Source organism: Neovison vison, chromosome 2, assembly GCF_020171115.1.
Source record: "Neovison vison isolate M4711 chromosome 2, ASM_NN_V1, whole genome shotgun sequence".
Classification (NCBI taxonomy): Eukaryota; Metazoa; Chordata; class Mammalia; order Carnivora; family Mustelidae; genus Neogale; species Neogale vison.
In genome coordinates this window covers 192,929,958-193,218,315 of record NC_058092.1, presented here as the reverse complement: position 1 = coordinate 193,218,315, position 288,358 = coordinate 192,929,958, and the positions used below count along the sequence as shown (strand labels likewise).

Sequence of the window (288,358 nt, the reverse complement as noted above, 5' to 3'; positions counted from 1 at the left end):
TGATTTATCAGGCCTTATCTTTAGGGTTTCATTTGAGTGATCTTTATGAATATACCTTGCTTTTCGGTTTCTTAGTTCCTAGCTCTATTTTGGGATGGGAGGAGATAGTGTTTGTTTGTCTTGCATATTTTTTTAATCCCTCATCTTCACAAAAGCAAAGGAAAACTCTATTTAAAGCCTTGCTGCTCAAAGTATAATTTGTAGGACAGCAGCAAGAGTATCACCTGTCAGTTCATTAGAACTACTACTTAATCTCATGCCCACCCAGATCTTCTGCTGCATCAGAATCTCTGTTTTAATAAGAATCTCAGCTGACTTGTGTAACATTTAAGCTGGAGAAATACTGACTTGAAGCATTAAACATCTTCTGTGTCTCTATATCCTATATCTGTAAAATAGGGATAAAGCCAATTGTGATGATCTCAGGATATTATGAGATTCAAAGAATATAAGGAATGTGGCAGTGTTGTCCAGATGACAAATATTAACATCAGTCAATGGATTAAGAATTTATGGGGTTATTGAAGTGGCGGGGGGGTGGGAGGTTGGGGTACCAGGTGGTGGGTATTATAGAGGGCACAGCTTGCATGGAGCACTGGGTGTGGTGAAAAAATAATGAATACTGTTTTTCTGAAAATAAATAAATTGGAAAAAAAATGTCAAAAAAAAAAAAGAATTTATGGGGTTATAGTGCAGGTTAAGTGAAATGTGCATGGCATGATACTTGGCATAAGGCAAGATTCAATCATAGAATTAATCATCCATTTATTCATCCAATGAATATTTATTAAGCTCCTATTAGATACCATGCACTAATACTACTGTGCTGTCACAGATGGAGAATTAGATGAGAGGTTCATAGCTAGAGGAATTCTTCAGGGTGGTTAGAGGCCAGATTCCGCGGTACAGAGTCCTTTAGCCCACCAACAGACTAAAAAGATACACTTAGAGCCTGTTTGCTTTCCCTTCTCAGAGCTGCAAATCCCATTTACATTTAACTCTTTTATGGGTGATTCAAAGACAACCTAGTATTAATAATACAAATTAGCATGCAGTGCTAAGAAAATAAAATCTTACCCCTTGATGCTTGCTCTACTCATGCTGCATGATGTAACTAAAGTCCCTGAGGCAAAAACACAGTCTTTAGTTGATGACCATTTCCATAGAAGCCAACACATCAGGCTCCAAGCAATATAACACTGGAACAAACTGTGTAGACCCAGTAGTTGGAATGACTTTCAGCTCTTGAGAAACGGGGAATGCTGACCTCTTCATCGAATCACAGTCCTCAAAATGCCCAAGGAACCTGAGAAAAGATCTAGTCCAGGGGACATCAGCACACATGCAGGGAGAAGAAAAGTGACAAAAAAAAAAAAGAAGAAGAAGAAGAAGAAGAAGGAATAGGAGGAGGAGGAGGAGCATAGCCAGGAATCACTGCTGAATTGAGTAGAAAGGAGCAAATGGTAAAGCTCTGACTAGTCTGTCAATGTGTACACAGGCACTTGGGCTTACTGATCTGTTCCCACCTCATAGTTGTAGAGGGAGAATTGAATCCTGAGAGATGAAGTCTTTAGGTTTTCCATAACACTGTGGAACTCAAAGCTATTCTAACCTCCCTACCTTCTTCAGAAACAATTCATGTTAGTAAATAACATGTCCACACCTGTGGCCAGGGGAAAAGAAGAACACTGTGATAGGGGTGGGAGCAGAAATGGATCATCAGTGGTTTTTTGCAGCAGCAGAAAAAAGTTGATCCTAAAATCTATAAGGATATTTGTATGGATCCAGAACAGTCCAAATAATCTTTAAAAACAAAGGTTGGGGTCACCTAGGTGGCTCAGATGGTTAAGCGTCTGCCTTAGGCTCAGGTCATGATCCCAGTGTCCTGGAATAGAACCCTGCATCAGGCTCCCTGCTCAGCAGAGAGCCTGCTTCTCCCTCTCTCTCTGCCCGTAGCTCTGCCTATTTGTGCTCTCTTGCATGCTCTCTGTCAAATTAATAAATAAGCAAAATGTTTAAAAAAGAAGAAGAACAACAACAACAACAAAGGCGGGATGCCTGGGTGGCTCAGCCTTCAGCTGATGTCATGATCCCAGCATCCTAGGATCAAGTCCCACATCAGACTCCTTGCTCAGCAGGGAGCCTGCTTCTCCCTCCTCTGCCTACTGCTCCCCCTGCTTCTGTTTGCTCTCTCACTTTTTCTGACAAATAAATAAATAAAATATTTAAAATAGTTCCTTAAGTACAGATCCTTTACCTCTTTGGTTAGGTTTATGCCCAGGTATCTTATGGTTCTTGGTGCTATAGTAAATGGAATCGACTCTCTAATTTCCTGTTCTGTATTTTCATTGTTAGAGTATAAGAAAGCAACTGATTCCTGTACATTGATTTTGTATCCTGCCACGTTACTGAATTGCTGTATGAGTTCTAGTAGTTTGGGGGTGGAGTCTTTTGGGTCTTCCATATAACGTATCATGTCATCTGTGAACAAGAGAGTTTGACTTCTTCATTGCCAATTCGAATACCTTTTATTGCTTTTTGTTGTCTGATTGCTGTTGCTAAGACTTCTAATACTATGTTGAACAAGAGTGGTGAGAATGGGCATTCTTGTCCTGTTCCTGATCTCAAAGGGAAGGTTGTCAGCTTTTCCCTATTGAAGATGATATTTGTTGTGGGTTTTTCATAGATAGATTTTATGAAGTTCAGGAATGTTCCCTCCATCCCTATACTTTGAAGCATTTTAATCAGGAACTGATGCTGTATCTTGTCAAGTGCTTTTTCTGCATCAGTTGAGAGGACCATGTGGTTCTTCTCTCTTCTCTTATTGATTTGTTCTATTACAAAACACAAAAGTGTTGAACCACCCTTGCATCCCACGGGTAAAACCATGGTCATGGTGGATGACCTTTTTAATGTACTGTTAGATCCTATAAGCTAGGATCCTGTTGAGAATCTAAGCATCCATATTCATCAGGGATATTGGCCTAAAATTCTCCCTTTTGGTGGGGTCTTTGCCTGGTTTGGGGATCAGGGTAATGCTGGCTTCATAAAAAGAGTCTGGAAGTTTTCCTTCTGCTTCAATTTTTTGAAAAAGCTTCAGGAGAATAGGTATTATTGATTCTTTGAATTCTTGGTAGAATTCTCCAGGGAATCTGTGAGGTCCTGGGCTCTTGTTTTGGGGGCGGTTTTTTGTCATTGCTTCAATCTCGTTACTAGATATTAGTGTATTCAGGTTGTCAATTTCTTCCTGATTCAGTTTTGGAAGTTTATAGGTTTCCAGGAATGCACCCATTTCATTTACAGGAGACTTATGAAAGAAACTGAAGAAGACACAAAAGATGGAAGACCATTCCATGTTCATGGATTGGAAGAATAAACAGTGTTAAAATGTCTATATTGCCTAGAGCAATCTATATTTTCAATGCCATCCTGATCAAAATTCCACTGGCATTTTTCAAAGAGCTGGAACAAACAACCCTAAAATTTGTATGGAACCAGAAGATACCCCTGCATTGCTGAGGAAATGTTAAAAAAAAAAAATTGGGGACATCACATTGTCTAATTTCAAGCTTTACTACAAAGCTGTGATCACCAAGACAGCATGGTACTGGCACAAAAACAGACACATAGACCAGTGGAACACAGTAGAGAGCCCAGATATGGACCCTCAAATCTATGGTCAAATAATCTTTAACAAAGCAGGAAAAAGACCAAACAGAATTGATTAGGGCCAAGCTGAAAGTGATCAGACAGGATGTTCACAATGTTAGGGCGGAGCTTTAAAGCTACCAGGGAGGAGGTTCACAATGCTCTCAATGAGTTCCAATCTAATCTAAACTCTCTCAAAGCTAGGGTAACTGAGACAGAAGATAGAATTAGTGATCTGGAAGACAAACAGATAGAGAGAAAGGATCAGGAGGAAGCCTGGAACAAATAGCTTAGAAACCACGAAAACAAAATCAGGGAAATAAATGATGCCATGAAACATTCCAACGTCAGAATTATTGGAATCCCTGAAGGGGAGGAGAAAGAAAGAAGTCTAGAAGATATAGTGGAACAAGTCCTTCATGAAATTTTTCCCAATCTCGTGAATGGAACCAGCATTCATGTACTAGAGGCTGAACGGTCTCCACCCAAGATTATACATTCCAAAAACACATCACGACACCTAATAGTCAAATTGAGGAATTATAATTGTAGGTATAATCTCTTGAAAGCCGCTAGGGCAAAGAGGCTCCTTACTTACAGAGGAAAGCCCATCAGAATAGCATCAGACCTGTCCACAGAGACCTGGCAAGCCAGAAAAGGCTGGCAAGATATATTCAGGGCACTAAATGAGAAGAACATGCAGCCAAGAATACTTTATCCAGCAAGACTGACATTCAAAATGGATGGAGAGATAAAGAATTTCCAAGACCGGCAAGGCTTAAAAGACTATGCAACCACCAAGCCGACACTGCAGGAAATATTAAGGGGGGTTCTATAAAAGAGGAAAATCCTAAGAATAGCATTGAACAGAAATATAGAGACAATCTACAGAAAGAAAGACTTCAAAGGTTACTCAATGTCAATAAAACGTATCTATCAATAATAACTATCAATGTGAATGGCCTAAATGTGCCCATAAAATGGCACAGGGTTGCAGATTGGATAAAACAACAGGACCCATCCATATGTTGTCTACAAGAGACCCATTTTGAACCTAAAGATACACCCAGACTGAAAGTGAAGGGATGGAGAAGCATCTTTCATGCCAATGGGCCTCAAAAGAAGGCTGGGTAGCGATTCTCATAACAGATAAATTATATTTTAAACTAAAGACTGTAGTCAGAGATACAGAAGGACACTACATCATTCTTAAAGAGACTATCCACCAAGATGATCTAACAATTGTAAATATCTATGCCCCCAATATGGGAGCAGCCAATTACTTAAGAAAACTGTTAATCAAGATAAAGAGTCATATTGATTTGAATACACTAATCGTAGGAGATCTTAACACGCCTCTCTCAGAAATAGACAGATCATAGAAGCAGAAAATCAATAAAAAAACAAGAGCATTGAATGACACACTGGACCAGATGGACCTCATAGATATATACAGAACATTCCACCCAAAACAACAGAATACTCATTCTTCTCAAGTGCACATGGAACCTTCTCCAGAATAGACCACATACTGGGTCACAAATCAGGACTCAACCAATACCAAAAGACTGAGATGATTCCCTGCATATTCTCAGATCACAATGCTTTGAAACTGGAGCTCAATCACAGGGAAAAGTTCTGAAGGAACTCAAACACCTGGAAGCTAAAGACCACCTTGCTTAAGATGCTTGGATCAACCAGGAGATCAAAGAAGAACTGAAACAATTCATGGAAACCAATGAGAATGAAGACACTTCGGTCCAAAACCTATGGGATACAGCAAAGGCGGTCCTAAGGGGGAAATACATAGCCATCCAAGCCTCCCTCAAAAAAATTGAAAAATCCAGAATGCAGCAGCTGTCTCTACACCTTAAAGAACTGGAGAATCAACAACAAATCAAACCAACTCCACACATAAGAAGGGAAATAATCAAGATTAGAGCTGAGATCAATGAGGTAGAAACCAGAGATACAGTAGAACGTATCAATGAAACTAGAAGCTGGTTTTTTGAAAGAATCAATAAGATCGATAAGCCACTGGCTACACTAATCAAAAAGAAAAGAGAGAAAGCCCAAATTCATAAAATTATGAATGAAAAGGGAGAGATAACAACTAACACCAAGGAAGTAGAAACAATCATCAGAAGTTATTACGAACAGTATTATGCCAATAAGTTTAGCAACCTAGATGAAATGGATGCATTCCTGGAAAAATATAAACTACCAACATTGAACCAGAAAGAAATCGACAACCTGAATAGGCCGATATCTAATAACGAGATTGAAGCAGTGATCAAAAACCTCCCAAAAAACAAGAGCCCAGGACCTGACAGATTGCCTGGGGAAATCTACTAAACTTTCAAAGAAGAAATAATGCCTATTCTCCTGAAGCTGTTTCAAAAAATTGAAGCAGAAGGAAAACTTCCAGACTCTTTCTATGAAGCCAGCATTACCTTGATCCCCAAACCAGGCAAGGACCCTACCAAAAAGGAGAATTTCAGACCAATATCACTGATGAATATGGATGCTAAGATTCTCAACAAGATCCTAGCCAACAGGATCCAACAGCACATTAAAAAGATTATCCACCATGATCAGGTGGGATTCATCCCTGGGCTACAAGGATGGTTCAACATTAGCAAATCAATCAATGTGATACAACAAATTAATATGAGAAGAGAGAAGAACCACATGGTCCTCTCAATTGATGCAGATAAAGCATTTGACAAAATCCAGCATCCGTTCCTGATTAAAACGCTTCAAAGTATAGGGATAGAGGGAACATTCCTGAACTTCATAAAATCTCTCTATGAAAGACCCACAGCAAATATCATCCTCAATGGGAAAAAGCTTGCAGCCTTCCCATTGAGATCAGGAACAAGACAAGGATGCCCATTCTCACCACTCTTGTTCAACACAGTATTAGAAGTGCTAGCAACAGCAATCAGACAACAGAGAGAAATAAAAGGTATCCAAATTGGTAATGAAGAAGTCAAACTCTCTCTCTTCGTAGATGACATGATTCTTTATATGGAAAACCCAAAAGACTCCACCCCCAAACTACTAGAACTCATACAGCAATTCAGCAACGTGGCAGGATACAAAGTCAATGTGCAGAAATCAGAGGCTTTCTTAAACACTAACAAGGAAAATACAGAAAGGGAAATTAGAGAATCGATTCCATTTACTATAGCACCAAGAACCATAAGATACCTGGGAATAAACCTACCAAAGAGGTAAAGGATCTGTACTTGAGGAACTACAGAACACTCATGAAAGAAATTGAAGAAGACACAAATAGATGGAAGACCATTCCATGTTCTTGGATTGGAAGAATAAACATTGTTAAAATGTCTATACTGCCTAGAGCAATCTATACTTTTAATGCCATTCCGATCAAAATTCCACCGGCACTCTTCAAAGAGCTGGAGAAAATAATCCTAAAATTTGTATGGAATCAGAAGAGACCCCGAATCGCTAAGGAAATGTTGAAAAACAAAATAAAGCTGGCAGCATCACGTTACCTGATTTCAAGCTTTATTACAAAGCTGTGATCACCAAGACAGCATGGTACTGGCATAAAAACAGACACATAGACCAGTGGAACAGAGTACAGAGCCCAGATATGGACCCTCAACTCTATGGTCAATTAATTTTTGACAAAACAGGAAAAAATATACAGTGGAAAAAAAGACAGTCTCTTCAATAAATGGTGCTGGGAAAACTGGACAGCTATATGTAGAAGAATGAAACTCGACTATTCTCTTACACCATACACAAAGATAAACTCAAAATGGATAAAAGACCTCAACGTGAGACAGGAATCCATCAGAATCCCAGAGGAGAACATAGGCAGTAATCTCTTTGATATCAGCCACAGCAACTTCTTTCAAGATATGTCTCCAAAGGCAAAGGAAACAAAAGCGAAAATAAACTTCTGGGGACTTCAACAAAATCAAAAGCTTCTGCACAGCAAAGGAAACAGTCAAAAAAACAAAGAGGCAACCCACGGAATGGGAGAAGATATTTGCAAATGACAGTACAGACAAAAGGTTGATATCCAGGATCTATAATGAACTCCTCAAACTCAACACACACGAAACAGGCAAACACATCAAAAAATGGGCAGAAGATCTGAACAGACACTTCTCCAATCAAGACATACAAATGGCTATCAGGCACATGAAAAAATGTTCATCATCATTAGCCCTCAGGGAGATTCAAATTAAAAACACATTGAGATATCACCCTTACACCACTTAGAATGGCCAAAATTAACAAAACAGGAAACAACATGTGTTGGAGAGGATGTGGAGAAAGGGGAAACCTCTTACACTGTTGGTGGGAATGCAAGTTGGTGCAGTCTCTTTGGAGAACAGTGTGGAGATTCTGCCCATTTCTTGATCGGATTATTGGTTCTTTGGGTGTTGAGTTTGCTAAGCTCTTTACAGATTTTGGACACTAGCCCTTTATCTGATATGTTGTTTGCAAATATCTTCTTCCATTCTGTAAGCTGTCTTTTGGTTTTGTTCACTGTATCCTTTGCTGTGCAAAAAGCTTTTGATCTTGATGAAGCCCCGATAGTTCATTTTTGCCCTTGCTTCCCTTACCTTTGGCGATGTTCCTAGGAAGATGTTGCTGCGGCTGAGGTTGAAGAGATTGCTGCCTGTGTTCTCCTCAAGGATTTTGATGGATTCTTTTCTCACATTGAGGTCCTTCATCCATTTTGAGTCTATTTTCATGTGTGGTGTAAGGAAGTGGTCCAATCTGATTTTTCTGCATGTGGCTGTCCAATTTTCCCAACACCATTTGTTGAAGAGGCTGTCTTTTTTCTGTTGGACATTCTTTCCTGCTTTGTTGAAGATTAGTAGACCAAAGAGTTGAGGGTCTATTTCTGGGCTCTCTATTCTGTTCCATTGATCTATGTGTCTGTTTTTGTGCCACTACCATACCATCTTGATGATGACAGCTTTGTATTAGAACTTGAAGTCCGGAATTGTGATGTCACCAACTTTGACTTTCTTTTTCAATATTCCTTTGGCTATTTGAGGTCTTTTCTGGTTCCATATAAATTTTAGGATTATTTGTTCTATTTTTTTTGAAAAAAAATGGATAGGATTTTGATAAGGATTGCATTAATTGTGTAGAATGCTTTAGGTATCATAGACATTTTCACAATATTTGTTCTTCCAATCCATGAGCATAGAACATTTTTCCATTTCTTTGTGTCTTCCTCAATTTCTTTCATGAGTACTTTATAGTTTTCTAAGTATAGATTCCTCTTTTGTTAGGTTTATTCCTAGGTATCTTATGGTTTTGGATGCAATTGTAAATGGGATTGACTTCTTAATTTCTCTTTCTTCTGTCTTGTTGTTGCTCTAAAGAAATGCAACTGATTTCTGTGCATTGATTCCTGACACTTTACTGAATTCCTGTACAAGTTCTAGCAGATTTGGAGTGGAGTCTTTTGGGTTTTCCACATATAGTATCATATCATCTGCAAAGAGTGATAGTTTGACTTCTTCTTTGCCAATATGGATGCCTTTAATTTCTTTTTGTTGTCTGATTGCTGACGCTAGGACTTCTGAATAGCAGTGGTGATAATGGACATCCCTGCCGTGTTCCTGACCTTAGCAGAAAAGCTTTCAGTTTTTCTCCATTGAGAATGATATTTGCAGTGGGTTTTTCATAGATGGCTTTGATAATACTAAGGTATGTGCCCTCTATCCCTATACTTTGAAGAGTTTTGATCAGGAAAAGATGCTGTACTTTGTCAAATGCTTTTTCAGCATCTATTGAGAATATCATATGGTTCTTGTTCTTTCTTTTATTAATGTATTGTATCACATTGATTGATTTGCGGATGTTGAACCAAGCTTGCAGCCCTGGAATAAATCTCACTTAGTCAGGTGAATAATCCTTTTAATGTACTGTTGGATCCTATTGGCTAGTATTTTGGTGAGAATTTTCGCATTTGTGTTCATCAAGGATATTGGTGTGTAATTCTTTTTGATGGGATCCTTGTCTGGTTTTGAGATCAAGGTGATGCTGGCCTCTTAAAATGAGTTTGGAAGTTTTCCTTCCATTTCTATTTTTTGGAACAGTTTCAGGAGAATAGGAATTAATTCTTTCTTTAAATGTTTGGTAGAATTCCCTTGGGAAGCTGTCTGGCCCTGGGCTTTTTTTTTGTTTGGAGATTTTGATGGCTGTTTCATTCTCTTTACTGGCTATGGGTCTGTTCAGGTTTTCTATTTCTTCCTGGCTCAGGTGTGGTAGTTTATATGTCTCTAGGAAGGCATCCATTTCTTCCAGATTGTCAAATTTGCTGATGTAGAGTTTCTCATAGTATGTTCTTATAATTGTGTTTCTTTGGTGTTGGTGTGATCTCTCCTCTTTCATTCATGACTTTATTTATTTGGGTCCTTTCTCTTTTCTTTTTGATCAGTATGACCAGGGTTTATCAATCTTATTAATTCCTTCCAAAAAACCAGCTCCTAGTTTCATTGATTGTTCTATTGTTTTTTTTTTGTTTCTATTTCATTGATTTCTTCTCTGATCTTTATGATTTCTCTTCTCCTGCTGGGTTTAGGCTTTTTTTGTTGTTGTTGTTCTTTCTCCAGCTCCTTTAGGTGTAGGGTTAAGTTGTGTATTTAAGACCTTTCTTGTTTTTTAAGAAAGGCTTGTATCACTATATATTTTCCTCTAAGAACTGCCTTTGCTGTGTCCCACAGATTTTGAACTGATAACAAATGTTATCATTTGTTTCCATGTATTTTTTCAATTTCTCTTTAATTTCCTGGTTGACCAATTCATTCTTTAGAAGGATGCTATTTAGTGTCCATGTATTTGGGTTCTTTCCAAATTTCCTCTTGTGATTGAGTTCTAGCTTCAGAGCATTGTGATCTAAAAATATGCAGGGAATGATCCCAAACTTTTGATACCAGTTGAGACCTGATTTATGACCCAGGATGTGATCTATTCTGGAGAATGTTCCATCTGCACTAGAGAAGAATCTGTATTCTGTTGCTTTGGGATGGAATGTTCTGAATATATCTGTGATGTCCATCTGGTCCAGTGTGTCATTTAAGGCCTTTATTTCCTTGTTGATCTTTTGCTTGGATCATCTGTCCATTTCAGTGAAGGGAGTGTTAAAGTCCCCTACTATTATTGTATTATTGTCAATGTGTTTCCTTCATTTTGTTATTAATTGGTTTATATAATTGGCTGCTCCCATGTTAGGGGCATAGATATTTAAAATTGTTAGATCTTCTCGTTGGACAGTACCTTTGAGTATGATATAGTATCCTTCCTCATCTCTTATTATAGTCTTTGGCTTAACATCTAATTGATCTGATATAAGGATTGCCACCCCAGCTTTCTTCTGATGTCCATTAGCATGGTAAATTGCTTTCCACCCCCTCATTTTAAATCTGGAGGTGACTTTGGGTCTAAAATGAGTTTCTTGTAGACAGCATATTGATGGGTTTTGGTTTTTTATCCATTCTGATACCCTCTGTCTTTTGATTGGGGCATTTAGCCCACTTACATTCAGGGTAACTATTGGGAGATATGAATTTAGTGCCATTGTATTGCCTGTAAGGTGACTGTTACTGTATATTATCTCTGTTCTTTCTGATCTACTACTTTTAGGCTCTCTCTTTGCTTAGAGGACCCCTTTCAATATTTCCTGTAGAGCTGGTTTGGTGTTTGCAAATTCTTTCAGTTTTTGTTTCTCCTGGAAGCTTTTTATCTCTCCTTCTATTTTCAATGATAGCCTAGCTGAATATAGTATTCTTGGCTGCATGTTTTTCTCATTTAGTGCTCTGAATATATCATGTCAGTTCTTTCTGGCCTGCCGGGTCTCTGTTGATAAGTCTGCTGCCAATCTAATATTTTTACCATTGCTATGTTACAGACTTCTTTTCACAGGTTGCTTTCAAGATTTTCTCTTTGTCGCTAAGACTTGTAAATTTTACTATTGGTGACGGGTGTGGACCTATTCTTATTGTTTTGAGGGGGGTTCTCTGTTCTCTGCACCTCCTGGATTTTGATGCTTGTTCTCTTTGCCATATTAGGGAAATTCTCTACAATAATTCTCTCCAATATACCTTCTGCTCCCCTCTCTCTTTCTTCTTTTTCTGGAATCCCAATTATTCTAATGTTGTCTTGTCCTATGGTGTCACTTATCTCTGGAATTCTCCTCTTGTGGTCCAGTATTTGTTTGTCTCTCTTTTGCTCAGCTTCTTTATTTTCTGTCATTTGGTCTTCTATATCACTAATTCTTTCTTCAGCCTCATTTATCCTAGCAGTAAGAGCCTCCATTTTTTATTGCACCTCATTAAAAGATTTTTTTATTTCAACTTGGTTAGATTTTAGTTCTTTTATTTCTCCAGAAAGGGCTTTTATCTTTCCAGAGAGGGTTTCTCTAATATCTTCCATGCCTTTTTCGAGCCCAGCTAGAACCTTGAGAATTGTCATTCTGAACTCTAGATCTGACATATTACCAATGTCTATAATGATTAGGTCCCTAGTCTTTGGTACTGCCTCTTGTTCTTTCTTTTGTGGTGAGTTTTTCTGCCTTGTCATTTTGTCCAGATAAGAATATATGAAGAAGCAAATAAAATACTAAAAGGGTGACAAAGACCCCAGGAAAATGTGCTTAACCAAATCAGAAGAGACACCAAATCATGGGAGGGAGAAAGGGGATAAAAAGAAGTTCAGAAAAAAAAATTTTAAAAAACAAATAAAGAAAAAATATATAGATAGATAGATAGATTAGACTGGTGACTAGAACAGGGTCACCCACTTAATTTTGGGAATATTTTAGCCTCTTAGAAGAAACTATCTCCCAAAATTTTAAAAAATGAAAAACATATATAAAGGCAAACACAATGAAGGAATGGAATATGCCTGTAAAGATGAAAAAAAAATTTTATTTTCTAAAAAACGAGTTGATAAAGTTAGTTGGTTGGGAGAATAAAGAAAAAGAAAGTAGAGAGAATTTGCTCAGGCTGGAGACTAGAACAAGCCCGGCGCTAGATTTAGGGTATATGTTGATCTATTAGAAGAAGTTTCACCCCAAATTCTTTAGAAAAAAAAAACCCTAAAGTTAGATACAATGAAGGATAAAATATGACTATAATGATGAAGGTTCACAAAAGATTATTTTTTATGAAAGTTATTAAGATAAACTAGTTAGAAAACATTAAAAGAGGAAAGGGTAAAAGTTAAAAAAAATTAGAAGAAGAAAAAAAAATTTTTTTTAAATATTAATTAACTGCAAGTCTAAAGAATCATGGGGAGAAAGCCATGAATTCCATGCTTTGCTTTCTCCTCCTCTGGAATTCTGCTGTTCTCCTTGGTAAGTGAACTTGGTCTTGGCTGGATTTCTTGTTGATATTCTGGGGGAGGGGCCTGTTGTAGTGATTCTCAAGTGTCTTTGCCCAAGGCAGAATTGCATTGCCCATACCAGGGGCCGGGCTAACAATCTTCTAGGGTTCACTTTCGGGAGCTTTTGTTCCCTAAACACTTTCTGTAGAGTTCCGGAGGAAGGGAATAAAAAATGGCAGCCTCCCAATCTCTGGCCCAGAGGAGCCAAGAGCTCAGGGCCCCACTCCTCAGTGTACCCTCAGAGAAAAGTGCTCAATCACTCCCATCTTCCTGGCCTCCAGTCACACTCCAAGCTCACGTGGCCTGTGACCCATTCAAAGTAACCCTTAGTTGAGAGCTCACTCCTCAGCTCTGTCTCTGTTGCCAGCTTCCCTGCTCTAATACCTGCAAGCTCTGTGACACTCAGACACCCCCAATCCTCCTGTGACCCCACGGGACCTGGGGCCACACTGACCCCACATGGGCTTCACCCCAGTTTAGCCTCTGGAGCAATCTCCCTCAGTAGAGCAGACTTCTAAAAGTCCTGATTTTGTGCTCTGTTGTCCCGCCACTTGCCGGGAGCTGGCCTCTCCTCCCGTGGTCTATCTTCCCGTCACTTTGGATTCACTTCTCTGCTGGTCCTACCTTTCAGAAAGTGGTCGATTTTCTGTTTCTAGAATTGTTGCTCTTCTTCTCTTCAAACTCCTGTTGGATTTGTAGGTGTTCCCAATGGCTTGATAAACTATCTAGCTGATCTCCTGCTGCCTGATGTTGTCTCAGCCTGCTACTTCTCCGCCATCTTGACTCCTCCCCTCCCCAACTATTACTGATGCCAACATTCAACTCGAGCTGGAACTCTTAATCCAGAGTTTGTAACAAAACATATGAAATAAAATGAGAGGAAAATTCAGGTGAAATTTTCTCATGTAAACATGAGGGGGATATTTTAAATACATAAAAGCAAAGAAATAAGCTGTTTATTGATTCATTGATTCATTAAACAAATGTTTACTGGCACTACCGGGTGCATGCATTGGAGCTACATGAGATGTTGAAATGTCTGTATATAGAAAGTCATCATATGCAATATTTAGAAGCAAACTAGGAAAAGCTATTTGCAATGTCTGTGGTAGAGAAAGGATATCTTTAATAAGCTAAAAAAAAATCTCGTGATTCATGAGGAAAAGAATAGTAATAGAAAATGGGGAGTTGACATGGATGGTCCGCAAAGAAAATAAGTTCCCCAAATTCAGTGCAAGTATGTGGAAAGCTGTTGACTTCTCTAATAGTCATGGAATTAGAGACTACTGGGATAAAATATTCTGTGTGGCTATCAAGATGTTAAATACGAAAACAAATGGAATGAAAGCCAAGGTTGGCAAGAGTGCAGTTCCAGCAGTGCCTTCTCACATTGCTCTTGGCAGTTAAAACTGTCACATATATGAGTCTCATTTTCTTTGTCTGTCAGCTTTCATTAGGTGGTATTGTGGTCATAAACAATGCCTAAATCTCCATGGCTTACATCAATTAAGGTTTATTACTCCTGGTACATTTCAGCCTGTGCACTTGGCCATGGCATTGCTCCACATTTCCACCCTCTGGGTGCCATACTCCTAATAGGGATGTATTGCTTATCTGTCATCAAGAAAAGTCCAGTACTGGAAACAGCAACAGTTCTCAAAGTTTCTGCTACAAAGCAGCACACCCACTTCTAGTCATGCTCCATTGATTAATGCAAGTCATGTGTCCAAGTCTGATATAAATGAATAGAAGAGTACAAAGAGAGGGCTCATATACACATCTGAAAGGAGAAGAGCAAATACACAAATTATACAATATTTCATGATCTCCTCTCTGGATCACAAATATTCACTTTTCTCCCTTTTGCATGAAATATACCCTCCTCTGAACATCAAGGAAAAGTCTCTCCCAAAGTCCTATCTAATAATGGCTTCAGACCCAAAGTCCAAAATATCTTTTGAAGTACTTCTGCACCCAGTCTGTGTGGCTCCTCCTGACATGGAAAACTATGAACTAGAGACAAGTCACCTGCACCACCACGACCACACATACACCTGCTCAAATACAAGTGGCACACAATGGGTCAAGGACAGGGTAACCAAAACAAATACTCCCATGTGGAAAGGGAAAGGATAGACACACATCAGTCACTGGTCCACAAAATTCTGAAGTCCTATGGGACAGATGTTTAAAACACCCTTTAACCTGAGATTGGGAATTCTTTGTGCTTCATAGCTGTGCCCTCTTGAAAATCCTCCTTTTCAATTGCACCTCTGAGGATGGTGCTGGAGAATATGACCCTCTTGTGGACTGAAAAATTATTTCTTCTTATAGAAAATTAGGTGTCCTAAGGCCATTTTAAATCTTTAAAGGTGGGGCACCTGGGTGGCTCAGTGGGTTAAAGCCTCTGCCTTTGGCTCAGATCATGATCTCAGGGTCCTGAAATCGAGTCCTGCATCAGGTTCTCTGCTCGGCAGGGAGCCTGCTTCCCCCCCCGCCCACACCTGCCTCTCTGCCTACTAGTGATTTCTTTCTCACTCTGTCAAATAAATAAATAAAATCTAAAAAAAAAATAAATAAGTCTTTAAAGGTCTCAGTCTCTTTAATCCAAGCTGATATCTTTTTTTGGCAATAACACTCTCTCAAAAACATAGCTATTTATTTCTTCGGTTGACAACACATATAAGTGGCACTCACAAGTCTTTTTTGAGACATACCAAAGCATGTCTCAACTTCTTAAATGAAAACTAAATGCATCTTTCAATCATGAACATCCTAGAATTTCTAGACACCGTATTCCCTTTCGATTCTGCTTACAGATTGGCCAATTCTTTTCTGAGTTAACCTCATTTCTTCTGCACATTTCCAATAGCAGCCAACTCACATTCTGTTTTCCCAGTTTCTCCTAAAACCATGAGTCCATTTGATTCATTATCTACTTTCTAAGCTATTAGTTCACAAACTGGTCCCCATACACAGAGAGAGTGAAGATAGAGGCAAGCTGCTCCAGATGGGTAGGTGGCAGGTTTAAAGAGCAAGGGAACTTAACTTACAAAGCTTGTTCTGGACAACTGGAAGAGGAACAGAAGTCTACACTTCCTGTCACAATCTTAAAGTTTATATGGAGGCCTCTCCTGAATTCATGCACATGTATCATCCAGTTGGTCACAACAAGACCTTGTTCTTTCCAACCATATCCTTGAGAGGGTTCCCATTGTGGGAACTGTGAGCAGAACAGACATTCCAAGGACAGAGAAGGGATGAGGATCCTCTAATAGCCAGAATCCAGCTCCCAGGCGGTGGTCACAACTTCTCAATGACCTCCTCCAAGTCAATCTGTTGTAGGCAATAGTTTTACCAAGTGTTTTAGCATAGCCATATATTTTAGATTCTATGTTACTTTTGCTGTTATGCAGCACCACTCTTCTGGTACTAATTTTTATACCGGGCAAAGTTTTATTAAGTTTTCCTATTTTTTTTAAAGATTTTTTTATTTTTTTTTTATTTATTTGAGAGAGAGAGACAGTGAGAGAGAGCACGAGCGAGGAGAAGGTCAGAGAGCGAAGCAGACTCCCCATGGAGCTGGGAGCCTGATGTGGGACTCGATCCCGGGACTCCAGGATCACGCCCTGAGCTGAAGGCAGTCGTCCAACCAACTGCGCCACCCAGGCGTCCCTTAAGTTTTCCTATTAACAGACCTGCAAATCCCAGGGACTTACAGCAGCTAGGGTTTATTTCTCATTCATGCTCATGTTGGTGGCAGATCAACTATGGCTCTGCTCCCCAAGTCTTCTTCATTCTAGGATCTAAGCTGAAGGACAGGTCTTATATCTGCAACCTGTTATTCTCAGACAGATGAAAAGAGTGAGGGCAGAACGACTTGCAGAGCTTTTGCTAGAAGAAGGCACACATCATTTACACTCAAGTTCCTGTGGCCAAAGCAAGTCATACGATCAAGCCTAACTTCAATGAGAGAACCAGTCAAGAAGACTCTTCCCTTGGAAAGGTCCAGGAGGGTCTTGCAGAGATTGGCCTTGGGGGAGGGGGAGAAGAAATAAATATATGGAATAGGTAGTACAGTGTTCCACATCTCCTTCACAAGTGTGAGAATTTAATTTGTAAAAAGGCCTCCTACAGTTCCTGGAACATAGGAGTTACTTAATAAATAACCATTTATTTCTTTTCATTTCCCTCCCACTCCCTTTTCCTTCACAACACTGAGATCTCAGTATTTTATAATTTCACTGATAGCATCTGCAGCCAGTGAATGAGAACAATGAAACAACAAAAGATAATAAAAATAATCATCAGAGTGTTTCTTAATTTCCTAAGTGGAGGCCATGTAGGAAATGTTATGACCTAATTTGCCCATTGTTATCTTACAGAATTTACAGTACAGGTCTCTCCTGTATCCTTCCAAATTTTTAATAAATATATGCTATGTGTCTGCTTTAAAGTCAGCACCAAAATGTAGGAATCCAAGTCTCATCAGGGCTTTCTTGGCCATTACAGCCAACAATCAAATATACCTTCCTCGCTTAAAGACCTTACCCTGAACCAATCTGTGTTGGCAAAAGGAAAATGAATTTCAAAACTTATTGCCTGATTACATCTGAGCCATCATTTGCTTTGCTTTCCTTCCTGAATTGTCTCCTTTTGAGTCATTGCCTCTACTTGAGGCTCCATCATGCAGTGACCAAAACAGCTGGATTTCTGTGGCTGTTTTTCTCTGTAAAAATAAAATTTCAAAAACCAGAAAAGAAACTGCTGAGGTGCAACATTTTCCCAAGGCAGTGTTACTCACCTATTTAGTCAAACTTTCTCTCCATTGCTGAGCTTGGACGCCATCTTTACAGACTGAAAAGACATTATTAATCCCTCCCCTCCCTCTTCCTTCCACCGTGTTACTCAGCCAGAGGATATAATCATGGTAATCCAAGCAGGCAAGCATCAGTTCATCTATTCTCATCATTTCCTAAATAGTTCCTGAATAAAGACAAGGCTTCCCTTCATAATGACTCATTTCCCTCTTTCTGAATTGCAAACAAAACCAGATTCAAGCTTCAACTGTGATGGCTCCTTATCTAGACACCTGCCACCATGAACCTTCAAGTAAACACAACTTATCCAATGACGAAGGTCACACCAGCTCGACTAAAAAGCAGAGGAGCAGCAGGGGATAAAGGTTGAGGATACTGGGACCAACTGGTCATCTTAAAACAGAGTCTGATAATAGGGCAAGAGGCTCACACATGGATCTGAAGCACCACAATGAGAACCCTGAGAACACCATCCAGGCACCCCTTGTCCACAGGTCTCCGGGCCAGTGGTGTGCTACAGCCAACTTGTACCAGTGTGAGAAAACAGATGGTTCAAATTTCAGGAATTTTGAAAACCAGGTATTAAATTGTTGGTAGCCTAAAATTAGCCATGTGGGAGAATTTACACTGTAGAATCACAAATGTTACAACCCAGATCTTTTGTTTTCAGAGAGCCGGTTGTTAACCCTTTACCAGCACGCCGCTGGTGCTTTTGTTGCTGTTCTCAAGCTAAAAGCCCATGGCAATGAGAGATTCACATCTCTGTCCCCTAAATATTTGCATCTAAAATCTATTCAGAAAGCAGCAAGGAATATTAAGAAAGGGTGACCCCATCCCTGGTCATTAACCACAAAGACTGTTCAAGGACTGTTTTACACATGAAGGATGCCCAGCAATGGTCCTCCACTGACACTCATGGCCAAGCCACCATCTGAAGACAGCAGCTGTTGGTTCTTGTTCTAACTCCTTCCTGGTGTCTACACCAAGCAAGACAGTCTTGGAGGAGGGTGAGAACAGAAAGGCATGGAAAATACAGGCTTTACTTGCCTGTGGTTTGGCTGTGTGAGACAGAGACAAGTGGTGAACCTGCCCCTGCCCCCACTGCTGCTTAGTCTCTTTTGGGAATGACATAGTAAGAGAAAAGATTCCCATGTGGGAAGGAGACCAGAAAACCAGGTCTGGCTCTACCGCTGACACTGAATGTGACCTAGAAAACAAGGCACTAACTGCTATCACAAGTGACCACATTACCTCAGAGGGCTTCACACAATGGCTGGTTAATAGACCCTACCACTTGTAGACATGTTTTGGGGATGATGGAAAAACAAATAGAACTAAACAAGAAAGGAAAAAAGAAAGAAAGGGAAGGAAGGAAGGAAGGAAGGAGAAGGGGGAGAGAGAGAATAGAAAAGGAAAGAAGAAAGTAAAAAAGAAAGAGAAAGAATGAAACAAAGAAAAAGAAATTGGAAGGTGAGATGATAGGTTTTCTCACCCATAGAAATTTTTTAAATGTTCATTTTTCCAAAGTCTACCTGAATTCAATAACTGACTTTTAGAATAAGTAAATGTCATAAATGTGAACTTCAAAAAATAACATATATTAATAAAATGTCATTTCTACATGTTTGTATACTGGGGAGTTGTATGTAAGGTTTTACTTGGGAAGAAAGTTCCAGTGCTGAAGATTAAGTTTGAAAACTACCCAAACACTCAATAATCCAAAGATGAATTATTTATTCCATAAGTTTATTATTTACCCTGGAGGGCAAAGCTAATGCTAAGAAGACCAGGCCACAAAATCAACAGTCAGAGGATGAGTTCACTCCCAACAAAATGCAAAAACCAAGAACAATCACATATTGGCTTTACAGTTAATATATTTAAGATCCTCAAAGTGGTAATGCAAGAATACTTTTTTTAAAGATTTTGTTTACTTATTTGACAGAGATCACAAGTAGGCAAAGAGGCAGGTTGGGGGGAAGCAGGCTCAAGCAGAGAGCCAGATGCAGAGCTCAATCCCAGGACACTGAGATCATGACCCGAGCTGAAGGCAGAGGCTTTAACCCACTGAGCCACCCAGGAGCCCCACAAGAATACTTTTAAAAGGAAAAAAAAAATTATGAAACAAAACAGATCGGGTCCCCCCAGACAAGGACCCAGAGAAAGTGACCAAGCAAAGGATCTTTGTAAGACTCAGAGACCCCATGGAAAACAGAGCACCTCTCCAGCTCACGTGGATAAAGCTGAGCTCCCTCCAGGGATGCTGCAGCTCTGACCCCATGCAGCGCCCAACCCTGCTCAGAATGGCTTCCTAGCAATTAAAAGGACAATTTCAAAAAATCGTGGCCAGCCCAGTGGTGCCAAATTGCACCTGATTGATTTTTTTTCCACAGGCAAGAAAAATCTGAAAACATTCATCCTTCTCCTTACAACATGGATGTTCAAAATATGAAGAGAAATGTGCATCACCTGATTTGCACTCAGAAGGGTTACTGATACAGACATGGTTCCCTGAAGCCCACACTGAGATAGGAATCATACACAAGTGATCTGGTCAGAAACCCCCTCCAAGGAAACCCCATAAGGGAGCAGCGAGGAGCAGGATAGGAAACAAGAAGACACAATACATTGGTCCAATTTCAGGCAGAGTGTCTGTCTCAGCCTATTCCCATATAATTGCAACTAAGAGGTTAAGAGGTTTTCCTGCCCTAAGGCAGAGGAGCTATGCTGTCACACTCGCCTATCCCTTGGTCATTGGCAGAAACTCCCAAGCGCTGGCCTCTCTCCATGCCTATGGTAAGGGAGAAACAGAAAAAGTAAAAGACATCTCAATGGATTTAGGCAGAGCTCAAATATTGTCTATTGTGGTTACCTTTCCTTACAGTCAGCAACTGGGAAGGATTGTAATGATTTGATACTTCCAGAGAGTGAACTGTACCAAGCAAAGAAAGAAAATGCAATGTAGAAAGTTTGGTTTTCTTTATGTGTGCAATGAGTGAAGAATATGCCAGGACCACAGAGCCCTCAGTATAACTTAACAGGAGGACTTCAGGCAACAACAACCTGCTTAGGTCCAAATGAGCTACAGAATTTCAATGTTATTCAAACTATCACCAAAACTTTGGCTTTCACAAACAATCTCAATTATTTCTAAATTACTTGAAATAAGACAAAATTAGTTCAGAAGCAATTGGAAGTTTTAGATGTCATAAATAGACATAATTCTTTATTAAATCTTGTAGATGTACTTCCAATAACATTCTTGCCATTAAGAAATCTGACAACTTCAGTTGATGTGTTTCATTTACTAAAAATTATTTATGATCTTTCACTTAATTTACAGATAAAGTAGGAACTTAAACAAAATAATTTGGCTTCTAGTACACTTGATACCTATAGATAAAATTAATGCACAGCCATATAAGATCTAATAACTTAGAAAAAATAGATTTATGGGTTGGAGTTTTTGTAGTTTTAATATATGTGGTCCAAGCACACTTCTTCAAATAAAGAAGAGTAAAAAAAAAAAAAAAAATGTTATCAAAATGTGTGGGTTGCTTTGAGGGTCATGGACAACTCTGTGTACACCTTTCCCAGAGTATGAGCATGACTAATAGACTGTCATACTCTGGTACCCATACCCTGCTTGTGGCTACCAGAAGGGCAGTGACAACATAGTACAGATGTCCTCAAGTCAGGCTGTAGAGGGAACACAGGGTCTGTGATGAAAGCTTTGGGTCAAGGTTTTCATTTGAGGTTTTTTATAATCAACTGAAAAGAAAACATTTTTCATTAAAAAAAACAGGCAGAAGAGATTACTATTTTTAAAAAGAACCAATTTTAAGTCCTGGGAAATAAAAATATGGTCATCGAAATTTTTTAAATGAATGGGGACAGGCTCAATAAACTCTAAACGGGACAGAGTTCTATTGGACTGGAAAATTAAACTGGACATTGGTGAATTGGAAGCTCTCTGAGGACTTTACCCAGAAAGAAAGTATAAGATTAAAAAGCATGAGGAAGAAAGTAAAAGATCTGGAGAAAGATCCAAAGGCTCCAACATTAATCTAATATAAGTTCCCAGGTAAAAATCAGAGGGAACAGAGGAGAAGCAATGTACACAGAAATGATAGCCAAGAATTTTCTTGCATTTAAAAGGGTAGAAGGCTTTTGGACCAAAAGCCAAACAGGAGAAATAGAAATAAGTCCACAAGTAAATAAGCTGTGGTGACAATATGAAACTCAAGGACATGGAGAAGTGTTGAAGCCAAAAGATGACTCTGTTACCCTCCAATTCTCCTAAAAACAGAGATGCCAAAAGTCAATGGGGTGGCAACACTCAGTGCTGATGGGGTACAACTATAAAAATTAAATTTTTATGAAATGTTTTAAATTTGTACAAAAGTACAGGTATCATTTCATCTATAAGTATTAATGTTTCACTATGTATCTCTAAAAGGTGACCCTTCTTTTGAAGAATTATCAACAATACCACATAATATCTAAAACAATTCATCATAATTCCTTAGCATAAATACATCTACAATCAGTGTTCAGATTTCCCTAAATGTTTTATCAGTTGTGTTTTTAAAAATGTTGGTTTATTTGAAACAGAAATCAATTTCGTTGATATAACCCTTAAATCTCTTGTAATTTATAGATCTCCTCCATTTTTCTTACTTTCCTTCAACTTTTTATAAGCTTTTGTTGTCATCATTTTGTTTTTCTTTTTTTTTTCTTTTTTTTTTTAAAGATTTTATTTTATTTATTTATCAGAGAGAGAGGGCGAGAGAGCAAGCACAGACAGACAGAATGGCAGGCAGAGGCAGAGGGAGAAGCAGGCTCCCTGCCGAGCAAGGAGCCCGATGCGGGACTCGATCCCAGGACGCTGGGATCATGACCTGAGCCGAAGGCAGCTGCTTAACCAACTGAGCCATCCAGGCGTCCCTCATTTTGTTTTTCTATAGAAATCAGGGTTTGTGCTATAGAGGTTCCTACACATTGGACTTTCTGATTGCATTACGGTGGCATCATTAACGTGTTCCATTTGTCTCTGTGCTTCCTAAAAATGGTATTTAGCTGAATGGGCTTCTAGAAGCTTCATCAGAGTCAGAGTTAGAATGAAATTCTAGGAAAATAGGTCACTTTCCAGTGGGCCTACAAGCAAAATGAAAGCTTCTACTAGAAGACTGTGACATCAGGAGCAACATGAAGTCTATATTTATTTTTCCACATTCCTCTTTTGTGTACATACACACACATACACACACAGGCATGACTATTTCAAAAGTGGTGGCGTTTATTTCCATCAGGACATACAGAAATGTCTGATTGTCTCTCTTGTTGTGATGTTATCACCCATTTACATGCATTATCTGGCTCCATTGCCTGGATTCATTAAAGCTTTAGACACTGCAAAATGATCTAACTCTATCATTCTCTGAATATCAGTTGAAACTTTATACAGAGAAGCTACTCCTCCTCACCTCGTTATCCAGAAGAAGAAATCTAAAAATAAAGATAGGATAAGTGTTTGATATTTTCCGTTTATTTTCTAGATTTTAAAACAATAAGATGATCCCTGAGAATCCTCCAAAAGCTACTGATAAGTTTTATTTTCTTATTATGATTATGAACACATGCACTGAAACCTATTTGATGTATTTTAGTCTGTCATCACTGTTATACATCTGGATGACCAATTTGCCCCATCTTTAACCAGGAGGAACTTATTCAGGTGGTCTCCTAAGCCCTTTGACCCATCTCTAGTAGTATTTAATAGTTTCTTTGCTATCTAGTGTAACAAGTTATTTTAGGCTTATCTTGAATGTTTTCTTCCCCAGAGCTAGAATCAGACAGTTCTCTAAGAAGCTCTTGGTTCCTCTCTATATAAATGGTATTAGAGATTAAAATCTAAACCACAAAGATGGTCACTGTTTACAGGGTTAGTCATCACTTTCTGGCCCTTTCAGTCAACAGATAGAAAAATGTTTTAAGGTAAAATACAGTTCACGTTAATGATTCAAATTCAGAGTTACAGAGTTTTTGCTTAACCTCATCCATTTTACATCCTTCTTTCCTTCAACATGCCAAAAATCTCAGCTTTCAATGTTAGCAGCATAATCACTCATTTGATTTGTTCCATGATATGCACCTAGTCCCAGAATAATTATATCAACACTACCACCAGCGATAAAATTACTGAATACAATTTAAGATATTTTGCAATTCTTTTCATCCCTAGAAATTATTCCTCTAGAGATGTTCAAGTACTGTGTTTTAGTGTCACTTAGAGTAATTCCATTCTGTGTGGTTATACCAACCGTTGGATTCACACATTAATTTGTTTCATTTGTCTGAGAATCTTTTTCAAGTTCAATTAGTTTTCTTACCATTTCATCTGCTGACTTCATATCTCATTTGCTTATCTCCTATTCTCTACTTATTCTTATATCACGAAGGCTATGCTTTCTAAAATTCAGATGTTAAGTAGATGTTCTTCTGTATCGTAGTTATAAATAATTTTTGCTTCAGGACTATTTGAAAGGCTCCATTCTCATTATTGTTTGTTTTGTTTTTCTGCTATTTCATCTTTAAACATGGTTCTTTCCATCTAGAACCTAGTATATGGGTATTTTTTATTTTAATTCAAGTATACTGAACACACAGTGTTATATTAATTTCAGGTGTGTACAATAGAGTGCTTCATCGATTCCACACGTCCCCCACTGTCCATCATGAGAAGTGTACTTCTTAATCTCCATCCACTATTTCACTGATCCCCCCACCCACCGCCCTCCTGGTAACCATCAGTTTGTTGACCAAAGCTAAGAGTCTCTTTCTTGGCTTCAGTCTCTCTCTCTCTCTCTCTCTCTCTCTCTCTCAATCTCCTTTGTTCATTTGTTTTCTTTTCTAAATTCCACATATGAGTGAAATCATATGGCATTTGCCCTTCTCTGACTGATTTATTTCATTTAGGATTACATTCTCTAGCTCCTGCCATGTCATTGCAAATGACAAGATTTCATTCTTTTTTATAGCTGACTAATATTCTGTTGTGTGTATATATATATATACCATACCTTCCTTATCCATTCATTTATTGACAGGCCTTTGGACAGCTTCCATATTTTAGCTATTGTATATAATGCTGCTATAAATATAGGGATGGGTGTATGTATCCCTTTGGATTAGTGTTTTTGTATTCTCTTAGTAAATACCCAGTAGTGGAATTACTGGGTCATAGAATAATTCTACTTTTAATTTTTTGAGGAACTTCCATACTATTTTCCAGAGTGGTTGCATGAGTTTGCCTTCCCACCATGGTCAAAGAGGGTTCCCTTTTTCCCCACAACTTCACCAACATTTGTTGTTTCTTGTGTTTTTTATTTTAGCTATCTGCTAGGTGTGAGGTTATATCTCATTGTAGTTTTGATTTGCATTTCCCTGATGATGAGTGATATTGAGCATCTTTTCATGTGTCTGTTGGCCATTTCGATGTATTGTTCGGGGAAATGTCTGTTCATGTCTCCTGTTCATTTTTTAGATATTTTTAAGGTATCTCCTGCTCTGACTTTAGGTATGACTTACAGAAAAGGATGTAATTCCTAGTAAAAGTAAGAGTAAGTTGGGGATTTTTTTTTTTTTACCAAATGCAGTTCATAAAAATCTGTAAACTGCTACCCACTTCCAGTATTCCCTGCTCCCAGAGCTTTTGTCCATGTTTTTCCACAATAGCCTCCAGGATTCAATGCACAATAACAGTCCTTCCCTAGGTTGTATATGAAAATTACAGATTAACTGTTATTCCTACTTATTTCCCAGCAATTGACACCATCCCTTTCAGAGAGGACAGTAGGCAGAATCTGTGCCAACCAAAGTAGCTGAGAATTCTGGGGCCATTTTGGAGTGCCCAGTAGATATTAAATTATCAAAGTGTTATAAATCACTTGCACTGAGGCCAGGAGACAATGGGTACCTGGTCACTCTTTCATCAGAATAGTAGTTAGGGAAATTTCCACCAAATTGGTGATAATTTACTCTTTCTATTTTCAGAGCTGTTTTTCTATAATTCCATTAACATTCTTAGGGCAGCTGGGAGATGATTACCTGGAGTCATTTAAAGTAGAAGTCCTCTGGGTGCAACTCAGTTAGTTGAGGGTCTCACTCGGTTTCGGCTCAGGTCATGAGCTCAGGGTCATGAGATCAAGCCCCACATCAGGCTCCAAGCTCAGGGCAGAGTCTGCCTGAAATTCTTTCCCCCTTTTTTTCCTCGCCTTCTACGTTCCCTTCTGCTCCTTCTCACCCCCCACTGACACTAGCGCTCTCTATCTTTCTCTCTCTCTCTCTCTCTCAAATAAATGAATAAATAATCTTAAAATAATTAATTTTTTGAAATAAAGTAGAAGTCCTCTATATGTTTAAATAATTTAATCTTCACAACAAACCAACGAGGCCAAGGTTAATTCTCCAAGTTGTCAAGTAAGGAAATTTGACTTAGAGAAAATTTGACCAACGTCACCTGGCTATTAAGTGGCAGAGGCTGAATTCCTAAAAGCTTCCTTCTACTTTACCCTAACAAGAAGCTTCCCTGTGCCTAGGAGGAAAGCTCTGCAAGGAATTTGGAATCCTGATGTCCAGAAGAGTAGCAGCTCTGGGCTCCCAGGTACAAGGCCTTACATGCTGTTCGTTATCTACTTAATCTGTAGCCTGCTCTGAAACAAGGCACTTCAATTCACAAAGACCTCCTAGCTCCCGTCGGGGTGATGGTCTTAATGTCTCCTATATTTCTCCACCTGCTTAGGCCCGTCAGCACCAGGTACTATGTACCTCTGGTCTCACTGTTTTTCCTTCCAATATCAAAGCAAAAACCTTCTCATATCCTCCATCAGTCTAAGACACACCATACCAAGCAAGGTCCAGAAACCTCAGCTGCTTCTTTGCCCAAAAAGGTGTCACTGTGAGAAAACAACCCCCCTTTGCTGCAAAAAGAGACATGCAATAAAATCTTGGCTGTTCTGGACTCAGGCTGCTTGGTTTCCCTCACAGGATCTCAGTTTTCTCCCACCTGCAAAATGAAGGACACATCCTAAGTGTTCTCCAGCAGGTGAGGTCCCTCCCATGAGTGAATTCTACACCTAGAGGAATGGAAGGGGTCAGTTTCAGGAGAAAGGCACAAATAAACTTGGGCTGCTTCTCTGAAAAGCGAGCTCTGCTTGGCTCCAGCTCAGCTGGTTTTCTCTTCATTGGGGACTACAACAAAACCAAATTAGATGGCCTGTTCTCCCCCTAAAGATACAGGCCATGTCAACAAAAAACAGCAACAGAGATTCCAGTGAGAGGAGATAACTGTTGGAAGGTACATTTGTTCTCCATAAAGAAACTTGGAGTCCATAATGGGCATGCTTTTAAGTAAAAAGAGTAACTCACTGTGTGACTTGAAAATATTAGTGGGGACTTCAATTCCCATCTCCCCTCCTTTGATCCTGAATGAGACTTCATCTAGCATAGACACAAAAGCTAACTGCCTGCTGTCAAGATCTGCTCAGTCAGCCCGTTTGGTACATGCTGAAAGAGCTTTAAGGAAGGACTCAAGGAATATCAATCCTCATCACCTTGGTGGAAAGCCTGAAGTCCAAGGTCACCTCAGCAGCCAGTGTCAGACTCCAGTCAGAACTCCTGGTTTCCCCAGGCTCTCCTCCTTCCTGAGCACATATGAACTCTCCACCAGACTCCTCTCCCTCCTGAATTCCTCTGTAGAAACTTCTCACAGCTTTAACTTCTTTTTAATCAGGACAAATAAAAATGTTTTTAATTAATTGCTTTGGTGTTTATGCCTCACACCCAGCTGCTTTTTGCAATCTGGCGGGCCCCATCTGTCTGTGATTCAGCAGACTTCTCCAGCATTCCCTGCTCCTTTCCCGTCCTCTCACTAAGCAACCCCTGGGCACCCACAACATTATCCAGGGTACTGGGGAGACAGACACATAAAGAGTTACAGTCCAGAAGGGGACATAGCAAGAGAACTCCATACAGCCTGATGAGGATTATACATGTGGGATGTGCAAAAATAGGAAAAGTGACAAGCAAACTGCAGGAAATCAGGAAAGATTTGCCAGAGGAGCTGGCTTCATGCCGTAAGGAACTCATTGACCACATGGGGGAGTGATTATTTTGTAAAAGGCGAAGAATAACAGAAACTCCCTGTTAATCAAAGGGAGGAAGGAATAAACGTCATCCTATACCTGTGTAAGAAACAAAAAATGGAGTTAACAAACTTCCTCTCGGGGTCTGCAATCCACCTTATAGGAACTGTACAAACTGCATTCAGATGTTAGTGTTAATTCCCAAAATCTGACCAGAACCAAGCTAAGACGGTCTCCAGGGAAAGTTCTGCAGGAGGTGTGAGTGACAAATCCCACTTCATCCTCAAGGTACTTTATGGGAAGGAAGGCTGACAGAGTGACCAAGAGGTAGGCGCGAGGAGGAAGGATGACAAAGGGGACCCAGGATGAGCTTGCAGAGCACTGATTCCTGCTCAGACCCCCCAAGGTGGTACGGTCACAATGAAAGTAGCTCTGGAGTCTTCCTGCAGAAGCCATTCCCTGAGGATTTTGGACCAACTAGCTTAGCTTCCCGGGACTCAGCATTTAGCCTGGCTCCTCAAATGATCTGGCATCCACTGCCTCCTAGATCAAGACAATCACCCATGATGGTATCTGCCTCCTCCTGAAGGCTGTGGAGAACAGTTTACAACTAGTTTAGTGGCTAAAACAATACAAGTCTATCAGCTCATTGTTTCTGCAGGTCCAACATCCGTCCAGCCCAGTAGGACTTCGTTCTCTGCTTAGGGTCTCATATGACCGAAGTCAAGGAGTCAGTCAGCCAGCCTGGGCTCTTCTCTGGAGGTTCTGAGGGAGACCCCACTTTCAGGCTCATTCAGGTTACTACTAGCTCCTTGTGGTTGTAGAACTGATCCCTGTTTCCTCAATATCAGAGGCTGACAGGACTTCTTGGGCTTTAAATCTCTGATTTCCTCTCCATCCTCTGCTTAGTCTACCCAGGCAATCCAGGATAACTAATCTTCCTATCTTAAAGTCTCTAATTAGTAACTTTAGTTCTATCGGCAATGTTTCTTTTTCCTTGTAAGGTAACATATTTGGAAGCAAGGTATCCCATCACATTTACAGCCCCAGGAGTCAGGTGGAATCCTGTAGATGTCATGAGTCTTCCTACTACACCTGCTTTCTCCTCTCGTGTGTCCATCATCTTCCTATCTAATTTCATAAGTCAAGGCCAAAAGCCTTTAGCATAAGAAATATCATGACCTTCAAAGAACATCTACCTTAGTTGGGGAATTCAAAACATAATCAATAATCACACCAATCATCACAAGCTGCCTATATATGGCCCTTTAGTTCATACTAATCTACCATATTCCCTAAATCCCATGTATCCTTCTACTTTTTTGCTTTCTTTGCACTTTTCCATAACCCTCAAAAAGCCAGGGTTTTGGTTTTTGTTTTTTATCTTGTCCACTGATCTCCTCCATAACAGTCCTCACCCAAATTCTCCCAGGTCTGACCACTTGAAATGAGTGTGCCCTTCTCACCTGCAATGCTGGCAGATTTGTCAAGGGGCAGCACTTGTCACATTCACCCTCAGCCATGGCATTTTGTTGGCATTGTTGTCTCCCTCAAGATTAAGAAGTATAAGAAGTGCTCCCCACTCACACTCACTCCCTGAACTTGGCAATGACTTACTCTACTGAAGCTGACAATGGACGGAGGAGATGAGTGATCTTATAGGTCACCATCAGATGTCTGAATCCTCTCAAGGCAAAGCAGAAAGGATAAGATGTTCTGATCTGATCAAGACCTGCCTCGATATGATAGTCTACACCTTTATCGACGGTATTAATGTAGCTGGGGAAAAAAATGTATGATCAGAAGCAGGATCTATATAGTCTTTGGAAAAAAGAATGCGAAAGCCAAAAGTCAGCTGTGTCCAGGAGAACGTAGGTTGAGGTGGTTCTCCAATGTTTTCCTACCTTGGATAAGACAGGCCTCAAGGATCCTTCCACCTGAGCCGAGGGCTGAAACTCTGACAAAGAATTCAGCCTCCTAGATGCTTCACTGAGGGAAAAGTAAATGTGCCATTGTAAACAAACACGTCATAATCTAGGCTACACATCCATCTCCCGTGAAGCTTGTTTGTATGAACAAAGCCTTGAGAGCCCAGAGAACTGCTAGCTGCATGACAAAGTCAAATTTGAAAGTCTGTACGCCAAAGAAGTGCACGGAGAAGAGGCCTCCTTTCCGTGGCTGACCCACCTGTCTGCCTCCCTGTCAGCAGGGGGTCTTCTGAAACTGTGACTTGCACCTCCCATCCCCAGGAGGCTGCTGGGGGAGGGCTCCAGAGCTGGGGGTCAGATGCATAAGATGGCCCCAAACATCTCCACCTTGCCTTCAAGAGACAGAACTTCTGCCCCTCACTGGGAGTCTGGGGCAGACCTGCAGCTTCTTTGACCACCAGACTATGGAGGAAACCACATCCTGAGACTTGTAAGCCCAGGCATTAAGAAAGCCTGACTGCTTCCAACTCTTCCACTTGGATCCCCAAATCTGACCATGGGAAAAGTCCAGAAAAGAGAGAATGGCCCTAGGGAGAGGACCCAGAGGGCAACATGTCACATAGAAATAGAGACTGCATGGAGTAACATGGATGGTCCAGCCCCATCTGACTGCAAGTGCTTGAGAAGTCTCAAAAGAGACAGCAAAGGAATCACCCAGCTGAGCCCCCCTAACCCATGGAATTGTGAGCTACCATTAAATGGCTGTTGTTTAAGTCACAAAGTTTGGGGTAGTATTTAGACAGAAGTAGCTCATCAATAAACCTTCCAAGGCGCTTCTCCTGGACGCCCCTTTCAAATGAGCCTAGTCGCTGTTTACTGGATTGAGTGAGTTCAAAGCTTTACTGTATAGACCTCACTGGCTTCTCTCCTTCTGTATGCGACCTATTTAACAGGTAAGAACCTGAGCCTCAAATTGGTTAAGCAACTTGCCTGACATTGCATATCTAGTTAGAAAAAAGTGGAACTAAATACAACTCACACGCTGGCTGTCCATACCGTCTGCCCTCCCAGAGCCCAGGCCAGCCCAGCCCAGCCCTGTGGCTTCCCTCCAGCCTCACTGTCTGGTCTTCACACAAATTCAGTGTTGTGCTCTGCACGCTCATCTCCGAACACATACCAAAAAACTGTCATAAATGCGCGGACAGCTTCTTCTGATCTATAGCCCGCATAGCTTCTAAAATAGCACAGAGCACACAGTGGGAACCTAATAAATGTCTGATGTTTAAAACACAGACCCATTTATCACAATAAAAATAGAGCAGACTAAAAATTACAAGAAATATGCCATACACCAAGATTTGTCTCCTGTGAGTTTGGTCTGGTCACTCTTTTTGCAGAAGCCTGACATGGGGAGTACTATTCCCATGCATTTCCTAGACTAATGTAATTGAATCCCTGACGGATGAAGTGAGTTGTTGCAAAAATTTATTCAGCTTCCAGAATCTCCTGTAAGAGGAGTGCCTGGATGTTTCCCAGGCCGACTTTGCCCTGACACAGAGAGCCTGAGAATGGGGTGCATACACCTAGCTCTTCAATTAAATGGATGGAGTCAGTTATTTCCCTTTAACCAATGCTGTGATTATGTCAGTTACAAAAGCCCGCAATCCCTCTTCAAGCCTGGCAGGGAGAGAAAAAGTACAGTGTGGCCAATTCTTTCAGAAGGGCTTCTGCGACATATGTCTCTGAGCAGGACAGGAGATGAAAGTTTCAATCTCCCTCTAACACAAACACTTCATTTGGGATCTTGTATAAATCAAGACTAAAGTCCACATATCTATTAAGCACCTGCTGTGGGCGAAGTACCCTGCTTGCTAAGTGCTAAAGGAAATGATCATATTAAAATCACCGAGCATGTGTTATGCTTATCAGGTCAGAAAACACTTCCTCAAGTCAGCTCATTCAATCCCCATAACATTCCTTGAACAGGTAGACTGATCACTGATTAGCAGAAAACCGAGATCATAAGAGGCTACGTGATATGCCCGTGGTTACTCACCTAGGATACCCTGGAGTCAAGACTTCAAAAGGAAATTGTGATTCCACATTTAGTATCCTTTCCAGGATGTGAAGAATTGGCAACTGAACAAAGTATAACAGAATCAATATATGTAGATGGTCAGGGAAGGGAAAGACCATGTAGTCTGAGGGAGTCTGGTTAGGCTTCTGGGATTCCAGCTGGGTATAGAAGGCTGGCCTGTCCCCTGAGTGTGTCTGAGAGCAGTGGGTTGAAGGAATGAGTAGCAGGGCCTCCCTGCGGACCCAGAGCCCTTCCTCCTGTCCAAAGAGCAGGTTGGAAAATCCATGAAACTTGTACATCTACTGGGCACTGCGCCCTAATGATGGGCCAGGAGATGCTGCGATTACCCCCTTCACATGGAGGGCCTGAAGCAGGAGAGCTGGAGCAGGTCATCCATAGCTGTACAGCTGGGTCCCTTGGAGCTCTACCTTGAACTACTATCTCCCAAGCCAAGCTGCTACTTGCTGCATTTTCTCTTCAAGGGCCAAAGGGACTTAGTGATGTAGCCGTTAAAAAGATATCCTTCATGTCCCTCCTAAAGCTTCCCCTGAGGACACACTGCCTCTTATATCCAGGCAACATGTCTCATGGGAAGGGCAGTGGTCATACAATCAGGATTCAAATTTTGTGTGGCCACCTTAAAACATAGCTATAAATTCTCTGACACCCATTCCATGGGGGACAGGGGAGGGTCCACATAAAATGGAACCGACTTGTGACTTCTTCCGTGTATGGAGTGGGGAGGGTGTGGCTGGATGATTTTCTAGGTCAGGAGAAGCCTTAGAATTCCTGCTTTGGTCCTTAAGAATGCTTGGTCTCTGATGGTTCTCTTCAGACTCTTCTTCCAAAAGCCAGTCACCACGTTGGTGAAGCCCAAACTACATGGAGAGGCCACATGCAGGTGCTCTTGACAATAGTTCCAGCAAACCCCAGGCTTCCATAGAGCCCCCACCTCTACAATCAGGCAAAACTACAGTCACTGGGGTCCTTGGTAGAGCAGAGATATATCCCACAGTGCCTTTTCTGAAGTCCTGGCCCACAGAATCCATAGGTGTAGTAAGTGGTTTCCATTTCATACCCCTAAATTTGAAGATGGCTTGTTATACTGCAAAAGGAAACCAGATCATCTCACTTCTAGGGACTGATTATGTGACTTCGGGCAAAACAGTTATCCTTTTTAAAGAGCCCTTTCTACAAAATAGTTATTTAAAAATAAAATCCTGCTTCACATGATGTTGTCAGGACAAAATGAGACAGAGAACGTGAACCACTTGGCACAGAGCACAGCACGGGTGTGAGTTTCCATGTGAGATGAGAAAGAGATTTTCGTTGTCCTGACAAGGGCCCTGCATCTTCCATCCTGTCAGACATCCCCCCTCACACCCTCCCAGGAATTATACTACACAGGGCAGACCTTTCAGACCACCTTCTCTCAGCCTTGCTGCAGCTGATTGCCTGGTGGGATGAGAGAAGCTATAGCAGAGTGGGGATTTTTCATGCGTGACAACCCCTTCTCTCTGGAGAGTCTGATCTTGACAATGGTAGGGACATGGTTCCATGTGGTGGCCTTTGCTGAAATCCACTTTGCTCCCACAGTGACTCAGCACAGGGGGGGACACCCACGTTCATTATAATCACCAAGCAGGGGGACTGTGGTGCCTCCTCAGCCAATACTTCTCTTCACATTGAATTCTGCATGAGTCTCATGATCAAAGTTCAAGTATGTCTGGCACATATGCTCACAGAGTAGAATGGAGCTAAGGAAATAATTGTCTGTGTGGGTCTTTTCCCTTCTAAGGACAGCATGAGGACAGTTCTTTCAAGACTGAGACAAGGTTCCCACCATTCTAGGAGGTGATAATTAGCTTCCTGCCCCCACAGGTTCGGGCCTGTGAGAGCAGAGGAGGGGAAGGGCTGCTCCCACTCCCTATGTGACCAGATGGAACCTGCCACACATTCTAAGAGAAAACAGCTCACAATTCTTTAATGCAGTGCTGACACACTCCATACACAAGTCCCTTACTCTTCAAAAAGAATTTTAATTTCTCTAAATCAGACATAACTTTTCCTCCAAGACCAAAAAAAAAAAAAAAAAGTATTAGTCAATACAGCCATCTCATAAATACATATCATCTACAGGGATGCCATAAATATCTGTGTGCAATTATTCTCATTCTAGAAGCTGAGAGGATGAGATCTCTGAGAGACAGGGGACAGGGGACAGCAAGAAAGATCATAGGCGGTTTCCCAGTCCATTTCAAATCGTTCTTATTAGAGACGGGAAAACAGACCCCAGCCTGCAAGAGATAACTAAACCCCCAAATATACAGAGAGAAGATTTTTTTTTATGATTTATTTATTTTTATTTGAGAGAGAGAAAGAGAGAGCACCCTTGTGCTGCACGGGGGGCGAGTAGAGAGAGAGGGAAAGAGAAAATCGCAAGCAAACTCCCCCACGGAGCACAGAGCCCGACCCGGGGCTGGATCCCAAGACCCAAGATCATGACCTGAGCCAAAAACAAGAGTCAGATGCTTAACCAACTGAGCCACCCAGGTGCCCCATACAGAGATAACATTTTTGAGGAGTCTCTTTCCATTGTCATACTCCTGACCATGTGGGGCTTTGGAATGATTCTAGAAGCTGCACCTAAATAGCCCCAAACCTAAAACTTAGCAGAGAGATTCATTCCACAATATATTCTTTTTTTTTCCCACTTTTTTTTTCCAATTTATTTATTTTCAGAAAAACAGTATTCATTATTTTTTCACCACACCCAGTGCTCCATGCAAGCTGTGCCCTCTATAATACCCACCACCTGGTACCCCAACCTCCCACACCCCCGCCACTTCAAACCCCTCAGACTGTTTTTCAGTCCATAGTCTCTCATGGTTCATCTCCCCTTCCAATTTACCCAAAAGCACATACCCTCCCCAATGTCCATAACCCTACCCCCCTTCTCCCAACCCCCCTCCCCCCAGCAACCCACAGTTTGTTTCGTGAGATTAAGAGTCACTTATGGTTTGTCTCCCTCCCTATCCCATCTTGTTTCATGGATTCTTCTCCTACCCACTTAAGCCCCCATGTTGCATCACCACTCCCTCATATCAGGGAGATCATATGATAGTTGTCTTTCTCCGCTTGACTTATTTCGCTAAGCATGATACGCTCTAGTTCCATCCATGTTGTCGCAAATGGCAAGATTTCGTTTCTTTTGATGGCTGCATAGTATTCCATTGTGTATATATAACACATCTTCTTGATCCATTCATCTGTTGATGGACATCTAGGTTCTTTCCATAGTTTGGCTATTGTGGACATTGCTGCTATAAACATTCGGGTGCACGTGCCCCTTTGGATCACTACGTTTGTATCTTTAGGGTAAATTCCCAGTAGTGCAATTGCTGGGTCATAGGGCAGTTCTATTTTCAACATTTTGAGGAACCTCCATGCTGTTTTCCAGAGTGGTTGCACCAGCTTGCATTCCCACCAACAGTGTAGGAGGGTTCCCCTATCTCCGCATCCTCGCCAGCATCTGTCATTTCCTGACTTGTTGATTTTAGCCATTCTGACTGGTGTGAGGTGATATCTCATTGTGGTTTTGATTTGTATTTCCCTGATGCCGAGTGATATGGAGCACTTTTTCATGTGTCTGTTGGCCATCTGGATGTCTTCTTTGCAGAAATGTCTGTTCATGTCCTCTGCCCATTTCTTGATTGGATTATTTGTTCTTTGGGTGTTGAGTTTGTTAAGTTCTTTATAGATTTTGGACACTAGTCCTTTATCTGATATGTCGTTTGCAAATATCTTCTCCCATTCTGTCAGTTGTCTTTTGGTTTTGTTAACTGTTTCCTTTGCTGTGCAAAAGCTTTTGATTTTGATGAAATCCCAAAAGTTCATTTTTGCCCTTGCTTCCCTTGCCTTTGGCGATGTTCCTAGGAAGATGTTGCTGCGGCTGAGGTCGAAGAGGTTGCTGCCTGTGTTCTCCTCAAGGATTTTGATGGATTCCTTTCTCACATTGAGGTCCTTAATCCATTTTGAATCTATTTTTGTGTGTGGTGTAAGGAAATGGTCCAATTTCATTTTTCTGCACGTGGCTGTCCAATTTTCCCAACACCATTTATTGAAGAGGCTGTCTTTTTTCCATTGGACATTCTTTCCTGCTTTGTCGAAGATTAGTTGACCATAGAGTTGAGGGTCTATTTCTGGGCTCTCTATTCTGTTCCATTGGTCTATGTGTCTGTTTTTGTCCCAGTACCATGCTGTCTTGATGATGACAGCTTTGTAATAAAGCTTGAAGTCCGGAATTGTGATGCCACCAACTTTGGCTTTGTTTTTCAATATTCCTTTGACTATTCGAGGTCTTTTCTGGTTCCATATAAATTTTAAAATTATTTGTTCCATTTCTTTGAAAAAGATGGATGGTACTTTGATAGGAATTGCATTAAATGTGTAGATTGCTTTAGGTAGCATAGACATTTTCACAATATTTATTCTTCCAATCCAGGAGCATGGAACATTTTTCCATTTCTTTGTGTCTTCCTCAATTTCTTTCATGAGTACTTTATAGTTTCCTGAGTATAGATTCTTAGCCTCTTTGGTTAGGTTTATTCCTAGGTATCTTATGGTTTGGGGTGCAATTGTAAATGGGATTGACTCCTTAATTTCTCTTTCTTCTGTCTTGTTGTTGGTGTAGAGAAATGCAACTGATTTCTGTGCATTGATCTTATATCCTGACACGTTACTGAATTCCTGTATAATTTCTAGCAGTTTTGGAGTGGAGTCTTTTGGGTTTTCCACATAGAGTATCATATCATCTGCGAAGAGTGATAATTTGACTTCTTCTTTGCCGATTTGGAGGCCTTTAATTTCCTTTTGTTGTCTGATTGCTGAGGCTAGGACTTCTAGTACTATGTTGAATAGCAGTGGTGATAATGGACATCCCTGCCGTGTTCCTGACCTTAGTGGAAAAGCTTTCAGTTTTTCTCCATTGAGAATGATATTTGCAGTGGGTTTTTCATAGATGGCTTTGATGATATTGAGGTATGTGCCCTCTATCCCTACACTTTGAAGGGTTTTGATCAGGAAGGGATTCTGTACTTTGTCAAATGCTTTTTCAGCATCTATTGAGAGTATCATATGGTTCTTGCTCTTTCTTTTATTGATGTGTTGTATCACATTGACTGATTTGCGGATGTTGAACCAACCTTGCAGCCCTGGGATAAATCCCACTTGGTCGTGGTGAATAATCCTTTTAATGTACTGTTGAATCCTATTGGCTAGTATTTTGGTGAGAATTTTTGCATCTGTGTTCATCAAGGATATTGGTCTATAGCTCTCTTTTTTGATGGGATCCTTGTCTGGTTTTGGGATCAAGGTGATGCTGGCCTCATAAAATGAGTTTGGGAGTTTTCCTTCCATTTCTATTTTTTGGAACAGTTTCAGGAGAATAGGAATTAGTTCTTCTTTAAATGTTTGGTAGAATTCCCCCGGGAAGCCATCTGGCCCTGGGCTTTTGTTTGTTTGGAGATTTTTAATGACTGTTTCAATCTCCTTACTGGTTATGGGTCTGTTCAGGCTTTCTATTTCTTCCTGGTTCAATTTTGGTAGTTTATATGTTTCTAGGAATGCATCCATTTCTTCCAGATTGTCAAATTTGTTGGCGTAGAGTTGCTCATAGTATGTTCTTATAATAGTTTGTATTTCTTTGGTGTTAGTTGTGATCTCTCCTCTTTCATTCATGATTTTATTTATTTGGGTCCTTTCTCTTTTCTTTTTGATAAGTCTGGCCAAGGGTTTATCAATTTCATTAATTCTTTCAAAGAACCAGCTCCTAGTTTGGTTGATTTGTTCTATTGTTTTTTTGGTTTCTATTTCATTGATTTCTGCTCTGATCTTAATGATTTCTCTTCTCCTGCTGGGCTTAGGGTTTCTTTCTTGTTCTTTCTCCAGCTCCTTTAGGTGTAGGGTTAGGTTGTGTACCTGAGACCTTTCTTGTTTCTTGAGAAAAGCTTGTACAGCTATATATTTTCCTCTCAGGACTGCCTTTGTTGTGTCCCACAGATTTTGAACCGTTGTATTTTCATTATCATTTGTTTCCATGATTTTTTTCAATTCTTCTTTAATTTCCCGGTTGACCCATTCATTCTTTAGAAGGATGCTATTTAGTCTCCATGTATTTGTGTTCTTTCCAAACTTCCTCTGGTGGTTGAGTTCTAGCTTCAGAGCATTGTGGTCTGAAAATATGCAGGGAATGATCCCAATCTTTTGATACCGGTTGAGTCCTGATTTAGGACCGAGGATGTGATCTATTCTGGAGAATGTTCCATCTGCACTAGAGAAGAATCTGTATTCTGTTGCTTTGGGATGGAATGTTCTGAATATATCTGTGATGTCCATCTCGTCCAGTGTATCATTTAAGGCCTTTATTTCCCTGTTGATCTTTTGCTTGGATGATCTGTCCATTTCAGTGAGGGGAGTGTTAAAGTCCCCTACTATTATTGTATTATTGTTGATGTGTTTCTTTGATTTTGTTATTAATTGGTTTATATAGTTTGCTGCGCCCACGTTGGGGGCATAGATATTTAAAATTGTTAGATCTTCTTGTTGGACAGACCCTTTGAGTATGATATAGTGTCCTTCCTCATCTCTTATTATACTCTTTGGCTTAAAATCTAATTGATCTGATATAAGGATTGCCACTCCTGCTTTTTTCTGATGTCCATTAGCATGGTAAATTCTTTTCCACCCCCTCACTTTAAGTCTGGAGGTGTCTTCGGGTTTAAAATGAGTTTCTTGGAGGCAACATATAGATGGGTTTTGTTTTTTTATCCATTCTGATACCCTGTGTCTTTTGATTGGGGCATTTAGCCCATTAACATTCAGGGTAACTATTGAGAGATATGATTTTAGTGCCATTGTATTGCCTGTAAGGTGACTGTTACTGTATATTGTCTCTGTTCCTTTCTGATCTACCACTTGTAGGCTCTCTCTTTGCTTAGAGGACCCCTTTCAGTATTTCCTGTAGAGCTGGTTTGGTGTTTGCAAATTCTTTCAGTTTTTGTTTGTCCTGGAAGCTTTTAATCTCTCCTTCTATTTTCAATGATAGCCTAGCTGGATATAGTATTCTTGGCTGCATGTTTTTCTCGTTTAGTGCTCTGAAAATATCATGCCAGCTCTTTCTGGCCTGCCAGGTCTCTGTGGATAAGTCAGCTGCCAATCTAATACTTTTACCATTGTATGTTACAGACTTCTTTTCCCGGGCTGCTTTCAGGATTTTCTCTTTGTCACTAAGGCTTGTAAATTTTACTATTAGGTGACGGGGTGTGGGCCTATTCTTATTGATTTTGAGGGGCGTTCTCTGAACCTCCTGAATTTTGATGCTCATTCCCTTTGCCATATTGGGGAAATTCTCCCCAATAATTCTCTCCAGTATACCTTCTGCTCCCCTCTCTCTTTCTTCTTCTTCTGGAATCCCAATTATTCTAATGTTGTTTCGTCTTATGGTGTCACTTATCTCTCGAATTCTCCCCTCATGGTACAGTAGCTGTTTGTCCCTCTTTTGCTCAGCTTCTTTATTCTCTGTCATTTGGTCTTCTATATCGCTAATTCTTTCTTCTGCCTCATTTATCCTAGCAGTGAGAGCCTCCATTTTTGATTGAACGTCATTAATAGCTTTTTTGATTTCAACTTGGTTAGATTTTAGTTCTTTTATTTCTCCAGAAAGGGCTTTTATATCTCTGGAGAGGGTTTCTCTAATATCTTCCATGCCTTTTTCAAGCCCGGCTAGAACCTTGAGAATTGTCATTTTGAACTCTAGATCTGACATATTACCAATGTCTGTATTGATTAGGTCCCTAGCCTTCAGTACTGCCTCTTGTTCTTTTTTTTTGTTGTGAATTTTTCCGCCTTGTCATTTTGTCAAGCTAAGAGTATATGAATGAGCAAGTAAAATACTAAAAGGGTGGCAACAATCCCAGGAAAATATGCTTTAACCAAATCAGAAGAGATCCCAAATCATGAGGGGGGATTTCTCCCCTCTCACGATTGAGTGAGGGATCTCCTCTGATTGGGATCTCCTTTGATTGGGATCTCCCAATCTCTTCTGATTGGGATCTCTTCTGATTTGGGGATAAAAAGAGGTTCAAAAAGAAAGAAAGAAAAAAAAGAAAAAAAGAATTAAAAAAAAGAGATTGAATTAAAAATTCAATCAAGAATTTAAAAAAGAATTAAGAAAAAAAATATTGAAGAGATTAAGATCTCTTCTGATTTGGGGATAAAAAGAGGTTCAAAAATAAAGAAAGAAAAAAAAGAAAAATAAAGAATTATAAAAAAGAAAATGAATAAAGAAAAGTATAAAAAAGAAAAATATATATATATTAAATAATCTAGTTAAAAACGTTAAAAAAGAAAAGGGTAAAAGTTATAAAAAATTTTAGCAAAAGAAGAGAAAAAAAATGAAAAAGAAAAAAATTAAATTAACTGCAAGACTAAAAAATCACAGGCAGAAAGCCATGAGTTCCGTGGTTTGTTTTCTCCTCCTCTGGAATTCTGCTGCTCTCTCCTTGGTATTGAAACTGTACTCCTTGGTAGGTGAACTTGGTCTTGCCTGGATTTCTTGTTGATCTTCTGGGGGAGGGGCCTGTTGTAGTGATTCTCAAGTGTCTTTGCCCCAGGCGGAATTACACCGCCCTTACCAGGGGCCGGGCTGAGTGATCTGCTCGGCTTTGCTTTCAGGAGCTTTTGTTCCCTGAGCGCTTTCCGTAGAGTTCCGGAGGACGGGAACACAAATGGTGGCCTCCTGGTCTCCGGCCCGGAGGAGCCGAGAGCCCGGGGCCCCGCTCCCCAGTGCGCCCTCAGCGAACAGCTCCTAGTAACTCGCGTCTGCCTAACCTCCGGCCGCGCTCCGAGCTCACCGAGCCTGCGACCGGTTCAAGGCAACTCCGAGCTGCGAGCTTACTGTCGGCTCTGTCTCTGCAGCCGGCTTTCCCGTTCCAATATCCGCAAGCTCTGCGACACTCAGACACCCCCGATCCTTCTGTGACCCCGCGGGACCTGAGGTGACGCCGACCCCGCGTGGGCTTCGCCCCGGTTTAGCCTCTGGAGCGATGTCCCTCAGCGGAACAGACTTTTAAAAGTCCTGATTTTGTGCTCCGTTGTTCAGCTGCTTGCCGGGAGCCGGCCCCTCCCCCCGGGGTCTATCTTCCCGTCGCTTTGGATTCACTTCTCCGCCAGTCCTACCTTTCAGAAAGTGGTTGTTTTTCTGTTTCTAGAATTGCTGTTCTTCTTCTCTTCGATCTGCCGATGGATTTGCAGGTGTTTGCAATCTTTAGATAAGCTCTCTAGCTGATCTCCGGCTAGCTGAAGTAGTCTCAGCCTGCTACTTCTCCGCCATCTTGACTCCTCCCCCCCCTTTTTTTTTTTCCACAATATATTCTGAGGTGCTATTCGATTGCCAGCAGGAACAGTTACAAGGATCAGCCCTCACCCAGGGACATGAGAGGCTTCTTTTGTGGATAAGATTGTCTCCTACAGAGCAACAGTCACAGTCACTGCAAAGATAATTGCAGATACTCAGTTCTCTAATGACCATAGAAAATATGATGTTGTAGAGAATACCTAGGACAGAGTGGGGTAAGGGATGCTACAGATAAGGATCAATCAAGGTTTATTTGAAGAGGGGACATTGAAATGGATCTGAAAAATGAAACAGTTCCAAATACGTGATGAGCACTCCAGCCAGAGGGAACTGCAAGTACCAAGGGCCTGAGGCAGGGAAGAACACATGAACTAGTGGAGGGTCATATGAAGCAGGGATGCACCTGGAGGATTTTCAGTGGCTTGTCTCATTGACAGAATGCCTGCTACAAAAAGGATCAAAGCCAGTAGCTGCACATAAATGAGTTTGGGAGACCATGCAGTAGTCCTAGAGGTGGCTCAGACCAGCGTTGTAGTCATGGACATGGAGAGGCTGATGTGTTCGCCTAGAAAGTGCCCACCAGCACCATTCCCCTGAGGTAAGTCAAAGCCTGTCTATCCAGCTGCCGGTGGGAAGGAAGCAAGAGATCTGCTTTCAGTGTCTCCAATGGGGCCATCCGGATCCACATGAAGGAAGCCTACTCCCGTGGAGGCTGTCCATCTAGTGACAAGCATTGGTCTTTCACCAGCAATTCTCTACATTTTAAACATCTACCTCATTTATGCACAACCCACTCAAGAGTGGCCAGGGAATAATAACCAATATAACCCCAACTGCTTCAGCCAGGGAGCAGAAGTCAGAGTTTTTTGCTATTTCATAGAATGCCAGTGATGGGATGCTTATGACAGCCTGGTTTCTGCTCCAAAAGGCTCTGCTTTCAGCTCCACGTCAATCAGGAAACTAGTCTTCCTGTCCACAAGGGGCCGAGAGACTCTCCCCATCACCCTATGAGGCAGAGAATCAAGAGAGCAGTAGCCAGAATGAGTTGGTTGACAGAGAGAGCACACATTCAGGGCCAGGCCAAGGGGAAAGGTAACTGTTCTAAGGTCTCCCCAAGGGTTTAAACAGGAAGCACCTGATTTAAATGAAGGGCCACTGGACATGTAGGGACACTGCTCAGTTGGCCACACCTATGTAATAATGGTATCACCCCTGCCAAGTGAGCAGGAATTGAAGACCAGCTACGGATGCCTTCTGTGGCCTTCCTTATCAATTACACACACAAATGGAAAGGGAATGCAATCTATTTTTCCTATCAGGGTAGGAAAAACCCTGGAGCCAGGAGATACAAGAATAAGATGGCCCTCCGGAGGTTAAACCATCATGAACACTATGACAGGCCATCCACAGGACCAAACCAAGAGACTTTGACAGAAGAAAATATGAACCACCTGACTCTGCCTGAGGTATCCCAGGAGCCCCCTCAAGGAAAAATGGCTGTGATTACAGTTTAGTACGCAGAAACTTGCCTTGCTCCCTCTTTGGAAAAGTGCTATGCATAGCGTAGGATAAAAGCCCAGAGCAGTGATGTTAAAAAAAAAAAAACAGAAAAAGAGAGTGCCCAGGCAAGCCCCAGGGAGAGACTGTCCTGACCCACAACCACAACCTCCTCAGAATGGGTCGTATCTGTGTCAACACAGAGATGGCAACCTCTGGATGGCCTCCAGACACTCTGACTCACCATGGGATGATTCCAGATTTCCCCTCAAAATAACGAAGGCAGTCTCCCCACACCATATTCAAATGCACCATCTAGAAAAATGGAAACATGTCATAAACAGTGGAAGAAAGGAAAAAGAAATCTGTAACCAAGAAGTGATTTAGGGTCCCATTGTTGGCCGACCCCTATGGAGAAGAATCCGTCTTCTGTGAGGCGCTCCACTGGTACCTGCCATCCCTCAAGTGTCTGGGACTCACCTCAGGAGAATCCTCCCCACACGGAGCTCCGTTGTTGAGCCCTGGTGTAATTTGGAGCAGTGTTAATGCAGGGACTCATCCACGGCTCTTGCATTAATGGAGGAAAGTGACAGCATTTCCAGAGCTACATTTGGCTAATTTATCACACAGCGTGACCCGTTGACAGTTACAGCTGTGTGGCATCTACCGCAAGCGGATCGAGAGTGGAGGTTTTTAAATGTACCATTAATCATGTGGAAAATTTCTGGAGACGGCTGTAAGAAATGGCTAGTGGAGACAATCAAGTATTTCGAAGCCAGCGGACTAAATGAATGAGTAGAAGGTCACTACACTGAGATCTGGGGAAATTCAGAAATGCAGACAAAGAAACTTTCCATTTAAAATGTGGAATAAGGGATGCCTGGGTGGCTCAGTTGGTTAAGCATCAGCCTTCAGCTCAGGTCATGATCCCAGGATCCTGGAATCAAGTCCCACATTAGGTTTCTTGCTCAGCAGAAAGCCTGCTTCTCCCTCTGCCTTCTCTGCCTGTTCTTCCTGAAGCTCTCTGTGCTTCTTCTCACTCTCTGACAAATAAATAAATAAAAATCTTAAAAAGTAAAATAAAATACAACGTGGAATAAGACTGTCATTCCTGGAGGGGAGGAGCAAGATGGATTTGTTCTCTTACCTAAAATTCCTCAGATCCCAGGAATTCCTCTAGATAGATATCAAACCATTCTGAACACCTACAAACTCAACAGGAGATCAACAGGAAGAAAAGCAGCAATTCTAGGAACAGAAAAGGGACAACTTACTGGAAGGTAGGACGAGCAGAGAAGTGAATCCAAGGTGACATACAGGAAGACAGACCTCGGGGTAGGGGCCGCCTCCCAGTAAGTGGTAGAGCAGAGGAGCACAAAAATAAGAACTTTTAGAAGCCTGTTCCACTGAAGGATGTCACTCCAGAGGCTAAGTGGGCGGGGGGGGGGGGCGGTGTTGAGCCCTCACAGAGACAATGTGGTCTCAGGATCTGCGGGGACACAAAAAGACCAGGGGTGTCTGAGTGTGGCAGAGCTCGCAGGTATCAGTGCAGGGAAGCTGGCTGCAGAGACTGGAGCCAAGGAGGGGGCTCTCAGCTCAGGGTTACCTTAAACCATGATCTGTGGCACATTCAAGCCACCAGTATTTGAGCAGGGACCCCACAAGATCCAGGGTGGGATGGCAGATCCAGGGAGACTCACCTTCCTCCTCCAGGAGGAGCATCTCAGGAGCACAGCAGGAATCTGCTGGGTTTGGAGACTCCAAACGGGGCCATGCGCCAGAGAAAGAAATGCTTGGTCACAGGCTAGGTGAGCTCAGAGTGCAGCCAGAAACCAGGAAGACAGGAGGGATTGACAGCTTTTCTCTGAGGGTGCACTGAGGAGTGGGGCCCTGAGCTCTTGGCTCCTCCGGGCAGGAGATTGGGAGGCCACCATTTTCATTCCCGTCCTCCAAAGTGGAGGCATTCAGGAAGCATTCAGGGAACAAAAGCTCCAGAGAACAAATCCGAACAGATTACTCGGCCTGGCCCCTGGAAAGGACGGTACAATTGAGCCTCGGGCAAAGACACTGGAAAATCACTGCAACAAGCCCCTCCCCCAGAAGATCAGCAAGAACATCCAGCCAAGACCTAGTTTACTGATCAATGGGAACTGCAGCACTCTGGAGTTAGGGGAATACAGCACATACAATTCATGGCTTTTCCCCCATGAGTCTTAAATCTTTCAAAGTTTAATTTTTTTAATTTTCTTTTTTTCTTATTCTATTTTTTTAATTTTTCTTCTTTCTTAACTTAACCTGTTTAAACTATTTTATCTTATCAAATCCTTTTTTAAGATTTTACTTACTAACTTGAGAGAGAGAGCATGAGAGGGGAGAGGGTCAGAGGGAGAAGCAGACTCCCTGCTGAGCAGGAAGCCTAATGTGGGACTCAATCCTGGGACTCCAGTATCATGACCTGAGTCAAAGTCAGTTGCTTAACCAACTGAGAAATCCAGGTGCCCTTACCAATACCTTTTTAAAAATCTTTTTTAATGTTCATTGTCATCATCATATTCTATCCCTTCATTGTATTTAACCTTATTTTTTGTATACATATAAGTTTTTCTTTAAAATTTTAAAATTTTGGGACACAGAGGCACTTAGGTGGTTCAGAGAGTTAAGCCTCTGCCTTCAGCTCAGGTTGTAGTCTCAGGGTCCTGGGATCAAGCCCCACATTCGGCTCTCTGCTTGGCAGGGATCCTGCTTCCCCCTCTCTCTCTCTGCCTGCTGTTCTGCCTCCTTGTGATCTTTCTCTCTCTGTAAATGAATAAAAATAAAATCTTCAAAAAAAAAATTGGGGGATACAGTTTCTTCTAACAGATCAAAATATATCATTTCAGGATATAGTTTCTTCTAACAGATCAAAATATATCCTAAATCTAATGTATGGCTTTGTTCTGGTCTCCAGCCTCATCATATTCTTTTATTCTTTTTTTCTTTTTTTCCTCTTTTTTCAACCAATTTCTTATCTTATCAATTCCTTTTTTAGAATCTTTTTTAATGTTCATTTTTACAGTCAGATTTCACCTCTTCATCATCTTTACCCTTATTTTTGTATATATATGTTTATCTTTTTTTAATTTTTAATTTTTTATTGACATATAATATATTATTAGTCCCAGGGTACAGGTCTGTGAGTCACCAGTTTACACACTTCACAGCACTCACATATCTCCCCAGTGTCCATAACCCAACCACCCTCTCCCTCCCCCCTTACCCCCAGAAACCCTCAGTTTGTTTTGTGAGATTAAGAGTCTCTTATGGTTTGTCTCCCTTCCAATCACATCCTGTTTCATTTTTTCTTCCCTATCCCCTAAACCACCATGTTGCCTCAAATTCTTCATATCAGGGAGATCATATGATAATTGTCTTTCTCTGATTGACTTATTTCACTCAGCATAATACCCTCTAGTTCCATGCACATCATTGCAAAAGGCAAGATTTCATTTCTTTTGATGCCTGCACAGTATCCATTGAGTGTGTATGTGCATATATATATATATATATATATATATATATATATACCACATCTTCTTTATTCATTCATCTGTTGATGGACATCTAGGTTCTTCCCATAGTTTGGCTATTGTGGACATTGCTGCTATAAACTTTTAGGTGCATGTGCCCCTTCAGATCACCACATTTGTATCTTTAGGGTAAATACCCAGTAGTGCAATTGCTGGCTCCTAGGGTAGCTGTATTTTCAACTTTTTGAGGACCCTCTATGCTGTTTTCCAGAGTGGTTGCACCAGCTTGCATTCCCACCAACAGTGTATGAGGGTTCCCCTTTCTCAGCATTCTCGCCAGCTAAGTTTTTCTTTCTTTAAAATTTTGGAAGGCAGCTTCTCCTAAAAGACCAAAATACACTTAAAATCAAGTGTGTGGCTCTGTTCTATTCACCAGTCATTCATAGATAGATAGATAGATAGATAGATAGATATTTCCTTTCTTCTCCTCCTGGTTTTAGGTCTCTTCTGATGTGGTTACTGTATATTTTCCTGGGGTCATTTCTACCCCCATGGTAGGTATTTTGTTCTCTCATTCATCTATTCTTATCTGGATAAAATGACAAAAAGGAAAAACTCACCTAAAAAAAAAAAAACAAAAAACAAAAAAACAAGAGGCAGTACCAACAGCTAGGGACCTAATCAATACAGACATCAGTAAGATGTCAGAACTAGAGTTCAGAATGACAATTAGCAACATGCTTGCTGGGCTTGAAAAAAAGCACAAGAGATACTAGAGAATTCCTTTCTGGAAAAATAATACCCCTTTCTGGAGAAATAAAAGAACTAAAATCTAAAATCTAAAAAGTTCTTAATGAGATGGAAAAATGAAGCTCTTACTGATAGGATAAATGAAGCAGAAAAGAGAATTAGTGATAGAGAATACCAAATGATGGAGAATAAAAAAGCTGAGAAAAAGAGAGATAAACAACTATTGGAACATAAGGGGAGAATTCAAGAGATAAGTGATAACATAAGACAAAACAATATTAGAATAATATTCTAGACATATCCACAGAGATCTGGCAGTCCAGAAAGGACTGGCAAGTTATATTCAGAGAAATAAACAAGAAAAATATCCAGGTAGGCTGTCACTGAAAATAGAAGGAGAGATAAAAAGCTTCTGGGACAAACAAAAAATTAACAGAATTTGCAAGCACCAAACCGGTCCTAGAGGAAATACTGAATGGGGTTCTCTAAGCAAAGAAAGATTTTAACAGTAACTGACTAGAAAGGAACAGAGACAATAGACAGTAACAGTCACCTTATAGGCAATACAATGGCACCAAATTCATATCTTTCAATAGTTACCCTGAATGTAAACACACTAAATGCCCCAATCAAAAGACACAGTGTATCAGAATGAATAAAAAAAAAAAAACTGCTGTCTGTAAGAAACTAATTTTAGACCCAAAGACACCTCCAGATTTAAAGTGAGGGTGTGGGAAACAATTTACCATGCTAATAGACCTCAAAAGAAATCTGGGGTGGCAAACCTTTTATCTGACAAATTATATTTTAAGTCAAAGACTACAATAAGATATGAGGAAGGACACTATATCCTACTTAAAGCGTTGTGCAACAAGAAGATCTAACAATTTTAAATATCTATGCCCCTAACATGGGAGCAGCCAATTATATAAACCAATTAATAACAAAATCAAAGAAACACATTGACAATAACACAATAATAGTAGGGGACTTTAACACCCCCCTCACTGAAATGGACAGATCATCTAAGAAAAAGATCAACAAGGAAATAAAGGTTTTAAATGACACATTGAACCAGAAAGACAGCAGAGATCTATTCAGAGCATTCCATCCCAAAGCAACAGAATCCACATTCTTCTCTAGTGCACATGGAACATTCTCCAGAATAGGTCACATCCTGGGTCACAAATCATGTCTCGGCCGGTACTAAAAGTTTGGGATCATGCCCTGCCTATTTTCAGACCACAGTGCTTTGAAACTAGAACTGAACTGCAAGAGGAAAGTTGGAAAGAACTCCAATACATGGAAGCTAAAGAGCATCCTACTAAGGAATGAATGGATCAACCAGGAAATTAAAGAAGAAGGGAGACAACCTCTTCGAAGGTATGCAGACTCTGCTCCTACAGTAGAGGAGGACATCATGAGAAGAGCCCAGGAAGGAGAGTAACAAGCACTCTGATTCTGATCAGGGACCTACCACTCGCTGCCTATTTGGCTCAGCTAGATGGTTTCATGACATGAAACCTTAGTGTCTCCGCCTTTCAAACAAGGACATAGGAAAAAAAAAAAAAAACTTCAAAGACAAGCCCTGGGCAGAAGGTAAGAAAGCATAGGTTTTGTTTCTCGCCCTATTTCTACTTGGCAAGAAAATTGTCCTCTCTCAGCTACTGATCTCTCCTAAGTAAAAGGAGGTCCCCTTACTACTCTACTGTTCTGTGAATTATAGATATGGAAGTACCAAATTTAGAGTTGACGTCTTGTATATATATTTTAAATTTGTTTTATAATTGTAGTGAGCCTTTCCATTTAGCACCTCAAAAAAAAAAAACAAGGTTTTCAAAAAATCTCAATAAAACGTTTATAATTAGATGCACTTGTGAACGCAGTATGTTTCCAATACTGATGCAAGATGATTTCTCCACTATTTCAATAATAGTTGGAAATAATTAAGCACTTCCTATAACACTGAAAAGTATAGTTTTATATCTCAAAATGCATGTACTTTAACAGACTAAAACAGATTGTTGCCCCTTGGAGTCCACATGTTAAATATTATTATTTTTATTTTCACACCATGATTATAATGCATTGCATTTAGCACTGTGGATTGCATTTGCTAGGTAGTTCTAGATAATTTATTACTTATCCACTCAGTGGTTCTTACACAGCACCTGAGCAAAAGCCGAGGACAAAATGTAAGCCTTTCCTCTAAACAGACTTAATTTTCAATACTCAATGCCAAGCTTGAACAGAGCTGGCATGGCTTAATTCCTTTGTCACAATCTCCCTGGATAATAATTCCTTAATTGCTTCTTAGATGGAAATATTAATCATGGGGCAGTCTATAATAAGACCAAAATTATGGTGTTTCTTATCCCCAAAGGCTAATGGGGAAAAAAATTATGCTTCGCCTCCTTTCTTCCCTCTCCTGATACACAGCCTGTACGGCACCAATCAGTTTCCCTCTGAATTGCATTTAAGCTAATGTATCATCTAGCCTCAGAAATTCTGAGTTCCTTGAGGAACGGAATCGGGTCTGATTCACCTCTGGATTTGTCACAGAATATGGATCCAATATCTGAAACCACCAGACTGCATACAAACACGACTGGTTTAAGTAAACGGGGGAACCGCCTTTGACAATTGTGTCACTGTTTCTCTTTAATTGTGTGATGGTCCGTCTGTGGGCTGGTTCATCTACATCCCTTTGGCGAGAAGGTGGGGCTTAGGAAAGTTGTTCACTCACTAATGAAGAGCAATTAAGCCTTAACCACAAGGCAGCTTCTGTGCTCAGCACTAGAGACGCAAAATTAAAAGTATATATTTCCTGCCCTCCGGCAACTCATTATGTTAGGGAAGAGAGATTCATGCTTATAAAAAGATAAATTAGCAGAACAAATGATTAGACACCATAATAGAGGAAAGAACAGTGTGTTTGTCCTACAGATACTGTCCAGACTGGCTCTCTTGGTGTGACACGAGTGGAGAAATTTACACTCAGTGTCCCAGGGTCATGGTAAGTCTCCTTTTTTGGGACCCTGTCCTGCAGATGCTTCAGATCTCTGGGATGAGAAGTTTGTTCAGAGAGGAGGGGACCAAATCAGTTTGCATAATTGAGAGGTTCATGGGTCTCCCATTCTTGCTGTGAAGACAAGTGGGTGCCCCACACAGAGACCTTTTAGAACTACTTCCAGTGTTCTTGGTTAAATAAGGAAAACAGCCTTTGATCTGCTATTAAATTTAAGTTGGAGAAATAAGTGATGTGGCCAGATTTTTGCAGAGACCTTGTTGAAACATGGGAAACACAGTTTGGGAAAGACTGAACAAGAGAATTATCTCAATGAGACAATCAATGCAATTGGCAAAGCAGGGGGGATGTCCTATATCACAAAAGTAAGAGATGAAAATAGGCATCCGAAAAGAAGACAAAAAAAGTCAGAAGACAGAAAATGTGGGAAGGTGGTTATTTGAATTTAATAGTCACCAAATATAGGAAGGGAAGAACTTGCCAAAATTTGTGTTAGTTATGAATTTGGGAAAAAAATTAACTTTGAGTTTCTCCTTAAACCATATACTAAATGAACTTTAAATGAATTACAGAGCTACCTGTTAAGATATTAAATTCCAATTATAGAAGAAATAGACTATGAACTTGAGTAACAAGTATGTAAATTTTAAAGTAATAGAAGAAATCACAAAGAATAGATCATCAGATTTAATTGCATACAATTAAAATTTCTGCGTAGTGAAAGAAACCAAAATAAAAAGGCAGATGAGAAAAGAAATGCTTCTGTAAATATATCTTTAGAAAAAACAAAGAGGTAATAATTTTATTCTGTGAGGAACAAAGAAACATCAATTTTAAAAAAGAAAACAATTAAATAGTAGATGAATAAGTAAAATATTCTCAATAGAATAAAAGGTATTATTATCATTATTCTATTATTCTATTTATGATTATTAGATAGTATTTAACAATGATCACTGCCTTGAATTATGGTAGGTGTTGAATATATATGACTCTGAGCTCTTTTTGTAAAAACTTCTTGGTAATGGCTTTGACGCCCAGGAAATTATCAAAATTAAAAATCAGATACAAAAGCATTCCTAGGTGGCACAGTCAAGCATCCAACTCTCGTTTTATTTTATTTTTTTTTATGTTCAGTTAGCCACTGTATAGTACATAATTAGTTTTTGATGTCATGGTCAGTGATTCTTCAGTTAAATATAACACCCAGTGCTCATCACAGCAGAAGCCCTCCTCAAGACCCATCACCCTCTTACCCCTCCCCCACCCTCCTCCGCTCTGAAACACCCAGATTGTTTCTCAGGGTCCATAACCTCTCACGGTTCATCTCCCTCTCTGATTTCTCCCCCTTTGGATTGCCCTCCCTTCCCCTATGGTCCTCCAACTCTCGATTTAGACTCAAGTCATGATCTAAGGGTCATGGAATAGAGCCCCTCTGGGCTGCATGCTCAGAAGGGCACCTACATGAGATTCTCTCTCTCCCTCTCGGTCTGCCCCTACCCCCATATGCTAGCTCATGCTCTGTCTCTATCTCCAAAAAAAAATAATGAAAAAAAATTTTAAAAATCAGATATAAAAAGCTGTGCTAAGAGACAAGTGGTAATTATGGAATCTATTTAAATATAGAACTAAGACTCAATTATTATGCAATTTAAAGACCAGAATGCAAATGTCATAAACCAAGGAAAAGTAATACTATAACCAACAAAAGTTGAGACATGAAGGAAATGGAGACAGAAAAAAGTGCTCATTTTTTCTATGCCGTATAGCAAGGATAAAATGTCTACAGTTTAAAAGGTGTAATTTTAAAAGGTAACTCCCACCTGTTAATATTTTATTAGCTGTTTCTTAACTCTGGACGGATCTTTTGGGAAGGGAGTAATAGCATGTAATAAAGAAACATTCATCTGAAATTCAGCTCTTTCTTCAGTTTCCTTCTGCTGTCATATTCAAGGAAAATTAATTTTAGTACTTTAATACTTTAAAGACAGCAGTTTAAGAAGAGGTCACTGTTTCTCCCTATTCCTCAGAGTATGGAACAGTCAGGCGGGATGGGGCCCTCTCACAGGGCACCTCCTTTCCCAAGAGGATCTTGAAACAAGCAAGCATACATGCAGTTTGGGGGAAATTTTATATCAAATTTTATCAAAAATTTTAAGGTATTCAAGTGTCTAAAATCACCCTGGTTGTTGGGGGAAAACAATAGGAAGGGAGGGTTACTATCTCCCTTAGAATGGAGAGGGAAAGCAGTAGAGAATGTAAGGGTCTACCAGAATTTCCCAATTAAAATGAGGGAACAGGAGAATAAGAACTATATTCTGTTGAGTCAGCCGAAATAAAGACTGAGAAAAAGGAAAGAGTAAAATAAAATAAATGGTAATCTTTAAATAAAATGACATTGGGGCACCTGGGTGTCTCAATCAGTTGAGCACCCAACTCTTGGTTTTAGCTCGGTTGGTGATCTTTGGTCATGAGACTGACCCCCCACACACCCTATGCCACCCACCCACCTCCCCACTCCCCCCCAACCCCAGCCTCCCTCACCTTCCCCTTGCTCCTCCCTCCCGCTCATGTGTGTGCACTCTCTCTCAAATAAATAAAAAAATAAAATCTTTTTTCTAAAAAAAAGCAACAGGAATAAAATCAAAGATATCACCCACCTATGACCTGGAATTTCCAGACTGATACACAGATGATTAGGCTGTGTTAAAAACAACACTATATCCTGTGTTATTCATGAGAAACCCCTAGAGTAGAGCAACAAATGTTAAACATGAGGGAGACAGAAAGAGTACTGATGAATGAAAATATGCAAGCAAACAAAAGACAATAGCAGTAATCTCAGCATCAAACAAATCTCAGTTTCAAGTCTAAAGCATCCCACAGGGTAGATGGTATAAGGGTAAAAGATGAAATCCAAAACAGAATTATAAAAGTCATATATGCCTTAGAGCAAATAATGTAGCATCCGAATCAAAATCTTCTATAAATATGCTAAAACTTGAGTCCAACTCAATTTGAATTTAAAATATAAATATGCCTTTAAAATATTACAGATTAAGTTGGCAAAAAATGACAAAGGATTAAGATTTGGTTAAGGATATCCTCATTGATTGATTGGTTGGTTGACTCCCATCTTACAACTAGGGACACTTTTAAAATACTTATTCCGTCTTTAGCCAAAAGTAAAGCTTGGTGAAACTGAAAAATCTACAAACTGTAGTCTGACCATGACTCAAAACAACAATTCAAATATCATCATAGAAAAATAGAGTTTCTGGGGCACCTGGGTGGTTCAGTGGGTTAAAGCCTCTGCCTTCGGCTCAGGTCATTATTTCAGGGTCCTGGGATCGAGCCCCGCATCAGGCTCTCTGCTCAGCAAGGAGCCTGCTTCCCCCCCTCTCTCTGCCTGCCTCTCTGCCTAGTTGTGATCTCTCTGTCTGTCAAATAAATTAATAAAATCTTGAAAAAAAATAGAATTCTTGAAAGTTATGAAAATCTCTTGGGATAGATTAAAAAGGAAATCAAAATCAAAACTACAAATTATTTTTAAAATAGATGGAAAGAATAGAATTAAATCCAACTGACATGGGAATAGAACATCTGGAAGTCCGTATTGCTTGATGGTGACTCAGACTGCCCGGAGCTGTGTGATCCCGAGAAAGTTACCAAACCTCTCTGTGCTCCAGTGTTCTCGCCATGGCAAAATGCTCATAACAGACCTCCCCATAGGGATGTGGTGAGGATTAAAGAAGTAGGCACAGAAAACACCCAGGAGTCTAGCACACAAAAAGTGTTCTTGAATTATTTGTCTCTAGTTGTCTTCATTGCGCCCTCTACCTACCTTCTTTCCTCGTCCCTCTCCTTTCCCACTTTTTAAATTCTACACAATGTGTTTCTATTAACTTTGTAATAAAAAAAAAAACTACATAAAAATGTCTAATGGAACTATTTCATTGTTAATCACCTATTAATGAAATTCAAAGGACTTATTAATGAAATTCAAAAGACTTCAGCTGAATCCGATATATAATCATTCCTTAGGTCAGTGCAATCTGAGAGTCACCCTCCCTTTGGCTGGCAGAGGTGTGTCAGGGTAAGGAGAGGCTGCAAATCAGCCGAGGAATAGCCTAATTTGTGGCCGTTCCAAATAGGAGACAGGGCCCTTGCTTCTGAGAAGGCTGCCTATTGGGACTTACCATAATTTCTACGAGGAGAGCTAGTCTTCTTTGTAGCAGGATAAGAAGGAAAACTAACCTGTGAGCCTTCCAGGAGTTAATTTCCAAAAGCTCAGTTTCTAGAGCAAGGTTCCCCCAAACCTGTTGTGACCACTTCCAGACTAAAAATCAAGTCTGCAGAGGATGAACAGTGAGAAAAGGTGCATGATCTGTGGGTCCCAAGGCAGGAAGCATTCAGAAAGAATGGCCAGTCCTGGAAAGGCCCCAGAAAGAACTGACTATGGGCCAGAGTGGACAGGCCCCCAAGAGGACCGTATACAGCAAGGGGCACACAGGTGCAAAGCAGAGGGCAGGACCCAGAAGGCCATGCCCTGTGAAAACGTCAGTGACCAGGATTACCTGCCTTCCAAGGTCAAACCATGCAAGGACGAGGTGGACATGCACTCCCACACATTGGGCCTATGGAAACCCTGGGATTTCCACTTAATTTTTGGATGTCAGGAAATCTCGGGAAGGAGTGATATTAGGGTTCCCAGTTGCCCAATAGGGCAAAGGCTCTTGCACACCTGAGTACACACAGTGAGACCGAGACTTGCCATGGGACCCCTCCCATCCATCAAGGCAAACCCTTCACCACACTGTGGACTGTCGAGCCCCGATGTGAATTTCCCTGGAGTCTATAATCAGCATTTCCTAACAGAGAGCGTGGCAGGTTGGGGATTTCTCTCTAGTGTATTCTGCAGACCTTTCCAGGAGATAGACCTCAGAGGGTTAAGTGCAATTTTGTTGCTCTGTGATGTGCTGAGAAGATCTCCTCTGAGATCCTTCTGCTTTCCTTCCTTCCCTTTCTTCCACTTGAATTGAGAACAGAAATAAGTCCTGGGGCCCGCACGGCTGGACAGAGTGGAACTGTGGCCACCCAGTGGGGCTGGTAAAGGCAGAATCTTCTCTACTTAGGTCCAGAGGAGCTGGTCCTCCTCACAGCCCAGGGGATTCAGCCGTCCTCACCTTCCCAGAGCTGAGGACACCTGCCCCCCAGCACACACACAACCCGTGCTGCTGTGTGGGACATTGCTCTAAACACATGCCCACAGGCTCCGAATACGTTCAAGTTTTACTGCTGGTCCCCTGCGAGTGACCTATTGATAGGCACAGTCCACAAGGTACAATCACAATCTCCTCCTCTCCCTCTCCATCCTGTAGGCCACCCTCCATGTCCTCTGAACTCATTCTAGGACTTGACCTGTAGCTTGTACTCAGTCACTATTTGCTGACAGCCGATCCAATCCCTACGTCATCGTTACATTAACATGATACCATGATCTGATTAACATCAGCATCTGCAATTTGCTACACAAAGACCACACATGTGTGTTCTCGGGCACAATGATCTTCTACAGACATCATCGCAGACGTTGGAGAAGATGACAAAACCCAGACCCAAGTTTGCACAGTTCCTGGAGTTTTCAATCCACGCTCTGAATCCAGACCAAAACCTACATAAAACATCAATTGCTTTCCCTTAGCTAAAATTGTCTAATGCCCTTTAAATGTGCTCAGTGGGATTAGTTTTTTCATCTGCCCTAGGATTAATTCCCAGGACTTTCCTGGTCATTTCTGCTTATTATAAAGTCCTATAGCCATTTGAAGTCACAAAGCTCAGTCCTGATCGTGAAATTAGAAGGTCTGGCTTGGTATAATAATTAACACTTCAATCTTAATTTGAAAATAACACTTAATCCTCCTCCTTTGCTAGAGTTTCCTGTGGTTACAAAGCTTCTCTCTTCTCACGCACCTCTTTTCCCACTTGCTACCTGCTGTTTCTTTTCATTTCTTAACATTTTGAATATGGAAACTTCTAAGCATACACAAATAAAGAAGAATAGTATAATAAATCCATTACTCTCCTTCAATAATTATCACCTCACCAGCTAAGAGCAAATCTTGTTCCAACCCTCCCCCACCCCACCACCGCTACCAGCAGCTGCCTGCATGTCTGACTCCTCCAGCGTTGGCCCAAGGAGAAGGGAAGGGACAGGAAATCTTCCCTGAATGACAGTGTTGTGAGCTCTTTCCTACTCGGGGCTGGCCAGCATTTACAGCAGACCTTTTCTTAGATGGAGAGCTTTGGTGGGCTCTCTGGAGAATCCTTCTGGAAGCATCTCTCCTCTTCTGCCCCCTCAATGTGAAGAGACAACATCTCTGTTTGGGTGAGTGGCTGAAACTTCCCGCAGCGCCTCAGGAATGTGGCAGTCCATCTCAAGGGTTCTTCCTGCTGAGTTCCCATCAGTCTTGGAGGCAGCCCTGTGGGGCAGGAATGAAGATGACCCAGACCAGCTCCCTCACCTGCAGGGTCTCACTGCTCCATGGAAGATGCTCAGCCCTGCCTTAGTAAGTTCTGGAAATGCAGGGGAGTGTCAGTCACCTCTGGACTGCCTTCATCTGGGCCATCAGCAGCAAGCCTACCTCACACCCCTTAGATTTCTCAACAGGCACTCCATAGGCTCGCATAGTAGTCCCACAGGACTACTATGATTAACAATGCTTAAAGTAAGGGACGAGCGTCCCAACACCTTTCCAAAAAAATTATTTCTCCTTTCCAACCCTTTTATATCCTCAGTGTGAAGAAAAGCTTAAGTACCCTAAATCAACACTACTTACAGTGTGGTCCTGAAAATCTGGAGAACCTTGCTATTAGTAATAATAATTTTGGAAAGTCAGTTGAACTATCAATGCACTTAGGGTTATAGTTGATTTACCTCTGGGTCCCAGTTCCTTATGTCATTGTAGACAAGGAACATACAGCTTATAGGCCGGCTTAAACAATTCTTGACCCTTTATTTACTTTGGATTTTATCTATGGAAGCTCTGAAATACAGTGTCTGTTGTATCTGCTAAAATTCGGTTCCTCGACCAAAACTGAGATGGTAGGAATCCTATCAGTACGGCGAGGTATGTAAGAAAAGATTAAGGACCTATTTGGACCAACAGAGAGAAATCATAAAGAACGGGTTCTAGAAAGTTTCAAGAGACATGTTCCCCCATCGTGAGAACCTATTCCTCAGAGATGGTCATTTGCAAATCCCGTAAGGCCTCTCTCTCCTTCCACTTCACCGTTGACCCAGATCATGTAGCTTCACACCCACAGCCCCTGGTCCTTCCCACTTCAGAGCAAGAAGGCCTGATGTCCAGCCTCGAGGGCTGCGTGTCCACACCTGTGTCTACTTTGTCCTTCCACCCCATCAGCAAATGACTGAGGGGTTCGTATAGAAACATCCTATCTCCCTCACTCTTAAGGGGATCCCTCGGAGACAAAGGTCTGACATTGGCTCTCAGAGTTTCCCAGGGAGGCACAGGCCAAAACTCACCTCCACAGCCTGAGAACTCTTCAACGGGATTTTTGCTCCAGGCAAGCTGCTGCTTCTGGAGAGAAGCATGCCAAGGAGCCTGCGGGGTCACTGCTGCCTGATGGTTGGGAGGCCACAGGACAATGGGCTGCACCTGCCATGCACCCCTTATGTAGCTCACCCATATTTATAAAGGGCACACTCCAAGCAAAGGCTGTCGGAAGCCAGCCTTCCAACAGGAGAGTCTGTCTCTGGGGTCAGCACCATAACCTTTCAAAAGGGACTCCAGGTGGGCAGTCAGAAACTGCATACCCAACTCTTCTTGGACTATGCATTTGGGCTTTCTGTCATCCATGGTCTAGATCATTCGACACTGACCCGCACTTGCAAAGAGGCCCTTGAATTTTGACTCTCAGCCCTGCCCCCACGACCGGGTTGAGGAGGCAAGCCATGGGGCAGACGCTGCACAGGCCCGGCTGTCCTCTGTTGGGCACGGCCCCTCCCTCGCTCTGGTCTCGTCCTCAGTGAGCCGGCAAAGGGGCCAGGGTGCCCAAGCACCTGCTCCGGTGGGCGGCCAGGATGCCAGCCCGAGGCACAAGTGTGGTCTGGCGGGGGCAGTGAGCTCAGAACACTCAGGACCTGGCAGGGTGACTGGCAAGAAAACAGGGACGGGCAAATACGGTTTCAAGGTTTGTTGTGAGCACCCTGATTCTACTGTATGAGAAGGACCCATGAAAATACAAAATAAAATATAAATAGGTGAATTCCCTGGGGAAAACCATTTCTTCTTTTCGGGCTTCCATCTTCTCACCTTGAAAACACAAACTCGAATCTTCTTCCTGGGGTTTGGAGGACACAGCGAGCACATTTGTGAAAACAGTGTGTAAAATGCAAGGTGTGATCAAATGAAAGAGAATGGGCACTATTTGAATAAATTACATGTTCATATTATATGCTAATGGTTATACTAATCATATAATATTATCCTTCTACCATTATGTAAAAAAGTCATCACACGTTGTATCAGATTTCTCCGTACATCCTGTATCAGATTTCTCCGTACATCCTGCCGGCAGGGACTTCACAACCAGACTTCCCCCCGCAGCCCTCCACACGTGAGCTGACTACCCCGGTCCCTCGGTCCATGGCCTCCTCTCTCTGCTCCCACTGCCCCACAGCAGGCTTTCCCAGCAAGCGATTCTTTTTTTTTTTTTTTTTTTTTAACTAAACCTAAGGCAACCATGCCATTCTGCTGTGTGAACCCGATGGAGGCCCCACAAGTCTCCAGAAGGGCCTCACAGGCTCTATCACCCAGTCCCCGCCTCTCTCTGACCACAGGTCTCACTTCTCTGTTTCACCCCAGCAAGCCCCGCCCCCGAGTATGTGACCTTGAATCGGCCACCTGAAATGCTCTCCTCCAAATATCCGATAGCTCCCTCCTTCACCTCCTTCAGGATTCAGCTTCCATGCCACCATGTGGGAGGCATTCACTCCCCAGGCCCTAGTGCAAAAGGCAGATTCTATCAGCACCGAACTCCTCCTGTATCCCCCTCTCCCCCAGTCTTCCTCATTTCTGCAGAGCACCTACAGGTCAGATAACCATTTGCTCACTTGTAGCCTGCCTTCCTCAACTAGACCTTAATCTCTTGAGGGCATAAATGTTACTTTTTTCATCCGAAGAGTGAAGGGCACACGGCAGTTATCTAATACATATTTGCAGCCCCGAGGGAAGGAACGAATGACAGATTAATTAGTCGGCCGCCTCGTCAACAGTGTAGTCCATGCAACTCACAGGGCACAGCAAGAGTCGGGAGGAGAACGGATGTGATGGACTTCGTCATCTGCAAAGCGAGGCTGAGTCTGGTTTTTAATCCATTAGTGCTGGGTGAACTGGGGAACCTCCGCACACAGTCCTACGCCGCATCAGCAATAACTTCCTCCCCCACCAGAACCTCCGTTCTTTGCGTGGATGTAGAGAGATTGGCCTGTATCATTTTTTCCAAGCATCCTGAATGGACTGGCCACACCGCCCCAGTGGTCCCGCAGCAGCAGACACCCAGCCCAGCTTCTAGGCTCTATTTAGACTCCTTGATGCCTCCTTACAAAAGTTAAAGTGGTCAGAAGCTGAGAGAGGCACAAATGTGTGCCTACCACTGTTGATATTTTCCTCCCTCCGAGGGCCCCGGCTGCTAAACTGCATGGCTAACCCAACAGGCTAAATGGCCAGGCGGGAGTGACCCCTCATGGCTCTTCCCTGACGCCCCCCCCCCCACTGTGACTGGAAAGAACACCCGTTTCTCTCTCCCCTGCCGTACGCCTTCCAGACATGGAAGCCACCACAGCCTTGGCCACCAGTCCTGCCACCTGCGGCTGCCCTTCTTATTGTGGGGCCTGAGGCTTTTCCCGAAGAGGAAATAAAAGCAAATAAAATTCAGGTTGCTGCTATTGATCTCAGTCATTTCTGAACGTTGCTACAGCAACCGGCACGGGCCTGATAGTCAATATCTTTCCCTCCTCCCTGCGGCCCTCCCTTTCTCCCTCCCCCCTCAGGGGGCCCAGGCTAAGCTGCCCGGACAGCATCAGCACTGGGTCCAGTCATGCGGCTTCTGTCCAAGGCTTTGGAGGATGGAACTTGCCCAGGGGCCAGAGCCAGGCAATCAGGGCACTGCCAAGTGACCCCCAAGCCCGACTTGGCCCCATACAAAGGGAAGTGGAGCAAGGACCCACTAGCTATTAGATCCTCTTGAAAACGCAGGGAGAAAAAAAGGAAAGTGACCTAGGACATTTTCTAGAAAAAGTTTTACAACCTGGATGTTCGCCGCTTCCTTCTGGGGTGCTGGGAGAGCCCCCGGCGGCTCTGGCAGAGAAGTCAAAGAGCTTTGATTGGGGTGGCCCTGCCCTCTCCCCGCTCAAGCTTCTCAGGGACTGGGGGGGGGTCCCCACCTCCGCCCCATCCCCCCAGGGACCTGGCTTCCTGCTCATCCCAGTGCTATCTTTTTCCTTCACTGTTAAGGATTTCAGAAAGAATCAGGTCAAAATATGCATGCTAAGTTATGAGGCATAGATAGGAATATAAAGACCCGGGGGGAGGAAAACATTAAGCTCGGTTCAGGTCCGCTCTGGGGACTGCAGGCACCCAGCGCCTCACGCAGCCTGCAGGAATGAGGACAGTGCACACAGACTCCAGCACACCCAGGTACAAGCCCCGGAGCTCACCAAGGCACAGTCAAAACCCACTGGGGTATGAGCACGAGGTGGTTAAACCACAAACCCCGGGCTGCGGCCGGAGTTCATGGTTGATGGTGCAACAAAGGTCATAACTTTATGGGAAATGACTTGCAGGTAATAGGTAGCAAGTTCAGTGCTGTTCTATTTCCACCCGGAGCAGCGCAGTCCATAAAACTCTTCACAGGCCAGTGGTGCAGGGAGGAGGCCATGTTTGTTACTGGCGGCTGCTGGGGCCCATCCCCGCAGAGTGCGTTCTGATGGAAAGGCCCGTGCAGTGGCCTGGATCTTGGGGTCACAAAGTAGCCACAGAAGTAGCTGTGCCTAGAGAAACGCAATTCATGGGAAGGCAGAGCGGTGGGATCCCAGAGGCAGCCTGGTGCTGGCCCACAACCAAGCTCTAACCAACCCTCGGCTTCCCTCCTCAGATCCCTCTAGTCTCAGGGTAAATGCGTCTTCCTGAATGTTTGGTCCAAGATGTTCTCCTTCTCTGCTTCCGGTCTCCCCTCCCCTTAGAGGCTAAGACCTTGGGAAATAAAACCATAAGGACCTCTTACTATTCCTGCTTCCAGTCCCCTCTTACCCATAGAGATGAGAGACCAAGCATCAGCTTGGAGGGGAAACAAGGGAGAAAAGAAACTGGATTACAGTGTCAAAGAATTATACCCATAGAAGACTTGCACAAGTCAGGAGGACTAGATCCTCCCCCATCCTAGCCACTCATTCTTGGGGCCTGGGTCAACCCTCTCCCTCTCTGGTCCCAGCTTCACCAACTCATACCCAGGGGTAGAGGACAGACAGAGTTCACAGATCCTTCCCAAATCTGTATGTGTCCTTAAGGCCAGAAACTATGGAGTTTGGGATATGATGCAAACCGTGGCATTTAGGATCTAAGTATTATAAATAATTACAAGTGTCCCAAATGCATTGCATGCATTACTTGGTTAATCCTCTCAGCATCTAGTGAGGGGGGCACTATGACTGTTCTCACTTCAGACAGGAGGAAGCTGAGACAGAGGGCAAGTAAATTGCCCAAAGGCTCACAGCTTGGAATTGGTGGAATCATCATGCACTCAGAGAGCAGGATCCCTGGCCCTTCACCACCAGGTTTCACCTCCAGGCTGCTCTGCTCTCCAAGATACACTCCAGACGCCGTGGGAATAAGATAATAAGGCAGAGGTCTGGCAGTGCCTGCCATGGGAATAAGATAATAAGGCAGAGGTCTGGCAGTGCCTGCCTTCCCAGACTCACCCAGCTGCCTGGCGTGTCCTCAGCACCTTCAGTGGGACGAGGAGAATCAGAGGGCTACAGGGCTATAGGGCTGGAGAATAGGAGGGCTGGGGCTAGGGTCCAGCGAGGTCACACACACACACATACAGGCTGGTTCCTTAAATTTTTGGAACACTTCCAAGCTGACCAAAAGTCAGAGCCCAGCTGCCTCCCTGAGAAGTGTTTCTCCCTCCCCACCCAGGATCCTGCAATTAAGGGGTAACTCCTAGACCAGTGTGGGGTCTCCAGAAGGTGCTTACTGATCTGGCTGGTGGGGCCCAGATGGGGTGCTACAGTTTATCCCACCAGCCCTGCTGCTCTTCCCAAGTCAGGTGTCAGGAATAACAAAGGAGGCTAGAGGCCTCAGTGACCAGAGAGAATAGCTTTGAGCCTCTTCCCCTGTCCCAGCTATGTGTGGCCTGGCTCCCGGCCAGCTTTTGTCTCTGGTTCCTGGTTTCCCAGGCCAGGTTGGTTGGTCACGCTCCTGAGTGGCATGTCTCCTGGAGCAGGGCTCTGTGCCTGGTGTGGACCCAGACGAGTGACCCAGGTTGCCATTGGCACCCCAGCTATAGGCTGCACTCAGCCCTCCCCCACCCATCAACTCTTCAGAGTTACTGAATCTTGAGTCTTGGTGTCCTGAATAGCAGGTCCCTCTTGGAAGAGGACTGGGCACACCTGTGGGCCATTAGCCATTAGTACGGGCTATCCCACTCCCCCATTTCCTGCCAAAAGCACTTTTCCCCCTACTTAGATCCAATTCTGCATTATTGGGAAGCTACCTCATGCCAAGAGTTAGCGCAACATGACCTAGTTGAGAAAATTGTCCTGCGTGCAGCTGATGGTTAATAACAGCTGCTTAGATAGGCTGCCTCAGAGCCTGTCCCTAAGCGCTTTACGTTTATTAATCCTAAGAATAAACTCATAAAATAGGAATTGCTACCACCTCCATTTTGTAGAAGAGGACTCTGAGGCACAGAGAGGTTAAGAATTTCACCCAGGTCACACAGCAAGTTTGGGATGTCCCTGGATTCCATCCAGCATCTGTACTTACAACCCAAAGCAAGGACGGCCAGCACTAGAAAGCCCTAAGTTCTTCCCAGACTTTAGACATATGAATTCAGTCCAGATGGGCATATTCAGGAAACTGCTTATAATTGATCGGTTTAGCCCAAGACTTCCCACACCTCGAGGACAGCTTTGGAGAAAATGGAATTGGACAGCTGCTGGGAGACGGGCCAAGGTTTTCAGGGAAAACGTTTCTTTATTGGTTACTGGGGGAGTCTTTTACTTCGTTCCACAGATAGCTCCAGGCTCAGGGTGGGGAGAAAGCCGAGCCCTCTGGTTGGCCCTGGAGGCTGGCCTGCAGGACCTCCCCTGCCAGCAAGCCCAGACTCCACACAGAAGCTTTCCCTCTTCCAGAGAACCCTTGTGTACAGGTCTGACGTTCAAGTGAGGACAAAGAGCCTCGTTCTCACTCCTCAGGAGAGAAGGTTCCAGGCCACACCCTCGCGAGGCAGCGGCAATTCCTTCCAACCTGCAGTTTGGGAAGACCTCGGGCAGACATTTTCCTAGCCAGGGCCGGCGCTGCTCCGATAATCTGCTGGATGGTGCCACCTGCTGGAGAAACGGAAAGCCTTCTCTCCGGCCGCAGCACCAGAGAGCCCTGCTTTCTGGGGCCCCCTCCGCCTGGTTCCCACATCTCCTCCACCCTGACCCTGACCCTGACCCTGACCCTGACCCTGGCCGGAGAGAAACCTTCAACAGAAAGCTGATGCAGTGGGCATCTGGGTCTTCCGCGGGTTCAATCAGCAGGATTGTTCATTTATTTATCTGCACTGTTGTCTTGTTTCCGCCTCTCAGGGCTGAAAGACCGACCTCATCGTCTCCCCTTGGTTAAGGACACTAAATCCTTAAACTTTTTGAGCCTCGGTTCCCCTAACTATTAAAATGCTGGGCTGTTGTGAACAGGATAATGCACCTGTTTCAGGAACTTAGCGAGGTGGGAAAAGAGACTAGTGATCGTTGCACACACACCCCAGGGAAGCCATGTGCTTGCAGGACATGCCACGACTGGACCGAGACAAGTAGGAAAGGTACGTCTGTAAGTTCTCAGATATTACTGGAAGATACTGTATCCTCGGTAAAATGTGTATAGAAGAACAAAACCCTTTTGAGATAAGGGTTCATTAACCTAATCACAGATGGGACTTGGAGGGCACAAGACGCAAAGCAAAGCCCTAGTAAAACAATAAATTACTATGTAACATTGACTCTCAGAGTTTTATTGGAACCATGAGGTTATACCTGAGATGCCAAGCTCTTCTCTATTTCACTTAATAAACAGTATTTTTCTTCCTTTTCTCTTTTGCTCTGTGCTCCCTAATGAGCCCATTCTTTCCCATCTGTTATGGGTTGAATTGTGTCTCCCCTCCCAAAATTCACGTGTCAAAGCCCTAACTCCCAGTATCTCAGAAGGTGACTGTCTCTGGAAAGAGGGCCTGTACAGAGTTCATTAAGTTAAAATGAGGCCATTAGTATGGAATCTAATCCACCCTGACTCCTGTCCTGTGGGAAAATTTCAAAGCGCAAAGGTAAACCACAAGCTGAAAAGAAATTTTTCAAAACAAAGAGTTTGCAATCAGAATATATAAAGAACTCTCACAACTCAATAAAAAAGGCCAAAAATTCTAATAAAAAATGGATGAAAGATTAGAATAGACATTACCCAAAAGAAATATACAAGTAGCTATGGGGCACCTGGGTAGCTTAGTCATTAAGCGTCTCCCTTTGGCTCAGGTAATGATTCCAGGGTCCTGGGATTGGGAAACCTGTTTCTCCCTCTCCCACTCCCCCTGCTTGTGTTCCCTCTCTCACTGTCTCTCTCTCTCTCTGTCAAATAAATAAATAAAATCTTAAAAAAAAAAAGAAGGAAGAAAGAAATATACAAGTGGCTAACTAGCACATGTTCAATATCGCTGGTCCTCAGAGAAATGATAATTAAAACCACAATGAGATAACTACTACACATGCGTTAAAATGACTAACGTTAACAAGATTGTCAATACCAAGTGTTGGTAAGGCTGGTGAGTACTTGGAGCCACTGGACCCCTCTCCTACATTGTTGCCATTGTTACAGCCATTTTGCAAAACAATATGACACTACCTTGTGATGTGAAACATTCATTTACCATACTATCAGGCAATTCCATTTCTAGGTATTTACCCTAGAGAAATACAAGTGTATGTCCCCATGAAACATGGATGCAAAGCTTTATTTACTTTTTAAAGCAACTTTATTTTTTTAAGATTTTATTTACGTATTTATTTACTTGAGGAAGAGTGAGCGAGAGAGAGAGAGCATAGCTGGGGGAATGGGCAGTGGGAGAGGGAGAAGCAGACTGTCTCCTAAGTAAGGAACCCGATGCAGGGCTCGATCTCAGGACCCCCGGGATCATGACCTGAGCTGAAGGCAGATGTCCAACCAACAGAGCCACCCAGGCATCCAAGATGCAAATTATTTATAATAGCATGATTCATAAGGGACAAAAACTGGAAGCAGATATATACATACCGTGGGATACTATGGAGCGATAAAAGGAACAAAATGCTAATAGGTACAACATGAATGAATCTCAGACACATTGTGCAAAATCAAAGAAGTCAGACAGAAAAGGCTGTGTACAGAATGATTCTGTTTACATGAAATTCTAGAAAAGGCAGCCCAGTAATGACAGAAAGCAGATCAAATGTGGGTCTGGTACTGACGGCAGAGAAATGGGATCCATGGGAGGGAAGAAGCACGAGGAATCTTGTTACCATAAAGGGGCTGCTCTTCATATGGAGTGAGATGGCAGTGACATGATTGCATATACTTAGCAAAATTCATGAAATTGTGCCTTGAAAATGGATGAATATTATTATATATAACTATTGCCATAATAAATAAAAAGAAGGCCAAAAAAAGAGAGAAAAGGAAATTTGACCACAGAAAGAGACAGCAGGGCTGCATGCAGAGGAAAGATGCAGCCACCTCACAGCCCAGAAGAGAGGCCCCAGGAGAAACCAGACCTGTGGACACCTTGATCTTGAACTAAAACCTCCAGAACTGTGATCAAATCAATTTCTGTTGACAAAGCTCCCCAGGCTGTCCTATTTTGTTACGGCAGCGCTAAGGGACTAATACACCATCTTAGTACAACAAAGACAGCAGCTACTCAATGAGACAAGACTTCTGTCCACACGGAGGTCAGACAGGAAGCATGACTCGCCCCGGGCATGGACCCACACTGCCAGCAGGCCTGAAAGGGGCCCATGCATCTGCCTTCCTGCCTCGGATCCAGGCCCATTGTGGGGTGCTGCGCTGAGCTGGTGCACTGGGCTCTGGTCCCTGCAGGGTCTGCCGGAGGCCCTGGCTGATGGCTGCCTGAATTTCTGCTTCTCTGCATCCCCACTAGAGAGCCACCAGGCACTAGAGAGCAGAGACGCCTCCCATAAACCACAGGGCCCAGATGCAAGGGTCACGCAAGGACAGGGTTGCCCCTCCACAGGGCTCTGAAAAGAGGCTGAAGTTTATGGCTGTGTGAGATGTTTACAACAGAAACATTTGTTTCTCCTACGGCTCTGGGGTTGCTGAAGTGAATTTCTTCTAAAGCTGAGAAGTACCCATCCTTCTGCTTGACGGTCCCTTCCTCAGAGGCACGGGAAGCTGAGGTGGGACACGCTGGCAGGAGGCCAGGGTGGGAAGGAGGTGACAAATCAAGCCACAACTGGAATGGGTGCTGTGGATGGCCCTCTCCAGGCAAAGGAGCTGTATTTTTGAACCAAATATAGAAAAATAACAATAATAATAATAATTGACTCTGATTGGTGAATGTATGCAAAAGGTTTTACAAAGATTTACAAAACCAATCATAGTTTCTTACACATTCCGAACATTTGATATTGAAAATAGTAAAATTTTATTCCCACATACCAAAATCATTCCAAAACCTATAGGGTTGACATCAAGAGTGCCCGGTCGCAACTGGAACCTATCTGGATCCAGGTGTGCTCCAAAGAGCCTGGGAAGCAGGGAAGGGACTCGGACAGGAGGGGCTTGATCTAGGGACAGAGGTAGTCATCCAGGGACCTGGAAGCAGTGATCACAATGCAGACAGGCAGACGGCAGAATATGTCTTCAGGCCAGTCCCGGAAACCTGCCAATTCCTGAAGAGAACCAAAATCAATTCAGATAACAGTCTTTCCCTCAAAAACGTTGCTGCTGAAGACCCAGGCGTGGGCAGCACCTACGTGGGTCCTGAGGCAAGTTAGACCAAGCATTAATGGATTTGTTTTCTGCGCACTTCCCGCTCTTCCTCTGGTTACCCTGGGGGCACCCCCGCTGAAACAAAGACTCCAGGAGACAGACTGGAGCTGATCTCGGGGAAAGAGAGCACCTCTCCACTGGGCTTTCATCAAAGCAGGAGATCTTATTTTGCTCTGTGAATGTATTTGAGACTGAGGCTGGAGGCAAGGAAGAGAGTGGCTGAAAGGAATGGTGGAGAGACAGGAGAAGGAAGCAAAGTCCTTGCAGAGGGAAGGAGAAGAAGACCCAGCATGTCCAAGGGTCGGGAGCCGACGGAAAGGACCCAGGCTCAAGCCGTCTTCTAAAGAAGCTCCTCACCCACCCATCCTGCAGACAGCAGTCCGGGACCCTTGCAAATCCCTGTGAACTGAAGGCAGGGCACTTGGCCACTGTTGGTGGGGCTGGGAGTGAACAGACAGAACCCTGTCCCTGACTACCACGGAACAGCCCCACCATCCAGGGCCCCGGTGGTCTGGCCCCAGTGTTACAGTATCGTGTACTGCCTGGTAGCCAGAAGGAGGAGATGCCCGTCCTGTCTTGGCACAAGTACTCCATTGCTGGCTCCCACCCTGAGGCCTTCAGAACACTAAGCATGGTAATCGGCAGAAGGCTATGGCTCCCAGCAGGAGATGCTGGTTCATGGGGAGGCCTGGAGGGAGCAGAGGAGCAGTAAGTCCTGGAAAAGCACCTCCACAGCAGAAAATGGCCAGGAGCAGAGCCATTGGTGCACACCCTGGAGCTCTAGGAGGGCCTGGAAAAGCCAGGAAGCTCCACACACTGGGTGAGCAGGTGTGTCAGGGACCCCAGAATGCAGAGGGCTCCTGCTAGCACGACCCCCTGTGTGACCCCAACCACACCAGGGAAGAACCAGGCTCCCCTGGAACGGAGGTGATCCAAGCCATGGGTGAAAACTCACTTGTCTGTTTGGGAAAAGCCATCTATAAGGTTATAGCCTACACTGTGGGAGTGAAAGTAATGACAGGCACATCCCAAACCAGACGAATGAAAAACTAGTGTGTACTTTTTAATTCTAGGCAAATGATAAGTTGTGCAAAAAAGAAATTGTAATCATAGGACCAACCTGACCTACAGTGAACAATATTTCTCACCAAATTCAGAGGATTTGGGTGACTGAGGAAACAAAACGTGTAGGGGAGGGTGTGGACAGGCAACATGAGAGCTGACTCTAGTCTATAGAGAATTGTCTAAAACTGGGAAATCAAGAAACAGTATATTAACCTCATAATTCAAGAAAGTAAAGCCAATCCTGGAAAGAACAGCTAAGAATTGAGAAACTTCTCAATTGAGAAAGATTGTGTCTAGGGAGTGACACTGGGTGGGAAGGGGAAAGGAGCAGGGGGCCTGCTGGGTCCTGCGTTCTTCTCTGTGTGATTCTGGGACCCGTGAACTGCCTACTCCGGCTCTCCGCTTCCCCCTCTGCACCGTGATCGTGCCATCTAAGTGATCTTCAGTGGCTTTCCAGTTCTCTGGGATGGGTTTCTGGGCTTGTGGGTTTCTGTGGATGGATCATACTTAGTGTGATCATGGAAGCCTGAATGTCCCGCACAACCGGGCACGTCTGCCTGCACACCCACCTCAGAATGTGCTCAAACTCCAACAGGCACGTGGTCTACCCAGGGCAGCCTTGGCCTTTTCCAAACTCAGCCAAAGGACACCCTGCCCACCTGCTCACAGGCCGAGGGCCTGCCCGCAGGAAGGCACCTCTGAACAGAAATCATGGCTGCTTTGGAGGCATCCCACCACACGCAGCAAGGGTGACCCTTTATTAAAGATGCTGCAGGACCCAAGTTTATGTCTGCAACCTCCTCCCTGCATTCTGAGCTCCCTCTTCGACCAAGGCCACCGTGTGAGTCAGTGACAGACCTGGGACCAACCTGCGTCCCACACTCCACCCCTATAAAAAGACCACATTAGCACCTTCTTATGTGAATGGAAGGTACATATCTATGTTGAATGAATGAATGAATGAATGAATGAATGAAATCATATACCAATTTGTTCTTTAGGCAATGAATGCCTTTCCTGGGCCCCAGAGTCGGAGGAATTAAGGCAATGAAGAGATACAAAGCAGGTGAAAACCGACATTCACACCTACTCAGAAAGAACAAGGAAGTAACACTGAGAAAACAGAGACTCCTTGGTATGGGCTTCCTCTGGGGACAAAACATTTGTGGGAAAATGAGGGAAGCAGTCCCTACAGAAAGGTAACTTCCTACAAACCTTCCAGGAAATCTTCCATGCCTGGCACCAAGCACGTAGCCATGTGGCCAAAGGGTCCTTTCTTTCACTCACAAAGCCAGTTGGGACGGGTCCAATGCCGGCATGTTTCGGCGCTCCTGAAGATCCTGGCTATCCTTGACAGTGAAGCTCTGAGGACAGGGAAAGAGCCCGTGTTTAGCAGCTAGTATATGTCACCTTTTTATATATTTTCTCATTTAATCCTGAGAATGACCTTGTAACGTAGGGGTCATTACCCTAACTTGGATATGGGACCACTAGAAACCCTCCAAGCTGATCTGTCCTCCCTTGGCTCCCACTGCCAGTGAGTGTCAAAGCCAGGGTCATCCCAAAAGCCAGGTCATAGTGAAATGCATTCTTCCTCTTCATCTACCAGTTTGCACAAGACTTGCTTCACACAGTTCTTGGCCTGGCTGAGGAAGGACACGGGGGCCAGACCCCAGAAGGGCATGTGCTTTGTGCCTTGTCTGTTCCCCTGTCCATTTCCTAAGCTGGGGAGTGGATGGAAGATCACAGTACTTTGTTGGTCAAAGGGGGCCCTTGTTGAGAGGGGATCCTGAGAGGGGGTTCAGCCCAATGATATTCCTTCCAAACAGGAAACTTGATCACCCTGCATTAATTTTGTATCCTTACAAATAGGTCTCCATTTCTTCCTGTTTCTGAATATTTAAAGTGCTCTTAAATGAAGGGATTATCTAACTATTTCTGTGGGTTTTCTGGTATTTGTTTTGAGGGGTTGTTTTTGTTTTTTTTTTTTTTCTTTTTAATTTTGTTTTTGTTTGACAGTGTTGAATCATCAAAATATTGTAAAGCACTTTTCCGGCTCACTAATTGATACACTCCTGCCTAATTGCCTGCTGTTTCATTTCTTTTTTGTTAAAATGACACAAGGTTTTCAGTTTTGTTGCTTCCCCAAAAACAAACGGTATTGCTTCACTACCCCTCCATCTGTGCCTCCACCAGGATGACAGCGTGCACACACACATCACTGGTCCTAGGCAGGAGCTGGGGGGTAGAAGCCTGGAAGGAGGGGGGCAGGGGACAGTGGTTGCCAACAGAGCTCCCTCCCCAGAACCCTTGCCTGACATCACCTAGCAGATCTCCCGACATCTGAAATCTTCGGCGGGTCTTAGTTGTCTATGCCCTGAATTGCCAAGAGATTTTTAAAGCTCCCAGGAGGCTCCAACCAGAAACTTCCAGAAACCAACTATCCTCAAGCATTCCACAGTACTGTGTTGCACAGGCACCCAGCCCAGATGAGTGCCCCTCCTGATGCTGGCCGACGTGTGGACCCTTCCCAGCAACCTATCTTTCTGATGTCTGGCTTTGGCCTCCCCTCTAGTTCCATGAACTCACCCTGAATCACAGGACTGATTGTTCTTCTAGCCCTCCCCCCTATGGTAGAGTGTACATGCTGGCCATAAACTTTGCCCAGGGGTGCCCCTGGCTCTGACCATGGGCTTCTCCATGAGGCCCTGCCTCTTCTAGCTTTACCCAGGTCCCAGGATAAAAAAGCAAACCCCAGTAGTCCTTGGCAACATTAGAACTTCAAAGGGGTATGGTTTTCTGAGCAGACCTCTGCCTTTTCCATGAAACCTTGCCAAAACCAGAGGTTGACTAGGAGACAGTATTAAGATCCTAACCAATGAGAGGAAAGTAGAGTCCAAGGCCACCGTGTGAGTCAGTGACAGACCTGGGACCAGACCAGGGGCCCGACTTCTAACCTGATGCTATGCTAATTCCAGACTCAACTTCTCTCCACCTCTCCCAGAACATCCTTACTATTCTCTTTCTGTGGACCACATTATTGCATTCTCCAGAGTCAGAGTCATGACTTTAGAATTTACTCTGTGGTTTTCACAAGTTTCCTTGAGCTTAAGAATTATCTAGAATGCTTACCAAAGAAATGGATTGCTGGAGCCTAATCTAGACAGACTGGTTTAGAAGTTCTGGGAGAAAGTCCTGATGGTCCAGTCATTCGTCATCAAGAAAGTTTAAAAAAAAAAAAAAACTGTAGAGGTAATTGGGAGTCATCAAAGGTTTTAGAGCAGGGTCATAACATAAACAGTCATGCTACTGAAAGATTAATTAGGTGGCCCTGTGGAAGCCAGATCGTCAGCATTGAGCCGTAAAGAGCTCTGATAAGGGCTACCTGGGAAAGTATTTCCAAGATCAGAGTGGAGGGATGAGACGTGCAGGCCCTACAGTCATGGCTTCCTGTCATGACACCAACTTCCTGAGCCCATGGAGAGGAACAGCACGCACACATGATACAGGTGGGACGGTTGGGTTATCCCTCACAGGGATTCAGAACTGGCGTCTGCCCCACCTTCCCAGTCTAGCCCATATCAGAGCCTGCCCCTACACTGCTGTCCTGAGGCAGATGGCATCTCAGCTCCCTTCGAGAACTCATGCCACCTGTCCTTGGCCTCTCTTCCAACCCTAGTTACTTCCTTCCATTCTAAACCAGGCAGCTACTTCATCATTAGATAAGAAATTGAGATTCCAGCTCACTTTCCTTTATTTCTATCCAAGATTCCTTGGACGTAGATGACAACATATTCGCCTGAGCTTCCAGAAGTGTTTCTCTGACTACAGCTCCACTTGTTCCATGAAATCTCAGAGTCCTCTAAACTTCCTTCCAGCCAATTCTCTAACTGACCAAGAGGTTTCCTATATGAGCTTTGTGAAGAGACCTCTTAGCTACCATGAGACATATGCAATTTACTTCTTGTCCTCTGAGATCTGTTACAGTATCTCTTTCCTTTACCTGCTCCAAGAGTGGGGCCGTGGCCCAGGGCCCAGCATGGCCCAGCTGCTGCTTGTTAGGCACGGAGGCTCAATGCCAAGAGCACGAGAAGTCAATGTTGCCGCCATCCCCAATTTCAAATCTCTCTATGCCTTATCTTTTCTATGTCCTACAGAGACACAGTCAACACAGTTCAATATTCAATACAGATTGCTATGGGTCTGCTTGGTACCAGAGCCATTAAAATACAATCCATTCACACTCACTTCCTTTAAGACTCCAACATCTGTTCAAAGAGTCTGGAGTGAAGAACTGTCTTCCTCGGAATCTCACCTCATGCCCCTCAAAAGCACCCCCTTGGCCTGAAGCCATGCATGTGCACCTTGAGGCTGTCTTCCCCCTCTCAAAAGTTTATGTCAAGAGAGACCCAGTGCCTTCCTCTGAATGAATACTAGGGTCAAATCTCACCTCCATTCAGTCCTCCAGACCAGGCTAACTCCTAGAGTAGACATAGCTTAAGCCCACACTAACAAATACCTCTTGAATATTGAATGAATGTCTTTCCCACGCAAATCCTAGACAGACCAAGACATTCCATCCAATCTCCTTCTTGACCCTTCATACACATCCTCCTATAGTACAGCAACTAAGAAGTCTTTGTGGCTCCTACAGGACTTTGAACAATACAGTTGAGGGCCTCATGGCATCAGAAAGAAGTAATGAGAGAACACAATTATATGAATCCTCTTTTACAGATGAGGCAAGCGAGGCTCAGAGAAGTGAAGAGCTTCTCAGAGCTGAGGGGACCAGATGCGGTATTTGAATCCAGGTCCTCTGCTCCTGGTTGCTGTCCAATCCAGCCTCTCTTAGAGGGAGGGCAAGGCGCCTGACCAAGTGCATGCTCTGTTCTAGCGGCCTTACACGCTTCATCTCGTCTAATCCTTGCAGTGGCCCTGTGATGCAGAAGTCATCACCCCCATTTTGTAAATGACGGGACTGAGATATAAGGAGGTCAAGTCACTTGCCAAGATAACCCTACAAACAGGTAATGAGGGCAGGATTCCGATTTTGGTCACCGGGATCTGAACCCCATGACTTTGGCCTTCACCGCATTGCCCTGCCATGTAGAAAACTCGATGTCTTAGGACTGTCTCATTAGAAAACCAGTCCTCACGCTACTGCAATCCTCATAAATAAATTACCTCCCCAATCAATTAGATAATGAGCAGCAAAGGGTGCTTTAACTCCCAGACTTCCAGCCAGCTGAGGAGAGCACTCAGTGTAGCTGATCTGTGCCGTCCCTATGTAAGGTCCCACAAATTCCCAGCTGAATAACCACGAAATTTCTAAAAGCTAACAAGTGCCTTAGCCCAATCAGAGACATCTTGAGAGAGGACTAATGTCCTTCCACATCAGAGACATACCCGAAATCACGAAGCTTGTAGGGGTTTGACTGGAAATTGAAAGGGTCATTGTGAAATCATATTGGGAGAAACTTTATTAAGACACAAATTATGTCCACTACAAAAATTACGCCTGCTACAAATTCAGATATTTTAGCTCATTTTCCAGACAGGCACTGGCACGGACTTTCTTCGATCTTCCCTCCTACAGTCTTACTTTCCACTGACAAGAAAAACCGGAGAAGGGAAGTGGCACGCAAGGCCGACTTGAGAGCGGGGTGGGTGCAGAGAATCTGGGCCACAGATCAGAATGCACCAGGACCGCATCCCCGGGGGTCCCTAACAGACACTGCCTTGCCTTTCTCCTCCTGTTTCCACCTCTCACTCTTCACACCCCTGCCTTTGTCCTGTGGGCCAAACTGGGTGGTGAGAGGCCATTGAGGACACAAGCCCACCCAGCTGCTGGAAGGAGAAATGAGTCCTCCTACCCCTCAGGGCAGGCCTCCCTCCTCCAGAAGGAAGAGCTCAGGCCAGTGTACTCCCACCATTTCCCAAACCCCTCATGCATGGGTCTGTCTACGCTTCTTCCTTCATCTCTTCCAACTTGCTCACCATAATTCAGACATTCTTCAGGTTTTGTCTCCTGCAGGTTCACTTACTTTGCCTGCAAGGATTTGGGCACAGACTCACAGCTCCCTGAGTCTGCCTTCTCATCTCCTATGCCATTTCTCCAGCTCTCTCCTGGTGTGCCAAGTACTTTCCCTCAAACACTGCACACTTGAAACTGGGCTGCTGTTACATGCTAACAACAGAGGCAGGTAAAATGACAGCCGGCTTCAAGAAGCACCCGATAAAAATCAGGACAGGACTTGAGTGGCCAGGCAAAGGTTTCTGGAAAGGCAGCACCATCTTATCATGCCCCAAATTGAGCTCATTGTCTTCCTCTGTCACCTTCTCCTTACAGGTGCTCTGTCCCCATTAATGGACCCAGCAGCCAGTCGGTCACTTAGTCCAGAAAGCAGAGCACAGCCCTGAACTCTTAATTCCAATCAGCAGCCAAGGGCAGTCAATTTTGTCCCCTTGATACACCTCAAACGTACCCCCTTCTCTCTATCTCTAGATGACATTACCTGGCTTCAGCCCTTCTCACCCCCCACGTAGATGATGGCCTTGGTTTCCTCACTGGGCTGCCCCCTGAAAAGTCTCATCCTCCCCCAACCCTGCTGCCTCAGGTGTCCCCAAGAAATTGAGACTAACCTCAGTAGCTTTCTGTCCATGCAGCCCCAGAGTGGCACAGACTCGAAGCATTTTCCCGTCCATACTCGACAGGAAAGAGCCACTACCAGACATGCAGGCAGCATGCTAGTTCACACCCATATTCCTCAGTGGGGTCTGTTCTCTTCATCTAAATCTCCCTGTCTGGGTCTCTCTAAAACATTGCCAGTCACCTGCAGAGAAATCCCTATTCCTCTTCAAAGTCCACTTCAGGTAGAGTCTGATGCAGGAACACTTACCTGTGTCCCTCCAATCTTCCCTGAGCACTAATTAGTCCTTTCTCTATAGGCTTTATATCCTTAAGCAAATGTGTTTACCTCCTGTCTGTCTCCCTGAACCACTCAAGAGCAGAGGGCTTGCTTTCTTTGTCACACGTCCAGAGGGCTTGTCCCGCTGAATGACGGGAACTCTATTCAACCCGCCAACTCACAGCAGAAAACTTGAAGTTCATCACTTCATGTAAAGAGTCCAAGTATGTGCTTCCTTACCATCCTCCGAATTGGTATTTAAAAGTAATAGATGGTGACATATTTTAAGTTAAGGTAAAATAACTCATTCCCCTCCTAGGCCCTGACAAATGACACAAGGTACCCTGAGACGAACGGGGGAAAGCTATAGAGTGGATCAATGATCATGGAAACAAGTCACCCGGTGCCAAAATATAACAATTTTTATGGGAATCACTTTGGAATATTATTCTTTGGAGCAGGATATGATTCCCCAACATGGGGAGTAAAGAGGACAATGACCAAAAAAGACTGCATCTGGTGGCTATTCTAGGATAAGCACTTTATTAAACATTGTATAAACATTGACTCCCTCCACAGTCATGCAAGATGCATGCTATTAACTATTTGCAAATAAAGAAACCAGGTTACATAGAGAAAATAATCCTAGTTTAGGCTAATAAACTACAAAACAGGAATCTAAATTCACATCTGTTTAGTTCAAAGACCAGCTTCCCAGATCAAATGTCAAATCAAAATAAAGAACATAAAAGTCATGATATGAAATGATGGGTAATAGAAAATGAACACCCCAAAATCCTAACTATAACAGTTAGGATTAAATTTAGCTTCAGTTAATAGTGACCCAGATTGACAGTGACTTACTGCAGGTAGATGTTTATGTTTGTCTTATTTCCAAGTCTGAAAAGAGGCAGGCCAGTGCTGGGTTAGTGTCTGCAGAACCACTGGTCACTCCATTCCTAGGGGACAGCCCCCCTACTCATGTCCCACCATGAAGCTCCAGTCATCCCATGCATATCCCAAGAAGCAGAGAAGGAAGGAGAGGAAGAAGAGGAAAAGCCCTCCAAACACTCCTATAAAACAATGCCATTTAACCCTATTGCCTGGAATCTAATTACGTGACTCACCTAACCGCAAAGGAAGAGGGGAAATGGAGTCTTCATTCAAGCAGCTGTGAGTTCCAGTAAAAATCAAGGGTTCTGTGGAGTGTAAAATGGGCATTAAGGTAAACATATGGTGCCTCCGCCACAAGCACTTAATATTAAAGGTATTAGAAATACTGCTATTGTATGAATACAAAACTGCTCCCGCCAAAAAAAAAAAAAAATCTACATTTATATGTTAATGTGTGCTCATTCGGAAAGACCCTAACCTTTTTTAACAAGCCTGGCAAGTTAGAAAGTATGAAAGTGAATGACAGTTAAATTCCTCATGCCTTGGGGTGAAGTCAGGAGGGGGGAAGTGATTTCTACCATTAATTATGATGATAGAGAAAATGTGGTTATTCACAACACACATCACAATTAATGCAGAATTGCTGAAGGCGTTAGTTCTACAATTAAAAACAAGGCAAGGTCACCCATTTTTATGACTCTTAATACTATGAGACATGATAGCCAATCAATTAGACAGGAAGTGGAAATCACAGTAAAAGTAAAATAGAATGTACGGTTTTCACATCAACAGAGAAAAACTCAACCTACCCAGTGAAAAACATAAAAGCGGAAAAACACACAAAACAAATGGAAAATAGGACATAAGATGGCAAAGATAAGTTTTAATCAAAAAATAACCAAAAAAAAAAAAAAAAGCACCCAAATGGGTTAAACTTACCAATTTAAAATGAGACTCCAGGGGCTCCCGGGTGGCTCAGTGGGTTAAGCCTCTGCCTTGGCTCAGGTCATGATCTCAGGGTCCTGGGATTGAGCCCCGCATCCGGCTCTCTGCTCAGTGGGGAGCCTGCTTACCCCTTCTCTCTGCCTGCCTCTCTGCCTTCTTGTGATCTCTGTCTGTCAAATGAGTGAATAAAATCTTAAAAATAAATAAATAAAAAAAATACAATGAGACTCCCACATTGGATTAAAGAAAACAAGATCTACCAACATGTTGTCCTAGACACATTTTAAGCCAAGAAATAGAGAAAAGCTAAAAAAAAATTTAAAGGGAGAGAGATACACCAGGAATATACAAAGCCAAAGAGAGCTGGGAGAGCAGTCCCAATAGCTCACAAAATAGAATTCAAAGCCTAAAGAATAATGTTACCTATTGATCCAAATAAATAGTAGAAAAAAATACATAATTATTAATATGTATGTACCTTACGATACAATTGTAATAGTAATTCAAAATATATAAAGCAATAACTGATGTGGGAAGAAATAGATAAATCAACAACTACAGTCGAAAATTTAATATCCCTTTCTCAGACAGTAATAAATAAAACCATAAAAATTGAGCAAAAATAGAGACTATTTGAATAATGCAATTATTGAAGACAGAAGACTTCACACCGGATAAATACAGAGTAAGCATTCTTTCTAATTACATATTTAACCTACACCAAAAAATGACCATCTATAAAACCGTGGAACTGTCAATAAATTCCAAAAGGTATGTTCTACTCTCATAGAGCTATATATGTTCTCTACTCATACTCTAGTAACATTAGAAATTACCAACAAAAAATTAAATTCAAAATTCTATGTACCAAGAAATAGGATTACATACGACTAATAACTTTTGAGCTAACAAATCATAACTGAAATTAATAAATGCTCTAAAACTTAGCAGCAGTTAAGACACTCTAGTTCAAAATTTGTGGGAATTGCTGAAGCAGACCTTTTCGGATCCTCATAAATTCATCAAAAAAATAAAAACAGTAATTGAAAACATTCAATTCAAGAAATTGCAAAAAATATAACAGAGCAAATAAGATAACTAAAAAGCAAAAATAAATAAATAAAACCCATAAAGGCAAAAATGACTGAAATTGATAATTAAAAAATAGACATTTTACAAAACAAAAAGGCAGTTCTTTAAGGAATTGACGACATAGAACTTTGGTGACACAGCTCGGAACAAAAAGAGAAAAGTTAAAATAAACCGAAGACAATGAAATAGAAAACACCTACAGGAACAATATAAATAAAGTGATAATAAACAAAATACCTACACATCAATAAACCTCAAAAACTGAGATGAAAGGAACTGATTTCTTGACACTGCTTCTGGCAGGAGCAGAACGTGGGTCTGATCCAGTGAGCAGCAGAGCCCACCTCCCCAGACCCCTGTCCCAGAGACTAAGGGTCTGAGCCCAGGTGCCAGAAGTCCACCTGCCATCCTTTATACCCCGAAGCTCATCTCTGAAAGGACACCCACCTTCCACCTCTCTAGTCCCAGAATTTTCCAAAGCTCAAATCTGACAAGATAGCACCCTTATTTAAAACCCTTTGGTGGGGGCGCCTGGGTGGCTCAGTGGGTTAAAGCCTCTGCCTTCAGCTCAGGTCATAATCCCAGGGTCCTGGGATTGAGCCCCACATCGGGCTCTCTGCTCAGCACGGAGCCTGCTTCCTCCTCTCTCTCTCTGCCTGCCTCTCTGCCTACTTATGATCTGTCTCTCTGTCAAATAAATAAATAAAATCTTAAAAAAATAAAAAAATAAAACCCTTTGGTGGCTCTGAGAAACACACAGCCAGGGGGAGACTAAGGAGACATGACAGCTAAATGTAACATGATATCTCTGATGAAATAAATCCAGATGCAGAAAAGGGACCTTGGGTAAAAACTCAGGAAGTATGACTAAAGTATGGGTTTTTGTTATTAATACTCCATCAATATCGGTGGATCACTCATTGTGATCAATATACCAATTTAATATAAGATGTTTATGATAGAGGAAACTGAGTATGGGGTCTAGGGGAATACTGTGTGTTATCCTGGCAGTTTTTCTGTAAATCTAAAAACTACTGTGAAACAAAATTATTAAATTAAAAAAGAATCTAGTGCAGGGCAGGAGACCCTTCAGTGATTCCCCAACACTTCTAACTTCAAGTCCCTTATCTTGGGAAATGCAGCCCTTCTTTGTGCACTGGCATTCCTAGGGAGTGGAGACCAGGGGCCAGGGCACCAAGAATGGAGAGAGATGGGAAGCCTGCTTCTCATCATTTATTCAGGTTACAGAACAGAATGTGGGTGGGAACAATTTAAGACAGGGCTCGGGAAAGAAATAAAAAAGGAATGGCTTTGGCTTGGGAAGGACCCTCATTTTGATCAACAAAACATTCCCTAAAAGGAGCCTTGGCGTTCCTTGGGAACATGCAGTCACAGCTGTAGGGACATCTGCTGCTCAGCACCCTAAGCTTGAGGCCTAGAGACTTGCAGCAGCCCAAGCTGGAACCCCAACATTGGCCCAACAGGAGGTCCCTCCACCATCCAAAGCTTCAAGATACGGTCAATCATGGTTTAGCCATCTCCAAAGACTGCCTGGATCAGATGCTGCTCTCCGTGGCTGCAGCCCCAGATCACTTTCAGATCACCCTCGAACCTCCGGCCGGCCATCCCAAACATAGACAATAGCCATGGGTCTTCGTCCAAGCCTGCCCCTTTCAGGTCATGTTCCCAGGGCTCTGTCCAAACTAACTCAACAATTGACACAACTATAAAAGAGAGCACTAGAATGGAATAGATGCTTCTACCAACCCTTACAGCTCTAAAAAATTCTCTGAATTTTGGGGCATTCAGTCGGTTAAGTGTCTGCCTTCAGCTCAGGTCATGATCCCAGGACCCTGGCATGGAGCCCCATGTCCGACTCCCTGCTCAGCAGGGAGCCTGCTTCTCCCATTCCCTCTGCCTATTGCTCTGCCTACCTGAGCTCTCGCACTCTCCGTCTCTCTCTTTGTCAAATACCTAAATAAAAGCTTTATTTTTTAATTCTCTAAAATTTCCCCACCAACTCTACAAAGCTGGACTCAGATCTCCTTCTCCCTGTTTCAGACTCATTTTCAAATCCTCTGCAGTTCTGCTGGAAATGAATTAAACCCCCTAAGAGCCTCCAGCTTTTTCTATCCAGACCCCACGAAAAGAGAATTCTATGCTGGCAAACCCAGTGTGGGCTACAGGAGAAATGCCAGGCGGCCACCCATAGAAGCTCTTTTGCAAGTTACATTTCATCCGCATTCCCCTCATTCATCTTTTGGCAAAGAGCAGAGAGAGGATTAAGAATGAGGAGGATTCCATCAAGTCAGGCAAAATTAATTAGCTGCAATTTCACTGCTGAGCTGCCAGGTAAATTTCACAGTGTAATCACTCCAAGCTCCCGCATTAACACGACAATAACACCTTATAAGCATTCAATATCCCATTTCCCTCCATGCATGGTCAAGCCTAAGAATTAAGTACTAGCCCAGCTGCCATGCTTGGTTTGGATCTGGGAAGAGTCAAATTTTGTAGAATGTTTCTCATAAAGAAACACAATAGCTGCTATCTCCACTTTTCCTCCTCCTCACTCACCTATCCATTCTGGAAGGAGGCTGGACTCCCATCTCTGGGTCAGTGGGCAAGGCTGGCTCGCAGCGTGATAGAGCAGAAAGCAGGTGGGATGGGCCATGAACCCACTAGGTACCTTGGGGCACTTCGCTCTGACTCTCCACGTCTTTATTTCCTCACCTGTAAAAGGGGAACAATAGCACAGTCTTGGGTGCCTCCAGGCTTGATAAGAGAATCACTTGGGATTGTGGAACATTGTTTACACTTTGCTAACTGAACAGGGCTCCAGTCACAAAGCATCGTAGCAAGAAATATCATGAGTTGGAAGACTCAGATATTTGGACATGAGCACTCACACACCCACCATTGTACATCCTCCACCCAGCCTGAGATCTGGCTGAGTGTCAGGCTCAGCATGAATACTGGGGGCTGTAGATGCGGGCAAGGTGTCTCTCCCCCAGTGCCCAGAGTTGATGTTCAAGGAAAACCCGTGTTTGTCCTCAGCTAATGTTCCTTAGCTGTTGTTCTTCAGAAAGAGCTGACATCTCTACTACTATTGGACCTTCACCAAAACATCGATAGCTAACTGTTTTTCTCTAATGGTGTAAGGGAAGAAACACAGCAATCCCATAATGAACCAATGGGGTTGGCCAGACAGCTTGCATGGGAGTCTGGACAACCACAAAGAAGGCAACCCCAGTATCAGGGTACCTATATACAGTGACAAGAATAAGCTTTGGGGCCAGGCCAGCTGGAGTTTTAATCGGGCTCTGTGACCTCATCTTTCTGCAGTCTCCTCACCCTTATATGGGAATGCTAATACCCACATTATTGAATTATTGAGATGCACCTAACACAGCACACACATAATCAGTGCTCAGTGTAGCCTCACACAGCAACAACCACATGGCATCTACCCAGCACCAGCTTATTGATGGGCTGATTTCCATTTAAGTAAACTGAAGATTTAGGAAGAAAAACTCAAGGGAACTGGGGACATGTAGTATTTGGATTACACTTAATGACCCAGAAAGCATAGAGGGAAATAACACTTGGGCCCCAGTAGTAGCCTTGCCCATCTGAAAAGAAGCAAAATGAAATGGAAGGAGGACATCCATCCACCTTGACCGTGGCTCATCAGCCTGAACAGGGGGCTGACTCAGAGAACACTAGAACACTAGCTCCTGGGAAGTCTTCCCTGTAGCCAAGGGAATCTTCTCGGTAGACCAGTATAGACTCTGGGTCTGCCCTCTGTTGCTACACAGCAGCTCTACCTCTGCTTCCAAATGGTGGCTCTACAGAAAGCACCTCTTGCCTCTGCTAAGGATGCCCCATTCCTTCCCTAGTCCCCAGGGACCAGACAAAAACTGTGTGGCCCAGTACTTAATTACATGGCCTCTGAAGTCAGATGGATGTGGACTGAATCCACTTTGACCCTGGTCCAGCTAGTTTACCTTCCTAAGACTTAGTTCCCCTGCTGTAATATGGAGAATGTAATACAGAAGACTCCCACTGAACAGGGAGCCCATTGTGAGGCTTGATCCTAAGACTCTGGGATCATGACTTGAGCCAAAGGCAGATGCTTAACTGACTGAGCCACCCAGAGGCCCTGACCATGCACTTTCTAACTTCATGGGCAAACTCTTGTGGCTTCTAAATAGCATCTCTAACCTAATGTATCCAAAACAGGAATCATGATCTGTCCATCCAAAATATTAACTAATGATATTTTTAAGAAATCACCAAAACAGGGCTCCTAGTACCTTGGTCATCTCCATCAAACCAGCAGAAGGAAATGGGACATGGAAAATAGATATGAGGGTTTTTTACAGGCCTGGACTGGAAGGGGCATCTATCACCCACACTGCCATGGGCTGAAACTTAATCAGATGGTCACACGCAACAACAAAGGTGGCTAGGAAATATACAAGACTTGGGTGCCCGGAAGAAGAAAAAGCTCAGTTAGCCATCCCTGTCATCATCCCCACCAATTTGGGACTGGCACTCAGTTCCCTATTTCTGTTCTTCAAACACACCAGGTTTATTCCTGCCTCAGGCTGCCCACTGCTCTTTGTTCTCTTTGCCTGGCTCTCTGCATGGCTGGCTCCTTCTGTCATCCAGACCTCAGCACAGATGTCACCTCCTCGAAGAGGGCTTTTCTGGCCACTTAATCCAATGTGGCCTCCACTCACCAACTACTTTCTGACACAGCCCACGGCTTCAACAATGTCATACACTTATATCGGCATCTGAATCTGCCTTGTTCTTTTTGCCCCTGTTTCTTACCAGTCTCTACATTAGATTAAGAAATCCACGAGAGCCTGGCACTGGCAGGTACTCAAGAATATTTCTGAATAAGTGAATGAATGAATGAACGAATGAATGCATTTCTTCCACTCTTCTCTTCTTCTCTCCAATGAATATCGTTACAATCATTACTTTGAACTCTTTATCAAGCATGTTGCTTATCTCTGTTTCATTTGCTTCTTTTTCTGAGGGTTTTAACTTGTTCCTTTTATTCGGAGCATATACCTCTGCCTCTTCATTTTGCTTGACTTTCTGGATTGGTTTCTATGCGTTAGGAAGAAGAGCGACTTCTCCTAGACTTTAAAGAGTGCTCTTGTGTGTGGTCATCCCTTGTGTACACTGTGGGTGCCTGGTGACTTTGGCTGGCTGGCTGCACCTGTGGCTGGCAAGAGCTGGGGATCCCATGCGCTTTATGCCGGGGTTGCCCAGGCGGGATGGTATGGGGGTAAAGTGGGAGTGGGTTGGGGTGTCCCAGGAATCTCTACATAGAGGGCACCCTGCCAGGTAGCTGGATCCCACATGTGCCATGGGCTAGGGGGCTCCAAAAATGTACTGTGCAGGGAGCACCCTGGTCTAGTGGCCAGAATATAAGTAGGTGTGAGAAAGGAAGTTCCACACTGCTCTGTGCTGCGGGTACCCTGGCAAGCTGTTGAGTTGAAGTGGTATGGGCCTGAAGTATTCCAGGTCACCTTGGCATGACAGCCTGAGCTGTAATGAGTGCTGACCAGGGATATGTCCTACTGTGCACTGCACTGAGGTCACTTTGATGGGATGGCTGGAGCTGGTGAGTCTAGGGGCCCAGAGCCTACTGAGGCAGCCGGCAGGCTATGGTGCCTGGAGCTTGCTTTTCTCTGCTCTATCAAGACCAAGGGGAAAGGTGAACAGTGGCATGTGTCAGCCCCTCCACCCCAGAGAGAGTTCCAGCAGTTTCTCCATCACCTGGCAGGGTTCTGGAACTGGATCTTTAATATGCTAGTTCCTCTTCTAAACCATAGCTTTCTTCCTACATCTCGGAGCAGACGACTGTGCTCCCTCCCTCAGTGCTATCCTTCTCCACTGCAGTTCCCAATGTCCGAGGTGGGCTGTCCCTTCTCTCTTGCCATTCTACCGTTTGTTGTGCAGAAGCTGTTCAGTCAGCCCTCAGAACTCCTTCAGGAAGAATCGCTTTTTTTTTTTTTTTAAGATTTTATTTATTTGGGAGGGAGAGCATGAGCAGAGAGGCAGAGGGAGAGAAAGAAGCAGGCTCCCCACTGAGCAGGGAGCTAGGTGTGGGTCTTGATCCCAGGACCCCAGGATCATGACCTGAGCTAAAGGCAGACGTTTAATTGACAAAGCCACCCAGGGGTCCTGAAAAATCACTTTATAAACAGTTTTAGATTTGGTGTGTCCATAGAGGAGGCGAGTTCTAGATCTTCCTGTCTCGCCATCTTGGACTAGAATCTGAATAAATGCTTTGAGTGACCAAACACCACAGGACGAGATCTCCATAGAGCAAAAACACCCATCTTTTCTCCGGTTCTGCTGTATTTCTCCTTGCAGAGCCCATCATGTGATGAGCACAGAAATTAAAACGCTTCAGCCTTTTTTGGGTAGAACCTAAACTCTGCCTCTTCTGACGGACTTGTACCCTGAGTAGCTGATGTTGAGGATCGAATAGTGAACTTGGGAGGGACTCAGGCTAAAACTCATTTTATTTTATCTAAACGACACAGTTGGTCTCCGAGCGTCTGTTCAACGATCCGTTGTTTTGATTCTCCCATCCAAACCGGGTCGGTACACGAACTGATGACCCCCCACAGAGAGACAAAGCAAACCAGTGCTTTCAGTCCACCGATCAACCTTGCCCCACATGGCACGCAAACCCTGTCCTTGTGCAATTAATTTCGGAAAAAATAGAATACGCCCTTGAGCCCACCTGCCTTTGGTGTTCACTGTGAGTCTCAGATTCTCAGGGCTCTGTTCCCCTTGACACTGTCGGGCAAGGCCAGGCTCTGCCTCTGTGCCCCCCCCCACCTTTCTTGCAGGTGCCTCGTGGAGCCTCAGGAACTTCTGCAGAGGCCTCTGATGTCCACAACTAGGCTTGGCATCAAACAGGCCAAGATTTTAAATATGGCTCCTTCACCTACTTGTTTTGTGGCCTTGGGCTTCTGTGTCCTCTTCTGTAAGATGGAGATGATCGTGTTCATTTTCAGGGCTGTTTTCAGGATCAAAGAAGACAAATGTGTAAAGGACAGAGTCTGGCACAGAGCAGGACCCCAACCGGAAACTTCACATCCTCCAAATACTACATGCTTCATGGGCTCACTGAGGCCTTCACTGAGCTAGCACCCAGGACGGTCTGGGCTGAGGGAGGATTGCTGGCTCTCCCTCCATAGAGAAGCTCGGTGTCGCCAGACCTCACCATCATCTCGTGCATTCCCTACCTCAGACAGGGCAAAGCACTGACTCCTCCCCAGGGATGGACTTTCAGTTCATGACAAGGTCTAAAAACAGGGTTCAGTGGGCTCAGTCCCTGCTGAGGCAAGGGTCAGGGTCAGAGATGAGAGCTGATCAGAGTGTAGAACACACCTGCTGACCCAGGGGTTCTTACTGAATAGTTCACCCCTCTGTCCATAGACCTGATCAACATCAGGTTCTGAAAGCTTCTATAGGGCAAGCAAGAGATCCTGCCAGTCACCCAAGATGTGTTCCTGCAGACAGGCCTGGGACCCGTGTCCCTAGCAGAAGGCAGACTGTGCCGCAGGACATGGGCTGCTTTGTCCTCACTGAGAGACAGGTGAGAAGTCTGCAGGGCTGCACGCTGCTTAGACACGGCTGGAACGAAGCCCCTTGAGCACAGGAGTTGGCAAGAGCCACCTCACCCCCGCCCATCTCCACCCCCCTCCACCAGCCCAGAGGGGTCTCTGCCTTGGGGGATCCCCTCTGCGCAGGTTAAAGAGAGAAGGCCTTCACAATGATGGACTGAAAGGCAGCTCTTTCCTCCAGCAATAAAGGTAGCTGGGAATGAATGAAAGGGAGAAATCTTAGTCCTTTCACTGTAGCATCTTTTTCCTTCTCTGATAAATTGTATCTAAAAGGCCACTCTTTGTGACTGATGGCTCTCTTGGGAGAGTGCTCTCTGTCCCCTCCTCAGTTGTGGGGCCTGCATATCCCAAGATGCAGTGGATCCTCTTATAAAAACTTAGACCACAACAACATAAATAGCTAAAATAAAACTTTCCAGAACTCGGAGGCTCTGGCCTTTTGAAGAACTGAATGTATAGGTTGCTCTGCTTTCAGTCGTCTCTCCCATTCTGACTTTTGGAAAGAACCATAAACCCTGAGGGCAGGCCTGGACCTCCAGAGCTTCTCAGGAGACAGTGATTCTGGTTCTTCAGGCCATACATTCACCACGTTCCCAACCACCCAGCCGTCCACCCATTGAGGCACACCTCTGTTCTTTTCTTTTTTTTTTTTTTTCAAGATTTTATTTATTTATTTGACAGACAGAGATCACAAGTAGACAGAGAGGCAGATAGAGAGGGGTGGGGGGAAGCAGGCTCCCTGCCGAGCAGAGAGCCCAATGCGGGGCTTGATCCCAGGACCCTGAGATCATGACCTGAGCCGAAGGCAGAGGCTTAACCCACTGAGCCACCCAGGCGCCCTGGCATGCTTCTGTTCTTGCAACAAGCAGCTGAGTGCCTGGTTCTGTCCTATAAAGGAGGGACAAAGCAGCAAACTCCCAGACCTGGTCACCAGTGTCAGGGGAGTGCTGCTGGAGGCAAATACAGACAAGCAAACCGACACAGCAAGAAGGCTTTGTCAGACATATACTATAACCTGGCCTAGAAATAAGCTAGTCTTATTCCCCCGAAGAGATAACCAGGGCTTTATGTCTGATGCCTTGGGCTTCCTTTACCCACCAGAGGAGTGCATGAGTAAGCTTTTGTATCCAAAAATCTGGGCAGGTGATCTCACACTGGTCCCTGAGGGCCACCCTGTAGCCGTTGTCTCCAGCCTGCACAAAACTTGAAAAGACACCGGGTCTGGGCAGGTGGGAGACTTGGTGAGCTGTGTTAACGTTAACCACTACCTCTCTGCCGCTGGGTTTGTGAACCTTTTCTCTATGCTCAATGAACTGGGCCGGCAGCAGCTCTCAACCTTGACTACAGGTTAGAATCACCCGGAACTCTTAAGTCACTATGCCCGGACTACATCTAAGCCAATTAAATCAAGACATCTGGAGGTAAGAGCTGGTCATCAATCGTGTTTCAGGTTCCGCAGGTGAATCCAGATGAGAACAGCTAGTATAAGGTGAGCTACCGGCTCCGTTGAACATTAGGGATTCAAGATTAGATGCCTTAAGGGGAAAGGTTTGGGTTTCTTCTCCTGCTGGGAACTAGAACATCATCACAACAGACTTCCCAGGGAAGCAGCAACGTCATTAGCAGAGGAAGCAAAGAAGCAGGGGCGTCTGGGTGGCACACTCAGTTAAGCGTCTGCCTCGGCCTCAGGTCGTGATCCTGGGGTACTGCGATCGAGCCCCACATTGGGCTCCTTGCTCAGTGGGGAGCCTGCTTCTCCCTCTCCTCTCCGCTTGTTCTCTCTCTCACTATTTCTCTCTCTCTCTCTCTCTCTCTTTCTCTCAAGTAAGATCTTTAAAATAGGAAGGAAAACTGGCAACCACCACGGATACGAAAGCTTCAAGGTACTGTCTATGGAAAGCCCAGAAATGACTGGACCTGTTTCTTCATGAGCTGAATCTCAGAACTGGATTTTGTATTAGTTGGAAAAATAAGGAAATGTGTCACTTCAACATGTGTCACCTCAACATCATCTAAGGAATTCATCTCTTTTACGTACTCAATGGTCATACATGGAAGCAAGGGCTAACCAGGAGGGAGACCCTTGCCACAGTAACAGAGGATGGTCACCAAACTGGCTAGTACTCCCCTCCCTTTACTGGCACCCTTCAGCCATCCATAGGTGTCCTGCCCAGCTTCCAGTCATGCCCCACCAGGTCATATTCGCTTGGCAAGTGTTACCAGTGGTACAGAGGGTCATCAGGGCCCCCAGGGAAAGGGACAATTCACCCTGAAGTAGAGGGGAGTGGAAGGTAAGAATCTGGCCCCCAGCCAGCCTAGTCCCCCTCAGCTTATCAGAGCTCTTTCCATGACCCCAGATCCCAAGGTAGAGTCACTCGCTCAGCTCCCTTGCCTCCTGCCCTCTTGCCCACTGCCCTTCCCACCCCATGCCCCAGCCTCCCTCCCAGAACAAGGAACTTTACAACACCTGAAGTGACCGCTCAGCCCCTTTTCCTTCTGCAAAGAGACTTCCATCCCATTCTTCTGAATTTCTCCTCTTGGCAGCTAAGCTCAGACCCCAATATCCTCCTGAAGCATATGGCTTTAAGAACCTTCCCTTGTTTACTATTGGGACTATTGACTGTATTTTATAGAAATAAAAAGCTCTAAGCTTGTTCTCTCTGTTGGCACAGCCAACAAGGAACAGCTGGCAGCTTTGTAAACGACTCCATTAAATCCCAGCCCCGTCGTGGGGCAAAGATTCCCACCGCCCAGCGCACCTCAGCCTCAGCTGCAAATGGAATCACCTGGATGGGTTTTTAAAAATAAGATGCCTGGGTCCCCACCCCCCAGAGATTTTGTTGTAATTAGTCTGCGAGAGGTTAGACGTGCCGTGCTTGAGGATTGCCTTTGAGGACCCCCTCCATGGGATCCCGACCCATGATCAGTGTTGGAAACCACTGCTGTGGAGCCGATCAACATCTTCTCTGCCAGGAGTCCTGCCTCTTCACGGAGGAGCACATCTCTGAAGTGCCATTACGGGGGGGGGGGGGGGGGAGACAGGATAAAATAAAGCCATGTGACTCGTTATCCTGTTATCCTCCAGGGTATCTGCAGGTCCCCACCTGGTGTTTTCATTGTCACCACACCCCCTTGCTCTGGTTACAGCTACACCCATCTCCATGCAAATGCATCTTCTAGGATTAATTGCCTTTGCCTGCTGTGCTTCTCAGCCAGCAAACCTTTTCTAAACATGCACTGGAGGAGGGATGCCTCAAACCCAGCTCCCAGTTGGAGAGGAGCAGGTGACCAAGGGCTGACCTATATGTCAATGCCCACGAACTTCAGTGGGAACACAACGGGCTTTCAGGGAAGGGGCCGACGATGGAGGCAGCTTTCTGGAGGAGGTGGGCCAAAGGTGGGATGGGATGGAATGTAGAGAAGGGTAAAGCCAAAGAAAAGACTTCTGAGAAGAGGTAAAACAGTAAGCAAAGGCTGAAGACGAGAAAAGGTATAATCTTCAAGGTGAGGAAATGATGGGCAAAAAGGGAAGACAAAACAGTCCCGTGGATCATCCCTTCCCACTAACCCTGTGGCGACCGCTTGCCGGGGCCATCATGCTCCCCTCTTGGGATCTGTGTGCACCTCTGCTCTCCGTGTAGACCCTCTACTGATGGGGGGATGCGGAGAGTAGGAGGTGACTGTTTACTGACCCACCATTTACACTATCAGCACATCTAGCCTGGTCAACAAAACTTCCTTAGCATCTGCTGGTCTCCGGACCACATCCAAATGTCCCCTCCACGTGTTTCACAAATACCCTTTTCATAGACGATTTGTTCAGCTCAAGATCAGAATGGTGTCCATGCATTGCATTCAGTTGATTGGTTTCTTAAGTTTCTACTCCTCTAAAACTTACTTCCTCATCCCAATTTTTTTTATGCCATTTCTTTTATGAAGAAGTCAGGTCATTTGTCCTGTAACATTTCCCTCATTCTGAATTCAGTTTATGACGTCTTTATAGGAGTTTTAATTTTTAAAAAGGCGGGGGTCAAAAATCACCAGCACTCGTAAGAAGCAGGAAGACCTAACTAAGAACTACTCTCCAGAGGAACAGAATAACAAAAACATTGGCTTCCTTTTATACCAATCCTTCAAGCTGTGGTTTGAAGAGAGAAGGTAAGTGGGATGCAACTATTTCCTCCCAAGCCCACCCACAGTTCTAGACTCTGGGCATGTGGTGAGGAAAAGAGCTAGTGGGAAGAAAGGACACATCTGGTAGAAGGGGAATGACACTGAGGTCTGAACCTGCTTGAAGGAGGTGAATGATGAGAGCCGCACAAGAAGATTTTCCAGTGGCTCCACCTTCCACTAGAACCTTCCCTGGGGAAGATCAAAGCCTTGCTCAGCCACAGCTAGTGACCCTCACTGCCCCCTCAGTGGACTTTCTTCAGCAGTAATGATGGAATCTCAGCCCGGATTTCACCCAGAGCCTTGGAGAAAGCAAGAGAGCAGGAATGGCTTCCAGAATAGTCTATGTGCTGACTCTGGTGACGTCCTCTCATGAAGGTGGAGGACCACCTGTTCCATCACCCTGTGAACATATCCTACAGCACATGGCTGTGGAATCAATGAAGAATGGAGGAGAAACGGGTCTGAAGGTGCTGAGCTGGAAGCCAACCTGTGAGAAAGTCCTCAAGCCATCACATGTATACCAGTGACACTGGAAGAAGCAAGAATGCTCACTGACATTTCATCAGAATGGAAGTTCTCTTCTTTCAAAAATATACTCAAGAGGGCAGGGTATGGGAGTGCCTGGATGGCTCAGTGAGTTAAAGCCTCTGCCTTCGGCTCAGGTCATGATCTCAGGATTCTGGGATCGAACCCCCCCATTGGGCTCTCTGCTCAGCAGGGAGCCTGCTTCCCTCTCTCTCTGCCTGCCTCTCTGCCTACGTGTGATCTCTGTCTGTCAAATGATTAAGTAAAATCTTTTTTTTAAAAAATGCAGGGTATGGAGTTATATATGCACCATGTATTTTCTCTGTGTTGATGGGAATCGGGTGAAATATCTTCGGATTTCCTGTTTGAAAAGCACAACCCGGTAGCAAAATTACGAACAATGAGTATGTGTGCATCTGAGGTCACGTGGTTGACATAAGACACATCTCGAAAATACACCTTAAATTTTGATCAACTCTATTGGCAGAAACTATAGATCACCCTTTTAATTCTTTGCATGAGAAATGACAATTCTATGGAGAGATGATCAAAGAATATGAAGCCAAAAAAAGTAGGAAGTTGTGAAATAGTTTAAAGGTGTTTATTTGGTAAACATGATGCCATCCTTCTAGATTTGAGGGTGTTTGTGGTATTTGGCCATTTATTCAAATTTGTGTTTTTTAGTGATTTCTTTTCATATTTTTAAATACTCACTTTTGTACCCAGAAAAAAACTTAGGCAAAAAAAAAAAAAAAAAAACAGTGAAAACTATAAAATAGATGAATTAAGGAGTGATAATTAGCTTTGCACAGTTTCATCTAACAAAAAAAAAAAAAAAAAAAAACCCTCCTTGAAATAGTGTGTTCTCCTGGGGCTTTTTAATTATGGCTTCATAGAACGTTACAGCTTCCAAAGACCTTGGAGGTAGGTCCTCAGAGAGCTGGGGAACTAAGGTGGGGAAAGGAACCGGGAACCAAAATCACACTGCAAGTTTGTGGCAGAGGTCGAATTAGAACCCAGGCCCCTTGGCTCCTGCCTCCTGGGGCGTCCTGGGGCGTCCGCGATTACAGCCTGCCAAAGAGGTCTGGGCTCCTCCAGGCTTTAATCCCATCGTTTACTCAGAACTACGCACACGTACAAAAGCCCCCTCCACCTCTGCGCCACAGAGCTACAGAGCCAGGTTCTCCAGGCGGAGAAAGCAGGGGATCAAGTCTTTCCACCTCGGCCTGATCTACTCCACAAAAGACCCTCCATGTTGCCAGGATCTGAGCTTCCTCTCTGTCTTCCTGCCCCTAGAGAAGCTGGCAGAGGCGGCAGGCGCCCCCTGCTGGCCAAGCCGAATAAAACAGGCCAAGTGGCCCTCCCCCTTAATGATTTGACCTCCAAGGCCCTTGGTTTAAAACCTATACATAGCAACATGGACGGGACTGGAAGAGATTATGCTGAGTGAAATCAGTCAAGCAGAGAGAGTCAATTATCATATGGTTTCACTCACTTGTGGAGCATAAGAAATAACATGGAGGACATGGGGCGATGGAGAGGAGAAGGGAGTTGAGGGAAGTTGGAAGGGGAGGTGAACCATGAGAGACTATGGACTCTGAAAAACAACTGAGGGTCTTGAAGGGGTGGGGGGGTGGGAGGTTGGGGGAACAAGGTGGTGGGTATTAGGGAGGGCAGGTATTGCATGGATCACTGGGTGTGGTGCAAAAACAATGAATACTGTTATGCTGAAAAGAAATTTAGAAATAAATAAATATATATATATATATTTTTAAACTATACATAAGGAACGCCTGGGTGGCTCAGTCTGTTAGGCCCCTGTCTTCCGCTCGGGACATGATCCCAGGGTTCTGGGATGGAGTCCTGCATTGGACTCCTTGCTCAGTGGGGAGCCTGCTTCTCCTGCCTGCCACTCCCTCTGCTTGTGCATTCTCTCTCTCTCTCTCTCTCTCTCTGACAAATAAGTAAAAGTTAAAAAAAAAAAAAAAAAGTAGCGTAGCTCAGAACAGTGCCTTGAAATTTAACATAAACAGACCTGTTCACCTGCGGGTCTTGCTGAAATGCAAATTCTGATTAGCTGGGTCTAGTGGTGGAGCCTGGGACCCTGCGTTACTAACAAGCCCCCCAGGTGGTACTGTTGCTGGCTCAAGGACCACCCTTGAAGTAGCAAGATTGTGGATAGAAGTGCATGAACTTTGGAGTCATATGGAATGGTCTGAACCTCAATTTTCCCACTTACCAGTTACATGACCTCAGACAAAGGACTTAATGACCTTGAACCTAGAAAATTCCAATATTTGTAAAATAGTCATGTCCCCACCTACCTCACTGCATTTTGTATGGATTAAATGGACACCATATATGTGAATACCTAGGATCGTATCTGGCATGGAATGGGCAGGCGTTTAGTAGATGATGACGATTACCAGTACTAGTATGTGAATTTTCTCCCAACAGGTTCATGTCCTCAGCAGCTCACTGCTCATGGACACTAGTCAAAGGCCTCGATTCACACAAACGTGGAAATCATAGTATCTCACACTTATGGATGATGTCATTGTCATTTATTAGCCTCCTCGCAGCCAAGATTAGATCCATATGTAACCGCAAGCCTTGAGGCTTTGGGCCATTTAGAGCTGGATCCTTAATGGTGTTCTCAGGCGTCCCTGCTGAATGTACACCTTCTCTCACATCCAAACTGGAAAGACACAGAAGAAATAAGATTGATGCCTCATCAGCACACTGGAGGTGAGCCATATTTCACATGTGATCCAGGCAGACACTGGAACGTGACCTGCAGATAAAATCCTCAGTGAGCCCACGGGGAAAGTCTCAGTGCTGTGGAGCTAGAAGGTCTGGGTTCACATAACAGCATCCACATTCTGTCATTGGGCCACTGCAGAAACACCTTTAAGTCCTCTGAGCCCCATTTCCTCTCTGTAAAATGAGATAATGAACACAATGCATCCACATTAGGCATAAAATAGGAACTACTTTGAAAATTACCGTCCCCAAATTGATCTTTTAAAAAAGAAAGAAAAAGAGGAAGGAGGAGGAGGAGGGAGGGAAGGAAAGGAAAAAGGAAAGCAAGGGAAAGAAAAGGAAAAAAAGAAAAGAAAAGGATGAACCCTAAATTAGCAAGACAGGAAACAACGTGTGTTGGAAAGGATGTGGAGAAAGGGGAACCCTCTTCCACTGTTGGTGGGAATGCAAGTTGGTGCAGCCTCTTTGGAGAACAGTGTGGAGATTCCTCACGAAATTAAAAATAGAGCTTCCCTATGACCCTGCAATTGCACTCCTGGGTATTTACCCCAAAGATACAGATGGAGTGAAAAGAAGGGCCATCTGTACCCCGATGTTTATAGCAGTAATGGCCACGGTCGCCAAACTGTGGGAAGAACCAAGATGCCCTTCAAGGGACGAATGGATAAGGAAGATGTGGTCCATATACACTATGGAGTATTATGCCTCCATCAGAAAGGACGAATACCCAACTTTCATAGCAACATGGACGGGACTGGAAGAGATTATGCTGAGTGAAATAAGTCAAGCAGAGAGAGTCAATTATCATATGGTTTCACTTATTTGTGGAGCATAAGAAATAACATGGAGGACAAGGGGAGATGGAGAGGAGAAGGGAGTTGAGGGAAATTGGAAGGGGAGGTGAACCATGAGAGACTATGGACTCTGAAAAACAACCTGAGGGTTTTGAAGGGGCGGGGGGTGGGAGGTTGGGGGACCCAGGTGGTGGGTATTGGGGAGGGCACATATTGCATGGATCACTGGGTGTGGTGAAAAAAACAATGAATACTGTTATGCTGAAAAGAAATTTAAAAAAGAAAAGAAAAGGATGAACCATGTTGTGTCACCTTGGCCCCTCTCATGTCAGAGGAGTTGGAATTCAAGGTAAATCAGGGCCTTTTCTCCACAGTTAGTCCAGGACCTAAGGATCCAGGAAGTTAGGGGTAGTAGGTGTAACAGAATGTTTGTTTGAAAATAAAATATACTACAATTTATTTTATGGCTAAAGAGTTTTGGTCACTGAGCATTGAAGGCCCATCTCCCCATCTGGGTTACATTTAGAAGGAAAAAACAACAGAAACATAAGGGCCATCTCAATGGCAGAGCCCATGAGATCCTTCTGCACTGGCCTCTACATCCCTGACTCCATTCCCCATAAACATCAAACTTTGGGGGCGCCTGGGTGGTTCAGTGGGTTAAAGCCTCTGCCTTCGGCTCTGGTCGTGATTCCAGGGTTCTGGGATCGAGCCCCTCATCGGGCTCTCTGCTCCACGGGGAGCCTGCTTCCTCCTCTCTCTCTGCCTGCCTCTCTGCCTACTTGTAATCAATCTCTGTCTGTCAAATAAATAAATAAAATCTTTAAAAAAAAATCAAACTTTGTAGCTCCTAGTGCCCTTTCTACCTCCAGGGCTCTTTACATGCCCCCCTTGTCATTGCCCTCCATCCTCCTCAAACTTTTGACCCAAGGACCAGTCAGGGCTCTTGGCTGCAACCAAATCTGCCTCCAGGTGACTTAAGCAGTAAAAGGGCCCATCAGAGGAGGTCAGGGAGCTCCTGGTATCACCAAGAAACCTGGGCAGGGGGTTGGGAACAAAGGAAAGCACAGTCAGAACCATGGCCAAGATCACGGTGCCAAACAGCCCGGGGTGACCACTCAGGTGCCAACACCAGCCCCCAGAAGCCATCGGGGTGTGCCCCGCCAATGCCACCACCACCCCCCCACAGGCTTACTCTGCCCCAAAACTGTCACCATTACCAGTCCAAGACATGTGACTCCTTGGCTGCAGTGCCAAGTTTCAGACTAATCTGTCCAACTAGGTACGTCTGAGGGAGTTAAATTGGACTTTCCAACGTCCGTGGTGGGACATGCAACCTGAATCAGAGACAGACCCACACAGGTAAAGGCTCAGATGCCAGGCAGTCAGAAGACAAAAGACACCACACCGCTTCCAGAACACCATGGCGGCCCCAAAGCTTCCCTGATGTGCTTTTCTCCCGGGATGGGTCCTACACATACTTTCACACACACAGTCCGTCATCTGTGCTCCCAGCACCCCTTAAACTTAATCATTTGGTTTTGTCTTTTTTGGACAAATTTTCCTTGACTACCCTAAGACAAGCTCCACAGAAGTAGCCCTAAAGAAGAGGAGTGGGGTACCGGCAGTTTACGAAGGAGATTCTCCTGGGAAGATCAGTGTGCGGAGAAGGGAGGAGCAGAACAGGAAGAGGAAGAAGCAAGGAGGAGATCTCAGGCAAAGGTGAAGCAGAGGGTGGCTTCAAGCTGACCCTCAGAAGAACTCAGGACAGTGTCCTAAGCCTCAGAATTGTCCCAACCCAAGACAAGGGGCTGGGCTCCCACATGCCATGCCCCACGGACATTGACTAGTGGCAGCCAAGGTGGGAGAAGGAAAGTGGGAACATAAACTCCAAGGTGCATCCTTGCAAAGTGACTCCCATTACCCAGTAGAGTCCTTCAAGAAGAGCAGCAGGGGCCATGCTGGTGGCTCTGTCAGTTAAGTGTCTGACTTTGGCCCAGATCATGATCTCAGGGTCCTGGAACTGAGCGCCACCCCCCCTCACCCAGTCCAGCTCTGCTCTCAGTAAGGAAACAGATTCTCTCTTCCTCTCTGCCCCTCCTCCAGCTCGTGCACTCTCGCTCACTCTCTCAAATAAATATAAAAGGCAGCAGGTGTAAGCTTTAAAAGAATGCCATTGAGAGCAGTGATGGTAAAATGGGGTCCAAGGAGGTAGAAGAGAGTTCTGACGCCGTCTGCTCCAATGACCCCACTAGACTGGGAGTGCCCCTTGAAAGGGCTGCCCGTGGTTGATTTGTCCCTCTGTTCCCAGGACTCCACATAGAGCAGAAAATTAGCAAGCATCCAGGAAATGTCCAAAAAGTGAATAAGGGCGTAGGATGGGCGTGTATGCTTCTGGGGGGTAAAATGAAGCAGCAGAGATGGGCACAGACCCAGACAGGGGGTAAACAAGCACAGGCCAGTGATTCCAATCTGAACCGTCATTCCCTTTATTGTCTTGCAGGTCCTGGCCACACTGTTTCTGTCCAAGGAAGGAATTCTTGGAGTTTCCAAGGTCAAAGTACTCCTGTCATTAGAAAGGATCCAGTGTGGAATGAACACACTGGAAGGTGTATTCCCTCTAGAAGTTGAACAAGCATATGGAGTTCTCAGACACAGCTAGCCTACAACTACCCGCCCTCGTAGGAGGAGGAAAGAAGCTGGAGCTAATGCAGAGGGCTTCCAGAAGTCCCATAAAATACCCAAAGGACACAGCCAATTTGCTATAGCAGCTCACTTCTCTTTACCTACTAGCAAGTGGAAGATAGGACTGGACAGGCTCATAAGCCCCTGACAGATGTGCTTTCATGGGAGAGCCCCAGGAGGAATTCATCCAGGCTGACTCGGGAAAGAGGGCTATTTTTAATCCTTTTGCCTTTGAACTGGCAACCTCAGAAAAAGAGCAGAGCCCCTGGGGCAATCTCTCTCACCCATTTTAGGATAAAGAACCAGGGTGGGGTGATTTAGCAAAGGCACGATTCCAGATGCTAGAGAGATCTGGGACCTTCCAGTCTGAGGCACGGATGTGGCAGACCACCATGAAAGGGAACCACCAAGTAAGGTCCTCCATAGGGTCACTGTGGCCCAAGTCGTGTCATCAGCAAGTCAATGCTTTTACCACTGCCATTGGTTTCTGGAGTTCATGGCCACAGCAATGGTTATTTTTATATGTCAAATGATGGTGCCACAGTGCCAGATATATGGTCAAACACTATTCTGGATCTTTCTGTGAGGGTATTTTTGATGAGATTAACTTTTAAATCAGTGGACTTTGAATAAAGCAGATTCCTTTTCATAATGAGGGTGGGCCTCATCCAATCCGTTGAAGGTCTGGATAGCACAAAAGACTGACCTCTCCTGAGCAAGAGGGAATTCTGCAAGCAGGCAGTCTTTCAGCTGAACTGCAGCTTCAGGTTCCTTTCAGGTCCTCCAGCCCAATAGCAAACCCTGCAAATTTATATAGAGAGACAAAGGCCACATGAATGTACCTAGAAGGATGGACCCAGGAGGTTGCACAGAGTCTCCGTACATCTGGGTATAGAAAGCTCAGAAAGCAGACAGATTTTTTTTCTTGGGTGACTTTGAGAGAAGGTGGACCTGCTGGGGCTCTGAAGCCAGAACAAGACTATCAGTAGAGGCAGTGTGAATTTCACGACTGGAAACAAATGAGAACATCCACCGGGGTCCGGCAGGAAAGCAAGACAGACCCCATCATCGGATAGGGCTACATCTGGTGGATGTTGACTGGGAAGGAACATCTCCAGCCAGCCCCAGCCCACACCAGGAGGAGTCACCAATCCCCTGATGCTGTTAATCCATCCAACGAGGAAGACAGGATTGTGAATTGACTGATTTTTAACCTGAAATAACCAAGTTTAATTCTGCAGATTGGGAACTTGACATAAACTAGTTTTAAATCATAAAATTAAGGTTTCATTGCTTGCTTGGATACCTGAAGTCATGAAGACTGTAAATGGCATCATCCCCAACAATACAGCGTGTCCACACTATCCTGTGCCCCATAGAGGGGACACTTAACCTCTAACACATAGAGTCCCCATTTCCTTAATATATACTGATATGGAGGCCCCAGGCCAGACCAACAGTATCAACATCTCTAGAGCAGGAACACTGCTTGTCTGTCTGTCTGCTTGGTTGCTTTTAAGATCCCTGGAATATTGTCATGTGAGTACATTTCAGACTCTGGTCACTGGTCTCCAGACACTGGAGACCATCTCAGACCTTCCTCTTCGTGCCTGGCTTGTAATCCTGCATAGAGACAATTCGCTGGTTGGACAGACATAGCAGACCATTGAAGCTCTTTCCTCTCGTTCCTTTTATGTTTTCTGTCCTCCTGTGCTGTCTGAATTTCACACACAGTGGTATCAGGCTCAGCCAGAAGTTCAAACTATAGTTAAATTTCACTTCTTTCTAATTTTCCAGAAATCACACTAGTAATTCAGCCCATGCTCAGACACACCAATGAAGAAATGACAACCGTCATTTTGCATGGTCATCCCCTGGTCTTGCATAAACTGGAAAGTAACTGCACGGAGAAGGTGGGCAGAGCTGCCCAGTAGGTGGGCCCCAGTCTTCCCGTTCCTCCAACAGCAGGGTCTGGAGGGACCTGCACGGGAACCTTTGGCCACAGGCTCAACTGAAGAGCCTCTAGAGATGCTCAGAGTGTACTCTCCAGATGTGTACTTCTGATGAGCCTCCCAAATCTCCTATTGCTACTCTATCTTTGGAGACCCCGAGAGGGGTCAAATGGCCACAGCCAGGACAGAAACGTACTAAGAACGGGTTCATTACTAAACACAAAATCCACCACAAATTCTATCAAAATGGGGGTGTCGGCAGCCCACCATCCCGGAGCCCAGGGACCCCTGCCCCGCTGACTGTCTCCTCAGGTATGGAGGGAAAGGTCAGGGTCACCTGCACAGAAACACCACAGCCAAGTTTAAAAGCCGGAAGTTAAATAATGAGATGATGGTGTCAGCCTTCAAAGCAAGATGAAGAGGGCCATTAACAGACTCTGTATGAGGTGCTGCAAAGTTGACAGAGGCAGATGGAACAGGAGAGCAGGCAGAGATATGATCTCTGAGTACATAAGCAGACCGAGGTTGGTAAGGGAAGCTGAGACAATGTTGGACTAACGTTGCCACCCAGGTGGACCTTTGGTCCCCTCTACACCTTGGGAGGCCCGCCTGGGTAGACTTCACCAAGAACTTCAGACCCTCTGGCATTAGGCCAGTTCAGTCACTGGTCAGGCTGTAGAAATTAGAGGGAGGAAGGAGGGTGAAGTCAGGGTATTTATTTATGGCCCTGGCAGCCTATCCTCAAGGTCACCGAGGCTGGCTCTGTCCCTGGACACAGCCCTGACTCTCAAAATGGCCAGCTGCATGTGTATCTCCCTCCTCATACATAGTGCAACTGCTTCCTCCCCATCCTGGGGGGTGAGGGGTGGAGGGGCGCGACAGCTACTAAGCCACAGGTCACTGTTTCCAGGACAGCTCCCCTGCACCCTCACCTTTGCAAATGAACCTCATCAAATGACCCTGTGTTGGGGCTCCCCGCCTCCTCCCTATTAGGACTCTGACTAACAGAGACACCAACGTCCGCTAGATCTTTTCCTGGCCACTCTCAGGGTCTCTGGACAAAGACAGATGACATACCCAATAGCATCAAAAAATGATTCCATGAAGAAGTAAAAAACAAGAGACAAGAGAAAACGCCCATGAAATGTGTCTCTAACTTTTTCTCCTTTCTTGGGCCCCCACCATACTTCTGAGTACAATTGGCTAAAAAATTAGTGTTCGGGGCTTTTTTAAATTGCTGGGACAAATGGTCCCTCCCTCAAACCAATAATTGAATTGCTTAATTGAGAACATAAATCTCTATTGTGAATAGTGACATTCCTCTTTAAGGGCTCTGTGTGCTGCATCTTCCTGCCTGGACTCCATTGCTTCAGAGACGTGTCAGGTAAGTGCTTTTAACGCAAAGTATTCCTCCCCTGGTATGCACTAAGTAATAAAAGTTAAGTTGTTCCTAAAATGATTTTGCGTTTCTGTTTCAGCTATGAGTTAGTGTCTGCTTTTTAAGGTTAAGAATGTGTCTAATGCAGAATGTCATTAATTAGTTTCCCGATGGCCCATTTGTTCAGGGATTCCATGCCTCTTGAACAAATTGCTACACTGTTAATGGAAAACGGTATTTTGTTAGGCAGACTTGGGGAGGTGTTGGTTTTGTTCCTAAAACAGTATGCTAGAGTCAGACTCTGGGAGACTAGCTCACAGATGGGTTTTGGGGTGGTGTGTTTTGTTTTTTTTTTACTTACTTATTAGAATACTAATTTTTGTAATGTTTTGGCCATTCTGTTTGTTCTGTTGGCTTAGCAGTATGTCCTACTTTTCAAAATCCTTAGAAACTGAAAATGAGGGGAGAGGCTTGATTACCCCAAAGAACTTTCTGTAGTTGTGTTCAACAACCCACAACCAGTAGAAATATGAGGCTGTGATGAATACCCACCCCACATATAAGGGGGTGGGTCCCTCCTCTCATCAAATTCACCAGCAGCAGCCCTGGGAGAAAAAGAACCATCACGAAGGACAGTCATCTCAGCCAATCAGAAGAAGTCCAATGGAAAAACCTACCGAAACTCCAGGAAGACATGAGAATAAATGAGAAATTACCCAGAGACATGCGCAGAGGACATGAAAGGTAGTCAACAATATAAAATTTGATGAAAAGATTCAGAAAGAGAGATATAAGGAGGGTGTATGCTGAATTTTTGGTCAACACCCAAGTTATAGGCATGAACTGCTGTTGCCCCATAGGCTTGCAGAAGTGTCCAAGGCGCTTGGCTAGTGGCTGAGAATCTGGGCAGAATGTGTCTCTTGTGATGAATTTGGTTGTGCAAATGTTTAGTCTGTATGATAAAGGTGGGGTGCAGGATAGTATGCTGAAGGGCACCTATCAGGACTTCATACACACACACACACACACACACACACAGCCCATGTCTGGGTGTGAACGACCCCTGTGGATCATATTTAAGGCTTTTAGCCTCACACGCACATGCACAGACACTGACACACCTTCACACCTCTCTTCCTTTGCTGATACCCCTTGTTTCCTGTTTGTGGCAGCCCCTTCTGTCCTCCTTCTGCCACTGGTAATCCCAAAGAATTACTCTGCCTCCTCCTGCCAGCAGGGCAGGGGAGGGGGGCAGGTGGTCGAGGTGTCCAGGGAGGAAAGAAAACCCTTAGCAAATGGGTCAAGGGTCCCCCAGAGATGAGCTCTGCTGGTCTCCCTGTTCTCTAGGGCATGGGGGCTCCTCAGGGCTCCCCTCCTCCAGCTTCCCTGGAGGGGCTCCCTTTCAATGCTGGGCCTCTGGTCTTGGGTGCCCCTGGGGCAAGAAATTTCCCTTCAGAAGACCGCCTGGCACACCATTTCTGAGTCGGCTTGTGACCCTGCAAGCTCACCATGTCTTGCTTTACACAGCCTCCAGGGGGGCGAGCTCAGAGCTCGGGCAGGCGTGAGTTCATTCTGTGGAGATGAGGCCGTAAATGCACATACTATTATTCACGGGAGGGCCTTACACAGCAGCTCTCAGCCCGGTCAAGGGGGAGAAGGCATTCAGCGTTTATCAAATGCTTATCACAGATCCCATGCTTTCCAGAGATCATCCTTTTAAAGCCCACCCGCTAAAGGCCTCCCAAACACACCCGTAACCAAAGTTAGGTTTATTAGCTTGTTGCAGAAGGACAGCCCGTACCAGAGGAATCATGGAACATCTCCTAAGGTGGGAGTTAGGCAAGATTACTTATTAAGATAGGGAACGGCTTTGGCGGGGACTGGTCCAAATCTGTAAACTTGGGACTTGTAGAGCACATGGATCCTACGATACAGACTCATGTTCATAGCGGGATTATACCCAAAAGCCAAAAGGCAGAAGCAACGCCAGTGCCCATTGATCGACCCATGGATAAAGAAAATGTGGTGTATACCCACAAGGGGCTATTATTTGGCCTTAAAAAGAAAGACAATTCTTACACATGCTACAACTTGGGTGAACCTTGAAGAAACACGCTAAGTGACAAAAAGCAGAACAGGGAAATGATTTCACTGAAATAAGCAACATGGAGTTATCAAATTAATACAGACAGAAAGCTGAATGCTGATTTCTGGGAGCCAGAGGGATGGGAGAATGGGGAGCTATTGTTTAACGGGTATGGAGGGTCAGTTCTGCAAGTGCTCCATGGACAAGTGGTGGCAATAATTGCATTAAAACGGTCCATTTTATATTACATAGATTTTCCCACAATAAAAACCAGTCCTTCAGAGTTACTGCCACACTAGCTCATCCGATGTCCTCCGAGAACCCATGGGTCTGTGCAAACTGGCCAGGAGAGTTCAAGCTCAGTGTCTGTTGCCTGCTATGGCTTCACTGTCTGTTTTGCGAGTCATAGAACAGCTTTGCCAAGACGAGATTTCTGTTTCAATTCTCAGCACGCCCATCTCACGCTTGCTGGTAGCAGAGATACCTCGGGCATCTTCCGTCTCCTTGGCTTGTTTGTTTTTCTGTTCTGCTTGAGGACTGAAAGGGGTGGATTCGAGATTTCAACCCAAAGCAGCCATAATGCTCAGCCTGGGCTTTTCAGCTACAGGGCTCCTGTAAAGGGTAAATCACGTCTTTGAAACCTGCAAAGTCCATTTGTTCCTAATCCCTAACAAACACAACTCGACAACATCCACTGCTCCATGTGTAATAAAACACACCAGTAAATATGGCATCGTCAGACCTCCGGGACCTTGTAGATTGAAATGGCAAAACAGATACATACACAGTTAAGTGCAAGATGCATGGTAAATTCTAGAAAGCAAATGACTCTATGCCCATATAAAGTATCTGTATAACTGTGATAGGACCAGCTTGCATTGGGTTAAAATCCTCTGACCAAAAAAAAAAAAGGAGCCTCCTATTTGGTTACTTGAGAGGGATGAGATGTAGCATATTTAAAATGGGAACACTACCGGAACTGTAACACATTCACTTCGGCTTCTCTGAAGTATAAATATGGTGTTAGAATCTCTCCTAAGAGTAGATTTAGATCAAGCAGAGCAAGACGGCAAAATAATTCCTAACATATGCACATAATTTAAAACCAGGGTCAGCAAGCTTTTTCTGTAAAGGGCCAGATAGTAAATATTTTAGGCTTTTGCAGGCCCTACACAGCCAACGACTTGGTGTCAACAAATGAGTGTGACTATATTCCAATAAAACTTTCTTTATGAGTGCTGAAATTTGAATGTAATATAATTTTCACAGGTCATAAAATATTATTCTTTTTAATTTTTTCCAGCCAGCTGAAAATGGAAAAACCACTCTTGGCCCTCAGACTGTAGAAGACAGGGCAGCCAGCCGAATTTGGCCGGTGGCTGGAGTTTGCCTCACCCAGCTTTCGAAGCTTGCTTTTCAGAGTGTGGCAGACAGGCCAGCAGCATCAGCAGCACCTGGGAGCTTGTTAGAAACCCAGCACCTCTGGGGCGCCTGGGTGGCTCAGATGGTTAAGCCTCTGCCTTGGGCTCAAGTCATGATCCCAGGGTCCTGAGATCGAGCCCCACCTTGGGATCCCTCCTCAGCAGGAAGCCTGCTCTTCCCTCTTCCTCTGCTGCTCCCCTGTTTGTGCTCGCTTTCTCTGTCAAATAAACAAACAAAATCTAAAATAAAAAAGAAAGAAAAGAAAAGAAATACAGAACCGTCAGCCCCACCCCAGAGCCACTAAAGGAGAATCCGCATTTTAAGTTCTAAACTTCCCTATGCCTCAGTTTCCCCATGCACAAGATGGAGAGGATAGTCTGTCTCCCTTGGCATGACTGCAAGAATGACTATCCACACCCACATACACACAGCTTAAATAGTATTCGTCACTACTATTACAAAATCTCACATTATGTGACAGTTGACCCTTGAAAAACGTGGGTTTGAACTGTGCAGGTCCACTTAGATGTGGACTTTTTCCCAATAAATAAGGTACAGTACTATAGATGCATTTTCTCTTCAGTATGATTTTCTTAATAACATTTTCTCTTCTCTAAATTACCTTATTGTAAGAATACAGTGTGTAGTATATATGACATACAAAGTAGGTATTAATTGACCATGTTATCAGTAAGACTTCTGTCAACAGTAGGCTATCAGCAGTTAAGTTTTGGGGGGAGTCGAAAGTTTTATGTGGATTTTCTAGTGCACCCCCACATGGTTCCATTTTTTCAGCCACCGTCTGAGACAGGCATGGTTTACCGCATTTCACAGAAGAAAATGTGGCCCAGAGAACTGAAAACGCTTGCCTAGGGTCACAAAACAAAGGTCCTTCTGGCTTCAAATTGAGTCCTGAGGTTAATGAAGGGTTCAAGGGTACAGAAGGGGCCTGCACTCCCCAGGAATCGGGGTCTTCCTGTCCAGGGCTCCATTCTAACCCTGAGGAGCCGCTTTCCAGTCCATGCCCCTTGGACCCTCGCAACGCAGGTGTCCAGCTCTCCAGCTCTGCCACTCCCTGCCCGGGACCCCAAGTTACCCTTCCATTCAGTGACATTTATCTTCCACTAACTCGCATAGTATTTTTTTACAACTTCTCTTTCTAGTTCTAGACTGTAAATTTTCTCTCTGCTGAGTCTTGTAGCTGACTGACTATTTTTCATTATATTTGTAGGGCTCAGGGAAAAAAAAAAAAGGCAATCCCTTTATTTGAGAATCCTGACATTTATTAGCATAATAAAACTCTCAAGATGAAATTGCAGTTTTCCAGACAGTAATTTCATTTGCAGGACAACTTACAAGGAATTTATTTTAAGGCCAGGTAAAACCTAAAATATATGAGACACGCAGAAAAGTGCAGGCCCCAAATAAAATGAAATAAATGTGTTAGGCATAGAAAACTCAGCTGTTGTCTCTCACATATTAATTAGGGGTGACAGGAACAACAGCTCAGGGGTTCAGGTTCTCAGCCCGGCTTGCTCGGCTCTGTGAGCGGCTGCTAGTGCTTGGAATAAGAAGTTTCTTCCAACACCTTGAAAATCATCACACCATATTCCCCTGCCACGTCACTGCTAAGCCCAAAATAATTGTTGCTGTTTCTGTGGTTCTTATCAGCCATCCCTCCCATTTAGACGGAGCTTTCATTACTGTTCATTTCACTGACCCACAAAAAAAAACTAAAGGCAGCCACACAGAATATCCTCTTCTCTGGGAGACCGAGCCTCCTTCGTGAGGCTGAATGTCTTGCACAGTCACATAGCTTGTAAGCAGCAAGACTAAAACTAAAACTCGTTTCCTTGGGAGATACTAGAATAGAAGTATCTATTAGAAGAAAATCTAACCATAATCGGTTATGGTTTTAAAGTACTTTGGCATTCAAGAAGGAGGCTCCCCCCTTCATTTTGTTTTATTCATTCGGGGGCCCTGGGAGAGAACAAGAGAGAAGTCAGGCTGGGAGACTGACATTATTGGACACATTTGGATGATGGGTCCTTACCTTGGCTTGCCTCAAAGGCAGAGCCTGCAGCAAATGCCTATATTCAATTCAGGGGTGGCCAGCCCAGAGGAGCAGGAGAGGGGAGCAGAGGAGGAGGAGGGGCAGATGGGAGGGGGGTGGACCTCATCTGGTCACTCTTCGATTTCATCATCATGAGTTGCTCTGTCTTGCAGAACGATCTTCCCAGAGGTTGTCGGAAGAACTGCCTGTCGAAACAGCCCACCAGCCGGAAGGAAGGGGAAGAAGAAATCTACCATCTGCTGTCCCCCATTGATCTAAGGTACACCATATGCAGAGTTCATGGCCCTGCTCTTGAAGGTTGCACAATGTCTTCGGCATCTGCAGCAATAGGAGATGAGGGGCCCAAAGCACCCCATGGGCAAGGTGGCTTTGGCTCAGCTCACATGAAGCTGACATACCCCATAAGGGAGAACAGCATCTATGCAGAATGACTTGCAGTGGTAGTGACCAGGGTGAAGCAAGTGGCCAAGGACATGAAGAGTAGGGGAGGCAGCAGGTGAAGGAGAGCATAAGAGATGTGGTACATGACTATCAAGTAAGATACACCTGTCCACTGACAAAGCACAGAGCCCATCCACCCTTTCACTCCCACCAAATATGGTGCTGCCAACATTAAAATACTAGTAAGTCCAGGGTGGGGAGTTGAACACAATTCTGCTTGATTCCATTATAATATTCCCCCCATAACATGCTCTCTCTATGTCTATAAACATGAGAACCTGAATATGCATGAAGACACTTCCCTGAAAGTTACAGAAGAGTCACTGGGAGAATCTCATTGAAATGAAAACCATACTCAGATTAAGTGAACGCAGGATCAGACTCAAAAGGACCATGAAGGCAGAAGTAATCATACGGGTAACCTGTATCAAGAGGGCCAAATCCTAGAGAGCAAAGGCTTTCTTGGATTTATAATTCATCCCAGGTTTGAGGCACATCTATGGGAATATACAAAACCACTGCTTCAATATCACAAAACCAGGGTCAAAATATGCTTCCGAGACCGAGGATGGGTGGCCAAAGAAGAGGCAAATAAAGAAGACAGGGCAGTATCAGCTGCCTGTTCTGGAAGCTATGTCTCAGAAGCCTTAGGTAATTATTGCAATGATAAAATCAATGAGGGCAATAATGTACATCATAAAAGATGCAGCATCTATATTTTCCATATAAATCCTTTGCAATATTTCGTCTATACTCTCCATGACTTTATAGACAGAACAGGTAGGAAATAACTTACTAGAAAAAACTGATTAGTGTTGGAAGGCTTTCAGAAGAGCTGTATTCATTCCACAAACATTTATTGAATGTCTACCACAGGTTACATTCAGAGTTCGGCACTGGAATTATTTTGGATTATTAAAACATGACCCATGTGCTCTGAGGGCTCAGCTTAGGGTGGCCATGGCAAATAGGCTTCATTCTCTGAAGTCATAACTAAACTCTTCTTGAAAGAGCTGCATCAGCTAATAGCAATTTCTGTCCTCGGCACAGGGATGGGGACCAATAGCACGTATATTTCATATCCTTTGAGACATACTAATCTACTTAATCCTCTGGCTGGTGGTGGTGGATCTTCCGGAAGGCCATAAGGATTTGAGCCAGGAAGTTCTTAAGTTGAGTTCAAAAAATGGATACCCAAAGAAATTCAACTGGTAAAGGGGAAAAAAATCACTCAAATAACAGATGGTAGTCTGGTGGGCTGTCCCTCTGTCCACAGGGTTCCTGCAGCAGCTCTCCCCCTGAAACAGTGATAATTTCCTCCTAAAAGGAAAAACAAAAGGGAAGAATTACTTGTAATCAAGCAAGGGAAATAAACATCCACCAGAGAGAGGCCAGTTCAAGATAGAAAGTCTATGAATATGTATCTGCCTCCTCCTCACTCAAACTTATAGAAATGACAGAAAAAAAATCTACTTTTTAAAAAAGAAATAGAGCCATATTTGGAAAATGGAAATAAATCCAATATGGGAAAATAAGAAGGAAGGCCATCAACAAAGATAGGTGTTGAAGAGTACTTGAAACCCAAAAGACCTACAAGATGAGATTATCAGAGGAGGGAAGGTGAGGCAGGGGTTGGAGCAAGTTATCAGAGGGGCTGGGGAGCCCCAGGCTGCAGATGTCTTTGACTCCACAGACCTCCACAGTGAGGAGGGGAAGACCGGAAGTGAGGAGAGGCCCCGCCCTCCACTGGAAGGCCAAAGAGTCCACAAAAGCTCAGACTTTCCATGTTGGAAAGATGAGTTACTCACTGTCAGCAGCAGCCCTTACGGCATTGAGAGAATGGATTCGGGAAACAGGGACTATATCCATTGATGGATATGCAGGAAATTCAAAGTTCAGACACCAACTCATAACTCAAAATGTGTACATACTTATGGAAAATTATAACCATACAAGAAAGATGTCAAACTCAACAACAGAACCGACCCCCCAAGAAAACATCAAGTTTATAAAAACAAATGGTAAGAGCCTTTGAGGGATGGGTATTCATCTCCTCAGTGGAATAAGAAGGTAAATCATCTGTGAAATAAGAATGGGCCATTATTTACGGGGCACCAGGGCGGGACAGCTTATTAAGCATGGGACTCTTGGTTTCGGCTCAGGTCATGATCTCAGGGTCATGAGATCGAGCCCCGTGTCAGACTTCACACTCCATGCCCCCTTCCCCTCTGCCCCAACATGTGCTCACTCTCTCCCTCTCTGTGTCCCTCAAAATAAATGAATAAATCTTAAAAAAAAAAAAAAGAATGGGCTATTATTTTTTTAAAGAACCTATAAATGAAAAGAATACCCACTTAAATAATAAAAATTAAAATCTCAGTAGAAAACCTGAGAAGCAGAAAAGACATAACTGAAGCTCAATTTAGTTGCCAGAAGAATTGACACGTCGGTAAGAAAGGAGACATCTAAGCAGAAAATGGACAATGGACAGGAACAGACGATCCACAGAAGAAATTCAAAGGGCCATTAAACATATGAAAAGATCCTCTGTGTCAGGAGTAATTGGAGAAATGCAAGCTAAACAACGGTGAGATAGAGCATCTGCCGATCTGATGGGAAAAAATTAAAATGACTGATAATCCCCAGGGCTGGCAGCCGTGTGGGGAAACAGCCTCATCTAGTTTTGGCAGAAGCATGAGTTGGCACTCCATTTTTGGAGGGCAATCTGGCAGATCTTTTCAAACGAAAACGTGCATCATCCTCCATCCAGCAATTCCAATACGACAGATCCATCCTAGAGAAATACTTGCGCCTGTGCCCAAAGGGACAGGGACAAGCAAAGCTCTGCAGCCCTGTTTGTGATGACGGAAACCTGGAAGCTATGTAAGTGGCCATCATGGAAAACCACAGGGCACGTGTGTGGATGTGATTGGTACGTGTACTCAGCACACGCAATTCCATAACAGCCAACGTCCTGATGACTCACAAATGTCAGCTGTAGTGCCGTGGCACTTTACACAGTGATATCTCAATGAAACCTCCCAGGGACCCTAAGGAGGTGCATGCTGTTTGGAAACCCATCTTACCGGGGAGAAAACTAAAGCACAAAAACTTTAGTAGTTGCCCAAAGTCACACACAGCGATGAAGTTGGAATGTAAAATTTAGCAGCCTACTTCCAGTGACCATGCTTTGAAAAAACACACATAGGATATATTGATCCTGCTAAAAAATCAAATTGCTGAGCAATTGGTAAAGAATTATCCAGTTTAATCTCACCCCACTATCCTTATTTTTTAGAATTCTCCTGTCTAAACAAGTACATTTCTGTACTCTGGAAAATCCTGTCATTTTTTTTTAAATCTCCATCCTATTTGGTGTATTTTTTGGGTGGAGAATTGCATTAAATGTATAGTTCAATTAGAAAAAAAAGAATTGCCAGTTTATGTGGAAAATAACAAAACTGTTTTCCTTATGTAAATTTCTGTGTTAGTGCCCAGGAAATACTTGAATAGTTACATGGCAAACTAATACTTCAAGGTGGAGAATGGAAATGGAGATTTGAAATGGACAAGGCATTCACCTTGTATTGTCCTTGATTATTCTTAGAATGTAATCATAAGTTAATTATGTAATTAAATCTTTAACATATACACACTGACCAGCAGATCTCCACATGGGCATAGATGAACCCCCTCTATAGTGTAAGAAACTACATCAGAAGTCTCCAAACCTATATTTGAAAGAGGATAAAGACCTTCAAAGTCTTCTGTTATAACCTTCTGATGCAGGAACCATAGCATAGCATCTCTGAGAGATGGACTTTTCCCTGTGCCTGAATACTTCCAAGGACAAGAAGCTCATCACTGCTCACAGCAGCTTATAGTGGGCAGGGAAACCAAACATCATGGTACAGAGGAAAAGGCACAATCTTTAGAGGCAGATGGCCTGAGGATTAACTCTTGGGCCATGTGGTGTCAGCCATGAACACTTAGGGAAGCTACTCAAGCTCCTCGGCTTTGGTTTCCTGATCTATGAAATGGGACTAGTCTGCCTCCCTCATAAGGCTGTCATGAAGAGGAAGCAAGAACATGGATGGACAGCACCGGGCACGATGCCTGACGCAGAGAAGATGTCAATATCCATACACACCCTCCCTGTCTCTACAGGGAGGGTGTGTGTGGATAACAACTCCCTAGAGTTGTTAGAAAAGCTCTTCCCAACATGGGTAGAAATCTGCCCTAAACCTGATTAGTCCAGTTTTCCAGGAGTCCTGTCCACCCAACATCTAGACATTTGTAAATGGGTCATTTTCTCTGTGCTTTACTCAGAAGGTCAAGTCAAGAGCTGTCCATAGAGCCCTGGGGACATCCATGAAGAAAAAGCAAAACCAATCCAAGAGTCCCTATCACAGCAGAAACCCAGTGAGACGGTGCAGGAATTCTGTGACCCTTGCTACAGATGCAAATCTCAGGAAGATGGAGAGCGACCAAGACTCTGTTTCTAGGCGTCTCTCTCTCTCTCTCATCCTTGTGACTCACTGAGTTCCACCTCTGGCTTTCTCCCAGTTACTACTGTGCTGACAGTCACAAAAGAAGCAACAAAACAAAAGAAACACAAAACAGTAACAAAAGTTGCTTCTGTCTACGTACATAGTTTGGAAGGCACCATCTTTCCTCATGAGATGTCTACAGTAGGGGGACAAATGACAAAGAGAGTTCTGGAAAACAAGAACTTCCACACCACTTCACAGTTACAGAGTGCTGTTGCGGACATTGACTCATTTATCGGTCATGGGATCTGAACTATTATTTACATCCATTTGCCGGGTTAGGATGGTAAAGTTCAGTGAGACTAAGGAACCTGCCCAAAGTCACACACGTACCACACATGTACGTATCCTTGTAGTTGGAACAAGAGACGTGGTAACTCTATTAGAAAAGCTTCTCAAGCCACAGGGTTGACGGCTAAGTTTCAGCTAATTCTACAAAGCTGCCAGAGGCCTGACTAGAATGTCCTCAAGCAGGACATCCTGGGGATGAGTTTCAGGTGGGCTGTGGGCTTGGGCAGAAGATGGGTCAGCTAGTCCCAAAGTGTTAGCAGTAGGGAGCACTCAGAGACTTGAGGTGAGGAGAAGCTTAGGGACCAGGGCTGGAGGTGCTTGCCTTAGTCAGAGGGGAAGCCAGAGAAAAGAACAGCAGGCCCCAGAGCCTATCTGGACAGTCTCTGCCCTCTTCCACCCTTCCACACATCCCTGTGATCCTGTGGACCTGCTAGGCTGCCTGCTCCCTCTCCACCCCATCTCTTGGAACACCTGCAGCCTGGTGCTCCTTCACCTCACATTTCTACCAGTTCTAGCTCCTGACAAGCACCCCTCTGAAGGATACCTTGTGGAAATCAATGAGATCCGTGAGCGTTGCATGGCGATTGGGGTCCACTCCCAGGAAGCTGTAAAAGTCCGCAGAGGCATCCACAAGAAAGTGCTTGAACCCTTTCTGCAGGCGATAGGAGAGGGTGTAACCCCAGATTTTCTCACTGACCCGGACCAAAAATGCTCCCTCTGTCATGTTCTCGAGGAGATCTTCTGCATCTTCTCGGCTAATAATTCCTGATTTAAAAAAGAAAAAAGAAAAAGTCAGTAGATTCGGCAAACTTTTCCCCTGCCACTCTCCCAGACTCATCCCTACCCCTCATCCTGTTTCCATGATACCAGGAAAGAGAGGGCTTCGGGAGCTGTCCAGCACTCGCCTCATTCCACCCAGGACTCATCTTGGCCTAGAGCAACCAGCTGTGAGCCTGTGGGCAGAGTTTCTATTAGGACCTGAGTTTAGCACGCTTTCCTCCAAATTAAGCCTCACTGATTTGGATTAATTGGGTAAGCAAAGAATTAGTAATGAGCAGGAATTAGAGCATCTATCGATTACAAATACAAGTCAGCAAGCACTGCCCTGTGGAGAGCATTGAGCCCTGCTTTAATGACAACAGCAGAGTGACTTACAGTTATGACCCCGGTTATCTTGCCAGGACCCATAAGTGAGCACCTGGAAACAGTAGGTCCTCTTAAGTAAAAAGACCTCCTCCGCCCACCTGTGGGCATTAGGAAAACAGCTCAAAATTTTCTCGGGTTCTGCATTCTTTCATGATGATGATGTGGGTCCAGACCTGGAGTTGATTATTTGTCAGTGGCAATCCCCAAAAAGGATTTTAGGGAGATGCTCTTATCTGGGTAGAGCACAGGAAGCCATGTGTGGAGGGATGAGCCTGAGCCTCGCAGGGCAGGGCAGCGGGAAGAGGGCAGAAGCCAGAAAGCCTAGGTGACCTGCTCAACCTGCGTTCATCTGGGCGACGTGAGGCTCAGCCAACACCTTGACTTCTCCAATGCCCTCTGACGTTTAAGTGATTCATCATCTTACTCCATCTATATCAAGGGCACCTTATGACTTTCAAGTCAGATAAAGAATTTGAACACATTAACTGAGAAACACTGTGGAAGTGTTGGCTACTGTTAATCATTTTTGAGGGAGAGGAGAAACACACGGTCCTTTTTATACACCCACTTGGTTACCCTCTGCATACATGCAATGGGATCATTTACTGATGGTCACGTAGCAAAGGGGTAGAAGGTAGTTGAGTTATTGGTCCCTGTGACCGTGAGAGGGACTACATACTTGTGACTTCTCCCCTCCCCCCGCACCCACGTGCCACTCTCAAGCTTTCCTGTGGGTACTCCCTGCTCCCCCCACACCCCTTCCATTGCTCTCCTATTTATGGGAGGTGTGGCAGAACTTTCCCTGTGCCCAAAGCAGAGGACATAGAGGCCACCCCGTTGTCACATATCCCCCTTTTAAAGACAACCAACACAATTGGGGCTCACCTCTGTCCTCCTTGCCTAGAACTTATCAAGAGGCAATCGAGCGAGCCACCCTTTCCCCAGCCAGGCGCTATTAGTAGGAAACTAGGGAGAAGGGAGGGGGAAGGAAGTGGGGAGCCCTTCTACCACAGGACACCTGAAGAATCACGTGCAATTTCCCCATAGGCAGGAGGATGCACGCTGGGGTTGCTCCGGGGAGGATGTCCGTGCCTTCTGCCAGGGAAGCAGTGCCAGCCAAAAGAGGACCAAGATGGTCACCTGGAATCTGTCGGAAGACTCAGCACCATCCCTCACCCACCTCCCTGCCCCAATGCCAGAAAACCTAGCCCGTAAAGGAGACCGCTGTCTGGAGAAAAGCAAGAGGAGACAGAATAGAGCCATGGGCCGGAAGGAAGAAGGACCAGAAAATGTCACCCCCTTCTCCACTCCACCTACCTCAAGCTGAAGCCCACACCAGACTGAAAACTGGGGAGGAGAGAATTGTTCCACTGGGCAGGAGACTGAACAGTCACACCTGAATAGTACCTGACATTTTAATATCTGAAAGCTAACAGTAACACCAAAAGGACAATATCACATGTCTGTGATCTAAAACCTGTGAATGGCCTCCCTGGTCTCTGGCAGAGTCCAGGCTTGGGAATGAGAGACACTGGGCTCTGGGACCACCCCCCCAACACTCACCCACCCACCTCTCCAGGCTCATTGCCTCACTCACCCCATGCACCATTGCTCACTGCTTACTACAAGACCCCCAAGTGCAGAAGCTTCCTGCCGGTCCCCAGCCCCCTTTGTCCCAGCGGACCCTGACTCCTCTTGTTCTCTCCTGGGAAGCCCAGGCTTCCAGTCACCTACACTCTACCTTTGTGCAAGTGAGAAACGGAGGTCCCTCTGAGTGGTAGAATTTGAAAAGAATGCATCTCTGGGACAAAATGGCCAAGCTCACATTTCCACATTTTGACTCCTCCTCCCTGCAACCAACCCCCTTGGCAGGGACCCTTTATTCAGTGTGCAACCTGCCCCACCCTGCCATGAAGCCATCCCTATCCTGGGAGGCTGCACCTGGAGAGCCACCTTTGAGCTCTCATCACACCTGCCCAGAGGCTCCAGTGTATTAGTAAACAGGCTGTGAAGGACTTGAGGATAAAGCCTGTGGCAGCTGCTGCTCAGTCTTCCCTCAAGAGAGACTCTGCTGCCAGGAAGTGTCCAGAGCCGACAGCCCCCAGCAGCTGCTCAGGATCCACCGCTGAAGCCTGCTCTGCCCCCGGGGGCAGGAGGGGGTACAGAACCCAGTGCCCTTGACTCAGAGCACTCCTTTGTATCCTTCATGGTGCTTTTTCCAGGAAATCGCTTGCACTTCTGCTTCCTAGAAGACCCAGACTGACACTGAATGCTGACACTTGTGCCCCAAGCACCTGGAATGCTGGGGAAGGAGAGGCTTGTTTGGAGGAGTAATCAAGAGCATGGACTAAAATCACAGCTTACTTGGGGTGCCTGGGTGGCTCAGTTAATTAAGTGCCTGCCCTCAGCTCAGGTCATGATCTCAGGGTCCTAGGATCGAGTCCTGCCTCAAGCTTCCTGCTCAGTGGGGAGCCTGCTTCTCCTTCTGCCTCTGCAGCTCCCCCCTGCTCATGCTCTCTCTTGCATACTCTCTCTGTAATAAACAAAATCTTTTTAAAAATAAAAATAAAATCACAGCTCAGGGTCCTGTTCAACAGGTGGCCTTGGGCAGGTTATTCAAGCCTCTCTGAAACCCAGGGCAGTGTCCTCATCTGCTAACTGGTACCATTAATCCTTCTACGGTGTAAGGTTGTTTGAGCCGATGTTAAATTAATGTGTGAGCAAGCTCCCCACAGTGCCGGAGAGCATAACTAGTTTGCCTCGGCTACCCCAAGAGTACCACTCCTGTGCCACAGTGGGATGTCACTTCGTCCTGGAAGCAGCCATGGTCAGGGCACTGCCAGGCTGTGCTGCCCACACCCATGCACCCAGTCCCTCCAGAGGCTGCAGAGGGTGACTTCTGATGGGGACTGCTTGAGTCCCTGGGCCCCAGCTACACCATCCCTAGCAGACTCTCCAGGTGTCTGGGATAATAAACATCTGTGTACTCTGCCCCCCACACTTTGACACTTACCTAGAAATCAAAATTATAATTCGGCCCAAGACCAAAAGTAATGAAGCCTCATAGTTCAGGATGGCATAGACCCTTCCACAGAAAACCTGAGCCCCAGGAGAATCAGTCAATGGCTAGGAGGCCTGAAGGTCACTTTCAAGGAGAAGCTGTTACACTTTCCTGCCCATCCACGCTCTGCCCTCCTCATCTCTCCCTCTCCCTGGATCGCCTCTAAGCCAAGTGCCCTGGGAACAAAGCTCTAATCACACCCCATCCCATCCCACCTCCGTCCCTTCTAAACACTCTATGACCTCTTGGCTACGGAAAGGAGGGAGGGCTTCCCCCAACCTCTTCTGACTGGGGAGCAAGCACACTGCTCCCCAGGGATCATGGAAACTTTCTGCCTCTGCCAATGACCAGGTCTGGCAGCCTTCGTACACAATGTTCCATGGTAGCTGCTCTGGAATGATGACTGGAGAATGCAACTGTAGGTCCCTTCTGAGCCAGTTCCTACCTGTCAACAATGGGAAATGTAGTTTTTCCTATAATTTCTCTACTTCCTCCCTTCAACAGCTGTGTAGGAGCCAAGCCCCATGCTGGGTGCCTGGGAATCAGCACTGCATGAAAAACAGTTCCTGCCTTCCAGAAGCCTTGACTCTGGACAGAAATAAAGATCAACCGATTTTTTTTTTTTTTTTAAGAAAAGGCTCACTGTAACCAACCAGTGGTGCTCAAGGCCCCAGGAGCTGAGGGAGTGCCTGGGGTAGGCACCCCACACAGCTCTGGTGCCAAGCGTGGGAGGGGCAGCTGTACTGAGACCAGAAAGGTGAAAACAGAGGTGCAGAGGCAAGGATTCATTGGCAGAGGGGATTAGCGACTGGTTCCTTGTGGCTGGAGGGAAGGCCAAAGTAGGAGCCGCGTGGCACCAATGGTGAGAACCGTAGAGGTTGGCAGGGGCCAAGCCCTCAAGAGCTCTCCATACCGTTAGAAGGATTCTGGACTTAATTTCGAGGGCAATGAGAAATGACTCATGATTCCAGAGAATGTGAGTGTGTTCAAGGATGGATAGATGGCCCCTGGGGGTGCGAACTGGAGGCACACAAGCCAGGGACCTCAGTCCCTTCATGCGGGGATGGCGTCATAGCCACAGTTCCATAGTCGTAGGGCTGGACTCCAGCTCCCGGACTGTGAGTCTGACAGAGACGGCTTCTGTGCTGAGGCAGGGGGGCAAAAGGACACATCGGAAGTTACATAAGAAGCCGCCATCACAGCCAGCCCTGGGCACCATCCGGGGACTCATCCGCCTCTGTCCTCCTAACATCCCGATCACCGTGAGTTCATAACTGAGGACACCGAGGGTCAGCGAGAAAAGTGACTTACCCAGGTCCCAGAGCTAGTAAGTGGTAGAGTCAGAATTTGAACTCAGGTCCTCGGACTCCAAGTCCGGGGCTCTTTGCTCTACAGCAGGTTACCTCATCACAGAACAGTAAGTGCTGCTGTGAAAGACGGAGGAGGAGGAGATTAATGCGACCTGGAGAAGTCAGGACAGGCCTGAGGGCGGCCGTGAAGGGGGAGGTGAAGCGGGCTTCTGGGGCTGGGTAGATTCTGGGAGCAAGCAGTGAGCACAGCTGATGGCATGGGAGGGGAGAGGAAGGGACGTGATGAGTGAAGAGAAGGACACCCCCATGGCACATTTATATAAATGGAAACTAAGAGAAGCATCACTGAAGTCGCAGGACAGAAAAAGAAAGGGGGATGGGCTGAAAGCTGTAGCACGTGTGAAATCCAGACCCCAGAGAATACGGGCCAGAAGGAGAGGAGGCCATAGTTAAAGACTGAATGATTGGGGATTCATCAAAGTCACATCGCGCTGAACCCACACAAAGCCACTTCGTGTCTCATTCTGTCAGCCAGAGAGAAAAGGCAGATTATCTCCAAAGAATGAACCATTAGACTGACGGTTAACTTCTCATTGCTCTCATAGAAGCCAGAGGACAATGGGATAATATTTTCCGGGTGCTGAGAAAAAAAATAACGGTGTTTCATGAAACCATCTTTCAAGGAAAAGGATAAAATAAAGACATCTTCAGGAAAAAAAAAATTGAGAAAATGGACCATCAAAGATAATCTAAAGGACATACTTCAGGTGGAAGAAATTTGATCCTTGACAGAGAGTCTGAGGGGCTAGAAGGAATGGTGAGCATAGATCCTGCAGGTGAATCTAAAAAGAGATGCTGACTTAACAAAACAATACTAATAATGGATAATTTGAGGATTTAAAAGAAAGAACTGTCATACAGACAACATCTGATCCATTGAGAGTAGAATCATTGGACTTTAAAAGTACTGCATGTTGGGGCGCCTGGGTGGCTCAGTGGGTTAAGCCGCTGCCTTCGGCTCAGGTCATGATCTCAGGGTCCTGGGATCGAGCCCCGCATCGGGCTCTCTGCTCAGCAGGGAGCCTGCTTCCTCCTCTCTCTCTGCCTGCCTCTCTGTCTACTTGTGATCTCTCTCTGTCCAATAAATAAATAAAATCTTTAAAAAAAAAAAAAATAAAAGTACTGCATGTGGAGGGGGAGGCTGGCTGGCTCCATTGGAACACCATCCACTTCTTGCTCTCGGGGTTGTGAGTAGGAGCCCTGCCCCCCGTTGGCTGTAGAGGTTATTTAAATATATAAAACTTTTGAAAAATAAAAAATATATATATTCTGTGTGTTTCAGAAGAGGATAAAGATATGTATCAACTTGAGAATATATGAAATATGCATGTTACACCCTCTCCATTAACCACAGAGAGACAGGCCTTGAGAGTGGTCTAAGCTCCAAATAGCAGAGGTAAAAAAAAAAAAAAAAAAAAGCCACGAGGAAAGTTTTTTTTTTTTCAATGAAGCATGAAACAAGCTAATAACTAAAAAATAACTACACTGTATTCCCTTGGTATGAAAGTGGAAAGTTCACAAAGCTAAAGGCAACAGTGTTTGGAGATTTATATATAAACAATAATGAAGCGAAGATCTGATAGAGCATGTGGTCGGAAGGGGGGATCCTGTCTGGTGGAAGGACCAGCGCGACCCAAGGTCAGGAGCACACGGGTGCTTCCAGGATGGGTCACGCCTCCACTTCTGAAGCTCCCTTCACGCCCTTCGTATCTGTATGTGCACACATTGTATATATTCAATGTTTAATATTTTAAGGATTTTAAATATCATGGCTCTTCACCTCCCCACACATCATGCCATGACATTCATTCCAAGTCGGTCAATGTCCTTTGAGGGTTGGGGAGGTTATCAACCAGGAAAAAAAAAAGAAAAAAGAAAGGATCATTAATGAGCTTTAAATGTCAGTGTTGGCTGTTTGGAGTCCCTAGAGCATGGTTCTCAGACCCGGCCCACTCTGACAGAGTCTTCTTTAATTCATTTTGGGTACCACAAGCATTAGTAATGTTTACAATCTTCTCAGGTAATTCCAATATGCAGCCAGGTTTGAGACTGACTGAGCGAGAATGTAATCTCTCTTGCAAGCCAGGGCTGGCAAAGATGTAAAAAGTGGATTTTTACATTCTACAAACTCCCTCTATATTTCGAAGAGTACTTGGAGGTCTGAACAGTTTTATAGACCTACTCTAGAAGGGACATAGGGAGGTCCTGTGAGAAATCCCTGCCCAACGGGAAAGAGTTTTCCTCAGTTGGGGTGGGACAGAGGGGAAGAGGGACTAAAGGGAGGGCCCCCACTCATGTTGCTGCACCCCACAGGTTCCTTCTAGAGGAACTAGAAGTGTCCTATGTCCTAATTTTGTGGAGAATTTAGCAGGTGCCATGCGCCCGCATAAGGCAGCCACAATTAGGCAGAATGATGTATGTGGAGATGGAACAACCTGAAGATGATGGCTGCCAGCCTCCCCGAGCTCCTGTGAGTCCTGGAAGGGAGCCGGGACTTCCACCATGTTCTGGTGTGGGATCTGGAACATGGAGCGTGACCATCATGGATGGCTTCTGGGAATCAGGACTGGATCAGCCTTTCAGAGAGCCACGGGCACCCCTAATTGGATTAACTGTACATTTACCCTCTAATCCAACAATTCCATTCCTGAGATATATTATAAAGAAATCCTCACACAGGTCCATAAGGGTCCCTGGCAAGAAATGTAAATGACCCTTGGGTTAATTGTGGTGCTGATCAGTTGAGGGCAAGGTGGGTGCCCAGGACTTGAGGAAAGGATGAGCCAAATTTGGTAGATGCACCCGGTGTAACACTGTGCAGCAATTAGAAATAACAGGCCAGAGGTAGAAACAGCATGGCTCTTGCAACCTAGGCTCCATGAGATAAAGTGATAAATACAAATGATATTTAAAGCACCTTACTTTTCATGTCAATATACCTAAGTGCAGAGTAGGAGAAGAAGTGGCAGCAGCAGCATTTTCCAATCTCTCCAAATCCCCAAAGAGAAACAAGCAGAACAAGTCAAGAAAAAAACCCAAAGTCGGTGGACTACATTTCCCACAAAACTAGGGGGCAAGGTAGTCCCATGAACCCCAGATACAAATGGAGTGGGAACAATCAACCCAAGACCTTCGTGATACAGTGTTTTGCAGGAAGAAGAGGAAAGAAACCAGGGTGACTGATGGACCTGAGAGCAGTCAACAGGAATTCACTGGAAAGAAGGAGGCCAACTTAAGAACAGAAGCTGAAACTTGGGGAAAATGTGCCTTCCCCAATCCTGGGGAAGGGCAAGAGGCCCCTGGAGACAGCTCGGGGACCACCTTTGATCACTGGGAGTAGCATCAAAATGGAGCAAGTTAAGAGAAAAGAAAGGGAAGAAGGAGAATGTCCAGACCCATGTGGGAGAGGGGAACAGAGCCTGGTTACCCCAGGAAGCAAGCTGCCCTTGTAAGGGCCTGGTTGGCCAGAGGGAGCCATTTTGTTGTGGGCTTGGGTTGACCCTGTCCCTCCTGGAGGAACTGGCTTGCAGGTCCCGGATATGGGGGCGGGTCAGGCCAGATGGAGACATCCAATCAGTGGGGTGCACATATATTTGCTATGGTGAGTTGGAATTCAATTGGTCACCTGTATTGCTGACCAAGCATGACTGTGCAGTTTTCCCTGTGTGTTGCAATCTCATTGGCCACCTGTGTGTGGGCCGGGCTCAACCACCTCTATAAAGTTTAGTCTGTGAGGCAGGGTAGTAGTAGGGGTAGTCGTCGGGAGCAGGGAGCAGCATCATCGGGAGCATTGTGGTCGTCAGGAGCATCGCTGGGGAGCGACATCGCCGGTTAAGGGAAGTCATCAGGTAAGGGAAGTCGGCGTCCTGGTTGGCGTTGCCTCTTTGTTAAGAGACAGCCCTGACTGGTCGGTTTGATTTTCGGTGCTTGGCGCAAAATAAAGCTTTGCTTGACTTTTGCTTTGTGTCGGTCTCGTTCCTTTGATCACGGACCCTAACACCCTCTTTGTGGACACATCACAAAAACAGCAGAAGTGGGCACCTGGGTGGCTCAGTTGGTTAAGCCTCTCTGCCTCCGGCTCAGGTCATGATCTCAGGGTCCTGGGATGGAGTCCCACAATGGGCTCTCTGCTCAGTGGGGAGTCTGTTTCTCCCTCTACCTTTGCCCCTCCCCACTCATTCTCTGTCTCATTCTCAAATAAATTTTTTTAAAAAGATAGCCATAAGGGATGTCCGGATGGCTCAGTTGGCTAAGCATCTGTCTTCGTTCGGCTCAGGTCATGATTTCAGGGTCCTGGAATGGAGTCCCTCATCAGGCTCCCTGCTAAACAGGGAGTCTGCTTCTTCCTCTGTTTCTGCCCCTAGCTTTTGCTCTCTCATGCACTCACTCTTTCTCTCAAAATAAATAAAATCATTTAAAAAAAAAATAGCCACAGAAAAGCATCAAGGTCAAATCACATGTAACATTACCATGAAAAAAAAAAGAAAATAAGGAGCAGAATAACTTCCCTTGGGTGATACATACATAATATATATACAAGAACCCTTTGAACAGACACTCATTATTATCAGGACGGCTCCTTATTGAGGAGGAAGGGGATGTCAGCGGAGCATAAAGGAGAGTAAGAAAATAAACAAATTAGGAAGAAGCCTGGCTTCCTTCCATTATGATAATACAATAGGAGGACCAGGGAGGGAAGAGATGGCCATTGAACTGAACCTTTCGGACCTGGGGTTTATTTAGAAAATAAACATCATTAAAAGCATAGCCCAGAAAAGAGGCAAGGTGACTCCAGAACCTAGGCCTTGAGGTGGATGGTCTTCTCTAACAGTTAATTGATGGAAGCTGTTGAAATTCAGGAGGCCAAGCAAGAGCCAGGGTAGGGCCAAGTCAAGTTTTAGGGATAATCAGTGTGGAGAAGGGGAGCACCCAGACCCCAGCTATATTCAGTGTCCAACACTAACAAATGATTCCAGAAGCAGCAGACCATTGGATTCGTAAAAACAGAGAAGAAGGCCTAGTGATGAGGGACCAACCAGGACCTTTCTTAGGCTTCTTCCCAAGCTATGAGCTCCCCCTACACTCAGATGCCATTGGGGAAGGGGAGTGGTGTTGGAAAAACTGGATGTTTGCTAGAATATAACTGAGTTAAACGAAAGAGACTCTTAAAACCAAAGGAATTGAAATTTTTGAGGGTTCTTTTTTAGGCATTAGCAGGACACAAAGATCCATACAGGGTAAGATCACCTATAAAAACAGGAAAGCAAGAAATTATACTTGTATAACTATCTTTCTAGCAACAATTCAAAAGTTTGATGGAGATGTAAAGACAACCAAATATGTCTCCAGACACTGTGAACTGCCCCACGGAGCACAATCATCCCTGGCAAGTTGAGAACCGCTGCCATGCAGACAGACCCGAAAAATCTCTAACTCGTAAGAACGACAAAAGTGGTAACAGATGATGCTGAGTGAAATAAGTCCAGCAGAGAGAGTCAATTATCATATGGTTTCACTTATTTGTGGAGCATAACAAATAGCATGGAGGACAGGGGGTGTTAGAGAGGAGAAGGGAGTTGGGGGAAATTGGAAGGGGAGGTGAACCACGAGAGACTATGGACTCTGAAAAACAATCTGAGGGGTTTGAAGTGGCGGGGGGGTGGGAGGTCGGGGTACCAGGTAGTGGGTATTATAGAGGGCACGGATTGCATGGAGCACTGGGTGTGGTGAAAAAATAATGAATACTGTTTTTCTGAAAATAAATAAATTGGAAAAAAAAAAAAAAAGTGGTAACAAAATAGTCCAAGGTTCCTCTGAGTGCTGAACCACAAGAGGCAAGTCAACCTACTACAGCGCCCTCTGCTGGGCCTCTGCATAAAATTCTATGCACAAGATCTGGGGACAGAAGCCTTCAGGGGCATCTGCCCTCCTTCCCCCCGAACCCATCCCAGATTGCACAGCAGGAGGGTAAGAAGCAGGAAGTGCAGAAGAGGAGATGGTCAGCATAGCCAAGAAGTCTAGGCTTGCTCTCACTGGTCCAATACCCGCACATTAATATCACAGGCAACCAGCACCCTTGCGAGGTGAGGCTAGCAACTCCTGACTCCCTTCTTCTCGTGCCGCCTTCACTAAGCCTCACCTAATCATCTCCCTCCATCCCATGTAGATGCTCTCAAACACCAACAATTTCAAGTTGCTACCAAAATATTGATTCCACCAGTGCTAACTGGTGGCAGCCCCAGGACAGGAAAGGCACTTCAAACACACCTCTAAAAGATGCTAGGCTGTATGGGACCGATAAATCCCTACGTTAACAAATCCTGGATTCGGTTCCCAGCCTCTCTTCCACCACCAGACCAATCCCCTAAATCAGTGGCTCGGAAATTAACCTGAGTAACCAAACGAGCTCCTTTTATTTCTCTGTTAGGGCTTCTCTCTGAAAAGAACGAAACGCAGGAGGGCCAGACACGACATTTTACTTTTTATGAGTCTCAATTCACCTGATGGGCATATTTCCTGCAGCTCTCACGGTAGCTACGCCTCACCGGCCAACAACTCCCCCATCAACCGGTTAGCTATTTCTCATTCATTTTTGTGACTTTCCTTTCTTACTGCCATACTTTCCAGACGATATCATTAAAGAGGCTGGAATTATTAAGCTCTTCATTCTCAACGGTTTCTTAAAGCATCTTAAAGCCACAGAGATTGTGATGAGTAAGTCCACATGCCTTCATTTTTTATAACTCCAAATGAAATTTAACCATAGCTAACTGCTGAGACAAGGGCTTCACTGGACAAGATTCTAGATTCCAGATATAGCCATGCACCTGGGGCAATATCCCATGCCCACAACTGCCTGCTCCAAGCTGACATGCCTAGTTCAAATCACTAGCACCACAGTTGGGACAGAGGATTGCAACCATGTAGCAGAACGACTTCTGAAACTGGCTACCCAAGGATCCTGCGTAGCCTTAGATTCAACTTAAAGTATAAGTTGATTGTTCGTTTCAGGCCCACCTTGCTGACTGGACTGACAGTTTCACTAGGACAAAGGACGGGTCTTGTCCTCTGTGTGGTAGACATCCCTTGGTCCTGCCCTCTCCAGACCAGCTGCCCCCCTCCTGCCAAGGGAATGCCGACTTTCTTTTAGAAAGCCACGCCTTTCACGTCTATGCTGATACAATGGGACGGATTCTGTTCTGCCCCATGGATGGTCATGAGACTCACACCTAGACCAGAGAGAGGTCTTGTGCTTCTGGCCAGAGTGACTGGTTCAGAAGTGATCACATGACCCAACCAGACCCAGAAAACAACTAGTGGGGACTAGTAGGATTGGGAGTGTTGAGAAAAAAACATGTCCTCTGTCTGCTGGACTTCAACCTAAGCAAAAAGGGACATGGCAACCAAAAGCTGATACATCACTTAGGCATGAAATCAACATGTAGAGCAACAGAGCTGAGAGATGGAGAAAACCCAGATGCTGAAACCTTAAGTTCCCTGGATCAAGCAAAGCCTGAAGGTAGCCATACCTTTGGATTTTTCGACTGAAAAAATAAATTTTTTCATATGAAAAATAAATGTCATATGAAAAAATAAATTCTCTTCTTGATTATAGCAGGGTTTTTTTTTTCCTGTTATTTGCAAATGAATATAAGTTCCATGATGGCAGGGAAGCTGTCAGTTGAACTCACCACCAAATGTCCTGTACTTAGCCCAGTATCTAACACAACAGAAGCTTAATATTAATCATCAATAAGTTAATTACAGAAATGCCTTACATGGGGAGCCTGCCTCCTCATGCCCCTGCCCAAGTAATTTGACAATTCCCAACAATGACAATTCCCAGTTTTATGCCCCTTAGTCCCAGGTGCCCCCGAGAGCAGTTACATAATACAGTCCCTCACCTGTGAGATGGCGACAAAGCTGTTCTGCATTACAGATAGGAATGTGGACTCTACAGTCCACCGGACTGCCAGGGTTTGAGCCCCACGGCCCCCACTTACTAACAGTGAGCCTCAGGAAAGTGGCCTCAATTCTCTGTACCTCAGCTTACTTGTCTGTGAAATGGAGCTAATGGTAACAGGAAGCACACAGCAATGATGTAAGGATTAAATAGGTCACTAAATGTGAGCAAGTGTCTGGCCTACTCTAAACACTGTGTCCCTCCCTAACTACCCGTATGTCTACCTCTTCCAGACAGTGGGAGGAGGAGTCAAGGAAATGTTTCCTTGGCATAGCCAGCACCAAGTAAAAATTTCATAAATTATCTGTTAAAACAAAAGCCAGCATGACCCCACAGGGGAGGTCGACCAACCACATCCCATGGAGAGCAAACACTGCACCCCTGAGGGCCAGTACAAGGTTAAGTGCCCCCTTTCCAGGGATGTCAGTGATCCAGGCGGTGCTTCCATGAACCTCCAGATGGATGCAGCCCCATACACGGTACAGGGCTTGGCAGCAGAGACCCAGGGATAGCCTCTCTTTTCCCTCAGCCACCTAATCTCATGCAAGACAAAGGCTGAACATCTGCACGGCAACCCTGTCCCCAACAGCCTCCTCACCCTGGAGAGAGGCCCCAAATTCTCCAATGCCCTCTTGGAGAGAAGCAGAAAGGGGAGAAAATCCTAAAGACCCAGTTTCCTGAAAAAGACGACTCCACTGAATAGGACGAAGTTAAACAAAATGGTCTAGAGTTTATTTTTTTTTTCCCCTACTACCAGAAAGGAAAAAGGGGAGTGGAGGTGGTAACTTCGTGACAGGGAGAAATATAGAAAAGTAAAGGAATTCCACTTTCTTTGTAGGCAGAAGCTTGCAACTTGACTGCACCAGTGTTGGTAATGCCCCACTGCCTGCAGAGGGCGGTGTATTGGGGCCAATTACAGGAGGACACTACATTAATTACATATGAAAGCCATGTTGTTCCCCTCTGGGAAGCATTTCTAGACTGTCCCATGGGGAGCCGACACCCTCCTGCCCTGTGCACCTCTGAGGGCTGGTGAGACGCAGCGTGAATCACAACACCCAACAGTGGCATCATTGTTTGAAATGAAACCTGTAAGCAAATGCTCTGGCATGTAAATCTATAAAGAACTTAATTACGGAGCAGAAGGTAATTTGAGTCTGATAAACTGTTAAAAATTACGCATAAATATTAATGAGTCTTCATTTCCAGAAAGGCTTCTCAACTACTATAGTGACTAGACTTTATTCTCTAGCAAATGTCAAAGCCACCATATTGGTTTCTCAGATAAGTAGAGAGAGAACAGCCCATGTGGGAAGGTGAGGGGAGAAGAGTCACACGGTCTGACCTAATCGCCATCAGATGGGACCATGCATGCTCTCACTGTTTTGACTGAAGGGCTGTCTGGCTTCTGTTTACAAACCCCAGCAGTAGCTCAGGACTCCTGGAGGTAACTTATTCCATCTCAGGACAAATGACCGCCAAAAAGTTCATCAGACTGTGCCAAAGACAGCCCTTGTGATTTTTACCTTGTGCTCCATGTCCTGACCTTGAGGCCTCTCACAGGTTGGGGGATGTCAGTAGTCTGAGCACAGCAGCTGTGCCCCGCCCGACCCCCCACCATATGTTCCCACTCAGCCCTGTGCCTGCCCTCAGGAAACTGGAAGGCCAATGGCTCTGGCAGGAGCTGGGGCTCTTGGGTACCAGGGCTGGGATGGGCTTGGGGCTGGGAACAGGTGGGAAACTAGACTATAGAGCCTGGAGCAAAGAAAACCCCAAAATAGCTTGCTGGATTTGAAGAAGGCTCTAACCTATGATAGAAACCTCCCAGAGTTAGGAAGATAGGAGGAATCTTTTGTCACCACCAGAAATACGATGGGGATGTCAGAAGAATATTAAATCAATTACATCGGATCAGTAAACATCACGGTTTGCGGTTACTCTGTTTTTCTTTTTAATCCAACAGGAAAGGAAATTTCACTTCACTCAAATTCAGCTAGAAGGCCCAAGCCCTTCTCATGCCCCCACGTGTGGATCAGAAGACAAAGATCTCAGCAAACAACCAAAACAAAAGTGCTAGGTGGATAAGACACAACAGACTGAATTCAGAGGCACAGAGCTACAGACAGCCGAAAGGAAAGAGTTAAGATCATGAAAACACCATTACGATCTATGCTTTCCTGAAGCAAAAAATAATGTTGCTGTTCTTTTGTAATCCTTTTTTGAGACTTTACAGCCAGTGCACAATTTTTTTTTTAAAAGGAGAAAAAAGATTCCTTTATTTCTTAGCTGGAACAGCTTAAGCAAGAACTTAAGAGGAAAGTAGGTCAACTGACCTACTTTTTCTTCTCTTTAGAAATTTTTGCATTTGGGATCCGAGTTGGTGGAAAATTTCCACTCCACACTGTGCTCGGGAGAGGAAACTCGGCAATCTGACGTGTCATGATGGGTCTGAAACATGCCAGTCATCCTTCCCAATGACCCTGTATCACCCTCAAAGCTTTCAAAACACATTTCAAGATGGGGATCGTAGGCATAATGTAAGAAAATTCAGACTTGTGCTTTTTAAATAAGGTTAAAAAAGTATCATCTTTCTTTTATGCAATCATTTGATGTCACCTTTTCCTTTACTTCCAAGTGACAGCAGTGGCCTAGCCTCCGGGTGGGAAGCCACCATTTACATATTCAAATCCTGATGTGCATCTCCAAAGGCTACCATGTTTATTTATTCCATATGATAAATGGGAGCATTTATTGTATGTCTGGAATGTTCTGACCACTTTATAGATATTATGCATTTAATCCTCACAACCCAACTGCAAAGTGGGTATGACTACTTTCTCCGCAGCTCTTCCTTGCTTAGCAAGGATTTAGTGCCTGGGTCCTTGTTGCCCAGGGTCCTCCATGCTGGTTCCCACCTTGCAACAGTTTCCAAAGCCTCGCCATGGTTCCCTATCCTCCTGCTGATCTTGGACACCAAGGATGGGGCCCAAGCTGGCTCATTCTCTTTATCTCAGCCCCAGAAATGCTAGCTTCTGAGAGTAATCCCAAAGGTCAAACTGGGTATTCCCAGATTTCCCCTCTAGCTGGGCCATGAGACCAGTGGCAGCTCCACTCCACAAGGTCACAGAATGAGCAAGGGTGAGATTTAAAATGAAGAATTCAGACTGCATCTAAAAGAGGTTCAACTGAGGGGCACCTGGGTGGCTCAGTCGGTTAAGCATCCGACTCCTGGTTTGATCTCACAGTTGTGGGGGTCAAGCTCTGCTTCACGCTGTGCTCAGTGCAGAGTCTGCTTTAAATTCTCTCTCTCCCTCTCCCTCTCATTCGCTCCATCTCTCAAATAAATAATATCTTTTTTTAAAAGATATTATTTATTTATTTGACAGAGAGAGATCACAAATAGGCAGAGAGGCAGGCAGAGAGAGCGGGAAGCAGGCTCCCTGCTGAGCAGAGAGCCCAGTGCAGGGCTTGGTCCCAGGACCCTGAGACCATGACCTGAGCTGAAGGCAGAGGCTTAACTCACTGAGCCACCCAGGTGCCCCTCAAATAAATAATATCTTAAAAAAAAAAAAAAAGAAGAAGAAGAACTGGTTCAAATGAATATACAGTAAGGGACAGTGAATCCAGAGGGAAGACGTCTGTGCCCCATTCTCCCTCCCTGGGTAGAAGTATATTCAAGGAACCACCAAAATGAAGTAGAAAAGGCCAGGATCCAGAAGCCTTGCATCTCGTTCCTGCTGCTATGCTTACGGCTGGGTGACAGGGGTTGGTTTCTCAAGCCCTCTGGGCCTCAGGATGGTCGCCTGTAAAAAGTGAACCATGACTGGGTCAGGAGCAGTTGAGACTTCCCGTGAGGGAATGCCCATCAAGCCAGCCTGTACGTCTACACCACCACACAAACACACAAGACTACACAGCAACGTCATGCCAGGACGACTGTCTACGGCCAGCACCAGTCAGCCAATCGAAGCCCCTTGCTCTGTACAGCTCAGAGAAGAGAGGGGCCTCCAGAGCACGGAGCTGGAGGAGCTGAGTCTAGACTCCAGTCCCACCCAGCCTCTACTTCTGGACACCATCCTTCCCACTCCACAAGGAACTGCCTCCCTGCAGGACTGCCCGGTGAGTCTGCCTTTCACCTGCAGGACTCCCAGAAGGGCCATCCACAGGGGGTCCCCACTGCCGGTACCTCAGCTTCTACAGCAGAAACACCACCAACAACAGAGAAATGAGCAAGGTGAAGAAGCCCACAGTCATCAGGAAAGGATACCTTTCCTTCTCAGCCCATAGACTCCCAGGCGCCCCCTTGTGGCCAGCCCCGTGCCCTGGACATAGTTTTCAATGCACCAGAGCACCAGAGAAGACTCTAGAGGTTCTGCAGGAGCAGAGACCGTGGTCCTGGAGTGATGTCAGCAGAACATCTGCTCAGAATCACACTGTATCCTGGGCGCCAAGAAAAGAGAGCTTAAAGGTCCCCATCCCCCCCCCATGCAGTGAGCCCTCTAGACATCCACACTGCCCAATAATTAGCTGTAGCCACCAAATAGCTTTCTTCTCTTGAAGTGAAATGTCTCTCTTTGTAAGTCCTAGCCCCCAGCTCTGGTTCTGTCCTCTCCAGTAATCTCCTCTTCTCAAGACAGAACTTCAGAGATGGAGAAGTGGTGGCTGTGCTCTCCCGTTCATCCCACACCAAGACTTTTCCAAGACAAACATTCCCCTGGGTAGTCACTAAAAATGACCACAATGACCCCTGTTTCCTTCCCTTCCCTCAAACATGTTGAGATGCGTTGTAACCAAGAGCAAGCTGAACAAGAAGGCTGAAGGTTGGGGCCCATTCTTGAACCTTGAAGCACTAGGACCTTCAACATTCCTGTCTTCTAATTATGCTCTGAAGTCACAGTGTGGAAAGGTAAGAAGCAGTGACCATTGCGAGTGGGAGCTCAAGCTTTGCATGGAAAGCTTTGCATGCACCCCCTACTGTTGAGCTCCCTGCAGACTATGCTGTCTAGATTGGGGGGGAGTACCTCCTCCCCGGGGATGCCCCCACTTTGTCCTTATACGATAAAACCCCACCTGAATGCAGGTGAGGCCATCTTCAAGATCCACTCCCAGGACCTGAACAGGGACCTGTGGGAAGAGCTTTTCAACACCAGCTACATCAGCCACTGCCTAGCATCATTCCCCACCAAGCCCCAAGGGCAAGCTGTGAGTCAGCCAGTGGGTCATTGCCAAAACAATAAACCATGGATCACATTATGACTGTTTTTCTACAAGCAAAGCACAGGAAGAGAAATGGGGTCCGACTGAGCCAATGTTCAGACAGAGGATGCTCTTAATAATTTTAGATACATGTTGAAGTCCAAAAATAGATTTTTCCCCCCAAAGCCAAGCTCCTATGTACTAGCTTTTCTCAGGAGTATTTTTGCAGCACAAGAAGGCTCTCTTATAACCCCTAGAACATGACAATGAACAAAGACGAAAGGAGGAATAACTTTACCACTTTCTCTTTTTAACAGAGGAGACTAGAGAACTCCTTGGTCCCAGCAGGAAACAAGTTCTCCTTCCCCTCCTCTCCATCCTGGCACTCTGCTTCCCAGAGTGGGTAGGGTCTCTGGTGGCCCACCTCAGAGCTCCAAGAGACATCAGCCCTCACACCAACATGGCTCATTAGGGTGGACAAAGCACACTTGCTGGCTTGATCTTCATAAGTCCTATGAAATTGATGTTAAAATCCCAATTTCATAGATGTGGATTTAAAGGACACACCAAAGTCACAGAGCTGCTAGGTTCTAGAGTGGGTCCCATGTCTTCAGATCCCTCATCCACATTACCCTTTGGAGCATACAACGCATCCAAATGTGTTTGAGGGAAGGGAAAGAACTAGGTAGGAGTCACAGTGGTCATTTTTTTAAAGATGTATTTATTTATTTATTTGGCAGAGAGAGGGAGAGAGAGCAAGAAAGAGAGAGAGAGCTAACAATCAGGCAGAATAGCCAGTAAAGGGAGAGGGAGAAGCAGTCTCCCCACTGAGTAGGAAATCCCATGCTGGTATCGATCTCAGGACCCTAGGATCACGACCTGACGAAGGCAGACGCTTAATGACTGAGCCACCCAGGTGCCCCCACAGTGGTCACTTCCAACCTCCACCTAAAACCCAGCTATAACGGGGTGCCTGGGTGACTCAGCTGGTTAAGCACCCAACTCTTGATGTCGGCTCAGGTCATGATCTCAGCTTCATGAGATCGAGCCCCACATCGGGCTCCATTCTCTGTGTGGGGTCTGCTTGAGATTCTCTCTCTCTCCCCTTGTCCCTCCCCTCCCCTCTCTCATGTGTGCTGTCTTTCTCTCTCTCTCAAATAAATAAATAAAATATATTTTTTAAATGTTTAAAAATCCAGCCAAAATAACAAGGAATGTTTTACCCAGGAAAGAAAAGATGTATATTGGGGTTGTAATCGATTACATTATCAGCTCAAATTCTCCTTCCCTCCTTGTCTTCACACCCTTCAACACACAGCTTCACAGTTCCTCACAGAAAAGGAGCAGAATATACTTTCCCACCCTCAAACTCTGTGACATATTGTGGCCGATATTCTGAGGTGAAAGTTGACAGTGTCCTGCTTCAAAGACTATATTCATAAGCCTAGGATGTCACTGGCTCTCTGATTCCTGGGAAGAGCATGCCTGGGCTAGCCTGCTGGTCCTGGGGACCAGCAGGGGTGGGGGGTGGTGGCATGGGAGATTTGGGGAACAGAGCCAAACCAAGAGCTGACAGGTCCAACCAAGAGCTATTGAGAACAGAGCCCCCAGCCAACCTTGGCAAAGATACCCTCACAGTTAAAAGGGTGCAGGCTGCCTGTAGGCAGTATGGGCAGTAGCTCTGTCTCTGGAAAGACTTGGCGGGGTGAGGTGGGGGGGCATTCAAGGATGCCATCAGGGAATGCCCCCACAGGGGGAGAGGATGCACTGTACCAGTACTTCCAGAATTGGGGGTTTTCGGTATGAAGAAAAGTTACTCTCAAAAGTTTAGAAACCAACACGGGGCTGCTAGCTTTTTGCTTTTCCGAGCCAAGGCAATACCTAAAAATAACTACCGCTTACTATCACCACCAATTCATAAAAGATAGAACATTTTCACACTACAGTTGAGGAAAGGATATCATCTTAGAATACAACAGTCCTTTCCAAGCGAAGAAGTTTGTCCACCCGCCGTCCATGAGCCTTTTTTCTTTCATTCTGTCACAGATCAATAAAAATTTTGTCACTAAATAGCTCCAGTCTGCGTATTAGCAGCTTTCCCGCATGTTTTACGATAGAACTGTCAAGAGAACATGAAATCAGTTACATAAATTATGAGACTTAAATCATGGTTCTGTTTGTTCTGTGACAACATAAAAATTACATTTTTTTTTCATCAGGATAGAAAAGAAAGCTAGAGATGAATTTGAGCACCTCTGTGGTGCCTTCGCCACTGGTGCCGCAAGCACCTCGGAACCCCCGGGGTCCCCGCCCCACAGAGCTTCAGAGCCGCACTGCGCAGGCGCCCGAAACGCCACTAATGTTTTTCCCTGCTTCTAATGGATGAACGAAAAGGAAAGCAGCAATTCAAAGGAAGCCATGTAACTGGGACAGAAGTGAGAAGCAAGGAATCCCCCAGGGTCGGTTTTGTGGTTGTGTGGCTCAGTAACCCATGAACGTTGACTCTTTTCTTTCTGGTCTTAAGGAACCTCTTCATCCTGTAGGATATGTGGAGGCCTGGAGAAGGTGGGGTAAGGGAGGAGGAAGGTAATAAGCGGACAGCTCCCCCTTACCCTCACTCATCAGACCCTCAGGAGACCCACACACCTACCAGACCCACCAGGGTCCAGGGTGGAGAAGCGATGGCTATTCTTTGGGACTGGGAAGACTGGATCGAACCCAGTACTTCATTCCCACCGTCATCCATTCTTTAGGCATTCAGAGAAAATGAACAATGTCCTTAGTTTCACAGGCTTACATTCAGGTAGGAGAACAAACAAAAGCAAATAACAAGATAAGTATCAACTGGGTGAGCACTCTTAAAGAGATGAGCATAGTGAGTTGAGAAAAACTGGCAAAGGCTGCTTCAGGTAAGGATTCAGGAAAGGGCTCCCTGGGAAGGGGTATTTGAGGAGAAATAAGAATGCATCGTCCATGCAAAAAGCTAGGAAAAGAGCAATACCAAGCAGATCAAAAGCAAGTGCAAAGGGCCCAGGGTAGAAAAGAAAATGGCTTGTTTGAGGAAGAGGAAAAAAGCCAGAGCTGTGGAAGCAAGATGAACAAGAGGAGAATGGTGGTATGAGGCTGGAACAGGAAGCAGGACCCATCATCTAGGGCCTTACAGGTCCCAGCATAGAGTTTGAAATTCATTGTAAATATAAAGGTATTAAGCAAGGGACTGGCAGGATCTGGTTTATATTTAAAATAGTCTCAGGATGCTGTGTGAAGGATATACTGTAGAGGAGCCAGAGTGAAACAGGCAGACCAGTGAAGACATACCTGCATGAGCTGGGTAGTGTCTCTGTGACCTTTATGACCTTGGACAGTCCCTGAACAATACTACATTTCAGTTCTCCCACCTATAGTATAGCTACCACCTACACTCCATAGCTCACAAATGTTTCAGGCTCCTGCAGATGGGGATGAAGGTGCATGTGGCCTTGCTCACCCCTGTATGATGTCTGCATGCCTTTTCTGGAGCTGGAGCCATGCCCACAACTTGCCGGTGAGGGCCTCCCCATTAGCCCGTAAGAAAGGCACAGTCTAGAGGGCCCATCATGAAAATGGAGGGCAGCTCTCCATCCGGATGGAATTGAGAACACATGGAGGCTGGCCAGGAAGCAAGGAGCTAGTTCACAATGCAAAGGGAGACACAGGCCAAGGTGGAGGCTGGCCGAGCTCCCAGGAGGCAGGCAGAAGTGAAGCAAAGGCAGGTCAGGGTCTGATGACGTTAATTACAACAGAAAAGATCCATTCTGCCCAGGGGAGTCCTCAGACAAACCTGGGATCAGCTCAGATAAGGGAGGGAAGACTCCAGGAGCAAGGCCAGCACACAACTTATCCAGAGAAACCCGGCAGTCTGGCCAGGCTGCTGGAGAACAAGAGACCTTCTGAGCAGAGAGGAAATGTCTCGGGCAAGTCTATCGAGGATAAGCCAGCACCCAGGAGACCAGACCATTGTGCGGGGACACATGAGGAAGCTCAGCTCAGATCATCTGAGCCTGGCTCATCCCAGAAGAACTACCTAGTTGACTCAAAAAATTATGAATAAACAATAAATGCTTATTTGTTCTCAGCTCTTGTGTTTTGGGGTAACTTGTTATGTCTCAACAGCTAACTGGTACAGAAGAGGCCGACGGCCAATAACGACTCCTACCTCACCGTAGCCAGTCTCTGCTGAAATCACAATCCTGTTGCCCGGTTCGAGACCTCTCTAGGTTCAGATCACTGGACTGGGATCATGAGCTTGAGATACATTCTTGAACTTGACTTTATAAGGCTATTGGTGATATGATGAAAACTTTCTCCCAATCTGGACCTGTTTTCTTATCTGGAAAATGAGGAGTTAGACATTTCCAGGGAGCCTCCCAACTCCCTGTTCTATGCTTGGGTGACTCCGACCACTTCATTCAGCTCTTCTGTCATCGAATCCACAAGTGTTTGTGCCGAGCCTGCTGTGTGCCCACCTATGGTCAGGATCTGGGATGCAGGCTCAGACCACAGGATGTGGGCCCTGCCCACCAGGAGCTCCCGGTGCAGGGAAAGCTCCCCATCAGGTGAGTATAGAGAAGACGCCTCTGAGGAGCCCTTGATGGCCAAGGAGGCTGTGAGAGGGAGCAGTGGGCAAGATCATGGTCATCCTTCCCCAGCACAGAGAGGGGAATGAATGCACATTCAGAATCCTCAGCCATATCCCGTCTCCCCTGGGCTCCTGCTCCGAGATGTCTGCCTTGGTCCCTAAGGCCTTGATGGATACCACTCGGCATTTTGGCTCATGCCCTGTGGAAATCAAAATCTGTGCCTTGAACTCATTACACTCATTGAGCAAACAGAGGACAGCCTATGACCCACCTCCACACCATTCTTCCCCATGTGACCAGGAGAGCCGATCCTTAACTCTGGGAGGCTGGCCAGTCTTTGTGGGGGCGGCGTGAAAGTGGCAAAGTCCTAAGTCCTCCACTCGCCCTGATGAGAGCGGTCCCTCAGGACCTCCTCCCAACTCCAGAAGGAGGCAGATGGGTGGTGTCTGCCCCAGGGGCCCGAAAAGCCATCCTACCATGGAACCAGGGGGCGATAGATTTGGTGTTCCTCTCAAAGCCGGCTCGGCGAGGCAGCTGCTCCTCCTTAAACCAGCGGACTATGACTTCTCTGGAGACAGGCCTCAGTGGGCGCTCCCAGGTCCTGCTGAGAAGAGAGACAAAGTGTGGAGAGTTAAGGAGGGAGCTGGCGGGTAGGACAAGAAAGGGGGAGGGGAGGAGAGGGGAGGGAGGGCCACTATGAGAACGAATCAGCACGATAACCTGTGGAGAGAATTCAATGAGTCAAGGTGCATGAAGGCACTTTGTCGGTACTAATGCACCAGCTATTATTACTTTCCCCAAAAGAACATTGTTATTGTTTGCTTCCAAAAAAGCCACACAGGTTGGAAATAAAAAAGGACAGGAGGAGGTATTTGAGGGAGAGAAAAGGCATTTTTTCCCTCTAGAATTTGCAGGGCACGAACACCAGCATCCATGAATCACTTCATGCCCTGGTGACCCTCGTATACCAGGAGCAGCAGACCCAGACACCCAGAGAGGCTGGCCCGTAAGCCTCCCTCCCGGGGCAGCCCATGTGTAAAATGAACATCTACGACATTATTCATGAAGGACACTGTAGTCATAGCCAAAGATTTCAAACAACTCCAATGTCCGTTATCAGAGTTGTTAATAAATGACTTCTAGCACATCTGTGGAGTGGAATACAATGCAACTGTCAAAAAAAAAAAAGGAAGGAAGGAAGGAAAAAAGAAAGAAAGAAAATAACCAGGGTGACTGGCTGGCTCAGTCAGTGGAGCATGGGACGCCTGATCTCTGGACTGTGAGTTCAAGCCCCACATCGGGTGTAGACTTTACTTAAAAAGAAAATCTTAAAAAAAATGAAAAATAACAATAAATGAATAGCTAAGAACTGAGTGACATGAAAAGACCTCCAAAATACAGTTAAATGGAAATAAAAGTCAAGACACAGAGCCATGTGTAAAACATGCAAACTTCTCTGGGAAAAACAGAGGGAGCTATGACTTTTCATGTCACCATCTACACAAAGGAACTGGGGTTGGGGGGCACACATACACTGAGGACAGGGCTCCCCTATGGGGCCAGGGAGATCCAAGAAGGTGGAGGCAGGAATGGGAGGCAGCCATTTTCTTTTTAAACTTCCTGGTTTGTGAATCAAATAAATGGTAAGGAAAGAAGGACTGGGAGGTTGGGGGGAGGCGGGGGGGCAGGTGGAGAAGAAAGGAAGGAAGAAAGGCAGGCATGATCAGCCCTCCCTAGCCCTCAGGGACAGGGCGAAGGGGGGTTATTAATATCCTAAATCCCAATTAAAGCAGAACTCAGAACAGACCCTCAAGCAGATTAACCGTGGTTTGGGAACGAGCAGACCACCCACCCTCATGTGGCAGTAGTTGCTCGGCAAGGATGGACGTGTGGGGGACCAACCTCGGGGCTGGCCTAAAGTGGGCACAAGTGGAAACCGGAGAGGCCACAGGCAACCTCTTGACCCTGGGTTCCAGAATGATGGGCAGTCACTTAAGTGTCCTTGCCAAACCATTCTGGAGGCCCCAGTGTGTGTGAGGACCCTCAGGACTCAACGACGCTCATCTACAAGCCTGTTACCAGAACAAGCATGCACCAGCACTACCTGGGGTTGGAAAGAGCAGCCAGCCCTGGTTTTCAAGCAGCTGGGCCATATTTAACCCATTTGAGGTCTTATATTACAAGTTCTTGGGGTTTATGGACCTTTAAGAGCTTGAGATGATGTGCAAACATTTCTGGGTATTTTCATATGCACAGCTTGGAGGGAAGAGGGTACACAGCTTTCTTTAGGTTCTCAAAGGAATCCCAGGCCCCAAAATGTTAAGACTCCCAGAACTCTGGGAGTTCTCTGGAACTCCTCGCTAGAGAGTCAGACTCTCTAGAGCCAGACTCCTCGCTACCTCCCTCTGGCCCCATTACACAGATTTGAACACTGAGGCCCACAGAGGGGAAATGACTAGCTCCAACATTCACAGCTGTTGGAGCAGAACAGGGACTGGAGCCCCCAGCCACGGTCTATTTGTCAAGACCCACCTGACAGGTATGGCAAGGGGAGGCGGAGGCCCGGGGCCTGGCAGGTGGTGGTAGAGTCTGGCCTCCTGCTCCTGGCTCTGGCCGAGCTCTCGGAACATGGAGCTGAGGCCGGCGACCATGCCCTTCTGGATGGCGCGGAGTGAGTGGCGCCGGTACTCGTCCCTGGCGCGCTGAGCTCCGCGGCTCCTCTCCTCATCCGCGGCCTTGGACCTGCGCACTGGAAAGGGGTGGAGAGCATGTTCACCCGGACCCACAGCCCAGGCCATACACCCAGCAAGCCAGGACTGGGCCCAGAGCCCCAGGACTCACCCAGAGTCCCACGATTCACCTGGATTCACCCCCCATGGGCTACATGGAGGCTCAGAGCCCAGGAACGGCCAGACAGGCCCAGCTCTGGCCAACAGCCCTGGGTTTGTCTGTTGCCATGGAGGGAGGACACTCGTCACAGGTTAGGTTCACCGGCCTGTTCCTGCCGCCCTGGTCCAGAATGAGCGAGAAAACTTTGGATGGAAATATACAGCTCTATATGGGTTTCTTTCTGGGGGCGCCCTGCTTAGAGCAGCTGCTCAGACCACGTGGCCACTGGCCGGCCTCAAGGACACCTGTCAAGGTGGTCAGCATCTCCAAATACTACTGCCATCCCCCACATTGACTGTCAGCTTTCTCTGCACTGAGACCTTATTCCATGCTTTCCCTGCAACATCTCATTACAGGTGATCCCCCACCACCACCCAGGGTGGAGGGCCCATCACTATTTCTACATCAGAAACCCAGCATCCAGAAGGTGACATAACTTGCCCCCAAATAAACAGCTAACAAGGGGCAGGGCCAGGGTTGGAACTCAATGTGGCTGGTTCTAAAACCCCGGCAGCCCCTCACCCCCCAACCTGCACCCTACCTCTCATGCTCCCTTCCTTTGAAAACCTGGTGCGCCTAACACCAGAGCCCCTTCTCCTTCCTACAAAAACCATTAAGACCCTCCAGTCCTGCATCCTCATGTTGCTCACATTGAATCTGAGGCCCGAGGAAGGACAGTAACCTGCCCAGCTGGGTCAGTGGCCAAGCCAAGCCAGGAGCCCTCCTTCCTGCTCTCACAGGCTGAGGTGTTGGAAACCCGGGTGCCCTGGTTCTGGTGCCCTTTCTTGGATTTGCGGTGGCCTTGACCGCTGCTGGGTGAGCGTGCTGGAGAGAGAGTCTCCTCTGGTAGCTTGGTCATTTGCAGACCACGAACTCCAGGTGCCCCTCTCTCCAATGTTGTAGCGTTCTGTATTTCCCAAGGCAGGGCCTGGTCTCCTCCAAGTGGCCTCGGAAAGCCATCTGTGTGCTGCTGCTTCTGAAACTCAAACAGGAGTCCTGGAACTGGGGAAATGCCAAGAGAGGGAACACAACCTGTTGGAGGTGAGGGCTAGCATTAAAACCGATTCTTTGGTAATCTGATTGCATCTCGTCAGGCTCCTATCTGCCTCGAATATCTAATTCTTTTTGTAGAGAACTCTGGGAGCTGAATGTGTGCTAACTGTGCATGACTGGTGACCGCGTGGGCCCAGGCAGGTCCCCCCCTTCCTCCTGGAGTCAGCTCTTAGCCGGAGTCCATTCGTGTTCCAACAACTCCATTCTACCCGTGTAGCAAACACCTATAACCAACCAGAATCAGAGAACTGTGTTTGGAGGATACAAGGCAAACAGCCCTTGTTCTGAAAGAGAGCACTTCTTCCTCTCAAGCTGTCAAAGACCTTTTCTTGAAACATAGTAGAACATATCCCCAGCTCTGAGGAAGGCAGCTAGCTTGAAGTCTGTCCCTTGGAAAGATTCATGGAAGTGGAGGTCACATGCAAGGGGTCCAGTAGGGTGAGCCCGCCAAGGGCAGGTTCGTTGCTATAACCAGTGCTAACATACACAGGAGTCAGTCAAAAGGCAATCCCTAGTCTTGGAGGGCTGTGCCCCGTGAAGTACTGAACTCTGAGCTGGGGGCAGATGTAACCAAGACCAGACCCTTCCCTCGAGGGGCTCAGAGCCTGCCTGGGAAAACAAGACAAATATCTCTTAACACAATGAAATCTAGGGTAGATAAAGTATTGTCAGGGTTTAGGGGCAGCGGCTCTCATATTCTGTGAGGGAGCCAGCAGCCACCCAAAGAGAGGAAGCATCTGGAAAGGTCAGTAGGAGTTTTCCAGAGAAAAGAAGCCATCCCAGGGAGAAATCTATGTTTGGTGCCCAGCTGGTTCGTCTGTACATTCCAGACACTACGTACACCATGATGCCTGCCTCGCATTGTCAGGGGAGGGTCAAAGAAGGCCAGGACGCCTGGGCCTGAGCTTTGCAGACACAAGCCAGCAAATTAAACACAGGAGCCAGTGCCCTACAAAAGCCAGTGACCTTTGAGAGCTTATAGCCCCCGAGAAACAATGACACTCAGTGACAGGCTGCAAAAGGAAGCCACAGGCCAACTAGGAAGACAAGCTGTTGGAACTCAGCCAGGTGAGGCCCTGGGCCATCAGACATGCGGAGACAAAACCCAGCTCCTAAAGGCCCACTCCAATCCAGCCATCCTCTTCCTCAAAGGCCTTCGGGGGCCCCGGTGCACACAGGATAAAGGACAAACCCCTCTCCTCCAGTCCTTAAGAGGTGTCCTGCCTGCCCCCTTCCTCCCCAACCCAATGGCTTCTGATCTCCTCTCCACTCTGTGCTCTGGCTCTACCATGCTCCCCACGCTCTACAGACCCTTCCTGTGCAGCTGTGCTCAGCCACTCAGAGCAACTGTGCGGAACGGGCAGGCAGGGCAGCCAGAAGGGCCCGGCGCTGATGGCTCTCGGGGCTGAGAGAGTGGCCGAGGCGGAGAGCAGGAAGCGAGCCTTGGCCTTGGCGAAACCAAGCTGCTGACCAGCCCTGATTATAGAAAAGGGACCCACACAGAGGCACACAGAGTCAACGGTGGCTCCAAGACAGCTTTCCTGTGCTGTTTCCTCCCATGGTGTTTTTCTATTTTTCTATTTTGTTTTTGAGATTGAGTTGACCTCTACCATTCTGTAAGCTTAAGGTATACAGGGTGCTGACTTGGCAAAATCATATACTGTGAGGACTGCCCCCACAGCCTTAGCAAACACCTCCATCACCCCCCACCCAAAATTCTTTCTCGTGGTAAGAACATTTAAGATCTAGCTTCTTAGCAATCTTGAAGTATATAATATAGCATTCTTGACTGTTGTTGACCATAATCGCAACGGGCTTTCTCTCTCCAGAACCTACTCATCTTCCAGCTACAAGTTTGTGCCCTTGGACCAATGCCTCCCCCGTTCCACACCACCTCCCAACCAGCCTCTGGTAACCACCATTCTAGTCAGCTTCCGGTTCAACATACAAGTGCTGGCAAGTAGGATTTGTCCTTCGCTGTCTGACTAATCTCACTTAGCCCAATGCCCTCAAGGTCCATCCACGTTGTTGCAGATGGCAAGATTTCTTCCTTTCTCATGGTTTAATAATGTTTCATTGTGTGCCTGTGTGTGTGTGCGCATGTGTGTGTGTATGCACACACACACATGCGCGCGCGCACGCACACACACACGTTCTTTATCACTTATCCAATGACAGGCCCTGAGGTTGTTTCCATATCTTGGTTGCTGTGAATGAAGCCGCCTTGCCCACAGGAGGGCAGCTATCTCTCCAACGGCCTCCTTTCATTTCCTTCCACTAGCTACTCAGAAGTGGGTTTGCTGGATCATAGGGGGGTTCTATTTTTTTAATTTTTTTGAGGAAGCTTCATACTGTTTTCCACAGTGGTTGCACCAACTTATTCCCACCAACGGAGCAGGCCAGGTCCCTTTCTGGCATGTGCCTGCCACACGCCATCCTAGGAAAGTCCCTGAATGCCTCTAGGCCTCAGTTTCCTTCTCTGGCAAAATGAGAACGACACGAATGTCTGCCTCACAGAGTTGTCACGGAGAGTAAATGAAGCAGAAAAACACCATAAACCGTGAAGTGTTCTGGAAAGGCGGTGTCTTATTAGATCGGGCCCCTGACATTGATCCTTTCTTCAGATGTTCCAAAGCCCGAGTCTGGAGCCGGGCTGCCTCGGTTCACATCCCAGCTCCATGTTCCCACTGTGGACAAGTTACTTCATCAGCCTGGCCTTCGTTCCCTCCTAAGTAAAATGGAGCTAACCGCAATCCCTACTTCATAAAGCTGTCATGACGATGGAGGGAGCTAATGAGGTAAGACACTTAAAACCATGTCAGGGACATATTAAGCACCATGGTTAAGGGCTAGTTAAAATGTTTCTTTTCATTAGCCCTGGTATTACTAGGTCCAAACCAGAGTTCATGGCCAGTCCAAGAAGACACACCCTTGCTGATCGATCACAGGGAACCTGCTCGGGATCAAGCAGCTTACCCTAAATTGCACTTTAAAATCTGCAAAGGTTGCTTTAGTTCCTACTCGGAATCAGGAACGGATTCAGACCGTATCCCATGAATCTGCCACAAAAACCCTCAGCCGAAACTCATGGGGTTTCTTCCTGCTAACGCAGTGAAAATAACCCGTACTCAAAGGAGGAGCCACGAGCATCTTTTTGTCCTGAGCCAGCAAGTGTGAGACTCTCCGCATGGCCCAGTGGACCTGCTGTGGAGATGAGGACCCACCCCGGGTCACCTCCTTCCTCCCCCAACTGCACTCTGGCCTGAGATGATGCCCCGTGGGCCTGTCCAGCAGGCACCGGGAGGGCCCACACGGAGCACAGGACAAAGGGAGAGTACAGCCAACCCCACTCCTGAGGTAGGATCCAGAGCCGCCTCTCTCCTTCCTGCGGGAGACTGAGGCTCATCTCCCAGTAACACCATAAAAACAACTGGGACTGTAGGAAAACCCTGAAGACTTCAGAAGCAAGGCTGACTTGCGAGATCCAACATTGGACCAAGCACAGTAAGACACCACTTCATGAGGGTAGCTATTTTTTTTTAACTTGTTTAATGAGGAAAAACAGAAAACAAGTGTCGGCAAGGGTACAGAAAAAGTGGAATCCTGGTGCATTATTGGTGGGCATGGAGCGTGGGGCAGCTGCTGTGGAAAACGGGATGGCAGTTCCAGAAAAATGAAACATGTGATCACCATGTGAGCCAGGAACTCCTCTTCTGGAGATACACCCGGAAGAATTGAGAGAAGAGCTTCGGACACATTTTTGTACAGCGATATTCACAGAAGCATGATTCACAGTAACCAAAAGGTGGAAACAACCCAAATATTCATCAAAGGACAAACGGGTAAACAAAGTATGATATACACATGCAGTGGAAAATTACCCAGCCCTAAACAGGAAGGAGAGTCTGGGCCGCCTGGGTGTCTCAGTCATTGAACATCTGCCTTCAGTTCAAGTCATGATTTCGGGGTCTTGGGATGGAGTCCCTCCTCCAGCTCCCTGTCTGCTTCTCCCTCTCCCTCCACTGCTCCCCCTGCTTGTGCTCTTGCTCAATTACATAAAGAAATTCTTTAAAAACCACAACAACAACAACAATAAGGGGATTCTGATCCCTGCTCCAACATAGATGAATCTTTAAGACAGTCTGCGAAGTGAATAAGCCAGACACAAAAGGACTCCCTAGGAGTTCACTGCTACCCCACGTACTGTACTTAACGATAGTTAAATACACAGCAAAAAGCAGAATGGTGGTTCCAAGTAGCTGGGAGCAGGGTGGATCAGGGACTTACTGTTCAATGGAGGCAGAGTTCCAGTTCAGAAAGATGAAAAAGTTCTGGAAACGGGGAGGGGGAGGGGAAGGGAATGCTGGGGGTTGATGGTATTCCGACAATATGAAAGTACTGAATCCACTGAACTGTACACTTAAAAATAGGTAAAGTGGTAAATTTTAAGTTGTATATCTTACCATAGTTTTTTTTTTAAATGGACATTCTATAGCATTCTGGTTGGTGAGCACTAGGCTGAGAATTAAGAAGCCAGAGCAGAGGGACACCTGGGTGGCCCAGTCACTTGGGTGTTCGACTCTTGATTTCAGCTCAGGTCATGATCTCAGGATCGTGGCATCGAGCCCCGGGGTCAAGCCCCATGTTAAGCCCCACGTGGAGCTCTGCACTCAATGGGGAGTCTGCTTGATATTTTCTCCCTCCATCCCTTCTCCTATTCATGCTCATTCTCTCTCTCAAATAAATAAATAAAGAAGAAGAAGAAGAAGAAGCAGCAGCAGCCAGAGCATAGTTAAGTGTCTCCATCACAAGATGTGTACTCAGCTATGTCCCTGCCTTGGCCCTCAGTTCTCTCCCATGCATATAAGGGGAAGGTCCCTTCCAGCTCCAACCCCCTATCTCAGGGAGGCACCCACACCTGCCTGGCCTGGGGCCACCTCCCAGAACTGAGACACCACCCTCCAGGATGGTCCAGCCTGGAACCCTCCTGCTCAGGAAGAAACCAGGAGTCCCACAGGCTTTGGAATCCAAACTCTCCCGTATCAGACCTGGAAACTTCAGCTGCCGCAGGCTCAGGGGAGTAGAGAGAGCTGGCATTTGCTTGGCTTTACTCCTAACTGTCTAGACCGGGACAACTTTTCATCTCTCTGGGTCTTAGTTTTCCCTCCATGGAGACAGTACCATCCCTTATCCAATGGCTGCCAAAACTGCCAGACTGGTCTGAAATCATGTCCTTATCTGTGCTCAAGATAACACTGCTCAGTTCTCTAACACCGAAGAGCAAAAACAGAAGTTGGTTTTCCTCCTGGCAGAGTCTGCAAGCAGTTACAGAGCTGCAGACATCGGGCTAGGCTAGTCACTGCAAGAGGCAGAGTTCTTAACACTCTAACACAGTCGGGCAGGGCGTGCGCATCTATTCAGCACCTGCATCCTTAGGACCCACTCGATGCCCACTCTGTGCTGTGCAGGACCAAAGCTGCTCATTTCACACCTCCAGGGGGCGCAGTCTCTGCGTGATCATCATAGATTTGGACACGTGGGACAATTTCTGGCAGATGATATAGCGCAGCATCTTCTTCTAATTTTCACAAGGTCAGCATAACAGCTGGCTGCCAAGCTGATACTGGGAGATATGGGTACAGCAATGAACAAGACACAGTCCGTGCTCTCAGAGAGCTTACCGTCTAGCAAGGGAACCACACCAGCAAACCGTGGAGCTGTGTTGGAGAAGGACATCTAAACTGATGCCTGGTGGACACGTGAGATTCAGCCAATAGAGGCCAAAGAAAGGGTCTTTTGGGCAGAGCAGGCTGAGGGGCAGAGGCCCGGGGCAAGAGGGAGCTCAGGCATCCCTCCTGGGGTGAGTGGGCATGGCTGCAGGGCAGCTCCCTTACAGACCCCACAAGAGGTGAGGATGCAGAAACAGGGAAGCCCATTTAGGAAACCAGTAAATACTGGCTAATTAATTCTGATGCTTTACCAAAGGGTGATCGAAAGCCCCTGACATGTTTTCAGCAGGAGAGCAGGAGGCTCTTTCCACTTCTCGAAGATTGGCTTGGTTGCAGTGCTGGGAAAGAATCGCGACAGCAACAAGAACGTAAGCTAAGAAAACAGAGATGCAGGTGAAGAGCCACGGGGTCAACGTTCAGATGGTACCAGGGAAATGGGGTGGAAGGGGGTAAATTCAAAGAACGGGAAATAAGTAGAATTCTTACCTCTTGGTAAGTTTGGGGATTGATCATGAGCAAAAAGGAGAGATCAGAATGACAGCCAAGTTTCTGCCCTTGGTAGCCAGGTGATAAAGCCTGTTGGGGGAAGGGAGGGTTGAGGTTCGGAAGTGTTGAGGTGGAGGTGACTGTGGGATCCCAGGAGGACATGGGGTTCTAAAAGATCATTAGCTGCTGCTCGTCATGAGACCCCTCTCTAGAGAACTTGCGCATGGTTCCTTGGGTCCTTTCTCCCTCCACCCGGATAAAAAAGACACATTGCTTTATAGAATTCCGAGCATCCAGTTACATCCACAGAGAAACCCAATGATTCAAAGCAGTATCAATGTGGAGTCCTGCCTTGGATGAATAATATAATGTTTCTGAAAATTAGTGAATCATATGTATCATACAAATATATATTTATTTCTATATGTTATATATATTATTTATATATAAATCTATAATATACATTATTATTTATTATTACATGTATATACTTATGTAATATATAATATATATTTATATACACATATATACACAAATATATATATATACAAATATATATGTGCATATATAAAGTGAAAAAGCCCCCATAAAGATTTAAATTGTTTCTGTGGGCAGTTGTGTTTAACTTCTCCATTTTCCACTCCACGTGACACTGGACAACTCCAATTACCATATCTATATTTTATCTCCGCATCTGTAAAATGGGGACTTCATAGGGTTGCTCTGTAAATGAGGTAAATGAAATATTACATGGAAGGGTCCTGGACAGCTCTGGCACATAGTACAAGTTCATTAAATATCATATATTTAGAAAGGGTCCGTGCCACTTAAGACAGAAAGGAGTGCAGGTGGGGAACCGGCATAGGGGGAGGGGCTGGGTAGTGTCAGGAGCTCTGGTCAGGCAAATGGGGAAAATGAAAATTTTATGAAATGGGGAAGTTTCCTGACTCCAGGGGGAGGACAACAGGCGGTCCAGATACTGAAAGGTATGCACACAGACCCCTAGGGACCCAACCCATGGGTGGGTTTGGCACCAAGACGATGGACCCTGAGAGATGAGCCTCAGGGAAAGAAAGTGAGGCTCACCCACAGCTAAATGTAGGCCAAGGGAAGGAATGTTCTCAGCTCCCTGACTCCAAGGCCTCTGAGGTCACCATCAGCCAAGTCCCTCTAGCAATTCCTGATGGCTGCCAACAGTGACCCCCTGTGGCCACCAGGCGCAACATCAGAGGTTCCTTAAGACCAGAGTGCTCCCTGGACTCTGCTTTGGAACAACAGAAAAGCCCCAGAGATTCTTGAGCAATTCAAGAGGAGAGAGAGAAGCCCAAGCAGGATACAAATCGAGCACGTGGGGACTCCGGATGGCATTATTTTCAGTTGTAAAACCAACCCTACGTGACACTAGGAGCTGGAGGAATGGCCAGTACTGGTTCTGTCCAAAGAGACGCTGCTCCATCTCCCAGGCCATCCGTGCACCGAACAGACCCTGCTTGGTGTTATCTTTCCCTCCGGCCCCGCATTCGGCTCTGCCCCATCCCACCTCCCCACCACACGGCATCCCCCTTTCCAGGTCTGCCTGTCTCCAGCGCACCGCATTGTAGAATCACCCGGGTTAAACCCAGACTCCAGAGCACTCTCTTTTCTATGAATTAAGAGAACAGAACCAACACAGCTGGACTCCATCCTGGGCCCGAGCACACATTTTTCTCCCCTGGGCTCTGAGCACACAGCAAAGGGTGAGACAAGCAGAGTACGATAGTGGGGTAGGAGCCACACCAGAGTGACACAGTCCAGGAGGGAGGGGAAGGTTCACGAGAACAAGTTCCAATATTTGGAAATAGTATCATTTATCAAGTCATGCTGGCTCTTCTCCAAATCTCTGGGCAACTAGACAGCACCTAACTCCACACTCCTACAAGTTTGCAGTCAAGAAATAATTAAATGAATTTTTGCCTGAGATTTTCAGAGCTTCTCAGAGGCCAGTGCCTGCTCTGCTGTTCAAACTGAATAACGAACCCTGAATTCAAGTGATACTAAAGGAAACAATGCCCTTTTTTTTTCTAACTCGGAGAATTTAATTTAGGTGTTTTATCAAAAACTGCTGCTCCCAGTAGATTAATGGCCCACTATAATCTTTCATATTAAATTAATTGAGTGCAGAATGGCTTTGCTGGTTTTGAATGACAGCCTCCAGAGTTTAGCTCATCATTCTTTAAGGAAGCATAAAATAAGGAACCAGCATTGTAGGGCCCGCATTATCACCTTTCCTCTGTCTTTTGGAGGTTTTTCCACTTTCCGTTGCCACACGGCGCATTAATTAGCAGTTAAACAGCTCCAGGGCCCTATGATCTCCGGTCTGCATCCTTAATGAAACACCCGCCCTGCCCCTAACAGTCCACCTCAACCTGTCGCTATAAAAAGACTCTTACTATATCCTTACTCTACCCTCCCAACAAGCCTCAACTCAACATGATTACCTCCACTTTCCAAATGAAGAAACCGTGCAGCTGGGCAAGAACTAGCTCACAGTCACACAAGTCAGTGACAGAGCAAGGGCAGGACTCCCAGTCCAGTGCTCCTTCTCCCACACGAGAGCAGCCTCAAGTGACTTCACTTTCTAACTGCTCACTGTTTTTGCAGGATAAAGCTTTGTCCTGCCTTTTTTTTCTCCTATGTCTTCTTCCATCCTGAATTTAAACGATTGAATTCTTCTTTAGCTCTTTCCCATCTTACCTCTGTCACTTTCACCGTTGTGCACTGTGAACCTCAGGCTGCAGCCACATGGGGACACGTACCGCGTCCTACACACATGATGACCTTGCTTTTGCTCAGTGCTGCTTCCTCAACCGGAGGCCCTGCCCTGCTTCTGGGTTTCCCCACTTTTCCCAAACCAAATGCCATTTCCTCCACGGGGCCTTTGCAAAGGCTCTGTACACCACAATCACGTGCGATTAATCCCTGGATTGCCAGGCTGGCTCAGCGCCCGCAAATCTGTAACTATGATACACCACATTCCCAAAAAGCATAAAAATCGTCTGATTATCTCAAGAGATGCAAAAAAGCATTTGACAAAATTCAGCACCTTTTCATGATAAACACTCTCAACAAATCGGGTATAGAAAGAATGAACCTCATAATAAAAGCCATACATGACAAGCCCACAGTTAATGTCATACAAGACAGTGTAAGGTTGAAAACTTTTGCTCTATGATCAGGAGCAAGACAAAAATGCCCACTGTCACCACTTCTCTCCCCATGATACTGGAAGTCTTAGCCAGAACACTTAGGCAAGGAAAAATCGTAAAAGGCATCCAAATCAGAAAGGAAGAAGTAAAAATTGTCCCTGTTTGCAGGTGGCATGACCTTACATAGAGAAAACCCTAGATATTTCGCCCAAAAATTGTTAGAACTAATAAATAAATTTGGTAAAGTTGCAGGATACAAAATCTTAAAAAAAAAAAAAAATCAACACACAAACCTCAGTTGTGTTTCTATCCAGTAACAATGACTATCCAAAAAAGAAATTAGTAAAACAACCTCACTCATAACAGCATCAGGATGGGTGAAATTGATGATGGGTGTTGAGGAGGGCACTTGTGATGAGCATTGGGTGTTACATGTAAATGATGAAATACTAAATTCCACAAGTGAAACTAGTATTACACTGAATGTTAACTAATGGGAATTTATTTTTCAAGACTTTATTTATTTATTTGAAAGAGAGAAAGAGAGAAACAGCATGAAGGGGAGGGGCAGAGGAGAGAAAAAATCTCAAGAGAGTATACATTGAGCGTGGAGACCAATGCAGGGTTCAAGCCCAGGACCCTGAAATCATGACCTGAGCAAAAAACAAGAGCTAGATGCTTAACCAACTGGGCCGCCCAGGCATCCCACTAACTGGAGTTTAAATAAAAACTTGGAAAGGGAAAAAAAAAAAAAGGATAAAATACTTAGCAATAAATCTAACCAAGGAGACAAAAGACCAGGACACTAAAGACTATAAGACATTGATGAAAGAAGTTAAAGAAGTCACAAATAAATGGAAAGATATCCTGTGTTCATAGATTGGAAGAATTGATATTGTTAAAATATATATACTACTCAAAGCAATGTACAGATTCAATGGAATCCCTATTAAATTTCCAATGAAATTTTTCAGAGATAATAGAAAAAATAATAATCCTAAAATCTGTTGGGCATCACAAAATATTCTAAACAGCCAAAGCAATCTTGAACAAGAAGAACGAAGCTAGTAGCATCTCACCTCCTAATTTCAAATTATATTACAAAGCTATAGTAACCAAAACAGTACAGTGCTCACATAAAAACAGAAACATAGACCAATGGAAAAAAATACAGGGCTCAGAAATAAACTTACGCATACATAGTCAAATAATTTTCAACGAAGGCCTCAAGAATACACAATGGGGAAAGACAGTCTCATCAAAAAAATGGTGGCACTGGGAAAACTGGATATCCGTATGTGAAAGAATGAAATTGGACACTTACTTCCTAGCAAACACAAAAATCAACTCAAAATGGATTAAAGACTTAAATATAAGACCTGAAACAGTAAAATACCTGGAAGAAAACATAGGAAAAAAGCTCCTTGACATTGGTCTTGGTGATGTTTTTTTTTGGATCTGACACCAAAGCAAAAATACCGACAGGTGAGATTATGTCAAATTAAAAACCTTCTGCACAGTAAAGGAAATCATCAACAAAACAAAAGGGTAACTTGCAGACTGGGAGAAAATATTTGTGAACCACATACCGATAAGTGGTTAATATCCAAAATATATAGGAGTCCATACAACTCAATAGCCAAAATCAAATAACCCATTATAAAAAATGGGCAAAGGACCTGAATAGACATTTTTCCAAAAGGACCCACAGATGACCAGCTGGTACATGAAAAAGTGCTCAACAGTATTAATCACCAGGGAAATGCAAATCAAAGCCACAAAGAGACATCACCTCACACCTGTTAGGACATCTATTATCAAAAAGACAAAAGAGGGGCGCCTGGGTGGCTCAGTGGGTTAAGCCGCTGCCTTCGGCTCAGGTCATGATCTCAGGGTCCTGGGATTGAGTCCCACATCGGGCTCTCTGCTCAGCAGGGAGCCTGCTTCCTCCTCTCTCTCTCTCTCTGCCTGCCTCTCTGCCTACTTGTGATCTCTCTCTGTCAAATAAATAAATAAAATCTTTAAAAAAAAAAAAAAAAAGACAAAAGATACCAAGCATTGGCAAGGATGGGAAGAACTTGGAACCCTCATACATTGCTTGTGGAGATGTAACCATTGTCAATGGCACAGAACGTAGCTAACTTCCTTCCACTGCTGTTTTTTTGAGATTGCACTTAGGTTCTAAAAGGTGCTGGGGGTACATTTTGCACTGAAATCTAATGATGTTTTAAAAACACTTAAAAGAAAACATTTTTCACAAAAATAGTCCTTTGAAAAAAAGAAAAAAATAGTCCTTTGTCATTAACCCATGTATTTGTACATTTCTGTCTGCTAATTTAGGATTTTTTTTCAGTAAAAAACACATACTCAAGAACCACAAAAAAAAAAAGGAAACAATGTTCAGATCAACATTATTCATTATTCATAATAGCCCCAAAGTGGAAACAACTCAAAGGTCCATCAACTAATGAATGGATAAACAAAATGGTGGTCCATGCCTACACCAGAGCCTTACTCAGTCATAAAAGGAAAACTGTCCACTTTAAAAGGATGAATTTTATGTTATGTGAATTGTATTTCAATTTTTTTTTTCAAGTCTGTTGAGTGAATCTGGGCTGCGGTTGAGAAAGGCTGAGGACCAGAGGGCTGGCGAGTGGAAATCATGCAGCCTCTGGGCTCCCCTGGCCCTGGCCCTGGCCCTGGTTCCAGTCGTCTCTCAGGGACACCACTGCCACAGCCTCATCCTCTCTCTCACCCCCAAACCCACCTTTACAAGTGTCCCACTGTCCACCTGCATGAACTATGCCTTTTTATTTTCTCCATGTTTTGACCTCCAGGACCTTGCTCAGCCAAGAGAGATACTCGCCCTCCCAGGATTGGCCAATTCCTAAAGATGCTAAAGGACTCACCCACAAGTGTGCCTTTCACTTGCGAACCAGCCAATCCAAAAATCTTCGAATCACTTCCTCTATCTAGTTCTCACTGTCTGTGGCACTGCCCACCGGCCCCCAGAGCCAGGCGTCAGACAACTCAAGAGCTCATGTGCCCTGGAGCCTACAGACATTATTTAAACCAGCCAACCCTACACCTGCTGACCCTGCTGGCCTCACCTGCCCCAAGCAAACCATAAGAAAGACTCCTGCCCGCACTGTCCCTGGCGCCCTCCTCCTGGTGGTTCCCAGTATAGCCCTGCTGGGTGTGCCCTGCCCCCATGAGTAAAAACTTCTTAGGGCAAGGTCGTCATTTCCACACTATCCCCATGATCCAGGTGTCCCCGAACCTGATTCAAATGAAGCCCAGCACATACTGAAACACATCCTTCAAATCTGCTACTGCCTTCCCACTTCCCCCACCCCTAACTTTTCTCCACCCGACACCCTCCAAGCTTTGTAGCCTTTGTAGCACCCCCCCCATACATCTCTGCCTTCCTAAGCACATCCCATGCCCATCACCATGCCCTTACCTAGGATGGGCTAAGGCCTCTGTCTTGAGCGCCCTCTCCCACTCCCACCTCTTTGCCTGCTTTTCCTGTGCCCCCCTAAAGCTTCACTTTCTCTTGCGCTATCTTTGGAAGCCCACCAGGATAGCCACTCTGTACTCCAAGGGTACTGGCACTTTCTCCCTCAAAGCCGGGAGCCTGCGTGTCTGTCTCCTCCAAGATAAGCACTGTGATCCCTCCTATCTGGGAGCCCAGCGCTCAGCATAGAACCAGTGAAGGACTGGTAACGCAGTCAAGGCAGGGTTTTCTTTTTAGTGTAAGAAATCTCCTCTACAGGCACAAAGAAAGCTCCTGGCCGGTGGAGCCCTTACCCTCTGGGTCCTCGGCAGGGCCCCGAGCACTGCCGGTCCTGGGGGAAGGCCTGGGGCCCGAACGCGTGAACCGGAAGGATGACGGGGCACACGCACCTGTGGGAGGAGGGTGGGCGGGGAGGCAGACTGCGCTACTCACGCTGTTCCTCCCACTCGCGCTCCTCATTCTCGCTGGCGTGGCTCTGCAGCTGGGCCTGCTTCAGGGTCCAGTAGAGCTCCTTCGCCCTCTGCTCTTCCTGGAGGCGAATCTGCTCCTCCCCTCGCTTCCTCTCCTCTTCCTCTTTCCTCTAAGATATCATGGGGACAGAACGACATCAGGTCACAAGAGAGAAGTGCCCCCGTGGCCCTGGGGCAGGGCTGTGCTTTCTAGGGGTGCAGTGGGCCAGTGCTGGCTCAGGTGTGGTCTCTGACGCAGGAGATGGCCATGGACAGGCCTGATCGGGGCTGCGGTAAGGATCAGACAGGTTAAAATGGGGGGAACAGGGGTGTTTGGGTGGCTCAGCTGGTTAAACTACCAGCTCTTGGTTTCAGCTCAGGTCCTGATCTCAGGGTCATGCCATCAGCCCTGTGTTGGCCTCCACAGTCAGTGGTTTGCTTGAGATTCTCTCCCTCTCCCCTCTAACTAAATAAACTAAATAAATCCCCCCCTAAACTAAATAAATGCACCTTTAAAAAAATACAGGAGAAATAACTTGTAGACTCTGAAGCTTTCTGCAAAGAGGACACTGGGCCATCCTTGGCCACACTTGTCTTCTGGGGGAGACGGAGGGCAGGTACCATTCCTTCTGGAAGCCGGTTAAGCAGGCTATGATCATATCTTAACCTTCTGTCTGGATAAGATATTTCCAAGACAAATAAATAAAATCTTTTAAAAAGGTGGGGGGGGGCGGTACCTGGGTGGCTCAGCGGGTTAAGCCTCTGCCTTCAGCTCAGGTCATGATATCAGGGTCCTGGGATCGAGCCCCGCAGTGGGCTCTCTGCTCAGCAGGAAGCCTGCTTCCCCCTCTCTCTCTGCCTGCCTCTCTGCCTACTTGTGATCTCTGTCAAATAAATAAATAAAATCTTTGGGACGCCTGGGTGGCTCAGTTGGTTGGACGACTGCCTCCGGCTCAGGGCGTGATCCTGGAGTCCCGGGATCGAGTCCCACATCGGGCTCCCAGCTCCATGGGGAGTCTGCTTCGCTCTCTGACCTTCTCCTCGCTCATGCTCTCTCTCACTGTCTCTCTCTCTCAAATGAATAAATAAAATCTTTAAAAATAAATAAGTAAATAAATAAATAAATAAATAAAATCTTTAAAAAAAAAAAAAGATATTTCCAAGACAAGCAGGTTTGGGGGCCCGTCTCCAATTGTCTCACTTTGAAGTTCCAAAAAGGCTGTGTGTGTGCGTGTGTGTGTGTGTGTGTGTGTGTGTATTTCCCTCTACTTTTGTTCACATCAAAGTAACCCCACAGGTGTCAGATGTGCATTATATGCCAAAGGCTTGTTTTCAACACCAACAATTCTCCAGACCACTTCACTCCAAACCACTCCAACGTCACCCATGCCCAGAGGCCATCACTCTCAATTATTTTAGCTGTCCCTCATGTGGTGACATCTCTGAATCATACACGAAATGTTTTACCCATTCTAAACATTATTGCTTTTCTTTTTTGGTACATGAGTATGTGGCAATTATGTTTGGCTCATGGGTACACGCCCAGACTTTTCCTCTCCTCACCCTTACCCTGTCAACATCACAATTTGTGGTGAAATCAATAATTGGTATAAATATTGTTCACTGCACCAATTATAAGAAGTACATTTTGTAACTTCCTAATGTATCTCTGAAACATGGGTATGTCTCATGACTTGCAAGTTGCCTTTTTAATAGGCAACGGTTTCTTCTTTCTTCTTAAAATAATGATTAATAAATCAATACTTAATGAGGCATCTTATATTCAGTAAAATATGGTAGTATGATGGCTTTTTCTTTCTTGACTTTATAATTGTTTTATCCTTAAGTTGCATATTGAATTCTCCCAACTTCTCTAGATCTACTGTAAATCTTTCCCTGTGTTTAGTATTATAACAGGTAAGCAGCAGTTAGCTTTTTTCAAAGGTCCCCACTGTCCCCAGATGCCAACCTTCTTTCTTCTCCCATCTCGGTTGTTACCTGGACCTCCTGCCCATCCATCCACCAGAGGACTCGTTTCTTAGCCCTGCCCAAGTTGAAGCTCTTGTTTCTTTGTTCCAGGGTTTTTTTGTTTTGTGTGTTTGTGGTTTTGGGGTTTTTTGTTGTTGTTGTTGTTGTTTTGTTTGTTTGTTTGTTTGGCCATTTCATCATTTTGCAAAAGCATAGCTAGCAGGACTTCTCAGGTAGGGACGCACAGAAAGACACTCTCTGAGTCTTGTCTAAAAACATCTATGGGGGCACCTGGGTGGCTCAGTGGGTTAAGCCTCTGCCTTCGGCTCAGGTCATGATCTCAGGGTCCTGGGATCGAGTCCCGCATAGGGCTCTCTGCTCAGCAGGGAGCCTGCTTCCTCCTCTCTCTCTCTCTGCCTGCCTCTCTACCTACTTGTGATCTCTGTCTATCAAATAAAGAAATAAAATCTTTTAAAAAAATTAAAAAAAAATAAAAACATCTATATGATTCCTTCAGATAGAACCACTAATTTGGGGGCACCTCGGTGGCTCAGTGGGTTAAGCTTCTGCCTTCAGCTCAGGTTATGATCTCAGGGTCCTGGGATAGAGCCCCACATTAGCTCTCTGCTCAGCAGGAAGCCTGCTTCCCCCCCCCGGCCCCCCGTTCTCTGTCTGCCTCTCTGCCTACTTGTGATCTCTCTCTGTCAAATAAATAAATAAAATCTTTAAAACAAACAAACACTAATTTGGCTGAGCATAGAATTTAATTAAAAATCACTTTCCTAAAGCAGAATTTGGAAGACTTTGCTTCCTAGCATCCAATACTACCACTCGGATTTTCAATCTTCTGCATGAGCTATTAAATTTTCTTTTTATCGCTGATATTCTAACATTGTTAAATGATGTGCCTTGGCAGGGATTTTCCTTCATCGATTGTGCTAGGCGCTCAAGGAGCTTTCTGCCTGAAGTCTTGGATCTTTCCAGTCTAATACACCTTGGCTTAGAATTTCTTAGGTAATTTCTTCTCCTCTCATTGTTTTTCTTTCTAGAAGTCCTGTTGGTCAAATGCTGGACTCCTTGACTTGATCCTCTAGGGGGCTCAGCACTTCTCTCTTACTTTCTCTCTCCTGCCTTTGCTCTTCTACTTCTGGCTGATTCACTGATTTTATTGTCTAAACCTATGATTACATTTTTCATTGCAGCATCGCATTAATGATTCCCAAGCCTTCCTTCTTCTTTGCTTGCTCTTTTTGCTTCATTGCCCCCTGTCGTGCTTTCAAGAGTGTAATGTTCCATCTCTGAGGATTTTAGAGCTTTCTCCCCTTATTCTGATTTACATCTATTTCCTCTGTTTTGGGCTTTTCCCTTCCCTTTAAAGTATGTTATATGTGTTGCCTGGCATTGGTGTTGGAGGCTTTCTTCCAATGTCTGATGTTTCCTGGAGATCCATATTCAAGCAGAAAATAACTATCTGAATGAGAGACTCAGAATGTGTAGACAGGACTTCCATGGGAGGTGGGCTTCACTCCAGAATGACTGGACGAGGAATCAGCCATTTCACTGAGGCAAATCCTCAGTACTCCGGTCCTTTGTCTGAGATAATTCCATCTCTTCTCCTCTGTCCTCCTTCAGTGGAGTCTGAGCACCAGCCTTCCAAAGTCTGTGGGGAAGGCAGGCAGCAGGCAGGAACCCCTAGCTTGTGCCCCACATTACATAGGAACACCATGCTTTGAAATGCTTTCTTTGTAAGCATCCCCCACAGGTGTCTCCCAGGAGGGGGCCCCAGAAAGTCCCCCTGGGATTGGCAGGGACGGCAGTGGTCACCAGGTAAGCTACCCGAAGGCCAGACCACTTCCCGCATGAGCCCTAGACTCTTGTTTCTCCTCCTTGTGTGCTCTCTGACCCTCTCCTTCATAAAAGGGTTTAACCACATGCCCCCGGGAGCTCCAGGACTCCTATTTGAGGAATCATCCTGGAGTCCAGTGGCCAGTCCACAGTTCCAGGGGCGTGGCATAGCAAGCCAATGAACCCCGCCAGCCGTACCATATTTTTACCTCAGCATTGCATGAGATTGGGTGACCAGAAAAGACCTAGCAGCCTGATTTCATGTGGCTCAAATGGCTAATTCGTGCTAAACAAGGATACCATGCAAAAATACTTGCTGGCCCTGTGCATCCCAGAAACAACCCAAGCTGCAGGTCCCACTGCTCTGGCTACTCACTGCTAAAATGAAGATCTTTCCTTAATCCTCCTGTTTTCCATCTGCCCCTTGCCTGCTTTCTCCACTTGGCCTGACACACTGAGCTCTGAGCCTCTGCCCACTCCCCATCTCCTTCTGTTCAGAGAGAAGGATCCAGTAGCCTGGGAGAAATGGGTAAAAGTGGCGATATGAGGGTCCAGCCATTCCACGGAGAAACTGGTCGCCAACCTGAGCTCTCTGCTTCACAGTCCCTGGTGCCCCCAGGTCCCAAGCCCATGGGGACCCAGACTAAGCCAGCTCCCCCCTGCCCCCTTCCTGTAGGCACCGCACTTGAACCCCTCACCATTCTGTCTTCCAGCCTCCAAACCTCGGCAAACATTTTCTCATCTGTTCCTGCTTCTCGTTTTGTCTCTCCTGGTGCTTGGAACTTTTTCAGTCCTTTGCTACTATTTAAATGGATCAACAAGAATCCAGTGGGGAGGAGGTAACTGAGTTTTTAATTCTTCATTTAGCAAAAAAGACAATGTGTTTTTTGTTTTGTTGTTTCTTCCAAAACAGTATAGATTAAGGATTTTCTTCTAATTCAACAATCAATTTTTTAGTCCAAAAGAATAGGCAAAATTCCCACTTCCTAATGAGTTGCTCTCAAGAGTTGGGCATGAGGACAAGAGAGGGTGAATGGCTTCACGTGGTCAGTCACCAAATACTTCCAGGATCAGGCCTGTGTTGGGCTCTGGGGACACAGCAGTGGCCAAGACACACGCAGGCCCCACCTGGTGCTTGCCTTTCCAGGGGTGAAACATACCAGACAAATAATCATCAGGAAATACCAGAAAATAATAACCAGTGTGCACAGAATTAAAACAGGGGAAAGGACAGAGAGGATTTAGAAGGCCACTTTAGGCTGGGCGACCAGAAGTCCTCTCAGAAGGGTCGATGTGATCTGACAACTGACCAGTAAGGAAGAACGCCAATAAGCGAGTATCGGGGAGAAGAAATTTCCACACAGAGAAAACCACAAGCAAGATGGACCCGGCGTTGTAAATGGGCTTGGCATGTTTGAGTACAGAATCACCCACTGTGGTTGGAAAAAGAAAAATCAAAGCTCTATATTGGATGAGTTCGAGATGCCACCTGACATCCCCGAGGCCTGCCATTAGCAGCGGGATGCGTGAGCTTGGGGCTGAAGGGCAAGTTCAGCTGAAGATACGGCTCAGAAGTCATCTGTGTGGGGATGATGTTTCTCAGCCACAGGACCTAATGCTATCACTGAGAGAAAGAATGCAGAGCCAGAGAAAACCACCAGAAATAGGGTACGGTAAATAAAGTGGAGCATAGGGAATCTAGTCAATAAAACCATAATAATGTTGTAGGGGGACAGATGGTGGGTGACCGCACTCACCATGGTGAGCATGGCATAATACAGAGAATCGTCGAGCCACTACACTGCACACCTGAAATGCATATAAGGCCATATGCCAGTTACACTTCAACAATAACAACAAAGAGAGCGAGAGAACAACCAGGGTGTCTCGGGCCACTCCATCATTTAAAAGTTGAGAGGAAGAGCCGGAGCCAGGAACGGAGGCGGAGAAGGAAGGTCAACAGATAAGCTAAAAACCCAGAAGGGGTGGTGTCCATTGGGAAAGCCAAGAAAGAGGCCGTTTCAAGTAAAAGGGAGTGGTAAACTGAGCTGCAGGCCCCAAGGACAGAGAAGCAACAGGGGACAAGGTCATGGCCTCAGGACATGAAGAAAGACTACCCAGAGGGGTGGAGGGGCAACCAATGAGGAGGGGTGGGGGAGGGAGTGGAAATGACCGCAGACAGACCTCTGGGGACATCTTCTGAAGATAGGAGCAGAGGTGGAGGGGAATGTGGGGTCAAGAGGGACATGGGCTCAGATGGAAAATGCTAGAGCTGAGAGTTGGTGACAGATGCAAAATTGGAACCAAAGTCCATGTGACTCCCAAGTAGAAGTTTTAGCTTGAAGCCATGAAAAAAGCTCACCTTCAGCAATCACCAGCATCTCGGCAGAGCAAAAACTCGCCCCATCCTGGCACAGCACCGCAGTGTATGCAGCGGGTTTCCCATGCCCGCCGCCTCCCCCTCAGCTCCCTCATCTCTGACCCAGGTTGTCACATCACCCAATACATGGGGCACCAACCAAGACAGCGTCTACCCTGACTCTTCAGATCTCACACCTGCCCAGGGCGGGTCTTCCAGGAAGGAGCAGGTCTCGGGGAAAATACCATCAGCCAAGGCCTGTCCGAGTCAGAGGGACTTCAACCCCCGGTCCTGCTTTCTGGTACAGAGGAGGAGAATACTGGCTTGCTCAGGCTGCCACAGACCAGGAGGCTGAAACCACACACAGGTATGAGCTACAGAGGCCCTAACTATAGAGGCAGGGTGGGTTTCTTCTGAGGCTTCTCTCTTTGCTTTGTAGATGGACCTTCCCCTCCCCGTGTCTCACATATCGCGTCCTCTGTGTGTATACACGCCTGTGTCCGAATTTCCTTTTCTTCTAAGGACACCAGTCATGCTGAATCAGGGCCCACCGTGAAGACCTCTTCTTAACTTATGACATTTCTAAAGCCCTTACTTCCACACTTAGATTCTGAGGTGGTGGAGGTTAGGTCTTTAACATAGAAATTTGTGGGTGACACGGTTCAGCCCGTCACAGGATGGGAGACGCTACCCCAGAGAAGGGTCATGACAAACATGACTAACAATTGGCATAATGCTCTCCAAGTTCATCCGTGTTGTCAAAATGGCATGGTGTCCTTCTTTATTAAGACTGAATAACATTCATTTTATTTATATATGTATATATGTATACATATAAATGTAAATATTATGCATAATATATACACACATAATAATATATACATTACATTATGTATGTGTATACACACTCACACATATAATGTACACACACCACAGTTTATTTATCCATTCACTGGTCAGCAGACACTTGGGTGTCTGTTTGGCAAACAGATACAAAGTTAGTTATGCAGGATGTTTGGCAAACAGATACAAAGTTACTTATGCAGGATGAATACATTCTGGATTTTCTTTTTTTTAAGATTTTATTTATTTATTTGACAGACAGAGATCACAAGTAGGCAGAGAGACAGGCAGAGAGAGGGGAAGAAGCAGGCTTCCCGCGGAGCAGAGAGCCCGATGCGGGGCTCGATCCCAGGACCTTCGAATCATGACCTGAGCCAAAGGCAGAAGCTTTAACCCACTGAGCCACCCAGGCGCCCCCATTCTGGATTTTCTGCATGGTGCCTGTAGTTAATATTGTACTGTGTACTTGAAATTTGCTAAAATAATGGATCTTTAGTGTTCCTGCCACACACAAATAAGGTCACTAGGTAAAGTGACAGATGTGTTCATTATCTTGATTATGGTCAACATTTAGCAATGTCTACATATACTAAAACATTGTACATCTTCAATATTTACATTTTTATTTGGAAATTATAGCTCATTAAAGTTGGGTGGGGAGGGCGGACTACCTACAAATAAATAAATCAATAAATGGCAGAATCACACTGTTCACTCAATCCTCTTTGCCCAAGAGTGAACAGCACACTGGGAGCCAGGAGCCTGCCACTTCCTCCATCTCTGAGGAAAATAACCAGCCACTTACTGTGACAAAGACAAGCTGCTCACGGGGCTGGGGACAACAAAAGAAAACATTTTGCAGCTACAGATAAAGAGCATTGCATCTTTCCCTCCAGGGCTTGCTGAAATGCCTCACCCCTCACAGCTGAAATTGCCTGGAAAAACCTGTGCAGTGGTCCTCTCAGAATCTTCTGGCTCTTCTGCCAGCCCTGATGAAAAGTCCGTCTTTAAGTGTGGTTGCCACAGGCCAACGAGGCCATGCGGCAGATCGGCAAACACTCCCTTCTCCTACCTCAGGAATCGATGCCCTTTTCTGGCAGGCCCAAAGCCCTGGGAGCCGGCTGCCTTATTCAATCCACCTTCTCCTGATAAGCCATTGGTAACGTCACACCGCGGGAGCCCACGCCTCACCCCTGCGGAAAGTGTCACGGAGACATGCTTTTCTGGAAGGCACGGTCATTTGTGTTGTGCTAGGGAGCAAGAATTCCTGTCCCCTTCATGGGTCCTTCTGGCTGGACCAAGAATCAGATGCACGGGAGTCAGATTCACAGGGGGAAATCAGATGTCATAGGGTACATACGAGGAAAGCAGGCAGGTATGGAAGACCGTCGGGCAAAAGGGAGGCTATGTGTCATCCTGAGCTTCGGAGATGGGGGGTAGGGGTCTGGGATTTCAAAAGAAAGGAACGCAATTCACAGGGCATCAAGGAGAAAAGCAGGTGTTTGGGAATTAGATATTGCCGGGCCGTACAGCTGGGTAACTCGGATCAAATATATCACTCTTAATAACCCCCATTCTGGAAAATATCCCCCATTTAGATTCTTCTATATAGTTAGAGGGTGAGGCAATAGTGTCCTTGATCTCTCAGGGTCTCAACTGCCTTCAGCTCAAATTAGCCCGCCGGGCTAAGTGGCACATTGTGGAGGCAGAAGGGCTGTCCCGAGCCCCTTCACTTGCTCCTCTGGCCCGTATAATACCATCTTGCTTTTTGAGATGATGTACCCAAGAAGGCAGGGTCATGCCTGTGTCTGTCTTTCTCTGACCGACAGCCCCCCACACGGGGGCCAGCAGAGAGCAGGAACTCCATAACACTGACCGGAGGAGTGAACGACCTAACAAACAAAAAGAGGGTAACACAGGGTTTCTGGTGACTGTTGAGAGCGGAAGGGTAAACGGCATCTTGTTGTCTTGCTGATGCCAGCCTCATCCAGGAGAAACTGAGATCAAGCCTCCCATTCAAGAGAAAACTGAAAAGTGCAACATGTCCCCACCACTGATAATCCTGTTGGAAACTAGGTGGGGATTGTTTCTATTGTTGTACAAAATGTCATGAAGGGGGGGACAAGATGGCGGGGTACTAGGAAGAGGCGTCTTTTCAGCTGGTACCCCAAAGTGAGCTGATTACCTACCAAAGAACTCTGATCACCCATGAAATCAGCCTGAGATCAGAATTATACACGTCTGGATCTCTACAGGGGCAGAAGACGCCAGTGAGCAGGTAAAGCGGAATGGGAACAGCGGACTGATATCGGAAGATAAACAAAAGGGGGAGGGAGCCACCAGAGGCGACCGGTGCAAAAGTAATACCCCGATACGAGCGAGAGTGCCCTGAGTCTGGGGACCAGCATTAACTCGGAGACTGGTTGAAAGCACTCCAAAAGAGCAAAGGATCGCGGGGGCAAATTGTGGGAATCGGGGCGGCTAGGGACAGGGGCTTGAGTCCCCAGTCCCAGACGGCCTCCCCGGCGCGGAGGCAGAGAGAGTGCGGCGGAGAAACCGGCTCCTGGTCCCTAAGCCGCCAGCGCGCCCCAGAGCGCGGGGGTTCCGGCTCCAGTGAGGGGATGGGAGCCGCGCCGGTCTGCAGAACGCGCACTAGCCCTACCACAATGCTTGAGATGCGCGTGCACGTCGCTCCAGCTCTCCTGGGTTTCTAAGGCCCTGGGGCGCTTCTTGACCCGGGCCATTGTTTCAAAGTCTAAGCCGCGCGCGCACGAAACTCTTCCCCGGACAGAGGCGCGCAAAAGCCCAGCCTGCGGCTTACGGACCAGCGCCCCGTTCTCAGTGCCCCAGACGCGCGCCCGACCCACAGCCGCCTCTGAAAAGAGGTGCGCGCAAGCCGGGCACTCCCAGCCCCGGCCGGCGGCAAAATCTCAGTGTGCGATCGCTGCTTGGAACCTCTCTGGTGGTCAGGAGCTCCCAGACAGCCGCCACTGCCTTGGCTTTGGGGACGAGCAAAAGATCCTGCGCCCCCAGGGTCTTTAACTTGGAACCTGCACTGCCAGTGTCCAAGGGGGAATTTATTCAGCTTCTGCACCCAGACTGAGGCTTCTGAGACGGAGATCAGGAAGTGTTCCAGGGTGCACCTTGACTGCACCAGAGTTGATACATCCAGCTACATCTGTTCAGTCTTCTCCCACCAAAATGACTAGGAGGAGGAATGCCCAACAGAAGAAAAATACAGAGGATGGACCTTCCGCAACAGAGCTAACGGCTATCAACATAGACAATATGTCGGAAAGAGAATTCAGGCTAACAATTATCCAGGCAATAGCTAGGTTGGAGAAAGCCATGGATGACCAAACAGAATTGATTAGAGCCGAACTGAAAGCGACCAGACAGGATGTTCACAATGTTAGGGAGGAGCTTAAAGCTACCAGGGAGGAGGTCCACAATGCTCTCAATGAGTTCCAATCCAATCTAAACTCTCTCAAAGCTAGGGTAACTGAGACAGAAGATAGAATTAGTGATCTGGAAGACAAACAGATAGAGAGAAAGGATCAGGAGGAAGCCTGGAACAAACAGCTTAGATCCCACGAAAGCAGAATTAGGGAAATAAGTGATGCCATGAAGCGTTCCAACGTCAGAATTATTGGAATTCCTGAAGGGGAGGAGAAAGAAAGAAGTCTAGAAGATGTCGTGGAACAAGTCCTTCATGAAAACTTTCCGAATCTCGCGAATGAAACCAGCGTCCATGTACTAGAGGCTGAATGGTCTCCACCCAAGATTATACACTCCAAAAAAACATCACGACACCTGATAGTCAAATTGAGAAATTATAATTGTAGGTATAATCTCTTGAAAGCTGCCAGGGCAAAGAGGCTCCTTACTTACAGAGGGAAGCCCATCAGAATAACGTCAGACCTGTCCACAGAGACCTGGCAAGCCAGAAGAGGCTGGCAAGATATATTCAGGGCACTAAATGAGAAGAACATGCAGCCAAGAATACTTTATCCAGCAAGACTGACATTCAAAATGGATGGAGAGATAAAGAGTTTCCAAGACCGGCAAGACTTAAAAGACTATGCAACCACCAAGCCGATACTGCAGGAAATATTAAGGGGGGTGCTATAAAAGAGGAAAAATCCCAAGAATAGCATTGAACAGAAATATAGAGACAGTCTACAGAAAGAAAGACTTCAAAGGTAACTCGATGTCAATAAAAACGTATCTATCAATAATCACTCTCAATGTGAATGGCCTAAATGCACCCATAAAACGGCACAGGGTTGCAGATTGGATAAAACGACAGGACCCATCCATATGCTGTCTACAAGAGACCCATTTTGAACCTAAAGATACACGCAGACTGAAAGTGAAGGGGTGGAGAAGCATCTTTCATGCCAATGGGACTCAAAAGAAGGCTGGGGTAGCGATTCTCATATCAGATAAATTAGACTTCAAACTAAAGACTGTAGTCAGAGATACAGAAGGACACTACATAATCCTTAAAGGGACTATCCACCAAGATGATCTAACAATTGTAAATATCTATGCTCCCAGTATGGGAGCAGCCAATTACTTAAGAAAACTGTTAATCAAGATAAAGAGTCATATTGATATGAATACACTAATCGTAGGTGATCTTAACACGCCTCTTTCAGAATTAGACAGATCATCGAAGCAGAAAATCAATAAAGAAACAAGAGCATTGAACGACACATTGGACCAGATGGACCTCATAGATTTATACAGAACATTCCACCCTAAAACAGAAGAATACTCATTCTTCTCAAGTGCACACGGAACCTTCTCCAGAATAGACCACATACTGGGTCACAAATCAGGACTCAGCCGATACCAAAAGACTGAGATTATTCCCTGCATATTCTCAGATCACAATGCTTTGAAACTGGAGCTCAATCACAAGGAAAAGTTCCGAAGGAACTCAAACACCTGGAAGCTAAAGACCACCTTGCTTAAGAATGCTTGGATCAACCAGGAGATCAAAGAAGAACTGAAACAATTCATGGAAACCAATGAGAATGAAGACACTTCGGTCCAAAACCTATGGGATACAGCAAAGGCGGTCCTAAGGGGAAAATATATAGCCATCCAAGCCTTGCTCAAAAAAATTGAAAAATCCAGAACACACCAGCTGTCTCTACACCTTAAAGAACTGGAGGATCAACAACAAATCAAACCAACTCCACACATAAGAAGGGAAATCATCAAGATTAGAGCTGAGATCAATGAGGGAGAAACCAGAGATACAGTAGAACGTATCAATGAAACTAGAAGCTGGTTTTTTGAAAGAATCAATAAGATCGATAAGCCACTGGCTACACTAATCCAAAAGAAAAGAGAGAAATCCCAAATTCATAAAATTATGAATGAAAAGGGAGAGATCACAACTAACACCAAGGAAGTAGAAACAATCATCAGAAGTTACTACGAACAGTTATATGCCAATAAGCTTAGCAACCTAGATGAAATGGATGCATTCCTGGAAAAATATAAACTACCAAAATTGAACAAGGAAGAAATCGACAACCTGAATAGACCAATATCTAATAACGAGATTGAAGCAGTGATCAAAAATCTCCCAAAAAACAAGAGCCCAGGACCTGACGGATTCCCTGGGGAATTCTACCAAACCTTCCAAGAAGAAATAACCCCTATTCTCCTGAAGCTGTTTCAAAAAATTGAAGCAGAAGGAAAACTTCCAGACTCTTTCTATGAAGCCAGCATTACCCTGATCCCCAAACCAGGCAAGGACCATACCAAAAAGGAGAATTTCAGACCAATATCACTGATGAATATGGATGCTAAGATTCTCAACAAGATCCTAGCCAACAGGATCCAACAACACATTAAAAAGATTATCCACCATGATCAGGTGGGATTCATCCCTGGGCTACAAGGATGGTTCAACATTCGTAAATCAATCAATGTGATACAACAAATTAATATGAGAAGAGAGAAGAACCACATGGTCCTCTCAATTGATGCAGAAAAAGCATTTGACAAAATCCAACATCCGTTCCTGATTAAAACGCTTCAAAGTATAGGGATAGAGGGAACATTCCTGAACCTCATCAAATCTATCTATGAAAGACCCACAGCAAATATCATCCTCAATGGGAAAAAGCTTGCAGCCTTCCCGTTGAGATCAGGAACAAGACAAGGATGCCCACTTTCACCACTCTTGTTCAACATAGTATTAGAAGTCCTAGCAACAGCAATCAGACAACAGAGAGAAATAAAAGGTATCCAAATTGGTAATGAAGAAGTCAAACTCTCTCTCTTCGCAGATGACATGATTCTTTATATGGAAAACCCAAAAGACTCCACCCCCAAACTACTAGAACTCATACAGCAATTCAGCAGCGTGGCAGGATACAAAGTCAATGTGCAGAAATCAGTGGCTTTCTTATACACTAACAATGAAAATACAGAAAGGGAAATTAGAGAATCGATTCCATTTACTATAGCACCTAGAACCATAAGATACCTGGGAATAAACCTAACTAAAGAGGTAAAGGATCTATACTTGAGGAACTATAGAACACTCATGAAAGAAATTGAAGAAGACACAAAAAGATGGAAGACCATTCCATGCTCTTGGATCGGAAGAATAAACATCGTTAAAATGTCTATACTGCCTAGAGCAATCTATACTTTTAATGCCATTCCGATCAAAATTCCACCGGCATTCTTCAAAGAGCTGGAGCAAATAATCCTAAAATTTGTATGGAATCAGAAGAGACCCCGAATCGCTAAGGAAACGTTGAAAAACAAAAATAAAGCTGGCGGCATCACCTTACCTGATTTCAAGCTTTATTACAAAGCTGTGATCACCAAGACAGCATGGTACTGGCATAAAAACAGACACATAGACCAGTGGAACAGAGTAGAGAGCCCTGATATGGACCCTCAACTCTATGGTCAATTAATCTTCGACAAAACAGGAAAAAATATACAGTGGAAAAAAGACAGTCTCTTCAATAAATGGTGCTGGGAAAACTGGACAGCTATATGTAGAAGAATGAAACTCGACCATTCTCTTACACCGTACACAAAGATCAACTCAAAATGGATAAAAGACCTCAACGTGAGACAGGAATCTATCAGAATCTTAGAGGAGAATATAGGCAGTAATCTCTTCGATATCGGCCACAGCAACTTCTTTCAAGATACGTCTCCAAAGGCAAAGGAAACAAAAGCGAAAATAAACTTCTGGGACTTCATCAAAATCAAAAGCTTCTGCACAGCAAAGGAAACAGTCAAAAAAACAAAGAGGCAACCCACGGAATGGGAGAAGATATTTGCAAATGACAGTACAGACAAAAGGTTGATATCCAGGATCTATAATGAACTCCTCAAACTCAACCCACACGAAACAGACAAACACATCAAAAAATGGGCAGAAGATATGAACAGACACTTCTCCAATCAAGAAATACAAATGGCTATCAGACACATGAAAAAATGCTCATCATCATTAGCCCTCAGGGAGATTCAAATTAAAACCACATTGAGATATCACCTTACACCAGTTAGAATGGCCAAAATTAACAAAACAGGAAACAACATGTGTTGGAGAGGATGTGGAGAAAGGGGAACCCTCTTACACTGTTGGTGGGAATGCAAGTTGGTGCAGCCTCTTTGGAGAACAGTGTGGAGATTCCTCAAGAAATTAAAAATAGAGCTTCCCTACGACCCTGCAATTGCACTCCTGGGTATTTACCCCAAAGATACAGATGTCGTGAAAAGAAGGGCCATCTGTACCCCAATGTTTATAGCAGCAATGGCCACAGTCGCCAAACTATGGAAAGAACCAAGATGCCCTTCAACGGATGAATGGATAAGGAAGATGTGGTCCATATACACTATGGAGTATTATGCCTCCATCAGAAAGGACGAATATCCAACTTTTGTAGCAACATGGACGGGACTGGAAGAGATTATGCTGAGTGAAATCAGTCAAGCAGAGAGAGTCAATTATCATATGGTTTCACTCATTTGTGGAGCATAACCAATAGCATGGAGGACAAGGGGCGTTAGAGAGTAGTAGGGAATTTGGGTAAATTGGAAGGGGAGGTGAACCATGAGAGACTATGGACTCTGAAAAACAGTCTGAGGGGTTTGAAGTGGCGGGGGGTGGGAGGTTGGGGTACCAGGTGGTGGGTATTATAGAGGGCACAGCTTGCATGGAGCACTGGGTGTGGTGAAAAAATAATGAATACTGTTTTTCTGAAAATAAATAAATTGGGAAAAAAAAAAAATGTCATGAAGGGCTAAGAGGAACTCCAGCCTTAATGGAAGAAAAAAACAAAAAGAGAATGAGTGGCCTTGAATAGGACAAGGTGCAAAATCAGAGGACAACGTCATTGCATCAACCTTGTATGTTCTTTATCAGCCGCCCCGGGGAAGGGCAGGAGACTAAGGCAGAGGGAGAGAGCTGGAGCCTTATCGTCAGTGTGCTATGGTCTGAAAAGAAGGAGAAGCAGTCAAAAGCAGTCTGAAGAGTTAAGAAAGCTGAGAAAATATGCAAATTCTATCTGGCCTCAGGATCCCCTTTCTTTCTACAGGAACACTTTCAAATGCATGTAAATTGCATTCAAAAGGCACCAGACACAACAGAATGGTTTTTAAAAACAGGTTTCCAATTGTCTGTATCTTCTATTTTGAAGTTCCCTTTTTAACCTTACAAAAGGTTCTGGAATTCTCCCCCCCCCCATTTCCTCAAAGGAATTCTCACTCTTATCTTTCCTATGACCAGGAGAATTCACAGAACCTGCCTGCATCCTGGACACAGGCAGCCCATGCCCCCTCCACCAGCCGCCCTCCCGTCCAGCTTCCCCATCTCCTCCAGCCTCCACCCCAATATCTGCTTCTAGTGGCACAAAACACAAACCCCCTGGGCCCAGCTAGCACATTCTCTGCCCACCAAGCCTACCCCCTCTTCCCAGCTCACCTCTGCACCAGGGTAGCACCCCCGTCCCTACTCCTCAGCCTGAGTTCAGGTGCCTTTGCTCTTCCGCCCCCTCATCCCAGCATCTAATTTATGCGAGCCCTGCTGATTTCGCCTCCCCCGTTTCTCTGTGTCCATCCCCCTGAATCTCGCCATCATCAGACTCCTCGGTGACCACTGTGATGACTACAACAGTCCCCTCACTGGCCCCTACCTCCCCCCACACCTTCCTCACCGGCATCACACTGGGGCCACCAGACAGTCATTCCCATAGAGGTGGCTTGAACCATGTCCTCTGTATCAAGAGCCTCACAGCGCTGCTCTGCCCACAGACAACCATCTGCCCCTTGATCGTAGCATCCAAGGGCCCCACAGCCTACCTTGCCAGGTTCCTGTCTGGCTTCTCCCATCACGTGCTCTTTTCCCTCGCCCCACCAGACCAGTCACCATTCCACGGATCTCCTGTCTATTTCCAGCTCTGCTCACACCCAGCCTCCTTCAGGGGGACCCTGCTGTAGTCCCCCAGGTGTGCTGGGGGCTCAGGGGACTCACAGAGTTGTCTCTCTCTCTCCCCCCAGCACCCTGTAAGCTTGTAGAGAGTAAGGAGTTCATGACTATTACACCACCACCACCCCCCAACAACCTGCACTTAGGTTTTCAGGGAAAGGGGGGAAAAATGTACAAAATTAAATGAACTTTGTTCGTGCATCCCCACATGCAAGACTCACATCTGGCTAGAATCTTGATGTTGAAAGACACAATGAAAATTATCTGAGCCAATCTCTAGTTCAATGCATAAATACCTTTGACAGAGATGTTCCCATTATCTATTACCGTTATCTATTACCAGGCAACAAACTCCCGGAAAGCATAATGTCTTAAAATAACAACCATTATATTTGCTTGTGGTTCTGTAGGTTAATAATTTGGCCAGAGCTTGGTGGCCCTTCTGCTCCACATGGTTCCATCTGAGGTCAATCAGTTAATTAGGATCATTCACCAGAAGAACCAAGATTTCACTCATGTGTCTGGTGCCTCGGTGTCCTCCACACAGCCCCCTTCTCTCTGCCCGGCTTGCCCGGGTTTCCTTACACAGCAGTAGTCGAAGGCTGTAGGGTTTCTCAGGGTGCAGGTTCCAAAAGGGAGCATTGCAAGAGGGCCAGAAGCTGCCAATCTCCTAAAGCCTGTCCTCAAAAGTTACACTGAGTCATTCCGGTTGTAACCTACAGATCAAAGCTAGTCACAAGGCCAGAGCAGACTAAAGGGAAGGGAAATAAACAATTCTCAAAAGAGAGAAGTGAGGAAGAATTTGCCACCAGCTGTATTTAGTCCACCACAGAAACTGCTTGTTTCCGCCTATGCTAAGACAGCGCCTGGGATGAAGAGTTCATGACACTACAAGGGCAGCCCATTTACAGAGAATATCCCAGCCCATAAACCTGGACCTGCCCACCCCAAGTCCATGAGCTGACATTCCTAGAAGACACTGCCCTGAGGAGCCCCACCCGGACCTCACAGATGGTACTCACATGTCTGAGGTTCCTCAAAATACAGGCATTACCAAATCAGGATCACTATGAGTACTCAAGTTTGAACGTTCACAGGTAGCAAATTAATTTTTAAGACAAAACAAACATATCATTACCATAGCTCTCCTTATAAATAACACCCAAAGCCTGCATTTGGGTCCCTTGGTAAACCTCATAGCTTTTCTGAGCTCTCCATGAACCCTGACATGGAGTACCCCACAATTTATCATCTCTCTCACTGAGGATCTCAAGGAGATCATCAATCAGAAAAGCTCTGGGAATTCAACCCCTCTGTAATCTCCTTGTGGACTGAGCCCCAGAACACCAGCTCCACAAAGCCATCTTCCCAGCCTCTGGGACTCAGTTCATCTCTGGGGCGGAGGGAGGCCAGAGATTAGGAGAGGGGATGCTTGCTCTTAGAGATACATAGAAAGTATTGCTGCCTTCTCCAGCAGGCTTAAATAATCGGATGCAAAATCCAACCGTATAAACTAAACATCTCTTCACTATGGATTGAGTGGATTTTTATACTATTATGGAATTACTGTTCATTTCAGCAGGTGTGACAATGATTGTTGTGGCTCTACAGGGAAAGGTTCTCGGTCATGGGAGATGCACAATGAAGTACATACAGTTTGATCAGGAGTCAGCAAACTCCAGATCTACCCTCTGTCGATTGTTTACAATAAAGTCTTATGTGGGCTTCTGGGCGACTCGGTAAAGCATCTGCCTTTGGCTCAGGTCATGATCCCGGGCTCCTGGGATACAGCCTCTGCTTCTCTCTCTCCGCCTGCCCTTCTCCATTGCACTCATGTGCACTCTCACTCTCTCTCTTCCTCTCTGTCTCTGTGTCAAATAAATTTTAAAATTAAAAAAAATAATAAAGTCTTATTAAAAGACAGCCACACCCACTTGCTCACATATTGTCTGCAGCTGCTTTTTGTGCTATGATGGCCTGATTGAGTAGTTGTGACAGAGAAAGTGTGGCTGACAAAACCTAGAATATTAACTATCTGGATCTTTACAAAAAAGAGTTTGGTAAGCCCTGGGCTAGAGTCTACAGTATCTACAGCTTCCTTTCAAATTGCTTAACAAAACAATGTAGCAGTCACGACAGAAATATATATGTGTGTATGTGTGTATATATATCCCTGTGTGTACAGATAGATGCAGATTTAGAGGAGGGGAGAAAAGAGACAACACAAATGTGACAAGATGTTAATGACTGGTGAATTTCAGTGGAAATTCTACGAATACTTTTTTTCCAATTTTGCTGCAAATTTGAAATTACTGCCTGGGTGGCTCAGTGGGTTGGGCCGCTGCCTTCGGCTCGGGTCATGATCTCGGGGTCCTGGGATCGAGTCCCGCATCGGGCTCTCTGCTCAGCAGAGAGCCTGCTTCCCTCTCTCTCTGCCTGCCTCTCCGTCTACTTGTGGTTTCTCTCTGTTAAATGGATGGAATCTTTAAAAAAAAAAAAAAAAAGGTTTGGAGAGTAACTATTGCTTCCCTTAAAAACTCAAGAGAATCGTGTGTGTGTGTGTGTGTGTGTGTGTATAAAATCCTCAAGGGAAAATTAAATAAGATCAGTAACAATATAAATATGTAACCAGCAATTACACTAGGTTTTAAGAACAATCTTACTCACAATCACAGTAACAAATATTAAACCTACAGTTTAACAAGAAAAGAGATGTGGGACATTTAAGTAAAACAATAAATTTTACCAAAGCCCAAAAGATGAAAGCACAACATTACATATAAGTTATTGTGAATGTTTGGGATTGGGTGGCCCGTGCATTTACAGATGTTTAAAAAACAAACAAACAAATGACAGCAAAATCACTTTACCAAAGACAAAAAGAGGTTTTAAGTAACTGGGAGACCATACCATATCCTGAACAAGCTGAATAATTTAGTATTGGAAAAAATGTCCGTCCTCCACAAATACATCTGTAAGGCTATGTAATTCCAGTTAAAAATCACTGTGTGGGGTGGGTGTGTGTGTGTGTGTGCGCGCGCGCGCGTGTTTGTGGGAGGAAGATAGTGATGCAAGGATTCAAATTTATCTTGAGTAGAAAAAATAAATGGGTAGAATCAGCCAAGGACATCTTGAAAATGAAGAGCAATGATAGGTTCTTACCTTAGCAGTTGTTAAAACTCATTTTATTTACTTTTTTTAAAGATTTTATTTATTTATTTATTTATTTATTCAACAGAGACACAGCAAGAGAGGGAACACAAGCAAGGGGAGGGGGAGAGGGAGAAGCAGGCTTCCCACAGAGCAGGGAGCCGGATGCAGGGCTCAGTCCCAGGACCCTGGGATCAGGACCTGAGCAGAAGGCAGACACTTAACGACTGAGCCACCCAGGAGGCCCAAAACTGATTTTAAATGCTACAGTCATTAAATAAGCAAATCTAGCTCAGGAAAAATCAAAGAAGAAAAATCCATGAAGAGATCCAAAGATCTGTAAGAAGAATCGAGGCAGCAAGTGCTATGAGAGAGGAGAGGAGGGATTATATCGTAAACGACGATGGCACAATCTGCTGACCATGTGGAAGGAAAAGAAGTGAGAAATAAAATCACGAAGGAGAAGTAGAACAATGTAGATTAATAGGAGTACAAGCTTGTAGTGGCACAGATCTTTCTTAGCATAAAACAAATCTTTTTTTATTTTTTTTATTTTTTTTTAATTTTTTTTTTTTAAGATTTTATTTTATTTATTTGAGAGAGAGAGACAGTGAGAGAGAGAATGAGCGAGGAGAAGGTCAGAGGGAGAAGCAGACTCCCCATGGAGCTGGGAGCCTGATGTGGGACTCGATCCCGGGACTCCAGGATCACGCCCTGAGCCGGAGGCAGTCGTTTAACCAACTGCGCCACCCAGGCGTCCCAAAACAAATCTTTTTTTAAACCTTGATGTAGTTGGCTAATAAAAATTTTAATCTTCTGTACACCTGAAAGCACTACAACCAAAATTAAGAAAAAAACAATCCTGAGAGGCCCCTGGGTGGCTCAGTCTGTTGAGGATCTGACTCGTGATCTCAGGGTTGTGAGATGGAGTCCCGCCTGGAGCTCTGCCCTGGGTGTGGAGCCTGCTTAAGATTCTTTCTCTCTCTCTCTCTCTCTCTCTGCCCTTCCCCCTGCTTTCTCTCTCTCTCTCAAAGAAAAAAAAATCCTCTGAGAAAAATAATTTGCAACATAAATGATCTTAAGGGGCCACTGTCCTCATTGTCTAATCATTATAGGAAAAAGTATTATTAAAATGTTTAAATGTTTGGGGCACCTGGGTGGCTCAGTGGGTTAAGCCTTAGCCTTCAGCTCAGGTCATGGTCTCAGGGTCCTGGGATCGAGCCTCACATCAGGCTCTCTGCCCGGCAGAGAGCCTGCTTCCCCCTCTCTCTCCGCCTGCCTGCCATGAATATAGACTTCATAAAATAATATGATTGTTGGGATTTGACATGATTCTTATTTTCTTCTTTTCACTTATATGTATTTTCTCAGTTTTCTCCCCCTCTCAATTTATTATTCCTACAGAAAAAAAGTAAATTGTAAAATAGGAACCAGAAAAACAATTTTTTCTTAGTTAACCTACGTTTCTTACCAGAGGACAAAGTAAATAAAACTCTTTTACTAGGTCCTAACATTCCCAGAAGGAGTGCAAATGCAAGGTTCCCAACAACTCACTCTCCAAGGCCGGAAAATGTCCATTTTTCATCTCCTTGAATCCTCCAAAAATCTTAAGATGGGGCTGTTGTTACTCTAAGATTATAAAAAAGAATGTAAATGCTAAGAGAAGTTCAGCAAGCTTTCCAAGGTCACACAGGACTAACCAGGAGAATTAGAACTGGATCCCAGTTTGGTCTGACCACAAAATTAGCACTTTCTGGGTCCCTTTCCAAGCCCCTTGGGTTACGAGACAGAAGGTCTGAGTTCTGGTCCTATTTCCACCCCCTCCTACACGATGTCCTTGGCAAGACTCTTCCTCTGTCTAACACTTAGTTTCCTCATCTATCCAATGAGAAGTGGATTGACTCAAATGGGGAGTTACGTTCCTCCCTGCTCAGACATGTAAGATTTCTGTTCCCATAAAGCACTCAGTACCAACCAAGAGATGGGCACTAGTACCTGGGAGCTGGCGTTGGTGGCCGCACGCAGATGCCCCACATGCTGACTCACCTTGAACTCCTCACGGATGCGTTCCTCCAGGACTTTGGCAGCCTTCCGGTCCTCCATCTCCACTTTCCACTTCTCCGCCAGGATCCGGGCTTTCTCATTGGCCAGAGCATCCCGAAACTTCTTGGTGATTTCTGCCTCTTTCTGTCTCCTTGCAAGAGAACACCAGCAGGTATGAGCTCAGGTAGGAAAGTGAAGGACCACATAACCACAGGACTTCAAATGAAAACCAGGAGCAACATGTCTTCGTCTATCAGAATGCCAAAACTCAATGCTGGCAAAGTTGTGGGAAAATAGTCACTGTCCTGTTGGGTAGTGTAAATCACCCGAATTGTTCTGGAAGCCGGGGGGTGGGGGGGGGAGACTCAGAAATCCTTTTTCTCACTCAAGATCACAAAGGTGTAACTAGAAGAGGTTCATCAGAGGATGAACATAACAATTGGAGGACAACCTAAATGTCCATCCACAAGATCAAGTTGGGTTTCTCACGTAATAGGATACCATATAGTAATCTTAAATAACATTGTGAATCTATATTAATCAATTTATCAAGGTGTTGCCTAAATGCTCACCATAGTTATCTTAGGCCATGGGTGTTGAGTTGTTGTTACAATTTTACAATTAAAATACTGTCATTAAAAGTTGTGGGGTGAAACGTTGGAGTCAACTTCATATGGCTCTCCAACTTAGGCAAAAAAAAAAAGTTAAAAGTTGTTTATGAAAGAAGTCTGACTCCAAATCTCACCGGGGACTCAACTATCCACATTGGGTGCAAAATGCAGCTAAAAGGAAGAGGAACAAGCTGACGACAATGGTGAATCCAGTTCCTCTACTGTCCCATCTGTATTATCTCAGTGAACCCAAACTACGTCCAGATGGAAAGGGTGTTGGGCCCACACCACAGATGTGAAAACCAAGACCCCAGATCAGCTCACTACTCCCTGGGGGAGCCAGGATCTGAGCTTACAAGATCTACTTGATGAAGACTCTGATCCTTATTCCCCTAATCTTAGCTGAGCTCAACAGGGTCAGCCAACTGCCTGGGACCTGCTCCCTTCCACCCACAGCCTCCGGTCCTAAAGCTTAGACCCAGCCTGGGCTCCGTGTGCAGACCCCACCCAACACCCATCTGCACCTCTCACCAGAGCTCCTCCGCCTCCCTCTGGGCCTGCAGCCGCGCCCTCTCTGCAATCAGCTCCTCAGAGATCTCTTCATAGGGCTTGTCCCCGGGACCTTCTCCCATGATCCAGACCCAGACGTCACCATCTGCCCCCAGGAGCCACTGGATGTGCTTGTCGCTTGCTGCCTCACAGCGGAAGGAGGAACAAGGAAGGAAGAAGAAACAGGTCTGAGTTATAATCAGTCCAGGAGGAGCTAGGTTGGCCAATGGTGCACAATGTTATTTCTACACAATGTTGTCTCTACACAACATTGTCTCTACACAACGTTGTCATCTACAAAAATCCTCCCAGAGAGAGATCAGCCTGAGTGCAGGTCCACTTCCTTCCCACTCTCTCCAGGGAGCAACACAGCTGCCAAGTCAGCCCACTGAAGCAGGTGCCTGAGGCTGGAACTGGGGTCGGCGGCTAAGCGCCTAGGAGATCTTCAGCACACAGAACAGCAGGAGAGAGTGTGTCCGTCCGTCTGTCCATGCCTTCTCTCTCTCTCCCTCCCTCCTGTCCACTGGCTGGAAATAAGGAATTGGAGACAGTGTTGCAAGATACAGAGCCTAGGCCTCTGAACCACAGCAACCTGTAACATGAGCAAGAAATAAACCGGTGCCCTATTAAGCCACTGAGATTGCTTCGTTCACCTGTTGCAACAGATTCCATTGATCACCATGACTAAAATGGAAATTGATCCCCAAAACCTGACGGTGCAGAAACAGAAATATCAACTATTTGTCATTGCCTTAGCAAAGAGGTGAAATTCCGCAGCAGCCAGAAGGAATGCCAAGGGGTCCATGTTAACACAAGAGCAAAACATCTGACAAAATCAGCAGTCGCTGTAACTGGAAAGGCAGACCCTCACACCTTCCAAACCTGACACTCTGAGGCAAGAGATGGGCGAACAGGATATTAGTGGTGCGTGTTGCTGGCCAGCAGCTGTGTTCAGCAAGGTGTTAAGAGAAAGAAGTGAGTTCCAGAAAGAATTGAGTGCTTTGCAAGTAAAAATGAAAGGGAATAGAGAGAACACAGCAATCTGGGACTTTGTAGGATTGGAAAAAATTACCTGCTTCTAGGGCCCAAAGTACAAGAGAGGGGATTTTTTTTTAAGTTTGCATGACAGAGCCCAATAGAACTTCTAAGGTAAAGAAAGTGACCAAGGGCACAGAACACTGTGGTGGCCAGAATGTGCTCCACGGTCATCCAACTGCAGGGGAGCTGAAGCGAGCAAACTCTTCAGTTCCTACGCGCCTGTGTTTGCCGGCCACCATGCTTTCCAGAGGTGGCTCCTGTTCTCCAGGAATGGTGGGCCCATTCCTGGAGAACAGCAGACTTCGGATGGGCAATGTCAATGACCCTTGACAAACCTCCCTCGGGCTGCATGACTGTCTATAACCCTCCCCCTCCTACCATCCTCCCTCCTGCCTAGAACACCTCTGCCTTCCACACCTTTTTCACTCAATGTCAAGCTTGTGTTGCTACACAATGGCTCTCCCACACTCCTCCAGGACTCTGTCACCTCTCTCCCACGAGGACAGTTGTATTTCCTGAATAAAGTTCTTGTGTGTGTAACCCCATCCCTGTCTCTGCTTGTCAGAGGAGTCAGGCTAACACAAGTGCCTTAAGAGTGCAATCTCTTGTGGTATTTTTCAAAAATCCTGGGATAGATAGATGCCCTTCGGTTCAAAGGAGAGATACAGGGAATTAGAGGCAGAGAATGGCAGTCAACTTGCAAAAAATGTCTAGAAAAGCTGTGGTTACAGGAACATGGAACCGAACAGATCAGAAGCCTCCTAAGTTTTTTGAGTCTGGGCTGAAAAAAGCCTTTGATTGTTCAAGACGTCAACCACTCTTAGGTACCCAACCTCAAGGAATGGACAGGAAGAAGGTTTCAAAGACGGTAGTGGTCCAAGGAGGGCGTGGTCCTCAACACTCACTTCAGATGAGGCCACGGGGAGCAAAGAACAGGGAGGCGGCTCCTCGAGGGCACAGTCCTGCCCTTATTGAAGTCTGTCCCTTCAGTGCCGGGGCAGGAAAACGGCGCAGCCTGACCTGTGGGGACTGCAGGAATGCTATCAGCTGGTGACCGAGTAGGGCTCCCATTCTCCCCTTTTCCATGGTGTGCATTCTCACTCCACTCTACCGCCACACACTGTGTCATGAAGGAGGAGGGTGTTTAGATGACACGACTCTTCAGCCACACCCAGACATTAGAGAGATTAATGCAGAACCCAGGCAGACTGCGGACTTCGGGCAGGGTGCAGTGACTGCCTGGGACTTGAGAGTATCCCCTTAAGGTGGTGGTGAGTGTATTAATATGGAAGAGGAGAACGCAATGTGGGCGGGACCAGAATGACAATCTGGGACCACCACCATACTGTCTGGCACCTCGTTTCTCCTCCCTGAGCCCACCACGTGATTACTTTCCTCAGCTCCCCTTCAATTCCATGTGGCCATGTGAATGAATCTTAGACTGTGGATGTCAGAGGAGGTGATCTGTACCCTTTCAGGCTGCGACTGTTGCGATTGGTGTGACTTTTCCATATACCGTCTCTCATCCACCCATCTCACCCAAGATGGCACTACTGTGAGGAAAAAAGCAGCCTGATCCATGAGTGTTTGAAAGCCAGTGACCCAGAGGAACTACCCAATCCACATCGAGAAATAAACCTTCTTTATACTAATCCACTGAAATTTCAGAGGTTATCCATTGCCTAAGGTAGCATTAATTCCCTGACTAATATAAGGAAGCTACTGTTACTTTTTTGCATGGTAAAAGCAACATTGTCATAGAGAAACACAGGCTTAGTTATGACTGATAAAACACTATTAAAATTCTAAAACTTCCAGATTAATAGTGGGGGGGAATAAATGATAATAGGTTTATCAATCTTGCAAAGATCTGTGAAGGGTAAGAGAAAACAAACACTATGTAGCATTGGAGCAGACAGTGTCATGCCCAGCCACCACCCCTCCACCCCACCATCCTCCCTTATCAGAAAATCCACATCTGCTCAGGGTGTGTAGGAATCTTGCAGCTTCAGGAGAGGCAAGTTTCTATGCCAGCCTCGAAGGGCAAGTAGAATTAGCAAGGGATCAGTCTAGAACTGTATGTCCCCGGTTTCTGACAAAGCAGATGTAAGCAGAATTCCTAGTAAAGGACTTTCCCCCTCTGAACCGAAAGGGAAATCTTCTTAGGAAAAATTCCTTCACCCCCTCCTCTTTTATTTCCTCCTTCCTCCTCCCTGGAATGAAGACATGAAGCCAGGAATTGCCAGAAGACTTTTGCCACCATGAGGAAAAAAGCCACAGCTAAGGGCCAGGAAGTGCAAAGAGAGAAGGAGGCAGGGCCTTGATGATTTTCCTGAGCAGCTACGCTCCTACTAGCCATGCAGAGACCTCCAGAGGCCTCACCATCTGAGACAAATAACAAACTTTGAAGAATGCAGTTGTACCATTATCAAATGAAATGTGATAAAATAAACATGAAATGTTGATTTAATTAAGCAACTATTTGCCAGATATTCCATTATGTCAGGTCAAGCACATCCCAAATGGATATAAATAACACAAAATAACACCAGAGCCCCTAAACCCTAAGTACATTCACTAACACAAAAACATGAACAGAATTAATTCTTCCGTTAAAATTCTGAGACTGTCAGATGGGATTAAAAAATAAAATCTAGGGGCACCTGGATGACATAGTTGTTTAAGCATCTGACCCTTGGTTGTAATCTCAGGCTCATGAGATCGAGCCCTGCATTGGGCTCTATGCTCAGCATGGAGTTTGCTTAGGATTCTCTCTCCCTCTCCCTCTACTCCCCTTCTCAAATGAATAAATAGATCTTTAAAATAAAGAAATAAAATAAAACCTAACAGTGCATTATTTAAATAAAACATACACTTTTGGGGGCATCTGGGTGGTTCAGTGGTTGAGCATCTGACTCTTAATTTCAGTTCAGGTCATGATCTCAGGATCCTGGGATTGAGCCCCACATCAGACCCCATGCTCAGCAGGAAGTCTGCTTCTCTCTCTGTCTCTCTGCCTCCCCCCTTCATGCTCTCGAACATGCATTTTCACTCTCTCTTTAAAATAAATACGGGGCGCCTGGGTGGCTCAGTAGGTTAAAGCCTCTGCCTTCGGCTCAGGTCATGATCCCAGGGTTCTGGGATCGAGCCCCACATCAGGCTCTCTGCTCAGCAGGGAGCCTGCTTCCTCCTCTCTCTCTCTGCCTGCCTCTCTGCCTACTTGTGATCTCTGTCTGCCAAATAAATAAATAAAATCTTTTAAAAAAATAAATAAAAATTTTTAAAAAATAAAATAAATGAGTAAATATTTTTTAAAACATTCTTTTTTACAAGAAAAATGTTAAAAGTAAAGAACTAGGCAACAGTAGACCATGCAAAGTTGAGCAAAAAGAAAGCAGGAGTGGCAATATTGGGCAAAGCAAATGCAAGGACAAATGTATTAAAAAAAGAAAGACAAAAAAGAATATTGTGTGACAACAAAAATACACCCCACAAAGAAAATATACATCATAAAACTGGATACGACATAGCAGAAAATTGCATCAAACAGAAACTCCTAGCAATTCAAGGAGAATTTGAAAATGTATATATGGTGGGGAATTTTACTGTGTTTATTCAGAGGTTGGTGGATCACACAGATTTTAAAAATTAATAATATTGAAGATTTGAATAATATTGTGAAAAAATTTTTATTTAACAATTACAGAACCTTATTCCTTAAGCTTTGAGACTATACTTTTTTTCCTCTTGAGCTTGCAATCATGATAAAAAAATTATAGGCCATAATCTCTAATAATAACAGAAAAATTGGAAATTTATAGGAAAATAGTCATTTTTAAAAGACATTAATAAATTAGTAATTAAGAAAATATCTTCTAGTGGGCTCTTGGGTGGCTCAGTCAATTAAGCATCTGCCTTTAGCTCAAGTCGCAATCCCAGGGTTCTGGGATGGAGCCCCCCATAGGGCTCCCTGCTCAGTGAAGAGCCTGCTTCCCCCTCTCTTCCCGGTTCATGCTCTCTCTCACTATCTATTTATCTCTTCCTTCTCTCTCAAATAAATAAATAAAATCTTTAAAAAAAAAAAAAGGACCAACTCTTGGTTTCGGCTCAGGTCAGGATCTCAGGGTGATGGGACCAGGCCCTGCATCAGGCTCTGTGCTGAACCTAGAGCCTGCTAAAGATTCTCTTAAGAGTCTCTCTTCCCTCCCTCACCCTGATCATACTTTCTCACTCTCTCTCTCGGAGAAAAGAAAGTACCTCCTAGATAACCTATGAACCTCAGAAAAAGTCAAAATTGCAATTACATATTACATAAAGGGGAAATGTAGCCAAAAAATATAAGCACACATAATAGTGAGCTCACAAGAAAATTTACAGGCATAAAAGCTTTTCTTTCGGATGTCCCACTAAAGATGTACATCTCTTCTCCGAACACATAACAATAATAGATACAAAATGGCAAGACAAAATGCATAGGAATACAAGAAATTGTATTGGGAATCTATACATAACAGGAACGTGAAGAAGAGAGCAGGGCTGAAGCCTTAGACTCCACCTGCTCCTGAAGCAAACAGGGGTCACTAGGAATCTGACTCCTAGAGGGTGAGGAGGAATGAAGGCTCTACAGGCAAGGCAGGAGCCTGAACAAGATCATTACTGAGGCAGGGGCTGGTGATGTGCTTGGTGAGCTCAAAGGACAGCAGAGGCCACTGTGGCTGCAAAGGGGGCAGGAAGGAGAGTGGGAAGGAAGGTGGAGAAGCCGCAGCCCCAACCATAGTGGGAGGAGGCGCAAAGTGGTTAAGGTTTAGAACGTACTCTGAAGGAAAAAGCAAAATTTGCCTAAAATCTGGATGTGAATTGTGAAAGAAAGAGAACGAGAAAAGTCCAACATTCCAAGCTGAAACAACAGAATGAATGGGTTTGGCACCATGGAAGAAACAACTTGGAGAAATCAGTGATTCTGTTTGGGTCAAATGAAGTTTGAGATGCTTATTAGATATCCAAGAGGGAGTTGAATAAAAGAGAGTTGAGAGGAGAGGCTAGAATTAAGGTGTACATTTTTAGAATCATCAGTGTTTAGACATTTAAAGCCATAAAACAAGATGAGAACGAAGAGAACGTGAAGACAGATAGAAGAGAGAAGAGGTGCAAAGTTGGAGGTCCAGGTCACTTCAACACTTAGGAGGAAGACCGCCAAAGAAGCCAAGGACAAAGAAGATTATGAGCAGGAGAATAACCCCAAAAAAGCTATATCCCTGAAGCCAAAGGGAGAAAGAATTTCAGGAATTAAGGAAACATCGACCGAGTCAAAGGCTGCTCATGGGTCAACAGATTGAAGACAGAGGACCAGCCACTGACTCTGGCACCATGGAGGTCATGCTTATCTTAACAAGAGTGGTTGCATGAGTTGGTGAAAAGAAATGCTTGGAAACTTGGAAATTTTTAGAGGGAAGTATAAAAGCACATCATTATAACTTTGGGGAAGGGAAGAATTTCTTCTATGAGATGTAAAAAGAATGAACTATGAGAAACAGTGTTGATAAATTTGAACACAGATTAAAACTTAAAGTTTCTACACAAAAAGGCACACCATAAAGACAATTAAAAATCAGGCCACCAGCAGAGAGAAGATATTTGAGTACACATATCTGTCAAATGATTGCAGGAATTAATTAAAGCAAAAATAACAGCTCACATCTACAGAGGGCTTATCTGCTAATCACGGTTCAACATATTTTACATCTATTAACTTATTAATGTCTACAATAAGCTTTCCCTACTGGGCTCCTGTGAGACCCTATAAGCTCTATAAAACATAATTTGAATGACGATTTTTCTCAGTTCTCCCAAAGATGGTATATAGATAGTACTGGCCTCAATGCATTGTAGAAAAGTTAACCCATTACATACAATGGATCCTTAGGGAAGCTCTTCTCAGGTAATTTGCTCTCAGAACCCCTTTACATTCTTTAAAAATATCAAGTAACTCAAATGATTTTATTTATTTGAGCCATGTCTACTAATATCTACCATATTCAAAACTTAAACCAGAAAAAAATTAATGCTTATTTAAAATAACGGCAAATTCGTCACTTATTACCATATATGACATTTTTATGAAAAATAGCTATATATTCTAGAACAAAAATATTTAATCAGAAGAGTGGCCTTGTTCCTCATATTTGCAAATCTATTTGATGTTCAGCTTAAGAGAAAGTAGCTGGATTCTCATGTCACTTCTACATTCACTCTGTTGAAATATGTAATTTTAGTTGAAGTTTATAAAAAGTTTTTTACTTCACACAGATATATAGTTAGAAAAGAGAAGAAAAGAAAAACATGGATAGTTTTTCAGATATTTATTGATAATCTTCTTTGATACTACAGTGAAACTCAAACAAATGGTAGTTCTTAAAAGCTAGTTGTGATATAACCTGAAAAAAATGTCACTGAATTTATTGTAGTTTGTTATATTAGAACTCATTGGTCATGTTAATTTCTTAGTTTTGATCAGTGGACCAAGGTAACACAAGATGTTACCATCCAGGGAAACAGGGTGAAGGCAATGTGGGAATTCTCTGAACCACTTCGCAACTCTTCCCCAAGTCTAAAGCTGTTTCAAAATAAAAAAATTTAAATTTTAAAACGCAAAATAAAATAAAAATGCATTGGTTTATTCTGTGCTTCAAATGAATTATGCACTAATGCCTGATCTTCCAAAGTTATCCATTGGTCCTTTGGAAAATGTTGGTTCACAGAGTCAAGCAAATATTCCAAATGTGCACATATTTTATTTTTATAATATCAGAAAATCATGTTTGTTAATATCACAATGAATCTCATAAGAAAAGCCTCTACGTGTTGGGAATTTAATAAACTGTTGGTGACAGAAGTCTTCCCAAAATTCTATTTTTTTCTTAAAAGCTGGGATTTTATCATTGGCATAAATTCCATCGGTTGTTTTTTTTGAAGTGACAGATTCACTTTATTCATTTCCAAATACCCAAGTCTTACAAAAGATCTAGCTTGTCTGTCAGTCTTCCTTCAAGTAAAAATGGCATTCTAGGAATAAAGAGGCTAGCACAGCACTTAAGAAATCCCACAGTGGGGGCGCCTGGGTAGCTCAGAGAGTTAATCCCACAGTGGGGGCACCTGGGTAGCTCAGAGAGTTAATCCTCTGCCTTCAGATCAGGTCATGATCCCAGGGTACTGGGATCGAGCCCTGCATCGGGTTCTCTGCTCAGCAGGGAGCCTGCTTCCTCCTCTCTCTCTGCCCGCCTCTCTGCCTACTTGTGATCTCTGTCTGTCAAATAAATAAATAAAATCTTAAAAAAAAAAAAAGGAAATCCCACAGAGCTTTTCCTGCAGATGCCCATCCTCCTCGAATATGCAGCAGAAATGCTCTATGCATACTTCCCATTTTGTCATACAATCAAATGAACAAGGCTTATTGTTTCATCGAGGAGTGATGTGTGACTGAAAAAATACAATGCCTACTGCTCCTAAGGTACCAGCAGATTCACCCGCTCTTGGTTTCGCATCATTAGTACGAGTGTAAACATGGTGAGTAGATCAGAGAACACCTCAGTATTATTGTGAGAACAGTTTTAACCTTGTTGATGTGGAGAGTCTCAGGCCTCCAGGAATCCAGGGACCACACTTCAAGAATCACTGCTCTAATATCGGGGCTTAATTTTTTTACAGAATCTTGACTGGGAAAAAAAAAAAACAAAAAAAACAACTATTGATCTGGAATAGGGGCTCCTGGGTGGCTCTGTCAGTTAGGAGTCTGACTTTTCCGCTCTGGGCTCAGCAGGGAGTCTGCTTGAGATTCTTTCTCACCCTCTGCCCCTCCCCCTACTTGTGCTCCCTCAGGCTCTCACTCTCTCAGATATATAAATAAAATATTTTAAAATAATAATATTTATCTGGAATATACAAGGAATTCTTATAAACTAATAAGAAAATAATAAACAACCCCACAGAAGAAAAGGCAACATAATAGTGTCCCAAATGCCCTCCATTACCTACCGGTTAGCCCTCTACCCTCCTTCTGTTGCTTCCTTGTTTCAGTACATAGAGTTTAATCAAAACAGCAATATCCTTGGTTGAAGTTCTCATCTTCTGTCTCCCTTCCAGGGAAGGGTGGCCATGTGACAAAGTTCTGGCCAGTCATTATAGGTAGGAGGTAGTAAGAGGACTGTGAGAAAGGTTTGCTGTCTAGATACAGTTAACACCTAGTCTTTCCTCCCCCTGTTCTTCACATGATGCTAAAAAAAAACACAAGAACTACTTGAAGACCCAATATACTAAGCTACCGTTTAAGATCATGAAAGAAGAACCAGCAACATTAATGACATCAGAGAGCCAATAACCCAGTTCCGGTCTGCCTATTTCTAGATTATTATTATTATTATTATTATTATTATTTTTGCTTAGGTGGAAAACAAACCCCACCTAGGAAAATCCCTGCAGATTGGATTTTCTGTTCTTTGAGCTTAACACATTGCTGTCGGGTTATTGATACGAACAGACATTTCATGGGAGAGGAAACATAAACAGTAAACTAACATATTAAAGAGACCTAACTTTATCACTAATTAGACAGAAGCATATAAAAACAAGAATGAACAATCATTTCACTCCTACAAGATTGGAAAGAATCTTGTAAAAAGTCTGATGAGGCAAGTGTTGGAAAGGATATGGAGCAACAATAATTGTTACAAATTGCTGATGATACAAGGTACTGATACAACCACTTGGAAGATCTTTGGTAACATTCAGTTAAGCAGAAAATGCTATTCATCATTACTAAGGAATAGTACTTCAGGTACATAACTTACAGAATCTCCTTCAAATGTGCTCAGAGAAAACCGAATGAGAAAATATTATTCAAATTTAACACTTCAAAATATGAAAAATTGGAAACAACATAAATACCCAATAAAGAAAAATGGACAAATAAATCATGATATGTTTTTTATCATGTAATACTCTATAGCAAGAAAAATAAATACATTTGAACAATATAAATATATGCCTTTTAAAAATGCAGAACCACAAAATTAAATTCAGGTTGCATATAGCATAATGTCATTCATATAATGATTAAGCAACATAGTGAATACAAAATATATATCACAGAATGGCAAGGATATAAGCATGATGTGCACTGAATTTAATAAGGGTTGTATATTGGGAGAGAGATGGGGGAATAAAATTTTAGGAAGGCATTAATGTAGGTCTCCACTGTGTATGTAGTGTTTAAATAAAAATAAAGGGGGTACTAATGTCAACATTTAATCAAGATATTATCGGTTCAAATGCAAGAAACAAGTGTTGGTAGAGACTAGGGAGAAATAGGAGACCTCGTGCCTTGTTGGTGGGAACACAAGCTGGTGCACCACTGTGGAAAACAGTATGGAGGTTCCTCAAGAAGTTGAAAAGAAGGGTCATCTGTACCCCCATTGTTTATAGAAGCAATGGCCACAATCGCCCAACTGTGGAAAGAACCAAGATACCCTTCAATGGACAAATGGATAAAGAAGATATGGCCCCTACATGCAATGGAATATTACGCTTCCATCAAAAAGGATACCCAACTTTTGCATCAACATGGACAGGACTGGAAGAGATTATGATAGTGAAATAACTCAAGCAGAGAGAGTCAATTATCATATGGTTTCACTTACTTGTGGAGCATAAGGAATAACACAGAGTACTTTAGGACAAGGAAAGGAAAAGTGAACTGGGGGAAATCAGAGGGGGAGAAAAACCATGACAGTCTGTGGACTCTGAGAAATAAACTGAGGGTTTTGTAGGGGAGATGGGTGAGGGGTGGGGTGAGCCTAGTGGTGGGTACTAAGGAGGGTATGTATTGCATGGAGCCCTGGGTGTGGTGCATAAACAATGAATCTTGGAACACTTAAAAAATAAAATAAAATTTTGAAAAATGTGAAAGAAAAATAAATTGTAAAAAAGAAGAAGAAGAAGAAGAAGAAATAGAACTACTCTTGTGAATGTAAAATGGCTTTTCATCTGACTCCCCAAGTTCCATGCCACATCTTCTTAGAAGGCTTGTCTCTCCTGGGAGAAAAAGAAAAAAATCCAAGATCTGCCACCAATACCATAATGCCCCATGTATGTTGGGACTTGGTGTCATTATTACTGGGAAATCCTCAATACCCCACGATCAGACACCCCTCAGTTCAGACACAACCCAGTCAATGTGCCAGTGAAGTCTCTGGACCCCAGTCTCACTGGTGTTCGTTATCAGCCCAGCATATTTATGTGGAACAACACGTAAGGCACAAAATAACTTAATCTGTAAAATGAAGGGGTACACACATACCAGGGGCACAGACCAACTTCCTAAATCCTTAGCATCTCACAGAGTCTGGCGGCGAGAACCCAACTGCGGTGGCCAGAAAATGAACATATGAGTGAAATGATAAGATAAAAGTAAATAACCCCAGGGGCACCTGGGTGGCTCAGTCGGTTAAGCGTCCAGCACTTGGTTTCGACTCAGGTTGTGATCTCATGCTCAGTGGAGAGTCTGTTTGAGATTTTCTTTCCCTCTCCCTCTGCCCCTCTCCACAAAATAAATAAATATTTAAAAATAAATTAATTAAATGAAATAAATGCCCCTGAAGCCTAAAGTCATGTAATTTTGCAAGATCCTCAGAAAAATCAGTGTGAAAATGCCCCCCCAAAGAATTTAGACCCCAAAGTCAAATGCAAAATCTGGTTCCAAATTGGAAAACCGTAAGAAGCTATGCTAAGTTTCACGTGAGAAAACCCTGGAAAGCAGTAATGCCAGCCGCTTGGAAAGATGCACTGAGGAACAGGCAACTGTCTGCAACCTGTTACTTATACACAGTTACCCTGAGCCAGCTGAGACCGGTGGTCAGGTTACAGGGAGCCAGGAGATACCAGCTGCTGGCCTTTCTCAGAAACTGCCCCCTGTTGACCTCCCACCTGGAACAGGAAGTAGGGAGATGGAGAGGGAGGGAAGCAGGGGGGTGGCAGGCATGGTTACCCCCGCGGCAAGGGGAGAGAAATTAAACCTGAGCACAGCTCACCAGGCATCCCCCTTGCAACATGAATGAGAAGGGCCGCCTTCCATCCAGAGCTGAGCAAGACTCATCCGCTCAAAGTCCTTGAGCTTCGGCAGCAGCCAGGAGAGAACAAAGAACTACTCGGAAAGTCAAGTTTTCTGCTGGGCCACTGACCCTGGGCCCGCCTCTTACCTGCCCAATCCCAGAGGGCCCTGGCTCTTTGAGAACCTGCAAACTTCTTTGATATTTGCCTATCTTCCTGTTCTAACGTGCACTGGTGTGGTTTGCCAGTGACATTGGACTTTTCACTTTCTAAAAGTAGTGACACGGGAAATGGGGAGCCGTGGACCCTGGCGTCCTTGGCCAGGCGGTGCTGCCTCAATCAACACCATACCGCTGGGCTTGGGAGAGGCGGAAAGGAAAGGGGGCCAAGGTGGTGGGCTGCAAAGGAACCAGAGGCCCCTGCAGCCAGCACTGTGCGTGCAACGTTGGCTCAGAATGTGGCACAGTGGCTCCTACCTCCTCAGAGCCACTTGGAAACCCCTCCCCCGCTGCAGATGACATTACCCCCAGGAGCTCACTGACCAGTGCAGCCGTCCCAGGCAGCTGTCTGCCCTGCAGAGGCAGAACACGGAGGCTAGCAAACCAGAAAGTAGGGCCCCATTAGTCAAGTCCACAAAGCTGGTGGAAGCCTCACCAGTCCAGGCAGGTAGAACAGAAGCGTCTGGCCCCAGCCCCCATCTCCATGCCCCAAAGTACCAGCAAAACGCATACCATTCACACACACACGTGCACACACACAGGGTTGTCAGAGCACCTTTGTTCCATCACCTTGCCCTGGACAAGGCCCCACGCCCAGCTGCACGATCACAAACAGGGTGGTCCCAGGCTACACATGCCATGCCTCCACCTAGCCATAGACCACGGCAATTCCGCACAGACCAGTCCTGCATCCCCCATATTCCATCTTGGTCCGATCCATAGGAAAGGTGCTTATCAGCATCCCAAGAACCAAGAGTAGCCTCTAGTGACATAACTGAGTTTCCTCCAACTTATCCTAAAAAATAAACCACACAAGGAGGGTTGATTTGGCAGACACAGGCAAGGCTCCAGTGGCCCAAGGCGGGGACTCTGGAACAGCGGAGGTTGGCCAGGCCATGAGGCAGCTGGTCCCACAGCCACCACGGACGGGTCCAGTTGCGGAGCTCTCAGGAAGAGGCTGAGCCAGTCCCTAGAGGATCTGCCATGAGCATTGGGAGGGAAAAGGGAGGAAAGGAAGGAGACAAATAGGACTGGGCTCTTAAGCACCCCACGTGTGGCAGGAGCTCTTCCCACTTGCTGAAAAAGCTTTATGAATCCTCCCAGTGGAGAAAAGGTGGTTATTCCCATCGCACAGGTGACTTTCAAAGGTCAAAATAGAACCAAGAAGAAAATCCAGGTGACCCGGTTCCATTCCACCATGCTAGAGGCATTTTGAAAATAACATCAACCCAACCCAAGGGTGAAGAATTGATCGGTGACTGTTATTTCTAACCCCTGAGCACCTCAGAAAATGAGGTCATAGAGCATCCCTTCGGGTGTGAGAATCCAGAAGAGTGAACACGGTCTGTCGGCCCCCAAATACAGCCCCCAAATACAGCAGGTGCCGATCTGCAAGTCACGGGAGCTAGGACAGCTCTCTGCGCTCAGGTGGACAGCCCTGTCACCACACACACACACGTCTCGTGACATTCTTCTTGAGCGGACTGCTCATCCGCCACCCTGACTGACCCCCCAGACCCACAGTCAGCCCTCATTCACCAATTACCATGCCACGAGGGACTTTTTACCTCCTGTTTACCCGGAGGTAAACTAATTAAACTAATCCGTGTCCTAAGTAAACTAATTAAACTAATTAGTGTCCCCCACAAGAGTCTGGACATCCAGCCTCAACCCCAGACCCCTCTTCTCTCTTCATCACATATATTCTCTGAAACAAAACTAAATATTCCCCTCCCCAGAATTGTTCCTTGAATATTTGCATATTGACAAGAAACATTTTCTTTTCTTTTTTTTTTTTAAGATTTTATTTATTTATTTGACAGAGATCACAAGTAGGCAGAGAGGCAGGCAGAGAGAAGGGTGGGGGGGGGAGCAGGCCCCCTGCTGAGGAGAGAGCTCAATGTGGGGCTCCATCCCAGGACCCCGGAATCATGACCTGAACCAAAGGCAGAGGCTTTAACCCACTGAGCCACCCAGGTGCCCCGGAAATATTTTCTTAACAAAAGGAATGGGGCACTAATGGCAGGCACTGTGAGAAACCAAGGGGGAGATTCCAGCAAGAGTCTCTCCAGCCCCTCCCCCACTGCACTGTCCTAGACGCTCTGTCCCTGGTAACCAGGAGAGGGGCTGTGAACAACAGCTCCAACTCTCGTCCAGAAATCCGGGGTATCCTCTCCTCTTACCAGCCATGATCCTATGAAGTCATGGCCTCCGACACCACCCCAGCGCATCAACTGAAAAACTGTTGGAATTCAAGAAGGTTGAAGAAGTCAACATGGCAAGGTCAACAGTGTCCCACCACGTTATGTCAGCAAGAACATGGATGCAGCGGAAGACAGTGTCAAGTACAGGTTTCCCTTGACGTTTAAGTGTGACATGCTGAGGCCCACAGTGAGGGGTATGCAGCTGGGCTGGCCAAATCATTTGTGCAAAGGGACAAAGGGAGAATAAAACATTGATCACTTTCCCCTCAGAGGAAAAAGAAAACGTAGGGTACAATGTGGAGTTAATGTCCAAGTAATTATTATAATTATGATTAACTAAGAAATCCCTACTATAAGCAGAAGATGTAAATCTTGAAAGGTCAAATAAGGTAAATAAAATCAATCCAAAATTTCTTGATTATACCAAGAAAATCATGAAGAAAAATATTTTTAAACCCTTATATTTCTCATCCTCAGCATATAATGTTTTATTCCTGATAAAAATAGATAAAAAGTGTTCCAGTACATTCTTAAAACTAAATTTTTAAAATATTTATGTATTTAAATAATCTCTGCACCCAAAGTGGGGCTCGAACTCACAGCCTTGAGATCTAGAGCCACAATTTCTTCTGACTGAGCCAGCCAGGCACCCCCTAAAATGAATTTTAAAACAGCATATGCTCTTAATATGGTACCAAGAAGCTAGAAAAAAACAAAAAACAAACAAAAAAAAAAAGTAGAGGCAAATATATACTAAGAATTGGTGCCTGGGTGGCTCAGTCGGTTAAGCATCTGCCCTTGGCTCTCCTCCTCTCTCTCTCTGCCTGCCTCTCTGAATACCTGCTCAGAGGGAAGTCTGCTTCTCCCTATTCCTTTTCCCCTCTCCCCGCTCATGCGTTCTCTCTCCTTCTTTCAAATAAATAAATAAATAAATAAATTTTTTAAATGCATGGGGTAGGTGCCTGGGTGGCTCAGTGGGTTAAAGCCTCTGCCTTCAGCTCAGGTCATGATCCCAGGGTCCTGGGATCGAGCCCCACATCCAGCTCTCTGCTCAGCCGGGAGCCTGCTTCCTCCTCTCTCTCTCTGCCTGCCTCTCTGCCTACTTGTGATCTCTCTCTGCCAAATAAATAAATAAAATCTTTTTAAAAAAAAAAAAAAGATGCATGGGGAAAAAAGTCTTATTGGTCAAGCTCACATCCAAGTCAAAATCCTAAAACAAGGAAGGAAACTGAAATGAGGTATAAGTCTGAATGAAAAGGTGACAGAATCACCAGGACTTACATGTTGTTAGACGATGTAGTTCAGCTTCTATAACCCATCCCCCAACACAAGTGTACTGTGACTTTGATACTTTCGATGCAGATTTTCAAGGTCTAGAGGAGGAGTCATGCTGCACAGCCGTTCACTCAACGCTTAACTACTCGCCCCTTTGGTCCAGCTCCTATGACACAGCAGGTGTGTGCAAATTGCACATCCACGCCCATCCCCCACCCCCCTACCCCCGCATCCAGACATCCAGATGCTGGCACAGAAGCCAGCGATGCAGCAATGGCCTCACAGCACCTTCAGGCTAATGGAAGAGACAGACCACAAACAAGGAAATAGATACATTAAAAAAAAAAATAAAAAAAAAAAGGCAGCAAATCCAAGGAGAGAGAAAGCAGACCAGCCCTGTTGTCAAGGGCCAAGGTGGGGCGGGGGGAATGGGAGATGGGGAGTGAGTGCTTAATGGGTAAAGGGTTTCTTTCCCAGGCTGAAAATGTTCTGGAACTAGATGGTGGTGATGGTTGCACAATATTTTTTTTTAGACTTTATTTATTTATTTGAGAGAAAGAGCGAGCACACACAGGAGCCAGGGGAGGGGCAGAGGGAGAAGAGAATCTCAAGCAAATTCCAGCTGAGTGCAAGCTGGAGGCATGGCTGGGTCTCAGGACCCTGAGATCGTGACCTGAGTGGACATCAAGAGTCAGACACCTTGGGACACCTGGGTGGCTCAGTCATTAGGTGTCTCTGCCTTCCGCTGAGGTCATGATCCCAGGGTCCTGGGATCAAGCCACACAGCTGGCTCTCTGCTCAGTGGGGAGCCTGCTTCTTCCTCTCTCACTCCCCCTGCTGGTGTTCCTTCTCTCGCTGTGTCTCTTTCTGTCAAATAAAATCTTAGGAAAAAAAAAAAAAAAGAATCAGACACTTTATGGACTGAGCCACCCAGGTGCCCCCTACACGACACTTTGAATGTACTATCACTGAAATGAACACTTTAATGTACCTAAAATGGTAAAATTCATGTTGTGTGTATCTCACCACAATTTTGTTAAAAAGACACTTGTCGTTCTGGAAGGTTCTGTAAAGAAAGTCCTCTAGGGTGTGGTAAGAGAGAGATGGAAATGGGACCCATGGAGGGTGGGTGGTCAGGGAAGGAAGGACTCAGCCCCGTGAGGATTTGGGGAGAGTGCATTCCCCACAGAGGGACACAAACCAGTGGAGTGTAGGCTGGAGAGGGGACACGGCCAGCTGGCCAACCGGAAGGGTCCTGTTTCCTCTGAATACAATGGAAGCCACTGAGGCAGCGAGATGAATGAGCTGATCCGTGTGTTACAGAGTTTCTTGGGCTGCTGTGTGAAGAGAGGGTTGCAGTGAGTGAGGGAGTGAGCATGAAGCAAGGGGACGCGGCCACACTAGGAACATGTGCAGGCGAGTACAGGGTTCTAGGCATGGAGGGAGGGAGGAGGACGTGGAGGTTAGGAGGGCCCCTGGCCCAGTAGGCAAGGTTGCTATGGTTACTGACTGACTCCCAGGAAAGAGAAAGAAGGAGGTGGAGAGGGCCAGAGCCCACGGGACTTAGAACACTCTCCAGGCTGGAGTAAGGGGCAGGCCAGAGAGCCAACACAGGAAGACGCAGGCCCAGAACTGGCCGTGTGGGTGAGAGGAGGCACCCTGTGAGTGTGCAGGCTTGGTTCACTGGCGTCAGCCACGAAGGAGGGTGGGGAAAGATGGCTGGCTCCCAGGGAAAGTACCTGCGGATGGGTACAGAGGAGGTCATGGAGGAATCACTTTAACACTGACAGAAACTGTGGGTCATGGCAGAACAGTTGTGTCCGAGGGGGGAAGCTCCCTGGGTCTGGCGGCCATGGGAACATGTCTCCTGCGTCCTCGTCCCAGACAACACCTCGGTCCACACTCAAGAAACAGGGATGACTGAGCAAGCCCAGAAGGGCCGAAGGTTGTGAGGCTCTACAACTCCGGACGTGTGGCATGGGTTTTTGTGGAGAAAGGGCTCTTAACAGGGGAAGAGAGTGTGAAGGTCATGGTCATGTTGGAGGAGCTTGGCTTCGATCTAACAGGAACACAGTGTTAGAGCATGCCTTCCCAGAGCCTCAGCATAACAGCACTAATTCCTGTCAGACATCGAATCTTGTCAGACATGGGACAACACAGCAAGCATGAGGGTAGATGGGAAATCAAAGCTGAGGGTCTGTGTTCTCCATGGCAGGGTAGAACATCAGAAGATTCTCGCCAAAGTATAAGGTGCAAACAAGAAAAGAGGTGCCCGCATGGTCAGGGGAGTGATGTGTGCCCAGCCATGACTGTCATCTTTACCCCAGCCCGTTTCTGCATGGACCCCAAGGGTGTGTTCAAGGATCCACAAAGCCCTCGAGTTGCTGTAAACCAGAATGATCTGTATCACCAATGTTTACTACTATCCTCTCCAGGAATGACTGGATAGCAGGAAAGTTCTCAAAGATGGGGCACACCTTGCCCTGCCCTGCCCTCGGGGGCCCCTGGGACAGCAAGGTCAGGTCTTCTAGGAGTTGGGAAATGTCCTTAGAAAAGAGCCAGGGGGAAGGAGGATTTAGGGGACAAGACAGGACTGGGGCAGGGCAGGAGGAGGCAAAGTATCATTCCAGGCTCATCAGGACTGAGTAAAGTGTGCTCGGGGATCCCAAAGGGCAGGCACACACTTTGGCAAAGCACAGCAGATGCTTTCTCCAAGACATACCAGGAATGGGATGGGGGCAGCGAGGGCAAGGAGGAGGGAGGATCCAGCCGGTAGGGCATGTCCTCACTTACTCCTGCACTGAGCCACCATGCAGCGGCTGTGTGCCAAGCCCTGCTCCCAACCATTCCAGTCGGCTGTGTCCCACAGTCTCAACGGTCACAGCCCTGTCCCGTTCACCAAAGTCAGCACTTGGCAATGTTGCACAAGGGAAGGAATAAATGAAGGAATGAACAAGTGAATGCATGCACAGATCATTTGTGGAATCAAAGCCTGAGTTCAGAAGCAAATGCATGGAAAACCGTCAGTCACCAGACCCAAGGTCAGAGTCACGGGATGTGCTTCCCTTCTCCACTTCTTAGCATTCAGGTGACTTTAGGCAGATCGAGTCACTTTGTGGGCCACGGCTTCCCCATCAGGAACAGGGGCACAACACACAGTGCATCCCGGATCCCGCAGCAAGAGCTCTGCCAAGCAAGCCCCCCAGGCATCCCCACGGTCCACCCAGTTACTTCCATGGGCAGGACTGAAGCCAAGAGCCGAGATCTGGACAAAATCCTGACCTGGAATACACACATTTCTCACTGTGTTTCCTCCTCTTTTCCATTCTTTATAAATCAGAAAATTAATTACCCAGAAAAGAGTCTTCTGCACCAGAAACCCAAATGAGTTTAATGTATAATTTACACGTGAAAATGTAGACGTCAGTGTGTGACAAATTGCCATAAAAATGTTTTTGCAGTTAAATTTTTGGGCATCTGTCTTCCTCCCAGAAGAGCTGCCATACGGACGGTGTGAGGCCCCAGGGCCGAGGCCAGGCGGGGCTGGAGAGGCAGCTGGTCATGTCCACCAGCTAGGGAAGCAGCCACCAGCACCGCCCAGCCCAGGAGGCCCCAGCCTGGAAACTGGCCACGCACAACCAAGTTGGAGCCCTCCCGCTTGGGGTCCTATTGTAGGTCTCATTCAAAACAGAGATTTAACTGTCTGCCAGCTCTGTGCTAGACCAAAGGATGGAAGACAGGAAGACAGGATGGTCTCAGGCTCCAGTGGCTTTGAGACCACTGGGAGAGCCAGGCAAAGAGATGATAAATGATAGTGGGGGGGTGGGGAGCGGCGGGGGGCCTGCCTGCCAAGCACCTGCAAAGAAGCAAGTTCTTCCTTGCACCAAGGGCATCCCCCAGAGACTCCAGGATCCAGGGACTAGTCCTGGGGAATTTGTTAGGAGGAGGAGGCAGGGGGACATTCCCAATAGGAAGAACCGTTTGTGCTAAGGGAGAGGCTAGGTCCAGCCAGCATGTCCCGATGGGTGTGAGTGTGGTCTGTGGCACATGGCCAAGATGGTCCAGTGGGGAGCCTGGAGTGGAGAGAGGAGCTAGGTCACCAAGGAGACTGCATGCCCAGACCAGATCTAGGACTTTGTCCTGGATTGAAACCTAAACAGATCAAGTCTACACTTCACTCTGCTCAATCATATGGAGGCCAAGAGGAGGGTTGTTAGGGGGACTGTCGAGTGCAACAGCCACAGGAAGGACCGTCCCTCGCAGGACCCGGGCTCCTCCACCAGGTCCTGACTACGTCATCTTTATGCCAAGTGTACCAGCCCGCGGGCAGAGGACCGCATAAAAAACCATCCGAAACGCAGGTCAGGCCTGTTTCTTCCCTGCACCTGCTACTGCCATTCAGGCCTGGTCATTCTCAGTGCAGGACATTCCCTGACACCCTCTCTGCAGATGCCCAGGGAGACTCCAGGCACAGCCCCAAGCTTCCTCTCACCTGCAAATAGTGAGGCGCGGCCGGGTGCTTTGCGCGGGCCCTAGCTGAGAACACTGTGCTGGCATGCACAAGGGAAGGACAAGCATGTCCTCATTGCATGCTGGTCCATCCTAGAACCACTGGTGAAGGTCAAGAGTATGCCCTCTCCTTCACCAAGCGATCATCTCCGGTGTCTGAGCCCAGTTGGAGATCCCAACAATGTCTTCCCAGAATTTGGGCCTCCCACAACAAGACCAAGCAAGTCCCCATTCCCCCGCCCCATCAGGACTCCCCCTCTGCAGTCTTGGAGCCTCACAGACCTGGTTGAAACCTAAAGGCTGGGCTAGTGGGGACAGATCCTCACAGGACAAGGATTTCAAGTCCCTAGCTCTCATCACACTCATGCTTGGTGGCTCCGTCGTTAAGTGTCTGCCTTTGGCTCAGGTCATGTCCCGAGGCCCTGGGATAGAGTCCTGAAAGCCCTGCATTGGGCTCCCTGCTTGGTGGAAGCCTGCTTCTCCCTCTCCCACTCCCCCTGCTTGTGTTCCCTCTCTCACTGTGTCTCTGTCAAATAAATAAATAAAATCTTTTAAGAAGAAGAAGAAGAAGGAGGAGAAAGAGAAGAAGAAGAAGAAAGCTTGGCAGCAATCAATTTTCCACCTCCTGGGAGGCCAGAGGTTGACCTCTTGGTGGCTCCCAGCCACATACCTCGCTTGACTTTCGGGGGCCTGAGGCCCTCTGCCTGGGCCAGGGCCTCCCAAGCCTCACGCTCCCTCCAGCGCCTCAGCTGCTCCTCCCGCATTTTGTAGAAGAGAATGTGCTTCTGCACATCACTGAGCTCAGCAAGGAGTTCGGGGTCGATGTACATGTCATGCAGGATCTGCTGCAGCATGATGTCCGGGGGCGCGCCCACCAGAAGGGCAGCCGGCCAGGGAAGCCCTGCCAGGGAGGACACCCCGGGCTCCTCCTCACCCCCGGCTCCTCACTGCAGAGTCACTCAGGGTGTCTCTCGTCTGCGTAGCATCGTCACGCTGCCTCCGCTTGGGAGCAAACGCATCTCCTCTGTCCAGGACAGCAACAGGGGCCAGGCAGCAGGAAGCAAAGAGGCCAGCCGGGCCCCGGCGAGGGGTGGGGGACAGGCATCAAGAGCAATCTAGTTCTTCTGTCAGGTCACCAGTTGCCACATCCCAGCAGCGCCTGTGTCTGGGCCTCCCCTGGGGTTCAGGGACAATGGGGAGGGTCAAAGCTCCCAGCTCCGCAGGGCGGTGCGCAGACCCGGCCCTGCTTGGACCGACAGGTGTCGAGTGATCTGTTAATGGAAGGTAACGACGACACCAGTGGTATCTATGACATTGGCCGGGCCAGCCAGGAACCGATCTCTCCTCCGCGGGTAAGAGGAGGAGGAGGCAGTTCTGCCCACTCCATGACTTCTGAGCCAACTTCAAACAGGCCAGGGGAGCCAGGCAGGAATCTCTAGGCTCCTCTCCCTCTACCTGCTGCCCCCTTGCCCACCTTCTTCTTTTCCAGGACATTTGGCATCCTGAGGTAATGCTTTTAAAACTCTGCCCTCTCCCTGTTAGCTCCCAGAAAGGAAACAAAACAGAATCAGTGGAGACCAGGAAGGGCCTTTACCATGGATAGAGTTCAAGGACAGAAAGGCAATCGACTTCCTCTCTCCTTTCCCTCTCCGGAGCGCCTAAAGCCAAGCATGTCCCGACAGATTAACCCTCCAGGGCTCAGTGTTGGTTGTTGCTGTGAACCTTTTGGGTGTTGATTGCAGGTGTCTGGATATCACCACACAGAATGATACGGGGCTTCTGTGTCCTGAATCGGAAGCAGCTGGGACAGAGTGGGATGCTGCTTTCAGACAGGTAGGACCAGGTCTAAGAGGTGCTCACAGCTACTCACCGCTGCCCCTGCATGCCGACCCGGCAACTGGGCTCCAGAAGGTAAGTAACCTGCCTACGGCTACCCAGTCTCTAAGCTGCCGTCTTGGGACTCTACCCATCTTTCAAATTTGACCTCCACTGGCAACTGTGAATCTTTTGATGGGGTAAAGATGTAATCTGACCAGGAGAAAACAACCGAAGGGGGTCTGGCACTGCAGGCTGGTAGGATTGGTGATCTTCGTGACCCTTCCCTCCCGGTGAGGGCGGAAGGTGGATCAGGCTTCTAAGGGTGACCCACTGCGGGTGTGATTGGGGCCTCTTCTCCTGCTGTTAGGTTAGCCCAGGACAGAATACTGAATCTATTGGGATGATGACCAAAAACAAGTGTGGAGGGCCAAGCTGCCGCTCCCCCAGGTCTAGCTGGCTTGCTGCAGTGTGACTGAGACCTTGCAGCCTCCAAGCAGAGGCTCAGGCCACCGGAGCGGTGACCCTGGACTCCCCACTCCACCCTCTCCTCCTGTCCTCCCAGCTCAGGCATTCTGGAGAGCCCCCACCCCGACTTGTGTGCCGGTTCCCTGTTTCTTACAGCCAGGCCTTCTCTTGCCTCGGGCACAGCTCTCCGCGCCTGAACTTGGCTGGCTGGGAGAACGGAGTCCAGAGCAGAGACAAGGGCAATCGGGGCACGAAGGGAGCCCGGTGTCCTGCTGCCAGCCTCCTTCTGTCTTTGGGCGGGAAGGGGGATGGGAGAGACGCCTGCGGGAGGAAGGCCCGAGAATACGGACAGCAGGACCGCGCAGGCTGCAAGTGCGTCTCTGGCGGGGTGGTGCCGATGACACCCTTGCGGTGGCCACTCTGCCGGGAGAGGGTGGGTGGCGGCCGGAAAGAACGAGCCCTGATAGCGCCCCGTTTCGTGCCGCAGAGGGCACGCTGCTCCCGGGCAATTCCAGGTCGCTGGGCGGGAGGCCGCGCGCTGCCGGGGCGCCCCCGGGTCCGCTTTCCCGGAAGACGGGCTTCCCCGGCGAGGGCGGGAGCCCCTCTGCCCGCTGGGCGCCACCTCCCGCCCGCCAGGAGGCTGCTCGGCCCGGCCTAGGGCGCCCCCTGGCGGCGGGTGTAGGCACCTCGAGGAGCCCGGGAGCCCGCCTGCCAGGAGCCCAGGGAACCAGGCAAGAAGAGGTGGCGCTGGGATGGAAGCGGGGGGGGGTCACCCCTCTCCCACCCCAGGCGCCGGGCGGCGGGGACACAGTGGCCCACAGTGGCCCTCAGTGGCTGCGACCCCAGGGGCAGAGGCCCCGCAGACGAAAGGGGTACCGGCAACAAAAAACAAGGTGAGGGGCACCTGGGTGGCTCAGTGGGTTAAGCCTCTGCCTTCAGCTCAGGTCAGGATCTCAGGGTTCTGGAATCGAGCCCCACATCGGGCTCTCTACTCAGTGGGGAGCCTGCTTCTCCCTCTCTCTCTGCCCGCCTCTCTGCCTACTTGTGATCTCTGTCAAATAAATAAATAAAATCTTTAAAAAAAAAAAAAAAGGCGAGGGGGCCCCTGGGTCTGCAGATGGTTGTCTGCATCTTTTCAGCGGCCCTTGTTTTGTTTCCATTTGTCACTGGCCTTGTGATTTGTTTAATTCTGCATGCTAACGCAGCTGCTTCTGGGGCGGGAATACGTGCCCCCCCCCCAGAGGTTCTGGGACTGAAGAACGCTGGGGGGCGCTGCTCAATACCGAGCTCTACACCCGTCACAAAAGGATGCGTGAACTGTCTGCTTTGGCAAGGGAAGAAATTCACAGCAAATAAAAGGAAAAGATAAACGGAAAGGTGACACACAGAACACTGCACGCCGTGTAAGCCATTATTTGAATTTGTCTGTGATTACTTTGGTATAGACAAAGGACAAACATGGAACACACATGGCTTCTTGCTTTCTTCTCGGAAGGGGAAGGGAGACCATTATAGGCAACTCTGCATCGTTTTATACAGTAAGATGTAGAATACACATGGCTGAGGCATGCTGCGTCAGGTGTCGGCCAGAGAACCACATCATCTTGGCCTCGGGAAAGTCTCGGTGCGGCCACCGTGTCAGGATCGGCGACTTCCAAGAGCACACCTAGGATCTCCCCTGGTCTCTGTTTTGCAGTCCGAGGGCTCAGTGAAAGTTTAGAGTTGATTCTGCCTTGTCACCACTTAAGATGCACTGAAAGATCATGGCCATGAAAACCAATAGTGTCCCTAATAAGTACAACAACTACATAGAAAATATGTGAAAAGGGTCCCACTTACAGTAAGAACCAGATACGAAATACTGGGAATCTATTTGGCAAACCACGTGGAGGCCTGTATGAAGAAAAGTAAAACTCACACTGCGAGCCTGCCTGGGATTTCAGGCTGCGTAGAAACATAGCACGTTCACAATCAGAAAGATCTAATGCCAGAAAATGTCTAATCCACCTGTGTTCGTTGGTGTCCAACATGGCTCCCCGTGATTCCCCACTTCCTGTATTTGTGACACCCCCAACCCCCGGTGTATCGGTGTTGCTCTGTGCCATCAATAAAAAATGCTAGGTGGTAATCTGTCACTTTTGCAGTTAGAACATAATAGGCATTCTCGGGGTTACTGGGTGGCTCAGTCATTAAGTGTCTGCCTTTGGGTCAGATCAGGATCCCAGGGTTTTGGGATCAAGCCCCACATCCTGCTCCCTGCTCTGTAGGAAGCCTGCTTCTCCCTCTCCCACTTTCTCTGCCTGTGTTCCCTCTCTTGCTGTGTCTCTCTCTGTCAAGAAAATAAATAAAATCTTTTTTAAAAAATACATTGAGTGTCGCCTGGGTGGCTCAGTGGATTAAAGCCTCTGCCTTCGGCTCAGGTCATGATCTCAGGGTCCTGGGATCAAGCCCCACTTCGGGCTCTCTGCTCCATGGGGAGCCTGCTTCCTCCTCTCTCTCTTCCTGCCTCTCTGCCTACTTGGGATCTCTGTCTGTCAAATAAATAAATAAAATATTCAAAAAAATAAATAAATAAAAATTACATTGATTAATTAATTAATTAATTAAAAGGCATTCTGCTTTCCCTTTGAGTTTCTCTTTCTCTCATGACTTTGGGGAAGCCATGTGAGCCCCACGGGGTAAGGAACTGACATCTCCTGCCAGTGAGGTGAACAGAGATCTGGTCAGGTGAGGCCACAGACCTGGGTCAGCAGTTGCACTGTGACCTCCCTAGAATCATCCAGCTAAACCGTTCCTAGATTCCTGACCCTCAGAAAAGGTATGAGCTATACATGTGTTGTTTTAAGCTCTCAGACTTTCAGGGTAATTTGTTATGCAGCAATGTATAACTAATACAATATCAAATTAATATATATGTTTAATATAATTTCAGACCAAAACTGAAAATTAATTGGGAAGTGGGGGAGAAGCTTGATAAAATGATCCCCAAGCTCGACAACAACAACAACAACAAAAGAATAGATGAGAACAGCCTAGAAAACCCTGAGGAATACTGAACTCTGTACTGCCCAGTTCAAACTTCATAAAGCAAACATTTCAGCTCCAACACAAGAGCAGCCCGATGGAAGTGAGATACCCCAGACACAGATCCAGACATATACCTCATTATTTAGTACGTGGTTAAAATGGTAGTTACAATTAGGCAGGAAGGGATGAATGAATTTGTTCAATAAACAGACCATAATAGTTAGCTGGATCCTTGTCTGTCAGCTGTGATCCTACCAGGATAGCCCTCAGTGGCCATGAACTCTAGGGTCTCTATAGTATTAGGAGAGTGAACATCAAAGTAACTGATGGGTTCAATATATGAGGTTTAGATTAGTAAACCATGGCAGGTCTATAGGACAAAATGCTCTACAGCCATTAGAGTTTCTGTTGAGAAGAGTATTTGTTGACATAAAAGCGTGCTCATTATGTATTGCTAAGACAGAAAGCAGGTTGCAAAATATTATGTGTAGAAAGGTCTCAGCTGTATGAATAAGGAAAAGAATATTTTTAACCCCTAATGCCTTTGAAGGAGACTAAGCAGGTCCAATTAAATGGAAAAGCCTGGGGCGCCTGGTTGGCTCAGTTGGTTAAGCATCTGCCTTCAGCTGGGGTCATGATCCCAGGGTCCTGGGATGGAGCCCTGCATCAGGCTCCCTGCTCAGTGGGGAGTCTGATTCTCCCTTTCCTCCCCATTCCTGCTCTCTCTCTCAAACAAATAAAGTCTTTTTAAAATAAATAAATAAAAGGAAAAGCCTATGATCTGGAAACCTTGCTAGTTCTAGATATGCCCATTCTGGAGGCCACACTGGGGTGAACTGAGCAGCTTCATGTAACCCAGGCTGGACATGAAGTTCCAGAGTGGCAGAGACAGCAGAGGAAGGAGAGAGAAACGACAGATGGCCGGCCATAAAACCCAAGGCTGAGGACCTCCTCGTTCCAAATCTTCACCAAAATGATTTAATTCTCAAAAGGCTTGCTATGAGATTTCTTAGTTATGGGAAAAACAAAAACAACCCCCACCCAAAAAATCCTTAACCTCTATCCAATTCTGCCAGGACAGAGGAGGGACAAAACAGAGACTACTAAGGGGCCCAGGAGTTGGAGGCACAAGGCAGTATGGGTCCCTGGAATGAGCAGGAATCACGGGAAGGGCTTGGGGCTCTCCCCGCCATGGAAATGGCAGGGTCTAAGTACCTCTGAAGGGCAAGGACACCCATGTTGATATCCATAAATAAAAAGACAATGGTACAGACACAATTGCACATTCATGATAACAGCAGCAGAGCCCAGGGCTGCAGTCGGCCCCACATGGCCCTGCCACGACTCACCTTCCTCTTCTGTATACACAGAAGTAATCGGGGCTGCACAGGGCTCCCGTCAGCAGTAAACCGGTAAGGTAAGTGATGTCAGAGTGGGCCACGCCCATAGCAGGTACCAATGTGAGCTGTTTCCCTGTGCCTCAATCCAGGACCTGGTCCCTCACTAACTTGGTGAATCAGAATGTTAGGTGAGGATGGTGAGCTGCACAGCTAATTCTGTCTGCCCAGAGAGCTTCCCCAGACACAGTGTGACTCAGGCCTGCGATGGACACGCCCGCACTGGGAGAAAGCGGCTGATGTTCCCCCACAGCTCTAACTGCCCCCTCAGGGGAGAAGGTCTGCATGCAGCAGGAGAGAACAGGGCCAACATGCCGAGAGGAGCAGAGACACTGCGGCGGGAATACCCTGCTGGTGTGAGGTCCCATCCCTGCCCCAACGCCCTGTTCCCTCTCTGTCTCGGAATGTCCCACTGTCCGTCCCCACCCTAGAAACCGATAACCTTGCTTGAGTGAAGGTCACCACCACCCATGCGTCCCGACCACCCCAGTGGCTTGGTTCTGCCTCCATTTGTCTTGCCAAGGATGCTTCAGAGGTGGACAGGACAGGACACCAGGAAGACGAGGCTCCTAGGACAGAGTATCTTGATCTTCCTGAGAGTCATTTCTCACAGGAAGTCCTCCCAGACCCCAGGTCTCTCTCTAAAGGCAGCTGTCCTACCTCCTTGCTGCCTTAGTCCCACTCCGTCTCCCTCCAGAAAGCCAGGGACACAGCAAAGGAAGAGGCAGTTTCTGGAGGTGGTGAGCCCTTTGTGCCTGCACCCAACAGTGGACGATGAAGCTCCGGGTCCTCGGGTGGGGGGAAGTATGAGCCAGCTGCCACCTCCCTGCCCTCCATCTGACATAGACCACCAACACTGCCAGCACTCCTGCCCCAAGATCTCTCCTAGAGCCATAGTCCTGTTAATTAGAAATCACTCTGCTTTATCCAAATTCCCCTGGAACAAGGCCACGCAGGACAGATTGGCTAAGTCTCAGCCCTGGACTGACACTTATTAACTCAAAGGGCAGGAGGCGACTCTGGAGCCCGAGACGGCCAACAGGCTTACACCATGGGCAGCTGCCCACGAAGCCCCCTCAAGGTCCCCTGCTCCCTGCTGAGGACCACACAGCCTGTGAGCACCGCCTATCGTGCCTCGCAGCTGTGGACACGGTCACGTCCACAGGCAGGCCCAGCCCCACCCGGCCCCCGAGACCGCCCTGACCCGTAAAGAGAAGTAGTGCCCCCACCTAGCAAGCAGTTCAGAACTCAAGTGAGCCCAGCCCCCCAGGTCGGGTTCTCGGGCACCAGGGGAACCCGAGACCCCAACCCCCTGCCCTCCTTAGAGGACCAACCAGGAAAGAGCTGTTGATACTGTGGCAGCAGGCGCTGTGCCAAGGGCTTTCTTCTTCCTTCTCATTTAATTCTCAGAACACGACTATGAAGGAAGAGATTCTATTATCCCAAGATCAGCTTTATCGTCAAGGCCAAACGGCTGCTAAGGGATCCAGGACTTAAACCCATCATGCTGAGCGGGAACACATCCCTGCCCTCCCAGCCTACCCCAGCCCAATCTCCAGCCCCCAACTCTTGTTCTGAGTTAGACAATCTTTCCAAGGCCATGGAGCTGGGCCAACACTTCCCCAGTGGCCAACCTGAAGGGCACTGAGAGGGATTCAGTGTGCCATGGGACCCTGATCTGCTCACAGACCACACCCCTGGCCCTGTGGGATCCACACCCCTGCCCTGCACAGTGAGGTGCCCAGCACCTCCAGCCACTCTGTGGGGCCATGAGGGGGCTGAGTAGAGACCGTAGGCTAGGCAAGCCAGCCCCACGCAGACTAGGCCCCTGGTTCCTTGCAGAGGGAGATTCCGAAAGACAGTAAATCCCGTTCCAATCTTCATCTCCTTAAACTCTGGGACGTGGGGCACAGAGCACTCGTGTCCTCCAAGACCGACCCCTTCTATTCTCCTGGGCATGCACCCAGACCTTTGCCAGCCCCTGTGATTCAGTGTAGCCTCTGCGTTCGGACCAGCGGAATGGGAGCATGAAGGGTGTGTCTGCCACCCAGGCTTCCTTCCTAAGACTTCCCCTCCCCTCCTTCCCCAAAGACCTGTAATTATTTTTTTGAAGTCTCCCAAGTTTAGGGACTACTTTGCTCGAGTAGCTAGTCTATTCTGACTCTGCCCTCATGCAGTGGCCCTCACACTTGAATGTGCATGTCAGAATCTCGTAAGGACCAGTTAGAAAGAGATGACGGGGCTCCATGCCAGAGTTCCTGACTCCAGAGGCCTGGAGTGGGACCACAGAATTTGCATTTCTGACAAGTTCCCAGGTGATGCTGTGGCCGCTGGTCTAGGGACCACACCTTGAGAAGCTCAGCATGACTCCCCAAGCTGTGGGCTGGAAGAACCATGTCCATCTTACAGAGGTCACGGCACCTGGTTCCTGGCTCGCTCTGGAGTGCTGTGTTGCCAGGGTGGGTCCCGACGAAGCCCGTCCATCCCCGGCAGCTTCCAGGAATCCCAGAGAGATCCACTGGGAGGGGTGGGAAACTCATTTCAAAATGCAATAATGCTTGAAAAGAGACTCAAATGCATGCATTAAAAATAAGGGGAGTCCCAGGAATCGTACAGAAGAATGAAAGGGAGAAGGACACCGACATCTGTCACATTGGTGGTCCCAGGGAGCGCAGCGGTAAGGATCTCCCAACGGATGAGTTGATTCTTTGAGGACAGATGACTTGGCATTCTGTTGACAGCGGAGGAGGTGATGGCATGCATGGAACCCAGATGATGCCCACCCTCCTGGATTTGGCTGCTGCGTGGATGGCAGGACCCTCAACCGAGATGGGAGAAAATAGGAAAAGTTTGGGGTGTAGGCAGGAGTTGGTACCGGGGTCAAAAAAGACAAGGTCAGCTTTGAATGTGGCTCCTGGTGGGTCTGCAGGGGTGGCCACAGGACTAAAGCACCTTTACTGACACCCCGGCTCTCATGGGGCAGCAGACATGGCCTGAGGACCTGAGCCATCCATCCATTGCTAAGAGGGCAGCCAGTGCCCCCAGGACACCTCCCGCATGGGGCTGGCCTTTTCTCAGGGCACCTGGGAGATACCCTAACCCACAAGACTCCACCCTTCGCCATAAGAGATTGGCTCCTTTGGATTCCTTGTCTGAGTCCTATTTCTTAAAAGTAAGCTGTGCCAGAAGGACGAGAAGTGGAAGGAAATCTTTTTTGGAATAAGCGAAAAAGATTCTGGGTGTCTCACGTGGAAAACAATGCATTGTTTAGAGCACGTTCTTCCAATGATCTGATTCTGGACTTTCATTACCTTTGAGCAGTTTTACAACTAAGTTGTAGTGTTAAGGCCAAATACTTTTTGTCTATGGACATGCCTAACTGTATGTATGTGCATGGAGCCCAACTACCTCCTCCCCCGGGAAAAAAGCCAGTCTGCACATTCCTTTACTCCATACGGATATATGTGATTCCTCCTCCAAACTGACTGGTAATCTTACCAGCTCCCTCACTTGATTAATGAGTTAAATAAAATTTTTGGCACATGCATATGTAATATCATGTAAGTAATACTCTTTTGGGGGGAGATTATCTCTAACAAAAGGCACACTAAAGATCACTGCCTCTCAGAGATGGGAAGGAAGACTGGCCACGGTCCACGAAACACAAAACCCACTTCCAGCCGTATCACCCCTGAGCCCGGGAGATGGTGAGCCTGGGCTTGCACACCTTTAGAGACAGGGTGCTCAGTGTCTCCCACAGGCCACGCCAACTCTGTCCAGATAGGCCCGCAGCTGTGCTCATTTTAAAAAAAACAGGGGGGAAAAATAGATCTCAAACTAAAAGAAAACACCAGGCCTGGGTCCAGTCCCTGCAGACAGGTGAATGACTACATCCAAACAATCACCTTCAAACAGGGCCAGCAGCCCTAGGCCCTTTCAAAGGCACTGAGAGGATGACCGGGCTGGGCAAGGAGGGTACGAGGACCACCGGCCACACAGGGGCAATGAGTGCAGAGCTGAGACCACTGGATTCATGCTGCCTTAGAACAGAACCTGACCCTGGCTCCCACAGGTTTTTACACACAAGGATTTTCTCCTGGGAGCAAGTGAGGGCCCGTACACCTGTCTTACACACACACACACACACACACACACACACACAGGTCTCCCTGGCTCCTGGCTTCCTTCCCGTTGAGGCTGCCCCATCGCCTGGAGGGACACCCTCGCCCATCAGAGGTGGAAAGGACCCAGACGGCCTCCTGGACTTGGACCCTCACGCTGCGGCCTTGGCCAGTCCCAGCACTTCCCTGCAGGTCTGTTCTCCTGACCAGAATGGTACCAGCTGGGGTCCACCTGGTCCAAATATGATGTCTTGCTGGGTCTGGGGTTTTGTCTCCCGCAGCACCTGGTTCAGAGCTCTCTTCTTTCCCATCCCAAGCTCCTTGAGCCCCTTACTCCCCATGTCATCTCTCTGAGCCCCTTGAAGGCAGGCTGTGAGGTTATGCGGGCTCCTGTGGGCTGGCCTCTGTGGACACCCCTCATTCCCTAGAAGGGCGAGGGGCCCCTCTGCTTCCTCTGGGGGCTTCCAGAGACTTCTGGGGTTGTGCTGGTTTCCAGCAGGACCTGCGCTCCCGACGAGAAGTGACACCCTCTCCTGCCTCCCCACCTCTAAGGCACAGAAAGCAAACAGACCTTGAATTCCAGATACCTGCTGAGTCTCCCTGCAGACCTCCAAGCCTTGGTCCTGAGAGCACAGAGAAGTGGGGCGTTTTGCGTCAGCCCACCTGAGCTGTGACTTGGTACCCAGGCTGCTCAGCCTGGTGGGGACAGGCCTGGTGGGGATCTGCTGCTCCTCATTCATCTCCGCAGCAGTAATTGGGGGTGCCCAATAGTGCCCTGGGCCCATGTCAAACACTTCACCCACCTCGGCTCATGTCAGCCTCAAGACAAGGCCATGTGGGGCCATTACTATCCCTACTCTACAAAGAGGGTTCAAGGAGACTAAGTAACTTGCCAGAAGCTCCACGGCTGGTGAGTAGGTGGCTGGGCAGTCAGGGCTCCCACGCTCTTTCATCTCCAATAATGAACGGAATATTCCTGGGCCCCCTGTGGGGGAGAGGGGGAGAGCATTTAAATGAAGAAACCGAGGTACTAAGTTTTACTTTTTTTTTTGAGCCCAAACTCCAACTCAGGCTCAGACCTCTTCCCACCACAGCACAGGTCCTAAGCCAAACAAATCTGGGTCTGGGCTCTCCTTCCTCTCACGTAATGACTTTGGTTTTGCAGCCTGGCAGGTGCAGGGGAAGCGGAAGAGGCTGGCACAGCCCATCCCTGTCTCCACTGGGGATGCACCCCCACAGAGCCAAGACCTCCTCCTCTCCCTTCCCCTCTTGTCTCTATTTTGCCTCTAAAACGAGTACCTACCTCTCTGGGAAAGGGGCCCTGCAGGCAGGCAGAGGCCCAGCGGGGCTGTTCCCCTTCTCCAGCAGTGGGATCAACCCAACCACCAGGGGGCAGCAGTCAGGCAGTGAGCTGTCTGGAGCCCAGAGACCCAGGGCAAGAAACCAGGGCATGCTGGGAGCCCGGGTGGTCCTTGACTTTCCAACTGCCGCATCCTAGAGCTTCCTCTGGGCTGACAGGGGCCAGGCTTGTGTCTGCCCAGACTCTTTAGCTCCCTCCCTATGCAACCTCAGGGGCAGCCCTGGGTCTTGAGGGCTGATTCTCACTGATAAACAAGGTTGCCTCCCAACAACACTGTTCCCACAGGACCAGCCATCTTCCAGGGCAAAGGCAGATGGCTAGGGCTCCCCTGCCCATCTTCTCAGCCTGTCTGTGGAACCTCTGCTATTGGAGGGCCACAGGCTACTGGGAGGAGTCCTTGGAGAGACATTGCCCCCCTCCCATCTACCCTCTTGGCCCAGAGCCAGCCCATACTTCCATCCCGGATGTTCATGCCATGGCACCCTCAACATACCAGCTATGGGCTGGCAGCAGTAGACATGCCCCAGCCCCGAGAATCATCACAATGTCAGCCCACCTCCTTGGGGAACTCCTTTAAAAACATGTTTTTCTTGCAAACCCTTCTAGGAAGTCATTCTAACAACAAAATGCCATGGAGTTTTTATAAGCCCTTGTAACAACAAAACACCACACCAACTAAAACATCCACCCACGGAAGCATCATGAGGGCTGCTGGCGGCCTCCGCAACGTTCACCCCCTTCCACAGGGGTCTGTTGCCCTGACACGTGGTTTGAATGGGAAGGATGAGTGCAGGGGCTTCTGGGAGGGGGGGGGGCTTCCCTCAGTGGCTTCACTGCCATCCCGTTCCCGTCACAGTGAGGACCCAGGTTGTCTGTGATGGGTCCGCCCTCCCTCTGCCTCGGCCAATGGGGGCACTGTGGAAGGCAGAGCAGAGAGAATAAAAGAAACCAGATCCTGTTGGCGTTGCTGAGCCACTTGGATCAAACTAACCCCGAAACTCACCCCACCTCTGGACTTTCCAGTTTCAGGAGCCAAAAACCTCCCCTCATTGTGTAAACCGGTTTGAACTGGGTTTTCTCTTACCTGTGACTGTAAACATACTCCCCTGGGCAGAGCAAGGTTCGGTCACTGGCTGGGGGGCCCTGCCTTGGGTGGTGGGACAGTGAAGGTGCACTGTGGACCGGCATTCACTCATGGAGAAAGATTTCAGGGAAATATCAAGTAAAATTAATTGTTGACTACCACGTAAAATAGGATTCTCATTTGTATGAGAAAGATTTGGGAATATGGATCCACACTTTCTAGAAGGTTACCTGGGAGGGAGCAGTTGCCTCTGGGGAACAGGAAGCGTACTTCTTCCCATTACACGAAGCCGCGCTTGGACTGCTTATACATATAAAATAACTAGCTTTAAAGTTGTTTGAGGTGATAGAATTATAGTCCGAGGTGCTCATTTATTTTGATGGTTATTAAACCCTGCTTCCAAAGCCCCCACTGAAGTAGGAGAGCAGAGCACGGGAAAAAGGTGGAGGGAAGAAAGAATGCTCTCGGCCTTCCTGAGGATGGTTCATTCCCTCCTCCAAAGCCGGGTTCTCTGAAATTGGTCACTTTGCAGGAAGAGAGCCCACTTGAATGTAGCCTTGACTTTTTCTTCCTCTCACAGCCATTCCCCGGTCCTTATTCCACAGTGCCCACGACAGGTTTTCCAGACGCATCCTGGAGACCCCAACAGCATTCTGAGAATGAACATACCTCTCTTCACTGCCATCTGGAGGAGGAAAAGACTGGTCTTGCTGATTTAGCAGAGCTAAAATGGCACTAAAGGTATAGGGTCCCCTGGATGTTCAGAGTGCCCCGTCGGCCCTGGAAGGTCAGGCAAAAACCTCTTGAGTAACAGACACAAGCTTGTGGAAGCACCTTTACCAAGATCCATCACTGGCAACAAGTTACCACAGTTTAGGGGCAGACAACCTAAAAACCCTGTGGCCCCATGGACAGACATGATGCATGACCCTAGAGCTGGAAATGCCCCCCTGTGAAAGTCATACAGTCATTCCACTCACCTCATACACCTAAAGGCATTGACCCTCTGGGTGGCAGGGCTGAGAACTTGACACATGGGCAGGACCTTCCTAGGATGCTGGGTCCTTCCTTGGGTGCTGGGACCACTGCAACAGCCCCTCACCTTTCTCTGGGCCTCTGCAGTCCATGCTCTGAGGCTGCAGACCAAGAACGGTCAGATGGCCCTGCTACCAGGACTGAGGCCTTCCTTTCTCTGCTGGCCTCCTCTTTAGGGGAGCTCCTCCTTGAGGTCCCTAAGATTGCAGAGGCCCATACTCATATGCGTGCCCATTACCACCCCAGTGGCAGACCCACCCGGTGCATAGAGACCTCGGCAGGCTTGTTGCGTGGAGAGCAGCTCTGGCCTTGCAGGGAAGTGAACCTGTGGCCCAAAACCAGCGTCTCAGGGGCAAGGCTGAGCACCATGATGATCCGGGTGCCGAGAATAAGGCTGAGCACCATATTGTCCCAAATCCAGGCACACAGGCAGGAGTGAACATTCCCCTCCCTTCTCCAAACATCTGTCAACCTGCCACAGAGTCCGGGAGCTGGACAATCTTCGGGAAACCCCTTCTCCCTGGGCATGCCCTTGGTGTGGTTTCGCTCAGCAGGAGCCAGGCCTACTCGAACAGGTACAGGTTCTGAGGCAGGTTTCTAGAGTTTGAATCTAGATCTTCCAAATCCTCCACAGGAGCTCCCCTTTCTCCGAGCTGCACATTTTGGGCACGAAACTGGCTTCCTGAATTTAACTGTTAATTTAACTTCTAAGTGCCTGGAGCACACCCTATGTTCCGGAAGGCTCTGTAGCCAAGTCATTTTTATTATTATTCACATGGGGAAAGTACAGGCTTCCTGGGCACTAGGAGACCGTTTTCCTGTCCTAGGAGACAATTTTCCTGCCCAGCTCACAGCCTAGCCCTCCAGACAGGGCGCACCCCTGGAGACAGGTGAGCCGGGTAGTGGCAGGAGTTGCTGGAGGGCGTGACAAGGATGGGCAGCGTGGGCCAGAGGCTGGGTGAGCCTGGGCCCAGAGAGTGGTCCAGAGTGCTGGGGGCTGCAGAGGCCGACAGGGCTTGGTGAGGGGGTGAGCAGCTTTCAGTGAGGGAGGAGTGCGGGGTTGTGGAGGGCGGGGTACAGAGACCCAGACAACGAGCCCCCCCAGGGAAGGGCAGGCAGGCAGGTGAGGGGGCAGAGGCAAGCTTTCGGACATGGGGAAACATGTAATGTGAGAGGGAGAGGATGTGGGAAAACAATGATGCAGCCGAGGCCTACAAGGAGCAGGGCGGGAGGGGCACGGGAAGGATAAAGGAAGAGCCAGAAACACTGCAGTGAGAGTATGTAGGGGCAAGGGAGGGGCGTGCACAGGTCACGGTGGCCTCTTCCCGGTCTGGGAGGGCAGGGAGTGCAGGGGCTGCGCGGGACCGGGACGCCTGCACTGTGGCTCCGAGAGGAGGCGGGTTCACTGGAGAGAGCCACGCATGCACCCCTTCCGCCAGGCTTCCTCTCTCTTCTCTCATCCAACCACTCAGAGTCAGAGGGGACGGCTCAAATGGCCAGACCTTTGTAAACTAATTGAAAAACACACTGAACTTGAAAAAGTCCTAGCTAGTCTTCACCTGGAGCTGGACTGGGAGCTGTCAGGAGACTCACAAGGGGTCCAGCCACAAGGGCGACCCAGATAGATGAGCCAGAAGGAGCCACCCCAGGAGGCTAAGCTGTTGGGCGCCCACGCACCAGCAGCGTGGGTCCAGAGCCACCATCTCGCCGGGGCCGGACAGATCAGAGGCACACGGCAAGGTGGACAATGCTACTTACCCTTCAGATGGGCCTGCGGGTCCAGACACACTCATGTAGCAGCAGGGTCCGGCTCCCCCGCAGTGTCCTCAAGCTCTCCCACCTGGATCACACCACCCGAGGCTGGACAGAGGTCGCCTAATGCTTTTCCTGCCCACCTGCAGAGTCAGAGTTCTGCCTTGTGCTTCCAGCTGGGCGTAAGCAAGCCACAAGCCCGCGTGTTCCGGGTGTAACCTCCACACAAAGGATAACGGAAAGTGGCGCACGGAATCTAAAACAAATCACTTCAATGGAAGTTTGTTTCAAACTGTGCCGCCCATGGATTCCTTTACCCTCCACTGTCCTGTCCTGTCTAGTCACTCCCAGTGCCCCCGGTTCCCTTAGCAGCCGAGTTTACCATCGTGATGTTTCATGCCATCTTGATGTCACTCAAAATAAAAAACGACCAAGACAACAGCATTAATATAAAGATATATTCCATAAAAGAGTTTGGCAGTCAAAGAAAAGCATCACACTTCCTGAAAACACAAGCATTCTTCTTCCTCTAGTCTACAGAGAAAATTATAAAGAAATAAAACAAAAAAACAAAAAAAAACAAAAAACAAAAAACAAACCCAGAAACAAAAATCTTAACATCATCCACAAACACCCACCAGTATACACCACACTAGCATGTACACTTCGGCAAGTCAGTGAAGGTAGCACTCAAGTCCCTGAACAAGGAGGACAGAACTGGTACGGGATCCAGAGAAGCGTTAGAGAGGAGCCCAGCCAAAGACGCACAGACACGCCAGCCACCCCCGGTGGGGGGACCTTCGATACATAAGACAGACTTCATTTCCAAGAGCAAGCCCCAAGATAGCCCTGCCAGGGAGGCGGGACATGATCACCACAGATCCCTGACGGGGGACAGTGGAGGGGAGTCACCACAAAAGTTAGCCAAAGAAGAACCATCCTGACCTTCTACCCAGCTGCAGGCTGGGGTCTTGGGCTCGACAGGGGCCTGGCCACAGTTACGCTCTCCAGGGAGAGGCAAACACCAGGCCGGCCAGCGGCCCTTAGCATGTAGCCTCGATAGAAGCCCTGGTCACAGGTTCCAGGCTGGACGTCTCTGGCTGGGGCTCCCTGGCCTTGCAGTGGGGCGGTAGGGGGAGTGGCAGGTGGGGTCAGGATTCAAGTTCCAGGTGATGGATTCAGTAGCACCAAGACCAGAAGACGGCAAGGCCTAGCTGGGGAAGGGAGTGGGTGCGTGTGAGCTGGGGTGCACAGAGGAAGGGAGAGCACATGTGTACACCTGGGCTGTGAGGGATGAAAAGGAGAAGTTGAGGGGGTTGGTTCTTGAGACACACGAGGGAACTGAGAGGGATGGCTTCAGTCCCAGACATCGTGTAAGGCTGCTTGGAGGGAATGCCAGAGGAAATGAAGAAATGGTGTGAGAACATTCTTATCCCTATAAATAAACTATTTACACACTTTCAGAAAGGGAGAGCTGACTCTCAGAGGAGCACCCTGCCCGTGGCCCGCTCCCCCCGTGTCATCAGGACCTGATACTGTGGAAACTGGAGGCAGGTCTTGTCCTGGAAGGGGTGGTCAAGGAGGCACTCCGTGGCACCTGTCCACACATGGCTCAGGCTTCCTTGGACATGGCAGAGGAACCCGCAAACACCCCCCCAGCTTGTACAGACACACAGGCTCTGCTGGTACGGTCCCCTTGTTCCCCTTCCCCTCCCCAGTTCCAGGCGGCACCCTTCTGTGGCTGGGAGAAGCCTCGTCCGTGTCTGCTGGGCCCCCACGAGGTCCCACTCATAGCAGATGTGGCCGCCCTCCAGGCCGGCACTGACAACACGAGTGGGGAGGCCAGGGTGCCCTGCAGACACACTTAGTCTCCAGGAAAACTGAATCAGGCCCTTTTCATAGCCATGGGAACCTTCTGTCCCTCAGAGTCCCTACCCCGCTTAAAGACATGGTCTCCGTCTCTGGGTAAATTCTGAGAGGGTGGGTCTCTGTCAAAAGTCCGTGCAGGTCAGAGGAGCTCCTTGGTCTTCAGCACCAGCAAACAGAAACAGGGAGGTCGCGTCACGCTGATGCCGAAGACGGGGTGCTGGCTCTGGCTGGGTGTGTCCACTTCTCTCCCTCTGGATGTCGGGTTGACAGCAGCGAAGGGCTCTGGCCTCCACGGCGTGGCTCAGCTCTGCTTGCTCACCTCTGCTCCTCAGAAGTGATGGCCTGCCTTCACCGCCTCAATGTCCGAGATCAAGGTCTTCGCCAGGAAGATGCCAAAAATCTGAAACCAAAGCCAGGGGAGGCTATCAGTGCTGGGGCCCGACGGGAGAGGGCGAGCACAGGGCAAGGTGCACAGGGCCCGCTCTGCAGACAGTGAGGATGCAGCACAGAGGACGCGCCCGCCAGTAAACAGGGAGGCCTGGGATCTGTTTTGCTCTATCCCTGGGGCCTAGAAGTTTGGGGTAAACAGCCAGCAGCGGAGAAGGCCTGCCTCCAACAGGGCCATGCATGTCACATATCCTGCGCTGGGACACACTTTGTACCCACAGTTAACCCAAAAATAACAGTCACCTGACTGGTTCTGACGTAAAATAATAAATCTTGATGTTTCCTGTAAACCAGGATTCCATGATAAAAACAAGGTTCTCCCTGGTTTTAGCTGCGCTGCCGTCCCACCTTGGTGACCAGCATCATCACTGTTTTTTTTTTTTTTACCAGGAATAGACCAATGTGAACTCGGAAATCTTGGAATTTTGCTTATTTCCCCTTTAAATTCCTGTTGTGGTTTATATCTTATGAGCCAGTTCTTCTGAAGTCTGAATGTTTTGCTCATTGGCAAGTAAATTTGTTCTTTCCTTTTCTAGATGCTTCTGTGTCTAAGCTTCCCTTGCGATCACTCAACACACACTGGCGGGGTGAAGGAGGAAGGGGAGTGTGGACAGTCTGCAGCCCCTGGGCCGCATCAGGCACCCTCTTGACGGCAGCATCAGAGCTGAACGATGCACCTTCCGCACGGCGGTAATGGCCATCCGAGAGGCTGCTTGGGGGCTGCCAGTTTCTCCTCCCAAGCCCTGGGCACCCCAGAGAACCGGTCTCTCTGACTGGCAGAGTTCTTGCCTCCCCTCCCCCTCCCCCTTCTCTGGGCAGCTCCTAGCTGCCCAGAGTGTGTGAAATCTGGTTCAGATGAACAGGTGCGACCCGCAAGGACAAAGGAAGCCACAAAGGGCAGGGGGAGCAAACCTGCAGCAGGGAGATGGCAATGAAGACGCCGGCCACGATGTAAATATTGCGCGGAAGCCAGCCCTCCAGTGCCTGGATGCAGCCTTTTGTGAAGATGGACTCGTCCCACTTGCTCTTCAGCTGAAGGGAAACAGCACAGCGACCTGAGCCCAAGACATGCAGGGCGTCCCCACCCCGGCTCCCCAGAGGGCTCCCCCGGCGGGCAGGGTGGAGCTCAGCAGAGGCCAGGGGGCCAGAAGGCGGGTGCCCAGGACGGACAGAACCCTCCAGGGGAGCTGCCTCCACCTGCCGCAGTCTCTGCCTTCTCCCTGGGCAGTCTGCATCTTCTCCTCTGCCCAGAGGAAGGCTCTTGGCGGTGGTCTTTACCCACTCCTGGTGAGGCCTCCCCAGACTGAAAGAGGGACTAATTCAGCACACCTCCAGAGCCCACATCTGAAGGACACAGAGGGCCCTCAAGGCTCCAAGGAGGAAGATGGGGCTTTAAAGAGAGAAACTAGAAGGGCCTTCAGCATCTTCTGAGTCAGAGAAGTTGGCTGCGGAAAGAAGGGACAGTGGCTTCCCAGAGTATGTGTCCCATCCCCCCTCTCCCCCCGCCGCCAGGGAAGCTTGGCTCCAGGAGCCAGAGTCTCAGTCCTAAGCCAACAGGCACCTTCCAACCCTGACCCCTAGTGGAGGCTCAGGACGCACACCAGGAGAACCGCCAGCACACACAGCCCATCCTCACCCCTACCCACCACATACAGCTTCGCTCACGGCAATACTGGTGGAACAGTAATCCATTTTAGTGGGGCGAGGGGCTGCACTGTGTCCCCCTAAAACTCAGAATGTGACTGCACTTGGAGACAAGGTGTTTGAAGTGGGACTATAACCCATAACCCTAACCCTAATCCTAACCTGAATCATCCAGAGAGGTCTCTGAACAGCAGGACGCCAGCCACATACCATAGCCCCTAACCCCTACCCCTACTGTTAACCCTAATTCTAAAGTTATCCCCCCCAGACAGGTCTCTGAACTGCAGGATAATAGGCACATATCCTCACACTGTCCCCAGCCCTAACCCCCATTATGCTGGCCCTAAACCGAACCCAAACTCTAGATATGAGGGAAAAAAAGATGTGTTATATATCTATAACGGATTCGTACTGAGCCATAAAAAAGAGTAAGATCTTGCCATCTGCAACAGCGTGGCTGCAGCTACAGAGTATTATGCTAAGCAAAGTCAGTCAGTCAGAGAAAGAGAAATACTATATGGACAAAAAGGTAAACAAATTAAAATGAGGTCATCAGATAGGCCCCAATCCAATATGACTGGCATCCTTATAAAAAATGATCAGGACACCAAAAGACAGAGGGAGGACCATGTGGGGACACATACAGGAGAAGGCAGCCACCTACAAGCCCAGGGGAGGCCTCACACCAGCCCTGCCAGCACCCTGATGTCGGGCCTCTAACCTTGAGTTCTGAGGAGAGAAGCTTCCGCGTTTCAGCCACAGTCTGTGGTACTCGGTTATGACAGCCCTAGAATCTAACGCAAGCAGCAACGAAAGGGCGATGCTGGAACAGGCCCATCCCTGGATAATGGGCGGAGGTCCCTGCAGAAGGGCTTTGGGCCTCCCAAACCGGAGGCACACATCCCTGGCGTCCATGGCCAACAGAAAAGGTGCCCGTAGATTCCCCCAAGTTCCCTCCTTCAGAACAGCAGTCACTCACTCATACCACCAAAGGCCACCGAGCAGTGCCTGGGGGGAGAGGGACACTCACTTCTCTCCACCCTCACACCCCCGTGGCCTGAAGAAACCCCTGGAGAACTGAGCCTTCCTCCAGCCCCAAGACCCGTCTCCCTCCTCACTACCGCCCTGCCTCCATATAGTGGCTAAACCAAGCCCTGTGCTCCTGCAGCTTCACCCTGAGCTCCTACTGAACAGACACCCACGGAACTCCAAGGAGCCATTAAAAATAAAGCCTTTGTTCCCAAAACTTTCATCTGACCTCTTTCCACTAATGCAGCAACTGCCAGACTTTGTGACCGCAGTTCCCAGGCTGGGAATCACCCCCATCGCTGTTCCCCGGAGTCCTGCTGCCAGCGGCTTCTACCCAGCTCGCTCCCAGCTTAGACGGCCCCTCCCTGAGCCTCACCCACTCCAATTTGCACTTGTGCTAAATCAGGAAGTTGGACCACGGGGAATAAACCTGACAAACTTAAAGTTGCACGCCTCGGGCACTCACCTGGGTCCTGACGTCATATCCACACTGTGTGTTCACAACTTTTTGCTGTAAGAAAAGCAGAAAAAAAATGGTCATTTTTGTTCTCTTGGGAAGCCAGTGGTAGAAGGTTCTAGAAAAGCCCCAACCAAACATCAGCAAACACCTGTACAAATTTCATTATAGCTCACATCCTTTAATCGCAATGCCAACTGACCTTTCACACTAGGACAAAGGTTGACCAACCGTATGTGTGAAGGAGACCTGTCTATGCAGCAACTATTCAACTCTGCTCCCGGGGCATGAAAGACACGGACAATACATAAATGGATGTGCACGGCCGCATTTCAGTAAAACTTCATTTACGGACACTGAAATTTAAATTTCAAATGATTTTCACCCATCACGAAATATTATTCTTCCTTTCACTTACTGTCAGCCATTTACAAAGGGCTGAAACCACTCTCGGCTCGCAGATCATACAGAAACAGAGAGGAGGCTGGATCTGGCCCATGGGTCACAGCTGGGCAGTGCCTGAGCGGGGAAAGTTCTGCTCGCTCAGTATTTCACGGTCACGGTGGGGCTATCAGGCGCTGGCTGTGTGGCCGCAGCAAACCAGAGCTTCCTGGTCTGGGAAGTGGGTCGTGTGACAGTGGCTCTGCCCTGCCGGCTCTGAGCCCTGGGGCCAAGTACTGGACACCCGCGAGCACACGGAGAGCTGTAAAAGGCTCAGCTCTAGCAAATGTTCAGTGCTCCTTCACACATCACCCCAAGGGCCCTGGTTCTGGAACTCACGGACCCGGGCTATGGGCTGGGAATGAGAACAGGTGAAGAAGAAAAGCGAGATGCTTCCACTACTCCCAGACAGTGAGTAACCCTGCCACCCCACCCCCCCCGCCCCGTTCTGTGCACGGGGCATTCGCTCCAGAGGGTGGTGAAGAGGGCGGCCCATGGCTCACCACATTTCTAGCATTTCGTCCAGGCACCCTAAGTGAGAGCCCCTCAAGGGAAGGACACGACTGGTTTTCTCCTGCCTCACCCAGAACACTAGAGCAAGGGCAGGTCATACAAAATTGTGCCTGGGATTTCCACACAGAGGACTTGGGAGCTGCAGACTCTGGCGTGGTGTGCAGAGGGAGCACAGAAGCAGCCCGGAGCCCAGAACAGCTGCACGCCCCCCGGGCAGGCCGACTTACTGCGGGGTCTGGCACGCAGCAGGAGAAGGGCACCCCACACTTCTCGCGGCTATAGCTCGCACCACTGCAGTTGAAGTAGATGTTGAGGTCCCAGTCTTCTGGCCCATATGCCCCGCAGCACTGGTTCTGGGGTCACAAAAGCCAAGAACTGTCAGAGGCTCTGGCTCTGAGCCAGGGCTGTGACCACCCCACCACAGGGCATTGGGGACATGAGGGGAAGCGCTGCTCCATGTACACACAGAGAAATCCAGCACCCCCCCCCACTGACCTCCCACATGCACAGATGCTAAGCATGGTAACGTAGGCAGCCTTTAAGAGGGAAACCAGGAAACCTCATCTAAGATCCCACCCCCCCACCGGGGTACAGCATGCAGGACTGCCTCTGCAGTGTCCCCTGGCCTCCCGGGGACACACCATTCAGGTCCAGACCCTCCTCCCCCTGGGGCTTCTCCTTCTTCCCCTCGCCTCAGCCCAAAGTGGATTCCTCACTCTCCGCGGAGACCCTCAGTATCTCTGATGCAGTTCTCTCGTATCCTCCAAGAGAACCCCTCCTTGTGGGCAGTGAGTGGGGCTTCCTCCCAGAGAAACGTCCAAACTGGCCTTACTTCCCTTAGGTGCCTCTTTACAAAAAACAGATGCTAGACGTCCACTCCCAAGGCCAGAATCATGAGCAGGGTGAACAGTTAACACAATCGTAGCTCAGTCCCCCTAACCTGGAGTCTCTGCACCCCCCACTGTCTGGTGTAGTTGCAAACAGAATCACCGCTCGTCTACAAACTTGTAAAACCAAACACTGAAAATGGCACAGGGATGTCAAGGGCCTCCTAGACCATGATCATAACAAATAAGCAACCAGGGTTCCTGGCTGTCTTCTTTTATTTCTAAGATTAAAATCCCATGCCCCCCACCCCTTACCCTGCTGTGGGGTTCCAGCTTTTCTCATGACTCCCAAATATTTCAGTGTGAGGAATCTCCACAATTTACCGAATGCCTCTGGAGAGTGTATTTTCAAGAGGAAAGGATGGCACTGGAGAAGAGTGCCCTGTCCCCGAGGCTAGCGGGGGGCAGGAACACCCACCCGGGCACGCCACGGCTCTGGGACAGCGGGGAACGGCGGGAAGGCTCAGTGAGGGCAGGAGGAAATGGCTGAGGTGGGATTTTCAAAGACAAATGCTGGTCACTATTATGACACAGGAAGTGTCTCTGGTCACATAAAGTGGGTTTTGCTGGGTCCCGGGATACACAACGTAAGGGTAAACAAGTTTTAGTCATCATGAGAGTGGACCAGAGTTATTTTTAATGCGTGCTTGCTTGTTTTCTCCTCAGAATCCAAGTGTTCCACGTGAAGTCCCTGGGGAAGCGAGGTTTTCCGGGAGCGCACAGACGGACCACACGACGGCCTGGCCCCAGTCGGTGGCGGGGAACGGGCCCCCACAGGGCAGGGACGGCAGTGGTCCAAGCCTCCAGGTGCAGCTGCACACAGACAGGCGGAGGCCAGATGGAGTCAAGGCCAAGGCCTGGGATGGCTTGGACAGCCCCCTGGGGACATATTCCAAGGAGGTCACATTCCTCCCCATCTGGGGAAGCTTCCTCCAGGCAGCTCTGCCCTCTTGAACAGGAAGGGGGAAAAGGTCCCAGGGAGGAAGGGGACAGGAATAGCCTCAGACGGTGAGTCATGCACCGGGGAGGGGACGCTCTGCCCCTGGGTACCCAGAGTGCCTGGGGACCTGCAGCCGCCTGTGTGGCCAGGACCTGAGAAATCTGGGCCCCTGGAGGAGGGTGCCCGCGGGGGTAGCAAGACGGCCTGCCCCAAGCAAATGGGGGAGGACACACTGCGAACATGCCTACAGGGCCAGGCAACAGTCAACGGGCGGAGTCAAACTGACCAGAGGCCAGAGAAGGCCCCCCACAGCCTCCCCGCCACCTGCCATGCGGAGGAGGAACACCCCGGGTTCTCCATTAGCCAAGGCCTGGGCAGCGTGCAAGGCCAGGGAAGCCCACGCTCTAGCCAGGAGGCCAGCACGGATGCAGTCCTTACCGCTTTCTGAAGGGAGTCAATGAGGTTCTGCAGGTCAATGTCGTCCCGGTAGGATCTGATGTTGCTCTCGAAGAACTCCCGGAACCGGTCCCTCACCCAGTCCTGGAAGAGGAAGGCCAGCACGGCCACGGCCAGCTCCAGGAAGAAGATGAGCACGATGGTACCGCAGAACTGCGTGGTGGCAAGAACAGAGGTGAGAGTCATCACACCTCCGGCCTCCAGCCAGGCACAAAGCCTCGTCTGACCAGGGATCGATGCCTGCTGCAAAGAGGGTGAGCTCCACCCCTATGACACGAGCGCCGGAGCCCCTGGGAATCCCATGTGACTGGCTGGCAGCCCCGCCCCCTCTGTAAATGGAGAGGTGCACCCCCACCCCCATCACAGCACCACTGGGAAGAGACGAGTGAAAGGACCAGAAAGCTCCAAGCCACTATGTCCCCCACTTCCTGTGAGGCAGGAAGCCCCATCCCAGGAAGGAAGGGCTAACCTACCCCACCAGGCCACCAGCTCCTCTAGGGCAGAGCCTGTGCCCCAGACACAACACCTGACCACTCTCCTCGCACACCCAACTGTCCAAGTTGCTAGAAATCTACTGCCGCCCCCACTGTAGGGACAAGGAAACAGAGGCTCACTCTGGCACATGGCTTGCTTGAGGTCATGCAGCTCATGCGGGACATCTGAGTGCCTCTGTAGGTGGCAAGACCTCTCCAGAAGCACAGTGCCATTGGCCACCACAGCAGTGGCCCTCTGCAAGGGCCCCCCACTGCCGCACCCCTCCCATCCAGCAGACTTCCAGCCAGCAGTGCGTGAGTTCCCCTGCCCATTACCACCACTGGTCACCCTGTGCTCTAAGCTGGGAGGCCACGGTAGGCGAGGGTCTCAGGGTAAGACAAGGGGAAACACCCACGCGGGTGCACACACAGAGACACACACATACACACCAGACCCTTCAAAACCTAACCTCCATTCACACAGAAGGAAGATACACTAAATGTATTTTTAAAAGTAAAAAAAATGAGGAGAAGAAAAAAAAATAAAAAAACACGTTTTGCTTTTTAAATTAAGCCCAGGGAAGAGAAGGCTTGATCTAATAAATTCAACAAATAATATATTGCAAAACATGATTATGTGTTTTCCCCACCAGGTGCTATTTAATTTTAACTGAACGCATTTCAGCATGAATTTTTATCTAAATATAAAACCAAACCCTAAGTAACTGGCAGTTCTGCCAGGAAATTAAGGATTCTGTGTTGCACATCCCAACACACACCCCCTGGAGGAGGAAAACAGTTTCCTAACTTTACTGGCAACATCTTTTGATCTTAGCCAAGAAGGGCAAAGGCCAGTAGCAAACAAACAATTCCTTCAGAACTTCGGAGGGAAGAGGCAAGGGAGGGGGACAGGAGCCAGCTGCTTAGCCATCTCTTCCCTCCAAAACCTGAACACCAGAGCGGCCCGTCTTCTCCAGGGGTAAGCAGCCGGCTTAGCTGACTGTTTCCTGAAATCTTCCCAGTCGGTGGGCAGCCTCCTCCCCACACAGCTGGGGCCCAGGGGGCCCTGTAAGAGCTACGACCCTCTTCGGCCAGATAAGGGGTCAGCCTGCCCAGCAGAGTCCACACCCCCACCCGCCCCCACATCTGCGGCTACTCACAAACTTGAGCAGACAGATGTTCTCCCGCAGGGCGCCCACGCAGCCCGCGAACCCCAGCGTGAACATCACCACGCCCACCATCAGGACCAGCACCACGGGGTCGATTCCATGCAGCCGGGTCACTTTGGTGAGGTCAGACAGCACCCCCTGAAAGAGGCAGAGAAAGCATCAGCTTTAGGGAGTCAAGGAAGTCAAGGGTGTCAAGGGTGCCTTGGGGGGCAAGGGGGGGCCTAGGTTATGTCCAGAGGTAAAGTAAGGACAGGGACCTGTCTCCTGAGGCTCAGTCCTGTCCTTAACAGCCAGGCCAGAGCACAGAGCGTGGCCCCTGCCCACTTGCCCTCTTAGGGCGCCCTCTGCCCACAGATCCTTGCCAGACTCAGCTCCCAGGGCCCTTTGCACGCAGCAATCCTGGGCTGTACCTTGGCTCTGGGTCCCTCCCAGGCCGACCTCATGCTTTTTTTGGAGACTGCAGGGTGCCTGTGCCAGACCTAGAGTGCAGGGGCCCTGGGGAACCCTGTGGTCTCCCGTCAGGCACCTTAGGGCCAGAGGCTCTCCCTGGCCTCGGGCCACGTGACAGCTTACTCTGTACTCAGTTTGTAGAGAACCCCATGACCCTGAGCTGAAAACAGCTTTAGTATGCACACTGTTCTGGAAACACCCACCAAGGGCAGACAAAGCAGCGCTGTCCATAAAACCTTCTGTGATGATGGGAGGTGTTCTCTATCTGCGCTGTGCCAAATGGTAGCCAATGGCCCCATGTCCTATTGAGCATCTGAGCTCATGTTTCATTTTAACTACCTTAAATACATACTGTCACATGTGGCTAGTGAGAACCAAAATTGACAGAAACGTTCTACAGGATTCAAAGGAGGAAGGAGAAAGGAGCCACCAGCCAGGCCCCCAGGGACCCCTAGGGCCCCAGGGTAGCCAGGCCTCTGCTCAGGGCTCTGCCAGAGCTGCTGCTGTTCGGGAGATGGCCACATGGTGGCGATATGAGTCACAGTTTGCGCAGGCTTGCAGGGTTTGTCTGCTGGACAAAGGGACATTGCACTCCAGCTCCTGCCCTTTAGGGGACTCCAGGGTACCCTGAAAATACCCACACCCCAAGGTGGACCTTATTCAGCTCCGAAGACCATGGCAAGAAGGCTCATAGATCTAAGCGCTCCTGCCTCTATCTCCCAGAACCCAAGGCAGGTTCCACTGAAGGGATAAGAGGATTCAGGGCCTGGGGCTCAAGGGGATGCTTTAGTTCCCGTCGTTTCCCGTTTCCAGCCCGGCTCAGTGCACCTTACTCCACCTTTCTCCTTCTCTCTCCCCTCTTCCGCTCTCTGGAGAGAGGGTCCTCCTAGGCTCTCACACCTCCCTGGTGTGCACCCAGCAGAGCAGAAGAGAGCCACAGCTCCTAAGTCCAGTCCCCTCCTCAGAGCTTCCACCGCGCCTTGTCCCGCTGCACAGGAAGAGGCCGGTCTCTGCTCCCGCCCCCCCACCTCCTTCCCCTGGCCCCTGTCTCCTGTACAGGTTGGGCAAGGAGGCTCACAGGCGTGGAAGCCCCTGTCCTGTCCCACAGGGCACCCAGGGGGATGTAACACAGCCCTGCTCCCAGTCTCAGGACGGAACTTTGGGAACAAACACGACTGTGTTCAGGGAGCTGCTGGCTCCCAGAGGCACAGGCAGGAGCAGAAGGTGGCCCCAGGCCCACCCCAGACTCCACCACTGACAAGCCCCAGGGTTGTCTGAGGCTTCTGGGAACAGCAGAGAGGGCTCTCCGCATTCATGGATCTCAAAAGCCCAGCCCAGCCCAGCCCAGCCCACCCGTGGCCCCTAGCAGAGACCCCACCACGGGGAAACAGAGCCAGTCCCAGGGCCCCAGGAGGTCTCATGATCAGCTCAGTAAACACTTCTCAGAGCCGCCTCCGCAACAACCACAACGGATGGCTACAAACCTACAAACCATTGCCCCAGGCAAGATGCTTATCAGGGGAGTCTGGAGGAAGGCACAATGAAAGCTGACACACCTGGTCTGGGCTCCCTGATGCTTCCAGCCCTGCTAACAGTGACACCTACCTTTTCGCTCCATGCCCACAGTCCGACTCCAAGGAAGACAACTCCAGCCAGCTAAGCAGGGGAAGGGTGGAGGGAAGGGGAGAAGTGGGCAAGGAGGGAGAGAGGGAGAGAGTTAGTCAAAAAACCAGGACCATGAACACGCTCCTTCGAGGAGCGTCCACACGGTGAGTCAAAGGATGTTCCTGGCTCACGTCCATGGAGGCAGACCAGGGGCAAGGCAGGCCCTCAGCCCCTGCGGATGACACGAACTCTAACCCAGAGCAAAGGGATGGCCAGGCGTTTGGGATAACTTACAGCTACCTTCCTAACATCTAGCCAAACTCCTGCCCTAACGGCCCCCCCATGCTCCAAAGACCAGAGAGCAAGATCTCTGAGCAGAGTCTGCCCCCGACACTGGAGTCAGAGATATCGTGACAGCCCTGCCCTGTTTCTTCCACATTCCCAAAGCCCCTGAAATCTCTTCAGTGCAGGATCCGGTGTAAGGAAGACATAACCCCCTGTGATAGCCCCCCAGGTGCACTCATGGGCTCCCAGGGCCAGAGAGCCTCTCTCCAGAGCCCTGGGAACTGCCACGGGGACACAGAGTCCGTGGCACCAGGGGCACATATGTGCTTCACATTACTAGTTACTGGGTTATTCATTATAGAATTAAAATAGGCCTGTGCGAAACAACACACTCACCCCAGAAAAGGAGCACCCCCCACCCCACTGGGACCAGGCTGACTCACCTCTAACACAATGGGAAGCCCCCCACCAACACCACACAAGTTTCTAAACCAGAGACGATTTCTTCCATATAAAACAAAATACCTGGTCTCTGCAGGAGAAGCTGCCTATTTTTCTGTGTAAGTTCTTTACACCATGCTGGCATCTGCCTGCCTTTCGTCAGCCCCTCCCACTAAATACTGGGGCCAGGTTTGCCTAGGACTCACCTCTCCAAGGCATATTCTCACACTTCAAGACCTCCCTGCCTCCTTTGTTCACTACTGGCCCCGCCAGGGGGGGTGGGGGGACTGGGGGAGGTGGCCGGAGTGGAAAGGGAAGGACCTTTAAAGAAAGCCCCCACCCCCACTCCGGGAGATCACACCCTCTTTCGAATCAAAGACCACTTTCAGAGAATGCTTACGTGCCCAATATTTGGGATGGGATTTCAGAGGGCTCGCTGACCCCTGACCACGGGCTCCCACAGAAGCCCTGCCTGCACCTGATTTGTCCATTTCACAAAGGAGCACACAACGAGCCCAAGAGGGACAAGATCAAACACCCAGCAGTGGAGGAGAAGGGCCTAGGTCCCAAGTCATTCAGCAAATACCGCCTGAGGCCCTCCTAAGCACCAGGCCCCCTCTCTCACACTGGGGTTGGCATAGAGGACTCAGGCAAAGCCCCCGATGCTGTTGGACTTTCAATTCCAGGGAATGACATGAGGTCCTGTATATGCCACGCTAGTTTCTCAACTCCTCAAGCCTCCCGCTGAAATTAACTCGTGGCTGAAGGCCTTGGTTCTTCTTGATGGGGTGCACGAGCACTTCCTTTGCCTCCCCAAGCGTCTGACACTGCAGGGCAGGCAAACCCAAAGGTGACCCATCACTGCCCACTGAATCCGGCAGGCTTCCCACCCTGCCACTCCTCAAGTGACACCCTCTCGCCAGAGCTGGAGGTCAAGTCTTCTTTCTGTTTATCTGACCCGACCAAACACAGCTGGTCATTCCCTCCTGCACTGGTCTGGTCAGCTTTGGGGACACGAAGCACTGGTCACTCTTCAGCCTCTCCTGCCGGCTCGCCTTCCTCCAGGCACCTCTATGCGCTGGTGACCCTCACTGCTCTGTCTGGGACCCCTCCCTGTCCCCCAAGTTCTCCAGATGAGGCCAAAATCACAGGGCTTGGAAGACCTTCTCTACACAGCTGACCCACACACCGGAATCTCTGCACCTAATGTCCATGTGACTCGGAACCGAGCTGGCAACACTGCAGTCTTCGCACGTCCCAGATGGAGCCTTGCTCTCCCAGCCCCAACCCGCCCCTGCCAACTCCTGTCCTTCTCATTAAACGGCACCATGGCCGCCTCACTCAATTGTTTAGATCAGAAAACCTACACCTCATGCCCTCCAAATGAATCCAGAGCAAACGGGGGCCGAGCAAAAGCCCAGCCTGGCTCACGTCCATGGTCAAGCTCTACACAGAGGCTTCGGGGTCAGAACAGGAGGCTGTCCTTCCCTGTACCTCCCTGTGTCCCCAACAGCACTGCAGCAACTGCCTTACCGATTCCCATGACAGCCTCCCCCCCACCTGGCACCGTGGTGGACGGTGAGAGAAACCTGAGAGAAATCTGCCCATCCAGGACCCCCAGCTGAGTCCCGGCCAGCTCCCTCCCACCGCAGCCCAGATGCCCTTCTCTCCCAACGACTGGGCACTACGAAAAGGGCTCATTCTGTCTTAAATGAAGAACTAACATGAACTAGCACCAGAAACACAGGAACCGGCAGTGGGGGAGGGGGATCACATGTCAGTCAGATCATGGGTTCAGTGAATACTGGCCCAAGGCAGGAACTTTGGGGACCAATTCTAGAGATGAGAAGACTGAGGGAGGACCAGACAGGGGAAGTGGCCTGTCTGGGAGCTCACCCAACAGCCCTGTGAATGAGCCAGGCCCGGACACGCGCCAGCTTCACCCAGCTCCCCGTGGGGCCCCTTCCCCGGATCTCTTTGGAGCAGATGGTCTGTGGGGCTGGGCTGTTGTCCCTGGCGGCCAACCATCTGGGAGCGACAGTTCAGCTGGGTGTTTTCCAGCCTGAGAGTAACCTTTGTCTCTCTTTTATGACCTGATTAAATCCCCTCCCAACGGATAGGGCCAGACTGCCGTTAAGCCCAAAGGGAGGCCGGCCTTGGGCCATCAGGTCTGCCGTCCACTGTGGTCACCATGGCAGATGGTACCACTCTTTCCTGGGTGCCAAGCCCAGCATTCAACACTTCTCGTGCTCAAAGGGCACCTCTCAAAGCCCATCACAGGTGTGTGGTACTATTACCCCCTTTATCAAACAGGAAAGCTCAGAGGTACAATGACTTGGTTTTCTGCCCAAAGGCACACAGGGAGCCAGTGGCAGAGCTCAAACCTAACCGGGGTGTCTTCGACCCTCCTGACAGCACTTTATCCCTCCACCCACAGGGGCCAGGAAGACAAGTAGCAGTCTGAGTCCCCACCGAGGGGGGCTAGGATGGGCACCTGTGGCATGGGAGTTCCGCAGAAGGGGCTTACGGGCTGTGTGACTCTGAAGCCCACACCCCATATCCGCAGGTGGTGAGGGTCACTCTGTGTCCCACTCGGTGGCCAGGAAGTAGGGCTTCCCTGGGCGTCACTGTAAACATTACTGACCCCTCCCCACAAGGCAAAGGCCCCTTATTCTGGGGCCGCTCTGGGCTAGAAGCCCCACGGAATCCACTCACCACGTGAGCAAGCCTGTGGCACTGCACCCAACAGGTTCAAGAGACAGCAGAAGTGCAGACACCTGTCTGGGCCCTGCCGGATGGGCAGAGGGTTCCAACACCAAGCAACTTAAAAGCAGCCCATCATCCCTCACAGTTTAATGGCCACCGCCTCTTACAAGACTGCATTTCGATGTATGTAAAAGGCCTTGGGCAATTCTTGCAGGCCTCAGAGGCTTTCCAGCAGGGAGCTCAAGGCAAACCACCAACAGCAATGTGACCCTCTCAGCTCTGGCCCCCTGGCCTCTAGTTGTTGCAAATCCCCAGGCTGCCAGAGGCTGACATTCAAAGGGCTGCCTATGGGAGTCCCAGAGAAACGACCAGAAGGAGACCCAAGAGTAAGCCAGACTCAAGACCAGAGTAGTGCTGAACACACAGCCCAAGTTGGCTGGACCTGGTTCCCGTCTCTACTTTGCACCTTCCTGGCGACCAGACTTTGTGCCAAGCCCAGGAACTCCTCTGTGCCTATGATTTCCTCTGCTAAACAGGGATGACCTTTCCTAGGTCATAGGAGGGTTGCAGGGATTGGAGGAAGTGTATCACAAGTGACATGCTTACCCCAGGACATGGAGCTGGTCCAGGGGAGCCCTGCCCTCCTGCAAGGGAGGGGGGAGCAGAGCAGAGACATCAAGGGGCCTTCCAGATGCCATCAGCATTTGCTAACTCTCTGCGCCGCACCCCCCAGTAACCCAGCCCTAGTCTTTGTCCTAAGACAGCAACTCTATACTCAACCTGACCCTGAGAGCCCAGGGGGCTGAGAGTGAGTCTCAAGACTTCTCTCCGGGCCAGGAAAACTTGCCCTTCAAGACTGTAGCCACTCTGAGCCCTATAGAGTCCAGGGAAGGCCATTTTCAAACAGTCCCACATTCAAAGAGTAAAAACTAAGCCACTTCTCGCTCGGAGTCTGGAAGGTCTGGAGCAGGAAGGGACACTGGAGCCCAGCTTCCTCATTAGTGGGGAGCGGAGCCCAGGCCGGGTGGTGCCTCAGATGGGGTCACACAGCTATCACACACCAGCTTTCCTCCTGCCGGAAGGGTGGCTCTGAGAATAAGAAGTGTGTGTGCCCTTTCCAGCACAGCCAGCAAACAGATGCTAGGGGCCCCGGAGAGGAGGGGTAAGACTACCCAGAGGGCTCTGGGGGCAGTTTCCACAGATGTCTCTGAGTTTCCAGATAACAGACAGCTGACCCCCACCAAGCCCCGCCCAGGAATGACTGTGTCAAGGCCTTCGAGAGGAAGGAAGGAGAAGGGCAGAGTCATCTGAGGGAAGTTAGAAAGAGCCCTCCAGGCAAGGGAGAGAAGGAACCCCAACTGAGCCTCAGCCCCACCTTCACCCCAGTCTCCACAGTCTCCACTGCCAGCGCAGTTCAGTGAGGAACAGTGGGGCAAAACCGAAATACGAAGCCAGCATTGACATTTCTGTAGAGGGCCAGACAGTAAACATTTTCAGCTTTGTGCTGATGTCTGTTTCAAGCACTCAACTCTGCTTTTATAGCAGAAAAGCAGCCACAGATAACATGTTAACGAATGGGCAGGGCTGTGTTCCAATAAAGCTGTACGTGCAAAACCTGGCCAAGAGCCAGCCAGGCTTGTGAGCCACAGTCTGATGAACGCTGTGCTGAACTTTCACACTAAAACCACGTAGACCTCAGGACCAAAGACATGATTTCCTTCAGCTTGGTCCCACGAACCCTGGGTATCCTTATAATTCAAGTCTCCAACCTGGTCATCTTTATGGGCCGGAACAGGTCATAATAAATAGCCTGAAACCGTAAGAACAAAATCCCAAGTGATCCATCCCCACGATGGAATATTTTAACTCTCAATGTGGCGGTGCCTGGAGGTGGGCCTCTGGGAGGTATTTAGGGCTGGATGTGATCACAAGGGTGGGGCCTCCATGATTAGTATCCTTATTAAGAGGAAGAGAGACCAGACCTCTCTCTGCCACATAGGACTCGGCAAGAAGGCAGCCATCTGCAAGCCAGGGAGAGAGCCTCACCAGAACCCAACCATGCTAGCACCCTGATCTCAGACTTTCAGCCTCCAGAAAAGTGAGAAATTACATTTTTGTTGTTTAAGTCAATGAGTTGATGGTATTTTGGTATGGCAGCCTGAGCTGACCAAAACAGGAGGATGTTTAAATGAGAAACTATATCTAGCATCTGATCAAAAGTTACTAGACAGGGTGCCCGGCTGGTTCAGTAGGTAGGGTGTGGGACTCTTGATCTCAGGGCTGTGAGTTCAAGCCCCATGTTGGGTATGGAGCCTACTTAAAATAAAAAAAATTACCAAAAAAAATACAAAAATTTATTAGATTGGCAAGAAGGGAAATAAATGTGATCTATAACAAGGAAAAATATTCAGTAACTAGAAAAAGGCACAAACATGACAGAGAAGGTGGAATTAGCTAAGACATGAAAACAGATCATTGTACAGACCCTTGGGGATTTAAAAGGAAATATAAACATAATGAGGAAAGAAATAGAAAACAGAAGGTCAAATAGAACTATTACAAATAGAAAATACAACAGTGGAAATATAGAATTCACTAGATGGGTTTAACAGCAATTAGACACTATAGGAGAAAACATCAGTCAACTTGAAGACAAAGCAAAAGAAACTATTTGAACTGAAGGGTAGGGGTGGGGGAATTGAACAGAGCCTCAGTTACCCACGAGATAACAAGCAATCTGAGAAGAAAAAGGGAGAGATATATATTTGAAGAAATATGTATATTTGAAGAAAAGGGAGAGGTGTATATTTGAAGAAATAATAGTCAAAGTAGTCTTAAATCTGATGAAAACTATAAACCCACAAACCCAAAGGCCCAACGAACCCCAAACAGAATAAACAAAGAAAACCATATCAGCCTGTATCATAAGAAAACTGCTGAAATCCAGTAATAAAGAGAAACTATGGAAGTGAGCCAGGAGAGGGAAGAAAGGACACATTACATACAGAGTACATATACACAAGATATTTTAACCAAATGAAAGAAAATGTATCAAAATGCATGAGATGCAGAAAAGAGTATCAAATACCCATACTAGGAAAGAAGATCTAAAATCAATGATCTAATCTACCTTAAACAGCTAGAAAAAAGGCAAAGTAATCCCAAAGTAGAAGTGAGGAAATAAAAATAGGAGCAGGGGCACCTGGGTGGCTCAGTCGGTTAAACCTCTCTTGACTGAGGCTCCAGTCATGCATGATCTCAGGGTCGTGAGATCAAGCCCTGTGTTGGGATCTACGCTCAATGGGGAGTGTGCCTAAGATTCTCTCTCTTCCTCTGCCCCTCCTCCCCTGATTGCACAGGCACGCTCTCTCTCTCTAAAAAAATGTAAAATAATAATAATAATAGAAGCAGAAATCAATGAAACAGACTTAAGATAGATGGTGGTAACAACTGCAGGAGAATATGAATGGACCCAACACCCCTGAACTGTGCATGGAAAAATGGCTACAATTCTAAATCGTTCTTATGCTTTACTATAATTTTTCAAAAATAAAATTTAAAAATACTTTTTAAAGTCTTTAAAGATATCAATGAAATTCAGAACAAAAGAACAACAGAAAAAGCACCATCTGAACTAAAAGAAGTCAGATCCAAGAGTCCATTCTAACATAGAGCGATGGGAGGCAGATGGATGGTTTTCCTGAGGATGGGGTGGGAGGGAATGACTACAGAGGGGCCCAGGACAGTTTTGGGAGTGACAGAAAGGTTTTATATCTTCACTGCAGTGCAGGGGTTCCATGGGAGTACACAGCTGTTAACTCACCGAACTACACACTGGAAGTGGGTAAGTATTATTCTATCAAATTTACACCTCAATAGAGGTGGTATTTTTAAAAGTGTTTCTGGGTGAAAAAAAAAGAGAGAGAGAGAGAAGATGAGAAGATGGGAACCAAGATGGGAACAGAGGGCACTCTTGCGCACAAGACAAATCAGTAGACTGGGTCATGCCAGCTATCTACTAGGGAAGGATGCAGACTTACACACATCACTGGTTGGCTAGACTTGACCCCAATCCTGGGAGTGTATAATAGTCATGTGCACTTGGCAATGACCACAGTGCACTGTGAACTGCCTCCGTTGGAAAACCCTGCTGATGATCCTGGTTTCCCACATGCCCAAGTGAGAGCAGGAGCTGAAGCCCCGCAGGGAGTAGCACCAGGGTGTTCTAGTGGAATCCCTGATTAAGCAATCTTTGCCCTTGGCCATGGAAAGTGCAACTATGGAAAAATACACATACACACACCCAGGAGATAAGGCGATCTATTTCCTTTGAATTGGGGCAACCCTTCTAGAGAAGTAATTTTGACGGTATAAATGTGTCAGCCAGGTCAAAACAACATACACACTCTCTGACCCATTTAATCCCACTCCTGGGAATCTAGCCCAGCAAATAATTTCCCTCCCTTGCCCAAAGGGAAGAATCTTTACTATACCAAACTAATCTCTGCATCCTTATCTAGGATAGTAAAAAAAATTGGAAACAACCGAAATGTCCAATATGGGAATTTCCAAAAATACAAGAAGAAGACCATGTGGCAACCTAGAACGTTCTATGCTAGCAGATGCTGACATGAAAACACAGAACTCATGACCGCAAGGTTGCTCTCACAAAGATGGGAAAGTGTCCTCGACTGCAGACAGGATGGAGCACGTGGACGGGATGGGGTAAAGCTGGGGTGCCTTGTGCAATCTTCTAGAATTTCCATGCAACTATAAAAGTTTGTTAAATAAAACTTGAAGAGAAACAGTTATCATTTCTCAGCATTGGAAGTGAAAATATACTACACACATGATTAAAGCCCTAGACTTTCTCTTCGTACTCATTACCCAGAGACAGAAGCAGAGAAACTGCGTTTGAGACCGGGTGGTCAAGCCTTGGGATGTGGTGTTACATGGAAAGAGTTCAGCTCAAATAAGGGCCATTCTAGATCAGAGCGATGCAGAGACCTGAGCTCACCACGGGATGTGGGGAGCCCCCATCAAAGGAGGTACACAGTATAGGCCAAAGAGAATTAGATCCTCTATCCACGAAGGTGCTGGGGGCAGGGGGAGGGAGCTGACCTTTCACGCCTTCCCCGTCAGACTTGCTCTGCCTCTCAGACCTATCCCCGTCTGCCTGGGACAGGCCTGTCATTCGGGCAGAATTCTTCATAACCGTTCTTTCACTCTTAAGTTTCCTGACTTGTCGCCCTGCTCCTGGGAGGTCTTTGTGGCTTTGAAGGGACCTGAAGCCATGCTGGCCACAGAGTACAAACGCCCGTGGCTCCCCTCTCACCTACAGGCTGCCCCCTGGGCTCCAAAGCTAATTCCTGCACTCCCTGAGCAGCAAAACAGCGGCTTGGCTCAAACCTGCCCATGTCTCCGAGAAGGCCAGGGGCAGGGGGCTCTCCTGTCCGCAGAACACAGGCTCATTGTCTGTGCCACAAGGGGCCTCAGTTCTTCACTGTTCATCCACCTCTGAAATAGATCCAGGCAAGGGCTCCATCTGAACCTTCACAGGTCAAACTCGAAGCTGGTGGTGGGAAGCGATCCTGCAGTTGCAGACATCCTCTGACTCGTCCCCTCCAGGGGATTCACTCGGCTAGACCAGGTGGGGCAAGAACAAAAAACAGGACCCCCCGCAGCCCTTCCTCTAGGGTATCCCGTCCTCCGCCAGTCAGAGGAGATCGCTTTCGTGGGAAAGCAAAGACGCTACGGAACGAGGGTCTGAACCATATGTTCGAGGCCGGCTCAGTGGCACTCCGCATGGCCACAGTGTTGAGCAACAGTGCCACCAAAACCGGAACTCTGCACCCCCTCAATACTGACTTCCCCTTCTCCCCTCCCCTGCCCCTGGCAACCCCTCTCTCCTGTCCATCTCTGGGAACCGGACGACTCTCGGGACCGCCTCTGAGTGGGGCCACACAGGATCTGTCCTTCTGTGATGGGCTTATTTCACTTGCCATGAAATCCTTGGAGCTCACCCGTGCTGTAGCATGTGTGTCACAATTTCCTTCCTTTTTGAGGCGGAGAAAGATCCCGCTGCATGCACAGAGCGTGTTCTGTCTCTCTATTCATCTGTGGGTAGACACCTGAGCCGTTTCTGTCTCTTGGCTGTTATGAATAATGCTGCTGTGAACACAGGTAAGCAGACTACTCTCTGAGACCTTGCTTCTTCATTCTTCTGGGTCTATGCCCACAGTGGAATTGCTGGATCCTATGGTAATTCTATTTTTTTACATTCTGAGGAACCTCCATACTCTTTTCCAGAGTGGCTACACCGTTTTACATTCTCACCAACAGTGCCCGGGGATTCCAATTTCTCCACATCCTCGTCAACATCTGTTATTTTGGTGGGCGTTGTGTGTTTCCTTGTGTGTTTAATAATAGCCATCCCGATGGGAGCAAAATGGGATCTTCTTGCCGTTTTGATCTGCATTTTCTTTTTTTAATTAATTATTTATTTGAGAGCACAAGCAGGGAGGAGGGGCAGACGGAGAGGGAAAAGCAGACCCGGGGCTGGATCCCAAGACCCTGGGACCATGAGCTGAACCAAAGGCAGATGCTCAACCGACTAAGCCACCCAGGCGCCCCTTGATTTACATTTTCTTAAGACAAAATGACATTCTGCACTTGAAACAGGGCTCACTAATAAACCAAAGAATGACTATGATTTAAAAAAAAAAAAAGGCAGAGGGGCACCTGGCTGGCTCAGTTAGTGGAGCACGCAGCTCTTGATCTCAGGGTCATGAGTTAAAGCCCCATGTTGGGCATGAAACCTACATACGTACATACATACATACATCGATAAATACATTTTTTTAAGCAGAAAGTGCTAAAGCCCTCACAACACTCCATCATCTAGAAGTATTGTTTCCCCGATGAACCCTATGAAGCCCAGCTCCCCGCTCACCCTGTATACAGACACCGACTACGTCCCCATTTGTCCTCTCAAGAGAGTATTTAACAATCCCTTGAGAAAATCTCAGCTGTGAACCGAGGGAGAGAGCTTTAAAAACCCTGGTAGAGTGTGTAGGTATTGGCTATGAAGTATGTCAGTATACAAATAATTCTGAATGTGGCAAAGTGCTCAACACAGCCTTATTTGTTCTGGCTCCCAGCATGGGTCAGAGAAACGACGGGTTGCCATCCGTGTATCTGAACCTGCTGCCGAGCCCAGGTCTGCCCGCAAAGCTGCAATCCCATCCCTCTGTTCATTGTCCCTTCGTCAAAACAAAACAAACACAAAAACTCTCTGTGCAAAATGATTATCTATGCTTTACTTCAAAATACGGGTGGAATGGGGTGTGGGAAGGGAATATAAATTAAACAGGATCAGCTCGGAGTTGATTGATGTTGAAGCAAGGTGATGGGAACATGGGGGGGGTGTTAGATCGTTTGATTTTGGTTATTTCTTCCATTTCAAAGAGAAAACTTCTCTGACGAAGTAAGGCTTGGCACATGACTGTATATGTTTCCAGCGACTCTGGGAAGCAGGAGGCAGGCCTGTGACATCAGCATTTCACCAAAACAGGAAGCCTCCTCAGGACCACTCAGTGTGGGTGCAAGTCCAGCCCAGCACCTGGGTGCAGGCCTCCCACTGCACCTACCCTGTGTCTCCCAGAGGGCCCTGCACCCCACTTCTCAGGCCTCACCACACACTTGAGCTCTGGTGCAGAAGAAGAGAGCAATCAGTGCCAAGGACCCAGAAGGGAAGCATCTGGGTTATTCTCCCCCCAAGCTTTCTTGTGCCTCATTTCCCTGACTGCTCCTTTTTGTCCCTTCCTGCTTGGTCCCCGGGCACACCAACTGAGAAACAGACTCTTGACCACACACTTGTCAATCCTACAGAATGCAGTAACACGGCAGCACCCTTCACTCAAGCAAACTTGCTACGATTCCGGATTCAGGAGCTCCAGTATTCAAATCTGGTGCTGCCGAGTTGTTACTACTGGGCAAGTTGGGAAGCTTCCCAAGAGCAAAGAATCTGTTCTGAAAAGAATGTGAAGAAATGGAGATTAGCGGGCCCTCAGCCACAGCAGTGAGAAGTTTTGCTCTCGCTGCAAAATTCGGGATGACCTTCAGAGGACAGGCACAAGACCAAGTAAGCAGAGCCTGGGGTGGGAGAGAACAACATGTCACCTGGGTGTCCAACTGTCCAAAGTGTCAGACTGCCTGCCAAGGCCAGGGGGCCCTCTGCCATACACTGGGCTGGTGGGCAGGGCCTCCAGGTGGGGCCAGGGAGGGAGCAGGGCAGGTCCAGGAAGCCATACACCGCACCAATGAGGCAGTCACAGGCCTCTCATTAGGAAAATCCCACAGGAACCACATCGACTGTCCTATATTGCCTTATTTCAAGGGAAATGATGAAGTTGCTGGTGACAGGTTGTCCAGGCAAAGAAAAAGATGTGGGGTCAGTGGCCAAGCCACTGAAACCCACCCTGTTTCTCCAGAACAGAAACCCTCTAAAATTTTGAGATAAATCATCAGGAGTTTATGATGCATATGAAATCAAAGGTAAAAGCTGAGAAGTCTTAGTGATCTGCCCTGTTTGCAAGAGTTCCGGTCCAAACAGGGCATTGCAACATCCGCAGTAGAAGCAAAATGTGGCATGATGGCCGATCACTCTGTCCCTCCTTCCCTATGCACGCCCCCCCCAAACCCTGAAGCTGACCAGCGACACTTGCTGTAGGTGCACGATCGCGTCCCCTCACCCACCCGCACAGACTCAGTGTCTGCTTCTCCCTGGACCGAGCCCACTGGTGACACACACATGCTGTGCTACCTCCCCTGATGCCCTGACCATCTCCAGCCAGTGCCCGAGTGCCCGAGTTCTCTGATCTTCTTTAAGGCAAGAGTCCTTGAAAGAACCATCCTGAGTCACAGTCTCCACTGCCTCACATTCCGCTGGCCCCCCAGCCAACCCCAGGTGGGTTTCCATCCCCCCAACCAGGACACACAGCGGCTCTGACCAGGGTCACCAACAACCTCTACCTCTTCAAAGCCAATGCCAATTTTCTGCCCTTATCCTACGTTACTTCCCTGTGCATAGCTAACTGTTCCTCTCTACCTGGAAGGCTTCTGCAATACAGAGTCTCCTGGCCTCCCCTTAGCCCGCTTACTCACAGCCAACTCTGGAGCAGACTTTCCTCTTCAAGGAAGAGGTTGCTTCACCTCTAGCAACCCAGGACTCCATATTCACACCTCTCCTCTTCTCAGTCAACACATTTCCCCCAACCTTCTCTGATGTGGCCAAGACTTTCATCTCTAGGATGGTCACAGACATGGGAGATGGACATGTTCATGTGGTCAAGAGACCATTCTAACACTTCTGTCCCAAAATTCTCAGGACATGGTACCACCACCCATTCCTTCACTTTGCTGAATCATTCCAAAACTTGTAACCTACCAAGACCAAGAATTACTAAAAGAAGTAGAAAGTAATTCCACCTACTTACTGAGCATTGTAAGGTCCTACATGACCTGGTTCTTTCATGTCTCAGTCCTCACTTGTGTCCCCTCCCCCTGTACTCACTGAGCTCCAGCGACATGGTCTTCTCTTTGTCCCCTGCACATGCCAAGTGCATTTCTGCCTCAGGGCCTTTGCAGATGCTGCTCTTCAGGCCTGCAGCTTTCTTCCCAGACCCCTACTGGCTGTGTCTTCACAGGTACACTGGTCTCAGCCCTTAAGTCATCTCCTTGGAGTGCCCTCCCTTGACCTCCCTAGCCAAGAAGCTTCTCCCTCCCTGCTCTGTTGCTCAGGAGGTTAATGTCATTACTGGTTAAACATAAGCACCGTAAGGAAAAGGACTTTATTGCCCTTGAGCACTCTTACCTCCCAGAGAGCAGAACAGCGCCTGGCCCATAGTCAAAGGGGCACAAAGTGCCCCGCTGCCAAGGTCACGTTGGGAGCATCCCCAGGGCAGGGAAGGCAGAAAGCAGACCTGCATGTGGGCCAGAGCTCCAAGTGTTTCTGAGCCTCCAAGGCTGGGGTAGGGGTCCATTAGCCTGGTTTCTGATCACGCAAGCTATCCCCATCACAGTACTTAGCAGCCTATTGTATAGCATTAACTTGTCACGGGTTCTGCCTAGGCAGGGGCTGTTCGCCCTGCCCGCCTTCTCCCCCAGAGCCTCACAGCGGGCCTCGCCAATTGGCAGTGCATGAAGAATGCTATCCACTGAACAAAGGACAAGGCAGGGGACGAAGGTTGCTCTCGGGGACTCACCCAGAAGACGATGTTGTAGCTGAAGAGCAGGTACTTGTACCAGCAGCTGACCTCGGCGTTAGAGTATCTATAATAGTGCATCTTCCGAGAAGCGGGACCTGTGGGCAGACAGGGGGTGGTAAGACGACACGTGTAGGCTGCAAAACACCCCCCAAAACCCCTCCCCCAGGAAGAGCCAAGGTGAGGCTCACACACAGACTTTAGAAGTCTCCAAATTGTTCCCGTGTCCTGCACGAGTCCAAGCATCACTTCACTATCAGTGCCAGCTACAGACTGGGCAAGAATCACGCTAAGTCAACTTTCTAAAAGCAGCCAAAAGAAGAAGAGAATTTTTTAAAGAATGGAGGATGCCAACTTTTATTTATTTTTTTAAAGATTTTATTTATTTGAGAGAGAGAGAACACAAGCACAGGAAGCAACAGGCAGAGAGAGGGTGAAGCAGGCTCCCCGCAAAGCAGGGAGTCCCGATGTGGGGCTTGATCCCAGGACCCCAGGATCATGACCTGAGCCGAAGGCAGATGCTCAACCGACTGAGCCAGACAGGTGCCCCTACTACTTTCCTTCTGGAACCCAACAGCAATCCAGGTGGGCCCTTATCCTCCACCACCCCCTGCTGCCGAAACAGTGGCTCTGTGGTGGGGAAGGGGGTGGGGATCTCAAGTTGATCCCTGGGGGGCAGGCAGGACCTAGGGCTCCCAGGAGAATACTCGCCCCAGCCCCTGTTCTCCTCCCACTTTCTGGGGCTGAGCGGGTGGTGGGGGGTGCAGGGGGGAGGCAAAAACAGAAAAGGCTACTCGGGCCTTGAAGACACAACCCACCCACAACTGCCAGGAAGAAACCAGCGGCTGCCACCTTGTCAAGAAAGGGCTGCTGCAAAATCCCTTCCTGGGAGTGGCCTCGGTGGACTGACCACGGGCTTGTAATGTTCTGAGCAAGTGATGCCAAGCAGGGACACGCAAACCCCACCCTTCTGGAATGGGTGCCGTGACCGCTCACCCTCCTGGCCACAGGGTGGCACTGACAGGCGCAGCAGCCTGGACCCACCATTCGCTCACCTCCTCCCTCAGAGGGTGATGGGAGAGTCTGGCCCATCCGGCCTCCAAAACCAGCCAGGAAGGGGACAACGGCCCAGAAGCCCCCACCGCGCCCTCAGCACAGGACTTCCACAAAAGTCCCCTTCAAGAAGGGAGTACGAATGCAATGGGACACCATGGACACAGGACACACAAGAGGCCCCTGGGCAAGTTCCTGCCTTCTCAAGGCCTCAGCATCCTCAACAAACTGATCCCTAGCGTCCCTGGTGCTGAGGGACCCTGCTGGCAGCATCACATGCCTCCTTCCAAATACAGATCTGAGGGCTCTACCCTCTGCAGGTCCTGAGAAGTAGGTGCAGGTTGAGGCTGAGAATTGGCATGTTTGATAAATTCCCCGGTGATTCTGACAAGCCTAACGTCCCAGGTATCAGCCCACGCACCAAGGGCCGCCTGCAAAGGTAGAAGGACTGTGCTAGCCACAGCCCAGCACACAGACCAGAGGTAGGGTCGGGATGCCTGGCAGTAGGCAACTAACTAAAGGGAACCAACATTCACTCATTTGTGTTTCACACAAGACAAAACCCCGAAAGCACTGGGTTTTTCTCCAACTACAGGTGACTGGCTTCATGCATATAGAGAAAAAACATTTTTAACTTAAAACTCCGGTAAGTTTATGACAGAGAACTGTCAACTTGGCCAGAAATGGCCTAGAAGTCAGGAAAATGTTCTAAAAGGTAGAAACCCTATTCCTTTTTATGGACAAGACAATCCTGCTTCTTGGAATCGTCAAACACCGCCTCCTCTTCATGGTTCTTAGAGAAGCCTGGAAGGATGGCCATAACTTTCCCCTGGAACTGGACCCCACAGACTGGGGAAGGCTGCCCAGGCACGGTACCCCAAACTTCAAGAGTCCCAGAGAGTACTCCCTGGGCATCATTTAACCATGGTAAAGCTCTTAAAAGCTATGAAGCAAAGTCAGACTCCCTTCTTCCTCCACAGAGAAACTGGCTAGTTAGCACAAGTCGATCTGTTTTCCTCAGTACTGGCAACCTCATCCCTGCCCCCTGCTTGGAGCCTTTGGGAAATGATTACCCTAAGGTGATACTAGGACTCTCAACCTGGAGATCCCTACTCTTCAGCTCTGGCCAATTAACTGTGGAGAACAGAGAAAGGTCACAGGAACCCCACGGGCTTGCAGGCTCTGGAGGGGGGAATTCTCCACAGGGCGCCTGGCCACCCTCACCATAGGCTTCACCCCCTTTCATGTGGCCCGGAAGGCCTCACCCCACAGACACAAAGCCACCCAAGTAAGACTGCTTTCACAGACATCAGGGGCCATCCAAATCCACACCCAGAGAATCTCCACACCCAGGACATACCCTCCCAGCCCTCACTTCCTGGAAACTCGGGCATCTGGAATTACACTAGCCAGGTCCACACCGGGGAAGGACCAGAAGCACCCTAAGCAACCACGACGCAGTGTACCACACTCAAATGTGTCCCCTACACACCTGCCATGCACGACCCAGAGCATTCACACCAGGCATCACACCATTGCTGTTGAACCAAGATAACCCTCTGTGGCCTCCGGGTGGGGCTGTCCCAGTGACAGCATTTCCCCATCCAACGCACAAATGAGGAAACTGGAGGGGAAACAGTTCAGTCTTTGTCTACCCCCTTGTTCATTCCTCCCTATGGGAAGATAAGGCACTCAACCAACCTCGAGGTGGGGAGAGCTCGCTCATTCCCCACCCCCGCCCCACTGTGAACCTGAGGAGCAGGGAGGAAAAGCTGCCTCTCACCCTTGCACTGCTCTGTATCCCACTGGCCGGAGGGTGGAGAGGCAGATCCTGAACTTCAATGTCACGGAAAGATCCTGTCTCCACACGGGTGCATCCCAGGGTATAAACTAAAGGAGGTAACGAGGGAAGGAGGTGATGGAAAGGTTTGGACAGTTTTCAAGTCCTGAAACTGTCTCAGTTCCCAAACTTATTATAACAGAAGAAAGCATTTACATGACAAAGTAGTTGTCAAAACATGTATATCTCAAAATAAAGGGGAAGGTTACAATCACGTCTTAGTGTTGAGAGAGCTGGCTAGCAGTCTGAGAGCTAACTAATAAGCCAAAATAAATCCAAATATTTAAGGTTGCAAGCATGCACAAAATAACAGAGCATTTCAGGAAATCTCCTTCGCTTTTGACCCAACAGGGAAAAAATACAAAGTATAAAAATATCAATATGAGGGGCGCCTGGGTGGCTCAGTGGGTTAAGCCTCTGCCTTCAGCTCAGGTCATGATCTCAGGGTCCTGGGATCGAGTCCCTCATGGGGTTCTCTGCTCAGCAGGGATCCTGCTTCCCCCTCCCCTTCTGCCTGCCTCTCTGCCTACTTGTGATTTCTCTCTCTGTCAAATAAATAAAATCTTAAATATATATATATATATCAATATGAAACAGATAAATAGTTTTCAAATTCCCGTACAATTAAAAATAACATTAACATAAAAAGAAATACAAATCATGTTTTCAGCAGCTGCAGCAGTTATGACAAAGGGTAAAAATCTACAATATATAAAAATCCATACTTAAAAGACTCCAGTGTTAGACACAAGGACAAAGGATATTTACATTATATGAAATGGATGGACACGGTAACTATCTTGGCAAAATGCTCAACACCACTGGATGGGACACCAAAAGACAACGCAGAGACACTATTTCACGTACCACCATTTAGCAACAACACCGGCACTACTCCAGGCAAGCCCCTGGTGAGGGTGGCAAGGTCGTACCTGGTCGCTGGCAGCAGAGTTGACCGTCACTACCCTTGGGCAAGCAATATGTTTAGAGATATTCAAAACCAAAGAAAAAAAGTCATACCCTTAATCCAATAAAGTCATGACTAAGAACTTGCCTCCAGAAAATAAACCAACAGAGGAAAAGGAATATGCATTAAGTATGAAATCTGAACATCATGGTTTGCAATTACGGAACAATTTGTAAGCATGTGGTTAAAGGCCAAAACGGAATATAAGAGTGTGGAAATGGCTACATGGGGCGGAGGATTCTCTAAAAACATTTCCACTGTTGTGCTCACCATTACCACCTCTGCATTATACATGCAAACTGGCCACTGCTGGGGGGAAGGGTGGGCGGGCCTACCTCAGAGGTTACTGGCCTCCAAATGTGATGACCTTTACTGGCACTGTAGACCAGGCTTGTCTACTTTGGGATCATTTCAAGCTGTAAGAGTCCTTCTTTCTCCCTCTTGCTGTTTATTTATTTATTTTTAATATTTTGTTTATTTGAGAGAGAGAGGGAGAGCACGCACACGAGTGCATAGGGGGAGGGGCAGAGGGAGAGACTCTCGAGCAGACTCTCCACTGAGCATGGAGCCTGACAGCAGCTCGATCCCACAATCCTGACATCATGACCTGAGCTGAAACCAGGAGTTGGGACACTTAACTGAGTCAGCCAGGTGCCCGGGCTCTTCATTCATTTTCAATTTTAAAAAAAGCAGCACATGCTCAGCTGTAAAATATCTTAACAATTTAGTAGGGTGAAAAGTGAACTGGCAATGAGAAACCACTAAACACTGTTTTTCACATTTTCACCATGACCCATAATAAGAAACACACTAACAAAATCAAGCCAGTGCCCACATACTCCCATGCACAACTGAGCCTCATGAAACCATCCCTCCCCCATTGGGTGCCTTGCGTTCTAGATTTGCTGTTCCAGGGTTTTTTTGTTTGTTTGTTTGTTTGTTTTCTTCAAGATCATGCTTGCACATTACCTAAGAAGCAACCACTGTAAAAACTGTGTTGACAGAGCAGATCCTGGGCCACGGCTTGGGACCTTTTCAACTTCCAGCTGATCTTGGTATTTATACTGCACACAATAGCTCTTAGAAACTTCTGTACACAACATACTTGCATTACTATTCCCCGGCTTTTCAGTTCTAGGTGTTACCTACCAACTTCCTACCCTAGAAGGCAAGGATGTAACTCTTTCTCTCTCTTTTTTTTTTTTTTAAAGATTTTATTTATTTGACAGAGAGAGAGAGAGAGCAGGGAGAGTGGAAGAGGGAGAGGCGGGCTCCCACCGAGCAGGGAGCACAACATGGGGCTTGATCCCAGGACGCTGGTGGGATCATGACCTGAGCCGAAGCCAAGGTCAACTAAGCCACCCAGGCTCCCCAAGGATGTAACTCTCTTTACTCCCGTGGAAACTGCTTGTCCCCCTGATACTCCTTACTCTTCTCCTTTTCTGTATCTCTAATCCCAATTACAGTTAAACTCTAGCAACGGCTGGAATGATTTTCAGAGTTTACGTTATTATGATCTCTTCGGCCATCAGAGTGAGCCATATAAACCATCATTACTGTTCCCACTTTTTGTTCTCTGGAATTAATAATCCTCTTATTTTTGTTTAATTTCCTATAAATTTATCAATATTCATCCCCAAATTCAATACCAGTTGTTCAAGTCTCCTCTAAGTACATTCATTCATACCAGATGTTGTAGTTCTATTTCTTCTTCCAGAGGAAAACTCCCCTGGAGCTTACTGAGTTCGAGCTGGACTGGTGTGCAGAATTTCCTTTACTTCAATTTGGGATACAGCCCATGAGAGATGCAGTCTTGGCTCCACCGGGTGGAGAAACCCTTCTGTGCAAAAGGCAAGGTTTGGGGACCCTGTATGTCTGAAAGCATCTTACACTACCCTCATCCTTGAACAAAAGTTTGTGTACAGAGTTGGGAATCAATTTCACGAAGAATGACAAAGGCACCACTCCATCATCTTCTATATTCCAGTGTACCGAGAAGCCATGAAACCACTCAGATTCCTGATCTGTGTGTTTGATGTGCTTCTTTCTCTCGGTAAAGTTGTAGGATCATCCCTCTCTCCCTGGAATACTGAAATTTCAGGGCATTGGTCTGGGTTCATTTTCATCCACTTGGCTCAACAACTGATGAGCTCTTCCAATATGGAAACCAATATCCTTCCAGGAAATTCTTTTTCTTGATCATTTTCCCCACTTGTATTGCTTTCTGTTCTCTCCTTCTGCAACTCCTATTGGTGGACACGGGAACCTTGCCTGATCCTTCTGCTCTATTATCCAACTCTTTACCTTTTTTTTTTTTTTTTAATCTGTTTCCTGGAAGACTCCTTCCACTTTTTCTTTTAATCATTCTGATACTTTTGTCCTTCCCTTAATTTTTAAACTTTTAACCACTTTGTTTTCAAAATATTCTTTTTTAAATAGTATCCTGTTCTTACTTCATGGATATGAAATTTCTTTTATCTGAGAAAATGTCTAAATTTTTTTCAAAATGTTCTTCTTCCTAAATAGGAATGTTTCTCTCAAGTTGCTTTTTTTTTTTTTTCCTATTTGTTTTCCTTCCTTTCACATTAGGCAGCTTCTTCAGTTGTTAGTAACCCTTGATAAACCCCATAATTAAGTAATCCTCATGAGGAAGGGTAAATGCCTAAAAACTAGCTGGAAATGCTGAGTCCCGGGGCTGTTGAGTTTCTGTTGTAGGCTGATGTGGCTGCCTTTGCTAGAAAATCCTAGCAGTCGCCATCATTATCTCTTTCCTCCTAGACCAATCAGGTTCCCCCAGTGAGGTCTCCTTTATTTTAATCTCCTCCCTAGAAGGGAAGGGTCTGGATGTCAGTGTTCTAGAAGCCAAATGGAAGTAGAAAGCTGGGGAATGAATGTGATCTCCCACTTTTACCTCCAGGAACACCTGTAGTCTCACCTTCTGAAGAAGGTTTTTCCTTCTCTAGAATAAATCTCCAATATCCAGCCAAAGGGAAAGGGTGTCACCAAGCATCATGGAGGAAGGAAAGTAATCTAGGTATCTAACCACATCAGCTACTCTCCAATAATTCTTATATTTAGCTACCTCAGATGCACCTCTGCCCCGCTAACCCTGAAGTAACAATGTAGTGACACCAACTTCTCTATTTTAAACTCGGTCACTCATGCATCTATTCCTGGCTGGCAAATTTTTTCTTGTTGTCTTCTCCCATTCCCCTGTCCTCAGAGACTCATTCCTTTTTAAAAATTCCCTTTATCTTGGGGCTCCTGGGTGGCTCAGCTGGTTAAGCAGCCGACTCTTGGTTTCAACTCAGGTCGTGATCTCAGGGTCCTGTGACTGAGCCCCATGTCGGGCTCCGTGGTTAGCAGGGAGTCTGTTTGAGGATTCTCTTTCTCCCTCTGCCCCTGACCCCACGTAGTCACACTTGCTCTCTCTCCCTCTCTCAAATAAATAAATAAATCTTTAAAAAAATAAATAAAAATACAAATTCCCTCTATCTTAACTTCTGTGGGGTTCTGTAACAAAGTAAAAATAGGTGTGTCCACTCAATCCAACAATTTACCAAGATCTCTAAGAAGACTTCAAAATATTTTTAGTTGCCATCTTTTTCCAGAACAAAGCAAAAAACCAGAAAGCATGATTTATCACCATATAAAAGGAAGGGCAAAATAAGCCTGCAAATGTAGTTAAGATGACTGATCAACTGGCTTAAAATAGTTTAATTATCAGAGTGGGTCCAATGTAATTATGTGAGCCCTTAAAAGCAGAGCTTTCTATCAGCTGAGGGCAGAAGTAGCCAGGTTCCAAGTACAAGAAGGATGTGGTGCATTACTGCTAGATCTGGGCTCTAGGAGCCACGGGCACGTGGAGCAGGAGTTAAGGGCAGCCCTGGCTGACAGCCGGCAGGCAAGGAAGCAGGTTCTCAGTCCTACCGCAGTCAGGAACTAAGTTCTGCCAACAACCAACATGAGCTTGAAAGCAGATTACTCCCCAGAGTATCCAGAGAGGAATGTGACCCTGCTGACACCCAGATGTGTGGCCCATGTGAGGCCCTGAGCAGAGATCCCAGCTGAACTACACTGTACCTGGACAGCACCATCCACCCATAATCTAGAACCCTTACCCCTCCCTAGTCACCCTTGCTGTCTCCTCTCCCACTCAACTCTCCAGTCGGCCATTCACCAAGGTTCAATCTTTCCATGTGGCTTTCGAGGCTCCCAGGATTGACCTGGCAAAGTCACAGGCCCATCCCAGGGAAGGGCAGCCCTACTCCCAAAGGAGCTGAGGGCCCTGTTGCACCCCCAGGTAGCATGCCTCAAGCCCTGGACATCCCTAGCGCCCGAGAAGGGGAGACCTCAGAGCCCACTGGGGGCTGGGGAACGTTCTCAGCCCAAAGAAACAGGCAGGCCTAAGGTGATGAGCCTAGGAAGGGATAGGTGAATAGGGAAGAAGAGGTTCCAGTGGGCGGGAGGGTCACAAGGGCAGGCCAGAGTAGGCTCTCTCATTGCCCACAGGAATGGTGTGGAAACAGTCCCAAGGCACAGCCACCTACTGAGAGGGGAAGAGCTCAGATCTACAGGCTCTCTACTGCTCTCCGAGTCACGCTCAGAGTCAAAGTGTCTATGTCCCACTCTAGCCCATTCCCCTTACAACCCAACTCTTCACAGTCAGGGTCTGCCAGGAACAGTGTGAACTGGACACGGTGGCAGCAGCCACTCAGAAGTATCCAGAAGTTTCACTCTTCCTCTGGGGAAGACACTATAAAGCCACAGAGGGGTGAGGGTGAGCCACCCCCATTTATCAAGGGGACAGCATGCCCCCGGCACACAGGTATGGGAAAATGGAGGGTCCTCGTTTTCAGAGACTAGAGGCCCAGGGATGGCCTCCATGTCCACTCAATCCATGTGGAGGTCCAGGGAAGCCCAGGCTACCTGCTCTGAGCCCCAGCAGGCTCCCCAATGTGCCTGGGGTTCTAAGTGCTTGGTTTCCTGTATGAAACTCTGAACTTCGCAAACATAGCGTTAGGAGTTTCCACCACCAAAACCCACAGCCCAAAACCTGCTGAGTCTAAGGCACACCAAGGGGCCTCCTTGTTGATCTTGGTGAGAGGAGAGACCTTTGTCTACCTCAGTGCTGTTACCGGGAAAGAAGGAGAGGGAGGGACGGAAGTGGGTCAGAGGAGGGAAGCGGAGAGGCAAGGGCTCAGCGGGCGCAATGCTGGGCCTAGAATGGAGGTCACCGAATCCAGTGATTTTCAAACTTACTATTTTTATTACTTTGTAAGCTACAGGAGGTTTTGTTCAAAGAAACTCTGACCCAGAAACCCAGCATGGAGACAGGCAGAGCAGGTCACGCATCTCAGGCGTCTGGGAGCAAAGGGGAGGCTCCACGAGGGGCACACTTGAAAATGATGGGCCTGGTCCAGGGGATCCCAAATTCCAAAGAACATCAGAATCACTCAAGGAGCTTTTTCCATAATGCACATGGAGACTAGTTCAATAGGACTGTGACAAACCTGGAAATTCACATTTTTAAGAGCTGTCCTTCATGGCAGTCAGTTTGAAGGGACCCTTGCTGGCCAATCCGCAAGAATCTGAGCCTCAGACTAACAATTACAGTAATGGATTTTAACTCACTGAATAAAATAAAAATCCGTGAGTCTGCTCAGATATATACTAATACATGGACAAATAAACAAGTGGAGAAGACAAAACTCTCCTTTACAGTAGAAGGCCAAATGATAAATGCAGAAGGAATTAATGGAATTAAAATATCAGGGGTGCCTGGGTGGCTCAGTGGGTTAAAAAGCCTCTGCTTTCGGCTCAGGTCATGATCTCAGGGTCCTGGGATCGAGCCCCACATTAGGCTCTCTGCTCAGCAGGGAGCCTGCTTCCTCCTCTCTCTCTGCCTATCTCTCTGCCTACTTGTGATCTCTGTCTGTCAAATAAATAAATAAAATCTTTAAAAAATAAAATAAAATAAAATATCACTGTTCAGCCACCATGACAGAAAGAATTATCAAGAATCTGGTGTCAGGAATCATCAGTGGGTTGGTTTTGTTTTTGTTTTTGTTTTTGTTTTGGTCTGTTACAGCTGCTACAACAAAGTCTGCTAAAACAGCCTGGGTAGCTTATAAAGAATGGAAATTTATTTCTCACAGTTGGGGAGGTCTAAGATCAAGGCACCAGCAAGGCCGAGTCAGGGCCCTCTTCCTAGTTCAAAGCTGGTACCTTTCTGCCGTGTGCCCCACACACTGGAAGGAGCAATGGAGCTCTGTGGTGTCTCTTTTAAGGGTGTTAATCTGATTCATAAGGGCTCCACCCTCCAGACCTAAGTACCTTCCAAAGGGCAGTCAAATGGGGCAGTAGATTTCAGTATGTGAATCTGGGGGATACAAACATTCAGACAGGAACGGGCTCTAAATTTAGTTGATGAAAGTTTGATGAGAAACAGCCTGTTTACATGATCTCAAAGGACCTCGCCATAGGACACTTATTAATTACAGAGAACATAATAGTAACTCAGCAGTGGAGAAACCCAGCAGATACCACCTTATTAACTAAGTCATCACTGTTTCCATCATCAGTAATGAGTCAGGCCAACACGGGTCCCTCCTGAGGGGATGTACTGAGAAGACACCTCATTTCTGCGGTATTCCTGATGAAAATGCAGAATGTGAATCTCATCTTAAGGAAAAATCCAACAAATTCAAGTTAAAGGAGATTCTACAAAATAACTGGCCTCAAGTCAAAACGTAGAGCTTGTGGCCATTTTCGTTAAACAAACCATCCAACAAACGACAACAACAAATGCAAACACCATGTTAGGAACAAGAGCAAGCCTGGGGCCCAGAGAGAGACGGTGAGGCTGATTCACCAGGTGGCTCACCCACCGGCCCACCCCGGTGAGGCAGGGCCCAGTCACACTCAGCTGCTGCCCGCCAACTTCTCGGAAAGCTGGCTAAAGGAGGCCTGGCACCTTCATGTCTTCCCGGCGGCTATCCCCTCTGCCGTGGAAGGTGACAATGGCGGCTCGCAGGAGGACGGGGAGCTGGGCCACGGTGCCCAGCGCCCCATCAGCACGGCGGGCCTGTCTCTGAAGCCCTAATGTCTACACCCAGAAGCTGGGTATACACAAGATGGGGAGAATCCTGGCCCAGTTCACAGTGACATCTTCAGCAGGGACAAGACTCCAGGAGGCCAGCACACTGAAACCTCCAGACCTCAGGGGGATGCACCTGGGCCCTCTGTCCACTCTGAAATTCTCAGCTAAGGGCCTGGGGCACAGGCTCCCTCAACTGAAGAAGACTTGTGGAGCAATCCCGGAGTGTGCCAACTCACTCAGCCAGTCCCTCCCAGGGAAAAGGCTTTCATGGTGGGTGACAAACACCACCGACTTGACTGCACATGTCTGGACACCTGCTGCGTGCAAGGCACCCACAATGAGGCTGTGGAGGCCAAGCACTCCCAGCAAGATCGCTGCCTGACTCAGGGGACCGGGGACACACTTCCTTCTACAAAACGCGGAGTCAGGAAGGTGCTGGAGGGCAGGATCCTCCTGCACAGGAAGGAAGGAGGAGGCGGGAAGCTGGTCAGGAAATGCTCGACAGAGAGGCTACTTTAAGTGTGAACAAGAGGAACACTCCACATGGAGCCGGTCACCAGCGTGCCCTGAGATGGAGACACCACACGGCTGCCGCGACACAGAGGCCACCAACCGTCTCCCCCAGAAGGTTCCCCGAGGCGATTATCAGCATGGCCCCGGGTGTGTCCCCTGCTCCAGGCCAGGCTCTGTCAACAGTGTCACTACACGCCAGCGTAGCTGCCCCCATAGAGCTGACACCGCGGGGGCCCTACCGGCCACAGACGCTCCAGATGATAAGCGGGCCCACTCTGGGGAGAAATCAGCTCTGCTCCAAGAACTGAGCCTTCCCCACCATGAGGGGCCGCGGGGGGTGGTGGTGGGGGTAATAGGAGGTGTAAGAATTTGGTCTCATGCAGACCTAAAGTGCTCTCTTTGTAGGCATTTGCCCCACCCCCGTCCTGCTCCGCGGCAACACACACACATACACAAACTACGTAAGAGAATTGACAATTACACATATTGACTCCTTTTCTTCCAATTTTCCATGCCTGAAATGCATCAAGATTATGGTTCTAAAATGTTAAAAACCACTGTACCTAACACTGCACAGTCTGCTATGATATCCTGTGTTTTAAGACAACCAACCCACTTCACCCCAAGGACAGCATTGGGAGCACCCCGGATTCCTGTTCCAGGGTGGGAGCTCTCCAAGGCCAGGGCAGAGCCTGGCTTCTGGCTCCCTCCCAGCAATGCAAACAGCCCTGGGGAGGGCAAGGGGTGGGGGGGCCTGCTCACAGAGCAAAGAAAATAAAACAAACTTCCCAAACAAGCTAAGAAAAATGAAGCCTGCTCAAAAAAAAATAAATAGAACTATGAGCACTGAAAACATAAAGAGAAAAGGAATGGGGTGGAGGGAGAAATTTTTTTTTTAAATGCAAATCAATGGTGGGTCCTGTGGAAAAAAGGCTGAGGGGGGTCTGTCAGGAGATTAGCAGCTCAGTCCCTAAACAGAGTCCCAGCAGGCTAGCCGCCACCCGCCACCCCTGCAGCTGTGCGGGGAGCCAGGTCTTCTCCAGCCTGGCAGACTCATGCCCACAAACCCCCATCAGAATGCAGGAGGTGGGCAGGCAATCCTACTGGTATCAGAGGAGCCGTAGCAAACTTTTCTCTGCTACAAAAGTAAGGCACAGTCCCCTTTCTGAACGATTTCTTTGAACTTCAACATACACCATAACGTCGTTCTACAGAATGGTTTGTGTTTCTATGAGAAAACAACATTTACAACCTGATTCTGATCCTGTCGTCCAGCTGGGACAGATGGGGCAGGGTGAGTGGCACCAGATGGCTGAGGGAGGCTCCCTGCCACCCTTTCACAAAGGAGGGCTCCGTGCCCCAAAGCTGACCTCGCCAGCAGGCGTGGGGGAGGTGCCTGCAGCTGCAGGCCCAGGGGCTTTCTCGGTCCCCAGCCTCACCTCACCCGTCGCCCCCAGCACCCAGGGAGAGCTGCTGGAAACTGCACACCCAAAGGGACAGGGGCTGTCAGAGCTCCCAGACCCGTTTGAAGTCGACAGCTTTCAGGAGGGCAAGAGGGCGAGGTCTACAAAACCACGGAACAGACTAAGGAAGGTGCTAGAGCAAAAGGCGGGCGGGCAGAACAAAGGTGTCTGAGCCAGGGCTTCTCAAACTTGAAAGTGTATGCAAATCACCTGGGAATTTTGTGAAAATGTCAATGCTGCGTCTCAACAAGCTAGCAGGTGCTGCCAATGCTGCCCTGTGACAGGCCGGTGGGCAGCGCGTTGAGCGGGGAGGAGCCGAGATGCCCAACAGAAAAGCCACAACCATGAGGGCAAGTCGTGGAAGGAAAGGCCACCCACCTTGACTGTGACTAGATTGACGGGGATGTCATCTGCTTTGCTGGAGTTTTGGACTTTGTTCAGTATTTCGATGCTTCCCACTGGATCCTTCCAGGTTATTTTTATTCCCATTTCACAGCTGTGGAAGCTACTCTAACCCAGTGACTGGAGAAGCTGAACTCTCTGCCTCTTGGGCATCTTCCAAGAAAGACTGCTGTGACTTCCGGCAGAAACGCACAGCCTAGAGCAGTGACACAGAGGCCGGTCCTGGTGAGGCAGGCAGACAATGGGAGGAAAGCCACTGGGCCGCCAGGCACAGGAGGCCCAGGGGATGGCGGCTGGGTGGGGAAAGGCAGATAAAGGGCCAGAAACCAACCCTAAAGGGGCACCAGCAAAAGGATGGTTTTGCCTTCTGGAATCCACAACAACATGGAGACAAAATCTAAACCTAGCAGGCCCCCCTATCCCGCCTCTCTGCCACCCACCCCCACCCCGCTCCCTCCCTTGTAGGAAGAGGAGAGGGGATATTTAGGTACAAAGAGTGTCATTATGTCAATGTTTCTGTTTTTACTTTTAACAGCCTGGCTTCACTTTAAGAGAGGGTAAAAGGCAGAGATTTACCTTCCTCCTCAGACCCCATGATTCAAAGAGGGAATGCAGCAGCCTTTTGGAGAGCAGAGTTACTCACTCACACCACACCCAGCCCCTGAGAACTGATATTATAGATTGGCCTCAGGGTGGGTGAGTTTCCAGTGTGAAAAACATCTGTGAAAGGGACTATCACCACCACCTCTCGAGAACCTAAGGAAGAAATGCCTTCTGCCAATCCCATCTAATAACATTTCCTCCCCCAAAAGATCCTGAGTTAGCAAGAGGGGCTTTCGAGATAGTGACCAACCATTACAGTCAAAGAGCTCAGAGTCAGTGCTAAAATGTTCCTGAAGTTCATCTTTGCACCCCTTCCATTTTCCAGAGACGGGTGCCTATGGAAATGAATTGCCAAGGTCCCCGGGAAAGAGACAGTGGTGGAGCCAGGACTCAAACCCAGCCTTCCACCTCCACTTCCAGAGCACCGTGCTGGGGCAACCATGACCCTTCCCAACCCCGTCTGGGTCCAACTACCTAAAAGCAGCACCTGTGTTTCAATGCATTTAAAAGTAAACTTAGCTTTTTGCTGTGTCTTATACATTTGCTGAAATGACGCAACTCCAAAATACAACCCTGTCCAGGGCTGGGACTCACTTCCTAATTTGTGAGACCTGGCTAATAAGGAAGGGAACGGAATCTGCCACCCCAAAATCTACCTCTCTGGCATAAAGATTACCTCGATCTAGTTATTTTTTAAAGACAGCAGGCAGGGGAGAAGTTCTGAGAACCAAGGAGAAGTTACTGAAGGGAAATTTACATTGACAAGGGGAGTCTCCACTTGGAAGGCTGTCCCCTCTCAGCACCAGAAGACTAGGATGAGACTAAATCATAAGAAACTCTTATCGAGGGAGCCAGAGCCCAACTTAAATCTGCATTAACAACCTTATCCCGGTTCCTGGTCTTCCCTCCCAGCTGAAGCACGCATTTAAGGTGATGGCTTAGGCCATTTCAGGCAGTTCCTCAAGTTCTCCTGGATCCGTCTCATGTATGCAGGAGGTGTACCTGTTACTAAACTTCTGTTTGTTTTCCTCCTGTTAATCTGCCTTTTATTACAGGAGCTCTCAGTGAAGAACAAAGTAAGGCAGAGGGAAAATTACTTTTCCTCCCCTACAGTGAGCCAGGCTCATCTCAAAGATGGATGGGTTTTGGATGGGTAACATAAAATGCTAAACACACAAAAAAATAGTGAAAGTTACTAGTCCTCATGCAAAACAACTCTATTTCAAAGGCAGATGACTATTACAGATTCTGGCTGCGGTTTAGAAAGCAAAGCAAGAGACTTCTGGTTTGGGGCAGGCTCAACTCCAGAAAGACTTACCCAAGTGTAGCGCTCGGCTCTGCCGGCAACTCCACCCCACGGGTGAAATCGGTCCCCCAAGAGGAAGCTCATTACGCCCACCAAAAACCAGGGGAGGTGAGACAAAGGGGCAGGGGATGGGTCCCCTCAGCTGGGAGAAAAATTCCCATAACCATACAGAGATCAAAATAAAAAGAAACTTTCTCAGCCACCCCTGCCACTACTACATGCCAAGAGATCCTCCATGGACTTCACGCAGGAGGGCCAGGAGGTAAAGGAAGACCACACCTGGTACCTGGGAGTAGCTTTGTCTGTCAAAGACCTAGAGGCTAGAGCTCCTTCCGTGCTGTGTGTTCTCTCCCCCTCCCTTCTCTCTCACCTCCTCCACCGCCACAAACAGGTGGGACCTCTCCAGGTCCCCATTGCACAAGTCACCAGGATTCTGATCCAGTAAGAGGAGGTGACTGTCTCGAATCAAAGAGATCTTGGCAACCTTGGGGAGATGGGGAGACAGCTGGGAGACTAGAGAGCAGCCGGGGGACTAGCTCAGTGGGAAGATTCATGCACAAGTCACCAGGATTCTGATCCAGTAAGAGGGGGTGACTGTCTCTAATCAAAGAGATCTCAGCAACCCTGGGGAGATGGGGGGATAGCTGGGAGAATGGAGAGCAGCAAGGGACTGGCTCAGTGGGAAGATCCATGTCCTAAGGGCTTCCACTGGTGCTCTGCACCCGCCGTCTGCTGCCTGCTGCCTGCTGCCCGCCCAGTCTGCTGCCCGTCTGAAATTCAAGAGTCCGGACGCGGCAGAACAAAGGAAAATGGCCGGGGCTCAGGCAGCGTGGAGGCTACAGGCCAGCCCCCCAGCAAGCAGGCCGTTCTGCAGCTGAGCGCTCCACGCAGGAACAGGGGACACTGGGCTGAGCACCGAGGTACAAAGGGAAGTGGAGCCTGCAAGGCTGACAGTATCCCAGGCACACACCTGGCTGCCACCCAAGGGCATAGCTGGCCCAGGAGAGCTCAGGCAGCACAGAGGCGGCAGGCAGGTGGCTGAGAGGATAGGCACCACGCATTCCCACTCCTTGCCTGGCTGCTCCAAATTCTTGGGGGGAGGGGGGCGGTTCCAAGCACAGCATAGAGACTTGAGAGGGGCAGAAGGGAGATCCTGATAGAGGTAACCACAAAAAGCAGGGCCCACCTTGATCTCCAAGAAGAGCGGGGGGGGGGGGGGGGGGCGCACAGGGAGAGGGCAAAGTCCAGGCTGGGCAGCTCACCCAACATCAGGAAACACAACAGGGCCCTGGAGTGGCTAAGACCGGTCTCCCAAAAGACTTCTAGGAGCATAATGGGCTCCTGCCGCCACCAACAATAGCAGCACTGGGCGCCCCCTCCCCCCTTCCCTTCTCCCAGCTCAAAAATCCACAATGGGAGGCAGCAGGAAACCAGGGCAGAGCCTGTGAATAGCTCCACTGTCAGTCCCCAGGCCCCACCTCCTCAGCCCTACAGGTCAGCCCTAGCTGCCACCCGGCCACAATAGGAACCTCTGTGCTGCCCTGGCTCCAAGGCCCACACAACGGAGCTGTGGGCATGGGAAGCTCTGGACTTCTCACAGGGGAAGCATGTGATGGCAATGGTGGGAGACATGGGGCAGGGGCACAGGCATCAAACCCACCAGTTCAGGGTCCTGTCAGGCCCCTTTCATCTGCCAGCCAGCCCTAAAAATCCCCCTGCTTCTGCCCTGCCCAGGCAAGCGGCAGCCAGAGCCACAGAGGGAAAGGCTGTGGTCACTTGCGAGGCACACAGTGACCACGGGGATGGAGAACTGACAGAGGGCTCCCAGAAGTCCCAGGAGGATGCCAGGAGATGGCTCCCACAGGGACCCTCTCTCATATTCCTCCCTCCCTAACCCCAGGCCAACCCAGGAGGAAAATCTTAGTTGCCCTCAACCCCCAGCTTCTGCTCTGAAAGGAAGCGCCTGAGAAATCCCATCTATGATTTACACCAGGTGCCTTCCACCCAGGCTTTTAAAATCAGGGTGTCAGGGCGCCTGGGTGGCTCAGTAGGTTAAAGCCTATGCCTTCGGCTCAGGTCATGGTCCCATGGTCCTGGGATCGAGCCCCGCATCGGGCTCTCTGCTCCCCTGGGAGCCTGCTTCCTCCTCTCTCTCTCTCTCTCTCTGCCTGCCTCTTTGCCTACTTGTGATCTCTGTCTGTCAAATTAAAAAAAAAAATTTTTTTAAGTTTAAAAATTTAAAATCAGGGTGGCAAGTCACACCCAAAGTGGCCTAAAGCAGCTGGGGCTGAAGAGAGGCCTGGAGACGGGGGATCCTAGAGCAACGAAAGGTCCAAGGAGGCCAGGACAGGAGCCTAACCCCCACACCAACACCCAAAACTGAAGAAGAAAGTGGATACCCAGGCCCTGCTGGTTTCTCAGCCAAGACTTCCGGGTCACACCCCTGCCCAAGTCAAGCACACTCCTGGGCCTCCTCAAACCTCCATCTGCAAAGCCTCTCCTCCCTCCCCAGCCCTCGTCTGGCTACGGTCACCTCCTCTTACATCACACTTTTGGGTAAGCACAGGGCACAGTCAAGAGCTGCAAACAACAGGTGTTTTGCGGAGACAGGCTAACCTGAGCTGAACCAAAACAAGTCTGCGGTGGGAACCAGGCCACCAGCCCCCCCTACGGTGTGCTCCCTTCAGCTCCGGGCTCCGCCTGCAGAAATAAATACAAGATCCCTCCGGAAGAAAAGCTTGGAATCTTTCCTTCTCTCCCTTGGAATCAAAGCAACGTGCTTCTTTTCTCGTTAAGCACTCGATGCCTGGACTCCTCTCCCCAGCCATCTATTATAGGCCTAGGAGCATGTGCAAGGCATTTCTGCAGCTTGGCTTCTAGAAACAAAATTGGTACTGAAAGCAACCTCGATGTCCATCAATAGAGGCTGACAAAGTGAATCACGGTTTACCACACAGCGGAAGAACGTGTTGCTCTTAAAAAGAATGGACTCAACTGTGAGCTGAAATGGAACAACCCCAAGATAAGCTTTAGAGTAAAAATCACTAAGTACAGCACAGAGTAATTAGTATACTAGCAAGGGGATAAACAAGGGGAGTACAGAGAGGAGACACATGACTGGGCGCCCAGCATCTGGTGGGAGAGGCCTCAGGGGAGCAGACCCGAAGGGGTCAGGCATGGAAATGCTAATTTTCACTACAGTACCTTTATGCGTTTTTTTAATCATGTATACATTTTTTAATTAAAACGTTAAACCTAAGGTACCTCGTTAGCGCAGTAGGTAGCGCTCAATCCCATAAAAAGTTAAACCTAAACTGACATTTAAAATCATTTAAAATCCCTCGTGTTTAAAAATAAATTAAAAAATGAAATAAAATAAAATAAAATAAAATCCCTCAAGTTTGTGACTAAAGGCATACACACAAATAATCGCATCTGTAACTCTCCACATGCAGCTTCAGGTATCTCCCTAAAACACCTAAACACGTGGAAGGGGGGAAATGGGGGGGGGCAGCTTCTGTCATCAAGAAAGAGTAACAACTCAGAGAGCTGCCTGCTCACCATTCTTCCCCAGGTCCCAAAATAGAAGTTTTCCCAGGAAGACCAAGAGCAGATTCTGCCAAAGGCAGAAAGGAAACTTGAAGTGATCTCACAAGGAGGACCCCCAGGAGGCAGGTCTACTCCCTGGCGAGACTGAAAGACCCCCAAGTTTCAGGCCATGTGTGCAGGTGTGGGGGAGGCTGAGCCTCGAGCATCCTGGGGCTCCAGCAGGGACCCTTCTCAGGGCCCTCCCCAGCCATTGGTGAGGCTCAAGATCCTAGTGGTATGAAGAACCCATCCCAATTTTAGCAGCTAAAGAAAGCTATTTCAACAGATTTCTAGGCCTGGCCCAACTCCAAGCACAGGCTAAAAACAGTTTCTCCGAAATCCCAGCTTAAAAACCCCAATCCCTTAGCCACTAAACCCCATGTCTCTACCTTTCGGGAAATGGGAACTACAAAATGGAGTCAGTGAGATGGGTCTGTATATTTGTTCCTTACTAAAGGGATACATACATGTTGTTTAAAAGCCTTCCTTCACTGCATGTCAATAAAACACTCTGCACTCAGAAGCACTGATGCATTTCCTCCAAGTGATCTTTCCCCTGAGGAGCAATAGAATAACCATCCCAGCCTCTCCTGCTTCGGAGGGGTATGACACAATGCCTGTTACAACCGGGACTGGCCAGAGCGTTTGGGCGAGACCATCTAAAAAACAGGGAGTGGTTCATGAATGGAGCTCTCCCAACCCACAGAAACAGGCCCCCACTTAGTGCCACCACCCCCAGGCCACCACAGTGAAGATCTCCTAATGACTTCAAGCTCTCAGACTGCCCAGGCCACAGGGAAAGAAGGCTGGAAAGAGGAGGAGAGTATGTTTGGCTCCCCTACGCCCTAAGATGCTCTCTGATGACTACTCACTGTTCAACTGGTAGCCCCCCAATTAAAGAGCACAAATGAGATTTCATAACAGGGAGAATCAGGCTGACTTGGGAGGCCTCAGACCTCAGCTGCTGGAAAGCAAGTCCCTGCCCCTCTCAGTGCACCTGGCAAACCCCTCTGCAGCTCTTGCCCAGAATCCTCGAACCCTCCATCAGACCAAGACCAGCTCCTCTCCAACGATCTTCCTGCGTGAGTGGGCAAGGACCCCACCCCCAAGTAAGCACTGATCCTCCCACACACCAAATCCTGGGGCACCTCAGGGGCACCTGCCCCATGACCTCATCTGTTTTTCCACAAGGCAGCAGTTCAGGCTACCCTAACCCAGAGGGGCCTGAGCCACTCCTGCACCTGGGTACGTGCTACTCCCTCCTCCTTGCTCCCTGGGGAATGAAAACCCCACCACACCACATGTCAACATGTATCTCCCTTCAAAATTTATCTGTGTTTACACCATTACTTGTATTTCACAGGAAGCACCTAGGAGACAGGAGAGAGTGACCGTAGCCAGCAGAATGAGGGCACAGAGCCAGCTTCTGGCCTCCAGTCTTCAGGAGTGAGGAAGGTCCCCAATCCCCAACCAGCAGATTTTCTTCACACACGTTTCTGTATCACAACCCGCTCTTCCTAAAAAGTTGGCTGTTGAGACAGGAGATGCCCCAGGAGTAGAAGACACACCAAACAAGGCCAGCAGTGGGGACTGACCACGTAGAGAGGAGGGGCAGAGAGAAAACAAGGAGCATCGCGCCTGGTTGGCTGAATGCAGGGATGGGAAGGCCTTAAACAGGGGAAGGAGACTAGGGGGCTTCCATCAGAAGGCAGTCATGGCAGGGGAGGGAGACCCCCCCCCCAACCCATCCAGTACCTCCCTGGGCCAGGCTCAGACAAATGAAGCAGTCCAGTCCCTAGGAGGAGGGAGATCCACAAAGCTGTTGGACTGGTTTGCCCAGGATGGAGAGAACAAGAAATACAAGGTATAGAAGCCAAGAAACAAGGGTCAAACAGGGAGGGTCCTCCAGCATCAAGGGGCTGTGGTCTGGCACCCAACAGATCTGGCAACAGAAGCTGAGGGTAGGAGGCTGCAGGGAATCCAGGCCCCAGGTCTACACTATTCCCAGGTTGCTGAGGGGCAGTCCAACAGGCCGAAAATAAGAAGCCAGGAGAGGCTGAAAAGACTAGGACACAGGTTTCTGTAAACGGGGCAAGCCACCAATCCTGAGAAACAAGCGTGAACAGTGAGGAGCTCAGGAGAGTGTGAGAAGCAGGCTGAACGCAGGCTGCTGTAAGCCTCGGAACCCTGACAGAAGTCTCTCTCCCTGACCAGGCTTAGGCAGGCTCTCTGGAGCCCTCCGCTCAGCCAGGCCTGACCTTGGGCTTCCACCTCTGGCCTTGCAGAGTCCAGTCTCAGCAAGAATCCTGCTGAGTCCGTTTGGCCAGAATCCCTCGCCCTCCATGTCTGACCAGCTCCTCATCTTCCAACAACCCTTGGATAACAGTGGATCACCCTAGCCTGCCTTTGACAGAATCCTGAGATCTGTCAGCAAAGGATCCCCCTACCCTTTTCCATCCACCAACTCCCTCCATTCCGCTCCTCAACTATTAATCTCCACTTTCCAGGTTGTATCTGAAGTGGAGCCCAATCTCTCTTCCCCCCTGCAAAACCCCAGAGCAGAAGTCCTAGCTACTGCACTAGACTTACAGAAAGTCCGCTTTACTGCTTTAACAAGTGTCCGAATAATTATTTAATTATTATTAAATAATTAAATATTAAATAATAATATTTAATTATTTCTTTAACAAAACGGAGTTCCAAGTCTTCCTTGACCCAAAATGTGGGAACCACCTGGTCTGGAGCTGGGGCTGGCCTCCCCACCAAGGCCCGGGGACAGAGCAATCTGCCTGGCCCTGGGGTAAAGGGCTGACATAAGACAGCCAATCTGCAGGCTGGCCAGACAAGGTGGAGGTCTCTTCATGACAACGGCCACTCAGCGGGCAAGCAGAGCCTCTCCCTAGAGCTGCCGGAGGCACAGAATGAGCCAAGTCCTGAGCACAGCGAGGGTGCCACAGACGGGGGATCACAAGGCTCCTGCTGCATAAAGTCACCGGCGGCATGAGCCAAGGCAGAAGGTGAGTGGGGCCCAGTCACCCCTCCTCAGGAAGCCCAAATCTAATCACGAGGTGGCCCTTTCCCTTAATGCCATTTTCCAATGAGCCCAGCTTTGCTCAGGTACCCCAAAGGCCTTCTAAGGCTGTGAGCCCAAGACCTGGCCTTGGAACCGCACGTCCTCGGATATGCTGTGGCCCTCAGCGCTCCCAGGCTCAGGATTCAGACCTCCAGATGTAGATGAGTTTCAGGGGACACACATTCAATTCCAGCAGTTGCTAGGGACTCTTTCGTAGGTGTAAGGACTAGGAATTATTCCTCAAAGCCTTTTTTTTTAAAAGCTCTCTGGGCCCTGCAGAGTAGCTTGGCACAGGTCCCAGCAGCTGGTACACGTTGTCAGGGAAAACCCAGAGAGGTCATCAAACCCCTCTTCAGGCTCAAGCCCTGCCTGGGCCCTTGTCCTGGCCTGCCTCTCCCCAAACCTTAGCCGTGCAGGAAAGCCCGGACTCAGCTCTCCCAAATTCCAGAGAACGCGCAGTCTCAGGCAGCACCAGGAGCTCCCCTCTCATGAGGATCCCAGAGGCCACTTTAGAGCAAGTAGCCATGGCTCTGGGCCATAGAGCACGGGCTGGCAGAGTCCACTAAGAGAGGTGCCAGTTCCTTCAGTAATCCCGCTGATGGACACCAGGACTCCAAGCCTTCTCCCTGGCTTCTCAGGAAGGAAGGCAGAACGGACTTTGAGAAGGGAAGGGTTTAACCCCACCCTGCCCAGGCGCACTGAAGCTCAGCAGACCAGGCCTCCCAGAGGAAAACCACAGCACGGCAGAACCTGGCCCAGCCCCACCCCATCCCACCAAGCCCAAGAGTAGAGGAAGTGGGGTTCCCAGAATCAGCTGCTGGTGAACACTTTGCTGAGAGCTGTCAACGTGATGGCAGCGTTCCCAAACCAGAGCGTCAGGCCTAACGCCGGGACTCGGTCCTGAAATGTATACTTGAGTTTCACAGTAACCCCGTGAGAGACAGAAAGGGCAGATTCTTCTCTCATTACAGATGAGAACAATCAAGTCCAGGCAGGGGGTAAAAAAATCAAAGACTTGCCCAGGTCCCTTGGGCTAGAAAGGGGGAACGACCTGAAAGCTGGCCTCCCCGCTGTTACCCGACAAGCTGGACAATGTCATTTGTCTTCATGCTTGATCGGCAGAGGCACCGAACACTTCCCACCACCAGCCGGGACTGTGCTGTTCCAACACAGGCACCTGCCCTTCTGTGGTAGAAAATGAATGTGGGGGCATAATGAATACCCCACACTGATTCAGAGAGGACACCACAATAATGGAAGGTAAGACAAACGAGGAACACTGGCATCCACCTAGGCCGAAGATTCACAAAGCACTAGTTTCCATAGTACCCCAGGAACTCTGGTGACCAGCCAAGAGTGAAGCCATTGCTGTATACACCCATAACCACTCCCCCTATTCCAGATGGGAAAGCGGAGAGGACCTGAAAAAGGAGGAATCAGGAATAAGCATAGTAAGTTTACCCAGTACAGAAGCACCTGGGGTCTCACTACCTCCACTAGGGTTTCCTGGCCCTGTTGGAAGTCACCAGAGACAAAGCAGGTGACAAAGCCCAAAAGCCAGTTCCATAGCTTGGCTGGCTCTTTAATATGCCTCAAGGGGGGCTGGAGTGGAAAACTGCAATTAATGGAGGGGTTCTACCCCCTTTACAGCCAGACAACCATCCCAGTCCCACACTCAATCAATCTTGTTCTCCATGCGTTTCCAGCTTTTAGGGACCTCATTAACCTTTCCTACATGCCTACAAGCTCTGCCCCCAGAGTCTCAGAAATGGAAGAAGAAGGGCAAGGCCTACAGGGGTGCCTCTAGCTGTTCCTGCTTCTAGAAGAGATGGCTGCTCCACCAGCCATCTATGGATAAAGCATGGGGAAGTCCAAGAACTTCAGGGCTGATGTGTCAGGGCAGTGAGGGGGAGCAGGAGCCCACTTCCCTCCCCATCGGCATTCATATCCCTCTTTAAAGGCCACCAGGACCCCGCAACAGGGGTTGTCATCCCAGTTCACAGCCCTCAGCACTGGGCTAGGAGCTGAACATGTGCTTAGTAAGAATCCACAGCCTGGGACTCACCACGAGGGCCCATAAATGAATGCATGAATGAGCAAAAGAAGACCCATGGAACTCAGGTAACTTGCCCAGGGTCAGAGAGCGGGCTGCCTCTGCAGACTACCCATTACCAACCCAACCCATAGTCTCGCTCACCCTCCCTCTGCCCTTCAAATACGGAACCCCGATTCATCATTAGCCTCAACAGTGTTTCTTCAACTCATGACCCATGTTTCTGATGACGCAGAAACGTGACACTCGGGCCTGGGCCTTGGGAAGAAGTCACAGAGCAGGAACGGTGGCAGGCAAAGGGGAAGGAGTCAGTGCTACTGACCAGATGTCTCCAGTCCTCTTCCTCACCCCACGCTCTAGGGGTCTGTAAGTCCACATGGCTGCTTCCGCCACTGAAATGCCGCTTCTGGGCAGGAGCCTTAAGAGCCAGGGTGAGACTGACAGCACGCTCTGTCCCTCTGTCCAAGGGTCTAGAATGTTCCAGTTAATCAGCATGGGTTCGCAGCAGAACAACAGAAAGCACATATGCAATGGATATGGTGTGAGCAGTAAATAAACTGCTGCTGCTTTAAACCTCAGAGATTTGGGGATTGTTATGACAGAAAACCCTGATCTATCTAGACAGATAGAGGCCACAACTCACTCCCCAAGCCTCCCTGCCTGGCAGTGCTGGGCTTCCCATTCCCTGGCCCAAAGGAGGCAAAAGCTACATCAGCAGTGCCTCACCAGGGGGTCAGGGATGCCGGCTGCATGCCCAGACAGATGAGATGCTTTCAGAAGCAGGGGATCAAAGGATCCTGCACTGAAGGACTTACCAGCTCCCCTGTGGGCCAGCCTTGTGCTGTGTCCTAAACACCTTTCATACAAAGGCTCTGTTTACATTAGAAATGACGAGAGTAGTTCACATTGAGACCTGGAGCAAGTTACTCTGTGACCTCTCTACAACAGTGTCCTTCTCTATCATATGGGATGGATACATTATGTCGGTTCAAGAGTTAAATGAGTTAATGTGAGTAAAGCTTCCAGGATAGTGCTTGGTATACAGGTCCATAAAGAGTAAGTCTCCGGGCACCTGGGTGGCTCAGTCAGTTAAGCACCTGCCTTCAGCTCAGGTCATGATCCCAGGGTCCTGGGATCCAGCCCAGGATCAGGGTCCCTGCTCAGCAAAGAGCCTGCTTCTCCCTCTCCCTCTGCCTGCTGCTCTGCCTACTTGTGATCTCTCTGTCAAATGAATGAATAAAATCTTGTTTTAAAAAAGAGAGAGAGTAAGATTCAATAAACTCACTGTTAAAGCACTCTCAAACCTTCCATAGAATGGCTATAAACTTTCCATAACCTCCACTAGGTCATAACTGCAGCACAGGTTGCCCAGGACGGGAACAATGGTACTCTGTAGGCTCCACCAAACTGAAAACCATCACATCCCTGAGCTCATAGTGATCCAAGATAGGCTTCAGGAAATGTCTCCAGGACCCAGGGCTCCCAGAACTCCCTGGCCTCCACTATCACCATGACCTGCAGGGCAGGGCACGAGGTTTGCCCTCCCATTCTCAAACATGGGAAACCCTCACCTGTCCTCAGAGATTATCACAGCTCCCTGGCTGGTAAAGGAAGGGAACTCCCTTAGGCAGCCAACCCTCTGCAGGCCCTTCTCCCTCATACCTTTTCTTCCTCGAGGCAGCTACCTTCAGAAGCACCAGTGGGTCTGGAGTCCTGCTTGCCTGGATAGTGCTGCTAAAGCTGAGATCAAGCCCAGATCAATAAAACATCCGAGAGCACCTACTACCTATGTCCAGACTGGGTTCCAAGACCACAGGGAGCTTACGGGCCAGTGAGGGAGCCGTGAGCCTGGAACAGCACCTGCGAACAGCAGCTGGCCCCTCTCGTATCCCACAGACTATCAATCATGCTTTGTTAAATGACCTAAGTCACATTTGATGGTCCAAGCAGTGCAGTTCAAAAATGCAAAGATGGAGACATCAAGAATTCTCCAGCTGAAGGTGGGACAACAAAAGATGATGAAGTTAAGAAGGGAGGGAAAATCCCTCTAGCGGCCTGTCTCCCAGACCCCAGGGATCCTCAGACTGGGACAAAGTTTGGAGAGAACTGAGAGAGGAGCTAGAAGGGCCTATGAGACCAAGAGAGGAGAGGATGCATTCTGAGGGTGCCAAGGCCCAGGAGGATTCCTGGAAGGAAGGGTGCCTCTGCCAACCACAGGGCTAGTTGGAAGTAGAAGGGATCCAGGGGTGCTGGGGGTGCTCCAAGAACCCAGACGCCAGGTTTCCCTTCACAAATAGGGAAGAGTGGCCCAAGCACTCAGCCGGCATTAACTTCCCCTACTTTGAGGTCAAAGGGTAGGAGGAAGGCTACTTTTTAGGATTTGGCAGGCAGCTACACCCACTCCTATGAGCCCAAGCAACCCCCATCCGGGAAGGAAGACCTCTAGAGAGCAAACCACTGGAGAGAGCACACCAGCAGAGGCTCCCGCGTAACACCCTGTACTCACCCCGCACCCCTGCAAAACACCTGAAGCATGTCCCAGAGGTCCCAGATCTGAAGTCCCTACAAATACACACACACACACACACACACACGGACACACACATCCTACCCACTTGCAACACCACCGCTACACACACAAACTTCCTACCCACTGCATCATCACCCTTATACACACACACACCCACACAAACACACACCCTGCCGGCACCACCACCCCTCCATGCACACACACTTCCTACCCACCCGCGCCAGCACTCCTCCTCGGCAGGAGGAGCGGCGCGAGACCAGACAACTCCGTTAACCACAGACCCAACTCCACCGAAGCTCTAGTTAGGTCAGGAGCGGGGCTTTGCTCCCAAGCACAACCTCACACGACCAACACGAAGAAGCTGGCTCACCCACCACCTACTCAAATTCGGGTCGCCCCAAATCCGTGCAGGGCAGAGTGGCGCCCATCGCCGGAGTGAACCACTCGGTGCACACCCATCCCCGGGCGGGGGAGGGGACGGTCCTCCCAGGTCTGCAGAACCCTCTAACCCTGGCCGGAGCTCTGGGGGGGCCGAGGGTCCCTGGCCGAGCCAAAAGGAGTGTCCCTCCCTGGGTTCGCTGTCGGGGACAGGGCGCAGAGCCCCTACAGGCTGCGGCGGCGGCGGTCCGGCCCCTCTCTCCCCGAGCTCTCCCACCCCGCGCGGACCTGGCACGCACCCGTCCGCGGACTCGGACAAGACGCGGGCGACAGAACCCCCAGAGCCAGGCTGGTCGCCCGCCGCAGTTCCCACTCCGCCCGGCGCCGGAGTTCGGCTCAGCGGGGTCCCGGCCAAGGCCTCCAGCCCCTAGCGAGCGATCTGGTCAGACAAAGCAAGCGCCGCCCGCGGGGCCGCCTACGGGGCAGAGGCGAGGAAGCCGGAGGGGCAGAGCCCGAACCTGGGGAACAGTCCTAGTCCCCAGAGGGCGCTCGGCGGGGGAGAGGGGGTCTGCCTCAGACAATGAGGGGGACAGGGCCCGACGCTCCAGCGGGGGCTTCGCGCTCCACTCACCCGGGCGCGGCTGCGGCGGCTGCGGCGGCGGCGGCGACGGCGGCGGCGGCGGCTCGGCCCGGCTCGGCCGAGGAAGTTAGAGCAAGTTCGGAGGCGCAGGGTGGGAGGGCGCGACTCGGGCCGTCCGAAAGATGGGGGCGGGGCACGGAGGGGCGGGGCCGGGGCAGCGGAGAAAAAAGCGCCGCTTCCCTGCGCGGTACAGGCCACCCCGCGCGCCTTGGGCCCCGCCCCCGCCCCGCCCCCGCCCCACCCCCGGAAGGCCACGCCCTGGGCCCGCCCCTCCCGCCTCCGGCTTGCCCCTCCCCCAAGCCGCCCTGCCTTTCCGCCCGCGCTGCCGCCGAGGCGGCGGCGGCGGGGCCTGGTAGTCAGCCCACCCCTTTGTCTCGCTTTGGGGCCGCGGGGAGCGCTCGACGAAGGTGTGCTCCCCCGGGTCCCGACTGCCTTGCGGACGACTCGGCTGGTCCCACCGAGCCTGCAAGAAACCCGAGTTGTGGGGGCCGAGGGGAGGCCACATCTCAAGGGGTACGGGGGTGACGGGTAGGGGTGAGCCAAGGATTAGAAAAATGGCCGTATTGAAAATAGGAGGCGGGGCCCCTGACTGGCTCAGTCCGTAGAGCAAGCGACTTTTGATCTTGGGGTTCTTCAGTTAAATCCCCCGTTGTGCATAGAGCTTACTTAATAAAAAGACAGAGAAAATAGGTGCTCCTGCCTGGCCTGGCGGGGGAGGGGGGATGCTTCAAGAGAAGGGCAGTAAGTTAATATTTTGCACTTCTTTGCACACTGGGCAGCAAAGACCTGCTCCTTCTTGTCTTGGTGCTAAAAATACCAACCTTTCTTTGGACTGCCTGCTGAGATTTGTTCCTAAGATCTGTCCTGGGGAGATGGCTGAAAGCACTCTTGAGGAACGAGGGAGACTCCAAGTATAGCTAGCTTGCACAGGGGTGGTCAGGCAGCTGGCTAGGTACTGGCTGACCTCAGTGGTCTCCTCCCGCCTCTGAAATGAGACACAGGCGCATTCTGACTCTAAAACTCTTCCAAGGGGAAAAGAGCTGGGTGGGCCTCAGAATAGTGGCCACATTCTAGTACAAGCAACCAACAGGTGGAGTCCTATGCAAGGAGAAGATCTTGCAATGCAGACTGTTCAGTCCATTCCCCGTTGTTTTTATTAAGGGGGAGGCAGCCTCCCTGTGACATCCCAGGCAGCTCCGGGACCTCCTCGTGAACCTGTCCATTCAGTCACCCTTAAGCAGATAACTGAGTACTTGATCGAGTGCCTCATCTGTGCCAGGTCCTATATGATGCTGAGGATACAACAGTAAACAAGACTGCTGAAGCCTCTTGTTCCATAGAGCTTACTTTTAGTGGGGAAGACAATTACAAGTTGAGATAAATGCTGGAACAAAAGCAAGGGGCTAGGATAGAGAATAGGAGCCACTTTCCACGGAGCTGGCCCGGAGAGTGTTTTTGAGAAGGAGACGCTGAAGTCAAATGGATGAGGAGGGAGACAGCCTGGGGGAAAGCCAGGCAAACACCTTCCAGGCTGCGAGCAGTATGTGCTGAGGCCCTGTAAAAGGTAACCTTCGGGCGTGAGAAGGAGCTGCCAGAAAACAGTGCAGCTTGTAGAGCAAGCCTGTGAAGGTGGATCAGGATGAAGTGGGGAGATGGGCAGGGCATGCGAGACTGTTTGGGGATGGAGGCTTTTTATTAAACCATTGAAGGGTTTTATGCAGAAGACCAACATGTTCTGGTTGATTGCTGTATGAAGAGCACACTGGGTGGGGGCGCCTGGGGGCCTCACTGGGCTAAGCCGCTGCTTTCCGCTCAGGTCATGATCTCAGGGCCCTGGGATCAAGCCCCACATCGGGGTCTCTGCTCAGCAGGGAGCCTGCTTACCCCCCACCCCCTCCCTGCCTGCCTCTCTCTGCCTACTTGTGATCTCTGTCAAATAAATAAACAAAATCTTAAAAAAAAAAAAGAAGAAGAAGAAGAAAAAAAAAAAACACTGGGTGGGTGGTAGGCAGAAAGAAAAGCAAAAAGACAATTAGACTGTTGTGGCAGCCCAGGCCAAAGATAATGTTGGTTTGGACCAAATTGTGGCCACAGTAAGATGAGTAGTTGAGAGAAGCTATTTTGGACATGAACTCAACAGGACATATTGGTAGGATGGATGTCACAGGAGAAAAGGGATAACTTTCAAATTTATGGCTAGAGGAAGCTGGTAGACAGGGCCTCACTGATTGGATAAGGTAACCTAGAAGAAAGGGACTAGAGCTCAGGGAGAAGCATCAAGAATTCTGCTTTAGGGACGCCTGGGTGGCTCAGTGGGTTAAGCCGCTGCCTTCGGCTCAGGTCATGATCTCAGGGTCCTGGGATCGAGTCCCGCATCGGGCTCTCTGCTCAGCAGGGAGCCTGCTTCCTCCTCTCTCTTTCTCTCTGCCTGCCTCTCTACCTACTTGTGATCTCTCTCTGTCAAATAAATAAATAAAATATTAAAAAAAAAAAAAAAGAATTCTGCTTTAGCCGCGTTGACTTTGAGATGTCCATCAGGGACCCAGTTCAATTGTTAGACTAGGAGCTCAGAAGGGAGGCCTGGGCTGGGGGTGGGGCTTTGGGAGGCATCATCTTCCAGATGATAAAGGCTGTGGAAGGCTGAGGAAGTTACTTGAGTGAGCCGGTAGTGGCAGAAGAGAGGGTTCAAGAGGAATCCCGAGGAGCCAAAGGAGTCAGAGCAAAAAAGAAGACTGGGCATGAAAGGCTGAGGAGGCAAGAGGAGAACCAGAGGCTGCTATATTCCAGAGACGGAGAAAGGAAAGACTTTCTAGAACAGAGTGGTCAGCTATGTTAGATGCTACTTACAGCTCAGACAAGATGAAGACAGGGAGCGATCTGTGGACTCTGGCAACATGAAGGACATTGGTGACTGTGAAAAGGATAGCGTTCCTGGAGAAGTGGGACGGAAGCCAGACCATGGTGGAACTATCATGTTTGGCCAGCTTGTCTAATAGGGAACAAGAAAACGGAGGGGTCTCGAAACGGATGTGGACTCACAGGAGACTTTGGCCGAGATCGCTAGATGACCCTAATAGCTATTCTCCCCCTGGCTACATGGCTCCCCAGAATAAAAGCAAGTTGTCAGACTCCCTTGCGGCTAGGTGTGGTCATATGACTTAGTTCCGGCCATCCTGCAGTAAGGGGAGGCGTCCACGAACAGCGTCTGAGAACTAGCTGTGAAGGGCTGTGATGCTCTCTCCGCATCTCCTGCTCTTCCCCCCTCACTGGAGAACATGAATATGTGGCCTGAGCTCAAGGAACCATATTAGACCTCGAAGTGGACGGCGTATGCTGAGGATGTTAGTACCACCAGTGAGACTACATCTGGGTTCCTAATGTTCAGGGAGCCACCACACCGGCTCAGGGATACCTACCTCTTGACTTTGTCTAGAAAAGAAAGAAATTTCTGTCTTGTTTAATCCTATGTTTTCTGATGCCAGTAGCCATTTTTGGCTTTAACTCTTATTAGAATCCTGAGGGCTTTGTTGAAATATGGAAGTTACTACAGCAAGTTTATGGAGTGATAGGGATGATCCAGGATGGAAGGCAGGAGTGAGGACTCTGAAAAAAGGGAGAAGGGCAGGGACCCCAATGGAGAGGACACCTCTGATGAGGAACACCTCCACCGTTATTGAGGGGGTATGGAGGCAGAGATGTTTCCAGTGAAGTCAGCCTTGGAAAGGCAGTCATTCACACCTGATGATATCTGCTGAATTCTAGATGTGAAGGAGGTCCTGACTTAGAGCCAGGAGGAAGGATGGAGTGAAGCCACCGTGACTCGTCATGGACTAGCCATGGAGCTCCTGCCAGCCTCAGCAGCCTCTGAGAGACCGCCCCCTTGTGGACAAGTTGGCCACGCTGCAGCAGGAGAGGAAGAGGATGAAGAAGGGCCCCCCCCCGCCCTGGGTGGCTCAGGTGGTCAAGGGGCTACCTTTAGCTCGGGTCATGATCCTGGGGTCCTGGGGATCGAGTCCCGCATCAAGCTCCTTGCTCAGCAGGGAGGCTCCTTCTCCCTCTGCCTGCCGCTCCCACTGCTTGTGCTCTCGCTCACTCTCACGTGTGCCCTCTCTCTCTAGCAAATAAATAAATAAAATCTTAAAAAAAAAAAAAAAAGAGGGTGAAGGAAATACCCACAGAGCCCCCGTGCCCTCCTCCAGCCCCCACCAGGCCTCACCTGACAGTTACTTATACCATTCCAAGCTTCCATATGAGACCCACCAGGCTTTACCTGACCCATTTTATAGCAATCTGTGTGGCTTTGGAGCCTCAGGGATACTCAAAGCAGAGAAGGCCCATTTTATTTTCCTGGTTTAAAAAAATAAAAAGAGTCAAAAGACCGACATCCCCAGTTCCTAAAAGGGCTGGCTGTATCATAACCCGGGACTTAGTTTCCAGGCCAGCCCCTGGAACTGTAATTACCAAGAACACAGCTGAATTATATAGTGCAGACTACGAGCCTGAGATATGGATTGTGGGAACAAAAACCAGTGCAGGAAGGAAGAAAAAGCAGCTGAGAGTTTCTTCTCCTGTTCCTGAACCTGTAAATAAAATGTTAAATGGCAGAGCTTGGTCTTAATTGTCCCCTGACGTCCTCCTTACCCCTCTGGCTTGGTCGAGTTCCAGTTTTGGTCCCAGGGCTGCCTTTGCTCTTCCTGGACTCCATGCCGAAACTCTGTGGACCAGCTGCGGGCAAGGAAGAGGGAGGAAGCAGCTTGGGCAGAAGCAGGGCTTGGTGTTGAAGTCTAAAGGTAAGCAGGGTGAGGTCCAGTCAGAGCTCCACAGTGCAGTACTGGGAACTGGGGATCACTCCTTCCTTCCTGAAACGTTCGTCGTCCTTGACTGGTAACACCATGCTTCTGGCTCTGCCTCTACCTCCCCGGCGGCTCTTTCAGTCTCCTTGGTCCCTGTCCTCTTTCTCTTCCTGATCTTCTCCAAGTCTGTGTTCATCAGAATTCCACCTTGGTCTTTTTCCCTTCATATCTCGCAGTCCCAGGCAAATTCCAATTTTTCAGAATTACATTTCCCAGTCTCCCTTGGAGCTAAGACTTGCCATGTGACCTGACTTGGCCAAGGAGACATCAGCAGGTGGCTGTGGGGATTTCTGGGAAAGTTTCACTTTCCTAACACAGGTGGTTCTGCTCTGTTCTTTTTGCTCTTCTGCCTGTCTGGAATGCATGTGGGAAGTAGAGCTGGAGCAGCCATCTTATGACCAGAAGCTGGCTCTGAGGAGGACAGCTTCCTCAGTAAGGAGAACTCCAGAGCAGACCTACAGGGTAGACCTGGGACCTGAATGAGAAGCTTGTCCAGGAGGTGACCTCCCCGTGCCCTTCCAGCCCTGCCTGCCGGTGAGTCACCCATACCTTAATCACTTCAAATGAGAGAAGGTGGCTTTGCCAAGAGGAAGCCCCCAGAGGGGCCAGATGAGACGTGAGAGGGAGGGAACAGATCAGAGAAGTTAAGTAAGACACAGACCCATGAGACTGCCTGCATTCAGCCCCCAGCTCTGTCCCTGGAAGTTTGGAAATAAGGGACGCACACAGAAAGTGAAAGTCACCTGAGAGTATAAAAAGTGTTCCTTCTGGAATAATCTCATGTGAACTGACCTTCACAAAGCCATGCATTTATAAAACAAACGTGGGAAGTAGTCCCGGGGAGTGACACAGCCCTAAGTGGTAGAACCAGAACCATCAGCTTTATGTCCAACCTTCCACCCAAGACTGTGCCCCCGGGGAGTCATAAACCCAGGGCTTTGGGGAGCTGTTGCCTCCCTGGGAAGTCTATGCTCAGGCCCAGCCAGGAGTAATCCTGATAGGACCCTTCCCCCGCCCAACCCCAGAAAGGGGAGAGAGAGGTACCCCTACAGACCCCCTGAAGCAGAGCAGAGCATAGGTGGGTGCTGCAGGCATCATGGGTGCCTCTGGGTCCCTGCCACAGCTTCTTGCTGGCCCCATGAGAGAGCAAGAGCGAGAGCGGGGGGGTGGGGGGGGTGGGGGGGAGGAGAGCTTGCTGTCCCTGGGGAGTTTTGCTGGGCAGTTCCTGCCATGTGCTCACACTGCCATCTAGGGGCAGTTGGCTGAAACAAGATTATCCAGCCACTGCCGGGTGTGTATATTGGACCTGGCCAGGAGGGCTTCTGAATCCTTGTCTGACAACGGGGATGCCGCCTTCCTGGAGCTTTTGTTCTCTTGGCTCTTCTATTTACCTACCCAGGAAAGACCGCATATTGCACACCCAATTCCTTAAGAGTCTCCTGATAGCTCCTTAAGTGATGCTGCTCTTCCCAGACTGCACTGACTTCCCTGCCTCCTCACCTCTACAGGCTCTGTGAGGTCTCAGCCATTCCTGTATCTTTCCACGTCTTCTGTACACTGGCCATACTTCACGTTTATTGACAGTCTTGCTCTCTCTCCAGAGCTGCCGCCCCTAGACTGTCTAGAATGACTATCTGACCCCGTCAGCCCTCTCCCCTAAATCATTAGAAGTTCTTTTCACTGAATGTTCTACAGAGACTGACCTGCTCTGCTCACTGTGACCACATCTCTGACCACAGGCCTCCACCTCACACTCACTGACCCAGCCTCCACCTCCAGTGTGATGGCGACTGCACACACCAGCCTTCAGGATCAGGTGTTAGAATCTGATTGCTCAGGAGGGAATTGCCCTTGGCAGAAGGAAGCCGCCTCCCCTTGGGCTCTGGGGCCCAATGTTCACCAAAGCCCCCGGACAACTGAAGAGTGACCCCAGCCCCTGCCTCCCCACCGGGTCAGTTGAGGCGTCCCTTGGAATGGCCTCACAGTTCACCCCCTCCATACTATATAACCCATCCCGCTTTCCCCCACTTCCTGCTCACAAGTCGCTGGATCCACTTCTGTTTCCGACGTGCCTGGCCTCCACACATGTCCTGACCTCGGCTCAGAACTCCTTCTGTCTATTCCCTTTGACTGTGTGAAGATGCAAGAAGTAGAAAACCCCTCAAGCTAGTCCCTTAGTCAGGCTCTTCAGAATAGGTCTCCACATCGCTGGCTCCCAGAGCATCATTCCAACTCGGATCCTGATGTCTTGCTTTGTTTCTGCTGATCAAGCTACTGCTGGTCAGCTGGCCCCCAGCTTGCCCAGGGCTCCTGCCTGACCTCTGCCCACTGCCTCCTCTGTCTTTGGCTTTTGCCCCCTTCCTTTCTCTGAGAGGCACATGCAGTTTCCCCAAATGAGTTGCTGGTTGCTTCAGTCAGCTGTCACCACCCACATCCTTTCTTGGGCAGAATTTTTGTGCCAGTCTTGTAGGTGCTTGGCCAGCCCATAAGGTCCTGATTTAGAGCCTACGATCCACCCCAGGTCCAGTCACTGTGTCCAGGGTGGACAGTTTGTGACACGGGGATCTGGTGAGGGGCCTCCCACGGGAGGTATAACATGCCAGCTCGCTGAGATTCCCCAAGAAGGGGCAGTGATGCGTGCCATATGGGCACATGTCTACCCTGTCTGCTGTTAGGGTTGCTGACTACAGATAATAAATTTAGATGCATGCATTCACATTTTGTGACCAGTCTTAGTATGAGTATGCAGATCCGGTTTTGTAATGACTGTATTCTTACTAGTCGATATTTAAAAGCTGTTAAAATATTTATGAGACTAAATCATTAGAATTAGGAAGAGCATACTTGATTACATGTAATGTTTCAGTTTTCGGGGAAATCTACTTTGTTAAAATAAAAATTCAATTTATTAGTTGTAGAAATAATACAAGCATACCTCATCTTGTGTTTTGCTTTGTGAGGCTTTGCATTTACTCCATTTTCTACGAATGGAAGCTTTGTGGCCACCCTGCAAAGAAGAAGTCTGTTGGGGCCATTTTTCCAACAGCACTTGCACCCTCTGTGTTACATTTGGTAATTCTTGGGATATTTCAGAGTTTTTCATTATTAGTGTGATTGTTAGGCTGATCTGTGATTGGTGATCTTTGATGGTACTATTGTCATAGTTTTGGGCACCATGAAACACTCCCACATAAGACAGAACATTCAGTTGATAAATGTTGTGTGCGTCCTGACTACTCCACTCATTGGCATTCCCCTGTCTCTCTTCCTCTCCTCACTCTCCCTGTTCCCTGAGATACAACCACCTTGAAATTAGGCCAGGGACGCCTGGGTGGCTCAGTCGTTAAGTGTCTGCCTTCAGCTCAGGTCATGATCCCAGGGTCCTGGGATCGAGCTCTGCATGAGGCTCCCTGCTCTGCAAGAAGTCTGCTTCTCCCTCTCCAGCTCCCTCTGCTTGTATTTCCTCTCTTGCTATGTCTCTCCCTGTCAAATAAATAAATAAAATATTTTTTAAAAAAGACAGAAAGAAATTAAGCCAATTAATAACCCTACAATGGCCTCCAAGTGCTCGGGTGAAAGGAAGAGTCAATCAATGTAACAAACTTCATTGTCATCCTGTTCTAAGAAGGTGCCACAGCTGCCCCAACTTGATCAGTCTCAGCCATAAGCACGGAGGCAAAACCCTCCACCAGCCAAAAGATTACAACTCACTGAAAGCTCAAATGTTGGTTCATGTTTTTTAGCAATAAAAAAAAAATTTAAAATATTTTATTTATTTATTTGACAGACAGAGATCACAAGTAGACAGAGGCAAGCAGAGAGAGGGAAGCAGGCTCCCTGCCAAGCAGAGAGCCCAATGCGGGGGCTTGATCCCAGGACCCTGAGATCATGACCTGAGCCAAAGGCAGAGGCTCAACCCACTGAGCCACCCAGGCTCCCCAGCAATAAGTATTTTTCAATTAAGGTATGTAAGACATACATACCTTAGACATAATGCTGTTTGTTTAGACATAATGCTGTAGCACCCTTCATAGACATAAGTAATAAACCATAGCGTAAACATAATTTTATATGCACCAGGAAACCAAAAAATTCACTTGACTTACTTTATTGTGTTATTCGCTTTACTGTGGCAGTCTTGAACCAAACCTGCAGTATCTCTGAGGTATGTCCAAATGGGAATATGTAAAAGAAATGCTGTTTCCATTTTCCTCCATTGCACATTAGACAAGATGTGCACATTAGACAAGCTAGATGTGTTGTTTCTCTTTGTGCATGGAGCCCCCTTGGGCATTAAAGAACAGCTGTGGGGAGCCCCATGGGGTGCTGGGAGCCAGTCGAGGGAGCAGGACCTGTACTGTGTGTACGTTGGGGGATGGGAGGGTGTCTGTCCTGTGCTGTGCCACCTGGCCCAGCTGGGACCAGTGGGAGGAGCTGGGCCGTGGATTGAGTTGAAGGGTTCACTGCTGGTGGTGCCCCCAGACCTCACCCCACGCAGCCCTGAAGTCGGCTCCATGGTTCTCTTGAGTCAAGAAGCCTGAGGAGGAGGTGAGAGCCAGATAAAGGCAGCTGAGACCTCTGCCTGGCAGAAGGTTCAGAAGCTCCTTGCTTCAAAGGGCAAGCTGCACTGCCTACGCTAGAAGCTGGCCATGTCTCCAGGTGCAGTTTCCCAACCCTCAAGCCCGAAGGGTGCTGGTCTCCTCCTCCCTCCCTGCATGAGCAGTGCTGGGGAAGGGCTTGGCAGCAGAACTGGCCTTCTCTCCCCTAAGCAAGACTAGCACAGTCAGGAAAGGTACAAGGAAGGCTGGGTGCCAACTAGGTCTACTGGCTCCAGAAAAGCAGCTCTCCCACATGTTTATCTGAATTTGCATTTCTCTTCAGGCCTCTGCCCATGCAGGCCGATGGGGCTTCCCCGACTCCTCAAACTATACGAATTTTGTACAGTTTGCTGTGGCCTGACTTTCACACCACACATATAGCCCTCTCTGAGGGGGTGAGGGCAAGGGCACAGAAACTTCTGGTCAGTGAACAAGCTACTGAGGTTTACTAAGCACGTAGGCTACTATGTGCTTTTTCAGTACTTTGCAAAAATTTTTCAGTACATTGTTAAAAATGTTGAATTAGCCAAAATCTACAAAGAACTTAGCAAACTCAATACCCAAAGAACAAATAATCCAATCAAGAAATGGGCAGAAGACATGAACAGACATTTCTGCAAAGAAGACATCCAGATGGCCAACAGACACATGAAAAAGTGCTCCATATCACTCGGCATCAGGGAAATACAAATCAAAACCACAATGAGATATCACCTCACACCAGTCAGAATAAATAAAATTAACAAGTTAGAAAATGACAGATGCTGGCGAGGATGTGGAGAAAGGGGAACCCTCCTACACTGTTGGTGGGAATGCAAGCTGGTGCAAACACTCTGGAAAATAGCATGGAGGTTCCTCAAAATGTTGAAAATAGAACTACCCTACAACCCAGCAATCGCACTACTGGGTATTTACCCTAAAGATACAAACATAGTGATCCAAAGGGGCACGTGCACCCGAATGTTTATAGAAGCAATGTCTACAATAGCCAAACTATGGAAAGAACCTAGATGTCCATCAACAGATGAATGGATAAAGAAGATGTGGTATATATACATGATGAAATATTATTCAGCCATCAAAAGAAATGAAATCTTGCCATTTGCGACGACATGGATGGAACTAGAGGATATCATGCTTAGCGAAATAAGTCAACTGGAGAAAGACAACTATCATATGATCTTCCTGATATGAGGAAGTGGAGATGCAACGTGAGGGGCTAAGGGGGTAGGAGAAGAATAAATGAAACAGGATGGGATTGGGAGGGAGACAAGACATAAGTGACTCTTAATCTCACAAAACAAACTGAGGGTTGCTGGGGGGAGGGGGATTGGGGGAAGGAAGGGGGGTTATGGACATTGGGAAGGGAGTGCTGTGAAGGGTGTAAACCTGGTGATTCACAGACCTGTACCCCTGGGGATAAAAATATATTATATGTTTATAAAAAATAAAAATTAAAATAAACTGTTGAATTAGTCAATGCATTCACATGGAACAAATGAGAGTTTAAAAGGGACATTTGGCTCCCACCTGTATCCCTAGCCACCAGTACCCTGTTCCTAGAGACAAATACTGTTACCAGTTTTTTTTTTTTAAGATTTTATTTATTTATTTGTCAGAGAGAGCGAGCATGCGCACAAGCAGACACAGAGTAGCAGGCTCCTCTGCCAAGCAGGGAGCCCGATGTGGGACTCAATCCTGGGACGCTGGGATCATGACCTGAGCTGAAGGCTGACACTTAACTGACTGAGCCACCCAGGCACCCCTGTTACCAGTTTTTCAAGTCTTATCCCATCAATATGATACAGCAGACACTGCTGGTTGAAACCGCAAATCCATTCTATTTTCTTTTTTTTTAAGGACAGAGTCATCAGTGTTTAACAGATATAGAGCCATCCCTGAGAAAAACTACGTTTCCCAACCACACTTGCAGTTAAGTGCAGGTCTGAGTCCTGCCTGAGCAATGGGATGTAAGTAAAATTGATGTCCTCCTCTTTCGGGTTATATCTTTTTTTTTTTTTTTTTAAGCTTTAGTATTTAAGTAATCTCTGTACCCAACGTGGGGCTTGAGCTCACAACCCCAAGATCAAGAGTTCCATGCTCCTCTGACTGAGCCAGCCAGGAGCTCCCTTTATACTAATGGAAAGAAGTATGTTTAGTATTTGTCAAAATTCACGTCATTTCATGATGAAAAATCTCAACCAATTAGGTATAGAAGGACTCTTCCTCACCATAAGAAAGGCCATATATGACAAGCTTGCCACTAACCTCATACTCAATGGTATAAAATTAAAGCCCTTTCCTCTAAGATCAAGAAGAAGACAAGACTCACCCACTCTCACCATTTCTATTCAACTTAGTCCTGGAAGTCCTAGACATAGCAATTAGGCAAGAAAAAGAAATAAGTCATCCAGATCAGAAAAGAAGTAAAATTATCTCTTCAGATGACATGGTATAAGAAACCATAAAGACTCCACCAAAAACTTCTAGGACTAATAAATGAATTCAGTAATGTCACAGGATGCAGTATCATGCAGAAAAGGAAAAAAACCCTCAAATTATTAAAATCATAAATAAGAGAAGGACCATTATTATGAACTTTTCAGAAATAAAAGGATGATAATAGAAAAAAGAAAGCAATTCCATTTATAGTAGCATCAAGAAACAATAAAATAGGAATAAATTTATTTTTTTAATTTTTTTTTTTGGTTAGGAATAAATTTAATCAAGGAGACAAAATCTCTCTACACTGAAAACTGTAAGACACTAATGACAGATCAAAGAAGACAAAAATGCATGGAAAGATATCCCATGAATTAATATTGTGAAAATGTCCATGCTACACAAAACAATCTACAGGTTCAGTGCAATCCTTATCAAAACTTCAATGGCATTTTTTACAGATATAGATAAAACTACCCTAAAATTTGTATGGAACCACAAAAGACCCTGAATAACCAAAGAAATCCTAAGGAAAAAGAACAAAGCTAGAGGATCACACTTCCTGATTTCAAGCTATATTACAAAGTTATAATAATCAAAATAGGATAGTACTCGCACTAAAAAACAAGCATATAGATGAGTGGAACAGAGTAGAGAGCTGAAGAAATGATTGTTTATGTGGGTTTTTTTTTTTTAATAGATTTGTTTTATCAAGTTGAGGAAGTTCCCCTTTATTTCTATTTACTAGGTTTTGGGTTTGGTTTTTTTTTTGGTTTTTTTGAGGGTTTCTATAACGAGTGGGTTTTGGATTTTGTCAAATGCTGTTTCTGCATCTATTGATATGCTCATGTAATTTTTTTTCTTTAGCCTATCATGATGAATTACATGAATTGATTTTTGAATGTTGAACTGCTTTCTACACCTATGATGAATCCATTTTTGAATGTTGAACTGCTTTCTACACCTATGATGAATCCCACTTGTTTGTGATGTATAATTCTTGGTATACACTGTTGGATTTAATTTGCTAATTTTTTAAACATATTTACATTTATGTTTATGAAAGATATTCAACTGTACTTATCTTGTAATATATTTTCTGATTTTGGTATTAGAATTCTGGCCTTGTAGAATGAGTTAGGCAGTATTGACTCTACTTCTACCTTCTGAAAGAGATTGTAGTGAATTGGTATAATTTCTTCTTTAAACGTTTGGTAGAAATTCAGCAGTGAACCCAGCTGAAACTTATGCTTTCTGTTTTGGAGGGTTATTAATGATCACTCAGTTTCTGCAATAAATATAAGCCTATTCAAATTGTCTGTTTCTTCTTGTGCAAGTGTTGGCAGATTATGTGTTAGGTGGAAATTGTTCATTTCATGTAGGTTGTCACATTTGTGGGTATAGAGATGTTCATAGTATTCCTTTATTATCCTCTTAGTGTCCAAAGGGACTATATTAATGTCCATCCTTTCATTTCTGATGATAGGAATTGGTGTCATCTCTCTTTTTTTACTTAGTCTGGTTGGTTACAGGCTTACCAATTTTAGGGATCATTTCAAAGAATCAGCTTGTTGGTTTAGTTAATTTTCTCTATTCATTTTCTGTTTTTGAGTTCCTTGATTTCTACTCTAATATTTATTTCTTTTCTTCTGATTACTTTGGACTTAATTTGCTCTTCTTTTTCTAGTTTCCTAAGGTAGAAGCTTAGATTAATTAATTTTACATCTTCTTTTTGGATATATGTATTCAGTGCTATAAAGTTCTTCTAATCACTGCCTTCACTGCATCTCACAAATTTTAATAAGTTGCGTTTTCACTTTCACTTAACTAAAAATATTTTCATATTTCTCTTGAGATTTCTTTGTTGGCCCATATGTTATTTAGAAGTGTGTTGTTTAATCTCCAAGTATTGTGGGATTTCCAGCTATTTTTGTGTTATTGATTTCTAGTTTAATTCCACTGTGGTCTGAGACCAGACATTGTATAATTTCTGTTCTTTCAGATTTGTGAAGTTGTGTTTTATGCCCCAGGTTGTGATCTATCTTGGTGAATGCCCCATGTGAGCTGGGGGAGAATGCGTCTTTGCTGCTGTTTGATGAAGCAGTCTATAGATGCTCATTATATCCAATTGATTGATGATTATTGTTGAGTTCGATTATGTCCTTACTGGTTTTCTGCCTGCTGGTTCTGTCTATTTCTGACATACAGGTGTTGAAGTCTCCAGCTCTAATAGTGGATTCATCTATTCCTCCTGTGGTTCTGTCAGTGTTTGCCTCATGTATTTTGATGCTCCCTTGTTAGACACATACACATTAGGATTTTTTGACTTTTTGGAGAGGAATGCCTGTATTGTATGTAATATCCGTCTTTATCCCCAATAACTCTCCTAGCTCTGAAGTCTACTATGTCTGAAACTAATATAGCTACTTTTGTTTTCTTTGGATCATGTTAGCATGATATATCTTTCTCCCTCTATTTACTTTTAATGTATATGTATCTTTATATTTAAAGTGAGTCTCTTATAGAAAACATACAGTTGGGTCTTGTCTTTTCATGCACAGATATAGAGCCATCCTTGAGAAAATCTCTGTTCTTGATAGTTTGACCATTGCATTTAAAGTGGTTATTGGGACGCCTGGGTGGCTCAGTTGGTTAAGCAGCTGCCTTCGGCTTGGGTCATGATCCCAGCGTCCTGGGATCGAGTCCCGCATCGGGCTCCTTGCTCAGCAGGGAGCCTGCTTCTCCCTCTGTCTCTGCCTGCCATTCTATCTGCCTGTGCTCGCTCTCTCTCCCTCTCTCTCTGACAAATAAATAAAATCTTTAAAAACAAAAAACCTCTTAAAGTGGTTATTGACAGGAGTGCCTGGCTGGCTCAGTCAGTTGGGCACCCAGCTCTTGGTTTCAGCTCAGATCATGATCTCAGGGTGGTAAGATGGAGCCCTGCATTGGGCTCCACACTCAGCACAGAGCCCGCTTGAGATTCTCACATTTTTCTTCCCCCCTGCCCTGCCCCCTGCTTGTGTGCATGTGCACGTGCTCTCTCTCAAATAAATAAATAAATAAAATCTTAAAAAGTAAAGTGGTTATTGATATAGCTTGATTAGTATCTATCATATTTGTTGCTTTTTTTGGTCCTTGTTCCTATTTTGAACTTCCACTTTTTTTGTCTTTAGTGATTTTTTAACTGATCATTTTATGATTCCATTTTCTCTTTCCTAGTATTTCAGTTATTCTTCCTTTTTTCACTTCTTTCAGTGATTGCCCTAGAGTATGAAGTATACATTTGCAACTCATACAAGTCCAGTTTCAAATAACTCTACACTATTTCATGAACACTGTGAGAACCTTATAATAACAAAATAATCCTAATTCCTCCCTCCCACCCACTGCATCATTATTGTCATTCATTTTACTTATATATAAGCATAAATATAAGGATATATAATTGAATGTACTGTTACTATTATTTTGAACAAACCTATCTGTTAGATCAATTAAGAATAAGAAAAATGTTTTTATTTTACCTTCACTTATTCCTCTGATGCTCTTTTTTCCTTTCTGTAGATCTGAGTTTCTGATCTATGTCATTTTCCTTCTCTCTAAAGCAGACATACTTGCAAAAAGTCCCCCAATTTATGTTTGTCTTAGAAAGTCTTTATTTCACCTTCATTTTCGAAGGATAATTTCACAGGTTACCAAATTTTAGGTTGATGGTATTTTTCCACATCAACCCTTGAAAAATTACACTCCACCCTCTTCTTGCTTGCAAGGTTTCTGAAGAGAAGTGGGGTGTAATTCTTATCTTTTTCTTTGATAGGTAAGGTATTTTCCTCTGATTTTTCTTTCCTTTTGATGCTTTGCAATTTTAATAGGATATACGCAGTTGTAGGGTTTTTTGTTATTGTTCATGTGGTTTTTGTTTGCCATCCATCCTGCTCAGTATTCTTTGGGTTTCTTGATTCTGTGGTTTGGTGTCTGACAATAATTTGGGGGAAATTTTCAGTCATTATAGTTTGAAATAGTTATCTTGTTTCTTCTCCTTCTTGTATACTTTCTCATTGTGCCTATGTTATACCTCATTTTTAGTTGTCCCACAGTTCTTGGATATTCTGCTCCATTTCTTTCAGTCTCTTTTCTTTTCTTTTCAGTTTGGAAAGTTTCTCTCAAGATATCCTCAAGCTCAGTGATTCTTTCCTCAGCTGTGTCCAGTCTGCTAGTAAGCTCATCAGAGATATTCTTCATTTCTATTGCAGAATTTTATATCTCTAGTTTTTCTTTTTTAAACTTTCCTAAATGTCAATTTCTCTGCTTACATTGTCTATCTGTTCTTGCATGCTTTCTACTTTAACCATTAAAGTCTTAGCATATTTATCGTAATTGTTCTAAATTCTCAGTCGGATGATTCCAACATCCCTATCGTATCTGAGTCTGATCCTGATGCTCATTTTGTCTCTTCAGACCTGGACTTTTACCATTTAGTATACTTTAGTAGCTTTTTCTTGATGGCTGGACAGGATGTAGTGGGTAAAAGAATTGCTGCAACAGCCCTTTAGTGATATGGTGATAAAATTTAGTAATGTGTGTGTGTTGGCAGGGGACCATGCTCTATAGTCCTGTGATGAAGTGTAAGGCTTTTATTGAGCCTGTGCCTCTGGCCTGTGAACTTCACAAGTGCTACTTAATGCACCCGAACCCTCACCAACCCCCATAAATAACACAGGATGGCCACAGTTGGTCATGGTTAGGCATTTCCCTTCTTGCCCATGGATAGTGAGAGCCTGCTGGAGTTAGATATGGTAGTCCCTCCTTATTTGCAGGGGGTATGTTCCAAGACCCCCAGTGGATATCAGAAACCATGGATTGTACTGAACTCTATATATACTGTGTTTTTTCCTCTACATACATAGGATACAGCTCAATTTATAAATTAGGCACAGTAATAGATTAACAATAATAACTAATAATAAAATAGAATGATTATAACACCATACTGTAACAAAAGTTATATGAATGTCTTTCTTTCAAAATATCTTATTGCCCTCTACTCACCCTTCTTATGATGACATGAGATGATAAAATACCAACACGATGAGATGAAGTAAGGTCACTGACATAGGCATGTGATGTAGCATTGGGTTACTGTTGACCATTTGATGATAGGTAACAAGGGGGATCATATGCTTCAGGACTGTGGTTGACCACGGGTAAATGAAACTGTAGAAAGCAAAATCACAGATAAGGAGGACTACTGTATTTCTCTTTCCTAGGTCAGTTACGTTCTGATAAAATGGCATCAGGTTAGGCTCCAGTTAAATGGTTTTTCCCCAATAGTTTATTGGTCTTTTGACTTTGTTTATGGTTGTCATGCCATCCAAACTCTATTATTTATTCAGCACCAGGCTCTGTCATGATAGCTGAGGAAATTGGAGTGAAGAAGACCAACACATCCTTGCTTTCCTGGAATGTCCAATGCATTGATCCCGTGGAGGACAGAAAAACAACACAGAGATCTGGGCTGTAGGTTTGGTCCTGATGAAGAAACTCTGGGGCCTGTGACTATGCGGTACAGATGGAGAAATGGGCCTAGAAATGGAAGAGCCCAAGGTTTCATGGTGAATTGGTGGTCCAGTTCTGGAGGCTTAGTTAGAGCTCTTTTCTATCAAAAAAGCTCTTCCTGACCACCATTGGATCTTATAATATTGTCTCCACAGAACTGTTTTCTTCCCATAAAGTAAGGGGTAGGATCAAGATTGGAACTGATTTGGTCTGTGTTAGGGAACATTTAGAGTAGGAAACGGACCAGCCCATCCTGCTGGATGAACAGTGTTGATAAAGGTCTCATCTGCTAGGGGGGAAGTTCTGTAGCCAGTTTCCCTATAGGCAGGGCCAGCAAGGCATTTCTTGTCCTCTCCCACACCATTGCTAATTACAGCCAGACCAACCCTGAGGGAGTACTTCTAGAATGAGATTTTCTCATCCAATCTTCGGTTACTTTGAAGCAACAAGGGCAGGTTAAATGCTTACTTCTTTTTTTCCCCCCAGGTTTTAAAATGAACTGATTTCTTATCATCATCCAAAATTTTTTTTTTTTTTAAGGGTCATTATGAACTTATGGTTTTAAATATAACTGACGTGCTTTAATCCATGGCAATTACAATACTCAAACTGCTCCATCTTTAGCAAGAAAGAGCTTCCTCCCAGTGAATCCCAAGTCCGTCCCTTCTACAAGCTTGCAGTAGTCTTTGACAGCTTGATTCACATTCGATACAACAAGATGTTCCAGGCTTCTCTTGTACACTTTCTTTCCCAAGCCTGCAATCAGCCGTTTGGAGTCCACTGGATATCAGAAGAGCACAGCCTGAGCTTGGCTGCCTTGTGGGAGAGTTTCTTCATGTTTCCCAGATGAAAAACATGGAAATCAGGGCAGGGTTTCTCTTGCCTAACTCTGCAACAGATACTCTGTCCAGGGGTGCCTGGCTGGCTCAGTGGGAGGCGCATGTGACTTTTGATCTCAGGGTCGTGAGATTGAACCCCACGTTGAGAGATTACTTAAATAAACAAACTTTAAAACAAAACAGAATAAAATAAATAAAACATGCTCTGTCCAGGGCTTAGACATAAAAAGGGAAAATTCCGTGGACTTCTCGGATTTCACAGTCCTTTCTCAATTGAAGGCAGTGGTTTTCCACCTTGCCTCCATAGTGAAATCCCCAGGGAGCTTTAAAAAAAAAAAAAAAATGCTGCCTGGGTCCATCCCCAGACATTCTAGGATGTGTCTTGAGCAATAGGATTTTTTACAGTGTAAACCAACCAGATGGTGCTCAACCCTGGTTGCAGATTGTTTATCATTCCATGTGTTTTTACACTTCACTATGTGTATATGGAGCTCTAAACAATACTGTTGCATGTGTCTTAAAAATGTACGAAAATTGCATCCTATTGAGTGTACCTTTGGGAAGCTGGTTTTTCACCCTAGCACTGTTTGGATGTATCTGGGGTTGATACTTACACCTCTGGTGGGTTCACTGTAACTCCTGCACCGCTTCTCAGGGCTTTCCTCCTGCTCATCATCTTCCATCCCTCTCCTGCAAAATTCATTGCAGTTAGTTGCTCAGGCCCCAAATCTTGGAGTCATCCTTGACTTTCCCTTTCATCCCACATGCTGTTGTTCATGAGATCCTCTTAGCTCTGCCTCCAAACATACCTGGGATGTGACAGTTTCTCACCCCTCTTTTGGTAACACCTGGTACCACCCACCGTTTTCTCACCTGGATTTGTGCAACAGCATCCTAAGTGGTCTCCCTGGTGGAAACTTTGATCCTCTACAGTCATTATCTCAAAGCAGTCCGGATAATAAAAATCAGATCACGTTACTCCTCTTCTCAAAACCTTCCAATGGATACCCATCTCTCTCAGTAAAATTCAGAAGTTCTCACCAGGAGTCGCCATGCATTTCTACCTTCTCCCCACCTTCTGATCTCATCTTCCTCCTTTCCTCCCTTACTCATGTCGCTCTTGCTTTCTTATTGTCCCTTGAACATAACAATCCCATCCCCACCACTGGGCCTTTGTATGTTGGTGCTTTCTCCTCTGCCTGGAATGTTCTCTCACCAATATTCATAAGACTGTGAAAATTAATAAAAAGAAACTTCATTAGAGTGGGCAAGCTAGAAGAGGGAGCCCTAGCACTCAATGTCAATTACAAGAGAAAGGGTCAGTAACAAAATCACAACAGGAAAGAATCATCAATTTCAAGCCCAAACAGGAAAATATGTATGTTCTCCTATAAGAAATTGACAACCCCTTGCAACTCAGCCAGTGAGAAACATTGTCACCCTGAAGCCTTGCTTTTCTCTGATGTACTTTGGTTCAAAAGAACTCCTCCCAGCTTCTTTCTTGTTCTCCATAAAATAACATTCCACTCTTTTGTTGCGCTTGCCTATGGGTTTTGCCACAGCTTGTGTGTCATGAATTGTAGTTCTCTGCTACTCCTGAATAAACCCATTTTTGTTGATTAAAACATACTTAGTTTTGAGGTTAAGAAGACCTGCTTTCTTATTTCTGCTAGGTGTCACATTTTATGAAAGAGGTCCCCTCTGGCCAACTGTCCCCAGTAATACATACATCCCATCACTCCCTGTGCTCTTACTAAATTATGGGAAGAACTGACTCCTACTTTCAACTAGTTTATTGGGTTGGCCTGGACCACCATTACGTAATACAGAAGAGTAACAAGGTATACCCGGGAAAAAGCATGTCCTTGAATGGATTACCCACTCACCCCCAGATTCAGGGATCCCTCCCACAATCATACTCTGTGGTAATTGCTTTAAAAACAAACTAACCTCAAAAGAGACCCTTATCCTTCCTCTTCCTCCCAAACATAAACTCGCAAATATATACCTGCCTACTTGCCCCATGGGACATAAGCAAAATAGAATAGAGGAGAGGTCGCTCGGGCTGCGGCGTAGTGTTCATTCAGTCTGGACCCTCTGATCCAATCTACCCTCTTCACACACAACCTCCTACACACTCTTCCCCACAGCTCACCTTCTCTACCAGCCCCCCAGCTCTCTATCACCACAAAAATGCCTGGCTCTGAGAAAACAGGCACTGCTTTCCAGCCCCCCCCACCCCCGCCGTAAAGTAGTTTTATTTTAAACTAGCCATTCATGTGAAAAGGGCACTCCTTTTGAGAAATCCAGGTATGGGGTAAGAAGACGAATCACGTAAGCAAAACTGATTGGACTCCTCCCTGTTCTCCCATACCTACTATTTACCTTTCCTCTGGCTATATCTTGGTTCAGGGACTTGATTTCTGCCTGAAATGACATCTTTATCCAAATCTCCACCTTGAAAATTCAGTTCCAGCCCAACTTCCCCCACATCCATGTCCAAACTATCTCTGACCCTTGCCCCCGGAAGACTATTTTCCAAACTCATCAGGGTTTATCAGGAGCCCCCTGGTTCTGGGTATGTTCTCCTAAAGGTATGAGTGCTGGTCTTGCAAACTTGACATTGAACTCTTTGTGGATGGTTCTCAACCTTGGAATTTTGGAATCATCCTGTAGGTTTAAGAAATATTGTTGCCTGGGTCCTAGCTCACGGATTCTGATTTAATGAGCCTGGGGGTGTGAACAGGCATCAGAATTTTTTTAAACCTTCCTAGGTGGTCTTACTGTGTATCCAAATTAAGAACCATGGGACTTCCAGCAAGGACTCTTGCTTGGAATCGCTTGGTAGTTTGCATTATGGTGGATTATCAATTCCTTTTCAAAAAAAGAAAAGGTAACCTGCTAATTAATGCTTGTCAAAGGCTGCTGAAACTTCAATGTCCAAAGCCCACAGACACTAATGTCTTTGATTTGTAGGGTGTTTTAGATTCTTGCTTCTCGGAGTGTGAGCCTTGGACCAAGAGAATGCCAATTCCATCAGGAGCTTGTTAGAAATGTAGAAACCCTGGCCCCAGCCCAGTCTTGAGAACTGTGAAACTTGGAGCACAAGCAATTTTGTCCTCCCTACCAACTAGGTGACTTGAACAAACACTAGCATAGTTTCTAGCAGCTCAAGACTGTTTCCCTGTGACAACCCAGCACTCCTTGAGTCCCTGCCTGGGAAAACCCAACATGCCAAAAGAATTTCAAACACCTGACCATAGCCTTCTGACCTCCCTTTCCATAGAGGATTTACTTAAAAAGAAAAAAAAAGTTACAATTGTAAACAGTTTCTCTGTCCCTTTAAGGTGTCTGTGCATCTCCTGAAACCCAGAAGTGTCTGTCCCAAGGACCTGAGAGTCACCCCTTTGAAGCACAGCCCTCAAGACAGATAGGGCTCCCTCTCCCAGTCTCTGTGGGTGGGCAGAAGTTAATAAGCTAGCTGGTTAGCAGACACAGATAGGCTCATCACCTTGACCAATCCCCACCACCCACTTTCAGTAATTTTCCACTTCTGTAATTCTGCTCAAGGCATCACTTGTCTCCCGCCCCCCTCCTTCATCACCCTTTAAAATTCCAGTTACCTCTGCACAGAGCTCGGTTGAGGTCAGTCCCATATGGAGGCCTCTCCCCTACTGCAGTGGTCACAGAATAAATCTGTCTTTCCTGCCTTTAACGAGCATGTCCGGCTTTTCTTCAACTGTCTCCATTTTAACAAGATTCTTAGGCATTCTGCATGTACATTAAAATTTGAGAAGCGCTTTTATATTCATCATTCCCTCAAATGACTTCTAATAAACAGCCCTAAATGGTAGACAGGAATTATGATGCCCATTTTACTAGTGAAGGAGCTGAAGGTCAGAGCTCTGCTTGGTCATGCGGTTAAACAGGAACTGGAAACCACTTCATGACTCAGTCACCACGTGGCGCTAATGGAAGAGGACACGCTGCACGCAAGGGCTCAGCAGTGACACCATAGGGGAAGAAGGAAGGCCTGTCTTTGTGCACCCTCCCCGTCATGTCCCTGCAGGCACTACTCCTCTATAGTTGCAAGAGAACCGTTTTGGAAGCATGCCTGGTCTAGGCACCAGAGAATTCTGATCGGAGTTCTCCTACCTGTGGCTGGAGTCCCGGGAGCATGGCTGCTGGGGGATGAGTCACTACACTGACCCTGCTCAAGGACAGAAGAGGGTTGCTTTGAAGCCACAAAAGCCTCACCTTTTGCAGGATTGTGGGCACACGGTGCTGCTGGCTCCGCACGAAGTTAGAGCCTGGCGTGGCCGCAGTCCCGCACCAGTGGCTCCACGCTCTCCGCGCTCACTGCTGATGCTCTCCGAGCTCCAGCTCCAACTGTCCCCATTCTTGCTTTCCTGGCTCAACACTGACTCCCTTCCTCCTGGCCTGTCGGCTTGTTCCCTGGTCCCATCTTCACAGAACTCCCATCCCCTACCCCCCAACCTGGGCTTTTGTTGATCTCAAACTTGCACACATGACAAAAATTCAAATGTAACAAATCATTGAATTAAATTATATTTCATCCTCTCTGTCCCTTCTCCTCATTCACCTCAAATTAGACTGAAAGACTATCAGTAGGAGAGCAGCTACCAATTTTAAACACCCGTCATTCCCCTAGGGAAGACAGCGAAACCACTAACACGAATGACAGGATGAATTTCTCTGGTCATTTGCAAACCTCTTAGAGCATGAGAAGTAGAGGAGCTCCCCCCTCACTACCCTTTACCTCATACACATGGAGAATACTGATTTTTCATGCTCAATGTCTTTGACACCAATGATTTAAATTCAGCCATCATTATGGTAAACATTTTTATTGTTAGCTTTATCAGAAAAACTTGTATTATAGGCAATTTCTGATACATAATTTTATTAGAGCCAGAGATGATCACTTCTTTAAAAAAAAAACCTCTGAGGTTAGAATGGAAGACAATGAAAAAACAGATTTCACTTTATAATTTACTTTTAGTAAGCCATCTGGAGCCTGCCAATTCCTTTGCATGATTATTAATTTAACATTGTATAACAGGTCATTAATAGAAAACACACATGCCCCAAACCTTCATATCCTGAATCTTCAAGTCAAATCATTAACTTTTCTTAGATTTTTGAAAACATGAAAATAAAAAGTCATTTCTGATAACAGCACTCACACACCATGTACACTGTAAGGAGGTGCAGCAGTCAAGGCTAAGCCTCGTATTTTCCAGGTTTTAGCTGAAATTACCCTTACTGATTTCTTAGATTCTTATCAGTCTTGTCTGGGGGCTAGTTTGCCTTTGG

General features: G+C 46.9%; 3 protein-coding genes across 7 annotated transcripts in view; all 3 read right to left on the bottom strand.

Moving 5' to 3' along the window:
* Positions 1–107,286: 107,286 nt before the first annotated feature.
* SH2D4B (SH2 domain containing 4B) lies at positions 107,287–195,940 on the bottom strand. Of its 2 annotated transcripts, XM_044239942.1 has the most exons (9): positions 195,757–195,940; positions 194,963–194,965; positions 174,725–174,884; positions 173,586–173,733; positions 151,877–152,024; positions 137,118–137,334; positions 135,062–135,189; positions 111,775–111,995; positions 107,287–107,709 (listed from the first exon to the last, which is right to left on the bottom strand). In XM_044239942.1, exons 1-9 carry the CDS (start codon positions 195,938–195,940, stop codon positions 107,617–107,619), a joined length of 1,302 nt encoding a protein of 433 aa, XP_044095877.1. In that variant the 3' UTR covers positions 107,287–107,616. The 2 variants fall into 2 exon arrangements, with proteins under 2 accessions (XP_044095877.1, XP_044095878.1); XM_044239943.1 differs by lacking the exon at positions 111,775–111,995 and having other exon boundaries at positions 135,062–135,186.
* Positions 195,941–211,589: 15,649 nt separating this feature from the next.
* Positions 211,590–264,743, bottom strand: TSPAN14 (tetraspanin 14). Its single transcript, XM_044239941.1, has 9 exons — positions 264,725–264,743; positions 237,223–237,320; positions 223,526–223,576; positions 221,462–221,608; positions 219,811–219,981; positions 217,773–217,898; positions 216,601–216,645; positions 214,374–214,493; positions 211,590–213,414 (listed from the first exon to the last, which is right to left on the bottom strand). Exons 2-9 carry the CDS (start codon positions 237,301–237,303, stop codon positions 213,343–213,345), a joined length of 813 nt encoding a protein of 270 aa, XP_044095876.1. The 5' UTR covers positions 237,304–237,320; positions 264,725–264,743; the 3' UTR covers positions 211,590–213,342.
* Positions 264,744–287,873: 23,130 nt separating this feature from the next.
* The window catches only part of PRXL2A (peroxiredoxin like 2A), a 20,929-nt gene continuing 20,444 nt past the window's right edge, over positions 287,874–288,358 (bottom strand). For all 4 annotated transcript variants that reach the window (XM_044239938.1, XM_044239940.1, XM_044239939.1 and 1 more), the window contains one exon: positions 287,874–288,358. This exon is cut by the window's right edge and continues 273 nt beyond it. The gene's annotated coding sequence lies outside the window, so the exon portion shown is untranslated.

Bases quoted from the DNA above. Each gene is read 5' to 3' on its own strand.
- SH2D4B (XM_044239942.1), bottom strand. From the start codon at position 195,940: ATGCTGCAGCAGATCCTGCATGACATGTACATCGACCCCGAACTCCTT. The intron at 173,734-174,724 runs GTGAGAGGTGCA...TTCTCTTGCAAG, and splicing joins AGGGAGGCGGAGGAGCTCTG to GAGACAGAAAGAGGCAGAAA. The intron at 107,710-111,774 runs GTATCCTTCAGA...TTTTCCTTTTAG, and splicing joins ATCTCATTGATTTCCACAAG to GAGGAAATTATCACTGTTTC.
- TSPAN14 (XM_044239941.1), bottom strand. From the start codon at position 237,303: ATGCACTATTATAGATACTCTAACGCCGAGGTCAGCTGCTGGTACAAG. The intron at 223,577-237,222 runs GTGAGTCCCCGA...TCCCCTGCTTAG, and splicing joins GCTACAACATCGTCTTCTGG to CTGGCTGGAGTTGTCTTCCT. The intron at 214,494-216,600 runs GTGAGTGCCCGA...GTTTCCCTTCAG, and splicing joins GATATGACGTCAGGACCCAG to CTGAAGAGCAAGTGGGACGA.